Source organism: Callorhinus ursinus, unplaced genomic scaffold (assembly GCF_003265705.2).
Source record: "Callorhinus ursinus isolate GAN/ISIS: 27379988/994484 unplaced genomic scaffold, GSC_fseal_2.0 scaffold1, whole genome shotgun sequence".
In the NCBI taxonomy this organism is placed as follows: domain Eukaryota; kingdom Metazoa; phylum Chordata; class Mammalia; order Carnivora; family Otariidae; genus Callorhinus; species Callorhinus ursinus.
The window spans coordinates 77537488-77825845 of record NW_027397063.1 but is presented as its reverse complement, the minus strand read 5'-3'; the positions used below and the strand labels follow the sequence as shown (position 1 = coordinate 77825845).

The 288358-nt window shown below is 38.3% G+C and overlaps 5 protein-coding genes and 1 pseudogene across 12 annotated transcripts; 4 read left to right on the top strand and 2 right to left on the bottom strand.

Moving 5' to 3' along the window:
• Positions 1–63786: 63786 nt before the first annotated feature.
• On the top strand, positions 63787–64459 carry LOC112819745 (high mobility group protein B1 pseudogene; annotated as a pseudogene).
• Positions 64460–89944: 25485 nt separating this feature from the next.
• Positions 89945–141940, bottom strand: ZMAT3 (zinc finger matrin-type 3). 7 transcript variants are annotated; one of them, XM_073896905.1, is made up of 9 exons: positions 124648–124867; positions 124384–124473; positions 123110–123194; positions 122102–122212; positions 120627–120953; positions 103747–103866; positions 101262–101428; positions 101040–101140; positions 89945–97334 (listed from the first exon to the last, which is right to left on the bottom strand). In XM_073896905.1, exons 5-9 carry the CDS (start codon positions 120894–120896, stop codon positions 97123–97125), a joined length of 870 nt encoding a protein of 289 aa, XP_073753006.1. In that variant the 5' UTR covers positions 120897–120953; positions 122102–122212; positions 123110–123194; positions 124384–124473; positions 124648–124867; the 3' UTR covers positions 89945–97122. The 7 variants fall into 7 exon arrangements, with proteins under 7 accessions (XP_073753006.1, XP_025734300.1, XP_025734309.1 ...); XM_025878515.2 differs by lacking the exons at positions 122102–122212; positions 123110–123194; positions 124384–124473; positions 124648–124867 and adding exons at positions 125511–125582; positions 126660–126719; positions 141853–141940; XM_025878524.2 differs by lacking the exons at positions 122102–122212; positions 123110–123194; positions 124384–124473; positions 124648–124867 and adding exons at positions 126660–126719; positions 141853–141940.
• On the top strand, positions 106687–107122 carry LOC112829144 (guanine nucleotide-binding protein G(I)/G(S)/G(O) subunit gamma-5). The gene has a single exon (XM_025878561.2). It carries the CDS (start codon positions 106769–106771, stop codon positions 106973–106975), a length of 207 nt encoding a protein of 68 aa, XP_025734346.1. The 5' UTR covers positions 106687–106768; the 3' UTR covers positions 106976–107122.
• Positions 141941–143271: 1331 nt separating the features above from the next.
• Positions 143272–143966, top strand: LOC112829111 (SUMO-conjugating enzyme UBC9). The gene has a single exon (XM_025878504.2). The coding sequence runs from the start codon at positions 143356–143358 to the stop codon at positions 143830–143832; it is 477 nt and encodes a 158-aa protein (XP_025734289.1). The 5' UTR covers positions 143272–143355; the 3' UTR covers positions 143833–143966.
• Positions 143967–164087: 20121 nt separating this feature from the next.
• PIK3CA (phosphatidylinositol-4,5-bisphosphate 3-kinase catalytic subunit alpha) lies at positions 164088–242894 on the top strand. Of its 2 annotated transcripts, XM_025878467.2 has the most exons (22): positions 164088–164574; positions 174472–174663; positions 210306–210733; positions 211272–211481; positions 213017–213267; positions 213858–214103; positions 215029–215114; positions 221814–221919; positions 222428–222580; positions 222672–222806; positions 226418–226542; positions 227430–227511; positions 227824–227988; positions 228211–228314; positions 229716–229887; positions 232090–232196; positions 232715–232836; positions 233650–233728; positions 237505–237675; positions 238211–238328; positions 238437–238588; positions 239406–242894. In XM_025878467.2, the coding sequence occupies exons 3-22, from the start codon at positions 210382–210384 to the stop codon at positions 239674–239676; spliced, it is 3207 nt and encodes a 1068-aa protein (XP_025734252.1). In that variant the 5' UTR covers positions 164088–164574; positions 174472–174663; positions 210306–210381; the 3' UTR covers positions 239677–242894. The 2 variants fall into 2 exon arrangements, with proteins under 2 accessions (XP_025734252.1, XP_025734244.1); XM_025878459.2 differs by lacking the exon at positions 174472–174663 and having other exon boundaries at positions 164089–164574.
• A 5378-nt stretch (positions 242895–248272) lies between these two features.
• Positions 248273–266361, bottom strand: KCNMB3 (potassium calcium-activated channel subfamily M regulatory beta subunit 3). The gene is made up of 4 exons (XM_025878489.2): positions 266004–266361; positions 254390–254581; positions 250195–250393; positions 248273–249036 (listed from the first exon to the last, which is right to left on the bottom strand). Exons 1-4 carry the CDS (start codon positions 266108–266110, stop codon positions 248638–248640), a joined length of 897 nt encoding a protein of 298 aa, XP_025734274.2. The 5' UTR covers positions 266111–266361; the 3' UTR covers positions 248273–248637.
• Between the last annotated feature and the right edge of the window lie 21997 nt (positions 266362–288358).

Here is a 288358-nt window from a genome sequence, read left to right as displayed (position 1 = left end):
ATGCATTCCTAGAGATGTATCAACTACCAAAACTGAACCAGGAAGAAATAGAAAACCTGAACAGACCTATAACCACTAAGGAAATTGAAGCAGTCATCAAAAATCTCCCAGCAAACAAAAGCCCAGGGCCAGATGGCTTCCCAGGGGAATTCTACCAAACATTTAAAGAAGAATTAATACTTATTCCCCTGAAACTGTTCCAAAAAATAGAAATGGAAGGAAAACTTCCAAACTCGTTTTGTGAGGCCACCATTACCTTGATCCCAAAACCAGACAAAGACCCCATCAAAAAGGAGAATTACAGACCAATATCCTTGATGAACATGGATGCAAAAATTCTCACCAAAATACTAGCCAGTAGGATCCAACAGTACAGTAAAAGGATTATTCACCATGACCAAGTGGGATTTATCCCTGGGCTGCAAGGTTGGTGCAACATCCGCAAATCAATTAACGTGATACAATACATTAACAAAAGAGAGAACAAGAATCATATGATCCTCTCAAAAGATGCAGAAAAAGCATTTGACAAAGTACAGCATCCTTTCTTGATCAAAACTCTTCAGAGTATAGGGATAGAGGGTACATACCTCAATATCATAAAAGCCATCTATGAAAAACCTACAGCAAATATCATTCTCAATGGGAAAAAGCTGAGAGCCTTCCCCCTAAGGTCAGGAACGTGGCAGGGATGTCCACTATCACTACTGCTATTCAACATAGTATTAGAAGTCCTAGCCACAGCAATCAGACAACAAAAAGAAATCAAAGGCATCCAAATCGGCAAAGAGGAAGTCAAACTCTCACTCTTTGCAGATGATATGATACTCTTTGTGGAAAACCCAAAAGACTCCACCCCAAAACTGCTAGAACCCATACAGGAATTCAGTAAAGTGGCAGGATATAAAATCAATGCACAGAAATCAGTGGCATCCCTATACACCAACAACAAGACAGAAGAGAGAGAAATTAAGGAGTCAATCCTATTTACAATTGCACCCAAAACCATAAGATACCTAGGAATAAATCTAACCAAAGAGGCAAAGGATCTGTACTCAGAAAACTATAAAATACTCCTGAAAGAAATTGAGGAAGACACAAAGAAATGGACAAACGTTCCATGCTCATGGATTGGAAGAACAAACATTGTGAAGATGTCAATGCTAGAGCAATCTACACTTCCAATGCAATCCCCATCAAAATACCATCCACTTTTTTCAAAGAAATGGAACAAATAATCCTAAAATTTGTATGGAACCAGAAGAGACCCCCGAATAGCCACAGGAATGTTGAAAAAGAAAAGCAAAGCTGGCAGCATCACAATTCCGGACTTCCAGCTCTATTACAAAGCTGTCATCATCGAGACAGCATGGTACTGGCACAAAAACAGACACATAGGTCAATGGAATAGAATAGAGAGCCCAGAAATGGACCCTCAACTCTATGGTCAACTAATCTTTGACAAAGCAGGAAAGAATGTCCAATGGAAAAAAGACAGTCTCTTCAACAAATGGTGTTGGGAAAATTGGACAGCCACATGCAGAAGAATGAAACTGGACCATTTCCTTACACCACACACAAAAATAGACTCCAAATGGTTGAAAGACCTAAATGTGAGACAGGAGTCCATCAAAATCCTAGAGGAGAACACAGACAACAACCTCTTCGACCTCAGCCACAGCAACTTCTTCCTAGAAACATCGCCAAAGGCAAGGGAAGCAAGGGCAAAAATGAACTCTTGGGACTTCATAAAGATAAAAAGCTTTTGCAGAGCAAAAGAAACAGTCCACAAAACCAAAAGACAACCGACAGAATGGGAGAAAATATTTGCAAATGACATATCACATAAAGGGCTAGTATCCAAAATCTATAAAGAACTTATCAAACTCAACTCCCAAAGAACAAATAATCTAATCAAGAAATGGGCAGAAGACATGAACAGACATTTTTCCAAAGAAGACATCTAAATGGCCAACAGACACATGAAAAAGTGCTCAACATCACTCGGCATCAGGGAAATCCAAATCAAAACCTCAATGAGATACCACCTCACACCAATCAGAATGGCTAAAATTAACAAGTCAGGAAATGACAGATGTTGGCGGGGATGTGGAGAAAGGGGAACCCTCCTACACTGTTGATGGGAATGCAAGCTGGTGCAACCACTCTGGAAAACAGTATGGAGGTTCCTCAAAAAATTGAAAATAGAGCTACCATACGACCCAGCAATTGCACTCCTGGGTATTTACCCCAAAGATACAAATGTAGGGATCCGAAGGGGTACGTGCACCCCAATGTTTATAGCAGCAATGTCCACAATAGCCAAACTATGGAAAGAGCCAAGATGTCCATTGACATATGAATGGATAAAGAAGATGTGGCATATATACACAATGGAATATTATGCAGCCATCAAAAGGAATGAGATCTTGCCATTTGCAAAGACGTGGATAGAACTGGAGGGTGTTATGCTGAGTGAAATAAGTCAATCAGAGAAAGACATGTATCATATGACCTCACTGATATGAGGAATTCTTAATCTCAGGAAACAAACTGAGGGTTGCTGGAGTGGTGGAGGGCTGGGAGGGATGGGGTGGCTGGGTGATAGACCTTGGGGAGGGTATGTGCTATGGCGAGTGCTGTGAATTGTGCAAGACTGTTGAATCACAGATCTGTACCTCTGAAACAAATAATGCAATATATGTTAAGAAAAAAAGAAGAAGAAGATAGCAGGAGGGGAAGAATGAAGAGGGATAAATCGCAGAGGGAGACGAACCATGAGAGATGATGGACTCTGAAAAACAAACTGAGGGTTCTAGAGGGGAGGGGGGTGGGGGGATGGGTTAACCTGGTGATGGGTATTAAATAGGGCATGTTCTGCGTGGAGCAATGGGTGTTATGCACAAACAATGAATCATGGAACACTACATCAAAAACTAATGATGTAATGTAGGGTGATTAACATAACAATAAAAAAATTTTTTTAAAAAGAATGTCATTGGAACTTTGATAGGGATTGCATTGAGTCTATAGATCACTTTAGGTAGTATGGACATTTTGACAATAATAAGTCTTCCAGTCCCTAAATATAGGATGTCTTTCCATTTGTTTGTGCCTTCTTTAATTTCTTTAATCAGCGTTGTACAGTTTTCAGTATACACATCTATCATCCTAGTTTATTCCTAAATATTTTTAGGAATTTATTACTAAATTTTTTTTGGTATTATTATAAATGGGACTGTTTTCTAATTTCTTTTTCAGGTAGTTCATTGTTAATATACAGAAATGCAACTGATTTTCACATGTTGGTTTTGTATTCTGCAACTTTACTGAGTTTGTTTATTAATTTTAACAGTTTTTTGGTAGAATCTTTAGGGTTTTCTACATATAAGATCATGTTGTATCCAAACAGACAATTTTACTTCTTCCTTTCTGATTTGGGTAACTTTTTTTTTCTTGTCCAATTGTTCTGGCTAGGACTATGGACTATTGATATTAAGTTGAATAGAAATGATGAGAATGGGCAACTTTGCCTTTTTCCTAATCCTAGAAGAAAAACTTTCAGTTTTCACCATTGAGTATGATGTCAGCTCTAAGTTTTTCATACATGCCCTCATTTTGTTAAGGCACTTTCCTTCTATTTCTAGTTTATTTAAAGTTTATATCATGAAAAGTGTTGAATTTTGACAAATGCTTTTCCTGTACCTTTTGAGATGGCCATGTGATTTTTTTTCAAAAAAGATTTTATTTACTTATTTGAGAGAGAGAAACTGAGAGAGAGAGAGAGAGCACGAGCGGGGTGCGGGGTGGGGGGGAGAAGGAAGGGGAGGAGAAACAAACTGCACTGAGCAGGGAGTCCAATGCAGGCTGGATCCCAGGACCCTGGGATCTTGATCTGAGCCAAAGGCAGATGCTTAACCTACTGAGCCACCCAGGTGCCCCGAGATGGCCATGTGATTTTTATCCTTTATTCCATTAATGCCACATATCACATTGATTGATTTTCATAAGTTGAAACATACTTGGTCCCAGAGATAAAATCCCACTTGGTAATGGTGTATTATCTTTTTAATGTGCTACTGGATTAAATTTTCTAGCATTTTGTTGAGGATTTTGCATCTATATTCATCAAGAATATTGGCCTGTGTTATTTTGTGGTGTCCTTGTCTAGTTGGGTATCAGAAGTAATGCTAGCCTTATAAAATGAGTTTGGGAGTGTTCCCTCCTCTCAATTTTTTTGGAAAAGTTTCAGAAGGATTGTTGTTAATTCTTCCTTAAATCTTTGGAAGAAATCATCGGGCCTGGACTTTTCTATGTTGAGAGGTTTTTGATTACTGATTTAATCTCCATACTAGTTATAGGGCTGCTCAGACTTTCTATTTTTTCATGATTTAGTATTGGTAGTTGGTATATTTCTAGGAATTTATTCATTTCTCCTAGATTATCCATTTTGTTGGCATGTAATTGTTCATTTAGTCTCATGATTTCTGTGGCAAATTTCAAACATCTCTTCTTTCATCTTTTTTTAATTTTTTTATTTCGTGACAAAATTTGTAACATCTGTTCTTTCATTTCTGGTTTTATTTATTTGAGTCTTTTTTTCTTAGTCTAAGAGTTTGTCAATTTTGTGTCTTTTAAAAAAATCTTTTTAAAATACCAACCCTTAAGTTTCATTGAGTTTTCTTGATTATTTCTCCATTTTCTATTTATTTCTGCTCTAACCTTTGTTATTTCCTTCCTTGTACGAACTTTGGTCTTAGTTTATTCTTTTCTTTCTAGCTCTTTGAAGTGTAAAGTTAGGTTGTTTATCTCAGATCTTTCTCTCTTTTTTGTAGTTGTTTATTGCTATGAACTGTCCTCTTAGTACTGCTTCTTTTTTTTTTTTTAGTCCATAAATTTTGGTAGGTTGTGTTTTCATTTTCATTTGTCTCGAGGTATTTTCTAATTTCATTTTTTATTTCTTCTTTGATCCAATAGTTACTCAAGAGTGTGTTTTTAATTTCTACATATTTGTGAACTTTCCAGTTTTCCTTCTGCTATTGATTTCTAGTTCCATTATGGTCAGAAAAGATATTTGGTAAAGTTTCAGTTTTCTTAAACTTGTTAAGACCTCTTTTTTGGACTTCTGGGGAAGATGGCAGAGTAGTAGGAGGATCCTAAGCTCACCCCCTTTCATGGATACAACTAGATAACACCCACATCAGTGTAAATAACCTATAAAATGATCTAAAGACTGGCAGAACAGACTCCACTGCTAAATGTAGAGAAGAAGCCACATCAAAGAGGGTAGGAAGGGCAGAGATGCATTCAAAGCTAACCAGACTTCTGAGACTGTCCATAGGAAAGAGGGATACTGTGGATGTGGAGAGAGGAAAGAAATAGACACTCACACCAGGTACCCTGGGCACAGGGGAACCCACACAGTGAGGACAAATCCCTATAGCATTTGGCTTTGTAAATCAGAAAGGCCTAATTTTGCAAGGTCTTACAATCCATGGAGCTTAACACCTGGAACTTTAAAAATCAGCAGGCTTGGCTCAGAGTCAGGAGGACAATAGGAAACTGAGTCCTCACCCTTAGAGACAGCACAACAAACAGCCCCACTGAGATATAGCATAGAAACAGCACTTTGAAAAATGCCTGGGGTACAGGGAAGATTTATTTACTAATCTCAGAGCAAGTGCTAGAGGGGAAGGGATCACTGGGAGACTTCTCCAAGAACAAAAGAACTGGCAGGCACTGTTTCCTTCCCTGATCCCCCAGCCTGGATATATAGTCACCTATGGGAACCAGTACAGTACCAAAACTCTCCCTCTAGTTTGATAACAGCACACCCTGCCCCTGTACATTTCTGCAGATCTGTTCCCTCCAAACTGGCCAGCCTCAGCAGGAGTTTTGGGTAGCTGCAAGTCCCCTCCCACAGCATACTGGCATGGACCTTGCTGGCACTGGGCACCCCACACCCACATTCTGTGGACCTGCCCCTCCAATACACCCTTGGCCAGAGGCCATCCGAAGTGGTGCCACAATTTGGGAAATGTGCAAACAGCACCCCTGGAAAGCAACTCATGCCACAGGGATATAGAAAGATAATGACACACACCAGTCTAACTACAGCCTGAGCAATGGGTTGGGGACAAATATCTAGTCTGACTGCAGGCCCTGACCACCAATGAAAGCTTCTCAGGGGAAAACACTGGGAAAGCACCCTACAGTTCAGTGCTACTGCATCTCTGGCAAATGCCATCTCTAACTCAACTCAAGCCCAAGGCAGCCCCAGGCAGCCCCAGACTAGCCCACTAACAACACAAGAACCAAGCCCTGCCCACAACAGGCAAAGAGAGCCATTGTAGACAACTGGACTAACAAGGCAAACATACCTCAGCTATAATAGTAGGGTGCATACAACAAACACAGGAGACACCCCTGAAGCACCAGGTTATGGTGAGCAGGGGACATTGCACTGCAGGGCACTACAGGACCTCTTCTTCATAACACCACTACTTTCAAGAGCAATAAGACATAGCTAACTTTCCAAACACACAGAAACAGACACAGAGAGGTAGACAAAATGAGGAAATAGAGAAATATGTCCCAAATGAAAGAACAGGACTAATCACAACAAGAGAGATAAATGAAATGGAGATAAGCAATATGCCTGATAGAGAATTTAAAGTAACAGTCATAAAGATACTCCCTGGACTTGAGAAAAGAGTGGAAGACCTCAATGAGGCCCTTAACAAAAAGATAGAAAACAAAAAAAGAACCCATAGTTATTTTCTGAACCAAGAGTTCAATAACTAAAATTAAAAATGTACTAGCTGGAATAAATAGTAGACTATAGGAAACAGAAGAATGGGTCAGTGACCTGGAGAGTAGAGTAATGGAAAGCAACCAAGCTGAACATGAGAAAGAAACAAACATTTAAAACTGAAAATAGAATTAGGGAAATCAGCGTTATCAGCAAGTATAACAACATTTGCATTATAAGGATCCTAGAAGTAGAAGAGAAAAAAGGGGACAGTAAATTTTATTTGAAAAAATAATACCTAAAACCTTTCCAAATCTGGGGAAGAAATCAGAAATGCAAGTGGAAGTGAAAAGGTTTAAGTATTGCTACCTTGTAGCAATCAGACAAAATAGACTTAAAAAAAAAAAAAAGACTATAAGAGACAAAGAAAGACACTATATAATCATAAAGAGAGCAGCCCAACAAGAAAACATAACAATTGTAAATATTTATATACCCAAAATGGGAGCACCCAAATTCATAAAGCAGCTAATAAAAACATAAAGAAAGTAATCGGTAGTAATACAATAATTATAGGGGACTTTAATACCCCACTTACATTAATGGATAGATCATTTAAGCAGAAAATCAACAAGGAAACAGTGACTTTGAATGCCACATTGGACCAGATGGATCTAACAGATATATTCAGAACATTCCATCCTAAAATAACAGAATATACATTCTTTTCAAGTGCACATGGAACATTCTCCAAAATAGATAACATGTCAGGCCACAAAACAAGACTCAACACATTCAAAAAGACTTAAGTCATACCATGCATCTCTTCTGACCACAATGCTATGAAACTAGAAGTCAACCACAAGAAAAATCTGGAAAGAACACAAATAGATGGAGGTTAAATCACATGCTACTAAACAAGGAATGGGTCAACCAAGAAACCAAAGAGGAAATAAAAAAATACATGAAGACAAATGAAAATGAGCACTACGGTCCAAAATCTTTGGGATGCAGCAAAAGCTGTCGTAACAGGGAAGTTTAGAGCAATAGAGGCCTACTTCAAAAGGCAAGAAAAATATCAAATAAACAACCTAATCTTACACCTACAGGAGCTAGTAAAAGAAGGACAAACAAAACCCAAAACCAGCAAAAGGAAGGAAATGATAAAGATGAAAGCAGAAATAAATGAAATACAAACTTAAAAAACCAGTAGAACAAATCAATGAAACCAGGAGCTGGTTCTTTGAAAAGATCAACAGAATTAATAAACCTCAGACAGATTCATCAAGAAAAAGAGATTGAGTCCTCTCAGAGGGGACTAGCAATCAAACAAGAAAAAAATAATAAAAGGCATCCAAATTGGTAAGGAAGAAGTAAAACTTCCACTATTTGTAGATGACATGATACTATATACTGAAAACCCAAAGACTTCACCAAAAAAACTATTAGAACTGATAAATGAATTCAGTAAGGTCACAGGTTACAAAATCAATATAGAGAAATCTATATTGCATGTCTATACACTAATCATGAAGTAGCAAAAAGAGAAATTAAGAAAGCAATCCCATTTACAATTGTACCAAAAATAATAAAATACCTAGGAATAAACTTAACCAAGGAGGTGAAAGACCTGTACTCTGAACACCATAAAACAATGATGAAAGAATGAAGATCCAGTAATTCTGTTGGGTATTTACCCAAGGAATATGAAACACTAATTGAAAGGGATATACGCACCCTATGTTTATTGCAGCATTATCTACAATAGCCAAATTATGGAAGCAGCCCCAAGTGTTCATCAATAGATGAATGGATAATGAAGAAGTGGTATATATGTACAATGGAATATTACTCAGCCATCAAAAAGAATGAACTCTTGCCATCTGTAACAACATGGATGGATCTAGAGAGTATAATGCTAAATAAATAAGTCAATCAGAGAAAGACATATACCAAATAATTTCACTCATATGTGGAACTTAAGGAACAAAACAAAGAAAGAAAGATAAAAGAGACAATCCAAAAAACAGATTCTTAACTATAGAGAACAAAGTGATGGTTACCAGAGGAGAGGCAGGTCGGGGGATGGATGAAATAGTTAAAAGGAATTAAGAGTGTACTTATCATGATGAGCACTGAGTAGTGTATAGAATTGCTGAATCATTATATTGTATACCTGAACCTAATGTAACATTGTATATTAACTATACTTGAACTTAAAAAATTTTTAAAGACTTTTTTTTTACCTAGCATGTGATCTATCCTAGAGAAAGATTCATGTTCATTTAAACAGAATGTATATTATGATGCTGTTGGTTGAAATGTTCTGTATATGTCTGTTAGGGCTATTTAGTCTACAGTGTTGTTAAAGTCCTCTGTTTCATTATTGATCTTCTGTCGGGATGCTTTATCCTTTATTGAAAGTGAGGTACTGAATTCTACTATTTTTGTATTGTTATTTCTCCCTTTGTCTCTGTCAATATTTACTTTATATATTTAGGTGTTCTGATATTGTGTGCATATATATTTATAATTATTATATCTTCCTGGTAGACTGACTCTTTCATCATTATATTGTCTCTGGTGACAAAAATGGACAATTATTTATTTAAACTTCTTCAGGAAAGAATACACCACAAGCCCCTCAAGGAGCTCACTCCATCTTTCATCACACTGACAGGCAATTCCTTCACTTTGTTTAACTCACATGTCTCTTCTTTTAATTTAAGCCCTTCTCCCTGCTTCTGTCTTCTGGTGACATGAAATTCAACTAACCAGCATCTTCATAAATACCCCTATTGAAGCCAGGGACCAAATCACCTCCTTGGACCCACTTGATACACCTCTCAAAAATAAAGCTTCAAGGTCAAATAAAAGGGGAACAATGAAAGGAGTTCTTCATTAACAATATGTAGAGATTAAATCTATTTAACATTTACAATGCACCCACTATACACGAGCAGGTCACTATGCTCCTAATTTTAGAGTTCCAAGCCAGAGTTTATGAACTATGTTCGTGAATAAACTATGTAAGGTACACAGCAAAAATAGGCACTAAATGGCATCTACTGATTATTATTAACATCATAATATTACTTTTATTAATTCTCATTCCCAAGAATATCATCCTGAAGACCTGGCTCTGTACAAACTAAAATTTCATTAAATATTTGAAGATAAAGTTTTGGGAAAGGAGAGAAATGAGGGAGAAGGGAACAAGGTTTTTTCTTGTCTTAGATGTACGCTTCCCAGGAAGGAAGTACTACCAAACACCACTCTGAGACATCAATCTTTAAAAGAAAGGGAATATGACCATCCAATCCAGAGTCCCTACACTACATCCAAAAATATAAGTCTCACTGAAGGAGAAGTCAAACTTTAAGATGGTTGTACTCAGGGAAAATCATTTAAATAGAGTATCAGAAATCTAGTTTATGTAATTTAAAGGATAATTTGTCTCACTTTTTTAGGGAAAGGGAAAATTAAGTATGAAAAAGGAAAATGGTTTTCCACACAAATTAGCCCCTCTCCTGATAGCGTTTGAGTGTATTCTTAGCTAAGTTTATTCAGTTTGTATTGGTAGGTATAGTTCCACAGATTCAAAAAGAACTATTCACTTCCGCTGAATTGTTTTAAACTTGCTGGGCTTTTCCCATTCATAAATGCTAGATTTATGTAAAATGGATCTCACGGAGAGCTTTCTCTTCTGCTAATTTGTTAACATATGGTCTGAGAGTTGGACAGTTCGTGCTTAGGAATTCAAATATATGTTAAGCATAAGAAAAACAGAATGGCTGTGATCTTGATGCAGAACATGTTGCCATCTATTGTTTGTCAGAGTAAAAGGGATGCAAATTTCAGAATCTAAATGAATAAGATGAATTTGTATCTGGGTGGCATTTGTCTCATAAACATTCCAGTAGAAATAGGGAAATGGGACAACCCATCAAGGTTAATTTTTAAAAAAAGAAAAAAGTAAAAAAATAACAATTTTCATTTTTAATAAATGACTTACAACCACAGGAGATTCTAGATGGGTTCACCTAAATGGGAGATTTAAGGATAGAGATATTGAAGGCATTTGACCATAACAGCAATCGTAAGATCAAGTATCCCAAACTTTAGGTAATGGGCCATCTGGAATTCATTAAATAGGTGGAAATGGCTTTTTAATGTGTGCTGAAAACCAGAGAAACTGAATTCTCCTTTACACTTTATAACAAATCCTCCAAAATGCTTCCAGAGGACCCCTAACAGATCTGGAAATTATTTCGAGAATGTAAGCTCCATGAAGAAAGAGATTTATATACCTTTTTCATCCACTGTATCCCTAGTGCCTAGGACTATGCCTGGAACAGAGGAGTACTTAGTAAATACTGTTTAAGTGATTCCATAGATTTAATATTACATAGAAGTAGTAAAACTAGAGACTCCTTGTGCCCATCAGTAAAAAGGAAGGAATGAACTAAGGGAGAAAGAGATGCAAGAAAGGAAAGGGGGGGAAGGAAGGAAAGAAAGAAGAGCGGTGGAAGGAAAGTTCATTTCTCTTAGCAAATAAAAGAAATAACAAGTTAAATGCTGTGAAGTCCATAAAAATACTGTCATATTACCCTGTCAACTCAGTCAACTGTTCAGGAACTAATTCTACCCCAGACATCATGGTTACTCACAGGGTCAGAAAGCTCAGATCTAAAATGTCTTGAATTAAGGAGTAAGTCGCTACACAGAAAAAACAAGTAAGACAGTGGCATATAAATCTCTTTCAATAGCAACATTCTCACATACGTTTTTCAAACTTATAATACATGGGAAAACACAGTTGAAGTAATTTATTTGGTAGAACCAATTACATTTAGTTCAGTTTGGGAGAAAGTTGGAGATGGGTTTTGTGTCATTAAATGAAGAACTTCTGTTTTCAGCACCATTTGTCTTACATCTATAACTCCTAAGAGCCACAGTCTTTTTGTCAGTGACGACCTTCAACAACAGGTAACCCTCTTAAAAAACAAATTTTGTTCTTATACAAAAGGAATATTCTCCTCAAAAGTAAAGCATTCCTTTAAGTGCTAAAATCCTGAATCAGCTTCTTCATGCTGGAATTGGAAGTCCGCATTCCAACTATTTTCCTTCTGGAGTTGCTTTCTATTAATTGAGAATTATAAAAATCCATTAAAAGCATAATTTAAAAAATAAACTTGTCTCTCCAGTACCAAGGTCTTCACTAAACACTCTAACACTGGTAGTCAATCATCACCTTCTCCAATTATCCCATGTCCCTAGCATGTAGTCAGTCTGCGGACATTGAGGTTACTGGGCCAACCCAGTATGGATTTCTCCCAGAGGCAGAGGTGCATAGCTAATCCCAGTGAACGCCATCTGCTGGTGGGTCAAATCCACTGCTTGTTCTCTCGAGAAATAATGTACTGCCACACTGAACCTTTTCCCTGAACTTCCAGAAGTCACTTTTAAAAAAATGTGAGGCTTCTGTCCATGATGAAGAGCCTTAGAATACTGTAAGAGAAATTAGATTTAAAAAAAAAAAACCCATACCACCTGCAGAAAAAGAAATCTAGGAGGCCAAACAATGCTTCACCTTTTGTGCCTCTTCCCAGGCTCAAATGAATCATTAGGCAAAATACAGGGCTGGTCCTGGGAATATTTGTCAGGAGCTCTGTGAAAGAACTCTACCTCTCTTCCAATGTACCACCACACCCCAAAAAACCTTCTTCTTGCCAATAATCAAAAAATTTTGAGAGACAAGAAGTATGAAAGAAAGCTAACATTCAGTATGTATATACTGTGGTAGGTATTATACACCCTCCTATGTCAATTCTTACAACCATATGAAGTAGACATATTGTCCTCAATGTACAACACAGGAAACAGAAACTCCAAAGGAACAGAATACTTTCCCAGGCTCACATAACCGGTAGGGAGAGAATCAAATTTCTTAATCCCAGATTTACTATTTCATCCTACATTGTAGGACAAGGTAATATGATAAATCCATGCTAAGGAAGAAATGACTAATAATACTATATATCATTTTTCCCTAAGATTGGGTCTTAATAGAAAAAAAAGAGGAAATAATACTTGGTGACTATAAAGTATAGACTGTAGCTTAGTCTCAGAATATAAAAGAAACTTGGAGGACCTATAACAGCCTTCACTTGCATCCCATGTTTGCCCTGAACAAGTCTATAGTTTTGGATATAAATATAAATAGAATTGTGTTTAAAGAGTTTATTCTGTTACCAAGTAGCACTAGGGTGTAAAGATCAACTGTGAGTCATACCCAAGGACCATAGTAAAACGGGTAAATTCTGGGGTCAAGGTTTTATTTGCTTCAGGAAAACCAAAAACTATTACTTCAGTACACCTGGGATTGCCCTCAGGCTAAATAAAAGGGTCAAGGTAGAGGCAGAAGAAGCGAACGCAGACCAAGCTGGCCTTTTGGGGTCTCACAGAGCTGTCCAATAGACCTTTCAGCAATAATGGAAATGGACTATATCTGTGCTGTTCAATACAGTAGCCACTAGCCACATGCGGCTACAGAGCACTTGAAATGTAATTAGTACAACTGAGGAACTGAATTTTTAACTTTATTTAATTTTAAATTATTTAAATTTATGTAACGTTATATATCTAGTGGCTACCATATTAAGCAGATTAGCTCTTATGACTACATGGCCCCTCACCTTCTCATGGCATCCATTCTGATGTGTTGACCCAGATGGGTGGCCTGCATTGGACCAGGCTTGGCAAGTGTCATTGAAGAGGAGAGAGGTGGAAATGAGGCGGGGGGGGGGGGGACAGAAAATATCAGTAACATTTCTACTTCATTTCCTTTTCTGAGCCCCTAAATTGTCAATTCAGATTGCTATTTGTTGAGCATGGTTTTAATCAGTCCTCTAGATCAAGCCCAGCAGTGACAAAGGTATGCTCGAGCCAAGCAGGCACTAGCCAGACAAGAAGCATGGAAAGGACCCATATGTGTACAGTCAAGAAGTGAGAGCAAGCGAGGCCTAGAGGCCTTTAGTATGACTGGAGCCTAGGTGCTGTCATGGGCTGGATTGTGTCCTGCCCAAAATTCATAAGCTGAGGTTCTAACCCCCAGTACCTCAGAATGTGACTGTATTTAGGGATAAGGCCTTTAAAGAGATAGTTAAGTCAAAATGAGGTCATTAAGTTGGGCCTTCATCCAACACAACTTTCCTCATAAGAAGAGGAAATTTGGATACACAGTGGGAAGACCACGTGAAGACACGGCCATCTACAAGCCAAAGAGAGGCCTCGGAAGGAACCAACCTTGCCGTTACCTCATTCTTAAACTCTGGCCTCCGGAATCGTAAGAAAATAAATTTCTTTCTTCAAGCCACTCAGCCTGTGGTACTCTGTTACAGCAACCCTAGCAAACTAACACAGGTATCCACACAAGAAGTGAGCCTAGAGAATCAGGCTAGAACCAGTTCGTGAAGGATCTTGATGTCATGCTTAAGAATTGACAATTTATCCTGAAACCACTGAAGGGTTTTAAGCAGGCAAGTGGCATGATCGGTTTGCATTTTTAAAGTTTATTATGTGTGTTGGGTTTAAGCCTGCCTTAACCCTTGTTACTTGCTTATATTTGGCTTGCTCATCACCAGCCTTGGTTCTGATTTTACTTTAAATATTCCATGATGGCAAGTGCAGCTGTGATAAAACACACAGTTATTCTTTAACTCTCTGATATTTCTCATAAGTCAGTAGACAACCCTGTCTTAACATGTTTTAAAAGCTTATACTTGCTGCACCTGGGTCAGACATGATTATTTCACATTCACTGAATAAAATTCCCTAAGTGCCTAAGTGATTCTAAGGTAGAAGAAGTTCAGCAAAAGGGGAGGTGCATTAACTCTTTCAGGTCATCAGGCTACCATTTAATCCATTATTGCAAAATGCACTTTCGAATAAATAACAGGTTGTAAGAGACATTGAGACAATTAGCTTCCTTAAGCTGACTAAAATAAAAGCATGACAGGCAGCTCTGAGCCATATGCAGAATGACTATGATGTAAGGAGGCTTTAAAATAAAAATAGACCAGAAAATTTACATGCAAATGAGTGCTGTCATCTTAGGAGTCAATTTGCTTATTCTAAAAATCCTTCTAGTTACTTAGAATATTTTAGAAACACTCCTTCTGGACATGTCTTCAGAGCTGGATGAGAAGATTCCAGTCTTCAGGCCTCAGAAGGGATCAGGTCTATAGTCAATATAAGGGAGAATTTGCTCCATCTGGGGAGCAGAGGGCTCACTGCTGGGATCCCAGGAAGCGGAGCCTCCCTGAGCTATAACAGCCATGGTTTTGAGAGGATGAAGACCTCTCCTTAAGTGCACTCCTTATCATCCACACCTGGAGACTGGGCAGAGATCTCTTGAAGAAGAAAGAACCCCAGTAATTTATTTGGCATCTTCCGTGACGAGTTGCTTTCCTAATCCTCACAATAGCCATGTCTTAGGGAAGGCCAGTGCTGAGGAAGAGATAGGAGGATATGGGGAGGTTTCCTGAGCAACAGAATTACGGATAAACACCATGGCACATCTATGCCTGATGAGAGAGCAAGTGCTACTCCTTTTGAATCCCTTACTGCCAGCCAAGAACAGAACCCACTGTTCCCAACTCGTGCTTCTCCAGTTCCTTGACTTTCCTCCAGTTTCTTCCAAATGTGATTGTCCTCCTTTCTTGCATACTTAAACCCTGCTTCTTCTCTCGGGTCAGTTCAAATGCTACTTCTTTTATCAAGTCTTCTTTAAACCCCCCAGCAAGAAATAATCCAGCCTTTCTCTAAATTCCCCTATCCTCTCTTTGGCCCTTATAATATGGTCATTTATGGTCTTCTCCTAAAGAATGAGCTTCCTAAAGTCAGGGTCTGTGCACTGCTAATTTGGTATCTCCTAATTACTAAAGCAATGCTTGGAACAGAGTATAAAACCAATCAACTGAAGCAATCAAGAGAGAATTCACAGTAGTGTCAGTGTCTTAGTTTGGGCTGCCGTAACAAATAGCATAGACTGTGCGGCTTAAACAATAGAAATTTATTTCTCACAACCCCAAAGGCTGGAAAATCTGAGATCAGCATGCCAGTATGGTCAGGTTTTGGTGAAATCTCTCTTCCTGGTGTGCAGACAGCCATCTTCTTGCTGAGTCCTCATGTGGCAGAAAAAGAGATCCCCTCTCTTGTCTCTTCTTGGAAGGACACTAATCCCATTTAGGAGGGCTCCACCCTCATGACCTAATTACTTGCCAAAAGCCCTATCTCCTAATACTATCACATTAAAAATTATGCTTTCATATACAAATTTGAGGGACACATACATTCAGTCAATGTAATTTTCTCCAATTATCCGTAAGAAGGGTATGAACAGACTATGGTAGCATAAGATCAAGACTAAGAAGTACAGAAGCAAAGGGAAAGATCAACAAAAAGGCCATGAACCAATGAGGAAAGAGCGTGACACAGATTCTGAATTAGAGAGGCAGCCATAGAAAAAGATATGCCCAAACCAGAACCAAGAGTAGAGTACAGAACATGGAAATAGAGGAAACTTTCATGACAAAGCAAATTTCTACTTCAGGCTCCAAGCTCTTTTGTCATCTGGAAGACATGAGAGGAATAGGTTGTGTGCCAAATATCATTTTCATATGATGACTATTTGGAATTTAGAATATATTTTCCCGTAGAAATAATGCTAGTGTGGAAATAAGTTACTCAGATAGCCTGCAATTCTATTTCATTCATAACATATCTGAAGGACAAACAAATAGAAAACTATTTCAACTACATTTGGGCACCATTTCAATAAATGCTTTGCAAAATAAGAGGCAGCTTCCAGTTTGAACCAACAAAGTCCACTATATCTCCCACAAATTACAAGTAAAAATTCTGGAAAGACTATACAAAGGAACTTCCTGAAGATTCTGGAAGGTTATTAATAGCATATGGAATGAGTAGGGAAATCAAAACTTGAGAAATTTTCAATATGATAGTGAGTTTCCTAGAGTTTCCTTTTCCCCTTCTCTATCTCCTTACCTAGATACTAAAGCAGCCTGAATCACAGACCTGCACAGTAAGTTTATACAGAAAAATCTCCAAGAAAATCTTTTCTTTCTTAGCTAGAGGACAGGGAATAAAGGTAGGAAACTATGTGACAGAGAGTAAAGGGAAAATCCCCAGTTTTTTTCTGTTTTTACTCTCTTGGCCCTTCCCTGAAGAAAACTCAGACACAGGCAGCATCCTGTAGCTGGAGCAGTATCCAGGCACCTAAAACTCTGAGAGAAAAATCTTCGCTTTGACTGGAGAAACTAGGAAATGGGGCTGATGTGCTCTGAACGGTTTAGGGCAAAGTCCCCATTATTTTTCTTTCTTTTTTCTCTTGCTATTTCACCTCTGAGGCTGACTTGATGAAGGGAAATGTGTGACAGTTCAGGGAAGATAAAACTCCAGCTTTGCAGCCAGGATCTAGGAAAGGGAGTCTCTTAGAACTGGAGACTGTGGGAGGTATCACAGAGAAGGAGCAGAAGAGAAGAGGACCCCCTAAATCTATACATAATGTCCTGGGCTCACGCATGAGCTGTGCATGTGTAAAACTGATCCAAAGCAGAATGGCAAAGGTTTTGAGAGTGCACACACAGAACAGACCACTGCTTAAGTCCCAGACTGGCCCCTGGATAGACGGATAGACCATAGGCAGAGCTCCCACAAGAAACTCAGGGCTCCTTTCTTCTCATCTGTTCCAGGGCTTGGATGGCAATGGGTCACTGGAAAGTCTTTGAAAACTAAATTGACATCAGATCCCCAGTCCACAGAGGGTAGATTGGGACTTGCAAACTAAATTGAACCAGGTTTACTACTGACTTTCTCCAGAGGATTTTAATAGGACTCAAAGACCTAGACTCTCAAAACATAATGTTCAAAATGTCCAGGACACAATACAACATTAATCAAAAGACCCAGTAAAATCTCAACAACTCTCAAGGCAAAGACAATCAATAGATGCCAATCCCACAATGACTAGATGTTAGATTATCAAAGACTTTAAAGCAGATATTGTAACTGTGCTCCCTTAAGGAAAGGCAAACTCTATGGAATGAATGGAAAGACAAATGTGCTTACCAAAGAAATAGAAACTTTAAAAAAAGAAATGGAAATTTTGAAACTAAAAATACATTAACTAAAATATTAATGAGATGGACTCAAGAGCAAAACAGAAATAACAGAGTAAAGAGTGAGGGAACTTAAACATAGATCAATAGAAATTACCCAATCTAAACAACAGAGATTAAGAAAAAGAGAAGTGGGGGGGGCGGTTAATGAACAGAGCTTCGGAATCTGTGAGATAGCCTCAAAATTCTAGCATTCAGGTCACTAGAGTTCCAAAAGGAGAAAAGAAGGAGATTGGTGCAGAAAAATATTTGAAGAAATAATGACTAAAATTTTCCCAAATTTGGTAGAGGATGTAAATGTATATATTCAAGAAGTTCAGACAATCCCAACGGCTTAAATTCAAAGAAGAACACTCCTAGATACATAATAAAATTGTTTTAAACTATTTTTTTGTTTTCAAGAAAAAAATTATGAAAAAGTAAAACAACACAGGAAATATAGGGGGGAAACAATTTAAATAACTAAGGATTTCGCATCAGAAATTATGGAGAACAACATACAATGGAATATTTTTAAAGTAAAAGAACTACCAACCAAGATTCCTATATAGAGGAAATATCCTTCACAAATAAAGAGGGGCAACAAGACATTCTCAGATGAAGGAAACTAAGAAAATTCATCAGCAACCAATCTGCTCTAAAAGAAACTTTCCCGGTGGCAAGGAGATTATAACAAAAAGAAACTTGGAATTTCAGGAATAAAGAAGAACTATAAGTGCTAAATATCTAGGTAAAAAAATATACTACACTTCTCTCTTTTTTAAGATTTTATTTATTCGAGAGAGAGAGAGAGTAGGGGGAGGAGCAGAGGGAGAGGACAAGCAGACTCCTTGCTGAGAACGCAGCCCGACACAGGGCTCGATCTCAGGACTCCAAGATCACCAGCAGAGCTGAAACCAAGAGTCAGACAGCCAATTGAGTGAGCCACCCAGGCACTCTACTTCTCTTCTTATGTTCTCTAAAATATCTATGACTGTTGAAAACAAAAATGGTAGCATTGCCTGATGTGGTTTAAAATTATGTAAATGTTATACGTACGTCATCTACCACATAAAAAAGAGACAACAGTATCTGTATAATTGTGAGGTTTCTATATTTCATTTCACATGGCAAAATATTAATTATAAGTAGACTGTGAAAAGTTAAGCCTGTTTATTGTAGTCTCTGGAGAAAGCACTAAAAAAAATAAAATAATCCAAAACAAGTCAGGAAAGGAAAAACAGAAAAATAAAAAATAGAAGGGACAGACAGTAAACAAATTAAAAATTGGTACACCTAAATCCAACCACATCAATATTGCACTGAAAGCAAGTGAGCAAATGGTTAAATATACTAATTAAAACACAGAGATGGTCAGAGTGGATAAAACATAAAATTGATGGGGTAAAAGTAAAATGATAGAAAAAGATCTACCACAGAAACACTATTCAAAAGAAAGCCAGAGAGACTATGTTAATGTCAGACAAAAAAGATTTTAGAGCACAGAAAGTTACCAGGATAAAAAAGAACATTATACAATGATAAAAGTCAATTCATACCAAGAAGACATAGCAATCCTAAATTTATATATACTTGAATATAGACCTTGAAGACAACCAAAACAGAAACTGACAGAACTGAAAGGAAAAAGAGAAAATCCACAATTACATTTGGAGCCTTCAACATTTCTCTCTCGACAGTCATTAGAGTAATAAAATAAAATAAATAATTCTTGATAATAAAATCAAAAAATATGAACGAATTAAACAACACCATCAAACAACCAGACCTGGTTGACATTTATCAAGCACTCCACCCAACAATAGCAAAATACATATTCTTTACAAATGTACACAGAACATTCACCAACACAGACCATGTTCTGCCTTGTCCCATGAACTTTAACAAATACTGAAGACATGATGCCAAGTGAAAAAAGTCAGACAGAGAAAGATCTCACTTATATGTGGGAACACATATAACAAAAAAACAAAACAAAACAAAAAACCCACCAAACTCATAAAAAAAAAAGAGATCAGATTTGTGGTTACCAAAGGCAGGGGGGGTGGCAGAATTGGGAGAGGGGAGATTGGAAGGTGATCAAAGGGGATAAACTTGCAGTTAGAAGATAAATAAGTTCTAGGAATGGAACGTACAGCATGACTGCAGGTAACATCACTGTATAATATACAGGAAAGCTGTTAAGAGAGTAGATCCTAAGAATTCTCATCAAAAGGAGAATTTTTTTCTCTTCTTTTTATTGTATCTATGTGAGATGATGGATGTTACTTTACTACATATGTAAATCAAACCATCATGCTGTAACCTTAAACATATACAGTGATGGATGTCAATTATTTCTCAATAAAACTGAAAAAAAATAAAAGAATTGAAGTCAGGGCGCCTGGGTGGCTCAGTCGTTAAGCGTCTGCCTTCGGCTCAGGTCATGATCCCGGGGTCCTGGGATCCAGCCCCGCATCGGGCTCCCTGCTCAGCATAAACCTCAGTGACATTAAAAAGATAGTAAGGGAATACTAAAAACAACTCCATAGCTATAAATTCAACCAACGTGAATAAAATAGAGCAATTCCTTGAAAGTCTAATGACCCAAAACCTATTCAAAAAGAAATAAATAACCTGAATATCCTTTTATCTATTAAAGAAATTGAATTTGTAATTAAAATCCTCCTGACAAAGGAAATGCCAGATCCAAATGCTTTCACTAGTGAATTCTACCAATTCGTTTTTGACAGTGATGCAGAAGAAAATTCAATGGGGAAAGAATAATCTTCACAACAAATGGTGCTGGGACAATTATACATATTCAAAAATAAAACGTTGACCTATATCTCACACCTTATGTAAAAATTAACTCAAAATACATCATAAATCTAAGTGCAAACATAAAACTATAAAGCTTTTGAAGAAAACATAGAAAAAAACTTCATGACCTTGGGTAATGTAAAGAGTTTTGGGATACAACACGAAAAGCATGAGCCATTAAAAAAAAATAAGGCTGATAAAATAGCCTCCATCAAAACTTAAAACCTTGGTTTGGTGGAAGACACTATTAAGAGAATAAAAATACGAGGTACACACTGGGAGAAAATATTTGCATACACATACCTAACAATAGACTTGTATTGGGAATATATAGAGAACATCTGAAACTCAGCAAGACAACAAAAAATAGGCAAAAGATTTGAATAGACATTTCACAAAAGAGGAACAAATGACAAAAAAGCAAATGAAAAGATGTTCAACACCATTAGACATTAGGGAAATGCAAAACCATAGTAAAAATAACTACATTTCTATGAGAATGATTTTTTTTTTTTTTTGAGCAACTGGAATTCTCATACATTGCTTCTGGGAATGTAAAATGGTACAGCCACTTCAGAAAACAATTTGGCAGTTTCTCATACAGTTAAACATACACTTACCATATGACTCTAAGTCAGAAATTACACTCCTGGTATTTACACAAGAGAAATGAAAAGTTATGAACATAACAACACATACAGAAAACAAAAAACCAATTTTGACACAAACGTTTAGAGCAGCATGTTTGTTATAGTCACCACAAGGTGGAAACTACCCAAATGTCTTTCAACAGATGAATGGATAAACAAACTATGGAACATCCATATGATGAAATGAAATAACTCAGCAATAAAAATGAATGATTTATACATAAGACAACATAGATGAATCTTAAATGCATTATCCCAAGTGAAAAAAGCTAAACTCAAAAGATTACATGCTGTGTGATTCCATTTATTTATTTGACAATCTGGGAAAATCAAGACTAAAGGGACAGAGAACAGATCAGGAGGCGATTTCGGTGGGGAGAAGTTTTAAAACAGCACAGCAGGAGGGGATTTGGCAGGACAAGGGAACTTTTCTGTATCCAGCTGGTGATCGTGGGTACATGATTTTTGCATTTGTCTAAATTTTTTAATCAAAAAATATATATGAGATAAAAATAAAGGGAAATAAACTTCAGCTGGAGCAGACCCTCTTCTTCTCTGTTCCTCACTTACTTCTGCATCAGCAATTCCCAGAAACAGAGCTGAGCCCCATTTTGGTGGGAGAGACAGAGCAGGGATGGACAGGGCTAGCCTTTCTGGACTCTACACCCCCGTATTTTTATAATAAAAGATCCTTCCAACACAGTTACTCTTTTTCATAGTAGTCTTTAAAACAGGGACCAGCTGGCAACTATCCCTAGAAGAGAAGGAAGAGAAACAGCAGACGTCGTTTACATGGGCAAACCCTTCCTAAATTAACTAATCTTTTTTTTTTTTATTGAAGTATAGTTGACACAATGTTACATTAGTTACAGGTATACAACAGTGATTGGACAGGTTTTTACCTTATGCTCTGCTCACCGCAAGTGTGGCTACCATCTGTCACCAAACAACATGATTACAACCCACTGACTATATCCCCTTCACGGTACCTTTTATCCCTGTGACTTGTTCATTTCATAACTAGAAGCCTGTACCTTCCACTCTCCTTCACCCATTTTGCCCGTCCTCCACCCACTCCCCTCTGGCAACCGTCAGTTTGTTCTCTGTATTTATGGGTCTATTTCTGCTTATTTGTTTGTCATCTGTTTTTTGTATCTCATATGTAAGTAAAATCATATGGTATTATGTCTTTCTCTGTCTGACTTATTTCACTTAACACAATACCCTCTAGGTCCATCTATGTTGTGGCAAATGACAAGATCTCATTCTTTTCATGGCTCAGTAATAGTTCAGTGTGTGTGTGTGTGTGTGTGTGTGTGTGTGTGTGTGTGTGTGTGTGGGTGTGTGTATTACCACATCTTCTTTATCCATTCATCTATTGATGGACACCTGGGTGACTTCCATATCTTGGCTATTGTACATAATGCTGCAATAAAACATAGGAGTGCATATATCTCTTTGAATTAGTGCTTTCATTTTCTTTGGGTGAATACCCAGTAGTGGAATTACAGGATCATATGGTATTTCTATTTTTACTAATTTGTCTACTTGTACAACAGTGTCCTCCTATATTTCTTTCACTGCACCTGGAAAAGCCTGACACCGTCTCAGTAAAAACTTAGTTTTGCTATTTAAAAATAAAAAATCTGTTGCTACTCAAACAACTTTACAAAAACAAAAGCTTCTCCTCTCATGTTGGTCCTAAGTTGAACAGAAACTCTTCTGTTTATTTTTTATCCTATCATATTTTATGTCTTTCTGCAAGTTGCCTAATTTTTTCTTTGAATGAGTAGGATAATTGTTTTTTAGCTTTAATTACTTGCATTTTGTGTTTAACAGTCATTTGTGTGTCTGCCTGTCTTATTATATATTTGACTACTTCAGTCTTACGTGTTTAGAACCATAATTTCCTATTATACAAAAAAAGAAACTGTTTCTGCTGTCTTTTCACAATCTTAAATAAGTTTTGGTGCAGTAAAATCAGATTTCCTTGGTTAAAATTTTTTGCTGTATTGTTATAGTGCTGCATTTGCTGGACACAATCTTCTTGAATGAATTAAAAACACTGCTACAATGGTTGTTTTAGCTAGCCTGAAAGCTCTAAAAACTGACATTCTTAATATCTCTGCAGCATGAAACTTCAATCTACAAATCAGACTGATCAATCAGAGGCCAGCCTGGGTCATATTATATTATCTTTGACTAAGATATTGCAAAAGCTGCCACATAGATATACTACGAAACAGACCTGAAAGAAATACAATAGAAGCTGTCTCACATGACTGAGTAAGCAGCAAAACCTAGAGGAAAAAATGAAATCTCTCTCTGAACTTCACACAGATATGAAAGAGAATGCTTCAAGCTTATAAGACACAAAGATAATTGGCTCAAAAATAAATTGTGCTTAAGAATGTAGAAAGCCATAACTAGCACTGAAAAACAATGGGGGAAACTGGAAAATATTTGGGGGAAGAAAACTATATAACTGAATTGCCTCGAGATCTTTCTTTATTAACACACTAAAGCTTAGGGCGCCTGGGTGGCTCAGATGGTTAAGCGTCTGCCTTTGGCTCAGGTCATGATCCCAGGGTCCTGGGATCGAGTCCCGCATCGGGCTCCCTGCTCCTTGGGAGCCTGCTTCTCCCTCTGCTTCTCTCTCTCTCTTTCTCTCTCTCTCTCTCTCTCTCCCCCCCCACCTCTGTCACTCATGAATAAATAAAATCTTTAAAAAAAAAACACACTAAAGCTTAGAGATGAACCAATTCTTTCCTTTGAATAAAAGCCATCGGTTGAAAGGCTATTCTTTTTTCTGAAGTTCTTGAGAAGGGACTGGCAGGTAGGTCAAGGCAAAGCATGTGCTAACTTGCTCTCCCCTCTTGCTGCCTCCTGTTTCCATTTTGAACATGTCTTTCTTGTGCCATCACCTCAACCTCAGGCTGTGTTCAGAAATCACTAATCCTGGCATTGCTTTTGTAACAGGTTCATCAATTTTCCCATTGATATCTATATAAAGCACTCTATCCAATTATCAAAAATAGCGAATATAACACAAGAGCTACCACTCATAAAGTGCTAGTCATTCCTTCACTTACTTAAGAATTAGGGTTTATGTTGCTTTTAGGTATGCAGCCTCTGCCAAAAGCTAGAGTTATGATGATGAGCAAGACTAGAGATGATTTCTATTCACAGGGACTATAAAGTCTGGTATGGAAAAGACACATTACATGGGGCACCTGGGTGGCTCAGTTGTTAAGCATCTGCCTTCAGCTCAGGTCATGGTCCCAGGGTCCTGGGATCGAGCCCCACATCGGGCTCCCTGCTTGGCCGGGAAGCCTGCTTCTTCCTCTCCCACTCCCCCTGCTTGTGTTCCCTCTCTAGCTGCGTCTCTTTCTGTCAAATAAATAAAATCTTTAAAAAAAAAGAGAGAGAGAGACATTACAAAATAATTGCACAAAGAATGATTGGTTGTGATATACACTCCGAAAGAGAAGTGCCAATTGCATGGAAAGCATTTATCAGAGGGACTCCTTTTTTTTTAAAAGATTTTATTTATTTATTCATGAGAGACAGAGAGAGAGAGAGAGAGAAGCAGAGGGAAGCAGGCTCCCCGCTGAGCAGGGAGCCCGATGCGGGACTCGATCCCAGGGGCCCTGGGATCGTGACCTGAGCCGAAGGCAGACGCTTAACCATCTGAGCCACCCAGGCACCCTCAGAGGGACTCCTTTGTCTGGGAGATCTGAGAATTCCCTAAAGAAGTAACATTCAACAAAGGTGATAACTATTCCAACTGAAGGTGACCTGAGGATGGAGACAGGTAGACAAAGCACTCGAGAGAGGAACAGGAGAGGAATAGAGGGGACTAAGTATCAAGAAGTTGCCCCATGTTATCCTACTGACTATGCAAAATGAGAATTTGACATGTAGTCAGAGGAAATAGGTTCTGACCTGCCTTTGCCCCTTAGTTACCATGTGACCGTGGGTAATTCACCGCATCTTTCGTATCCTTAGTATATTTACCCATAAAATAAGGATAATAACTGTCCTATAAATTCCACAATGTTGTAAATACCATCACTCAGCACAGCAACCAGCACCGAAAATACCTTCCACAATTTTGAAGGGTTTCGGTCATAATTTCTGCCAAGTTTTGTATGGGCATGAGGGCAAATGGCATAAAAACGCCAGGCATGTAGCTCCTGCTTTCTGCATCCCACTGGTTCCAGGCGTCCATATAGAGTATCCCTCCACTGGGAGCTTGCTCATCCCCAAACCTATCTCTCTGCTCTTCCTTCTTAGGAAGTGGCAAATAGTTTCAAGATGAAACAGGACCAAAGAAGTGTCATGAGGTAGAGATACTTAGAGAAAGGAGAGAGAGTAGACTTTCTTCCTAGAGAAATTCCGAGTGTAATTTTACACGGGCCTATGGCCAATAAGCCTAATGCATCTAATAAGCTACTCTGAATCTTGAATTTTAGAAGCTACCTGCAAAGAGAAGAGGCAGAGGCATATCCTATATAATTCATCATCTTTTCTAGGGTTAAGCTGATGGTGCAAATCAAGGGATGCCAGGTAGGTGCTAAACAGCAGATCAAGGAGAGTGATAAGCCTTATGAAATTTAACTGAGGCTTTGGTATGAAAAGATAAACTTGATGGATTGCTATCCCAGCATCCAAATGGTGATTGAAAAAAATCACAATAATAATGACAGGACTAAAGAGCACATTTACCTGCCCGTGGGCCAAGCTTCCAAAAGACCACAGAACCTAGCCAGCAACTAAGAGTAACCTCCATTACAATAATGAGGCAATGAAAAAGCTACTCGTTTGATAGCAGATGTATCCCCTTTACGTCACCTCAGTAACAGCGTTATTTTTTCTGCTTTGTGTAAAAGATCCAAAATTGCTTTCTTGAGTGACTGGCTCTTTCACAAGGATTCCAGAGAGATAAAGCCTTTCACCTCTAGCTGCCCAGCCTGAAGCAGTAGTGCCTGAAATGTACTACCAGTTAAGAGCCAAGCGTTGACCTATGTGAAATGAAAGGTTATGGAATATAATGCCTCACAGGCACGTTTCAACAGCTCAGGGTGACATTTGAGTCAATGATGCAAATGGAACAGCTGGAAAGGATGCAAAGGGTTAAATTGCTCTGGCTGGGTATTTATTTTTAAAATAAATACCAAAAGGAAATTTGGCAGGCCGTAATTACGAAGTAGATGAACAGAAAAAGATTATTTGATGCTTCAGAGATCACATGACTCACTGTCCGGGCACCAGCTGTGCCTACACTTTCTAAGATGTTTAATGCATGAGGCGTTCTATACACACCCAAGTGTAAGCGCTCTCTCTCTTTCTCTGCCCCCTCCACACACACTTGAACAACTGGTTACTGTTTTCCTCCTAGTGAGTCTGCACTCTTTTTCTTAAGATCCTCTATCACTCGTAACATTCTGACTCTTCTGAACTCTAAGGGTGACCTTTCAGCTATTATTAAGAAGAATGATTGAGGAATAAAAGAAAACTAAATGCCCATTGGATCCTTTCATCCTCCTCTTGAAAGGGGGTTCCTACATCCCCATTGTTCCTCTGCATCAAAGGACCCTGGTGCTTATCTCAATAGGTGGTGGTGCTAGAAAGACCAGGAGGAACGTTGGCCAATGGGAAAGCCTTGAGCCAGCACTGTATTCAGACTCACTCCTATTTCACTGAAACAGCTTTTTGAACTAAAACAATAACTTAGAGTGTCATTTAAAGGATCACATGCTGTTTTTTTTAATAGACCTCTAAAGGCTAAATAAAGCTTCAAAGAGGAATAATTTAGTTATTCTGACAATAGAAATATCTTCATCACGTACGCTGTGATTGTGTGATCCTTGCTAAACGAAGAGATATATCAGCTAGATGACAGACAGAGGAGAGATGATAGATGACAGAGAGAGAGAGAGAGAGAGAGAGAAGAATGGGGAGAAAGGGAGGGGGGGAAGAGGGGCAAGAAGGAGAGATACCTCCAAGAGTCCTGCTGGCGGATGGTTTTCCCTGTTTGACAAATGGAATTCATAAAACAGGTGGAAGCAATCCTGGTGACCTGGGTCAACTCCACCTACCAAAACCCAAGTGATAACTTTGAACATGACCTAAATAACTCCCCAGACTTATTTGGTGTCTAAGGCCCAAACGTTTCCACAAATCAATAATCACAGTACTAAGTGTACCTTATTACAACAGATAAGGCCAAAGTAAGGCATCTCTAGAAATCACGGGTCTGCTTCCCTACCCCTAACACAAAATCTACTCAGGAGGAAAACTTTCACATTACAGTGACCCTGGCAAAAATTAAATTCTGTCACACTCCACACCCAACAGCTGCAGGTCCCAGAACCATGGAATAAAAGACAAATGACTGGGCACACCTAAAAAACATTAAGCAAGGATTTCCCAAGGGGCAGAAGTCAACCTAATTCCCACTTAGACCCTATAAGGAAAGGCTCTAGTACACAGAATGCCCAGCTTTTCCTGAGAAAACAACCCACACCCAGAGTGACTCACAAAATAATGTTAAGGAAAAGAATAAACAAGGAGAGCACCTCTCTCTCTCTCTCTCTCTCTCTCTCTCACTCACATACACACACACCCGCACTCACACACACAGGGCACCAGAGTCTAGATGGTCCATATCCAGTACAGTTGGCACAAACCCTGAAAAAGACATGCTCTGAGCTGAAGTTTCCCCCCCAATCTTGGGACATGTGATGAGGTCCAGATCACTTATTTTGTCTTGTCAGCCTGTGCCTCTACCCACTAACCAATGAAAAAAGATCACCTGGAAATAAAAGCAATTGCCTAGCCTATGTCTAAGAAACCCTGTAAGCTTCACAACCTCCAGGAGAAAATGTCCCTTTGGATGACATCCTTGGGCCTAGTCATGTCACTGCTTTTATTGTAATTTGACATAGAGTCCCTGGTAGAGGCCAGTGAGTTTCTCTCCCAGCCTCTTCCCCACCCCTATATTCTAGGACCTCTGAAACCTCCACAATCCTCAGAGCTTGGCCAGCTCTAAGACCCTGGCCCTGGGTATCCAGCCCTACCAACTATAATTCAACCTTTCCACTTTCCATTTATTGCCCTACTTCTATACTCAAAAAAGTTCAAAGGTCATGGTTAATTTTTACTAAATCAAGCTTACTTTCCCTGATGTTCAGGTCTTTCATAAATGGCATCATCCCACCCAGGTTGGTTTATCACAATTTGGAAGGCTCTAGTCAGCTACCCTTATTCCTAAAGTTCTCCAAATGTGTTTCCCAGAGCAATGTTGAAAAACTTTCTCCTGGACTGGTATACCCCAGTTGGAAAACTTGTAGTGGTTTCTCAGTGATGAAAGTGATAATTATAAATAAATCACTTTAATTGTTTGAATTATGAATTGAGCAGAATAGTTTGACTATTTAAATGTAAATAGTTTAATTAGTTACGAGAGGATGTTTCTCTTTAGACAGTGTAATAACCACCAGATTGAATTTGCTATTTAAAATGTGTGCTGGTGGGAATTAATTTAAAACCCACAAGTAATCTTTCACACAGTGGCTGTCAAACTTTAGTCAACATCAGAATCTTTTGGAAGGTTAAAACAGAAATTGCTGCCCCACCCCCACCCCCACCCCGAGTTTTTGAATCAGTAAGTCTCAGTAAGTCTGTGGTGGGCACAGAGAATCTCCATTTCCAACAGGTGACCCTAATGCCTCTGGTCTAAGAATGACACTTGGACACCCACTGACCTAGTGTTAACTATATCCCAGGCCAACTTCTGCACTGTTTACCTACATTATATTATCTCATGCTTACAATAAAAACCTAAGAAGTTGGCATTATTAACATATGCATTCTACACATAAGGGCGTTAAGGAACTAGCCCAGAGTCCCAATGCTAGTAAGAGGTGGAGAAAGCATTCCCAACGAGCAGTCAACTTCAGGTCCTGCATACTTCACCACAAGCATTTCATACGCATTGATTATGAAGTGTCATTTGAAATAAGCAAACAGATGATTTCTTTCTGTAGACACAGCCTCTGTCCCTGAAGAATAAGGCAGAGGTTACATTAAAGCCAGCATTAAAGGGGCCACATTATTCAAACGAAAATAGAATAGTTCCCTACCACAGAACCATGAGGACTACTCACCAGTGTCTCTCTAAAGAAAAAAAATCCCAGCTTCCTTCCCATCCTAAGCCCTATGGAAGGCACCTCCACATCCTCCAAAGGCTAGTAATGGTATAGACGGTTATGCTGCAGGAAATAAAGCCCTTGACGTCCCCCCCAAAAAAATATCTGTACCACACTGACCTTGCCACTCTTCCAGGGTTCAGTAATTTCTAAAGCTTCCCAGATGATTCCAGTGTGTAGCCAACTTTGATAACCAGCCCTCCAAGCCCCTGCTAGATCTCCCCACCCTACTGATGACTTCTCTGGCAATAGAGCTTCTACCAGGTACATCCCATCAACTCTCTCTAGACCACTTCTGCTGCTGCACCCCCTGTACCAGCCCCACGTGGTCTCCATAGACATCAACCTTCCATGTGCCCCTCTCCAACAGCTCTAGCCCTGTCTGGGATGTAGTAGCTTTCTAAATTTGAAGATCTATATACAATTATATAATTATTTCTGCTTATCATGGGAGACGGGTAAATTGGCAAAGAGAATCAAAGTATTTTTTTTGGAAAAACTCTCCGAGTAGTGGAAAGTTCTACTTAATATGAAAACACTAAGCAGATGGCACCCATCCTTGTCTTAACTCATGTTTAATATTTTCATACAAGATGGTTCCTTATGATAGAGCCTGATTCTCTGGTGTGAAATGCAAAGCTTAAGACATCCAAAGCTACTAGTGCAATGCAAACAAATTTCATCTATTAATAGCACTTTTTCTGCTTGCATTTTTTTAATGTATGTATCATGTAGATTCTGCCCATTTCTAAAAATAATTTGAAGGAATATATAATATAAAGATATATATGAAACAAAATAGCTGAAATAGACCTACAATCATGATCATTAAAAAGATGAGAGAATAGTCAACTAGGAATTATGAATGAGTGACTTTCCATAACTGAATACTAAATTTAGTTCCGAGCTTGGTGGCAGACATGAAAACATTAAGAAAAATTGGATGACACCAATTTTATTATAGAGAGGAAGAGAAGGAGGAGGAGAGAGAAGAAGGAAAGAAAACATATTTGGAAAAACAATATTGTGCTGGAATTAAATTATGAATAAATAAATTAAATTAAATTATCATACTAATCCTACCCAGGAGACACTTGATCCTGTAACAGTCAACATGTTTTTCAACTTGAGCTCCAACCTCTTTGGAGTGTCATTCATGGCCTATGATGAATATGCAAACCATGCCTATCTAAAGCATAAAGAGAGAATGATTAATTAGCTTCCATGCTGCCAACATTAACAAATATTATAGCTTTCAACTGCAATATTTATCATATATGACTATAAATTCATGCAGCCAGTTCAATAAAAATTAGTCTCATCTCAATGTTCCCAACTAGGAACTAGATAGATGTTTTCCTGGCCTCATTCCTTCACAGATTGTTCACAAAAGAGACATTTCTGAAGTACATCAGGGCACTGTGAAATTCCTCAGCTCCAGGAACAAAACCCTTAGTTTTAGAATGATCAGTGAATAGAAATCTTTGGTATATGGAATTGAAAATTGGTTCCAATGAAATAACGATTAAAAATTGTTCTCTCTTATAACTGTGAAACATAGCCAACTTCAGTATAGTTCCTAGCTGGCGCAAAATAGATGCTTAAGATGTACTTGCTTTAAAAACAAAATGAAGGTCTCATTGAGTTATTCCAGGTTATGATATCTTGACAAAATATGCAGAACATACAAGAATGCCTAGACATATGGCTGGATGGCAGAGCAGGCCTGTAACCGCACTTCCAGACCCTGGCTTATATGCCTCCAAAGGTTTTTTTGTTTTGTTTTGTTTTGTTTTATTTTATTTTATTATGTTAGTCACCATACAATACATCATACTGCATGATTCCAACTATATGACATTCTGAAAAAAAGCAGAACTATGGGAAAAATAAAAAGATCAGGAACCAACAGGTCAGGGTGGGGGAGATGAACAGACAGAATACAGAGACTTTTTAGGACAGTGAAAATACTCTGCATGATATTATAATGGTGGATATATATTATTCATTCAAACTCATAGAATGTACAACACCAAGAGTAAACTATAATGTAAACTGTGGACTTTGGGTGATTATGATGTGTCAATATAGGTTCATCCTTGGCAAAAGATGTACCACTCTGGGACACCTGCGTGGTTCAGTCAGTTGAGCATCCAACTCTTGGTTTCAGCTCAGGTCATGATCTCACGGTCATGAGATCAAGCCCCCTGTCAGTCTCCATGCCCAGCTTAAGATTCTCTCACTCCTCCCTCTGCTCCTCCCCACCCTCTCTCAAAAAAAAAAAAAAAAAAACACCACTCTGGTAGGGGATATGGATAATGGGGAGTCTATGCATGTATGGGGGCAAGACATACAAGGGGTATAAATCCCCATACCTCCCTTTCAATTTTATCATAAACCTAAAATTATGCTTTAAAAAAAATAGTAATAGCCAAGAGAGGGTCCAAACTGCTCAGTGTCAGGTTGAACACAACTGTCATCTCTCTGTCTCACACATCAGACAATCTAAGAGCATATTCATTCCGCTTACAGACACAGGACATTTATGGTACTCATTGCTGATTAAAATGGTCTCCCCCAACAGTTATTGGGGCAGAGTTAAGAAGCACTTTATGTTAAATTTACCTACAGGAAGAGGGGTGCCTGGGTGGCTCAGTCGTTAAGCGTCTGCCTTCAACTCAGGTCATGATCCCAGGGTCCTGGGATCGAGCCCCGCATCGGGCTCCCTGCTCCGCGGGAAGCCTGCTTCTCCCTCTCCCACTCCCCCTGCTTGTGTTCCCTCTCTCACTGTGTCTCTCTGTCAAATAAATAAATAAAATCTTTAAAAAAAATTTACCTACAGGAAGAGATAAAATGTCTTTGTTGCAAAACATCAACTTTCCATGTTCTTTCCCCCATTCTAAATGTCCCTTATACATGGCTGGAAAGAACCTAGTTTTAAATAATACCATGATACTTACTTTCAACCCCTATGGATGTTAACAATACAAACTCTCTAGTCTTTTAAATTCCAAACTAAAATGAGTCACCATTTATAATATCATCATCATAATATCATTACCATATTCTAGCAAAATAATATATATCTTTGAACCAATCTTTAATCACTTATTAAATAAAGTGAACCCCAAGTATCTAACAGTGAAATAAACACTATCATTAACTTCATTTTGCAGTTAATTGTAGTAATATTGGCAATGCATTTATGCACAACTTCAGAAGAGACACAACTGAAAGATAACCTTCTGATAAGGCTCTGGAAGTGAGTGGTATGCTGGTAAATGTGTTTAACAACCAGCATGAACGCCCTGTGCAAATGTCCATCTGTGGGGTCCGATTCAGATGTGAACACCTCAAAAGATGGGAGGGTCTGTATGTCCCAATGCCATACATAGCAATTTGGAGCCAGTAGGGACCTCTGGGATATTCAGTTCTACTTCCTGTTTTACAAATAAACTGAATCCCTAGGTGTTTATATTTGTGTTCGGGGTCCCACAGCATTTGATTGCATCTATAACTCACATCTAAGGCTTCTAACTTATAATAGTAAAATTTATCCTCATGGTAGGCAGCAAATCAACTTTCTCAGTGCTTACCTCAGGAGTACTTATCCTTTAATCTGCTCCATGAAACATTCCATGGTCAAATAAGCATATATCATATGCTCCTTTTAGATACTTACAACATCCATTGGCTTTGATAAAGAAATCTGTTTAACCACTTTAATGCAGTATTTCCTAATCTATTTAACCCTGAAACCCTCCACACTCTAACCCTAGTACCCATTAACATTCTGCAGACCTGCAGATCATACACTGGGGAAAACGCTTGCCTCCTGACATTTTCACCTACATATCCTGGTACTATCACTCAGAGCTGTATATCAAAACCTTAAATCCTCCTCCATTTAATGGACTTTCATGTATCTGAAGACAGCTCTCATATTCCTCCAGAGGCTGGCTGCACAGAAACTGAGAGATGGTTTCTCAATGAAGATGGTAATGTAGGTGTGAAGAAAAGAAAAATTAAGGGGGACCTCTAGTGGCTTTGGAAGCACAGATGGTCTGTAATTTCTTGGATCTCTCCAGCACACCCAGACAGAGTCACAAAAGATGCTAATAACAAAGAAGAGTCTTCAGTGTCAGCTGGAGGTCTCCCCCAAAAAGCCCACTGAAAAACTCAAAATCCTCCAAGTGAAGGGGGGGCTGCTTCCTACAGCGATTTCACCACCTTAATTAATTACCTCTGGGGGAACCACTTTGGGAGGCAGCACCAGTTACCTTCTACTCTGAAGACCCGAGCAGAAAGAGAAAGGGAAGAGGAACCTGATTACTATTCAGGTTGGACCAAACATTTCTAAGCGTTGTTTAATGAAGAGGAATGTTTCAAAGAGTGGTGAATGGGCCGACTCTAAAAACCTTTCATTCAGTATTAATGAAAAGGAATGCTGCATTGCATGGCATGTGTATAGTCTTCCGGAGCTAAACGGAACCATGTTTGAAAAAAAGATCTCTGCCAGAGTTTTCTTCTATCTTTGTAGATTTTTGCTCTAGCTGCCCTGAGAAAAGGAATTTCTGAAACCATAGGTAGGTTTGCTACTTTTTCAGGAGGTGCCAAGCAAGGGTGGGGGGACATGAGTTTTATAAATGAAGGGAAGGTTTGGACAGGAAATATGGCTTAGAATTCCAGTTGGACACACTCTCCAAACCTGTGTAGGGCTTTTACAAAGCTCTCGATGGATTAGTTCTATAGGTAACATAATTCAAAACACTTGAAGTAATGCATATGCTAGTAAAATTCTTGAAATAACTTTGCGTCTGAAAGCAAGATCCTTTCATTTAAGAGTAACAAGAAGTGCAGGTAAACTGTAAAAATAAAAGACCATTTGGAGTTCTTCTAGACTTTACCCTGCAGCAACCAAATAAAATTAAATATTTAATGAAATCTCAGTCTAAGTCCAATCAATGCAAGCAGAAAAATGCCAAGGTGGTTTTTAAACTTAATCCTCAACAGGATTAAGTCTGTACCTCCTTCTCTCCTTTACCCATTTTGCCTATTTCCCCCATGTGGCAGCCATCAGTTTGTTCTTTGTATTTATGGATCTGTTTCTGCTTTTGTTCATTTGTTTTTTTAGACTCCACATAAGTGAAACCATATGGTATTTGTCTTTCTCTGACATTTCACTGAACATAATACCTTCTAGAGTTGTTAGAATTACCATATGAGCTTTATTCACCCTTCATCCCCATAATTAAGCTCAGTAAATTTCTTTTGTTTGAAAAGGTATTTTTTTTTTAAATCTAGCTATCAGTGTGCTTCAAATTTCTTGTGGGAGAACAAGGCTCCTCCTTATAGGGTTGTTTCACCCCCTAGCTTGGAATTTTGGAGATCAAATCCTGTGGTTGTACTAACTCAGAAGGACATGATTTCTACCCAGATTCATAGCAGACCCCAAAATAATGTAACCAGGATTGAAGTCTTTTGTTTATGAAGCACAGACTACTGACTCATAACTAATACCAGCTTACTTGTCATTTACTCTTAATTTGTTTTTCATTTCAGGTCAGAACACAATGAAATCTCCTCAGCACTAATTTAATTCCCCCTAATGCCTCAGTCCCTATAACACTGCTTTTTCCTCCAGGGATTTAAAGGAGGAGGCGCAAATTTTTCAGAACCCAACTCAAATGCTTTCTCCACTATGAGGTTTTCCTTTGTCAACCTTACTGGGAGTAAACTCTCGCCACTCTGATCTCCTAGTACACATTCTTTATAACAATTCAAGCCATGATCAGTTGGAATTATATTCATTTCCCAGGGTGGCTCCCACTAGTACTAGTGGGAGTATTATTTCTTTTCTTGAGAACTTACTGTGTGTCTTTATGCATATTATCTCATTCAACACCATGTGAAAGAGGTATTCTGCCCCTCCCCCCATTTTACAAGTGAGGAAACTGAGGCACAGAAATGATAACAAACTTGCCTAGGTTCTCAAATCAGCAAGAAGCAGAACTATGAATTTATACCAGGTCTGCCTGCAACTGACAGAGTGCTCACCAATGAGTCGGCATGCTATGCTGCATTTCCAGGCCTCCACGTGGTTCAGCCGCGGTCATGCGGCCAATGCAGAACAAATTATGTGCAAATGGCATTGATGTGTGTCCCTTCTGAACTGAGGCATGGAAGAGGGCAACCCCAGAAGCCCTGAGTTGAGATGAGATGGCAGAATCTGGAAAACAGAGAAAAAGCCTGGATCCAGGTGACACCACGTGGAGGAGAGTTGCTGTGGGAATTCTGCGATGTTCATCAGACTTTCTGTATTTGCAAAACAAACTTGTGATGTGCTAATCCCTTAAGACTTCAGATATTTTGTGGGTTTGTTGTTGTTACCATAGCCTTGACTAATACAGACTCCAGATCCTGTGGTCTCAACCCTAAAACTCCAACCTCTTCCAACTTGGCCTTTTCAGAGTACTTATCTAATGTGAGCAGTGGAAAGAGATGAGGAAATAAAGACAGCAGATTCCTCTTCTTCAGCAGAGGTGTGGGAATGAAGCAGCCAGATGGAAACCTCCAGGAGCTAATGGATGACTTTACCACACACCACACGTGAACTGTGAACTGTGTCACAGAGGATTCCACAGACGTCTGGGAGCAAGAGAAGAAGCCGGTGAACTGCGAATGATGTGTGGCATTACTCTACTCCAACAAAATCCCTCCCCTTCTTGCCACCCATATGAAATTCACATCTTGGCTTCAACTTTGATAAATTGCCTGATAACACCAAAGATTGTTGCATATTGAAATACAAACCCCCATAACAAAGAGTTTAAAGACCTACGGGATGGTATTTAGAAGCAGCCCAGGCTCTCATATATCTCAGGTGGTTTTGACTGGCTCCTGGTAGACTGGAAGAGGGAATCACCTACTCTCAAGCCTTGAAAATTTAGTCATCCTTCTCTCCACTATCTTGCCAATGCATTAGCCAAAATGACAAATATGCTCTCCTTCCAGAAATATTAAACTTGGGAATATCAAATCCTCCCAGCATTTTCACCCTCATAATTTATACTACTCACACAAATTCAAAGATATATACACAAAAGTTCATGGCACCATTCTTTATAATTTTTTTGTACCATATAATAGTGAAAAACTAAAAACAACCTGAATATCCATCAACAGAAGACTTGTTATATTATTATATTTTCCTACAAGGGAATTTATGGTTAAGATGATTTTGTACCTCTAGATTTATTGATAGGCAAACACATCCATGTCAGATTTGTGAGTAAAAATTTAAATTAAAAAAATATCTGTAGTGCAATTCTATTTATGTAAAACTGTCTGACTTTGAGTGTATGTGTGTTTTTGTTTGTGAATAAAGAAGGCTGAAGGGATATACTCCAAAATATTACTAGCAATTCTCTTCTTTCTAGGTTTTGGGGTATTCCTCTCTTTGTTCTCATGTTCTCTATACTGCTCCAATTTTTAAATGTTCACATAGGGTATTTATAATCATAAAGATAATACAACTGCTTTTTCTTTAAAGATTTATTTATTTATTTGAGAGAAAGAGAGAGCGTGCATGCACAAGTGGAGAGAGTAGCGGAGGGAGAGAGAGAATCCCAAGCAGACTCCCCAGTGAGCGCAGAGCCCCACAGGAGGGGCTCCATCCGAAGACCCATGAGATTGCAACCTGAGCCGAAATCACTAGTCAGACTCTCAACCAACTGAGTCACCCAGCCACCCCACTATAACTGCTTTTATTTAGGGAAAAATGTCAAAACTATGTATTAGCTGTCACATTCCAACCCACCTACAACTTCACTTCAGTAAAAGTATGAAGTGACACTATTTAAAAACAACAGTCTGTTTTCCAGAGATTAGGTCTACCTACAGTTTCCATACAAAGAATGGTATCTGGTTATTACTCAGGCACTGTTCAATGAAAATAATGATGAGGATTTAAAAATACATTGGAAGCTAATTTATTCTTAGATGGGTGTTCACATCAGACTCCCACATTCAAATGTGAAGTTGGATCTGACAGAGAGAAGACATATATATCCATTTCAATAAAAATTTAGGTTTTTTAACTTCTTGCAGCAGAACCGGAATTCCCAAGGTGATCATGGTTTTTAATCTCTGCTCAGATCTCCAGTTCATGTGGGCGGATGTTTTGGCATCATTAAGTCAATGAGTGTCAGATAAAGGATAAATAAAAGAAACTCTACACTGTGTCTGTCAACACCCCCAAAACTATCTTAGACAAGATACTGTAAGACAAGTTTTTCTTATTTTAAGCCTCTCTCATCTGTTTAGTGGAAATTTTGTCAAAAAGGAATTTAATAAAAAGCAGGGTTAAAATACACAGTCAACTCTCCTATTTAAAAAAACTGACACAAGTGTTAGAATTTAATAACTAAGATCAAAAAGAATGGAAGGATGAGAGCAAACAGGAGGTGCATAACTTCAAAATTTTAATGAATTTCTAGATTATAAAAACCTGTTGGAACAGTGCTGTCATGGAACTATTTCACCAGGCGATATTATGAATAAAGTTTGACTTTAGGCTAGCCTATTCTTTGAACATATTAGATGCTCAATAAAAGTTTGCTGAATGACTAAGTGTTAAGTGTAATTCAGAAAGAGAATAGCTATGCTGCTATAATTAATACACCCTAAAATCTCAGAAGTTAAAACAATACAGATTTCATTTCTCTTTCAAGTCATGGTCCAGTGTGGTTAGGTGTCAATTTTGGAAAGCCCTCATCCAAGTGATAACTCAGGGATCCAGGATTCTTCCAGATGGCAGCTCATTATTTGGAACAGGTAGCTTCCAAGACTGCCACAGAAGGAGAAGAGAGGCTGGGAAATCAAGCACAGTTTTATGGCTAGAGCTAGAAGTGGTATACACCATCTACATCCATATTCCTTTGGCTAGAACTCAGCCACATTCATCTTGCTGCAAGGAAGGCTGGGAAATGTAGTCTTTCTGTGTGCCCAGAAATATAAAATAGATTTGTGAGAATGCCATATGCTGACATTTTTGTATCTTAACTACTGTAACAGTAATCTTTCTAGAATATGTTATACACTATCTTGCTTTCCTAAGGACAGCAATAAACTTTACACTCTTACTTTATATCCCAAGTTCATACTTGGAAGCATTACTCACTCTTCTGAGCTAACATACAGAAGTGGAAGTCACATTCCTTCCTTCCTCTCTCAGTGCTCCCACAGTTAGTCAGGCACACTCATACTTAACATCACCTCACTCATTCAGCTCTCATCCCCTCCCCCACCAATCCAGGTGCTCACCCAGTCTCCTAGGCCTCTCTAGCTCCACTCTGACATCTCCAATAACCAATCCATTCCATATATAGCCACCAGATGAATTTTCCCAGAACATGCTTCAACCGGCATTGAATGAACAAACCTTTATTATCCTAAGGTATAATACTGTATTTCTTTACCTTTTCAATTGTCACCTCAGCAGTAAAATCAGGTCTAGACCCTTTAGTCTCTAGAAGCTGAGGTAGCTACCTGACTCTGTGACCTCCTTCTTTAGTATTCCATTTCAGCCAGTTGTGTTGAGTTCCCTTCCCCATGACACTGATCAGTCCACCCTTCCTGTCTGAGATACCCTCAGTATCTTCTGTCATCATCTATATCCTACATATCCTTTAACTTCTTCAACATTCTGTTCCAGTCTCACTTCCCATATTAGTTAGATAATGTCAGCTGCTATAATGGAAAAACACCAAAATATCAATGGTTTAGGAAGTTTATTTCTTGCTCTCATAAGGTCTAAAGTGGGTGTGACTGGTTGTCACTGGCTGTCCTCCAAGCAATGATTAGGAACCAAGGAACCCAGGTTCCTTCCATCTGATGGCTCTGCCATCTTTAACACTTGGCTTCCAGTGTTGTTGCTGCAGATAAAGTGTATGGAGGATCACGTGTAGGAGGACTTTATGAAGTAGGCCTAACAATGGCCCACATCTTGACTATTAATATTCCATCGGCTAGAACTCCTTTACTTGGTCACACCTAAAATTGTAAAGGAGGCTGTGGGCCCAGGAATAAAAGAAAATGGATTTGATAAATAGCTATGAGTATCTGTTGTACTTGCTTGTGACTCCTTTCCTGACAAATCCAACTCCATAATTCCTCCTTTCTCTGAACTCTTCTATTACTTTCTGCTATCATGTAGGCTATGGTGACTTGGATAGGGTGTTTTTATCTTGTAGTATATTTCTTTCACATCAACTAACCTTTAGGACAGAATCTGTGCTAAATATTTTTAGTATCCCCTGCTATTAGAGCGGTGCCCAGCACACTGTAAGAATTCAATAAATGTTGAAGGATAAGAATGGCAATAATGCCCTTATGAGCTGCTGAGGTTTGTAGAGTCTTTTCCCTGCACACTAAATGGCCCCAGACTGCTAAGAATGGAGAGATCTTGGTGTACACTCTGGGTGTTCTTTCTCTTGCCCTAGAGTCAGACTTTTAGCTACTGCTTTTCATTCCTCCAACATGTTTGCTTCTTCCAGTCAACACCCCCCACTCCCAATTTCCTATATTTAATCTGCTATACAGCGTTTTTAAAATCTTAGCCATGGGAACATTTCTACAAATAAAATCATCTATGGAGCTCCAATAAAGGGGAAAAATAGTAGCAGAACTGTTCATGTTGTAGCTGGTGGGGGCATTAGTACTTTTAGTGGCTGGTTGGCCCCAAGGAAACTCAGTAAATCTAGGTCCTCCTTCCTCTCCATCCCTGGCCTCAACATTACTATTTGCTCATTGGAAAGCACTTCAATAGGCATGTTCACCTAAGAGTTCTTTTTTTTTTGAGATTTATTTATTTATTTGAGAGAGAGAAAGCGCATGCACATGTGTGTGCATGAGTGGGGGGAGGGGCAGAGGGAGAGAATCTCAAGCAGACACCCCACTCAGCAGGGAGCCTGACTTAGGGCTCCATCTCATGACCCTGAGATCATGACCTGAGCTGAAACCAAGAGACAGGGGCTTAACCGACTGGTCCACCCAGGTTCCTTTCATTCACCTAAGATTTCTTATTGATGGCACAAAACCTATTAATTTTATCAGTAATTCACCCTTACCCTATCCCAACAAAGAAAGAAAGAAAGGGGGGAGGAAGAGGGAACAAGAGAGGAAAAGAATTTTGAAAGATCTGGTAAATAATTAAACTGATAGTTGTCAGAGAGAGTTACCAAACTTGTCAATAGCATCACTTGTTTTCCCCACAGATATTCTCTATCCCAAGTAGCTCACAAAGCCTCTTCTGCATGAAATGCCACATGAACACGAAGATACAACTGCTTCATAATGTCATCATAGAGAAATAATATGACTAGTCATAAATGTTCATTCAAACAGCCTTCAATAGAAGTGCAAACATTTCTTTCTAAAAGGAATTTAGAATGATTGTCATATATTTTTAAGCAAAAAGATAATATTTTACACTTTAAAAGGTATAGGAATTAGCTCAATTATTTACAAATACATTAAGATCTATCGGTTCAGTGAAAAGTTCCATGTGTCAAAATCAGTATTATACATACTAGTGCTCATAGGATTTGTTATTTTGAATTAATTTAAGTTTCTCTGGGCCACTATTTTATAGTCACCTTTGATTAAAGTGCCTTGAATTAAATGTTAACTCAATATAGTTTGAAACAAAGTTTCTTTAAGCCACACTGACCTCTAGAGACATAGAGGGATTACAAGGATGCTCAGTAAAACCAAAATCTGCCTTCACAAAATCAGTGTGAATATAATAAAGGGATTTATTTTTAGGTATAAGGATGAACTATCCTCTGAACTTCATGCTATACTCCATTGATTAGGCACACTGCATTGCATGTTATTAAATTTTCACTGCAAAGATAAAAAGAAGGAGGCAAAGAGAAAGACTACAGAGCTAAAAGGAACTTGAAAATAATTGGAATTGTTCAAATGCATATAATGGAAAAGGCATTGAACTACGCATTCTGAGATCTGGGTTCTGGTTCCGTTTTGTCTACATAATACCTGTGTGACCTTGGGCAAATCCCTTTTCTCCTGGAGGCTTCCTTTTCCCCATCAATTCAATGAGGGTTTGAGCCACTCTGTGCTAAGTGCAAACTAAGAAATGCTACAATTTCTTTTCTAATCTTGAAAACATCCGCCTTTTTAAAAAAACACCTTCTACTATTGACTCAATAATTCAATACTTAGACTGGTCAGGGCAGTACATTATTGCTAAAGGTGATTATATGAGTTTCCCAGGGCTGCTGTAGCAAAATACTACAAACTGGGTGGCTTAAAACAACAGAAAGGTATTCTCTCACAGTTCTAGAAGCTAGAAGTCCAAAACCAAGGTGTCAGCAGGGCTACGCTCCCTCTGAGGCTCTGGATTGATCTTCCTTTGCCTCTTCTTAGCTTCTGGAGGTAGCCATCAGCTGTCCGCATTCCCTGGCTTGCAGCCACATCACTCCAACCTTGTCCTTCGTCGTTGCATCCTGTTCTCCCTGTGTCTCTCTTCACATCATCTTCCCTCTTCTTACATGAACACCAGTCATATTTGATTACGGGCCCGCCTGACTCTGGTATGACCCCCACTTAACTAATCACATGCACAGTGATCCTATTTCCAAATAAGGTCACATTCTGAGGTATCAGGGTTAGTTAGTATTTCAATATATCTTTTGAGGGAACATAAGTCCTTACAGTGATGAGAGGAGAAATATATAAGTCAGAGAAACTTGACAGTTTCAAAAGAGAAGTGAGTCATTTGCAATTCAGGACAAGATATGTGTAATGAATCGCTTCCTCTTGAACGATGCCATCTTTGCTGGAGAATCTCCTGGCATGGCAGTATTTATTCTGTGAAGAAACAACATGACCTAAGGCTGGCAAAAGTGGCTCAGACAAGAACTTGGCACAGTGCCAGTGAGGGTAAGCATGGTCCAAAATAGCCATGCTTCTGTGTACCACAGACTCACATTCGAAACCGGTGCCTCGGAGGGTTTGTCCTGTGAAGATTAATACCATGAAGAACCACTGAAACTCGACCTTGCCATTCTGAATCAGGAAAATTTTTGAGAAATGTTTGTGTTTTCCTCTTAACTTTTGATAAATGGGAAGGAAATATAGAAGCTAATCTGGAAATCTTGTTATGCCAGATAGCAAGGCAGCTGTAACTATCATAGACGACTGAGGCCATGTCAGAAGGACTCAGCAGTCCACGTGAAGGGATTTGCACTCACCAAAGATGGGAAAATTTGTGCCTCAGTAGGAATAATAAGAGCAGTTGATTAAAACACATCAAATTTATTTAAATCCCATGAGTTCCCAATAATACCTAGAGGGGGGAAAAAAACCCTTATTTGTCCCCTTGGAGAATGATAGGAAACCAAGTCTTATACATAAAGGAAAAAAATCAAATACTGATTCAGCTTTTACTACTCAAACTGCACCACTGTTCTAACTAACAATGGACAAGGGAATGTTTCTCTTTAGAGAAGTATTCCAGCCAGTAAATGAAAAGAAATGATATAATATCATCATTATGCAAATCCTGAGGAACTAGAGGACACTGACAGACACACTAAGGACACTACTAATGTGATACTTCTAAATATCAATGTGACACATATTCAATGTGCCCGCCTACTAAAAGGTAAGAAAACACCAAGATACTAAGAATGCAAACCAAATGTAAACATTTCATAGGCCAAATGCAGCTAAATGTGCATTTGTTCTCTGCATATTCTATGAATGAGTAACCAAATGACAATCTGTGACCCATAACTACTAGTTACACAATTGTGAACATGTGTTCCTTATATCCAAATGAAAATAAAAATTCACCAGTGCTTCCAGTTTAGGAAGGGATTCTCATACTCTCATACACACACACACACACACACACACACACACACACAAACACTTCTTGTACTTTCTGAAATCTCACTGAAAAAAAGTACTGCAAAAGTAGCCTCAGGGGATGGGGAGCAATTAGATGACAGGGAATCGGGGCGCCTGGGTGGCTCAGATGGTTAAGCGTCTGCCTTCGGTTCAGGTCATGATCCCAGAGTCCTAGGATCGAGCCCCGCATCGGGCTCCCTGCTGGGTGGGGAGCCTGCTTCTCCCTCTGCCTCTGTCTCTCTCTCTGTCTCTCTCTCTCTCTCTGACTCTCATGAATAAATAAATAAAACATTAAAAAAATAAAACAAATGACAGGGAATCATACAGATTTCACAAATCTTTGAAAAACATTTAGCAGAGGAAAGGAAGTTAGGAGGATACAGGGTATACCAGAGCCTAGGGGGTGCAAAACCATCAAACACAGCAGGAAGTATTGATGAGAAGCCAGATAATCACTGCCCTCTCACTCCCCTGAAGTGGAGTCTATTAAAGTAAATATGCCACCGATTTATAGGGAGATGCCAGTCAGGATCCCTACTCCAGGGTGAGATCCTCATACCACAGCAGAGAAACCTACTCTAGCCACAGAGTCATCAATTACTGAGGGAACGAGAAATAGGGGTTTAAAGATATTATTTACAGGGACAAGAGTAGCTAGTAAAAGAACTAAATAATGTAACTGAGGGAAAAAAGAAAGGTGGTGACAAAGGGAAAAAGAGAACATGCTAGGTAGAGGGACAAATGAATGAGAGAGAAAATGATTCACGTTTGGGAATTGCAAGTATTTCAGCAAAGCCAGTCTTTGGAGTGTAAAGAAGGAGTTGATGAGAGATGATGAGTCTAGAGAAGAAACTAGGGGCCGGAGCATCACGTCATACTAAGGAGAGCTTGAGCTTTATTGTGAAAATCCCAAGAACTCCTAAACACACATAATGTGGTCAGATTTGCATTTCAGAAACATGACTCTGGCTTCTGTGTGGAGATTTCTGGTGAATAAGTCTGGAGACAAGGAAACCACCTATGTGGCTGCTAAAGTCATCCAGAAACAAAAGAGAACCAATTGCTTAACTAAGAAATTGGGCCTGGAGGAATGCTTTTCAAACTTCAGCACACATCCAAATCACATGGAGTACTTGTTAAACCACTGGGCCCTATGAGCCATAGAGTCTCTTATTCAGTATGTTTTTGGAGGGGATTCAAGAATTTGCATTTCTAGGAAGTTCCCAGGTGATGCTAATGCTGCTGGTCGAGGGACCACACTTTGAGAACCACAGGACTGTAGGAACATAAAAGATATGTGAAAGTATACAAGAAGAGAAATCAAAATACTTGATGACTGACTGCACGAAGATGTTGAGGAGAAGGGAGGCATTGAGGTTCTTTTCCAACTTTCTACCTTGAGCCACTGGGAGTTTGTGGTGTCAGTCATCAAGGTAGGGAATACTGAGGAAGAACATATTTGATGGGAGCAGGGACGTGGTGCATATCAAGAGAGCCAGTGAAGTACACATCACAAACTTGACATTCATGCCGAACATCCCAATGGAATTATACCACAGGCAATTCACATATAGTTCTGGACAGGAGAGGGCAAATTGGGGTTAGAAATACAGATGTAAGAATCATCAGCATATAGATGATAAATAAAGTCAAGAGAATGAAGATTTCCCAGGGTCAGTGAGTATACTGTGAGAAGTGAAGAGGGTAAATCTTGAGGAACATCAAATTGAAGAAGAAAAGGAACTGGTACCACTACAGTCAACTGAGATTGACAAAGAGGTAGAGGATATTCCATGGCTACATTGTTTGTCATAGCAAAAGATTTAAAATAATCAATGCCCGTCATTATGGGACTGGTTAAATAAATCATGACACTCTCTACAGTAGAATTCTTTGCAGCTGTTAAAAAAGAACATAATGAGTAAGTACTTTACTAATAGGAAAAATGTCCTCAATATATATTGTTAAGCGGAAAAAAACAAGTTGCATGATAGTGTGTTTAGCCATCATTTAAATGTATATATACATCATGTGTATATATATATATATATATATACACACATATATATTTGCTATAATATACACAGCGTGTCTCTCGGAAGATACACAAGAAATTTATACCCTCAGGGAGAACAGAGTGGGGAATATGGTAATTAGGAGACAGAAAATCCAAGACAGAATTTTTACCCAAAGGTCCAAATATCCTATCAACCACCAAGTATAGGCCTAACGTTAAGATGGCATCATCAGAGCCTCTAGCTATTAAATATTTAAATCACAAAACTAATTCTTCTTATTCTGATTTCATGATTACCCAATAATATTCTGAAACTTTCTCCAGACAGAGAATTCATTCTGCAGACTGTCCACCTGACAATGATATATTTTTATAGCATATTAATCATTGTCATTCCACTACAGCTTTAAATATCAATCTCTTGCAAGCTTTGCAAACTTGAGGCAATATCCCTGGGTTTCATCAGGTCTGGGAGATCACATAGAGATTCTGAGTCTACAGAGCTAAGGGCTAAATCTTGGATTTGAATAAATTAACCAAGGTAAATTCTACCCTGTTAGATTTCTTGACAGCCAATCAGCTGGTCTCTGCCAGCCACACTCCAATAGCACTGGGGTGTAAAATTCAAGTGTCTAGAAGGAAAAAAGTTTGTTGGGGTGCCTGAGTGGCTCAGATGGTTAAGCAGCTGCCTTTGGCTCAGGTCATGATCCCAGGGTCCTAGGATTGAGCCCCACATCGGGCTCCTTGCTCAGCGGGAAGCCTGCTTCTCCCTCTCCTTCTCCTGCTTCCCCTGCTTGCGATCTCTTGCTCTCTCTGTCAAATAAATAAATAAAATCTTAAAAAAAAAGAACCATTTGTTTATAATATTCCTTACCTTATCTTTATGACATAGATTTCATTGACTGATATCAAATTCACCAATTTACCCGTGAATTCCATAGAACTGTGACCTCCATCCTCTCTCAGCAGCATGGCCTCCCCAAAGTGCACCAGTATCATTCCACCAAAATGGTTGTTCTTGCCACGAACAATAATTATATCATATAAGTAAGTGTATACTTGCCAGGATCCACTACCAAACCATAAACTTTCTGAGGAAAAGAAATGCCTACTCACCTTTGTATTCCAGAAAGATAGTACAGTACCTCACACATCATAGACATTCAACACATTCCCCTCACATTGTATTGAATTCCCTGCTAATATATTACCTACCAGATAAGGTAGTTACTTAAGCCACTTAAATCAAGGGTCCTCACAGAATTCTCTTTCAGGTGTGGCTTCTAATGTTATAAAAGGGAGATATTTTTGTCCACAGGCTTTTTGACACCTTCAAATGTAATCATAAATGAAGCCACTTACTGAAACCACTTATACAATCTACTTAGATAATATACTGTTATCTGGCACGGTCTGAAAATAGGTTTTCTATTTTAGTTCATAGAGAATCTCAACATACATGAAGTATATAGATTGATATTTTCCAAATCAGAATTGGATTTTTTAAATATGCTACATTAAAATGATGCCGAATGAGGTGGATATTTTCACTGAAATTATAAAGGGGTGTTTGCAAACACTGTGCAGGGAATCCAGGCCTGGGGAGAGCACATACAGGGGGCCAAATAAGCCAGGCTCAGCCCCTCCACTCCTACAAACTCTAGAAGCAGCAAAGAGCTCTGCTTTTTCTGTTTAATGCATAGGTTTCATACAGGATTTCAATTCTGAAAGATTTCCACTAATTTTTTTTTAATTCTGAAAACCCAGTTTTTTAAAAAGGACTTAATCTCACAGTGCCTCTGGTTATTATTATTATTGTTGTTGTTGTTGTTGTTATTCACTGCACAGAAGAGCCCGGTAATGGAGAGATTGAATTACTAGCATGTTAGACAACAGAATGTTTGTTGAAAATACAATGTGATCTTTTGGCAGTTACACATTCCACTTCCCTTCAGCTTCTTTCATGGCGGTGACTATAGATCCAAGGTCATTTCTGCTCCTCTCCCATCTGCTAGCTAACATCAATGTATAAATAATGTTCACAGCACTCTGTAGAACACAGAACCCAGGAAAGGTCCCTGCTGCAGTCTAAACTCCATGAAGGGGGAAATCCCTCCATGAAAAATCTCAGAGCAGAGTTCTTTCCCTGGAGTATCCAACGCCACTTGTCTTTTACCAGAAAATATCCCTAATATGAAAACTCTGGGTCCATAAGTATTGAAGAATATACTTTTTTTTTCATTGTATCTTATTTAAATAGACCTCAAACTGCAGAGAACTAACTGCAAACCTTAAGATATAAAAGACTACTTTTTTATGTGTGAAAAGAGGTCCAATCCCTTCTTGCTGGAAAAGAAGAAAATGTCAGCACACTAAACCAGAAAATGAAAGAGGAGCCTTAAACTGGGAAGAGATGACAGTGAAGTATGGAAGCAGGCAGAGGAGATCTAAGAAATCAGATCAGCTGTGTCATAATTACCAAAATTCTAAAATTAACCTAGACATATACTTCTGAATTTATCCTCGGTGGGATTTGATCTCTGCTCCCCTTTAACTTGATTGGAGTATTATTGTCAGAACCTATCAATCTCATCTGATAAATTATATTTTAACAAGTCATCAGACACTGTTGGAGAAGATTTGCTATTCTGCTTTAGTCACATTCGAATAAGTGTCAGCGCTATTTAATACACCATAAGTATTTCAGATCAAAACCTAAGCAAATAATCCTTCCCCAGCCAGGATAAGAACACCATCACTGAGCCATGCTGTGCGTTTGTCAGATACCTTGATGGAGTAATAATGGCCTATTAATCAGAGCACCGCTTAAATGGCCCCAACACCTGCTCGACATCAACATTAATATTCTGATAAACTATTTAAAGAGACAAGCAATGTCACCACCATCCTACACCAACTCGAGCTTTCAGAATGAAAGACATCGGGTCAGTTAGCATCTATTTCCCAATAGAATTAACAGTCACAGACTTGAGCAACTTGAATCTAAACATCTAAACCTAAGTAGTAAAATAAATCACTGTCTCCCAGAATTAAAATATTCAGTCCTATTTTTAAAAACATAAATCTTTGAATATTTTTCAGATTCCTCAATACACATGTCATAGCAAAAATTATACTGTGCTGGAATTGATTGATAGTCAACATTTAGTGATTGAATGCCTGCTATGTATAAGTCTCTGGGTTCCAACAGCGTTCTGGAGAAACTTGGTCTCAGCCATCACACTCTTTAAGGTATAAGTTCTGGGTTCCAGTCTCCAATCTACCACTAAACTTGAATAACTATATGACCTGTATAACCTTAGATAAGTCACTTATTCTCCCAGCCTCTTTATTCTCATCTCTAAAATACAGAAGTTGAACAAGATCTTTTCTAGCATGAAAATACTATGAATATTCATGCTCCTGCCACCCTCAAGTTTTGCAACACAGGAAGCAGACGAATACTCATTCTCCAAACATCAACGGGACACTGTAAAGGTGACTGCCTGTGCCCGACTAGGAATACACAGGTCAACTATGGCCAGTTTTAATCTTCAGGGTTTCATCTGAGGTAAGATTTTGGGGGTCCTTGAGGTGCTCTTGGGAAGGACATACTATGTGTGTTAAGCATTTAAGAACTTCCTTTTTTTTTAAGATTTTATTTATTTATTTGAGAGAGAGAGAATGAGAGATAGAGAGCACGAGAGGGAAGAGGGTCAGAGGGAGAAGCAGACTCCCCGCTGAGCAGGGAGCCCGATGTGGGACTCGATCCCGGGACTCCAGGATCATGACCTGAGCCGAAGGCAGTCGCTTAACCAACTGAGCCACCCAGGCGCCCTAAGAACTTCCTTTTATAAGTTGAGAAGCTACAATACAGGAAACTAATAACTTACTATTGTGAAAGACTAATTTATGTCTTTAGCAATGAACAGGGCACACAGTGCTCCTTTGTCCATATAAATTATTCCATCTGGATATCTGTGCAGTTACTGAATCACCAAAAGATCAAATGAGCTCAAACTTTCAAAAGAAGGATGTAGATTTACTCCCTGTATGCCTCCTTGATGTTTTAATTATTATTTATACTTACTTGGCATTGTGCAATTACTGGGACTGAGAATTCAGAATTAGGAGCTATGGTCTGCAGTCTAACATTTTCGGATCTGCTTAAAAGTCATAGAATTCCAAATCTGAAGGAAATTCAAGTCTGACTCCGTCACTTTAGAGGTCATTTACATACACATACACACATACACATACATATTTACCCAGGGAACTCCCCGATTTTCCTAATATCCTGCAGCTAGCAGGTGACAGGCCTTCTAGCTCTCTTTGCTGCAGGCCAATAAATACCCTCAGTATATGCACATGACAAGACCATCTCCAAAGCTCTTCCTAGTCTACATTTCTAGCCTCCCTGAGGATGGTTAAAGTTCAGAAGGCTCACTGGCTTCCTAAACACAGGTAGGCCTTTCACTTTCTGGGTGGAACGGAGAGGGGCGCTCCATCAATCCGAGTTCTTCGTTCCAAGTAACGAAAGACTGGCTGATGTACAAAGGAAAAGGATTTTTTTAAAAAATTTCCGGGTAGTTTCCAGAATCACCAGAAACCATAGAGAAATGGGCTAGGAAAACAGGCAGGAACAAGGGAAGTGAGGTAGCAGGCGAGACCACAACGGAAATGAGGCGACAGGCTGGACTGACGGCGTCACCACCACAGCAGCCAGTGTGCTCTGGAGCCTGCACAGTTCCACCCACCGCCATCTCCCCAGACTGGATTCTCTACTAGCCCTGGTTATTGCTTCAGGGTTCAAAGAACGGTCCAAGGGAGGCCCTGCGCCCGAGCCCTAGCTGCAAGGCAGGTTGAGGAACATGCATCCGGGCTTTTCATCTTCTCCCATGGAAGGCAAGCTCTGCCACAGCACTGCCCCAAATGTCGGAAGGGGTCCGGATCCAGGAACGCTGCTAGCCAGCTATCCAGACAGGCAGATAAATAAACCCTCGTCAACAGCAAGTAAAGTATTTGAGCAACTTAAAGAAATACATGCATGTCTACCTAAATTAAACCCCTCTAACCAGGACTGAAAATGATCACTGTACAATATTCAAAGGAATCTCAAGCATTTAACAAGAGTGTGGAAGTCCATTTAGCGTGATACATATAATTATCTAGGAGGATCCACATGAAAACATTTATGCTGCTACCTTTGGGTGGCAGGAAATGAGTAATTTTGAAAAAAAAATGTATGCTAGCTAGAGCTTTAAATTTTTCTGCCACTTATATGCACTTATATGTATTACATGTGTAATAATTTTTTACCAAAATAACAATTAAGTAGCTTTCTAATTCTACTGATAATTTTTATGATTCCAGAAAGTTAAACAAGATATGATGCTTTCTTAAAGAAAAGCACATTAAGCTTGTTATGACATGTACACACACAAAAAAACCTTTTACATGCTAGCTTTATTTTCGTACTTGTTTTTTTTTTATGTTCGGTTAGCCAGCATATAGTACATCATAAGTTTTTGTTGTAGTGTTCTTGTTTTATAAATTTAACTCACATTTTTCCACAAATAATTTCCTTAAAAAGTGAAATTTTTAAATTATTATTTTTTTGAAGATTTATTTATTTATTTGAGAGAGAGAGCACAAGAGAGTGAGGGTGGTAGCGGGGGCAGGGGGTTGGGCAGAGGGAGAGAAAGAATCTTAAGCAGACTCCATGCTGGGCTGAGATCATGACCTGGCCAAAATCAAGAGCCAGATGCTTAACCAACTATGCCACCCAGGCACCCCCTTTTTAAATTATTTTTTAAAGGAAGGGGCACAGCTCTGATTCAGAGGGGTGTTCGCTTATCAAAACAGGCTTTTTCCTGTATTTTCCTCATTACCATTTCATACATTTCCTTTCAGACCAAATTTATTGCCATCAATTGCAGTTGCCTACAGCTTTCCACTGCTTTTGTTCCTGGAGGGTTAATTTGTAGCACTTGGGTTTCTTGGCACTCTTTCCTTCTTTTCCTCAAATACCCAAGCCCTCTACCCCTTAATTTTGCTAGTTAATTCTGTGCCCAGTCACTATCTATAACTGGACATAATCCCAGATTCAGACAGCTGGTCTCTTTCTGAGATCTGTGATCCCATTTGGTTTTACCACATACGACCCTAGACCACAAACACATGAAGGGCAGGTGTATGAACTAAGAAGTTTAATAAGCATAAAGCGTATGTGCAGAAATGTGGACTCTATTTTGTAAAGTTTGCACACCACGCTTTAAGAAAGAAGGGATTTACAGTACAGCTTGGCATTTTTTAGGCAAGGTTTCAGCTTCCCCTCAAGCAGGTAGGCTCCTAGCAACCTGTGAGCAGACCTTGATGGGTCCTATTATTTCTTTCACCTGGAGCAACCGCCCTGAAACTCTCCACCAGCCTAAGGCCTACACATTGCTCAAAGAACAGTTCAAATGCTGCCTTTTTCCTGAGGGATGTACACAGGTGTAGCTAAAAATAAAAAGGGGGAATACAAACCCTAAAGACAAACATAAATAATAATCATAGGTACCATTGCTACAAAGTACCAGACTTACTGCTCATATCAACCTTATAAGCATGGATTGATTACACCTAACTACTATGTTATAGATACTGTGACCACCAAGGTAAATATAGTCTCTGCCCTTAGAGAATTTTCAGTCTAATAGAATCAAATACAGATTTCCCCCGCTATCTGGAAAGCAAAGTATTCCTATAAAATCTTTCACTAAGCCAAAATGGTTGTAAAGCAAAGAAGCAATTACCATTAATTTATAAGGAAATTTTTTTAGTATTTCCAGACCCAAAAAAATAACTCTCTCAGGCTTTTCTGATACCTTCGAGCACATCTTGCTACCAGATGCACACAATACATCCAGATAAAACACAGGTCACAGGCACAGGTCAAAGCCATGGCAGCTTGAGGCCGAGACACAGAGTGCAGTTCCTGGGGCGGGAGAGGGGCAGGGCAACTCTCGCTGCTCGCGATGTGCTGCCTCTAGGACAGCTCGGCTCTGTTGCAAAGTAACGCTGAATAACGCATTCACCTTTTGTGGTAAAATCAAAAATTCTTTTGAGATTTCAGTTAGAAACAGGCACCAATGTAGGTCTTTCGTCAAAGTGAAACGGCATAATGGGAATTTTGAAACGCAGGAGGTAACTTATGTACAAAAATAGTTCGTGGCGCCTGGGTGGCTCAGTCGTTAAGCGTCTGCCTTCGGCTCAGGTCATGATCTCGGGGTCCTGGTATGGAGCCCTGCATCGGGCTCCCTGCTCCGCGGGGAGCCTGCTTCTCCCTCTCCCACTCCCCCTGCTTGTGTTCCTGCTCTCGCTATTTCTCTCTCTGTTGAAAAATAAATAAAATCTTTAAAAATAAATAAATAAACAAAAATAGTTCAACATAAGGATTTGAGTAGAGGGAGAAAGGGAAAGTTTGCCTGGAGAACCAGAGTTTATTACCGGATGGGCTTAGAGGAAGGCTTCTGTAAAGAGGCCCATTTTACAGATAAGGAAACTGAGGTTTACAGAGGTTCAATGTCAGGATCACAAACTAGTATTTGGTGGATCCAGAAACCAGACAAGAGAAACCAGACAAGACAGGTCTCTCTCAGCCTAACTTCCACCACCACCACCCCCCCGCCCCTTCCATCATGGGAAATGGACATTTTCATTTGTGCATTTCCAACACCAAGTGTATTCATTTCCTAGAGCTACTGTAACAAATTTCCACAAATTTGGTGGCCTATAACAATAGAAATGTATTCTCTCATAGTTCTGGAGACCAGATATCTGAAATTGAGTTGTCAGCAGGGCTGGGCCCTTCTGGAGACTGAGAGGAGGGTCTGTTCCATGTCTCTCTCCCGGCTTGTGGTAGGTGCTAACAATCCCTGTTCTCCTGTGTTTGTAGATCCAGCCTTCCATTCTCTGCTTCCACCTTCTCTTGGCCTTCTCCTCCGTGTTTCTCCTTTGTGTCTATGTGTCTTAAATTCCCCCTCTCCTTTCTCTTAAAAAGAAACAGTCATTCATATCAGATAAAGGGTTACTATCCAAAATCTATAAAGAATTTATCAAACTCAACACCCAAAGAACAAATGATCCAATCAAGAAATGGGCAGAAGATATGAACAGACATTTCTGCAAAGAAGACATCCAAATGGCCAACAGACACATGAAAAAGTGCTCAACATCACTTAGCATCAGGGAAATCCAAATCAAAAACCTCAATGAGACACCACCTCACGCCAGTCAGAATGGCTAAAATTAACAAGACAGGAAATGACAGATGTTGGTGGGGATGCGGAGAAAGGGGAACCCTCCTACACTGTTGGTGGGAATGCAAGCTGGTGCAGCCACTGTGGAAAATAGTATGGAGGTTCCCCAGAAAGTTGAAAATAGAGCCACTCTACGACCCAGCAATTGCACTACTGGGTATTTACCCCAAAGATACAAATGTAGGGATCTGAAGGGGTACGTGTACCCCAATGTTTATAACAGCAATGTCCACAATAGCCAAACTATGGAATGAGCCTAGATGTCCATCAATAGATTAATGGATAAAGAAGATGTGGTGTATGTATGTGTATATATATATATGAATATATATATATATATATATATATATATCTTCAATGGAATATTATGCAGCCATCAAAAAATGACATCTTGCCATTTGCAATGACATGGATGGAACTAGAGGGTATTATGCTAAGCGAAATAAGTCAATCAGAGAAAGACAAGTATCATATCATCTCACTGATATGTGGAATTTGAGAAACAAGGCAGAGGATCACAGGGCAAGGGAGGGAAAAATGAAACAAGATGAAACCAGGAGGGAGACAAACCATAAGAGACTCTTAATCTCAGGAAAGAAACTGAGAGTTCCTGGAGTGGAGGAGGGTGGAAGGGATGGGGTGGCTGAGCGATGGACACTGGGGAGGGTATGTGCTATGGTGAGCGCTGTGAATTGTGTAAGACTGATGAATCACAGACCTGTACCCCTGAAACAAATAATATATGTTAATAAAAAATTTTTTAAAAAAGAAACAGTCACTGATTTAGGGTCTACTCTAAATTCAGGAGTATCTCAAGAACCTTCACATAATTACATCTGCAAAGACTCTATTTCCAAATAAGGTCACATTCACAGGTGCCTGGGTTAGGATGTGGACTTAACCTTTGGGTGGACACTAGTCAACCCAGTACAAAAGGCAGATTGTTTTTCAAGCCTGTTCCAACTTTTACCTCTTAGCTAAAGGCCTCAGATTCACCCAGGGATTTGTGGAGAAGTCCTGAGCATGAGCACAGCTTTGGGCATGCAGGCCTTCTTCCAGAGCACCAGGGACAAGGGGGAGCTTACCAAGCTGTGCTATGGCTATCTCATTCCCTTCGTCTCCCTGTTACATTTCTTGCCAGTCTCTTGGTTCCTTGCTTATCCCACCTAGGAGCACCACTTAAGCTAGCTGCATCATGAGCCTTCCTTGTTTATTTGTTGACTATTTCTGACAATAATTGAGAGCATGGGGTTTTGCACTCCCATCTCCAAATCAAATCAGGCCCCTCCGGCAGCTAAGCTCCCCTTGTTCATGGCTCACCACCCTGGCCAAATTATCACATGATAGAACTACAGACGACAGAACAGGAGCAGCCCAGACTCCATCGCTTATACTGGAGGCTCAGCAGTTCTCATTAAATAAACACTTATCAATTTGTTGTATGCCATTAGTCAATTTCCGGGTTTCTAACAAGGTTGTTTTGGGTAGTATTATCCAGGTTTACTACTGTTATGGGGGAAGAGGACTTGCTATGCCTGTCGCTGTACCATTGCAAAAGCCTCACTCCCCAGTCTCTAATATTCACTTTAAAGGAGCCATTGCCACATTGCAACTGTACTCTCATTAGTGGAAGGAAAGAGAAGTCTCCAGAAATGCGCACTCTGCACAGTTAGGATGGGACTGGATGGAGCAGGAATTGACAACAATTTCATTTCTCTTTTCCTTCAAGCATGTTTATTGTCTACACATCTCAATATCTCAATAGTAAAAGAAAAGGGTAGAATCGCCTAAGCCTATATTTTACAGAATAAAAGGAAGAGTTCAAAATCTACATAGAATAATCCATCCATCAAGTTGCAAATTGCTACAGCAATTGCAGATCACTCTGTATGCACAGAGAAAAGTATTTGCCTGTTATTATTATCCATGGACCATATTGATTCACTTTAAATATTTATGAAGTTGTTTTTTTTTTTACTTTATAAATCTATAAACCTGTTATTATGAAGTTTCCGTAGCTTTTCTTTCTCTGACTAGGAAGCCAAGTCATTGAAAACCACTCCTATTTATAATACAGTCCAGCTCCAAGGTGATAAATGTAATCAGTTATTATTGACTTCAGGGCTATTAAGGTACAAAGGAAGTCCATTTTCTCATCTATTCTTTCACCTGCACATATCCATAAACACAACCACAAGATATTCCCTCTTCAGATGCTACAAGTTGGTAGCCTATGGATGAATAGGTTTTATTTAGCTCTTATTATAACTTTTTAAATATGGAGCTAATAATTAAAAATGTACATATTTCATATAAAAATATGAGTACCTGCCTTTCCTTTTTTTTTTTTGAGAAAAGATCTGGTGATATCAGACCTAAAATGTCCACCCTTTCTATTATTTTTTTAAAGATTTTATTTATTTATTTGCTAGAGAGAGAGAGCACACACATGCACAAGCAGGGGGAGTGGCAGGTAGAGGGAGAGGGAGAAGCAGACTCCCCACTGAGCAGGAAGCCCGATGTGGGGCTCGATCCCAGGACCCTGGGATCATGACCTGAGCCGAAGGCGGACGCTTAACCAACTGAGCCATCCAGGCATCCCTGTCTGCCCTTTTTAAACAAGGCAAGCAACCTTCCATATGGAATCCCCACCTGTCCCCGTAGTCTCCCTAACACTAAGAACCAACATCAGCTACCACTAATCATTTCACTTGCATTATTTTCCTTTCTATGGCAGAGAAATATTTCCTCTAAAAATGTCTATTTTAAATGGGAAGAAAAAATAGAAACTAAGAGGGGATGTTTGATCATCCTTTGCCCAATCCTACTCACTTAATAATGCTCCCTGTCTGGCCCTGTCTAGACATTTGAGTTTGTGATCACCACTTTTTATTACTAGATGAGAACCAAATAATCTCTTGAAATAAAAATAATTCAAGATTGTGGGGTTCTTGCTTGTCCGGATGGCCTATGCCAGAAGGGAATCAAGAAGCTGTCCAAAGGTAAATCGATTATATAGTCTAATAGTCACATGCCCAGATTCTAGAGCAAGATACTTAAGCTCAAATCCTGACTTTGCCATTATGTATTTTGTGGTCTTGGGCAAATTATTTAAGTCTCTGAGATTCAGCTGTCCTTTTGGTACAATGAAGATAATAATAGCATCTACCTTGTAGGGTCATTTGAGGGTAAAATTAAGTGCTAAGAATGGTGCCTGGTAAGTAGTAAACATTATATACATTATAGAACCAAACTAAAATGGAGTCCCTTATGTCAAGGACAGAACAAAGATGTTCAACGCAGGGGAATAAAAGAAACCTATTCCATTAGATACTTATAGCTCTTCTCAGAAATCATCAGAGGACACCAGCCAATCCTCAAACACCAAATCTGTTCATGCCACCTCTGAACTTCCTTACCCTCCTGACTCAGCTACCCCGATCCAAATAAGCAAGAAGACCACTAGGCAACCAGTTAGCTGACAAAGTCAAATAACTTCCATGTTTATCCTATGAAAATCCCATAGTCTGTGAGCAGCTCAGAACTCATTGCTCCCGTAGCCTTGAGTTTCCAAGCTTGAAGGTCAAAAGCTTTGCAATAAACTCATTGTTCTGCTTTGTTTTATTCAGTAAGCAGAGTTTGGTTTTTGACAATGTGTTCGCTATTATTATTATAAGAAAGGAACTGCCCCATAAACATTCCCACCTTGTCCAGTGTCAGTGTAATTGGCAATCATACTCTGTAAAATAATCAACCCCCAGAATACATATAAACTCTTTGATGAAATTATGTCTACACAATTAAAATTAAATAGCAAAGCAATTATTGAAGAAATTGAACTAATGTAGACAGTTAATTTGCCTTGATAATTCAGGTCCTAATTTTTTTTAACCTTATAAAGCAGGTAGTAGAGCTCAGGTCCCGAAATGTCTAAATATCTACATACATCAACTCTCCAAATTCCTCACTTTGCCTACACAGTCCTAATTTAAAAATAAACAAATAACTTGTTAAAAACAGTAACAATTACTTATTTTATTTATTTACTTGACAGAGAGAGAGAGAGCACAGGCAGGGGCAGTGGCAGGCAGAGGGAGAGGGAGAAGCGGGTTCTCTGCTGGGCAAGGAGCTTGATGCAGGGCTCAATCCCAGGACCCTGGGATCATGACCTGAGCTGAAAGCAGATGCTTAACCAACTGAGCCATCCAGGCACCCCTAAAAACAATAACAATTATGAAGTCCCCCTCATGGCTCTACAAATATTGATGTCCCATCTAACTAGAAGTCCTTTGAGCTCACGTTTCTACCTCTGACTTTTTCCCTTCCGAAAGGAAGTGCTTACAACAAACTTCCTTCTCATTGCCCCAAAACCTCTACTTGGATGGTCAGGGGCTTATGGATGGCGGGGTGGGGGTGTGATATGGGGCACGGAAAGGAAAGAAAATAAATCATGTACTTAATATAAAGGAATGCACAAAGCACCGATTGTAATTTTAAAAAGAAGAGAACCTAAGCAACTATTATATTGTCACATATGCATTCCATAAATGCCCTAAGGGGAAATACATGGACATGAATATCATTGAAAAAAGTATAATGAGTCTTAATGATCTCTCCTGGAAGCAACCTATATGCTGAAACATTGCCCAGCAGGACAGAGAGATCCTTGCACTTCAGCCCTAACCCACACATGAAGAACCCTTCCTAGGCCATTCTGGTTCCCAAAGGCTCTACTTTCAACTCCAGGGCAATTTATAAGATCTACAGGAGACTCCCAGAGCAAAGCAAGACACTATATTGACTGATTTGACCAATCAAGTCAAAATAGCCACATCAAAATGTAAAAGTATTTTTTTTAATTATCTACTAATGTAACCTACAAATATTCCTCATCTTTACTCCAGTCCTGGGGCTCAGGGATTAAGGGTAAGCTTCAGGAATGAGACATCTCCTATAACTTTTATGAATTTTTTTTCTCCTGAAAGTTTAATGGTTCTTAGAAAATTACCAACTTGGATGTTCTAGATGCTTCCATGGAAATAGAGAGGGTGCTACAACAGGCAGTTGTGAGTTTTAAATGTGGCCACTAAAGAAGACATTAATAAAACAATTAACATTAAGTTCCTGCCATATAACAAGTATTCTAAAAAGTCCAGGGGTCAAATCAGAACCAACTTTTGCTACCCTACTCTGTCCAACAAACCCTCCCTTCTTCCAAACTCACCTTGCCCACATTAAATTCACCTTTTCATAAAACTAAATTAAGCCCTGCTGGATTAAATAATTTAGGACAACTGGAAAAGAAACAAAATATATTTTTCTGCTTTTAAAGTATTCACTTAGAAAATAAAATATACCCACAAAACTACAAAACACACATATGCATGAGCAGTGCAAAAAAGGGTCCCATGTATATTTAGACCAATGCAAGCTTTGGACCAAGCAAGACCGAGGGAAATAAAGGGGAGAGCAAAAGGTCAAAGACTGGAATCTAATCCTGAACGCTGACACCCTGCCAGGGTAACCCTGCACAGAACACTGCTCCTCTCTTAGACCAGTAAGTGAAGTGACTAGATTAGATTTAAAAAATAGTTTGTTTTGGCTCTGACAAGAACTTAATACAAAGAATACCAAAGATTTTCAAAAGGCTTGTTGCTATATTCCACAATGGCTGTTTAAAATTATTAAGCAAATCCTGAGATTTTTCAGTTCAGTGGTGTTTATTATAACAGACTTTGTCCAGGGTATCCCAAACCGAACCTTTAAATATACACAGTATCTAGAGTAAAGAACCAACTAGTACAAGGTTGAATTAAACATGGAAACTTCTAGGGATTTAACCTGAGAAAGAGAGAAGATGGTATGTTTACAACTACAAACCTCCTCTAGAAAAATACACAAACACACATTTTGCATACAATTTTAGAAGATTCACAAACCCTTAGAAAGATTAAATTTTGAGAAAAACTAGAATTTGAAGACAGGAAGTAAGGGGGTGGGGGTTACCTAATGGAAGCTTCCTAGCCAGTGGGGGGAGAAGGGTATCCATGTGGTATTTTGCTTAAAATCTAAAGGCATCGTATTTGACAGCCACTTTATGATATAATAAACCTTAATACAGCTAGTCTCCAGCTGAAATTCAGATCTCTTGAAACTAGAAGACAAATCCAGTGTTTTAGTCATAATTAAGCTTTTGAAAACATTAACAGAATATTTTCATTCATTCTTTCTGAAAAGGAAACGCTGCTCGTTTTCATTCAAAGACCAGCTTCCTTTTCATTCTTAAAACACAGACACACACACACACACACACACACCCCTGAAATAAGGCATGATGAGATGCCCTCTTCTGTTTCTAAACAGTTAATGCAAGGGTTTTTTGAATCCCAGCAATTTGGAGGATTTCACATTAAACTGTGAACACGGTAGGATTTTAAAATCCTAAAGCACTTCTATTGACCTCCAGCGACCGGCATATTTCCTTATGCAGCAGAAGTTCCTCTTTGCCAATTAAAAAGTCCTCATTCCTCTCTGTGTGTAATAGCACACCCTGTTCCTGGCTGAAAAGAAAATAAAATTAACCTTAGGCGGGCGGCTGTGCGCCTGATTTCCCTGGGTGAGTGAATGAGCTCACCAAATGTATAAATAATGTGCCCAAGTCTCCTTGCTGCTCAGGCTTTTTTTTTTTTTTTTTTTTTTTAATTCATTGCCCAGGAGCCTGGAGCACAATTCCAAGCTGCTAATATGTTAATACTTTCACCAGGGCTTGATTCCAGTTGCTGAAAAACCAGTAAGATAACAGTCAACCCAGAAGGATGGCCCAAACTTCCTGTTCTTTGTTGGCAGGCTTTGGGTGTGCAGCTTGCAAAGTTTGACAAATTATGCAAAGAAACAAACGTAAAAGGACAGTTCCAAGATCTAAATTGAGGTGCTGGAGCTCAGTTGTTTTAGTGGAACTGCCGCTGGGCTGCAGCCAGTTACATCTGGGCAGGAAGGAAATGCAAATTAAAAGGAAAAATTAGGCCATTTTAGAGCAAAGCTATTTTTCAGCAAAATCTCAGTGCTGACACTAACGAATAAAGAAGGTATTATTTAGTGTTAAATTGGATTGATTGATTTTTTCCCCGGTCATTCTATACTGCTTCTTTGCCTCTTCCCTGGAGTCACTGAGGTGTTTTGATAAGGGCTCATTATTTCTGCAGACTACCAGTTCTCATCTTTGTTACTTCATACAACCTCTTTTTTTAAAGCTGTATTTATTTTAGAGATGGGCAGGGGAAAGGGAGAGGGAGAGAGAGAGAATCCCAAGCAGACTCTGCTGAGTGTGGAGCCCGATGCCGGGGCTCGATCTCACAACCCTGAGATCATGACCTGAGCCAAAAGCAAGAGTCAAAGCTTACCAGACTGAGCCACCCAGGCACCCCCATACAAACTCTTTTCATCTCACTTGACTACAGAAAGTGATTTTGTCCTCATGTAAGACCTGTACATTTGACTGAAGTCAAAGCTAATTGCTTTTTTTGTCTTTTCATCATCTTCAAAACTGAACAAACAACTCTGATCTAGAAGATTAAACTTTGGAATCGAAGCGGAATTTTAGACACCTCTCTAGTATTTACCATCCCCAAGAACTTGAGATCCCTCCACTGTAAGAGTCAGAAATACCTGTTTTGGTTAGATCATCAGGTGGCTGTTAGGATACAATGAGATACATATGGAAATGCACTTTGATACTATTCTTCACACTTATTATTTATTGACTCATTTAATCCTCACAACTTTATAAAGATAGTTTTATCCCTATTTTACAGATAAGAAAACTGAGGCAGAGAGATTCAAGTCACTTGCCAGGTCTCCCAGCTACTATGTGGAACCGCTGAGATTCAGACCCAGTTAGTGTGGGTACAAAGCTCACACCACCACCTTTACACACACTGCCTTCCAGTATGGATGGCAAGTACTGTTATGCATTCATCTATTCATCACCTCCGTATTGACCATCTACCATATGCCTCACATTCTCTGGTTACAATATTGCTTTTCATTTCACCCTCTTTATTCTTCACCCTCCAGGAAATAAAGAAAACAGGGCATAGGAAGAAGAAAGAAGACTCAAAACCCATCGTTGAGACCCTTTTGGAAAATAATCATACAGAATCTTAAGATGCTGTTGTTCAGTTGAGAAGACCTCTCTGTGGCATAGACTCACCTACCATTGATAGGAAGAGTTGGGGGTGAGCAAGGCAATGGTGCATAGCCCAGTGTCCCCTCCACAGGCAGATGTGGAGGGGGAAGACTGCAAAAGCACAAAGTAAGTCTGGACCAGGGTGTTCAGCTCACTGAACAGCAGAATCACATCATGGCAAACCTCAAAGCCCCAGCCACCCGAGCCTCAGCATCCTTCACTAGGTCACCACAGGGTCCAGGGGGACAACGTCCATGAACACGCTTGCTGGACTGTGAGGGGCTCTACAATGTTAGAGGTAAAGACCAGCTGACTAACAGCAAGTGACCCCCAGCTTCAACAAAGACTCCAGAATTGGCAGCTCTATACAGGAGACATAGATATGATATTTAATTTTTTAAATGGGGGGGTGGGGGGGTGAAAATCTCAGAATTTGTTTATAATTATTTAGAAAAAAGTAACCATTACAAAAAAGGTAATTAACACTTTTAACACTAATAAGGCTTTCTCTTCCAAAGCAGTCTTCTCCAAGAACTTCAAATAAGTTTAACCCTCATTAGTTAATCACCTCCTCCCATAGTAAGTGGTCATTGTGATTAGTTACCTACTTTTAAGAAAGGGAAAATTTAAACAAAACAAGAATAAATGGAACCGAAATATAATAACAAATTTATATTTTATTTTCATGCCCAGTTCCTCGCACAGAACTCCAAAAACCCTAGTAATTTCCTGAGTGATAGGGGTGAGAGAAGTGTCTTGTTATTCAAAATAAGCCCCTTCCAACCCTACCTGAGTTTGTGCTAAAGTGCTGGCTGCTGGATAGCTTTGGATGAGTTAGTTGCCAGAGGAGCCAATCATGTGATTAGAAGGTTGGAATTTTCAGTACCCCATTCCTGACCTTTAAGGAGGGGAGAAGGGCTAGAAATTCAGTAATCATCAATGGCCAATGATTTAATCATTTGTGCCTACATAATGGAAAACCTTCATAAAAAACCTAAGATAGTAGGATTCCAAGACCTTCCAGGTTGGTGAATGTATTCATGTGCCAGGAAAGTGGCACACCCCAAACTCCACTGGGACAGAAGCTCCTGCACTCAGGACTTGTCTGGATCTCACCTTATGTACCTCTTCATCAAGCTGTATATTTATATCTTTTATAATAAACTGGTCATGGTAAGTAAAGTGTTTTCCTGAGGACTGTGAGCCCTTACAACAAATTACTAAACCTGGGGAGGGGGTCATGGGAACCCCTGGTTTGTAGTCAAGTCAGATCAAAGTGTGGGTTACCTGGGGACCCACTACTTGTAATTGGCATGTTAAGTTGGGGGCAGGCTTATGGGACTATGAGTTCTCTTAACTCTGAGTAGTTAGTACCAGAGTTGAATTAAAGTATAGGACATCCAGTTGGTGTTGACAGAGAACTGGAGAATTGTTTGGTGTCGAAAACCCACACATGTGGTGTCAGAACTGTTGACAATAGAAGGGATATTTAGGCATTTCTACACAAAGCCAGGGAAAAGAGTCCTCTATCAGGAAGCATGCACGTTCTCTTTACTTGGAAGTACCAATTCCTTTTTGAAATGCTGTTTACATAGGGACTCGGCCTTCTCCTATAATTTGCCCTTGTGATAAATAGTAATAGTATTATTACAGCCATTGCAGTACATTGAGCTCCACAGAGACAGCACTGGGGCAAGTGAGAGCCAGACGGGCACTGGGCGACTCTGCCTCACTGAGGAAAATAATTAAACATGGGCAAAGGCGATCCTAAGAAGCCGAGAGGCAAAATGTTATCATATGCATTCTTTGTGCAAACTTGCCGAGAGGAGCACAAGAAGAAGCACCCACATGCTTCAGTCAACTTCTCAGAGTTTTCTGAGAAGTGCTCAGAAAGGTGAAAGACCATATCTGCTAAAGAGAAAGGAAAATTTGAAGACATGGCAAAGGCGGACAAGGCCCGTTATGAAAGAGAAATGAAAACTTATATCCCCCCTAAAGGGGAAACAAAAAAGAAGTTCAAGGATCCCAATGCACTCAAGAGGCCTCCTTCAGCCTTCTTCTTGTTTTGTTCTGAGTATCACCCAGAAATCAAAGGAGAACATCCCGGCCGATCCACTGGTGATGTTGCAAAGAAACTGGGAGAGATGTGGAATAACACTGCTGCAGATGACAAGCAGCCTTATGAAAAGAAGGCTGCTAAGCTGAAGGAAAAATATGAAAAGGATATTGCTGCATATCAAGCGAAAGGGAAGCCTGATGCGGCAAAAAAGGGAGTTGTCAAGGCTGAAAAGCATAAGAAAAAGAAGGAAGAGGAGGAAGATGAAGAGGAGGAGGAGGAGGATGAAGAAGATGATGATGATAGTAAGAGAAATACTGAACATCTGAGTCCTGGATGATAGTAATAAACTAACAATTGCCGAGGTTTTATAAATAAATAAATAAAAATAATAATAGTGTTAACATGGGAAGTGTAACATCCCTCTCTCCTCATACCCTTCTCCCCATCTTCTAGGACACCTAGCAAGATGAGGATCATGGAGCCTATTGCTGTCAATCAGTTCTCAGCACGCACCACATCACGCGCACACACACAAGGTGTATGAGAGCATATACACAGTTCTGACCCTGAACTTGCTGATAGTAAGCTTCATGGACGTAGATGGAATGGATAAGAGATTCCCTAAATTCACAGTAGCCACTCAAGGTCCAAGAGTAATCCCAGGCCCCTGAGTTCAGACATTTACTCAAAGCAACAAATCCAAAATCATCTCAGAAAAGTGAAAGAGTGGACAGAAATAACTCCAGATATTTTTTCAAAAGTAAAGTTGAGGGGTAAAAGGGGTTGTAATTACAAAATGGATAAGAAACAGGAGGCTTCATTGTCAGTGACATTTTCTTACCAAGCAGGGCTGCCATTTAAGAAGCAGAAAGATAATGGAAGGCATCAATAACACAGTGGTGCCTAAAAACTTTTCTTTAGATAGACCTATGGGGTCTAGAAAGAGGCACAACATATCAAGAGGGATAAGTCTCCTCTAAAAAAGTACCTCAAAACAGAAAGTAGTTAACACACAGCTTTTCCAAGGCTTAACAAGAGAAGATGTAAATGCTGTAGATTTGGGGGACATATATCCTGAGGGCAGAAGAACCAACTAAGTGACATGGAATCATAGATTCTTGGAAAATGTTTCAAAGATGTAGACACTGATTCTACTCAACATGGCTCCATACCCTTTGACTGAAAATTTCCAGTGTCCAGAAGGTTACTAGCAAGGCAGTCTTACATTTTTAAATGCTAATTTAAAATATTTCTTTTCTTTTTACATTGGCTTGAAATCTGCCACCATATAACTCACATCTACGGAAGTTAGGACTTCTGCAATAATGAGAATAAGTGTCCGTGACAGGACATGACAAAAATAAAAATAGTTATCAGTCCCTCTACAAGCCTGCTTTTCTCCAAACCAGTTACAGTTCTCTTTGAAACTCAGATGGTATGGTTTCTAGATCTCTCAAAAACCCTAGAGGCTATGTTTTGACATCAGATTTCAGTGTGCTTAAGAATACCTGAAATGCTTGTTAGAGATGAAGACTGCCAGCCTCCCAATCCCCCACCATGTTCTGATGCAGTTGGGATATCTGGGACGGACCCTCAACCAGAATATGTAGGTCTCCCTTCCTGATGCAGGTAGCGTAAGGCCATACTTGAGAAAGTGCGCTAGTATATCCTTGCCGCATCAAAGAAAGATACCACAAACTGGACATGGTACTCCAAACTCGCTCCTACTAATTCAGGGTCCAACGAGACCTCTACCTTCTCTGATCTCAACACACATGTCTATTTCCAAAGCCTCACCTCTTTTGTATAAAATATTTTGTCAGTTCTGTCCTTAGGGAATATAACTGCAAGGCACATTAATTTTGATATCTGAGTATGCTTTATGTATGACCCAAATCAGAATGATGAAAGTTGTATTCAGATGTATATTATGATAGACGCAGACATAATTCAAAAGCAAACTTTCCAAGTCCTGACTCTGGTCCTGCCTGACAGGGAAAAATTCTGACAGCCTAGGAATATTTTTATACGCTGATCTATTTCTAGTAGAAATTTTTCTTTGCTATTATTTTAGTTTCAGAAAACTATTTACTATTTTAAAAGTTAACCATTTTATATGCCTGTTCTTACTTTTGATCAGAGACCACCCTGTCAAAATTCTTCATAACCCCCCAATGTTACAAGTTTTGTTGAAAATTACAAGATCCTCTTCTGGGAAAAACAAAGGACAGAACAGACTATTGTGGGTTGGGGTCAAATGGCAAGACATACAGTGTCCTACCCAGCAGAATAGTGAAATGGAAAGTAGAAACTCCAGGTTCAAGTATGAGTCAGGAACAAGGTATGAAGCACTGTCCGGGCCAGATATCTGATATGCCCAACAGGAGTGAGGCCTCCCCACGAGCAAGGACAAGTGTCCATATCAGATTCAGGTGTGTTGACTAGAATAGAGACTTTTCTTGTCTCTGATCTAAGCAGAGGAACTTTGGAAGAAACTTGTTCAAGAGCAAGGCTGGTTCAGACACTCCAAAAGAATAATGTTTATGGAAATAAGACAGAAGATACCGATTATCAACATTCATAAAATAGTTCAGAGAGGTCCCATGTACGCATCAAGCAGTTTCCTCCAAAGGTTACAATTTATACAACTATAGTATAATATCAAAATTAGGAAATTAACATTGGTACAAGCCACAGATCTTACACAGATTTCACCTGGGTTTTTTTTTTTCCTTTTAAAAATACCTGAATTTTTAGGGGTTGCCTGGGTGGCTCATTCGGTTAAGCATCTATCTTCAGCTCAGGTCATGATCCTTAGGTCATGGGATGGTGCCCCAGGTTGGGCTCCCTGCTCGATGGGGAGCCTGCTTCTCCCTCTCCCTCTGCCCTGCCCCCACCCCCTCCCCCGTATGTTCTCTCTCTCTCTCAAAAAATTAAATATAATCTTTAAATAAATAAATAAATAAACCTGGTTTTTTTTAAGTTTTTATTCAAATTCCAATTAGTTAACATACAGTGTACTATGAGTTTCAGGTACAATATAGTGATTCAACACTTCCATACATTACCCAGTACTCATAACAAGTGTATGATTTCATTTGTATTATATGCACTCATTTGTATGTGTTTCTATGTGTGTGTAGTTTTATGTAATTTTATCATATATATAGATTCATGTAATACTATATCATGATACATTATCATGATACATTATGATACCATAAGATCATATCATGATAATATTATCAAGCTTTAAATTTCCTAAATATGGTGATTTATTCTTTATACTTCCATGTTTTTGGTAAAGTTATTGAATTAGCATTGTAGTGATGTTCAACCTCACTATTAATCAAAGAAATCCTATTTAAAATCCTCTTTTTTCCCTTTAAATCAGCAAAGTTTTTAACTGATAGTATTTAACTTCAGAGTATAGTAAGTCAGGCATTCTCTCTTAGGAGAATGCTGCTCTTAGAAGTCAAATCAGTACAAGTGTTCTGGAAACAAATGTGTATCAAGGACCTTTTAATGTTTCATACCCTCTCTTCTAGCAACTCCCCTTCCAGAAATATATACTAAGAAAATAATTAGAAAATCAGGCACTTATTATGAAAAAAGCATGTTTACTTAGTGTTATCTAAATGAGTTAAAAATTGAAAATAGCCTAAATATTTTTAAAAATAAGAGATTAGTTTAATAAATTGAGATCCATCAAAGCAATGTTATATTATACAACAATTAAAAGTGACATTTTTCAGGCATTATAGCCTAAAGAGGATCCTTATAATAAAATGTTAAGTATAAATAGAAACTATAGTTCATAGCTCACCTTTTTTTTTTGTGGAGATATATTTACAAAGCTCTGAACTTCTGCTCCTGGGATGATGGAGTAGGTGTATTTTTCCCTATTCTTCCTGCTCAGTACAACAAAAAGCTCTGAACATTTTATGAAAAACAAACATAAAAATAATCAGAAAGGTGGAGAAAAGAAAGCGGAATGGCAAGGGATCCCAAGACCCAAGGAATAATATGGTTATGAGTTCTCTGGATTTTCTGTTTACCTCATATATCTCAGACTTGCAGCTAAGGAAGCCAGGTGCCAAGTAAACACCAACAAATGCAGATTTTTTAAAAGCCTGATGTCTTGCCAAAAGACTAGGAAAGGGGGAGCCAAGCAAGATAGAAAACTTTTAGACAATAACTGCTCTACTCCATCCTACACCAAAGAAAAACACTGTGGTCCCCTCCCTACCTATACCAACAAAGGCTGAGTAGAAAGCCCAGACTTCTAGCCTCACTAGGGTGCAATATCCCTGCCAGAATTCTGTCCAAAAAGGTCAAATAAGAGCCTTGAATTTCATCCCCTCAGCCAGTAATGAGGCTCCCCTCCAACAGTGTCAGGAGAAATCCCATGGGAGCCTGGACTTTCCCCACCCTCCCCACTGGTGTGGTGTCAGAGGTGGCCTACAGATGAGGTAGGATCTTCACCACTGCCCTGGAGAATGAAAATGACAAAGGAAAGAATGAGTGAAATAGAAAATATAGCAGTAGAAATTATCAAATCTGAACAACCAAAAATAAACAGATTTTTTTAGAAATGAACATAGCCTCAGGGATATGTGGGACTATAAAAAGAACTCAAACATTTGTATCATCAGAATTGTAAAAAGAGGAGAAAGAAGATGGGGCTGAAAAAGGCCTAAAGGTGGCAATGGCTGAAAACTTCCCAAATTTGGCAAAAGACAAACCTACTGATTCAAGAAGCATTAAAATCCTAAGGAGGAAAATCCAAAGAAATCCACACCAAGACACATCATGTCAAATTTCTGAAGAAAAAAAAAAAACTTTTGAAAGTAGTAAGAGAAAAAAATGCATGTTATCTATTGCAGTGGACAATTTGGATGATAGTGTATTTTTCGTCAGAAACCTTAGAGACCAGAGGAAATGACATAACATTTTGCAAATGCTGAAAGAACTCTCAACCCAAAATCCTATACCCAGCAAAAATAACCTATAGGAAGGAAAAGATAATCAGGTCATTCCCAGGTGGAAGAAAACTAAGAGAATGTGTCACCAGCAAACCTACCTTAAATAAACAGCTAAAGGAAGTTCTTGAAACAAAAAGGAAATGATAAAAATCAGAATGTTGGAACATCAGGAGAAAAGAAAAAACATAACCAAAAATATGGGTGGGGCACCTGGGTGGCTCAGTCGTTGAGTGTCTGCCTTTGGCTCAGGTCCTGATCCTGGGATGGAGCCCTGCATCAGGCTGCCTGCTCCACGGGAAGCCTGCTTCTCCCTCTCCCTCTGCCCCTGCTTGTGTTCCCTCTCTGGCTCTGTCTCTCTCTGTCAAATAAATAAATAAAATCTTTTAAAAAAATGGGTAAATATGATAGACTCCTTCTGCTCTTCCATTTTCTAAATTATGTTTGAGGGTTGAAGCAAAAATTATAACACTATTTGTTGTGGTTCTAAACCATCAAGACAGTTATAAATGGTGGAGGGTAAAAGAACATAACACTGGGTAAGGTTTCTATACTTCACTTGAACGAGTAAAAAGACAACACCAGTAAACTGTGGTAACTAAGGTGTATATAATGTAATACCTAAAGCAAGCACCAAAATGTTATATAAAGGAGATAATACCAAAACACTAGAGATAAATCAAATTTAAATCTAAACAACGTTCAAGCAACACACAGGAAGGTAGGAAAAGGAAAACAGAGAAACAAAAAGCAGAGAAAATAACAGAAAACAAAATAAAATGGAAGATTTAAGCCCTACCATACCAATAATTACATTTAATGGAGCTGGTCTAAATACAACAATTAAAAGACAAAGATTGACAGAGTGGATTAAAAATCATGACTTAACTATATGTTGTCAACAAGAAACTCACTTTAAATATAGCAATATAAGCATGTTGAAAGTAAAAGGATGGAAAAATTTTTACCATGAAAATGCTCATCAAAAAAAAAGCAGTAGTAGCTATATGAATATCAGATAAAGAAGACTTTGGAACAAGGAAACATACTAGAGACAAAGAGAGGCATTACATAATGATAAAGGGATCAATCCACCAAGAAGAGATATAGCTATCCTAAATATAGATACACCAAACAATAAAGCTGCAAAAACTGATCCAAGTAAAAAGAGAAATAGACAAATCCACAATCACAGATGGAGATCTCAACATTCCTCTTTCCACAATTACCAGAACAACGAGAGAGAAAATCAGCAAGGATTTGGAACTCAAAAACACATCGATCAACATGATCTAAATCAACATTTATAAAATATTCCACTCAATAACATAATACACATTCTTTTCATGTTACCACAGAACATATACCAAGATAGACCATATTCCAGGCCATAAAACAAAAACTCAGCAAATTTTTATTTTTTTTATGTTATGTTAATCACCATACATTACATCATTAGTTTTTGATGGAGTGTTCCATGATTCACTGTTTTCATATAACACACAGTGCTCCATGCATACGTGCCCTCCTTAATACCCATCACCAGGCTAACCCATCCCCCCAGTCCCCTCCCTTCCAGAACCTTCAGTTTGTTTCTCAGAGTCCATAGTCTCTCATGGTTCGTCTCCCCCTCCGATTCCCCCCCTTCATTTTTCCCTTCCTGCTATCTTTTTTTTTTATCATATAATGTACTATTTGTTTCAGAGGTACAGGTCTGTGATTCAACAGTCTTACACAATTCACAGCGCTCACCATAGCACATACCCTCCCCAATGTCTATCACCCAGCCACCCCATCCCTCCCACCCCCACCACTCCAGCAACCCTCAGTTTGTTTCCTGAGATTAAGAATTCCTCATATCAGTGAGATTATATGATACATGTCTTTCTCTGATTGACTTATTTCGCTCAGCATAATACCCTCCAGTTCCATCCACGTCATTGCAAATGGCAAGATTTCATTCCTTTTGATGGCTGCATAATATTCCACTGTAGAGATATACCACATCTTCTTTAGCCATTCATATGTCGATGGACATCTTGGCTATTTCCATAGTTTCGCTATTGTAGACATTGCTGCTATAAACCTAAGGGTGCACATACCCCTCCGGATCCCTACGTTTGTATCTCTGGGGCAAATACCCAGTAGTGCAATTGCTGGGTCATAGAGTAGCTCTATTTTCAACTTTTTGAGGAACCTCCATACTGTTTTCCAGAGTGGCTGCACAAGCTTGCATTCCCACCAACAGTGTAGGAGGGTTCCCCTTTCTCCGCATTCCCACCAACATCTGTCGTTTCCTGACTTGTTAATATTAGCTATTCTGACTGGTGTGAGGTGGTATCTCATTGAGGTTTTGATTTGAATTTCCATGATGTCAAGTGATGTTGAGCAATTTTTCATGTGTCTGTTGGCCATTTGGATTTCTTCTTTGGAAAAATGTCTCTTCATGTCTTCTGCCCATTTCTTGATTGGATCATTTGTTCTTTGGGTGTTGAGTTTAAGAAGTTCTTTATAGATTTTGGATACTAGCTCTTTATCCGATATGTCACTTGCAAATATCTTCTTCTCTTCTGTCAGTGGTCTTTTGGTTTTGTTGATTGTTTCCTTTGCTGTGCAAAAGCTTTTTATCTTGATGAAGTCCCAATAGTTCATTTTTGCCCTTGCTTCCCTTGCCTTTGGTGACGTTTCTAGGAAGAAGTTGCTGTGGCTAAGGTCGAAGAGGTTGCTGCCTGTGTTCTCCTCTAGGATTTTGATGGACTCCTGTCTCACACTGAGGTCTTTCATCCATTTTAAGGCTATTTTTGTGTGTGGTGTAAGGAAATGGTCCAGTTTCATTCTTCTGCATGTGGCTGTCCAATTTTCCCAACACCATTTGTTGAAGAGACTGTCTTTTTTCCATTGGACATTCTTTACGGCTTTGTCGAAGATGAGCTGACCATAGAGTTGAGGGTCCATTTCTGGGCTCTCTATTCTGTTTCATTGATCTATGTGTCTGTTTTTGTGCCAGGACCATACTGTCTTGAAGATGACACCTTTGAAATAGAGCTTGAAGTCCGGAATTGTAATGCCGCCAGCTTTGCTTTTCTTTTTCAACATTCCTCTGGCTATTTGGGGTCCTTTCTGGTTCCATACAAATTTTAGGATTATTTGTTCCATTTCTTTGAAAAAAGTGGATGGTACTTTGGTAGGGATTGCTTTGAATGTGTAGATTGCTCTAGGTAGCATTAACATCTTCATGATATTTGTTCTTCCAATCCATGAGCATGGAACGTTTTTTCATTTCTTTGTGTCTTCCTCAATTTCTTTCATGAGTATTTTATAGTTTTCTGAGTACAGATTCTTTGCCTCTTTGGTTAAATTTATTCCTAGGTATCTTATGGTTTGGGGTGCAATTGTAAATGGGATCGACTCCTTAATTTCTCTTTCTTCTGTCTTGTTGGTGGTGTATAGGAATGCCACTGATTTCTGTGCACTGATTTTATATGCTGCCACTTTACTGAATTCCTGTATGAGTTCTAGCAGTTTTGGGGTGGAGTCTTTTGGGTTTTCCACATAAAATATCATATCATCTGCAAAGAGTGAGAGTTTGACTTCTTTGCCAATTTGGATGCCTTTTATTTTTTGTTGTTGTTGTCTGATTGCTGAAGCTAGGACTTCTAATACTATGTTGAATAGCAGTGGTGATAGTGGACATCCCTGCCATATTCCTGACTTTAGGGGGAAAGCTCTGTTTTTCTCCATTGAGAATGATATTTGCTGTGGGTTTTTCATAGATGGCTTTTATAATATTGAGGTATGTACCCTCTATCCCTACACTGTGAAGAGTTTTAATCAAGAGAAGATGCTGTACTTTGTCAAATGCTTTTTCTGCATCTATTGAGTGGATCATATGGTTCTTGTTCTTTCTTTTATTAATGTATTGTATCACATTGATTGATTTGCGGATGTTGAACCAACCTTGCAGCCCAGGGATAAATCCCACTTGGTCGTGGTGAATAATCCTTTTACTGTACTGTTGGATCCTATTGGCTAGTATTGTGGTGAGAATTTTTGCATTCATGTTCATCAAGGATATTGGTCTGTAATTCTTTTTTGATGGGGTCTTTGTCTGGTTTTGGGATCAAGGTAATGGTGGCCTCATAAAACGAGTTTGGAAGTTTTCCTTCCATTTCTATTTTTTGAAACAGTTTCAGAAGAATAGGTATTAATTCTTCTTTAAATGTTTGGTAGAATTCCCCTGGGAAGCCATCTGGCCCTGGGCTTTTGTTTGTTAGGGGATTTTTGATAACTGCTTCAATTTCCTTAGTGGTTATGGGTCTGTTCAGGTTTTCTATGTCTTCCTGGTTCAGTTTTGGTAGTGGATACATCTCTAGGAATGCATCCATTCTTTCAGATTATCTAATTTGCTGGCATATAGTTGCTCATAACATGTTCTTATAATTGTTTGTATTTCTTTGGTGTGGGTTGTGATCTCTCCTCTTTCATTCATGATTTTGTCAATTTGGGTCCTTTCTCTTTTCTTTTTGATAAGTCTGGCCAGGGGTTTATCAATCTTGTTAATTCTTTCAAAGAACCAGCTCCTAGTTTCGTTGATCTGTTCTACTGTTCTTTTGGTTTCTAGTTCATTGATTTCTGCTCTGATCTTTATGATTTCTCTTCTCCTGCTGGGTTTAGGCTTTATTTGCTGTTCTTTCTCCAGCTCCTTTAGGTGTAGGGTTAGGTTGTGTATTTGAGACCTTTCTTGTTTCTTGAGAAAGGCTTGTATTGCTATATACTTTCCTCTTAAGACTGCCTTTGCTGCATCCCAAAGATTTTGAACAGTTGTGTTTTCATTTTCATTTGTTTCCATGAATTTTTTTAATTCATCTTTAATTTCCTTGTTGACCCATTCATTCTTTAGTAGGATGCTCTTTAGCCTCCATGTATTTGAGTTCTTTCCGACTTTCCTCTTGTGATTGAGTTCTAGTTTCAAAACATTGTCGTCCAAAAATATGCAGGGAATGATCCCAATCTTTTGGTACCAGTTGAGACCGGATTTGTGACCTAGGATGTGATCTATTCTGGAGAATGTTCCATGGGCACTAGAGAAGAATGTGTATTCTGTTGCTTTGGGATGGAATATTCTGAATATATCTGTGAAGTCCATTTGGTCCAGTGTGTCCCTTAAAGTCTTTATTTCCTTGTTGATTTTTTGCTTAGATGATCTGTCCATTTCAGTGAGGGGGGTGTTATAGTCCCCCACTATTATTGTATTGTTGTCAATATGTTTCTTTGCTTTTGTTATTAATTGGCCTATATAACTGGCTGCTCCCATGTTAGGGGCATAGATATTTACAGTTGTTAGATCTTCTTGTTAGATAGACCCTTTAAGTAAGATATAGTGTCCTTCCTCATCTCTTATTATAGTCTTTGGCTTAAAATCTAATTTGTCTGATATAAGGATTGCCACCCCAGCTTTCTTTTGGTGTCCATTAGCATGGTAAATAGTTTTCGACCCCCTCACTTTCAATCTGGGGGTGTCTTTGGGTCTAAAATGAGTCTCTTGTAGACAGCATATTGATGGGTTTTGGTTTTTTATCCAATCTGATACCCTGTGTCTTTTGATTGGGGCATTTAGCCCATTTACATTCAGGGTAACTATTGAAAGATATGAATTTAGTGCCATTGTATTGCCTGTAAGGTGACTGTTACTGTATATTGTCTATATTCCTTTCTGGTCTATGTTACTTTTAGGCTCTCTCTTTGCTTAGAGGACCCCTTTCAATATTTCTTGGAGAGCTGGTTTCGTGTTTGCCAATTCCTTTAGTTTTTGTTTGTCCTGGAAGCTTTTTATCTCTCCTTCTATTTTCAATGACAGCCTAGCTGGATATAGTATTCTTGGCTGCGTGTTTTTCTCATTTAGTGCTCTGACTATATCATGCCAGTCCTTTCTGCCTGCCAGGTCTCTGTGGATAGGTCTGTTGCCAATCTAATGTTCCTACCATTGTAGGTTACAGATCTCTTCTCCTGAGCTGCTTTCAGGATTTTCTCTTTGTCTCTGAGACTCATAAGTTTTACAATTAGATGTTGGGGTGTTGACCTACTTTTATTGATTTTGAGGGGGGTCTCTGTGCCTCCTGGATTTCGATGCCTGTTTCCTTCCCCAAATTAGGGACGTTCTCTGCTATAATTTGCTCCGATATACCTTCTGCCCCTCTCTCTCTTTCTTCTTCTTCTGGGATCCCAATTATTCTAATATTGTTTCATCTTATGGTATCACTTATCTCCCGAATTCTGCCCTCATGATCCAGTAGTTTTTTATCTCTCTTTTTCTCAGCTTCTTTATTTTCCATCATTTAATCTTCTATATCACTAATTCTCTCTTCTGCCTCATTTATCCTAGCAGTTAGAGCCTCCATTTTTGATTGCACCTCATTAATAGCCTTTTTTGATTTCGACTTGGTTAGATTTTAGTTCTTTTATTTCTCCAGAAAGGGTTTCTCTAATATCTTCCATGCTTTTTTCAAACCCAGCTAGTATCTTTAAAATCATCATTCTGAACTCTAGTTCCGACATCTTACTAATGTCTGTATTGATTAGGTCCCTGGCAGTCGGTACTGCCTCTTGTTCTTTTTTTGGAGGTGATTTTTTCCATCTTGTCATTTTGTCCAGAGGAGAATAGATGAATGAGAGAACAAAATGCTAACTGGGTAACAACGTCCCCAGAAAAATATACACTAAACAAATCAGAAGAGACCTGAAATCTGGGGAAAAGAAAGGGAAAGAAAGAAAAAAAAAAGATAAAAACAAACAAACAAAAAACAGAATAGGATCAAATCTGATCAAGCTGGTGCATAGATCAGTGCCACACACTAGATTTTGGGTGTATTTTGGTCTGTTAGAAGAAAGTGCCTCCCAAAATTTTAAAGAAAGAAAAACTTATATAGGTACAAAAGTAAGGGTAAATACAATGAAGGGATGGAATATGACTGTAAAGATGAAAATTATAAAAGATTTTATAAAAGGAATTGACAAGAAGTTGGTTGAAAAAAGAAAGAAGAGGGGCACCTAGGTGGCTCAGTCATTAAGCGTCTGCCTTCGGCTCAGGTCATGATCCCAGGGTCCTGGGATTGAGCCCCACATCGGGCTCCCTGCTCTGCGGGAAGCCTGCTTCTCCCTCTCCCACTCCCCCTGCTTGTGTTCCTGCTCTTGCTGTGTCTCTCTCTGTCAAATAAATAAATAAAATCTTAAAAAAAGAAAGAAAGAAAGAAGAGGATTTAAAAAAAGGGGAAGAAAATGTGGTCAGGCGGGAGACTAAAACAAAGCCATACACTAGAGATTTAGGGTATATTTTGGTCTGTTAGAAGAAACTGTATCCCAAAATTTTAAAGAGAGAGAGAACAACATATATATATATATATATATATATATATATATGCCAAAAATAAGGTTAACTACTATGAAGGGATAGAATATGACTCTAAAAATGAAAAATAAAAAAGATTTTTTTAAAAAGGGATTGATAAGATGTTGGTTGAAAAAGGGAAAAATTCAAAAAAAAGAAAAAGAAAGTTAAAAAAAATTAACTTTGAAAGACTAAAGAATCATGGGGAAAAAGCCATGAATTCTATGTGCAGTATTCCCCTAGCACTGGAGTTCTGTCATTCTCATTGATCAGTAAACTTGGTCTTGGCTGGCTGTTTTTGCCGATCTTCTGGGGGAGGGGCCTGTTGCCATGGTTCCCAAATGTCTTTACGGGAGGCAGAATTGCCCCGCCCTTGCCAGTCCGGGCTGAGTAACCTGCTCCGGTTTGCTCTCGGGAACTTTTGTTCCCTGCAAGCTTTCTGCACAGCTTTGGAGGACAAGAGTGAAAATGGCGGCCTCCCAATCTCCGCCCCAGAGGAGCCAAGAACTCAGGGCCCCACTCCTTGGTGCTCCCCCAGAGAAAAGCAGTCAGTCACTCCCATCTCCCTGGTCTCCGGCCGGACTCCATGCTCACCTGGCCTGTGACCGAGCATTTCTATCTCTGGCACACGACCCCATGTGGAGTCTCCAAACCAAGCAGATCCCTGCAGTGCACTCCCGCGCCACTCCTCCCAGGGGAGGAAGGGGAGTCTCCCCGGATCTGCCGCTTGTTGGGTCCCTGCTGGAGGAACCGTGGCCCGACTGCGCCACGGATCACAGTTTATGGCAACCCCGAGCTGAGAGCCCACTCCTCAGCTCCATCTCTGCAGCTGGCTTCCCCACTCCGATACCTGGGAGCTCTGCCACACTCAGGCACCCCCGGTCTTTCTGTGACCCCAAGGGTCCTGAGACCACACTGTCCCGCGAGGGTTCCACCCCCTGCTTAGCCACTGGAGTGACGTCCCTCAGCGGAGCAGACCTCTAAATGTTCCGATTTTGTGCTCTGCTGCTCTATCACTTACCAGTAACCGGCTGACAGGGCCCCCCTCCCCCCGCCTTCTATCTTCCCGAATATCGCCTCGGATTCACTTCTCCAAACGTCCTACCTTCCAGAAAGTGGTTGCTTTTCATTCAGAGAGTTGCTGCTATTCTTTTCTTCGATCTCCTGTTGAGTTTGTCGGTGTGAATTCCTGGGACCAGATGAAATTTAGGTCTCCTACTTCTCTACCATCTTGCTCCTCCCCGCCAAATTCAGCAAATTTTTAAAAAGTGAAATCAGGGGCACCTGGGTGGCACAGTCGGTTAAGTGCCGACTCTTGGTTTCGATTCAGGTCGTGATCTCTAGGTTGTGAGATTGAGCCCCATGTCAAACTCTGTGCTGGGCCTGCTTCAGATTCTCCCCCTGCCCCTCCTGCTTATGTGTGCTCTTGCTCTCTATCAAAATAAATAAATCTATCAAAAAAAAAGTGAAATCAGACAGAGTTATTCTTTGACCAAAGTGTTACCAAACTAGAAATCAACAATAAAAAATAAGAAAATCTCCAAACCCTTGGAACTTAACACATTCTTCACTCTTAAATAATCCATGAGTCAAAGAGGAAGTCTCGAGTGAAATATATATATATTAAATATATATATATTAAACTGACCAAAGAATACAAAAACACTAATTCAAAGGAATATTTATTGTAGCATTATTTACAATAGCCAAATTATGGAAGCAGCCCAAGTGTCCATCAATAGATGAATGGATAAAGATGTGGTATATGTATATATACACAATGAATATTATTCATCCATAAAAAGGAATGAAATCTTGCCATTTTCGATGACATAGATGGAGCTAGAGAGTATAATGCTAAGCGAAAAGAGTTAGAGAAAGACAAATACCATATGATTTCACTCATATGCTCATATGGGGAATTTAAGAAATGAAACAAATGAGCAAAGGGAAAGAAAGAGAGAGTGAAACCAAGAAACAAACTCTTAACTATAGAGAACAAACTGGTGGTTACCAGAGGGGAGGTGGGTGGTGGATGGGTGAAATAGATGATGGGGATTAAGGAGTGCACTTGCTGTGATGAGCGCCGGGTGATGTATGGAAGTGCTGAATCACTATATTGTACACCCGAAACTAATATTACACTGTATATTAACTAACTGGAATTAAAATAAAAACTTTAAAAAATTGACAAACCTCTAACAAGATTGACAAAAATAAAAAAAGAGAAGACACAAGTTACCAATATCAAGAATAAAAATGGGGATATCACTACAGACTCTGCAGTCAGCAAAAGGATAATAAGGGAATACTATGAATGACTCAACACACATAACAAACACTGACAACTGAGACGAAGAAAATCATATCTTCAAAAACACAAACCTTTACAACTCACCCAAAGTATCAATATAGTGCCAGTCTACTCATTTTAATAATCCCAGCAATGGGTTAATTGAAGCATTAAAGCAATGCATCTTTTTATTTATTTTCTTATCTTTTTTTTAAAGATTTTATTTATTTATTTGACACAGAGATAGCAAGAGAGAGAGCACAAGCAGGGGAAGCAGCAGAGGGAGAGGGAGAAGCAGACTCCCGATGAGCAAGGAGTCCAATGCGGGGCTCAATTCCAGGACCCTGGGATCATGACCTGAGCTGAAAGCAGACGCTTAACTGACTGAGCCACCCAGATGCCCCTATTTTCTTCTCCTTTAAAACAAAACATAAATATTCCCTCTAAACCAGTGTGGGCCTCCCTCCTTCAGGTTCACCTTAACTACGTGCTCAAAATGCAGAATCCTGGACTCAAGCCCTGGTCTACTTAATCCATATCATGGAGGGTGGGGCTAAAGAACAAGCACTCGGGGTTCTACTGCGCCCTGAAGCTTGAGAACTCCAGTCTCCATCCCAAGAAGCCTCCAAGGGCAAAGAGCCCTCTGGTTGTTTTCAGAATGTTGCCTTTTTTTAATTACCTTTTTCACTTTCATTCCAGTATAGTTAACAGTGTTATATTAGTTTCAGGTGCATGATATAGGGATTGAATGCATCACCTGGTGCTCATCACGACAAGTGCACTCCTTAGTCCCCTTCACATATTTCACCCAATTCCTCACCCCCCTTCCCCTTGGTAACAATCAATTTGTTCTCTAGAACTAAGAGTCTGTTTCTTGGTTTCTCGCTCTTCCCCCTCCGCCTCTCCCCTTCTCGCCCTCTCTCCCTCTTCCACTCTCCCCGGCCCCTCTTTCTCTTTCCCTTTGCCCATTTGTTTTGTTTCTTAAATTCCACATACGAGTGAAATCATATGGTATTTGTCTTTCTCTGACTCTTTTCAATTAGCATTATGACTCTCTAGTTCTATCCATGTTGTTACAAATGGTGAGATTTCATGGCTGAATTATATTCCATTGTAATTACATGCCACATCTTCTTTATCCATTTATCTATTAATGGACACTTGGGCTGCTTCCATAATTTGGCTATTGTAAATAATGCTGCAACAAACATAGGGGATAAACATAGGAGTTCATGTATCCCTTTGAATTAGTGTTTTTGTATTCTTTGGGTAAATACCCAGCAGTGTGATTGCTGGATCATAAGGTAATTCTGTTTTTAACTTTTTGAGGAACCTCCATACTGTTTCCCACAGTGGTTTCCCCAGTTTGCATTCCCATCAACAGTGCATAAGGGCTCCTTTTCTCCACATCCTCACCAACACTTGTTTCTTATGTTTTTGATTTTAGCCATTCTGACAGATGTGAGGTGATATCTCATTGTAGTTTTGATTTGCATTTCCCTGATGATGAGTGATGTTGAGCAACTTTTCACGTGTCTGTTGATGAACATAGATGTGAAAAATCCTCAACAAAATACTAGCAAACCGAATCCGACAATACATTAAAAAAAATCATTCCCATGATCAAGTGGGATTTATTCCTTGGATGCAAGGATGGTTCAGTATTCTCAAATCAGTCAATGTGATACCTCACATCAATAAGAGAAAGGATAAAAACCATATGATCATTTCAATAGATGCAGAAAAATCATTTGACAAAGTACAACATCCATTCGTGATAAAAACTCTCAACAAAGTAGATTTAGAGAGAACATACCTCAACATGATAAAGGCCTTATATGAAAAATCCACAGCTAACATCATCCTCAGTGGGGAAAAGCCCCTAAGATCAGAAACAGGACAAGGCTGTCCACTCTCACCACTTTTATTCAACATAGTACTGCCAGTCCTAGCCACGGCAGTCAGGCAACATAAATAAAAGGCATCCAAATTGGTAAGGAAGAAGTAAAATTTCTATTTGCAAATGACATGATACTCTATATAGAAAACCCTAAAGACTCCATCAAAAAAAATCTGCTAGAACTGATAAATGAATTCAGTAAGGTCACAGGATACAAAATCAACCTACAGATATCAGTTGCATTTCTACACACTACTAATGAAGCAGCAGAAAGAGAAATTAAGAAAACAATCCTATTTACAATTGCACCAAAAAAGTACCTAGGAATACATCTAACAAAAGACGTGAAAGACCTGTACTCTGAAAACCATAAAACATTGATGAAAGAAGTTGACAATGACACAGAATGTTGCCTTTTATTCCTCATTCTTATTCTCCCTTTTGTTACCATCACATGAGTGAAAGGTAAGTGCCTTTCACTGAAGGGCTTTTAGGCTTCTCAATAAGGCAAGGATGATACAACACCATGACAGACAAGTGTTTCACAAAAATGTGGGAAAAAAATAGCCATAATGGGGAAATGGGAAAATGTCATTTCCCTTTCCCACATTTTCTTTTCCATTACTTTACCCACATATGCATCCACACATTGGTTTGCTTACTTCGGCTTAAGCTCCAGGTTAAATTGGTAAAATGTCGTAAGTTTGAGTATTACATCCCCAAATCAGGCACACTATCCTACCATGGCTCCACACAACTATATTCCTGCCTGTGTTGTGGTAAATCAGTTGTGTGTCCCCACAGGATGGTGATCTGATGGTGGAAAGATTCCCACAGACACCAAGGATATTAAGTTTCCTTAATGGCAGACGATATGAAAACCTCAAAGGGGGTTGTTTAAAGCCGGTAATAGAACAAATAGAAGTAAAACTTCCCAGGTTTCCACCACATTCCACAGGGAGATGTACTGCTGTGGTTAAACCACCCTCCCAGGGTTGAGAATTTGCTAGGTATGGGACGTCTTTTCCATTCTCATGGAGATCTGATGCCTATCTGTTCTGGAAACCACCCAGCCTATGCCTGACTACAAAATACCACCAAATCCTTCCTAGGTGTTCACAGCAATGCTGGGAAAAGCAAAGGTCCTTTCTCCAGAAGCATGCTCCTCCTGGACTGAGGCTTCTGAACAGTGTGAGGTGCATTCCTGTAACTATCATCTCCAAAACATACCAGAGCCTCAAGTACTGTGCTTTCTGGAAGTGCCACAGGGAACACTAACAAAAGAGGAATGATGCCATTTGGTAAAAGTAGTTTAGTTGCCAAATACTTGGCAATGCGCTAAGAGGCAGGCAAAGTATTACTGGTGGTTCAGGAACTTTTGCAAAATATGACAAAGGCCAATTTACTCTTCCTGCTTTTTTTTTTTTTTTCTGCCTAGTCAAATTCAAACAAGGTCACTGCCTCCTACCGTCACATGAGCTGGCCTTGTCTCCTGTTTCACTGAGAAAATGTAGGCCAACAGACATAAACCACCTCGGCTTTCTTTTCCCCATGTATTTATTTTCTACGTTAGCTTCCCTTAAGAAGTGATAAGACATAGTGGTCAAGAGCATGAACTCTGAAACCAAACTACCTGGCATCCTGACTACCCACCAGCTGTGTGATCTTGGGCAGTTATTCAACCTCTCTGTGCCTCTATTTCCTAACCTGAAAAATGGGGACCATAATTATACATAGACATAGCTCAGAAAGTCCTTGGAAGAGAGGCTAACGTTTACTAAATATTTTGAAAACACTTGAAACAGAGGTTGGCACAGAGTAGGTATATGTCAGTGTTTGCCATCGCTATTCCAGTCTCAGAGAATGAAGGATCCTTCTTTGGAGGTAGGCTGCGCCCCTGATGCCATTCTCTTCTCCAACAAGAGCTGCCCCATGAGTGTCTTCTTCCCGTTTGCAGATCTCTCCCTCTCCTTTAGCTCCCTTTCCTTAGCCTTTAAACATGCTTGTAGTGGATGAGTTAGAGAAGGGTCCACAGAGGAAGTTAAACCGAAGCTGGCCTTGAAGACCAAGTAGGAATCTGCTTCATGAAAATGAGGGTAGCAGGAAATTGGTGGCGGGGGGCAGCAAGAGTGGGCCTCCCACAGAGGAAACCACGCCAGCCACAAGCCTTGCTACTGCATGCAGTGCTTGAGGAGTTATTTGCTCAGGATGGTCATGGTGTTGAACACAGGGGATGAGTTCCTCGAGGTGTCGCTAAGGCAGGGTCGCAACCGCAAGCGCCTCCAGAGCCAGGAAGGTGAACTGAATGAGTCAAGTAAGCTGGGTTAGGAAATTTGGGAATGGAGGAGGTCTTAGCCTCAGTTCCCACCTAAAAGCAGAGCCTGCAATGGGGGCCCAAGTGTGGAGCGTTTATTTTAGGAGGTGTTCCCAAGGAATGAGAGTGAGGAATCAGGAAGAGTGAAACAAGGAGAAGAAGCCAATGTTGTTTTGGAAAACAGGCTCTTGTCCACTGGGGACTCTTGAAGAGCTATGTAGAATTACTAATATAGAACACACCTCGGCATTCCCCACCTGAGACATAAAAGTGGGGCACACTGATCAACTAGCTCTTGATCCTTTTCACTCAAAATTTGCCCATAGGGCATTAAAACTTTCACACTTACAGGCACCTGTACCACAAAGATTAGTGACCTCCTTCCTGCCTCCCAGCTTGAAGCAGAAGGGAAGCTATAAAGCAGCCTCTTATTTAACCATGTGCTATTCTAGCTGTGAATTCATTCACCCAGGATACAGCTTAAAAACCTACTCTAGACAGGGGCACCTGGGTGGCTCAGTTGGTTAAGCATCTGCCTTCGGCTCAGGTCATGATCCCAGGGTTCTGCGTTGGGCTCCCTGCTCACTGGGCAGTCTGCTTCTCGCTCTGCCTCTGCACCTGCTCATTCTCTCTCTCTCTCTGTCTCAAATAAATAAAATCCTTTAAAAAATTTAAAAACATTTAAAAAAAATTTTTTTAAACATACTCCAGAGAATTAAGACAACCAATGTTGAAGAGTTCATTGTTGTGGCAGAATTATATTTTAAAACACATGTCTTGGTTTAGGTGGACAAAACTGTAGGGCCACAGCCTTTCCTGGGGATGAGAGATGTGCCTCTATTTTTGCTTCCAAACTCCCTTATTCTCTAGTGCCAGAGGCTCACTTCACCAGCAGCCTGGGGGATTTTCATTTGCTGAGCGTGAGACTGTTCTTCCTCTGCTCCCTTCTTCCACCTCTGCAGGAGTGATCAATTTAGTTCTGTAGGAATTCTCTTCGATTGCTGACAGGATAGTACCCAGCCAATGGGTTAGTGTTTCCAGCAGGGGCTATAGGAAATAGTCATTGTGTTCTGCAGATGAGCATTCCACCAACATACCCTCCTGCCAAGTCCCTCTTAGTGGACCAAAGAACGGGAATGAGTGGCTTCATATTTCTTTGCATGTGATCACCATTTTATTACTTGGTAGCTGGCAAGCAAAACAGGATTTGGTCTCTGGGCTCAAGGACTTTGCAAATTCACTATCAGGAAAACTGGGGCCTGTGCCGGATTTCAGGACAGATCTGTACGCTCCCTCTTAACTGCCCTATTGCAGGTGGTCACCACTTGGGAATTTATGGGCTGATGGGCCAAAGAACAATAGCCAAGCATGTGAAGAAGGGGCACATTTCCAAATAAAATCTCATCATAACATCATTTGGCTTTAAAACTTTCACAGGTTAGCCAGCACCAAAAATTTTACTTCTATTACAGAATTAAATCAAAGCCTTCTTAAAGCAGAGGCCATAAAGCAGCACGGAGTTTGTCTTGCAGATATGTTTTGTTTGGCCCCAACGTGTTTTAGAGGAAAGAGAATTACCAAGAGACCAAGGTCAAGAGACTTAACATAAAAATTTGGATTTCTGCCCATCTTGGCCAGCATTATTGTATAAGGTTAAATAAGATGCACTATAATAAATTACAAGTAGAGGGCATAGAAATTCTCCATAAAGCATAAAACAACAACAAACAAAAAGGCTTGGAAGGATAAGCATTATGCTAATAATACCAGTTACCTCTAGGAAGGGAAAAGTGGGATTGGGAAAATGGGGAGTTTAAGGAGTATTTCCCCTTTACAAAAGTGTTGAATATTAGACAGTGAGAATGTATGTATGTCTCCTTATGTGCTTGAACATGAATCTGAGTAATGGAAAAAAAGAATTTCCTGTCTCTGAGAAAGTTCCTTCAGGTCACATAAATATACTCTGAAATCCAGTTGGGACTCAAGAACTCTGTTGTACAACTATTCACAAAAATGCAGAGCAATGGGATAGATGAATAATTAGCCCCAAGCCTCCCCAGGAGTTTTCCCAGTTTTGACTACAATGATACACTGTTGGAGAGAAAAGCTCACGCCACTAAACGACAAAGTGCTGAGTTATCTTCCTTGTGGAAGCAGGAGCTCTGTGTGCTCCCTGACCATGCCCTGTGGCATGAGTGGAGGGCAGCTTCGCTCTGCAGGTGTCCCAGGCTGGAGGTTGAGTCACGGGTGCCTCTCTGGGCACAGAGCAGAGGGGTTCACCATCCTGGAGTGCATTCTTCCTCCTTCTTAACAGGTTCTTCTGACTTTCTGATAAACTGCACTATCCCACGCAAAATTTCAAGGTTTTCTAAAGTGGAAAAGAAATTTTCCAACAAATATTAAGAGAAATAATATTAAGAAAGTGCTTTCTAGGAGATTATCTGATACATAGTTAGTGCCTTCCAAGTGTTTAAGTAGACTCTGTTGACTAAAAACGAATTGTACTTAAAATAGGATGAAGCATTTGCTTGAATGTTTTGATAATTTCCTGGATTAGAAGTTCCATTATAGTCTCTACCTGCCTGACATAGCCCATTATGGGTAAAACTCTCCTTTCTGGAGTGGCATCCCAGCAAAAGCCAAGCGACACATACAATGCAGTCACAGTTCTACTGCAATGTCCAAGCAGTCATTCTAAATCTTGGCTACATATTAGTATCATCTAAGGAGCTTTTAAAAATCCCTGGAGGGCGCCTGGGTGGCTCAGTTGGTTAAGCGACTGCCTTCGGCTCAGGTCATGATCCTGGAGTCCCGGGGGGATCGAGTCCAGCATCGGGCTCCCCGCTCGGCAGGGAGTCTGCTTCTCCCTCTGACCCTCCCCCCTCTCATGCTCTCTCTCATTCTCTCTCTCAAATAAATAAATAAAAATCTTTAAAAAAAAAAAAATCCCTGGAGACCTGGGCACACCCTAGAGCAATTAAGTCCGAACCTCTGGGGTATGACCCAGGCATAAGGCTGTTTTTGCTTTTTTTTTTTTTAACTTCCCAGATGATTCCAATGTGCCACTAAGTTTGAGACCAACTGCTCAAACTTCAATATGCCTATGAGCACCTTACATAAAGGAAGATCTTACTAAAGATAAGGTCTAATTCAGTAGGTGTGGAGCGGGGCCTGGGATGGTGTATCTCTAATGAGCTCCAAGGTGATGTAGCAAGGATCTGGTTTCTAGAGCCTTTCACACAGATGCCTATGGAGATATGTAAAAATCTTGCATTCACTGCAGTATTGCTTGTAATAAGGAAATATTTAAAGCCACCTAAATGTCCATCAACAGGAGGATGAATTAATTGTGGTATGTGCACACAATGGAACACTTTTAAATACAGCATTTAAAATGGATAAATTATGGCTACATGTACCATCATAGATAAATCTCAGAATGTTGAGGAAAAAAACACAAAGGCATTTGCACATTGTGATGCCATTTACATTAGTTTTGAAAGCATAAACAACACTATGGATTGTTTATGGGTACATATGGTATTAATATAATAATATACACGAAAATAATAAATACCAGATTCAAGACTGTGGTTTATCTGGGGAGGGAGAAAGATTAGAACTGGAGAGAGGTACACAGTGGGCTTCAGCTGAAACCACGTTTTATTTCCCCTAAAAATAACACATACAGCAAAATGCTAGGATTTGATGGTGCTGGAGAGTTTGGTGATGAGCACCTGTGTGTCTATTTCATTATCTTCTATATTTTGCATCTTTGAAATAATTGCTAAATTTTTAAAAGTTTTTAATTTATGTATACCTGTGTTCAGAGCAACATTATCCACAATAATCAAAAGGTGAAGCGGCCCAAATGTCCATGAACAGATGAATGAATAAACAAAATGTGGTATGTACATACACTTGAATATTACTCAGCCTTAAAAGGAAGAAATTTTTGACATATGCTACCATATGAACCTTGGAGATATTATGCTAAATAAAATAAACCAGTCACAAGACAACAAATACTATACGATCCCACTTGTATGAGGTACCTAGAGTAGTTAAACTCATAGAAAGAGTAGAATGATGGTTGCCATGGGGCTGGAGAGAGGCAGAAATGGGTGCTATTGCTTAATGGGTTATGGGGTTTCAGTATGAGAAGTTGAGAAAAGTTCTGGAAATGGTTGGTGGTGACAATGCCCAATAGTATGAATGTACTTAATGCCACTGAACTGCAGACTTGAAAATGGTTAAAATGATAAAGTTTATATTATGTTCATTTCACCACAATTTTTTAAAGCTTTCAGTTTTAAAAAAAATCAAAGAGGACCAATCAAAGAAGAACCAGTAAAAGATATTTTGGGAATCATATGAGGGAATACCATACAGTCAAAAAGAATAAGGTGCACATGTGCTGGTATGGAATGATTGCCCAGGCACACTGGTCACCAGAAATTAAAGTGTGTATGTAATGCCACCTTCCATATTGCATAGAATATCTCTTGAAAATACCTAAGAAACTGGTAACTGCCATCATTTCTGGGGAGGAAGACATGGGAGCATGAGTTCAGAGGTGAGCTCTGGATCTAACTATTCAAAAAAATGCAACCAATTTTTAAAGATCAATTCTCTAAGTCATCATTCTCTGAGAGGGATGAAAAGAAATAACTGGAATTCACACTTAATACCCCAATTCAGAATAACTGAAGAGTTAAGTGGCATGTCCAGGAGCACGCGGGTGACAGAATAGGCCCAAAGTTATCCTAGTGCACACTTTTTCTAAATGTTCAAAATATTTAACGAAAGACTTAAAAATATGTCGACTTCTATATTGCCAACTTATTGAAGCAGAAAACATTGTTTTCCCCAAAATGAATTATGTTTGGGAAAACTTTTTGTATTTTTCATTTTGTAGTTTAGTTTTTATATTGTCAGCATCATTTCCACACATATGGTAACATTTGCCCCTATACATAATTTTTTAATTTTTAACCATCTCCTTTGATAAGAGATTTTACTAGTCCTTTGCTTCCAATTTGAGGCTTTCGTTGACAATTATTCCTACTTAGTTTCCATGTTTGCTGTTCACATACCCAAAAGTGCATGGATAATGGATTCTTTTAAAGCAAAATAGACATTTTTAAAAATCACAAAAAATGATACACACACACACACACACACACGTATGTATGTATGTATTCTGATTCCCAGTTCGCTGCTTTTCCCATTCTGCATACTTTAGTAGCCAATGGTGTAAAAGAATACACTCCTTGTTATCCTAAAAACATGATGTCTGCCCTTGCTTTATGGATTAAAAACTCCTCTCCTACACTAGGTGGTTTTTAGCCAAAGAGCCTGCTGCCGAGGTGGTATACCAACCACATTTGAACTGCTAACTGTAAGATTTAAAGAGTCCACATGGTGGCACTAGATACCTTTGGTCAAAGTCTATAAGCCAATAAGCTATTTCTAAAAAACAGGGAGAGAGAAGAGCCTCTGGCATTAGCAAAGACTAAAAATTAAAGCTAGTATGAAAGACATCTTGTTTCTGTCTGGAAGGATGGCTGCCAGCCAAAGCATATTTGAAGCTCTAATTACATACTTAAAGACATCCAAAGTGCCAAGCGGATATTACAGACTCCTATGATGAAGCCTATTTCTTCCAGTGGCAAACATACCTCTATTCCTTCGGACATACTTCATTACAACATACATACAACATGCTTCCACACACTTCCTCCTAATACACATTTCTCTCTCTGTCCTTCTCTCTCCATCTCTCTTTCTCTGACACATATGTACACATAATACACCATGGAGTGTATTTTTAGGTGATGGGGGGGGCAAGATTCATAATCACATCCCTATTAGATAATTTTTAAAGTACACAACTGTTGCCTGTCTTCATCTTTTTCTAAGTTCCCAAATTTCAACAGTTCATGAATATCCCACAAGAAGGTATAAAACTTGATGGGTTAAGTCTCAACTTAGATGATAAGTATCTTAAAACTCATCACAAAAAGATCTATTTCTGATCTCTTTACATTCTTATATTAATTTATAACAGACTGGGAAATTTCATTGCTAGTCTTTTACATACAATTTTAAAGGGTAACACCCAGCGATTGATCTTGAATAGATTTTCAGCAAATAATCCTCAGAAATGCCTGAAGAAAAGCTGAAAAGCTAGTGGTTTAAGGCTCTATTTTTTGATGCCCATTATCATAGCTTTCTTTTAAGCTAAAAATCTCTTAGAGATGATTTAATAAAATGTGCTGCCTTGAGTATTTTTACAACACACAGACAGATTCAATGTGATCTATTCACTTCATTCAGAAACATTTTTTTGTGCAGACACAAGAATTTTTCCCACGACAGTAAGTGTATGTGTCTTGCATCCTGATTAAACAAACCATAACAGCACCTTCCCAGGCCTATAATCTACTTTTTAAAATGAGCATTTAAATTCAAAAGCACATTGCAGAGTAAACCAGAGTTCTTAAATGACCATAGCCAATAATATATTGTATATATAAGCTAATTATAAGATTATTTTTATATGTGAAACACCCAAAAGATTAATGGGTAGATGCCTTTTCATAGGTGTTTATTTTCAGAAGCAGTGATTATGGTCCTGCTAAGCCCAAAATTTCTCAGAATTTGAAGGGAAGATAAATTTTAAAACATATCAATAAAATTGAGAACTTCCTTCAGTCTCAGGCTAACTCCAGTGATGTAGGGAAGAAAAAGTGGGACCAGTTAGGTCAAGTCTACTGTAAGCCCAAGAGCTGACAATACTCTGCACAAGTTCAAGAAGTCCATGGCAGATCCTGTGCAGACTGATGAACGGTGAACCTACAGCCACTGACCATGGGCACTGAAAATAACCCATCAGTGCAGACAGTGTATCTTTTTCCCGTGATCTCCAACTCAGAACAAAACAATGTGCAGACAAGACTCAGAAACTGTTTTATTAAATTGAACACAAAATACCTGTTATAATAATGTCAAGCTTTTATCAGAAATCAGTACATAAGTGAGGATACACAGCCAAAATGAGCCATCAACATAAGCAGTGTAAATTTTAAATAACTTTTGGATTTCTATATTCAATATGCGGAAGAAAATAAAACCAAAAAAGCACTTTCAATTTCACAATTCACAGTTGATTGGTTTTAATCCCATGACACTTTTGCCATTTTATAGCCCCAGAATGCAAACAGATTTCCAAATTGGTGACTGGCACTTAGCCCCAACAACATACACAGATGTTAAACCCCTGTATGACATTTAGAAAAAATTTTAGGAAACAACCCCAATTTCACACAGTTCTGGCTGGCGGTTTTTAGCCATATCCTTTACTAGATATTTTTCTAGTGAAATAGCAAAAGCAGTTTTAAAAGTTTGCCATGCCATTAAATGAAGGGTTCTAAAGTCTCCCTTGTTTTTTTTTTTATGATTTTATTCTCTAATTTAAAACAATAACTACACTAAAATGCAACCTTAACAGTGAAAGCAAAATCAGTTTTGCTTCTGGATCTACAGCATACATCCAAGAGAGGCAACTTATTGCCCTAGCAGATACATGGAATGCTTTAGAGCAGAATCTGACATGCTCTAGTAAGGCATTTCAAAGCAGACACACCGTACCCAAACTAAATTATTACGGTCAGCTGAGGATACCACAAGGTGAACACCAATTAACACAGAATCAACATGAAATTCTTACAAAATGACACACGGATTTACAAAACCACAGAAAGGTGCTCAAGTACCAAAAGAAGGCAAAACAATGACCAGCCACTCTAAAAGAGTTTTGTTCCCGTAAATGCCAGATTTGCAGAGTAGAAATAAACTTTATATGTGCTTTGCCCTAGGATATCACTCATCCTGACACATGGGGTTACTTTTCCTTAAAAAAATATATCATGTAGAGAATATACATTGAATCAGTGATATAGAACATTTATTTTCACTAGTGACGGGGTCACTTAAGCACTTACATAGAAAGTTATGAGTAATCATGAAGGTTATTAAATGCAAAAAGAAACCTGATAAAACCTGCATTATTAGTTGGTATTCAACAGTGAAGTGAGGTTTTTAGCAATTACATTGGCTTAATGAGGACATGACCATGAAAAAAAAATCTTTAAGTTCAAAGAATCATGAAATGCCTAAAAACTAAATAATCAGTAAAAAATACATACTTTCATTTTAAGGTCCCCAAAGGAATGCTCAGTTATCTTGGAAGCCATGATGCTTATCACACAAGCGCAAGAATACGAATCAGGAACAGTGAAGTTCCTATTCTGACTTATCCATTGAATCTTCATGACCTGGAGCAACTCACTTAAATTCTTCAGATTTTGTCCAAAAAAAAAATTGGCATAAAAATAAAGGCATGTGTCAAAAAAAATTTTTTTTTCTAAACAGTCCTAGAGTAAAGCTAAAGATGGTTACTAAGGCTCACAATTTCAACAACTCATTGTACAGTACAATCATTTTTGATCCTGCTAATTATGGCTAGAGGCAGCATGAGCAATGACAATTCTCAGGGAATTCAAAGGCTTTAGAGAAGTTAATGGTTTCAACTTTCGAAACTACGAAATCTTCTTGAGTTGTTTAAAACAGCTAATCATCTATGGGTTTGACTCTCTCCGCCTCTCTACGTGCTGGTAGAGCAAGTGAAAGTAATGACAGAGACATGGTTTCATGGAGAAAAGCATCCATAGAATGAAATGAGGTATAAGCTGATTTAATAAACCCCAATCCATAACTTACAGTTATTTTAAAGAAGCTGCATAGTTCAGCAAAAATATATCATAGAAGAGGGATAAAGAAAAAATTCTTAATGGAACTTTAAAAGGTGTGACAACTAAGCATTTAAAATGACCAACACCAGAAAACTTGAGGTTGGAAAGGAGTGGTCTTCCTTTACGCTAAGCACACATAAAAACAGAAACCAGAAGGCTAAAGTCCACAAGAGAAAATAATGTGTATTATTTGGTTCCAGTTATCAACTTCATACACTGCTTTTTAAAAGATAGTCATATTTAAACAGATAATAAACCCTAGTTAATGACACCTATGCTGAAGTATTTAAGGGAAATGTATTGTCTGAAATTCACACCAAAATATATATTTTTAAAAACGTCCATCCACGGACGGATGGATAGAGGGATGGACAGATATGTGGTAATACAAGCCTAGTAAAGTGTTGATGTTAGAATTTACTGGTGGATATTTGTAAAAAAAAATTTGACTCCAATGTATGTTTAAAATTTTTCATAATAAAATATTGAGGGAAATGTTACTATTTCTACAATAAAATTAATTTAGCAGTGTGTTTTAAAGACTCAGGCAATTTAGAATTGTAAATTAACTGAAGTGGGAATTTTTGCTTAAGGCCTCAAACCCAATTTCTGAAGATCCTTTCTTTAACATAGAGATGAACTAACACAATTAGTAAGTATTGTGGAAAAGACAGTCTCTCTTTCACACACCTCATTTGCAAGTAAATAATTCTCTCCTCCCTACAGAATAGACAAGTTTTGAAAAGACCACTGGAATAAAGTTTTTCCAAATATCAGTGTCAAGCCCTTCCCAATCCACCATACTACTATTCACTAAATATAAATGCAACACAGATCAAGGTGAAAAATAATCTATGACTATTGTCAGCCTGGGACAACTGGATTTATTTTCAGGGTGTATGGTTCCTGATCAATAATGTTAACAGTTTTACTCAGTTTCAAATTGAAATCGCATTAGGCAAAAAAAAAAAAAAAATGCAGAATTTACACAGACCTTTGCTATTCCAAGCTTCTGTTTTATGAATTCTGATTAATGGCAATAATTCTATCATCTCTTCTCTCTGTGAAATGCTAAAACTTGCTAAAGGCACTCATATTCTGGGCTTAATGGGGACAGGGTCACATGGGACCATAAGCCAGTATTTTTTTTTTTTTTGGTAGCTACCCAGAAAGGGAATTTACAAATGATCCTCCCATTCATAATGGGAAGAAAAAGTCAAACAGCTATCAGCAGAAACGTCGTATGAGAAGCTATTTACACAGCTATTTGTCCATTCAGCTAGACTGCTAGTAACAGCTTCTGATGAGAGAGGTCTACAGCCAAGAAAAACCCCCAAAAAGCAAAAGCAACAACAAAACACTATTATGTATGAAACTCCTGAACAATAATTCGGCTGGTTAAAAAAAAAAAAAAAATAGTTGGTAAGGTGGAATATTTTTAAGCATTTGTTCAAAAGCCTGCACTAAACTTTTGCCTATATTGACAAAATATTTCTATTTCTAAAGTTCTATTGTCTTATATATGCCTCACCAAGTTCTTTAGAGAGCACTTTCAGCCTACATTCCCATAGCAGGGAAACAAAACAGGTTTCACACCATCCCTAGGCCTCTCTGTAGAGGATACCATGCCCACAGTTATGTCTCCCCTGACACAAGCAAGACTCATTTTACACAGGTCACTGGACAGTCCTCAAACTGTCAGTGCTCACAGTCCCAGCCAACTCAGGAGTGAAGGAATCATAAATCCCACTGCTAATCCTTAGAATCTATCTACAGAGTAAGATTTAAGCAAATATAGGTTTGCTCAAACACATTTCTCCCATTCCCCTCATTGAAGGTGCAGACAGTAACTATAAGCAAGATATCAGTTCTGTAAGATACGGTGGAAGAAAGATCTCATGCTTCCCTTCAGCTGTGTAAGTCAGAGGAACATAAGAATGGTCTCAGACAGCCATGGTTCTTCATTCAACCTTAGAGTTTCAAAAAATCCTAAATGGTTTTCTAAGACTCATTAGGAGGGGAAATAATGAGGAAAAGTTGGAGAAGGAACTTTTTCTAAATGAATGGTATAAAATATTATGCATCTTGCAGAATTCAGTGCAATAAGAGACAAGCAGACAAATGTAATAAAAACATGCACATATTTACAAGTTGTAGTACATGAGATACAAAGACAAGACCAACAAAGTATTTTCTGTTCAGTGTGGAGCCAAAAGGATTTACATGGCACCTTCCATTTTGTAGCTTAACTTGTTGAAAAAAACACTTCAAAGCCATAGGCAGTCCAATCTTTTAATCGGAACATGGAATTTTTCCTTTACATCTTCTTGCCCTCAATATCTTAAGAAGAGTTTCTAATTGTTATCTTCTAACATGGACTTCAAATGACAACTTACACAGAGATATTCACAGAGAAAAGAGACTTGGATGCTATGAGTGCTTCTTGCGGATGATTACTAAAATCTATTGACTTGACTAAAGGTCTTCCATTGTTTAGGCCTCTGTCCGTCCTTGTATACAGCATATAAAAAGATACTAACATGACTCCTGGGCAGCACAGGGTGCGGATTCTAGAGCACATTACAAAGCAGGACTGGACTTCACAAAAGGAAACCAATGGAGATCACGTATCACTGACTGTGGTAGTAACAACAGCCTTCCTCAACAGGGAAAAAACACTGTCTAATAGGAATGCATGAAGATGAGAAACTGTACCATGCAGACATGTATTTATTTAGGTATTTCCTTTCTGACAACCTTTGTCACCTTTGTATCACCTATGGAGCATAGGAGAATATTGCAAGGTAACAAGCTCAAAATAACCCACTGTCATAGAGATTTGCGATTTTTTTTTTTTTTTGGATGTGTATGTAACCTCTGTAAATGATCATGGAAGTTATCAACTTCCTACAGTTCGGAAATTAAGGAGCAAACCGAGTTATTGTAGGCAATGTGGTATCTAAAGTGTCATATAAAACAAACACATAGCTCTTCTTTAGTGCAAAGAAATAGAGCAAGTAAGAAATAACACTATAAATCTAACTTTTTTCTTTAAAGAAAATGCATTTATGCATTCATAACATCCATTAAGGGCACTGGGAGACTGGAAACCTGAATATGCAAGGCCAGGAAAAACATCAAGGCCTTTAAGTCCACTGCTTTTTGTATATACGTAACAAAATTGTTAAGTAGGGAGAGTGAGGGAAATCCTTCAAATTTGTTTGCAAAGGAAAAACTGAAAGTGGAAAAATGCCACTTTTACAAACTGTAAATTCTTATCCACGATCTTTTACTATTACCTGAAATAAGGATCCAATGAAATCTTCTCTATGGTATCACATAAATATATATGTATGTGTGTATGTATATATGTATATAAGTACATATAGATACATACATATATGTGTGTGTGTGTACACACGCACACACACAGACTACAGAGAAAGGGGGAAAATAAGATTTTTAAATAATTATAGAACCAAGTGGCCAGCACTGTAATATTAAATTCTACCCACAAATTATACTTAGCAGCAAAATGAGTAACCTATTGACCAATAAAGTAAGTTCTAAATTGCCCTAATCAATTGTATAAAAGGATTATTATACTCAGAGTCACAGTTCTAGATAGACTCTCAATAATGTTATTTCATTCTACTGTTTCTGGGAGGGAAAAAAAAAATGTAGGTTCTATTTTTCAAAAAACCACCACTTCAACAGAAGAGCAACTTGATATTGTACCAGTGGTTATCCCAAAACTGAATTTTAAATATGGATCTAGATTGCTCAAAAAGTTTTCATAAAGATCAAAGGAAAGGAATGATGATTATAATTTCCTTCTCCCCATCTCTTTGCCTATAGAATTCTCAAAGAAAAAATAGGAGTTTCATTTTTAATTAGTAATAAAAGCAATCAAATGTGAATTGACCATAGTGCAAAGATACTGCTCATTATAAAGTTCCTGGTGAATGTGGCCTTTCAAAAAAAAGTATGGATGAGCACCAGTCTTATCCATGTAAATATAGTAAGTAGATAAAATACAACTAATGAAAGTTCATAGGGTACTCCATTCGTTTATCTAGCCATACACTAGAGCTTATTTTAAAAACAACAACAACAAAAATACTGTTATAATTATCAGATACCAAAGTAATCCATAATGTATTTCTATGACATTTAAGGAAGCTGAATTATAAAGAAGGAAATCAAAATTCATGTATTTTACTGCTGGAAATGATGATACTAAAATCTGGTTAACTTTTTTTTTTTTTAACTCCTCTCTATCTATGAAACAGTAAGGGGTTAGTATTTTTCAGGGCAACCAACCAACTGGCAAGACAGGAAAGAATGTAAATAAACCCCAAGGATCAGTTCATCGAAAAAGTCTGCCAAAACAAGTATCAAGAGATCTGAACTTACAATCGAGACCATCATATAAGTATGTTATTATCAATGAATAACTCTAAAATGAAAAATCAAACACATCTTTACATTTCCCAAAACCACCTGAAAAATATTTTTTAAAAAAATAGCATATCTATCTTAAACGCATTGGACATTGGAACAGGGGGCTTGGAAAGCTCACAACATAGCTGGGGCATGAAAATGAGCCTATTAAACAAGCTAATTCAACTGGGGCAGGGTGGGAGAAGGGGGGAGGAAGGAAGAAGCCCACATTTAAATGTGTGAAATCCACAAGTGAAAATGAAATTTCACCATTTGGAAGTCTACAAGCACACTGGAAGTGTATGAATCCAAGAAAATCTGCATTTCAATCAATAATGGGAAGGCAAGTGGAAAACACGTACTGGGAAAGACCCTAATGCTGCTTATAATCATATATCCTACTGGCAAGGCATTGCGTTGAGGTGGTTCCAAAGAAAACTTAGGAAACCAAAATCTCTGCTTACCTGTTTTTACCGTTATCTGAAGTAAGAAGTCAATAAAATTCTTTACTTAACAGTACATAAAACTAAAACTGCAAAAAAAGGTGAAGTTTTTAAATAGTTAAAGCTCTAAGTGATCAGGCTACTAGTTGACCAGAACTTGGTCAAGATAAAAAGTTATTTCTCGTGGGGTAGGTAGGTCACATGCTCTAAGTAACTCAACACAACTGACCTGAAAACGCATCATGACCTAAGAAGCACATTCTTTTCCTTCCCCAGTCTTGACATCTCATGGTACCACTGCAGGTTACACGTATTAACATTAAGCAGAGGAATGGACTCAGATCAAAAGGACCACAAAAGCAGGGCATATTGACAGAAGGCAAACAATAGGCAGGAAAAGCTGCTCTATCTGAATACAACGACCACTATACATATCCTAGATTCTCCATCTCGTTTCTGTACCGCTGTTCAGACACCTTGCTTTTATGTTGCTTGCTCTCTAAATGCTGCCGGAACTCCATCTCTTCACCAGCCCCAACATTACACATGGAGCAGTAAAACTGGCCGCTGGGGGTAACACACATGGCCAGATCACGCGGGATTCTCTGCCGAGAGCGGGGATTGAAGTAAGGACCTGCTAAAGCAAGAGATAAAAATGATGTATCCACTTCAAAACATTCACTAAACAAATGACAACAGTCTGATTATCACTGTAATTTGCCATGCTGAGCTCAGATTATAAAATTCACGGACTCTCAGCTTTAAATGAATGCAAAATTAGGGCGCCTGGTTGGCTCAGTTGGTTAAGTGACTGCCTTCAGCTCAGGTCATGATCCAGGAGTCCCGGGATCGAGTCCCACATCGGGCTCCCTGCTCAGCAGGGAGTCTGCTTCTCCCTCTGACCCTCTTCCCTCTCGTGCTCTCTATCTCTCATTCTCTCTCTCTCAAATAAATAAATAAAATCTTTAAAAAAAATCCTATAAATGAATGCAAAATTAATAGATTTTTTTTAAATTACAATTTTATACAGGTTCCAGCTAAGAAGTGAAAATGATTCCTCCAACTACTGTCAGAAAGGTTACTGTAGAGCCAAACCCCAGCTCCAAATGACAATGTCTCTAAAAAGTAAATAAAATTTTAAAAATTGTTTAACTTCCAAACATTATATGAAAAGTTTTATAATTATGCTAACTCTTTAATCAAAAAATTCTACTTCTAAGAATTATCCTAAGAAAACACCAAGAATTTTTGCACGGAGATTTATCAACAAGGACATTATTTCATCAGTGTGCATACAAGTTTTTATGGGAGGATGTGGGAAAGGGAGAGATCAAATACATGATTTGAAAAATTATGGTAATGAATGCAACGGAAAACCATGCAGTCAATGTAAGTAATGAAAACTCTTTGATTTTCTTTGATTACATGAAAATGTGATTATGCTATTAAGTGAAACAAGAATATCACAAAATATAATCACATTTCTACTTCAAAGAAGTAATATACAGGGCGCCTGGGTGGCTCAGTTGGTTAAGCGACTGCCTTCAGCTCAGGTCATGATCCTGGAGTCCCGGGATCAAGTCCCATATCGGGCTCCCTGCTCAGCAGGGAGTCTGCTTCTCCCTCTGACCCTCCCCCGTCTCATGCTCTCTCTCTCTCATTCTCTCTCTCAAATAAATAAATAAAATCTTTAAAAAAAAAAAACAAAGAAGTAATACACAGAGAGATGGGAATGACATATACAAAAATGGTGGAATTATCGGTAATTTTTTTTCTTTTTACATAACTGACTTCTTTTTAACTATGTTAAACTGAATTTACTGGCCTGTTGCATTAAAAAAAAAAGCTAATCTATAATTAACTGAATAAATTCTCCTTCAGCATTGAAAATACTCAATGTGACATATCTGTAGGTAAACCAAATTATAACTAATGTATTTTAGGTTTGGGGGGTTTTGTTTTTATTGAAATTTTTTTTGTTTTTTGGGGAGTTTTGTTTGTTTTTATAGCTGACACACACTGTTACATTAGTTTCAGGTGAACAACACAGTGATTCGTGACAACTCTATACATTATGCTATGTTCACACAGTGTAGCCCATCTGTCACCATACAACACTATCACAGTACCACTGACTATATTCCCTATGCTGTATCTTTATCCCCTGACTTATTCACTCAATAACTGGAAGCCTGTATCTCCCACTCCCCTTCACTGTTTTGCCAAAGCTACCCTCCCCTCCCCTGGCAACCATTTGTTCTCTGTATTTACTTAGCATAATACCCTCTAGGTCCATCCACGTTGTTGCAAATAGCAAGATCTCATCCATTATTATGACTGTGTGTGTGTGTGTGTGTGTGTGTGTGTGTGTGTGTGTGTGTACACACCACATCTTTATCCATTCATCTATCAAGGGATACTTGGGTTGCTTCCATATCTTGGCTAATGTAAATAACACTGCAATGAACACAGGAGTGCATATATCTTTTCAAAACAGTGTTTTTGTTTTCTTTGGGTAAATACCCAGTTATATAACTGAATTCTTAAGTTGGACCATTGCTTATTAATTCTCTTTCTTTTCTACTATAATAAATATTTAAGACTTTTCTCAAAATATTTTCATTGTATCCTACAAAGCTTAATATATTTTTATTACTGTTTGACTTTAAGAATTTTTAAATTTCCGGGTGCCTGGGTGGCTCAGTCGGTTAACCATCTGCCTTCAGCTCAGGTCATGATCCTAGGATCATGTCCTAGGTCCTAGGATCAAGTCCTTCATAGCCTCAGGCTCCCTGCTTAGCTAGGAATCTGCTTCTCCCTCTTCCTCTGACCCTTCCCCGTGCTCATGCACAAGTGCTCTCTCTCTAATAAATAAAATCTTTTTAAAAAAGAATTTTTAATTTCCAGTATGATTTCTTCTCTGATCCAGGAGTTATTTAGAAGTGTTGTAAAATTTCCAAACAAATGGAAATTTTGTAGGGTTTTTTTTTTAAATATATTTTTTGTTATTGACCTCTCATTTAATTGTACTCCAGCCAGAAAATGCAGTCTAAACTGCCCTCTGTCCTAAAGTTTATTTTATCTAATATTAACACAGCTATCTCAGCTTCCTTCATTTTAGCTGATTTTTTTATTTTTTTGTTTTGTTTTTTAAATTTTTTTAATTTAAATTCAGTTAATTAACATATAGAGTATTATTAGTTTTAGAGGTAGAGTTCAGTGATTCATCAGTCTTATGTAACAACCAGTGTTCATTACCTCTCAGTGGAACCTTTTTTTTAAAGATTTTATTTATTAATTTGTCAGAGAGAGAGCACAAGCAGGGGGAGCAGCAGAGGGAGAAGGAGAAGCAGGCTCCCCGCTGAGCAAGGAGCCTGATGTGGGACTCAATCCCAGAACCCTGGATCATGACCTGAGCCAAAGGTAGATGCTTAACCAACTGAGCCACCCAGGCATCCCTCAGCTGAATTTTTAATCCAATCTTATAATCTTTGTCTTTTAACTGGGACCTCAATAAATTTATACTCACTATAATCACTGATATATGTTTCAACTTTTATCAATCATATTACATTATGCTTTCTATAAGTCCCTTTTTCCATGTTTCTCTTGCCTTTCCAATTAACTTTTTTGTTTTTCATTTGACTTACTGTTCACATGAGTTACCCCTGCTGGTATATGTGTGCATTGGAGGCTGTGGCAGGGGGAGGATGAAGGGCTATTCGGTTCAACTCTCCCTACTGGAGATAATCAGAAAATGCAGAAAACATTCCTATACCACAGCAGTTCTGAACTGAAGGTGTATGTCAGAATCACTGAGCAAGCATTTTCAAAACACACATATGCCTGGGTCCCACTCCGAATTTACTGACTGAAAATCTCTAAGTCATGGTTCAAGCATGTGTATTTTGTAAAAACTCCCCCAGTAATTCTGATTCACTACCCCAGTTTAAAGCCACTGCTCAGTCTTTTTTTTTTATCTTCCCCAACAAATGGAGATTTAACATGGTGCAACTTTAAACCAAATAGCCCATCTTTATAATGAATTTTACATTTCTCGGCTGGCAAACATCAGAAGCAGTATAAAGGGACTATGATCAAAGACCTTAAAACATAAACTATTATTTAAAATCAAAACAAATAATATACTAAACCAAAAATAAATAAATAAATAATAAATAAGACCTGAAATAAACACCGGCTTAAAAAGCCACTAGACAAATGGAACAAAACAACTAGCTAACCCTAAATTCTCAGGGCTATCTATTACCGTTAAAGGAAATAAAAATAAAGAAGACCACTTGCAGAATGTAGCCAAGGTACATGGAAATCCACAGGATACCTGAATTATTCTGTACTGTATACATATTCCTCCTATTAGGCATCATCTTATACTCATTCCCTTCTTTCCGGGTCCGCCGCTGACCGGCCTCTGAGGATTCCCTGGAGAAAAGAGATTTTAAAAGTGTGAGACTTCTAAACAAGGATCCCTTTCGACTCTTTTTCTCTAAAGACAGTCAGTCTTACACAGCACTTTGGCCTGAGAGAAAATGGCAATACCTACGAGAATGAGTTACTCTGAGCTTCCGCCAGCCGCAGCCTCTTGGCGTGATTCTTCCCTTGATAGTGAGCCTGAGCCACAGCCGGAGAACTAAAGGAGGCATCACAGAGCTTACAGTAATCGTTCTCTGTGGCCAGGATCACTCTGCCTCCCGGCTTAAAGGAGCCCATCTGACATCAAAGACACAAGAGACAAAGTTAAAAAAATGTGGAGTTTATGCCCTCCTTCCCCTCAAAATTCCTTGTAAGAGTTGAAAGATAACCAAAGGTGACAGTATGACCACAAGCACTCAGCTTTATAAGGAGAGGATGTAATGCATTCCGGAAAGACAACAACAACAAAGAGAAAAAGAAAAAAGGGCTGGGAGACAATCATCGTTTGGTATTACAATCACCTTTGTACCAAACCGGTTACCGGCTTGTTGCTATCTCCATGGAGAAATATTTTAAAAAGAAGCATAGAAGATTCAGGGCAGTATAGGGAAAGCCTAAAATCACATTACCAGAAAGGCAAAGTCCTTCTAAAATCCATCAACGAGAATTTAATGAACGCCTGCTGTTTATAGGGCTTCCTACCTAATGCAGAAGGGATATGTAGACATATATTTACAAATGAGCCTCTGTCCCCCAAAAAGTCTACAAAACAGTTATGGATATAATATAACTGGGGAAAAATAACCAGCAGATTCAGGCAACTGTATTCAGGCTGAGAAACAAGTTCAGAGAAACCTAACACAGTGCCTGGAAGATAGTATATACTCAATAAATACTGATGGGCTAACAAAAAAAGACAAACTAGACTTTGGCTAGAGGAGAATAAAATACATAATAAAGAGTCTGAAAGCATATCCTAGCAGGACCAGCTGAAGGAAACAGCATTGTTTCACCAGGATGGGAAGACTTCCTGGGGGACAGAAAAGCAGTCTCCAAAAACCACAAAGGGCTATGCTAGGAAAGGCTATTTGCTCAGGGAGGGGTTGGGGAAAACAGTCCCAAGCTGGAAGCGGCTGTCCTGTCCAGAGCAGGAATCAGGGCCCTGAAAACGACTCAGCCTGAAGATCTGTCTGGGTATTTTCCTGTTCTCTGATTCTGTTTTTATCCTCTCTCATTTACCCCACAAATTCGTGAGGATGGAGGAACCGCTGGTATTGCCATCCACATTTTAAAGACTGGAAAACTGATGTTTGGAAAAGTAAACTTACACCCTGGTGGTTAGGAGGAGAGGTTCAAGGTCAAAGAAATTCTTCTTCCACTATTTCACAAAATGCATAACACCATGGACAAGTTTCTTAGCTTCTCTGAGCTTCTAATAAACTTCCCAGTGAGACAAATGCTGCTGGCCCATGAATTACATTCCAAGTAATAAGGCCAATACCTCTAAGCTCTTGGAAGCATGAAATGAAGTTTAGGGCCCAGGACTAGAAGGAAGCAAGGCAAGCATTTACCATGGGCATGAAATTTAAGAGTGCATCAAAAATCTCAGCAATCAAGATAAATAATATGTTAATGGACCGTTTATACAAATCAAACCTAATACAAGAAGTCATTGTAAACAAAATATCAAGATTTTAAATAAAGACAGGATCAGTCACAGTGCCATCCCAAGCCATACTGCAGTCTGAGGCAAAAGGAAAATCAGTAATACCCCAGCTCTAAGTTTTTGACATTTTGTTTACCACTGATTTTTTCATATTAATTTGATTTTTAAAATATTACATTAAAATATTTATCTTCACTACTGAGTGTTTTGGCTCCCTCTTAAATTTTGTGCCTCAGTCAAGTGCATCCTTCACCTCACCTTAGTCCCAGCCCTGAATGAAGCCATGTATGAAAAGTGCTTAGCAGAGTGCTCAGCAGGGTAAGTACTCAATTAGAGTTATTATTATTTATGACCACATATTGTTCTGTGGACAAAGACAGATTAAGGAATACAATTCATATTTCAGAGGCTATTAAAGTACAGCATTATCTTGCCTAAAAACGTACTTTATCTACCAGTGAACGGAACTTGGATCTCAAGTGTGTGTCATTATACTAAAGTCCAGAAAAAGTTTATACAGTCTCTCTCCATAGAGGTAAGAAAGGGGCAATCTCAAAAAACTGACCTTGCTGGAAGGCAAATATAAAGTAAACGGGATTAACTACAACAAAGAAATAAATGTTGAAAAACCACTCTTTTCATTCAGGGCATAGCCTAGACATTCAGGGTCTTTTAACCCAGAATTCTGAGACATGCCAAGAAAAAAGGCACACGTAACAGTATTTCTTCCTTCTTTTCATGCATCACAACCAAAGCCGATGAGAAATCTCAAGGTCACGGATGTTGGCATGCTTTAAACCTGGCACTACGGGTTGAGGAGTTAAAAGTGCCAAGTAGAACCCTGCAGGAGTATCTGCCCAACTGTACCTTGCTGGGCCCGTTGGATGACAAACTTCATCCATGAGCATGTGTGCAGAGGACCACTCCCACCCTGATACATGGGTCTCACCTGCGGGGGGACGGGAACAGCTGGAGTAGGCGCAGGTTCTACCACACTGCTCATTCTGGCAGGAGGAGGACAGCTGTTAGCTGCATAGTAATTTCGGAGTTTCTTACCATGATTTTTACCCTAGAAGTAAAATGAAATGAGTAATCAACATGAAAAAAATGTGCTGCGCCCCTGGGTGGCTCAGTCTTTAAGCGTCTGCCTTCGGCTCAGGTCATGATCCCAGGGTCCTGGGACCCAGCCCCGCCTTGGGCTCTCTGCTCAGCAGGGAGCCTGCTTCTCCCTCTCCCGCTGACTGCCCTTCCCCCATGCTTGTATCTCTCTCTCTCTCTCTCTGACAAATAAATAAAATCTTTTTTAAAAAAGTGTCAATTCAAGTCCATGTATTCATTAAAAAAAGAAATAGAAAAAATGGGAAAAAAGCCCAAGCAATATTAACTACATTTTGTTCTTGCAGATATACGCAACACTGGGGCAAAGAGCCCACTAGATCTTAAAGTAAAAGAGTCTACGCTTTGGTTCTAACAGAATGATTTATCTGGGAAAGATAAGAGAACAAAGCCAAAAGAAGTTAATTTCCTATATATTTCTGGAAAAGTATCACACTTTCCAGTGATCTAGTTCCTCCCCCAACTTGTTGCCATTCATATGCCACTGCCTAAATACGAATTTTATTACACTGTGATCTAATCTATTTTATATGTCAGTAATGAAATGGAAAATCCAATTATTTTTACAAAAATAGCACTTACAGAGTATCTTTTTACTTGCAACGGGCTCGTGTGCATTAGCTCATTTGCTGCTCACAAAAAAATTCCTGTAAGAGGAAGTTGTTAATATCCACATATGACAGCTGAGGAGCTGCAATCCACAGAGTGTGGAGGACTTGCCCTAGCACCTTCCTTCAGCTGGGCTAGGTAATGGAGCCAGAGACTCAGGCAGGCCCTCTGAATCCAAAGCAAGACCCTTTGGTGCTACTTCAGGATGGCTTCAGGAGGCACTGTGAACCTCTATTAAAATGCACTTGCCTCTCTCAGCACGTTTTGTTTAAGTAGTTATTCACATTATTATATTCCTTAAACGAACAGAAACTTGCAGGAAGGGGCAGTGGTCTAAAAGCATTCTAAATGAGGGTGAAACGATATGTTACTCTTCTGACTGTACTGTAAACTTCAAACCTGTATGCAAACTTTCTTCCACCATCTAGTATATGCTAAGCCCTAGAAATAAAAAGGACTAGCACATGCTCAAGAGGAGAAGACAGATATGTAAGCAGTTAATTAAAGTAAGGAGATGACTTCTACCTTCTGATCACTGGAATGCCCTACAGGTGCTCTTGCCATGGTCGCGGTGACCTCCAGGGAGTCAGATCCAGGGGTCACATCTGTGGCTTCACTGTGTTCTAACTCTAAGCAGCACAACACCACGGATACTCCCTTCTATTTTCTCCTAGGATGCTCTCTTACCCCACCACTTCTCATTCTCTCACACTGCAACATCCAAAGCTCCACCCTTCACTCTCTTCTCCATCTACATTATTTTCCCCTGTCTCATAGCATTAAAATATAATTGACAAATTAGTAGCTCCCAAATTATCTACCCCCACCTCTGTTATGGACTGAATGACTGTGTCCCACCAAAATTCATATGTGGACATCTAATCCCAATGTGATGGTATCTGGACATGGGGCCTTTGGGAGGGGATTGGGCCATGAGGGTAATCAGTGCCCTTCTAAAAAGAAGCCCAAGAGCTCCCTCTCCCTCATTCTGCCATGTGAGGATCCAAGGAGAAGCTGGCTGTCTACAGTTTGGAAGAAGACCTTACTGGAACCCAACCATGCTATTACTCTGATCTCAGACTTTAGAGATCAGAATATACACCGTGAAACATAAAACTCATTCTAGCTCCAGGTCCTTTGTACTTGCTGTTCCTTTTGCCTAGAAGCTTCTTCTCTCGGATCTCTGCCTGGCTGGCTCCTTCTTACCTTTCAGATCTTAACTCAAATGGCATCTCTCTGAATCTGAAATATCCTGCCATTCTCCCCTACTCTGCATAACACGCTCTCTATTACACAGTCTGGTTTATCCTACTGCAACTTAGAACAATCTAAAATGATACTGTTTCTTTACTCGTTTGTTTCTCTTTTGTACTCTCTGGAATGTAGACTCCTTGAAAATAAGGACCTGTCTTGTTTACTCTTCTATCCCCGATATCTAGAACAGTTTCTAGCATACAGTAGGCCATCAGTAAGATTTGTTGAGTAAATGAACCAAGTATTATAATGGAGATAATGAATAAACCGCCAGGAAAACAGAGAGAAGGAATTTCTTACTTCTGCCTAAATGTGTCAGAGAAGCCTTCCCTGAAAAGGAGAAAATCAAGTCATCTTTTAAAATGAGCAAAAGTTTACCAGGCAGGTAAGGAGTAAGGGGAAAGAAAATTGTGAACAAAGAAAATACTATGATCAAAAGCCCAGCCTGCTATGTTGAGAAGCCACAAGGAGAGATGATCTTCTGGATCCTTTGGAGAAAAGCAGGAGTTGAGATACTTAGGGAGCTTAATGGTGAAACAGAAGGGAGCCTCTGAAGGACTTTAAGCAAAGTAGTTATATGATTGGATTGCATTTGATAAAAATCAACCTGGCATTAGCATAGGGGATAAATGAGGGTAGATCAAGCCAGAGCTGGGCAGAGAGAAGACAGCTAAGGACAAAGCCCCAGGACAATATAATACAGAGAATGAGGATCCAGAAAATGAGATTGAGAACATCTGGCCTACCAAATAAATGAAAACCAGACAAGTGGGGGGTATGATGGAAGCCTAGAATAAGGTGTTTCAAAAGAAGAATCTAGTTAGATACATTTTGACCCAGGAACTATACTTCTAGCTATCACCAAACAGAAACTCACATACAAGAAGGTATCTATAAGAATGCTCCGGCCGCGCTGCCCCACCATCTGGCCCAGCGGACCCACGAACCGACCGATCCACGCACGGACGAATCTGCCCGCTCTTGAGAGCGCCATGTCTGGTTCCTCCAGCGTCGCCGCTATGAAGAAAGTGGTTCAACAGCTCCGGCTGGAAGCCGGGCTCAACCGCGTGAAGGTTTCCCAGGCAGCTGCAGATTTGAAACAATTCTGTCTGCAGAATGCCCAACACGACCCCCTGCTAACTGGTGTATCTTCAAGTACGAATCCCTTCAGACCCCAAAAAGTCTGTTCCTTTTTGTAGTAAAATGAATCTTTGGATGGTTTTCTAAACCACTTTTCATGAACCAGTGAATATCAAAGGAGAATTAAATTTGAAGCCTGTACAAAAGCTTATTATCCCTGTAACACATGCCATACTATATAAACTTCTACTTTTGTCAGTCCTTAACATCTACCTCTCTGAATTTTCATAAATTTCTATTTCACAAGGGTAATTATTTTATATATACACTGGCAGCAGCATACAATAAAATACTTAGTGTAAAAAAAAAAAAAAAAAAAAGAATGCTCCTAGGAGGACTAGTAGTTACACTGAAAAGTAAAAATAAGCGAAGTGTCAGGGCACCTGGGCAGCTCAGTCTGTCAAGAGTCCAACTCTTGATTTCCGCTCAGGTCATGATCTCAGGGTCATGGGATCAGGCTCCATGCTCAGTAGGGAGTCTACTCTCTCTCTCTTTCTCCCTCTCCCTCTGCCCCTCCCCCTCAAACTCTGTCTCTAAAATAAATAAATCTTTAGAAAAATAAAAAATAACTGAAGTGTCCATCTATAGGATAACTCATAAATTATAGTCTATTCATACAATGGAACACTATACAGTAGTGAAAATAAACATTCCAGGGCCATGCATGGCAACATTAATGATTCTCCTAACAAAATGCTGAATGAAAAGAACAAATTGCAAAAGAAGATATGTGAAAATAATTTCTTTAATATGGGACTTAAAAACATGAAAACCACCACATATTACATAAGAAAACACATATGTAGCAAAAGTGCAAAAGAAGTAGCGCAACAGTAAATATCAATTCAGTATAGTAGCTACATCTAGGAGTACAGGAAAGGATACAATTGGGAAGGGATGCTTGGGGGCTTCAGTTGAAAGAACAGTTTTCACTCTTTCAGCTAGATGGCAATATATATGTTCATTATATTATTTTTGTACTTTTTTATGTCTGAAGTATTTCATAATAATTTAAAACAACACTAACCAAAAAAAAAAAAAAAGAGTTGCTCACCAGGTCGAATGCTACTGAGGGGTTAGTAACATCGGGACAGAGAAGTAATGCTTAGATTTAAAATGAGAGGTCAAGAATAACTTAGAACCATTTCAGTAGAGTATTAGGGATTAAAAAGTCACACGGAGTGGCTTGGGGAGACAATGGGACATGTGAAAGTAGAAAGAACCAGTATAGGCAACTATCTATCTATCTATCTTTTATTTATTTATTTATTTATTTATTTATTTATTTATTTATTTGAAGAGTTCTGTGACAGGGAGCAGAGAGATAGGGTTGAGAGTTAGAAGGGGGAAATGGGTAAATGCAAGATTGGTCTTAAGGATGGGTTTTACTTAGGCTCGTTTGCATGACAACAGAAGGAAGTCAGTAAGAACCAAAGAACAGGTGGTGCAGGCACTAAAGCATGTCCCTGAAAAGGCAGAAGATCAGGTACACAGTACTGGAGGAAGGGTCAGCTTTAGATAGTATCAAGTATTTTATTTCCAAAGCAGTACTCACAGTTTTCAAGCCGATATTACATCTATAACATAATGATAATAATGGCAACTAACAATTTTTGAGCATTTATATGACATGCAGTGTTATAAATACTTTGTAAATACTATCTCATGCAATCTTCACGAAGTCTCTCTATCGTGTAGGTATAATTATTATCCCCACTTTACATATGAGTAAACTAAACTCGAAAGTTAAAAACTTGCCCAAGAGTTTCCAGCGAGCTCGGCAGCAGGTGCCTGGGTTTGTGTGTCCCCATCTGCCCTCTACAAACAATGCAGGATAGTAAGAAAAACAAATAAAATACAGAGAAGCCATGCCTTCCACAGAACCAGAAGCCACAGAATGCCCAGACTTCAAGATAATTGTAAGTAAAAAAGGGAAAAACATCAAATCCCAGTGAGCAATCGCTTATGCTCCTGCTACAAGCATTCACAGTATGCGAGAGCAGTCTGACCAAAACTGCAGGAAAGAGAGAAGGAAGCAAGCAGCAGGCCTAGAATTGCTTTCAAGCCACCACCAGGAAAAATAAACCCACCCGATCTGTAAACACTAAACCATAATCTGGTGGAGCAGAGCACTGACTGCTGGACAGGGGCTTAAATGTACATACGACCTAAAGTGGCCAAGTGGCTTCTGGAGGAGAAAGAGACAAAAAAGAAGGAAGAGGCCCCTTTTGGCAACTGGGAGGTGAAGGGGGGTAAAAAGCAAAACAGGAAAAGCTAGCATCCTACAAAACAGAAAAGAGCAAAAAAACAAAAACAAAACCTGGAGGACATACAAACCCTCCCCTGGCCACCACAAAACCAAAAAACAAAACAAAAAATTACTGAACAAGTGAACTTTACTACAGTTATAAAAGAGATTGCCATTGAATTAAAATTCTCATAAACCACCCAAAATCCACATAATGAACAGATGAAAACTAATCAATGCTATACAAAATTATTACCAAAAAAATTAACATATCTCAGCAAGTGAAACCTACCCCCAAAAAACACATGAAACAGAAGAAAACCATTAAGATAACATTCCATATTGAATTAAATATATTCAAACAAGAATTTGGGAATATGAAAAATCACCTTCAATCAGGAATCCAAAATGTACAAAGAAAAATGGCCAAAGTTGTAAGAAACTTTTTTTAAAAAAAAAGGGTAATTAAACTCAGGAAAGAAAAAAGAGAATTATACCAAAAATGAAAGTAAATACATGCCAAAGGAGAATAGATGCAAATGAAAATGTAGTAAGAAGTACTGAAGAAAGACAGAAAAGCAATCACGAAAATAAAACATTTTAAAGGGTCATAGAGGAAGCAATGAAAATGGGAAACAGGTAAAGAAGAAATACTTTATGTCAAACCAGAGTCCCTGAAGACAAAAAAAAAACAAGCAAACAGAACTAATACTTGAAACTATAACCCAAGAAAATTGTCCAAAAGTAAGTGAAGACCTGAATCTACATATTGAAAAAGCATACCAGGTATCTGGGAAAATTAATATAGAACAACCGGATCTGAAGTATATCTTTTAAAAGGTATGACACTTCAAGCTCTCCAGGCAAAAAGATCAAATAACTTACAAATGTATAAGAATTAGAATGGCATCCATAATATGTAAAACAAGGCAGTAGTTGAGAAGTATTTTTTTTAAACTTCAACAAAAGTGTGAACTAAGGATTTTATGTACTGCCAACTATCCCTGTATCAAGGGTCAAGACTATAGAAAAGCATTTTAAAAATAAACAACCCTAGGAATTCAGTACTCAGAAGTCCTGCTTGAGGAATCTTTTGGAGCTTCATCCAACCAAAAAATGACTGGGAAAACTTCAGCAAAAAGGCTGATGGTGAGTATTTTTGTAGATATAATTGTAGATCAAAGACGAAAATAAAGGTGGAGATGAGGGTGAAACATTAATGTTCAAATATTACATGTTATGTCACATTGGAAATAATGCAACAAAAAAAGAGACAGAAAAAGGAAGAAGAAGGTAGAATAAGTTCATTGAATCTGCAATAGGCAATTTAGCTGGGATACCATTAAAAACTGACAAACCCAGATAGTAACACATTAAATAACTCAACAGGTTAGTAAAATCATTTAAAAATGTATAAAAGGATGCCTGGGTGGCTCAGTTGGTTAAGTGTCTGACACTTGATTTCAGCTCAGGTCATGATCTTGGGGTCATGAGATCAAACCCCTCGTCAGGCTCTGCACTGAGTATGGAGCCTGCTTAAGAGTCTCTCTCCTTCTCCCTCTGCTCCCCTCCACTCTCACACACTCACTCTCTCTCTCAAAAAAAATAAAAATAAAAAATAAAAATGGATGAATAATAGGGGAATGAGAATGGACTATAAGCAATGGTAGGGTGTGACACTTTCCTACACATACATTTTTGTATAGTTCTAACTTTTATAACTATTTTAACATTTCGCAAACTTAGAAAAAGAATCAAAGTCAACAAGGATTGGGAAGGACCCAAAATGAAATACAAATAGAAACAAACAAACTTAACTGTATAGAAAAATGAATACTATAACCATACTGAATGGGGAGGAGAGGAAAAAAACTATTGGTCTTGAAGTATCTCCCCCATGATACTTACTAAACACAAAAAGAAAAATAGTAACTTGACAAAACAAGAACCTTAGCAGGCAGCAACTCTGTAAACTAAGTAACTTTGTAAAACAGTATTTTGACTATATATCATGCTAAAGACAAGAACAATACACAAATGCTATCCCCTGGTTAGTAGGTTTGCTTTTCATGGGGATATAACTTATCAAACTCCAAACTATATATACTGAGAGAGAAAGAGAAAGTGTGTATGTGTATATGTGTGTGTGTGTGTGTGTGTGTGTGTGTGTGTGTGTGTGTTGCAGTTAATGAAAGCCTAGGTTTTTCCCTGTCAAAGAAAGAAAAGATGGAAGGTTAGGATGAACACTGTCATGTTGAATTAAAATTGGAAGTACCAGTCTGAACTCAGTTTTCAACATACATGCATGTAGATAAATATAAATGTGTGTATACACAGATAAATATTACTAGTTCTATCACTGAGAAGATCTAGAAACAATAACATCCCAGTAGCAAAAAGCACACCCTGTACTCAGATTTTGGTTTCTAAATACCATTCTCCAATAAAAGAAACCTGGGTCCTTGAAGAAATGGCTGGCCTGAGGAAAATACAAGAAAATCCTGGAATCTTTTGTATTCAGGAATTAAGGAAGTATGACAAAAATTACAGGGACAGGTCAAAAGGACACAAGCACCAACCTGAAGGGGCTCACACTGGTCAAATCCGGAAAAAAATAAACATCAGGATAAATAATGATAGTAATAGATTATATCCCAGAATAAAACAAGAATCCATAATCCATGGTGATTGAATGAATGATGAATGAATGAAAGCAGAAAGTTCTTCCTTAAAATTCCAACCAATAAATGTAGAAAGAATAATTAAAACAGAAAAATCACCATTTGGCAGATACCATAGTAATAATCACTGTAGGGAAGAATGATCAATGAATGCTAAAATTACTGAATGAAACACCATAAGATATAAAATATTTACATAGTCTCAAAGTATCTCCCCACATGACACTTACTAAACACAAGAAGAAAAACAGTAACTTTACAAAGAAGAATCCTGGCAGACACCATCTTAACCAGTGACCAAAGTAATAGTACCAGTGATGCAAAATATTCACATTCTTCCTAATATGATGCACTGGGAAAGACACAACATCACTTCTGTGGTATTCTTGCCAAAAAAAAAAAAAAAAAAAAAAACACACACATAACCAAAAATAAAACAAGGGAAAAAAAAAAAAAAACCCTAATGTGGTATTCTTGAAAAAAAAAAAAAAAAAAAAAAACACACACACATAACCTGAATTCAATCATGAGAAAATATCAATCAAACCCAAATTGGGATATTCTACAAAACAACTCTTCAAAAATTGCAAGACTGTAAAAAAAACAAACTGAGGGTTCTAGAGGGGAGGGGGGTGGGAGGATGGGTTAGCCTGGTGATGGGTATTAAAGAGGGCATGTATTGAATGGAGCACTGGGTATTATACGCAAACAATGAATCATGGAACACTACATCAAAAACTAATGATGTAACGTATGGTGATTAACAATAAAAAATTAAATTAAAAAAAGAAAAGTAAGAGGGAAAAACTAAACCTGTCCAAATTAAAGGAGGCAAAACAACCACATGCAAAATTTCATCATGGATCAGACCCTGGAACCAGAAAAAAGGACACCATTAGATAATTGATGAAATGTAGTCTGTAGATTAGATAATATTATTGTTATCAGGCTTAATTTCCTGATTTTGATAACCCTAGGGCAGTTACATAAATACTAACATTTCAGGAATCTGGATGAGGTACATGCAGGAATTTTTTGTACTGCTTTTGGAACTGGTTTGTAAGTTAAATGTTATTCAAACTGAAAAGTTAATGAAATAAAATAAAACTTGCCCAAAGCCACAAGTAAATGGCAGAGCTGGGGACAATCTCATTCCAGAGCCCATGCCACCATGTTCCACTGCACCCTAGGAAAACCCAACAGTATTAGAGACCATCTCAGATACCAGGAACTGTTCTAAATGTCTTATACATACTAGTGAGTAGGTATCATTAGTATCATCATCAAGTTCCTCTTCATGAGACACAAAGAAGTTAGGAAATATTTCTTCCAATGACCCACATCTAGTAAGCAGTAAGACTACAATCTGAAGACCAGTCTGACCCCAAAGTCCATGATTTCACAGCCTGTGAAACAGATGCTAGCAAAGGGAATAAAAAGAAACCAAAAAACCCTTAAAAATTAAGGACGTAAATGTCAAAATTTAAAAAATCAGTATAGGGTTAGAATTCAAGAATACCTCTCAGGAACAAATAATACATTATATGTTAAAAAAAAAAAAAGAAGAAGAAGAAGAAGAAGATAGGGGGCGCCTGGGTGGCTCAGATGGTTGGGCGTCTGCCTTCGGCTCAGGTCATGATCCCGGGGTCCTGGGATGGAGTCCCGCATCGGGCTCCCTGCTAGGTGGGGAGCCTGCTTCTCCCTCTTCCTCTGCCTCTGCCTCTCTCTCGACTCTCATGAATTTAAAAAAAAAAAAAAAGATAGTAGGAAGGGAAAAATGAAGGGGGGGAAATCGGAGGGGGAGATGAACCATGAGAGACTATGGACTCTGAGAAACAAACTGAGGGTTCTCGAGGGGAGGGGGTGGGGGATGGGTTAGCCTGGTGATGGGTATTAAAGAGGGCACGTTCTGCATGGAGCACTGGATGTTACACGCAAACAATGAATCATGGAACACTACATCAAAAACTAATGATGCAATGTATGGTGATTAATATAACATAACAAAATTAAAAAAAAAAAAAGAATACCTCTCAGGAATAAGGGAACGATAAAAGAGAGAAGAGCTAAGCAATATAAAGAATCAAGCCAGCTAGTCCAGGCTAGCGCTAACAGAATTACCAGGAAAAAAGAGAAAATACAAAGAATATTATCAAGGAAACAGTATCAAAGAAAACTCCCCAAAGCTCAAGAGAAACAGGAATATTCAAACTGAAAGGAATTACCAGTGTTGACCAAGACAAATGAAAAAAAGATGCACAACTAAACACAGCTATCATTGTAAAATTTCAGATACCAAGGATCAAAGGGAGAGCCTAAGAGCTTCCAGGAGGAAAAAAGCCCAAAATTAAAGTAGGTCACCCACAAAAGAATAAGAATCAGAGTAAGATTTCTCTTCAGCAATACTAGATTAAAAAAAAAAAGCAAACACACACATGCACACACAATTAAGTACAGCCTTTAATATTCTTAGGAAAAGTAATTTTCAAGCAGAAATTGAATGGTCACATATGAAGACATAATACACATATTTTTAGACATACGAGGGCTCAGAAAAATTTATTTATTACTCTCGCTTAAAGACAGAGATGTGTTGTAACATACATTCATATTTAAAATTCTTCTTCCTTTGGGGCGCCTGGGTGGCTCGTCAAGCGTCTGCCTTCGGCTCAGGTCATGATCCCAGGGTCCTGGGATGGAGCCCCACATCGGGCTCCCTGCTCAGCGGGAAGCCTGCTTCTCCCTCTCCCACTCCTCTGGCTTGTGTTCCCTCTCTTGCTATATCTCTCCCGGTCAAATAAATAAATAAAATCGTTTAAAAAATAAAATAAAATAAAATAAAATTTTCTTCCTTCAAGTAATGTGAAGATGTATTCCAACAAAACAAGATTGAAAAATAAAAAGCATGCATATTTAGAAAACTGTAGCCCAAGCCAGAGGGCAATGAAGAGAAATCCAAATTTGACAGCTGTGTAGCAAACCCAGGTGGCAATCAGTTGCAAATGGAACAGGAAGTTGGGGGGGATCTAGGATAAAGCAGGGATTCCACACAATGGAAAGTGTGAGAGTTTGGAGGGGGGAATGGGGTTATGATAAAGATACATTATGAGAGAAAAGGAAGGAAAAAGAAAAGCAATTAAAAACTCTAGGATATACAATAAGCTACACAATGAAGTCATGATCCAGTTACAGAACAACTAGCCCAAATTAGAACAGGAAATCAGTGGGTTTAATGAAGATAAATGAAATGGATTTTAAGCAATAAAAAGAAAGATTAAGAAACTAGTAGTTGTTTTTTATAAAAGCATAAGATTCTTCCCTGTTTTTTAAAGTGTCAGAAACTCAAGGAAAAACAAAAGGTTATTTCTAAGTTACAATCCACATATGAAACAAACTAAAAAGGGCATGATTTGAGCAACTGGTGGCATTCAAGAAAGGGTCATCCTGGGGCACTGGGTGGCTCAGATAGTTAAGCATCTGCCTTCAGCTCAGGTCATGATCCCAGGGTCCTGGGATCGAGTCCCGCATCGGGCTCCCTGCTCCTTGGGAGCCTGCTTCTCCCTCTCCTTCTACTGCTCCCCCTGCTTGTGCTCTCTCACTCTCTCTGTCAAATAAATAAATAAAATATTTTCTGCGCCTGGGTGGCTCAGTCGTTAAGCGTCTGCCTTCGGCTCAGGTCATGATTCCAGGATCCTGGGATCGAGCCCCGCATCGGACTCCTTGCTCGGCGGGAAGCCTGCTTCTCCCTCTCCCACTCCCCCTGCTTGTGTTCCCTCTCTCGCTGTGTCTCTCTCTGTCAAATAAATAAAATCTTTAAAAAAGAAAAAAAAAAAGGTCATCCATTTGAACATCCCTCTTGAGTAGCATGGGATCATGACATTGGAAACACAGAAGAAAACAACTCTTCAGTGAACAGTATTTCCCCACCTATACCAATGCAAATGCTGAATATCAATTTCCAACCATTAGAATCAACCTACAAATAGAGCATGGAAAACTTAATTTGACTATTGAGTAAACAAAAATGTGATCAACCTTAACCTTAACCTTAACAGTGCGAAGGCAAGACGAGAGGTGGAAGGGGGAGAATGGAGAAGAAAAGGTGGGGATGGAAGAGGAAGGGAGCACAGGTGATTACTGCTTTTCATTATACGCCCTTTGTTCCATAGGCATTGTTTTTTTGTTGGTTTTTTTTTTTATATTTTATTTATTTATTTATTTGAGAGAGAGGGAGAGAGGGAACACAAGCAGGGGGAGTGGGAGAGGGAGAAGCAGGCTTCCCGCGGAGCAGGGAGCCCGATGCAGGGCTCGATCCCAGGACCCTGGGACCATGACCTGAGCCACCCAGGCGCCCCCATAGGCATTGTTTTGAGTTAAAATTTCTTTAAATGTTTTGAGGAAGCTGCTACCAGTGGCAGATGCTACAAAAGGTCGAGTGAGAAAGAACTAGATTTGGCCTGTAAGGTCATAGGAGACCATGGAGAGGACCCTCTCCGTAGAATACTGGAATGAAACCAGAATGCAGTGGTGGGCTGGGGAATGGATGGGAAAGGAAGACCAGGAGAGGACAATTATACCCGTCAGAACTCTAAGGAGAGGAGAAAAGTTGCCAACGAGAGGGATTAAAAGCAAAGGGAAGGCGGCTGTTGCTATTTTTATTTACACAGAAAAACTTGAGCAGGTTTTTAATTTGATCGAGGTAAAGAAGTGATGACAGGGACAGGTGATGAAATCCAGACTTAGGGTGAGGAATCAACCTGTCAGAAGAAGAGATACGTATTCTTTGGAACTAAGAAGAAACGAGGTAGGGGCACTGGGATGGGGAGGCAGAGAGCTGCCGAGATGCAGCTACCAGCAGCGTTATGGAGAACCTCTGCTCCCTAATGAAGTGCATTTGACTATTCTCAGTCCATTGCAAGTTCATCTGGAAAACAACCAGGCAGGAGAATTTTGAAAACATAAAATTAGCTGAGATTAGAGTTGCTGACCATGCCATCCAAACCTGAGTGACCAATGTTAAAATATAAGTGCTAAAATCAGTATTCTAAATTTTGGGATAACATCAATTGCATTCTCTGCATGATGAATTAAGATCACTACAATCAGCATCATAACTCTAGAACTACTTTTTTTTTTTAACCTGCATTCTGTCTCCCTTTCAAATTAATCTAATTAATATGGTACATTGCTATTTGGCTGCTAAATATTACAAACAGAAATCTATGTTTATGACACACTTTAGAAATATACTTTGAATAACTGAGCAGTTATTTTTCAAAAGGACACACAAATTAGCAGATACATGGGTTGACGTTATTTTACACTGTGGATGCCCTAGCAAAATTTATCCATTTTTGTTTTTTGCTTGTTTTATTTCTGTTAATGACCTTCCATCCAAAGTAGTTCTTCCTCTGGGCGTGTATGCTGCTAAAACAGTGTTGTGTTACTCCATGCCAGGCTTGCCCTAAGTAACCTGAAGCCTGTGGACAGATTTTAATAAAATGAAGACATGATTTTTTTCTTCCAAAGGTTTTATTTTAAGATATAACTAAAGCCATAATTTTGAGACTGTAAAAATAAGTAGTCTCATTAAAAACAAAACAACAATTCAGGGTTACAAGTCCTGGGAATAAAACTAAATCTGTGGTGACCAAATGGGTCATTGCTAAGGCAGCCCCAACTTAGGAATGGCAGGACGTCAGAGAAAGAAGGTAGTAAGTTTAAAGGGAAGCATTTATCGAGCAGCTTCCAATGTGTGTCCTGGATTTCTGGAATATGATAGTTACACTCTAGTATAACACTGCTCACACCAGAATGAAGGTTGTTTACAATACCGTGGGCAATTTGAAACTTTGCGATTTCAACAATGGCACCAACTCACTCAACCATTTGCAGAAATGTAATCAACAGTGATATATCACTTCACACAAATGTGTTTCTAGCTTATAAACAGGCTACCACTGACCCCCTTTATCCCACACATAACTGAAATAGTGAATTTGTGGTCTTGGTATCACTCTGTATTAAAAACTATAAAGCAGGTTTTCAGAAATAAAACTTTCCATCATCTCATCTACCACTTTGCTATATTAGTCCACTTACAATCATTGCCAATCTACCTATTCCTGGCTCTTGGTAAGCCTTACTCGCTGGTCCTACCCTTGTCTTCAGTAGCCTTTTTTAATCACTGCCTATTTATGTACTGTGAATGGCGCCTTTGCCACATCTTTCAGGCTGACATTTCCGTTTCCCTTCTATGGTGGTTTCACCCACCTCTAAGTTATGTTCATGCTCTGATTGTTTATTATTCTGATCTGCTCTTTGATCCACACTCTCTCATCTTGACCATATCTTTCTTGAAATCCAGATTTTACCTCTAAAGTTAACTTTTCTATACTATCCTAATGAAATTGTTCCATACTTTTTTTTTTAAGATTTTATTTATTTATTTGACAGAGAGAGACACAGCGAGAGAGGGAACACAAGCAGGGGGAGTGGCAGAGGGAGAAGCAGGCTTCCCACTGAGCAAGGAGCCCAATGTGGGATCATGACCTGAGCCGAAGGCAGACGCTTAATGACTGAGCCACCCAGGCGTCCCTCCATACTTTCATATACTAACTACTTTGGCTTGTTTCTCTGTAAAAAAACAAAAAAACAAAAAAAAAACCTCCCTCTTCAAGAATAACATTGATTTCATTCAAATCTTTGCTTCTAAGCTCTTAGAAAGAAATCAGCTCTCAGAAAAAAACCCAAACTTTTAATTTTCCATTAGGTTCTACTTTCTTAATACCCACTAGCTTCTTCTTTACTCCATCTTTACCCTAGTTTTTGCCTGCTTAAATTATCCACCATGACAAGCTGTCCTTCTCCAACTTTTCCACTTAAAAATTCTGATTATTGAGACATTTACCTAAATTTCCCTTCCCTATTCTCATATTTTCTAATTCCTATATTTACCATATCATGGACAGAGCTGAAATTAAGTATAATTACTAATCTTCTCAACTAAAAAGTTCACAAAGCACGTGTGCGCACGAAAACGTAGAATCAAAGAAAAAAACCCAAATAAATGCAGATTGTTTCTTATCTAGTTTAAGCCTTATAATCCAATGACCCTGCTCAAACTGAATCCTCTCTATGCATAACCAGAAGCATCCATCACTGTCTATAGAGACACAAAGTGATATTAGGAGGGAAAAAAGGCAGGAGATACAGGTAACACACATATTAAAATTACACATTGCCCAAGAATTCTATCTCATAAAAGTAAACAACTCTTCTTTAAAGGGCAAAAAGGTGGGTTTCCTCTCAAGTTAATGTCTTACGAGGGGCTTTATACAGCTAAAAATCAAAACTTTAGAACTCAAGCTTGATTTTTCAAAGTGAGTCTTAGGCTATAACACTGAATATTTCATAGGAATAACTGAAGAGGAAAGGTAGCACTGTGTCTTGGGTTTGAGAAGCATCATCCTAACCAACTCCCCTCAAACAGCAAAATAGTCAAAGGAAGACCCTGTACCAAACCACTGTGATTTGGAGACTGATACACAGAGGGAATGAGAGTTAGGCTGAAGGAGGGAGTAAAATGTAAAAATAAAACTGGAAGACACCTTTATGCACCACTGAGGACATGTGCCAGTATCTGAGTTATAATTAACTCAATGCTCTGCACCTGAGGGCAACAAACCCAAATAAAGGGAACTCCAGGGAAGCAACACATTATATCTTCCCCTCAATCCCAGGGAAAACAATATACCCTCAAAATATTTCTGAGGTACAATCACAAAGTGACACAATCATCAGTCTTTAGGATCCAAACAAAACAGAAACAGAATTCCACCTAGAGTAAATAACAACTTTACGTTAGAGACAGAGCGTCACAATAGAAGAAATACCTGTATAAGTCATCTTTCTACAATGTCTTATGATTGCAGCTATTCATGCAGAGAATAAAGAGTCAAATCAATGCTGACCCAGAAGACATCCTTTCCTTCAGTGGCATTTGGCCTCAACTGCTTCTCAGGTCCCCTTTCTCCAAAAAAAGGAAACTATATAATTGTGTAGGATAGCAATCTAGAATAAAAAGAAATACGGTACTCTCTCTTTCTAGCCAGAGGTTAGCTTTCTATTTGTTCTTAGGTAATAACACCCTTTAAAATTGTCCTTCCCACTAGATATCCTACATGGAGGTGAAAGCTTTAAATCTTAGAAACGATTATCAGTTCAGAGTATGCTTCCTATGAAGGGTAAGGTTCAATATTTCAATGTCATTTTATTCCAACTACAGAAAAATACCTGTGTTTTTCTTAGCAGCAATAGGTTATATAAGAAGGGTCAGAGGTCCAAGAGAAAAAGCGTTAACATTCATAGACAGATTACCTTGAACTGATGCAAACTGTATTAGCTGGAAGAGAATATTCATAAGGCTAATTCGCCTAAACAATTTGACACTGAATTGAGTTTGGTACGTCATGTTTCAAAAACTATTCACCTTAGGATCACAGGTTTGTACACAAGCATAGATGATGTACATTAGCCTAAAACGACTAGTAAGCTATCAAAACCCACACAGTTAGGTTGAGACCTCATTCTGTGAAAAGTGATGCATTCTTTTAATGTAGGAACATTATGCTTTTAATCAAACAAACTAATGTCTCAGTTGTTCACTAAGCCATCTTGATTATTCCAGGCACAACTGGTCATATCTGGAGAGAAGACTGAAATGGGCAAAGCCCTAAAAGTTTCTCTCACTAAATGCCTGGCCTTCTTTTTTCCCCTTACCTGATAATGAGCCTGGGCCTGCTGTGCGGAGTTCAAGGTGACATTGCAGAGTTTACAGTACAGGGGCTTACATAGCTCCTCCAGGGCAGAGTCTTGCTCCCCTCCCTTCGGTAACTCTTCTTCCCCGGCCAGAGGCAAGGAAGCCTCCTGCCCGAAAGGCTTTTGTGGCGGAAGCTGCAAGGTTCCTGTAGACCGGGCGGCCACTGACATAGGAGGAGAGGATGAGGGCCGCTTAGGCAGAGGAAGCCCGGCGTGTTGCAAGAGGATCATTGGGTAGGAAAGTCTTGGGCATAATCCAATGGGTGAGGAGAACTCAGGTCTTCAAATCTGAATCAACAGCAAAAAAAAAAAAAAAAAAAAATGCTCCCTTAAAAATGAGACCTCATGTAAATGACCACACACCACCTGACCCCTTCCTCTACTTCTCCAAACCACCTTTGGATTTCTCTTTGCCTCATCTAGCAGACTTCCCCTATCTGTTGATCCACGCTGACACTATGCTCTTCCACGGAGAACAGCTTTATAGATTTTGCTTTATTTTGCCTGGCACGGTTCCAACTGTGGCCCCTCTGACCTATGAACATTAATAGCATTGCATCCATGGCTGATTAAATCTACAAGTCACACGGCTGAAATGGACATCAAAGGTCACCTCGTCCAGACCTCTTCCCTCAGGCACACTTACACTTAACTACAATTGATGATAATTATGCATAGACAAAAACACCACTGGTACGAACCTCAGCAAATGTCTCCTTTCCATCCAAACTCATCTTTCCCTCCAGGTGAATCAAAAAGAGTGAAATAAAGACTTCCATGCCTCAGAACCCTTAAAACACTTCTAGAGCTAGCTAACATAGCAAGGAAACCTAGGAATAACTCAGTTACCATGTAACAAAAGTAAATAAAAGAGTTCCTTCCCATCAACCAGTAATATTTATTTTTTGTTAAGATTTTATTTACTTATTTGAAAGAGAGAGACACAGCGAGAGAGGGAACGCAAGTAGGGGGAATGGGAGAGAGAGAAGCAGGCTTCCGACTGAGCAGGGAGCCCAATGCGGGACTCGATCCCAGGACTCTGGGATCATGATCTGAGCCGAAGGCAGATGCTTAACGACTGAGCCACTCAGGTGCCCCATCAACCAGTAATATTTAAATAGGTAAGCCAGTGACTCCTCACAGCAGACACCACAGGCAATGTGTAGGCCACATGCAGCCTCAGATGTGCTCTGTTTCGAACATAAGAGTGTTGTGTTTTGCTTTCACTTTTTAAATTGAATTAGTCATCAACATTTTAAAATCAAGAGATTCATGGCTCCTCCTGATAAAAGGATGATCTGGCAACATTTGACACATGGTCCTACATGGACAATTACCTAGATAGGGCGGAGAGGCACTGTCCCCAGTAGCCAGGTCTGTCTTCTCCAGGCCACCTGCTTCCCACTTAGCCTGCTGTCTGTATTTGTGTTACTTACCTGCTTCCTGTAGGCCTTTGAGTTCAGGACCCCACCTCATATGGCCTTAAACTATATTCATGAGTCTGCTATAAAATCAGAATATCTTCTCTCCATCTAGCCATAAATTACCTGCATAAAACAATGTATCAAGTAAATGTCCTCTGAGGTAATGGATCACACTGTCAGAAGCCCCCATTTAATTCTAGTTCCTCAGTCTTTCAGCAATTTCCTTTTCCCTTTTTATTAAGTAACTATTATTCCATTTCACTCAGAAAAGATCCAATATGTTCCAATACCTCTTTGATTTTATACATCATTTCTTCTGCCTCCCACCCAGATGGTGCTTTCTAGCCCTGAGTATCTCAAAATGAACCACAGTACACATTCTGAGTTCCCATGATTCTAATTAACCCAAATTAAAATCCCTATTCCAAAATACACAATTCCTTCCACTCTCTCAATACTATTAAAACCTGTTTCCTTGGTCAATAAAATATGGCTATCTTAAACAGCTGAAATTTTCCATCTGCAAGAGAAATGTATATATTTTCTGACGGTAATACATTTACTAAAATTAACCAAAATTTTAAAAAGTTAAAAACTCTCTTTTACCACATTTAATAAGTATACACATGGAAACTGCAATCAGGTAACAACTTTTATACTAAATTCAGGGTCTGGGGGCAGCAGAGGATATCAGTGTGATGGGAAAATAAAGTAGTTAAAGGCAAAGTACAAAAATTAGTCATAATATTCAACGATACTTCTCATTCATCATAAGAACAGGATTTTTTATTCTTAAGCAGAAGTATGCTGTCCATATCTCTAGTAACATAAAGAAAAGCAATACAGACTGAGGACCTTTAAAAAGTCAGATTCTCTGTAATCATATTATTCCTCTCAATTAAATCAAGCAAAGACAGGCATGGACGTTTTAAAAAGGAAAACTAAGGAGACAAAAACCACTTATTCAAAAAGTTAACTACCTAATTATAATAATTCATTATATTAAAAGACTACACATACCACCTGTACAGAGACATACTGATACCAAACTGCCAGAAACAAGCTTCCAGTTCAGAAGACAAAATGGAGGAGGGTGTTGAAACATCTGTATAAAGGAAATCAACAATATAAACAAAATCAAATACTACCGATTGCCTAGACATGTCTGGACTTGTTTTATGAAAGCTCACTCCCACTTGAGGAAATTCCAGCACGCATCTCCCCCAGTGTGGCCTACAGGTTTCCATCAAAATAAAGGCCAGTCTCAAAGCCCAGAGGTATGAGAGGCCCCCTTCCAGAAGTGATAAAATCCCCTGCATTACAGAAAAAATTCTTGCCCAGTACAGACGTACCCATTTTCACATTCTATCTTTATAATTTTTAAAGAATAGCTAGATATTCCAAAATTATTTCTTGTAATATTCAACAATCAAAATGATAATATAACTCCCAAAAGGCTCTGTGCATGACAACTACATCAGGTCTTACTATGCTAGCAAACAAAAACTGGCTAAATCTAAAAGAAATAAAACCAAGCCTTTAGTGAAAGCCTGAATGGTGGAATAGAGACCCAAAGCATAGGCGACTACAAGGATCTGTTCAACTACTGCATTAGATTAAAAGAAACTAACTCGATGGCTGATGTAAATAAAATATTCCTCAGATCTTAAAAACCATTCAGTTTGATGCTTGAAGTGACATAAATGAAGGATTTATGGTGGTGAATGTCCTGGTTTGGAAGGGGTTTTTGAGGAGACAATAAAGAAAGTCAAAGCTTCATGGTGTACCCTGTTAAAGAAAACGGATGATCATAGCATAGTTTTCATGATTGGACTGGGGCCTACTCTTCACATACTGTATTAAAGACAATCACTTTCTCATTTGGAGAAATCTACAGAGGAAAGAGAACAGTGTAAAGGAACAGGTTATTGGCACCTCAGCAAACTAGGGAAGTCTGTACAGTAACTGGGAATTCTGGAAACGAGGGGAAAACAGTGAGCATTATTCAGAGGTCATCAAAACGCATCGGGAAGGAATCAGACAGAGAAATATGAAAAATAATCAGCTGAGGCAAGGTATATCATGTAAGGAAGACCCAAAAGAACGCAGGGAGGTGGGGGAGAAGAGGCCTCGGTGAATTGGCGAATGTTTTCCAGTCTCAGCTATGACTGTTCCTAATCCAAGGGAATCGTATACACATTTGAATCTAAGCTACAGACACTTCAGCATCGCCCACATATACCTTACATTCCTAATATGTGCCTGCATACACACGAGCGCGCACACACACGCACCTCAATCCCGTAAGGATGCCATCACGAAAGATGGAATCCCCCGTCTCCCACCGGGCGGGGGGGAGCGCGAGGGCCAAGGCAGCAGCACGCCTAGATGATCCAAATGGTACACGTGAAAAGCTCAAAAACAAACAGATAGATAAAAGCAGCGCAAGCCTGTCACGTGGAGGGCAGGTGGAAAGCCCGCACCCGAAAGGAACCGCTAGTCGCCTTCGCTCCCGGGCTCGTCCTAAATGCCCCAGGCTCGCGATCTCCCGCACTTACCGGAACCCTCCGGACGCGCCGGGAGTCCAGGCGCCGCGTCCACCTGGGGAGCCCGCCGCCGTCTGCCCCGCGCGCCCGGCTCGGCCCGGCTCAACTCCGCCTCCCTCGGCGCAACTTTCCCGTCTGGCCCCCGCCAAGCCCCCGCCGCAGCTGAAGGCTGACTGTCAAAAGTCAGCCCAGCCGGACCCACAGGGAAACAGCTGCAGGAAGTGACTGCGGAACCGGGAGGCGGCGGAGGAGGAGACTGAAGGCGCCGGCCCGGCGTCGCCACTGCGCATGTGCCAGGCAGGGCAGGCCGGGCGGTGGCGACGGCGGCGGCGGCGGCAGCAACAGTGGCGGCGGCGGCCGCGCCGGTGCCTCCAGCATCCCTGACAGGCCAAGGGCGCGCGGGACAGGTGCGGGCACCGCGAGCGCAGGGGCGCTGGGGCAGGATGGAAAACAAGCACAAGGCAGAAGGAGGGTGCACCATCCAGTGGACAGGTCCTAAGAGCTAGCTGTTCATCCCGTACACCCTGGAAAGTTGATCCAGAACAGACGCTTGGGTAGAGCTTCTGCAACTTTCATCTCCTGTCATTGAGATCCAAACCTTTTTCACTCCAGCCGCGCCCTCAATCCGCTGGTTGCCGCGTAAGGTCCTGCCAAATTGTCCAGGATCCTTTAAAGTGCTACGACAGAACCTTTAAACGGCACCTCTCCCCAGGATGGAGAAAGAGGAGCGTGACTGCGGTTAAGTGGTCTCCAATCACCCAAGAGCGCGTGTATGCGCGCGCGTGTACACACACACACACACACACACACAGAGACTCCTATACTACAGTGGGCAAGAGATAGAGAAGACTTTCTCCTGACCCCTGGACCCTTACCTGCAGGACAGAAAAGACCAGGAAGAGATGGGCTGATGCTAGAATGTCACATCTCCTAGTCAACGTCGACACCTGTAGGGTTGGCATTGAAAGATGAACTGAGGAATTTCCAGCTCTAAACTTCTATTAGTTTGTAAACTATTCCATAGGAAGATTTGCTGGGGGGGGGGGGCAAAATATACATAAATTTACTGTTTTCACCATTTTAAGTGTACAGTTCAGTGCCATTAAGTATATTCACATGGCCATGTGCTTATTTTTTAACCATTAATTAAAATGTCAGGGAGATCTAAGTATAGCAAGATGTGCCCTAGTAGTAGGCAACTACTGCAGGAAATTAAGGCTGTTTCTTTGATGGAAACACACCATCCAGTACCACCACCAACAAACCAGATTGGACTGTTTTCCAGAAATGACTTCATAAACACAATGACTGTTTAGGAATCATGCACACACAGCTAGTGTACACGAGCCATTTGGGGAGAGTAATCTATCATGTGTAGGTAGAAAACAGAATTTTTCTGAATTGATTCTCTGTTTATGTATACATACTTTATGTGTCAAAACCTTAAAAGGACACATTGTTTTTGTAATAATAAATGCTGCTGAAATCCACTTTCCAGCCCTTTTTCTGCATGGTCTTTAGCCATGTCACAGTCTATTCTCTTTAGCTAGGACTGCAACTGGACCTCTACTAGCCTTTCTGAACTGCCCCTCCCACTGGTATCCTAATAATGAACAAAACAGAGTTACTCATATTTACTCATTTACTCATGGATAGGCCCCATCCATGGCACTCACTTTCCTGCCTCTGTAACTTAGCTCTATCTGCATCTTGAATGCAAAGTGCTTTTTGTCCCCATCCCTGTATTTCTAAATCCTACCTATCCTCCAAGGCCTCTTCTTCAATGAGCTCCATAGCACTTCTCTGCACACCTTGATGATACACTTAATATTTATTGCTCTGTATTATAGTTACTTAAAGAAATCACTAATCTGCCCTACAAATTCCTTAAGCACAGAAAGGATACATATCTTGGAAGTTTTCAAATTGTGTATTTCATTCTTTCATTCTGTGCTATATTTCAGAATAAAAATCTGAAATATTAACTGAGGTACCTCACCATCCAGCTCTGTACATACACATACATTTCCATGTCCTCTTGTCTCTGGTGTTATACTCTTCCCAGACAGCTAGGGCATTTCCTCCTGCCTCAGGGAGAAAGAAGAAGGTAAGTCTCAGATGTTTGTTTAATAGATATTTGAAGCTCATGGTGTGACAATAGTCTTGTAAGTCAAAGGTTTGGATTTGGAATAGCTCTTTAGGAGCTGAAAGAAAGAAAGAAATTAGACCACAATGTATAAGTCGGCTTTGTTGTAAAAGCAAACAACTCCCAAATCCCAATGGATAATTGCCACAAACGTTTATTTCTTGCTTATATTAGTAACGTGCTGTAGATCAGCTCCACAGGTCTTCTTGTTCCAGGCCCCATGCTGAAGAAACAGCCCCTGTATGGGACTTGGCAATTCTCATGATATATGGGAAGAACCAGAGAGCTGGCAGAAACACATGAGACCTCTTACAGCTGCTTCTTCAGTGTGTCATGACATGTCCACTTAAATCCTATTGGCCAAAACCTTTCATATAGTCAAACCCCAAGTCAGTGGAGAAGTCTACAGCTTCCATAGGCAAATCACATGTCAATGGACATGGATTATAATCTTACAGAGCAGTGGTGGGTGGTGGTTAATTATAAACAATAATGCAATCTGCCTCAAACTCAGGGAAGCATTTTTTTTCATCCTAGAGCTTTTGGTGTATATCTTAAAGAAGGGATTTATACCTCCCCCTCATAGTCAAGATTAGCTTGAAAGAAACTATGGAGTTAGAAAAAACAGAACCCCCAGATACCTTTCTAAGATCTGAAGACAGAGGAGATGTGAGTTCTATTGCTAGGGTAGAGATCAGAAAAACAACCAAGGTCCTGGGGCTTCTCTTTAATAAGCCAACAGAGAGCAAGCAGCATTAGCATGAAGTATTTGAGTATGAAGAGCCAGAGGAATGCCCCAACACCTGTTCTTTGGTATCTATAGCATTAAAGACCATTCAAAAGGGCTGAGAGAGGACTATAAAGGGTGGAATGGCTTAGAGGTCAAAACAAAGAAGGACAGAGCTAAGTGCATAAAGCAATGGAAAAGTAGACATCAGTTTCTGAGGTAAAGCCAAGGGCATTTGCATCTGTGAACCAGGTATCTCCCCTTGCCACCTGCCTCCACACCCCATCCCAAAGAATTTAGTGGCTACCCTGAGAAGAACAAGGGGGAGTCAGATCATTATAAAGAGATTACATTTTAACCAGAAATGATTTGGGGACAGGAGAGATTTGTGGGTAACAGAAGTACATGTGGAATTGGCCAAGTTAAGTATTCTGGCTTTAGGAAGAATTAGATCTTGACACTGAGACTAATTTCAATTATTTTTTTTAAATATTTTGCACTCTTGAGTTTTATGACCTGACTTAACATAACTAGTATATTTTGTATCACCATGCTTGATTAGATAAATGGATGAATGAATAAATGAATGAATGAGATATTTCTGATTCCTCCCCTTTATAATAAGGATTATAGTGCCTCACAATTATACTTCATAGGAATGTTGTCTTCTTGGTGAAACTATCGTGTGGGAAACTCTCTGAACTTATCAGAAGGAAACTCCCATATTGAAATAAGGATAGATATTTTTCATTATGTTAGATCCCTTACTGAGAAAATCTACATTTTGCATGAGTTTATTTACCAAGGAGTTGGTTCCAACATACTTTTGGTGTCATGGCTTGAGCCTATGGGGAATCTAAACCAGGAGGCTTCATGCTATTCCCAAAATCAGAAAAAAAGGGAAATACTCATTCCTCTCCATGGACTGATGCAATTTGTCAGGTCAGATCCCCTTTGGAATGTAAATTTCCTTCATTCTTTGAGACTACGTCCTTTACTCTCATGCCCAGGCTGTGACACATTATATCTTCCAGATCTCCTTTGTTCTTTAAATCATAGGGAAAACCTTTAAAATTATTTGTCTCTCACACTAACCCCTGCTTTTCAACACAATCCTTCCTTTCTAATCAAAGCAGCACAACAAAAATCAAACAAAATAATCTCTCAGGCATTTTAATAGCATTTTAACATTTTTTACTTAAAAATAAAGTGTGAAGAAATAGTGGGAAAATGGTGATAGCCCTGACATGAGTTTTTAACCTCCCTAAATTCCCCTGATTAAAAAACTAGACAAAGTAGCAAACCCAAAACTCTGTAGACAACGACTACCATAAAGTATCCCCACAACCCCAAATACAGGTGATGATACGGCAAACCACCAAGAGCTACAGAACTGTGTGGTTTCAGCAAGAGAAAGCAGAGAGAAACAGCAGGGACATCGGACAGACTGAGAAACTAGCTGACTGGGACTCACTGGAAAGCTCAGTGGGCCGAGCTGAGGACAGCAGCTGAAACTGAAAGGAGCTCCGCCCAGTCCAGGAGCAGATGCATGCAATGGGTACATTTTGAGTTCTGAAGGGAATGGAGCACTTTGAGGCCCATTAACTCTCAGAGTTAACTAACCCTAACTCCATTCCCCAGCTGAGGAGAAAGTGCTGGGAATAGAATGCAAATAGTGCAGATTAGAGAAATAGGAAAGAGATGATCCAGAATTGAAGAGAGGAAGGAGCCAGGAGATCTCAGAAAGTAAGCCAGGAGCCTGGTGAACATAACATGAGGAAAAGAGAAGAATGAGCTCTAAAGCCTGAAGTTAAAAACGTATCTTAAGGGCGCCTGGGTGGTTCAGATGGTTGAGCGTCTCCCTTCGGCTCAGGTCATGATCCCAGGGTCCATGGGATCGAGTCCCGCATGGGGCTCCCTGCTCCTTGGGAGACTGCTTCTCCCTCTGCCTCTCTCTCTCTCTCTCTCTGTCTCTCATGAATAAATAAATAAGAAATCTTGAAAAAAAATAAAAATTAAAAAAAATGTATCTTAAACCACCTATCCTTCAGCTCCTGATCAAACCTGTAGATTCAATGCCAAACTAGCAAGGCATAACAGAGGGCAGAGAAACATGTTAAATTGCATTATGGTGATGCACTCAACAAAATCCAGACATAGGACAAATAACCTGATTTCTTTAAGATTAAATTACACAGCAAAATGGGGGCAGGGAAAGAAGGGGGATGGAATATTTTTTAAAGTCTTTAACCTGCAGATTAACATTTCCCTCCAGGAGGAAGAAATCTCTATAAAGCTAGGAGCACCAAGGGCAAGACTAATATTCAGCTCAAGCAGTCAGGAAGAGAGAAAGCAAATTCTTCTTCCTCCATCTTTTTGTTATAGTCAGTCCTCAATAGATTGGATAATGCCCACCCACATTTCAGGGATTGGGAGGAATTCACTTTGCTCAGTCTACTGACTCGAATGCTAATCTCTTACAGAAACACCCTTGAGACACCCTCAAATAATGTTTTAAACAGATATGTAGACATCTCGTGATCCAGCCAAACTGACACATAAAATTAAAAATCACACCATGTGATATAATGAATGCTGTTTTAAGCTGCTAAAATTGGTTGATTTGTTAAGCAAAGATAACCAATATAAGCCTGTCCCCTTTTAAAAATTTTGTAAACTATATATAGTTTATATATATATAAATATATATCTCACTACTCTTTTTTGGTGTTGTTTTCTTGCTTATTATTCTTTACTGTTTATACTTCCTGATTAATGTTAGAATCACATTGTCAAATTCCCCAAAAAAACAAACCCCATTGGGCTTTTAATCTAAACTGCATCAACCAATTAATTAATTAATTAATTATTAATTTGGTTAGAAGTTAAAATTTTACAGCATTATCTTCCTAGCCATTCTACCATGATTCAAGATTTGTATGTCCTTCACTAAGATCTTGTGATATTTTTTATCAGTAGGTACATTATTTTATGTATTATTACAATTACTGAAATAAGTGAAATACGCATTTTGTTTTACTGAATGAAATCTATTTTCTTTTAGTAATTATTGCTGACATATAGAAAAATTACCAAAGCCTTGTATTATACTCGAGCATTTAAGTAACTTTATTATCTGCTTGTGCTATCACTAGAGTTGTACATTCTGCCCTGTGGGCAGATTTATCAATATACAAGAGAGAGGGGCGCCTGGGTGGCTCAGTCGTTAAGTGTCTGCCTTCCGCTCTGGTCATGATCTCAGGGTCCTGGGATGGAGCCCGGCATCGGGCTCCCTGCTCTGCGGGAAGCCTTTTTTTCCCTCTGCGCTCCCCCTGCTTGTGTTCTCTCTCTCTCTCTGTCTCCCTCTGTCAAATAAATAAATAAAATCTTTAAAATATATATATATATATATATATATACACAAGAGAGAAAATGAATACTTTAAATATCATGGCAATCATATTTCTTTTCTGTATCCTGTGAGTTTTAAGATTATCCAATTTAGGCCTTAAAATCTACAAGCAGCAGAAATAATTGGCTACTTTCCTAAAAACTCCATATTTTTGCCCTCACCTAATATCCTTCTCCTTTCACAATCTATATAACTTACTCTGTCAACTCTAAAAAATACTAGAGTTAACTTTTCCTTTAAAAAATGCCTTCTTGGGGCGCCTGGGCGGCTCAGATTATGATCCTGGAGTTCCGGGATCGAGTCCCACATCAGGCTCCCTGCTCAGCAGGGAGTCTGCTTCTCCCTCTGACCCTCCCCTCTCTCATGCTCTCTCTCTCTATCTCATTCTCTCTCTCAAATAGATAAATAAAATCTTTAATAAATAAATAAATAAATAAAAATGCCTTTCTTATTCTGCCCAGTTAGTTTCCATCTGTTTCTTGTCACTGACATCACTAATGTGATCTCAATTTTGCACACCCATTATGAAAAAGCCAAACCATACTTTTTCCTGACCCTTCACCCTTGCAATCACTATTCTGTTTGGGAGAAATCATTGTGCATCCACATATTCTTATCTGTACCATTTTGTGTATGTGCTTATCAGTGATATCTAATAATGACAAGAATGGTACATTTATTTAACGTTGAAAAGGAAGGACACTAATGGGAAATAAGAGCCTACTATGTCAACCCCTGTATGGATGGCTGTATGATCCTTACAACAACTCCAATGAGGTAGGTGTTCATTTATCCATTTTATTGATGAGGGAAATGATTCTGAAACCCTGGATTCTAGTTCAAGATTGTTCAATTTAGATCTCTTGGACCCCAAAGTCTTGATTTCCACTCAATCAGAGCTTCTCAAACTCTAAATATGCACACAAGTCACCTGAGATCTTGTTAAAATGCAGATAACGTTTCTGTAGGTCTGAGATAAGGACTGAGATTCTACATTTCCAACAAGCTCCCAGGTGATGTCAACACTGGTAGTCTCTATACCACCCTTTGAGTAGCAAAACAGATTGCATGGAATTTAAGACAATCTGACTCATTGGAAGGAGCATAGGCTTTGGAATTTGATCATCTGAACTCAAATTCTAGTGCAGTTACTTAACAGCCTTCTAACCTAGCATAGATTCTTTCTGAACCTCAGTTCCTTAGTTTGAAGTATGGAGAAAATAAGACCAACTTCACAGGATTGTTAGAATAAAAAGATAATGTATGTCCAGTATGTGACACATAACAGAGGCCTCTCCTTGATTTGCCTCTTCTTGAGAACTTAGAATATTGCTATAAAATTTGTAGCCGTTCAGTAGGTGTACTTCTTGGTGTCAATGACAGAAACAAGTAAAACTGATTTAGGCAGAAGGAATGGAAGGATTTTGGGGATTTCCTAGTAGCCCAACTATGAGAAAGGCAGCTGGGCTCCTGGAACCAAGAACTCAGTTGCTGCTGGGAATCTCTCTCTAGGATCCGGTTCTCTCCTAGGGCAAATGGGATTCACACTGTTTCACTGCAGTCTTGTGTCCCACAGGTAGGAGACTTGGATGCCAATAGTTCCCAAACATTATAGCTTTAAGATTTCCACCATCAGAGAAGGCTGAATCTAGGCTCTATCTTTCGGGTCCAAATTTCAAAACCCTTGAAACAGAATTTCCTTGGATCAGAGTGGGTCAGATGTTCACCCTTGAATCCAACATCACTGGTCAGAAAGGCAGTGGCTTAGAGAAGAAGGTATTGCTAGTGAAGTACCAGCTACTTCACTGAGTCAATTGGTGATGACTACAGTGAAAGACATTAGTACCAAAGGAAAGAACTGGAAGAAACCTAGGTACTTGTCCCAGTTGTGACACTAGTTTTCTAAGTGACTGTGGGTAAATCACTTAATAGCGGGTGCCTGGGTGGCTCAGTTGGTTAAGCGACTGCCTTCGGCTCAGGTCATGATCCTGGAGTCCCAGGATCGAGTCCCGCATCGGGCTCCCTGCTCAGCGGGGAGTCTGCTTCTCCCTCTGACCCTCTTCCCTCTCGTGCTCTCTCTCATTCTCTCTCTCTCAAATAAATAAATAAAATCTTTAAAAAAAAAAAAAAATCACTTAATAGCTTAGAGCATCGTCTTCCTTATTTGCATAATAAGTGCTTTGGATTAGAGATCTGAGCTCACATCCAAATATAAGATTTTATGAATCTATACATATATGTGATAAAAATGTAGAATTCCTTCCAATTTAACTGTTAGCTTTTTGGGGAAAAAAATCTCTCAAATGGCACCATCTTCCATTAGTATTTTCCAAGTGATTAAAGAATGGCAGGCACACCTGCTGAGGTCCCAATGATCCATTCCAGGGCTAGCGTTCTTTAACATCGGTCAGTGTGGCTCACAAGCCGCTTTTGAAAGGAGAGTGCACTCAAAGTTGACAACTATTTGTGGTTTGTCACCACCTGTCCCTGGCCTATACTGTCAAATTAGTTTTTATTTTTGAGCAGGACAACCCCACCCTCCCTTTGCTTTACAAGCAGGGGCCTGGAAACAATCACCACAAGTAAGAAAAACATATCCATGGTTGAAGTTTCAGCTGGAAAGGTATGAATAGAAAAGACCCTGCCAACTAGCTTCCAAGAAGTTTGCTATTACTTTAAAGGATTCTGTCACCTCATTCATGTATTCATTTAACAAACATCAATCAAAGTCCGCTTTGTTTCAGACACTGTTCTCGGTGCTGGGGATACAGCAGAGAAGAAGGCAAACAAGATCCCGGAGTTCTTGGTACTTACATGCTAATTAAGAAGATAAATAATAAATGCAAAATAAAGACATGGATAAAATAATATCAAAAGGCTATGGTGCTATGAAGAAAATGTGTCTTTTTAAAAAAAAGTGACTAGATGGGTGCCTGGGTGGCTCAGTCGGTTAAGCGATTGCCTTCGGCTCAGGTCATGATCCTGGAGTCCTGGGATCGAGTCCCGCATCGAGTCCCGCGTCGGGCTCCCTGCTCGGCGGGGAGTCTGCTTCTCCCTCTGACCCTCTTCCGTCTCGTGCTCTCTATCTCTCATTCTCTCCTTCTCAAATAAATAAATAAAATCTTTTAAAAAAAAAGTGACTAGAGAATGCATAACAGAGGAAACCTGAGAGAAGGGTCAGTAAGGAAGATATTTCTAAGAAGGTAATAGTTGAACAGAAGCCTGAATAAGCAGAAGAGTTCTGTCACTTGAAGATTTAAAAGAAAAACATTACAGTCAGAAGGCAAGAAGCCTGAGGCAGGAATTAAGATGATGTGGTGGAGAAAGAGAAAAAAGTTCAATACGAATTAAAAGGGGAGTGATAGAAGATGATGTTGGAAAAAGAGACAAGGCCAAATCATGGAAGCCACAGAAAGAATTTGAGTTTTATGCTAAGTGCAATGAGAAGGTTGAATTCTTTTGAACAGAGAATAACACCATCTGATTCTTACTTTTATGATCACTTTATTAACTGTGTGAAAAATGGCCTGGGGGTGCCTGGCTGGCTCATTTGGTAGAGCATGTGACTCTTGATCTTCATGTGCTGAGTTCAAGCCCCACATCGAGTGTTGAGTGTAGAGATCACTTAAAAAATTAAAAAAAAAAAAATGGCCTGCCACATTAGATTGATTCCAAAAATATATCAGCTTAACATTAGAAAACCAATTATGTAATTAAGCATGTTAGCAAACTAAAAGAGGAAATCCGTGATAATTTCAATAGATGCCGGAAAAGCTTTTGATTAAAAATGCAAGATCTGTTTATGATTTTAAAAATTAGCACTCTCAGTTTCCAGTCTGGCATGTAAGAAGCTGGGAAGTCACCACTTCACCCTAACAACAAGTAAAAAACTGAATAAACTGAAAAATCAACAACTATCCCCAGAGTTGAAGATAAATGGGGTCAAGGGTAAATCACTGTCCCTAAAATTAGAGAGACCAACAAGAGAATACAAAGAATCACAACTTAGTGGAGCAAAAACCCATAATCAAAAACCTCCTTGGATGCTAGTGGCTGGAGTAGGCAAAGCTGAACTATAATTGACAAATTACCGGAAGTTCACTATAGACCATTCTGAGAGTTAAAAACTCGAGGAGGACCCAGTTAAGGAGGGAGGGGGAGGGGCACACTTTTGTAAGTTTTAGCTCCTGGAGTTCTACCAGGTTCTCAAAGTGAGAAAAATCCTCTTGCTCTTCCAGCAGCAGGGAGGTAAAAGGAACTGTTTTTGAAATATGCAAGAGCAGTCTGTCCTTAATAAGATCAACCCTCAGGAGATACTATTTAACCAGAGACTAACCTGCCAGGGTCTTAACAAAGCCTAACTGGCCTGGGAGAAGAGAAGAACCCAACTCCAGTCCACTCTAGCCAAGCTGTCCCACCTAAGGGGTGCAAGGAAGTGGGGGTGACTAAGAAGCATGTGTGAAGTTCACAGTCCAGAGGCACAGGCTCACTAAAAGCCTAAGACAGACTCAGAAGACTATAGAACACTTCCCCCGCCCCCTCACCTACCACCATATCATTAAAGCCTATTTACAGCAGTTCATTCTGCCCAGGATATCATGTCCAGATATCAAGACAAAAAAATTACAAGGCATACTAAAAGGCAAAAATAATAATAATAATAATAATAATAATTTGGAGAGAAAGAACAAGCATCAGAACCAGAGTCAGATATGGCAGGATGTTGGAATTATCAGACTGGGAATTTAAAACAACTATGATTAATATTCTAAGGGCTCTAATGGATCAAAACCACCGTAACAGAAATGAAAAATGCCTTTATGTGTTTATTAGGAAACTGGACATGCCAAAGAAAAGAATGTCTGAGCTTGAGCATATCTCAACTGAAACCTCTAAAACTGAAAAGCAAAGAGAAAAAAGACTGTGGGGGAAAAAAACAAACAGAACAGAATATCCAAGGGCTGTGGAACAACTACAAAAGATGTAGCATTCTCATAAAACAGTGCAGATCTAATAAGTCTTATCATCCAACCCAAGGAGAAACTTGAAGGCAGAGATTGCCCAACAGAAGTAGGCCGGGAAAAAATCCGACCGGTATCCCCACACACCTAGTCATAGGCTAAAGAGTGTGCCTATGTCTCAAATGCTGCAGTAGATTCCACAGTTGCTACAGTGGAGGGTGCCAACCAACTGCACACCTCACAGTTGAATGGCAAGTTCTTTCCTAAAGGAAGATCTGAGTAGCCCAACTTCAAGTCTGCCATAGTCCCTCCCTTGCACCCAGTAGATCCACTATTTCACACTCATTTAGGAAGCAGCTTCTCCTCTCTTGCTAATGGAGGAAATTAGTAGAAGGATGTTAGTAGAACAAACTACAGCCCCATTCTTATCGGTAATCTCCAGACAGCAACTGATCTTCATCCTCTAACCTCCTCCATTCTCCCTCACCCTCCCCTGTCAGCCCTGCAGGTCTTGATGGCTTACCCTTAGGTGTGAACTACACCTTCATTCCTGAGGGGTCTGAGCCCTGGGTAACCATTCACTTTTCAGGCTATGGTTGCTGTACTTCTCCAGTCAGAGCTCCACTTATCAGCTTGAGTTCCACATTGTTCTTCCCATATTGTTTCCCATGATATAACAGTATCCTACTGATCAGAGATAATTACCCCTGTCAAAATGGTGACTGCTCTTCTCATCTGCAGATTCCTAGGTAAACAATATCTAAAGTGCCTAGGCAATAGCCATATCTTGTAGTTCAATGAGATTATAGCTGTGTCCCCTGGATAGTACATCCCTTTTAGGGACCAGGACCTCTATCTCACAGTTGCAGGAGGATTTCAGGGATAGGAAGCAGTATTTCCTCCAATGGATCATTATGAATAATGATAAGTGAGGCTTAGTCCTATCTCAATCCCTTGGATCCTGAGTGCATGTGTACTTCCTATGGGGAACGCAGTGCCCTATGGAGGTCTCTAAATCATATGCATCAAGCAAGATGATGTTTCAGTCTCACAAAATATTACATCTGTCCCTAGGGATATCATGCTCTATTAACCATCTCCTCAATTCTCTGTAGCTCAAGCCTGCTACTATGAATTGAATGTTTGTGTCCACCCAAAAGCTGTGTGTTGAAAGCCTTAAAACCCAATGTGATGGTATTTGGTAGAGTTTTTGAGAGGTAATTAGGTTTAGATGAAGTCATGAGAGAAAGCCCCCATGATGAGATTGGTGTTCCTGCAAGAAGAGGAGACCAGAGTGTCCTCCCTCTACCACGTGAGGATACAGCAAGAAAAAGGCTGTCTGCAAACCAAAAAGAGGGCCTTCACCAGAAACCACGACCCATACTGACACCCTGATTGCTGACTTCTAGCCTCCAGAAGTGAGAAATAAATTTCTGTTGTCTTAAGCCAGTCAGTGTATGGTATTTGTTTTAGTAACCCAAACTGAGCAAGACAGCTGCCACTCCAGCCTCTCTGGACGTTACAATAGTTGGAACTCCTTGGCTTCTGGCACCTAAGCTTTACCCCGTGGGCTCTATAGCTTTGAGGCCCCATTGTCCCCATTTCTACCATGAGCCAAGCTAAGCAATAGTCTCTCCTACCATTGATCATGGACTGCAAAGGAGAACCACCACTGACCTAGTTAGTGATGCCCCTCTCACTTGTGCATTCATGATGGCCTTGGTAAATAGTGTGTCCTCTGGGTCTTGGACCTTAATTCCCTGGTGGGTTTTCTGGCAGCATATAATGTGAACATTTTGGCATGCCCTGTCTCTAAGCCTTTTAATCCCTTCCTCCACCGTTAGCCACGGTAATTCAGGCATTTCAGTATCATTCAGCATGGGCCCTTGTCTTCTTCAAGTTTCTTACAGTCCCCCTAGCAATGACTTTACATCATGCTCTGGGGTCCTTGTCATGATGTTAAATCTCATATCCTAAGACAGTGGTCCCAGGTCAATAACCTCTTCCGCATCCAGTCTTAAATTTTAGCCATTTAAGAACTTTCCCTGGGTCCTGCCAGTACCTGCCGGCCAATTCTTGCAGCTCCTTTGTGGTATGATCTTCCTTCCCCTTTTTGGTCAAGTCTAGTATGTCCCTGGACTGGCTATACTGTGATTTAGTCTTCGTTATTGGCCTGAAAGCCAGGAGAGTGAGCAAGGGCAGAGCTTGAGGGAGCCTCTGCTGCCCCTCGCAGGGGAGGGGCCATGAGAATAGGAGATGGGAGTGCTAGTTTTTAATAGTGAGGGCAACCTGTGCTGGCTCTGAGAGTTCAGAGGAATCTGGGGATTCAAAATCTTTGGGGTTATCCACACAAATGTTCCCATCCCATGTGTCAGGGACCCACGCTTCCCAACCACAGCCCCAACTGTAGCATAGGAGTCCTGCCTTAGCTGAGTACTCAATTGTGTTTGTAGCTTGGTGATCAAAATGTTAAATCCCCAGTATGGTTTTCAGCAATCTCTGCTCTCTCAGTTCAGGGAATAAAGGCCTTTAGGAGTTACCAAAGAGGCCCTATGACGGTCACACCTAGTTTTCAATTGTTTGTTAAATGCCCTCAGCATTCCATTATCCCTCTGTTGTCAGGGCAGCAATGCAACTTAGTAACAGCCAACGGGTTTCAGTAGGCCTGTCTACCCACCACCAGGCACTTTTCAAAAGCCTGAATTACTGCACCATTGAAGGTGCTCACCTCCAAAAGAACATTTTCCCAAATCACCACGGGTGGAAGTTGTAGCAATTTGGCTGCCATTTTGTATATAAACTCTCTTTGCCTCATATACCACCTAGAATGGGGTTGTCATTGCCCCCCAATTGGTGCCTTACTGCATCGCTTCAGGTCTTGAGTAGGCAGGCACTAAGATAATATTAGGAGGGCAAGAGACTTATTGGAGGTTGATGTCTGAAATTTAAAGGGAATGAAGCAGGACTGGACAGGGAAGTCTTCAAGAAACAATGCAGATCTGAAAGTCTTAATCAGTGCAATGGGCAGGATTAAAACCGCTATTAGAACTCTTGCATCCTATTTTATAATACGTCTGTTTGAATATGGAAACAATGTTTTAAATTAGTTACTGCCAGGGGGGAAAATGAGTAACAGCATGTCCTATGGTAAGTGGACAAAATGTTATAGCAGTGAATGCATCGATTTTATAAAATTGGATTGAAACAAGCTCCTACCAAATATGTTTTCAATTTCTTGTCAATTTCTCTTCTCTCTTGAGGTAACAATATTTTGGAGACCCTAGAATCTCATAAATCTGTGGACAGAGCCTGATAAAATATTTATTCGTATGTTTGTTTTTACTACATCACAAGGTATGAAGGGAAATCATCAAGAGGAGACACTCAGAACGCAGCTACCAAGATAATAGGTTGCAAGCAGAAATCCAGGCTAATGTCAAGCATCCTATGAAAACATGTTCCTAGTGACATAAGAAAGACATTCCAGAGTCAGTACCTTTTACAATTTGGGGATTAATTGTCAAAAGATATTTTCAATGAAGAAAGTGAGCTTTTACCATTAAATCTATAATTTTTATCACGTGTAAATTTAAGTCTCAAATGGTTCATGATCCTCAAGATCAACTTTCTTCACATACCCTCAAAAATCATTTTTCATTGAAGCGATGCTATTGTTTTTGATAAAAATGTTCACAGCCTGTCATTTCTGCCATCCTGTTAAACATGCTAAGTAGAGAAGCAAATTTTTTCAGATGAAATGTTCTCAGTAAATAATGCAGGATTAGTTAATAAATTCAGGAAATAAGCACTCCTACAGCTTTATGTGTGATACCCATTTATTCATTTTTTTCAGTTGCCCCTCTATTCTTTTAAAATTTACATATCTTGTTGAAAATATTTGTTTGCCCTTGGCAAATAAAGATGATTTCACAAATATTCGCATGGCAAACAATAGTAAAGAAAAACCAATGAAAAGTAGATCAATAACTTGTCTTCACCATAATAGTGTTATGTTTGTTGGACTACATGTTTTAAGCATATCAAAGTCTGTCTTTTGATGGTATAGTTCAAAAAATTCCGTTGTTTCAGCTTGGATACCAATTTTTGAAGCAAAACATTTTGACCAAATCTTCACCAAATTTTCTCCTATTCGGCAGCGTCATTGCCAACAAGAATTCTAAAACTGATTTTATATTTTGTTTTCGTTTTAACTTTTGTAGTGATTTTTTTCTTCAGAATTCATGCAGTTTGTTTTTAAAAGCCACTGAAAGTTGGGTGGCTTTATGTACTCAAAAAAAAAAAAATTTATCCCTGTAAGTCATACTAAGGTTCAAGCTATTTTGTATCTCCAGATGCATCCATGACAGAGACATATACTGCTCACCAAATATGCATGTTCTCATCCACATTTCCTGATACATTTGCAGGTAGGTAAGCCTGTGTGACTAGTTTTGGGCTGGGATCAAGTGAGAAATAGCCACTGTTAAGTCTGTTAAGTCCATAAGATTTTGAGGTTAATTTGCTACCCCATATAACCTAGCTTTTGAGTATATTCTACATTTTTTATTAACTGCTGCTTCTTACTGCAGCTGACTCACTACTATGATTGGAGTAATGCTAACTCTTTTTTTTTTTTTCTGCCAATGAGGGAGTCTTTAAGGAAAATGCCACTTGCTCACAAGCTTTGATCATTTCCATTACTTTCTTTAAAATGAGTATAAACAGTTTACATATCTATAGGTTTTAAGCTTCATCAAGATTTTCATTTGCCACCACCAATAGTTTCAATTGAAAATTGAATTGAAATTGAATACAGTTTTAAATATTACCTTTTTAAGAAGACAAAGAGAGGCATTACAGTCATTTTAAAGCAGAATGTCAGGTATATTTGTATTACAAAGTAAGTCACTCCCATGGGAAGTAACATTAAGTGAAGTTTTATATTTGTAAACAAAGACTTGATTATGGGAAATTGTGTAAGGAAGTTGAGCTGATTTGTGAGAAAATTATTTTCTATGATTAAAATCATAAATAAATAAGTACACAAATACACGTAGGGGTTTAAAAAGAGGCCACCTTGTTCTTCAAAATACTTAATGTGTGGGGGCCCCTGGATATCTCAGTCTATTATCGTCCAACTCTTGATTTTGGCTCACGCCATGGTCTCAGGGTGGTGAGATGGATTGGGCTCCATGCTTAACACGGAGTATACTTGTCCCTCTCCCTCTGCTCCTCCCCCCCACTCTTGTACTATTTCTCTCTCAAATAAATAAATAAAATCTTAAAAAAAAAAACAAACCCTTAATGTGTGAACCTTCACAGGCTGAGAAATCACATGGTCCAGTTCTAAGCACTACTTCGGAGGAAGAGCCAGAGGGTGGATAACAGGGAGGAGGTGGGCTCACAGTCATAATGCGCTCAACTGGGAGGAGGGAAGGAACAAATAAACCAGATTTCTTCAATGACACAAAAGTCTAAATTTCCCAGGAATTACTGGTATGTAAAAATAGTAAAACACACAAAAATTGAATGCATGTAAAAAAAATTGATAAAACACACACACGTAAAAACATAAAACAAGATAAACTGCTGATCTTTCTTGTAGATTTATGTGACAAAATGTTTTAATAAAAAATATTCACAATTTTTCTCTGTAATATTTATCTAAGTTTAATACTTCAGGAAGACGGGACATGTTAATTCTTTGGTTTCAAGTATCCCCAACACACTGATATATATGATTTTCAGGATAAAATTACCCCAATTTAAGAAGCATTCACTCCAGTTTACCTAAAGATTATCCTTGTATTATGTGTTTGAAAACTTTGAGTCTTCATTGATTGTATAGATTTCTCATATCAATGCTTTCACTTAGTGATACTTTGTTTACACTAAGGGCTGTCTTAGTTCAGGCTGCTATAACAGAATACCATAGATTGGGTAACTTAAACAATAGAAATTTATTTCTTACAGTTCTAGAGGCTGAGGAATCCAAGATCCAGATTCCAGCAGACTCAGTTTGTGGGGAGAGCCCCTTTCCCAGTTGGCAGAGAGCCATCTTCTTGCTGCGCCCTCACTTGGCTGATAGAGAGTGCTCTCTGGTCTCTTCTCATGAGGGTACAATTCCCATTATGAGGAACCCATTCCCTATGATCTCCTCTAAACCTAGTTACCTCCTCAAAGCCCCACCTCCTAGTATCATCACATTGGGGGTTAGAATTTTAACATGAATTTTGGGAGGACACAATCTTTCAGTTCCCCTAAAAAACATTCATATGCAACTCATAGTAGAGCTCTTTTAGATTGTTGAGACCATCTTTTATAATTTCACATAACGTCCCTTTATGTAGTTCCATGAAATAAATTTCTTTTATATCTCAGGGGACAACTTTTTCCCACAAAACTGCTTTGTTTCTTAAATTAATAACACTGAATCCTTTAATGTGATAACTGTGGAGCCATCCACCAAGATAAACCCAATGATCCCCATCTCCTGATACATTCTCATGTAATTGCATCCCACAATGTAATAGAGTTGGTCTATGTCACCAAACAGAATATCATAGAAGTAATAGTATGTCATTTCCAATATTAAATCATTAAAAGCAATATGTCTCCTGACTTCTTTCTTGAATCACTCACTGGAAAATCCAGTTCCATGTTGTAAAGGCACCTAGGCAACCCTGTGGAGAGAGATGTGGTGAGGAATTAATGCCTTCTGCTAGCAGCCATTGAGCAACTAAGGCCATCAATCTCTGCCAACAGCCATGTGATGAGCTATCTTGGAAGTAGATCCTGCAGCCCCAGTCAAGCCTTCAAACAATTGCAACCCCATCTCTCATCTTAATGTCAGCCTCATGAAAAACCTGAGCCAGAACCCTCCATCTATACCACTCCTGGATTTCAGAGGTAACAAAAAAATTTTTTTAAGCAGATAAATTTTGAGGTAATCTGTTATACAATAATAGTTTATCAATCTGTTTCTCTTTTTCTTTTGTCTGTTAGGAATCCTAAATTCAAATATGAGGCTCACCTCTGAAATTTCTATAGGACTCTCAACATATATGTTTGTGTTTTGATATTATTTCCTTATTTTCATTTTTCACTTATTTCAATTTCCTCTTCTATTTATTTAATTGTATTACAATATATGATATAAGCCACTTCAAATAGTATTTTAGGAATTAAGCAAAGTATTATTTATGACGAAATGAAGAACTATAACCAGGAGAAGTTAACAGAACAAGGCAAAATAAATAAATAAATAAACATTGCCACTAGACCCAAGCTTGAAGCTTTTTTCAACATGGAAGCAACAAAGTTATTATCTGAGTCTTTCTTAAAGGATTTGAATATAAGTTCTAGGAAAAAATAAAAATATCACAGGGAAGTCCCGAGACAAAGGGAGCGCCGCCGCCGCCGCCGCCTCGTCCGCCTCGCTCGCCGGGCCGCGGCCGCCCGAGGGACTTTGAACATGTCGGGGATTGCCCTCAGCAGACTCGCCCAGGAGAGGAAAGCCTGGAGAAAGGACCACCCGTTTGGCTTTGTGGCTGTCCCGACAAAGAATCCTGACGGCACGATGAACCTCATGAACTGGGAGTGTGCCATTCCAGGGAAGAAAGGGACTCCCTGGGAAGGAGGCTTGTTTAAGCTACGGATGCTTTTCAAAGATGATTATCCATCCTCACCCCCAAAATGTAAATTTGAGCCACCACTGTTTCACCCGAACGTGTACCCTTCGGGAACAGTGTGCCTGTCTATCCTTGAGGAGGACAAGGACTGGAGGCCAGCCATCACGATTAAGCAGATCTTGTTAGGAATACAGGAACTTCTAAATGAACCAAATATCCAGGACCCAGCTCAAGCAGAGGCCTACACGATTTACTGCCAAAACAGAGTGGAGTACGAGAAGAGGGTTCGAGCACAAGCCAAGAAGTTCGCACCTTCATAAGCGGTGACCGCGTGGCAGCGTAAGAAGGAAGGGATTGGTTTGGCAAGAACTTGTTTACAACATTTTTGCAAATCTAACGTTGCTCTGTACTATTACTAGTCACCTGGGAGGGTGGGCGGGCGCCATTTTCCATTTCCGCCACTGGCACGCAGTCCGCGACTCGCTGAGCTGCCCGGTTTTTCATACAGGGTCTCTTCCTTCAGTCTTTTGTATTTTTGATTGTTATGTAAAACTTGCTTTTATTTTAATATTGATGTCAGTATTTCAACTGCTGTAAAATTATAAACTTTTATACTTCGATGAGCCCCGAGGAGCTAGTTTCCTTTGCTCGCGGATGCAGGCATGCTTCCCACCGTGTAGCGCTACACGTAGCCTCCCGCCGGCCCCCCTCCCGCCTCGCTCCCCGCAGAACCCGGGTTGTGTTGCTTATGAGCCTCAGATCCAAAGGCAGCCGGCGTCTCGTTTCCGCATCACTTCCTTTGTGTTTATATGGCGTTTTGTCTGTGTTGCTGTTTAGAGTAAATAAACTGTTTATATAAAAAAAAAATATTCACAAATTATAAGTTATTTGAAACAAAGATTATATTTTTATCCTCTGCATAATGATTCCAAATAACCAGTCTATAAGAGATATTTTCACCAGTCCACTAGAAAACAAGAAAAATGAGGGCAATACAGTCAGTTTCCATTAAATTAAATTGATTCAATTTAAATTTGTTTATGTTGATAAGCAGACATTTTCCAAAGAAGACATCCAGATGGCCAACAGATACATGAAAACACGCTCAACATCACTCATCATCAGGGAAATACAACTCAAAACTACAGTGCGATATCACCTACACCTGTCAGAAAGGCAAAAATTAACAACACAGGAAACAACAGGTATTGGAGAGGATGCAGAGAAAGGGGAACCCTCTTACAGTGTTGGTGGGAATGCAGACTGGGGCAGCCACTCTGGAAAATAGTATGGAGTTTCCTCAAAAAGTTAAAAATAGAACTACCCTACAATCCAGCAATTGCACTACTAGGTATTTACCCAAAGGATACAAAAATACTGACTCGAAGGGGCACATGCACCCCAATGTTTATAACAGCATTATCAACAATAGCTAAAGTATGGAAAAAGCCCAAATGTCCATTGACTCAGATGAATGGATAAAGAAGAGGTGGTGTTTATATATATATATATTCCATTATATATATATTCCATTATATATACATATATAATGGAATATTATTTGGCCATAAAAAGAATGAAATCTTGCCATTTACAGTGATGTGGATTGAGCTAGAGAGTATTATGCTAAGCAAAATAAGTCAGCCAGAGAAAGACAAATACTATATTATTTCACTCATACGTGGAATATAAGAAACAAAACAGATGAACATGGGGAAAAAGAGAGAGCAAACCAGAAAACAGACTCTTACCTATAGACAATAAACTGATGGTTACTGGAGGTTAAGTGAGTAGGGGAATGGGTTAAATGGGTGATGGGGATTAAGGAGGGCACTCATGATGATCACTGGGTATTGTATGTAAGTGATAAATCACTAAGTTCTACACCTGAAATTAATATTACACTGTTGGTTAACTAGGTGGAATTTAAATAAAAACTTGACAAAAATAAACTTGTTTATGTTGAGATTATGTTCTTTTTTTTAAGATTTTATTTATTTATTTTAGAGAGAGAGACAGAGATAGTGACGGAGATATCAAAAGAGAGCATGAACAGGGAGAAGAGGGAGAAGCAGGCTCCCCGCTGAGCAGGGAGCCCGATGTGGGACTCAATCCCAGGACCCTGGGATCATGACCTGAGTGGAAGGCAGAAGCTTAACCCAACTGAGCCACCTTGGTGCCCCAAGATTATGTTCTTTCTAATCTTGATGCATCTTCTTTTAAAATATGATGATAGTGTATTGCGGTATGGGTTTTTTTTTAATATTCTTAATCATACCATTTTCTCATTTCTCCTAGCATTTATGTGATTTTGTTGGGTTTTGTCTTATTAAATATTCCCACTGTGTGAAACTGCTCTGCAGGAACCTGGGTTCCTAGAGAAGTATTGAGGGATGGTGAGGGAGTTGGAAAAGCAGTGCACAAATCTCAAGCCAGGGGAAGGAATGTCTGAGGGGGAAGAACATGCATACTTTCAATACAACCTTTGTTTTCATAACACTAACTACAGAAGCAAAATCTTAACCAACTTGCAACTCAGGGCTTCCCCTCCCCAACCTGGTTGAGTTTCATTGTTTCAAAGCAGTAGACAGGTTCCTAGCTTTGGACCTTAGAAACAATACAAGACATTATCCAATCCTTCTGCTCACTTAACATGATCTACAGTCTGAAGAGTATCTCCAGGTAACATATACACTATGTTTCAAATGTGTAGAACTGGAAGGCATAATTAATCAAATCCCATTAAAGTGGTCTAAATTCATGGCAGGTTTTTATATATTGTGTCATCTTCTAATTACTAGATACAAAAATATCATTACTATGAGAGGAACATCTCATAATTGTTTTAGAGGCTTTTTAAAATATTTTATTTATTTATTTGAGAGAGAGAGAGCACAGAGGGAGGGGGAGAAGCAGACTCCCCACTGAGGAGAAAGCTCGACTCAGGGCTCTGTCCCAGGACCCTGGGATCATGACCTGAGCCGAAGGCAGCCGCTTAACCAACTGAGCCACCCAGGCGCCCCTGTTTTAATATTTTTTAAAAGGGGCCCTTGAAATAATGGGGAACGACTTGTGCTAAATAAATGTTTTTGGATAGATTATAGAAGCCAGAAAGAAGAAAATAGAAAAGAAAGAGTGAAGGGCTTGAATCTTCTTCTCCATAATATGAGCTCCTAGGAAAGGTTCTTAATGTTGATAGACTCTCAGTCTGATACGTAATTCTTTATTTTCTTTATAAGGTCAAGTGGTTCCATGCTGCTATCTCCAAATGAAGTAAAATTGCCTCACTTTTAAAGTTGAAATTCTTTCTGTTCTCAGATAATCTGAAGAATGTGTTCATTAAGTCTAATACCCTATTTATGAGCCGATAATAAGACCAATTTTCATAAACCACTCCAGAAAATCAGTAATTACTTCATAAAAAAGAGCTCCAGTTTCCACGAGTAATGCAAGTAGATGGTTACAGCCTGCAACTTATCAGTGAGGAGCCAGGATATTCTATCTCCTGTGGAGTTTTGAATGTTTCAGCATGCCTCCAGGACTGTCCTGTGCCTTCCATTCCATTTTATCTCACTTGAGCGTTAGGCTCTCTGTGATAAACTGCGTAGTATGAACTCACATCTTTCCCAACACTGCATATTGTATCCTTCTACTAACAGAAATGCATGTTCAGACTTCATCCAACCAGGCTTTTAAATCCTGAGAGGATGTCTAAAACTCTTCTGCTACCTTTTAGCAGATGGACCTAAGAGAGGAATGGCAACCAGTTAACATTCCTTATTTCTCCAGCCGCTCTTCCACTGCTGATCCCTCCCTCTTCAGGAATTGTTTTCTAATCAAGGTTTGTATTCCTTTCAAATCTGGAAAATAAATAAAGCTTAGTAAATGGTAAGAAAAATCACTGTATCTTGAAGATGGAAAGGACCAAAAAAAAAAAAAGTCTAAACTAATTACTTGAATGTCTAAAAGAGGAAAGTGGGGCCCAGAGTAGCCTATGTGTCTTAACTAATGTCTTACCACCACTCACTACAGGATCCAGGATTAGAATTCCAGGTCTCCAGGCATCAATTTAAGAGTGTCTCTTGTGCAGGAATCCATGAGGTTAATGGTAGAACTGAAGAGAGAATTGGGAAAAAGAAGGATGATGAAATATTCAAATAAAGCCATTCTAATTTGGTACCTCTAAGAGGAAACTCTGAGGGGCCCTAAGTCTGGAAGGGCAGGAAGTCCTCCTTCCTGAGTCTCTTCCATCAGAGCAAGTGATGGCTTCAAAACAACTTAATTTTACACTTGTCTTGAAAGTCTAATAATGATGTCATGGCAGACCTATCCAGCCAACATTTCCTTCAGGGCCACAAGTTTTCTAAAAGTGAGATAAAAACCAAAACAGTATTTTCCTTTGCACAGAATGCAAAAGGAAAGGAGAGGGGATGGAAGGAGAAATAGAAAATGACAGTGTGATAGATATATAACAATTAAAGCCAGGGAATAAATTAAATGGTCTTTTCTGACCTTAATTTACTTAGGATTTGCAATTATAAAAAAAATACATGACTACCTAATTTTTAAACAGTAAAAATGATCAGGGCACCTGGGTGACTCAGTCGGTTCAGCCTCCAACTCTCGGTTTCGGCTCATGTCCTGATTTCAGGGTCGTGAGATTGAGCCCTGCCTCAGGCTCTCCATTGAGCGTGGAGCCTGCTTGGGATTCTCTCTCCTTTTCCCTCTGCCCCTCCCTGCTCATGCTCTCTCTCTCTCTCTAAAAACAAACAAACAAATAAAAACATTAAAAATTATCATCAGGAAAACATTAACAAACTTTGAACGGACAGAGTACAGGAACCCAGGAGACAGCAACACAGGACAGAAGGTTACTCCAAATTGCATCAAATTCCATTATATTACTTTAGAGTATTCTTAATTTTTTAAATTATATTAGTTTTTCTGTAGCTACCATCCCTTGAATTTTATATCAAATTCTTTCACTGACAGCTTTTTTTTTTTAAAGATTTTATTTATTTATTTGACAGAGAGAGACACAGCGAGAGCAGGAACACAAGCAGGGGGAGTGGGAGAGGGAGAAGCAGATCTCCTGCTGAGCAGGGAGCCTAATGTGGGACTCGATCCCAGGACCCTAGGATCATGACCTGAGCCGAAGGCAGAGGCTTAACGACTGAGCCACCCAGGCGCCCTTTCACTGACAGCTTTAATACAAAGCCTCTAATCTGAAAACTCATCATTTCACACTATTAAAAAACACCATCATTTATGACAATTTCCTACTTTTTTAAAAATTTTAATTAGGGCTTAAATTTTAAAATGAATTATGAAGGGCAGTACTTCTCAAAAACCAACAGAGAATCATGTTGATTAAAAACAACATTACAAACAAGATATACAAAAGGCCAACAAGTACATGAAAAGATGTTCAACATCACCAGTCATTAGAGAAATGCAAATTAAAACCACAATGAGATATCACCTCACACCTGTTAGAATGATCATCATCAAAAAGACAAGAAAGTGTTGGCGTGGATATGGAGAAAAGGGAACCCTTGTGCACTCTTTGTGGAATTGTAAATTGGTGCAGCCACAATGGAAAACAGTATAGAGGATACTCAAAAAATTAAAAATAGAACTACCATATAAGCCAGCAGTTCCACTTCTGAGAATATACCCAAAGGAAACAGAAACACTAAAAAAGATATCTGCACCCCCATGTTCATAGCAATATTATTTATAATAACCAAGACATGGAAATAACCTAAAGTATCCATTGATGGATTAATGAAGAAATTGTACACACACACACACACACACACACACACACACACACACAGTGAAATACTATTCAGCCATAAAAAATAAGGAGGAAATCCTACTATTGGGGACAACATGGGTAGAACTTGAAGGCATCATTTTAAGTGAAATAAATCAGAGAAAGACAAATACTGTATAATCTCACTTATGTGTGGAACCTAAAAAAAAAAAAAAGGAAAAAATTCATAGGAAAAAATCAGACTTGTAGTTCCCAGAGGCAGAGTGGGGGAGGGGAATAAAGGAAGGTGGTCAAAAGGTACAAACTTGTGGTTATATGATAAATAAGTACCAGGGATATAATGTACAATATGATGACTATACCGAACACTGATGTATGATACATAGAAAAGTTGTTAAAGGAGCAACTCCTATGAGTTCTCACCAAAAGAAGAACATTTTTTCCCTTTTTTCTTTTCTTTTTATTGCATCTATATGGGAAGATGGATGTTAGCTGAACCAATGGTAATCATTTCACGATATATGTAAATCAAACCATCTTGCTATATGCCTTAAACTTATACAATGATGTATGTCAATTATTTTTCAATAAAACTGGAAAAAATGACAACATCAATTTTATTACACTAGGTGGCAGCAAGTAATTAGAAGGACCAAATAAAAGAAAACATTTGAGTATCACATAAATATTGAAGCATGGGAGTGAATAAAGAAATAATGATAATATTTGAGAAAGAAAAATAAAACTTCTACTTGACTCCTGAACATTCTTTAAGATTTACCATTTATTTATTCCTTCACTCAACAAACACTAACAAATACTTTGACTATTACAAAGGGCAATGGAAGTACTTCATGCTGATTTTATAATCCTCAAACAGCATATAAGGACTTAACTTGTTGCTCTTTACAAGCAAGAACAATGTTTTGGTCTTTGAATACTCCCTGTTTACTATATAACTGATATATAGTAGGTCCTCAGATTTCACATTCAGTTACTTGCTAGATTCCAATCACAACACGAGAGTTCATACCTCTGTAGTTTGCATATGATGTTCTATATCTGGAATTACGTTCAATGCCCCACATACACACTCCACTATCACCCGTTTTGAGTGCTTTCTCTTGGCAAGGTTTCAATGACCATCAGAAGCAAAGCAGAGCTCCCTCTTCTATGTTGTCACAGAATTCTGAGAATGCCTGTAATCATGGAGAGTTCTGTTATATTTGACTGTCTCCTCCATTAGACTATGAGCAGTGTTTTTATATAGCTGCTATCCAGCACAGTCTCTTTCACAGAGTAGGCCTTCTGTAAAATTTTGTTAAGAGATTTGGGTGTGTTACAGGAAATCAAGCTTCTATGTTAGAGGTATGATTATAACTTACAAATGTAGGTACCAATATTTTATAATGTGATGTGGTAACATACGGATAAGACTTGTGAAAGTGGCCAAAAAGCTAGAAGTGCCTGCAAGACAGATTCAAGGTTCATAAGAATACATTGTTTTATAATATTAATACCAAAGAGAAATATGAGGTCTAGGAGGAAAAGCAGAAACAGAGAAGAAGAATGAGAATAGGAGGAAAGAAAGAAGAGAGTAAGGGGAAGCAAAAGGAGACGAGGGAAACAGACAGGGGCAGAACACTGTGCCAGACACTATCCTAAGGATCTTACTTGATTAAATCTTTATAACACCCCTAAGGTAGATACTATTAATATTCCCATTTTACAAAATTTGGGAAACTTACTCAAACTCATAGACAGTGATGGGGTCTCTAGTGATTCCAGTGAACTTTAGCTTTGTCTGGAAACCACTGTCATACTAATTCAACACTTAATCTATTATACAAATAACATGTAGGTTTTCTTAACAGAGCCATATAACTCCTTGGTTTTTCAATCATACAGCTTTAGGAACAGGGGAATTCAAGTAAAATAGTGTAAAATCACCATTAAGTACTTCTAACTTACACTATAATAAAACTCTTTGCCAAAGATGGTGTGGATTATGGAATTTGAATGCAGTGATAGGTGATGAAATTATGAGCAAAACAAACAGACAAAAAAGCTTCTAGAATATATTCATAGATCTCTTTCTATTATAGGATATTCAATCTTTTCCTCCAACTTTACTTTTCTTGGTTCCTGTAGAAGACATTTGCCATTTGTTTGCCTCCTCTCCACCAATCCCCCCCGCCGCCACCTACTTCACTCCCAGAATCTGTATCCCCTTCCATTTCTTTGGCTTTTTGTCAACTATCCTGAATTTAAAAAAAAAATTAAAACTCAAAGGAATTAGAGACATTGCAATTTTCCATACACCAGTAAGGAAGCAGCAGAAAGAGAAATCAAGGAATCGATCCCATTTACAGTTGCACCAAAAAACATAAGATACCTAGGAATAAACCTAACCAAATAGGTAAAAGATCTGTACTCTGAAAACTATAAAACACTGATGAAGGAAATTGAAGATGACACAAAGAAATGGAAAAACATTCATGCTGATGGATTGTAAGAACAAATATTGTTAAAATGTCTATACTACCTAAAGCAATCTACACATTTAATGCAATCCCTATCAAAGTACCACCAGCATTTTTCACAGAGCTAGAATAAACAATCCTAAAATTTGTATGGAACCACAAAAGACCCTGAATAGCCAAAGCAATCTTGAAAAAGAAAAACAAGGCTGGAGGCATCACAATTCCGGACTTAGGGCTATATTACAGAACTGCAGTGATCAAGGTAGTATGGTCCTGGCACAAAAACAGACACATAGATCAATGGAACAGAATAGAAAACCCAAAAATGGCCCTTCGAGTATATGGTCAACTAATCTTCGACAAAGCAGGAAAGAATATCCAATGGGAAAAAGACAGTCTCTTCAACAAATGGTGTTGGGAAAACTGGACAGCAACATGCAGAAGAATGAAACTGAACCACTTTCTTACACCATACACAAAAATAAATTCAAAATGGATTAAGGACCTAAATGTGAGACAGAAAACCATTAAAATCCTAGAGAAGAACACAGGCAAGTAACCTCTTTGACACCAGCTGGAGCAACTTCTTACTAGATATGTTTCCTGAGGCAAGGAAAACAAAAGCAAAGATTGGGACTTCATCCAGATAAAAAGCTTCTGCACAGCAAAGGAAACAATCAACAGAACTAAAAAGCAATCTACAGAATGGGAGAGGACGTATGCAAATGATATATTTGCAAATGACATATCTAATAAAGGGTTAGTAACCAAAATCCATAAAGAACTTATCAAACTCAGCACCCAAACAAATAATCCAGTTAAAAAATGGCAGAAGACACGAATAGACATTTCTCCAAAGAAGATATCCAGATGGCCAACAGATACACGAAAAGATGCTCAACATCACTCATCTCAGGGAAATACAAATCAATCAAAACTACAATGAGATATCACCTCACACTTGTTAGAATGGCTAAAATGAACACAGGAGGGGCACTAGGGTAGCTCAGTCAGTGGAGCCTCAGACTCTTTTTTTTTATTTATTTATTTATTTATTTATTTATTTAACAGAGATAGACGCAACGAGAGAGGAAACACAAGCAGGGGGAGTGGGAGAGGGAGAAGCAGGCTCTCCGCGGAGCAGGGAGCCCGATGCGGGGCTCGATGCGGGGCTCGATCCCAGGACTCCAGGATCATGACCTGAGCCGAAGGCAGACGCCCAGCGACTGAGCCACCCAGGCGCCCCGAGCCTCAGACTCTTGATTTCAGTTCAGGTCACAATCTCGAGGTCCTGGGATGGAGCCCTGCCTCAGGGTCCATGCTCAGTGTGGAATCTGCTTGAGATTCTCTTTCCCTCTGCCCCTCCCCCTGCGCTTTTAAAAATAAATAAATAAAATTAACAACACAGGAAACAACAGGTATTGGTGAGGATGCAGAGAAAGGGGAATCCTCTTACACTGTTGGTGGGAATGCAAACTGGTGCAGCCACTCTGGAAAACAGTATGGAGTTTCCTCAAAAAGTTAAAAATAGTATTACCCTACAACCCAGCAATTGCACTACTAGGTAGTTACCCAAAGGATACAAAAATACTAATTTGAACAGATACATGCACGTCAGTGTTTATAGCAGCTTTATCAACAATAGCCAAATTATGGAAAGAGTCCAAATGTCCATCAACCAATGAATGGATAAAGAAGAGGTGGGGTGTGTGTGTGTGTGTGTGCGTGTGTGTGTACGTGTGTGTATATGCACAATGGAATAGTACTCAGCCTTAAAAAAGAATGAAATGTTGCCATTTGCAACAACATGGATGGAGTTAGAGAATATTATGCTAAGTGAAATAAGTCTGTCAGAGAAAGCCAAATACCATAGATTTCACTCACATGTGGAATTTAAGAAACAAAACAAATGAGCAAAGAGAAAAAGAGGAGAAAGAGAGAGAGAAACCAAGAAACAGGCTCTTTTTTTTAATTTTTTTTTTAAAGATTTTATTTATTTATTCATGAGAGACAGACAGAGAGAGAGAGAGAGAGAGAGAGAGAGAGAAGCAGGCTCCCCACTGAGCAGGGAGCCCGATGCGGGACTTGATCCCAGGACTCTGGGATCATGACCTGAGCCGAAGGCAGACGCTTAACCATCTGAGCCACCCAGGCGCCCCGAAACAGGCTCTTAATTATAGAGAACAAATTAATGGTTACCAGAGGGGAGATGGGTAGGGGGATGGGCTAAATGGGTGATGGATATTAAGGAGTGCACTTGCCATGATGAGCACTGTATGTAAGTGTTGAATCAGTAAATTCTATACCTGAAACTAATATGACACTGTATGTTTACTAACTGGAATTTAAACAAAAACTTGGAGGAAAAAAGAGACAATGGAGTAAGGAAAAGAAATTTAAAATAAACAAATAAAAATTATTAATGTGCTGCAAAATTATAGAAGATAAGCATTTATGAAACAAAAATAGGATGCTATAAAAAGGAAGCCTGAGAAGCAAGATATGTTACTTATCTATTGCTGCATGACAAATTACTCCAAAACTTAGCAACTTGCAACAAACATTTACTATCTCACAGTTTCTGTGGATCAAAAATCTGGAAGCAATTTAGCGGATGGTTCTGGCTCAGGGTCCCTCGTGAGACTGCAGTCAAGCTGTCAACTGGGACTGCAACTCTCTGAGACCTTGACAGGGGCTAGAGGATCCTCTTTAAGATGGCTCACTACATGGCTGTTGGCAGAAGACCTCAGTTCCTCACTACATGAAACTTTCCACAACACCATGTGTGTTCTTACAACATAGCAACTGGATTCCCCCAGAGTAAGTAACCCAGAGAAAGAACAATAAGAAAGCCATAGTGTCCTTATGACCTGGTATCCAAAAGTCATACACTATCACTTGTACTTTTTTTCTACTCACTAGAAGCAGGTCACTAAGTCCACCCCATACTCACAGGTGGCTCTATTTTCTGAGGGGAGTATCAAAGAATTTGTGGACATACTTTAAATCACCACACAAGAAGAAGAATAGCTCCAGGAAATTAAATATGACCAAAGTATGACCATCAAAATAAAAATTCAATAGAAGCATTAAAAGGTAAAGTTGAGAAAAGTTGACAAAAATCAGAGATGGCTACCATATGAAAAATGGGATGAAAAATAGAGCTTTAATCCAGAAGCTCAAATTCCCAACTAGTTGGAATTTCAGAGAAAACAGAGAAAACAAAGGAAAAACAAAGAGAAAACAAAGAAAACAAAAGGGGGAAAATAATTAAAGACAAAATTTTCCCAGACTCAAAAGATACAAATCTCCAACTTTATAAAAGGGCTTCCTTACTGCCTAGTACAAAGTATAAAAAATGACCCAAACGAAAACATGGTAACACTAGAAATAAAGAAGACATACTGAAAGCTTCTAGAGTCGAATTTTTTTTTTTTTAATTACAAGTTTCCAAGCACCACCCATCTGGTATTCAAATTCAATATGTTTGCAATGGGGACTAAAAATGTTTATATCTATTAAGTTCCCCAGGCATTTTTAAAGATTAGCCAAGCTTAGAATCATTGGTTTAAAGAGTTTTGAGGAGAATGAGATAAACATCTTCATTTAAGTATTTAAGTATCTCCTTTCTCTAAAATTGTTGGACATATTTTTCTAATATTCTGCTATAAATTAATCCACTTTTTAAAAAATGTATGGCAGAATTTTCCTCATTTTATAGAGTCATGGTGGAGGGAGGAGAAAAGAATTTTTAAAGCACGTCTTAAACTAAATTTTAGTTCCATGTAACATTCTTCTGAGATTTATACCCAAGGATTGGTAACCTGTTCTCTAACAGCACTAAAGGAAGAATAAAAGGAAATGACTTAAACTACAGCAAAATAGTCCTAGGGTAAGGAAGTTTCCTGACATTGAGGTTTGTTAAACACTAACATAGGATCTAGGGATGTTATAAAATTTTCACCTTGGAGAGTTTTTAGAAAACATATCCCATCTGTCTGTGTTTAGAGAATAAGCCTGAAGGAAAAATGGTTAGGAGACTGAATACATTCATTTATACAATAAGTTCTTATTAAGGTACTGCTAAGTGCCCAGCACTGTACTAGGTGTTGAGTATTTCAAGACAGCATTTTTCAAACTTATTTGATTACAGAATATTTCTCAAATGAAGGTATGTGAATATATCTCCATCAAGAGGAACTTCCAATGTATGATGCTTACTTTCATAAAAAGGAAATAGAAAAAAAGTTTCACAGAATAATTGCTCCAAGAAAACAAAGAAATAATATTTATTAACAAAATTTATCAAGCTTAGTAAAATAGCTTTCATCTCAAATTTTTATAATAAAACATGATACAGGGCGCCTGGGTGGCTCAGATGGTTAAGCGTCTGCCTTCGGCTCAGGTCATGATCCCAGGGTCCTGGGATCGAGTCCCGCATCGGGCTCCTTGCTCAGCAGGGAGTCTGCTTCTCCCTCTCCCTCTGCCTCTCCCGCTTGTTCTCTCTCTGTCTCTCCTGCAAATGAATAAATAAAAATCTTTAAAAAAAAAAAACATGATACACATTTATAAATTAGGTTTATACACATTTAAATAAAACAATCAACTATATTTTTTAGAACTTGCAGTAGTTTATTAAGGTGATCAGATAAAAAATAAATATACAAATCTTTTCTATAATCAGTTTAAAAAATGTAATGGGGAGGTTTGAGTAAGATTCTATCCCCTAGAGGAAAAAAAAAGATGCAATATCTATCAAGGTTACAGGACATATACAAGCTCTATATGAAGAAGCTGGTGGTAATTTACTGAACTAAATAAAAAAATGTTTAAATAAATAAATAATTCCAGAACAAAAGACTTAGTATTATAAAGATATCAGTTCCTCTCAAATTAACCTATAGATTTAATGCAATTCTTTTTTTTTTAAGATTTTATTTATTTATTTGAGAGAGAGAGAATGGAAGAGAGAGAGCATGAGAGGGGGGAGAGTCAGAGGGTAAAGCAGACTCCCTGCTGAGCAGGGAGCCCGATGCGGGACTCGATCCCGGGACTCGATCCCGGGACTCGAGGATCATGACCTGAACCGAAGGCAGTTGCTTAACCAACTGAGCCACCCAGGCGCCCCAATGCAATTCTAAATAAATTCCTACATCTGTAGATGGGTAGGTCAGTTAGAATAACATAGAAAACTGATTATAAATTCCTATCAAGAAGAATAATACATTGAAATAGAAGCAGATGGCACATTGACTATAGAAGTTTAATTCCTCTCCCTCCAAATTCCCACCTAAAAATGACGTTAGGGGCGCCTTGGTGGCTCAGTCGTTGGGCGTCTGCCTTCGGCTCAGGTCATGATCCCAGAGGCCTGGGATGGAGCCCCGCATTGGGCTCCCTGCTCGGCGGGAAGCCTGTTTCTCCCTCTCACACTCCCCCTGCTTGTGTCCCCTCTCTCGCTGTCTCTCTCTGTCAAATAAATAAATAAAATCTTTTAAAAATAAATAAATAAATAAATAAATAAATAAAAATGATGTTAAATCTGGGCACCTGGGTGATTCAGGCAGTTTAGCATCTGTCTTTGGCTCAGGTCATGATCCTGGGGTCCTGACACGGGGCCAGCCGCTGCCATAGTGTCTGGCTCCCTGATCAGCGAGGAGCCTGCCTCTCCCTCTGCCCCTCCTTCTGCTCGCTCGCACTCTCTCTCTCAAATAAATAAAATCTTTTTTTAAAAAGTTTAAAAAAATTAAAATGACATTAAATGGATTCTTGAAAAATATAAATAAACTCCTCTCTTGAAAGATTTGCCTAAATAGGTAGACTCAACCAGGATAATCTCTTTGATTAACTCAAAGTCAACTGATTAGCAACTTATTCATGGAATAATATCCCATTATATGTACTAGTATCACCCACACTCAATTGAAGGGTATTATGCAAGTCATGTACAACAAGGAGAAGAAATCTTTTTTTTTTTTTTTAAAGATTTTATTATTTATTTGACAGAGAGAGACACAGTGAGAAAGGGAACACAAGCAGGGGGAGTGGGAGAGGGAGAAGCAGGCTTCCTGTGGAGCAGGGAGCCCAATGTGGGGTTCAATCCCACATGACCCAAGCCAAAGGCAGGAGCTTAATGACTGGGCCACCCAGGTGCCCCAAGGAGAAGAAATCTTGAGGGCCATCTTAGAATTCTGCCTATCACATCCAACCAAACCTTCATTTCAAGTTTGAGGCAATCTGTTTCTCAACTCTGGTATCACATTAGAATCTCCTCAAAAACTATTAGATCCTAATATAAGACTCCTCATTTAGTTGGTCAGAGGCAGAGCCTGAGAAGGTTTTTTTTTGTTTGTTTTTGTTTTTAAGGCTCTCCCTTGTAATTCCAACATTCACCAGTGTTGAAAACCACTGGAATAGAATAAAAACCTTTTCAGATATCCAAAATCTCAAAGAATTTACTTCCAATTCACCCTTTCTCAAGAAGCTACTAGAGGAGTACTCCTCTGAAATGAGGAAGTAGTGAGAAAGAGGAAAACACAGGACTCAGGAAATAAAGACAGTAAAATAAGAAATAGCAAAGGGCAGTCCCAGATGACAGATAGCAGGAACTTAGAAAGTAACCAGTCCAGACTGGAGCAGGAGGACGAAGGGCTCCAGGAAGAGGTCTCGGACCAAGTGGAATTGATGTATTATCTGATATATCTGAGCAATGAGGAAGAGAACTAGTATTAGGCATATGACATAATTGTTGTGTAAGTGGGGGAAAAAAACGTAACAATAGCTATATAGAAAAGTTATACATATGATAAGTGATGCAATTATGTCCTTCAAGAAAATTAAAGGCATATCAAGACAGAAAAACATGTACTACTTAGCTATGAAGTTAACAATATTAATATAGTCATAGTGTAAATACTAATTTTTAACTGAAAATTATAATTATACTGAGAGTATAGGATAAGGGAAGAATATATTTGTGTCTACTCAAAGGAGCTAAAACAAGAAATTGCAAAATAGTTCCTAATATGAATTTCTGGAATAACTGAAAAGTTTAATGGATTTGTCTTCAAAAATAAAATAGAAGGTGTGGGGAACTACTGTTTTTTTATATAATCTTTTTTGTATTATATTCTTTTCAACTATATGCATGTGTTACTGCGTTAAAAGTTTTTTTAAGGGCGCCTGGGTGGTTCAGTTGGTTAAGCGACTGCCTTTGGCTCAGGTCATGATCCTGGAGTCCCGGGATCGAGTCCCGCATCGGGCTCCCTGCTGCTGAGCAGGGAGTCTGCTTCTCCCTCTGACCCTCCCCCGTCTCATGCGCACTCTCTCTCTCTCTCTCATTCTCGCTCTCTCAAATAAATAAATAAATAAATAATCTTTCTAAAAAAAGTTTTTTTAAAAAAGAACAGAAGGAAACTCAACAGCAATAATGTTAAAGGAAAACAAATTGGTGATGGGATGTCAGTTTTTACTCGATAATTAGCAAAAGTTTAAAACTCTAACATTATCAATAGTTAGGAAAGATAAGGGGAAATTCACAACTGATAGAATAGTAAATTTGTGTAGTGATTATGGAAAGCAATTTAGCAATCTAGTAAAATTGAAAATGTGCACACACTACCACCTAGAAATTTACATTCATACATGAGACATAGAAGGATAGCTAACATAGCATTGCTTGTAATATGGAAATTTTTAAATAAATGGAAATTGAAAATAACTTAATTGTCTATTGATTGGCATATCACTAAAATTCATTTGTTCATTCAACAGATATTTATAGAATGGCTGCTATGCATCAAGCACTGTTCTGAAAACTGGAAATAGCAGTTAATAATACAGACAAAAATCCTTGCCTTTATGCAGCTTACATGCTCATAGGAGACATGATAAATTAAGAAGTAAATAATATTTTAGATGGTAATATGAGTGATAGAGAAAAACAAGGCTGGGAAGGGATAACAGGAGCCCTGAGAAAGAGTGTGTGTATAATGTTTAAAAGGATGGACAGGGAAATCCATACTGACATTTGGAATAAAGACTTGAAAAAAATAAGTGAGCAAGCCAAGAGACTATAGGAGCTGGGGGTGAGGAGATAAGTGTACCAGGCCTTTAAAATAGGTAAACTAGATCAATATATATGTCAAAAAGATAATGTTGAGGGGTGCCTGGGTGGCTCAGTCGTTAAGCATCTGCCTTCAGCTCAGGTCATGATCCCGGGGTCCTGGGATCGAGCCCTGCATCAGGCTCCCTGCTTGGGGGGAAGCCTGCTCTCCCTCTCCCACTCCCCCTGCTTGTGTTCCCTCTCTTGCTGTGTCTCTCTCTGTCAAATAAATAAATAAAATCTTCAAAAAAAAAAGATAATGTTGAGTAAAAAAGGCTGTAAAAGTACCACATGATAATACTATTTCTTGTTCCTAGATATAGGTAGGTAAAAGTATGAAAAATACAGGTAAAACTAAGAAGGAAAAATACAAAATTAAAAATAGTGTTTGGTTCTAACACTATTTTTTAACTGAAAATTATAATTATACTGAGAAATTGGAATGGAACTGTTAACCCAGAATTCTATAACCAGCTAACATACCCTTTAGAAACAAAAACAAAATAATAATATCCTCAAAGGAAGGGAAGCTAAGAGAATTTGTCACCGGTAGACCTACTGTAAGGGAAATGCTAAAGGAAGTTCTTCAGGCTAAAGGGAAATGATACCAGAAGGAAACATGGAATTTTAGGAATGAAAGAAAAGAAATAGAAATGGGTGAGTAAATATAAAAGATTGTTTTTCTGCTTAAATTCTCTAAAATATGTATAACTGTTGAAAGCAAATATTATAAAATTATCTGAAGGGGTTTCCATATGTATAAATATAATACATATACCAACAATGACATAAAAGTCAACAAGTCAGGGGAGAGGACCTATATGGCTGCAAAGTATCTTTCTACAATTTACTTAAAGTGATGTAATACTAACACTCAGTAGACTGGGAAAGTTTATGTACATATATTATAAGCCATAGAGCAAATAAAAAAGAGAGAATGATGTCCAAAAAGACAACATATAAATTAAAATGTAAAATTAAAAATATTCAAATAATTCAGAAGAATGCAGCAAAGTAGAAACAGAAAAAACATAAGGAACAAACAGAAAACAAATAATAAAATGGTAGGCCAAAATCCAATCATATCAACAATTATATTAAATGTAAATTGTCTAACCATAGCAATTGTAAAAAGATATTTTCAGGTTGGAATAAATTAAAAAAAAGCCCCAACTATGTGTTGTCTACAAGTTACCCATTTTAAATATAACAACATAGATGCATAAAAAGAGAGACCAACATATATCATGGGAACACTAATCAAAAGAAAGCTGGAGTGACTATATTAGTATCAGACAAAATAGATTTCAGAACAAGGCTATTATGAGCAACAAAGAGATATAGTACATAATGTTAAAAAGAGTCAATTCCTCAAAAACACGTAATTCTAAATGTGTGTGCACCTAACAGCAGAGCTTCAAAATATACAATATATAGCAAAAATACATAGAAGTGAAAGGAGAAATAGACAAATCCACAATTATGGCTGGAGACATAATGCTCCTCTCCCAGAAATTGATAGAACTGATAGAGAAAACCAGTAAGCATATAGAAGACCTAACAGCATTATAAACCAACCGGATATAATTGACATTTATAGAACATTCCACCCAACAATGCACATAAAATGATCTTTTATAAGTGCAAATGGCACATTCAGTAAGATATTTTGGGGCAAAACAAACAACAAATTGAAAATAACTTAAATTTTATGTTTTCTGGCCATAACTGAATCAAAAAGTGCTATACAGTAGCTCATTTTGTAATCCCTTGGTGTGTTTTCACTGTTGAACTTGGCAATTTTATACATCCAGAGTACATTGCTACACAACCAAAGTGATTCTTGTTTTCAAGTGACTTCAAAGCTCAGCAATGACTTAAGCGCTGTTAGAGAATGTTTTGGTGCACTTCTGAGTATCAGTTATCTTTATTTTCAATGGAAATAAATCCAAAAGGCAAGTAGCTGTTATATTTTCAATATGTTAGAATAAAATAATTGTTTCATCTTGGACATTTCACCTTCTAACTTTGAAAAACTTAGAATGCAATTCTTAAATTCTGAAGTATTCCATTTTTCGTTTGAGAGTCTGAGAATTGCTATTTCAACTTTTCCTTTAAAACATTCTTCCTACAGGGGCGCCTGGGTGGCTCAGTGTTAAGCGTCCGCCTTGGGCTCAGGTCATGGTCCCAGGGTCCTGGGATGGAGCCCGCATTGGGCTCCCTGCTCAGCGGGAAGCCTAAAGCAGGCTTCCACTCCCCCTGCTTGTGTTACCTCTCTCGCTGTTTCTGTCAAATCAATCAATCAATCAATCTTTAAAAAAAGAATTCTTCCTATAGCTACAGGACACATGAGCAATGAGCTTTGTCATATAGATGTCTAACATACTGTATACCTGAATAATAGTGCAAACACCTTTGAAAGCAAGATAAAATACATGATAGATCAATGGTCACCCAATAAACCAAATGCATCAACTGAGAATTGGGCAATAAATGCTATTACTGCAAAGTGAATAATCATGCATTCAAGTACCAGGTATGGCATTTTCTGCTATGACACGATTTCTTAAGTGCCTATCATCACATACAAAAATTATACAATGTAATTAGCATTTTCTTGTTTAAAAATAAATTTTAGAGGGGGGCGCCTGAGTGGCTCAGTCGTTAAGCGTCTGCCTTTGGCTCAGGTCATGATCCCAGGGTCCTGGGGTCCAGCCCCACATCGGGCTCCCTGCTCCGCGGGAAGCCTGCTGCTCCCTCTCCCACTCCCCCTGCTTGTGTTCCCTCTCTCGCTGTGTCTCTCTCTGTTAAATAAATAGATAAAATCTTTAAAAAAAATTTTTTTAGAAGGAAAAATATACCTAGCGGACTTCCTATTAATATCTCACAAAACTCTGTGCCTGGAATGGAAACATAGTTGTCGAAATGCTGCCTTAAGGTTTACTTTGACTCCAGATTCAGTGTTATTTGCTCCCTCTCCCCCCCCCCCCCCCCCGCCCTTAAATTCCCTGCTCTGGAGTAAGTAACATCGTGTCCTGAAACTGCCGGAAAAACAAAAAAACAAAAACAAAAAAACAAAAAAAACCCTGTTCAAGGAAAATATTTAGAAACATAGACCCCTGGAATGTGAGATGAAAACCAGAGCTTAAGAAAAGAAAGAAAGAAAACAAGAAATAGTCAAATGAAACTATGACAACATAAAGGAATGAATCTCAATTACGATTGCGTACGGGCGTGTGGTGTTCGAGCAAAAATTGCTTATTGGTCAGGTTTTTGCTCTTGGATGACAAATGAGACTGTAACCTCTCTAGGGTGGATCACTTCCAAGTCCTCTACCTAAAAATTCAAGAACGGATGTTTGAGGACTTGTATTGCAGACTTCCAACCACGCTTCTGTGTCTTTTCAATACAATGAAAAACCACCAGGGGGAGAAATACGCAAAACACTGGACCCTTACTAGCCGCCGATCTCAAAAGGCAACAGATCCCATTACTCTCAAAGAAAAGGGTGGGGGGAGTGGGCTTCTGTGGCACGCAGCACCAAAACTTGAATCTAATCTATAGCTAAGATGGCTTTTCTGAAGTCTCCGTGCACTTCGGGCACTACGCGAAAAAAGCTCTTCTTCTCAAATCAGAATTGAATCCTACAAGCTGATTCAAATCTGAATAAAAAAGCATTGCAAAACCTCTCCCCGGAGTGAGTCAAAGGATTGCAGAGGGCAATGGCAGTGTATTCCTCTTCCGATTTGGGCTGTAACTTAACTTTACATCGGCAGAAGGACGCGCAGCAACGATTCCTAAAATGCCTTCTTTCTAGTATCCATAACCACTTTGAGTTAGCCACTGACAGCGGCGGTGAAACACTGGGGCCCCTTCTCTCGACCCCAAACAAGAGGAAATCTTATTTCCTCTACGGGAGTAAAAGTGAAGGAACTCACGATCCCAATACTCCTATATCTCTACCCTAGCCTGCCTAGTTCCCGTGGAAACAGATACACAACACATATGCAGTCCTAGTATGACACAACAGTCTCACTGCTGAAAAAAACCGGGCATAAACACAAGCTCTCCAGAAATGCAAGCCTCCACCACCCGAACTTCGGGCGGAAAAGCAAGGCGCAGGCGCACTGGCACACTGTTACCCGATTTGCCCACTTCCCCCTCCCGGTCTCAGCAATTTCACTTCCCCTCCTTTGCACATCTGCTTCCGGGGTATTGTAGGCTCAGCCCCTCCTCAGCTCTAACCCTCCTCTGCCCGAGGAGGGGGGGGGGAGTCGAGGGGGTGGGGAAGAGTTCGTTGTTTGTTTACACGATGTGAGCGGAAAAAGAGACCAATAAAGTTTATTCTGGAAACAAAAGGAAAAAAAACAGGGTGACAGAGAAAGGAGACGGGGGCGGGGGCGTGTGGCGGGGGCTAGAGAGGAGAGGGAGCTAGAAGGAGAAAGCGGCAGTTCCGGTGCCGCCGCTGCGGCCGCTGAGGTCTTGGGCTGCTGCTGCCGCGGCCGCTGGGGCTGGGGCCGTCGGCGAGGCAGGGCTCGGGCCCGGCCGGGCAGCTCCGGAGCGGCGGGGGAGAGGGGCCGGGAGGCGGGGGCCGTGCCGCCCGCTCTCCTCTCCCTCGGCGCCGCCGCCGCCGCCGCCGCCGCCCGCGGGGCTGGGACCCGATGCGGTTAGAGCCGCGGAGCCTGGAGGAGCCCCGAGCGTGAGTAGAGCGCGGACCGGCCGGGAGCGGGCGCGGCCGGGATGGGAACGGGTGGGTGTGGGGGCCTCTCCGGCGCGCCCGTGGTATTGGGCGGGGGCTACCCACGGGTCGTCTCTCAGCGTCGGCCCGTGGCGGAGTTCGCCTGTGATCGCCGCTCCCTCTTCCCCGCCTGCCGCTGGCCTCACCCAGATGCAGAAGCGAGGGCTCGCCGCTTAACTCTCCTTTCCCCCTGGCTGCCGCCTCGCTCCAGGTTTCCTTCCTCTCTCATTTTTTGGGATGGGGCGGCTGGAATCTGAGGAAGTGCACCCAGGGCCGCCGCCCCGGTCGCGCGGTAGCTCGGTCCCCCTCACCCTTGCACGCCCACCGGGCCCGCGGGTGGCGGGGCTGCCGCGAACACCGCGGCGTGAGGGACCCTGGCGGAGCCGCGAGCTGTTCCGTAGGGGCTGTCATGCCCCAGGACTCCGGCCCCGCCAGCCCGGCGACCCTGCGTTTGCCTCACGCTGAGTTTAAATCGCCCGGCTGGGGCAGGGAAGGAAAACCGCTCTCCCCACCCCGCAGTTCCCCTCCCACCCTTCCTCTCGAGGTTGTTTTTTTCCTTTTAACCGAGACAATCAAACGTATTGGATCTTCATTCATAGGCCTGAGACAGTGTCTCGTGATTTGTGTCTTTACTAAGTCTATTATGTGATGCCCGTTTCATAGCTCCTAAGTGGTTCAGAAAGGTAGGGTACGCCCAGGATTGGACTATGTAAACACCAGACGTTCAGCCTGTGTTTTGACCGCGGCTTGAGGGGTTTATTTTAGGATGCTAAAGGAATAGTGGTGATGGTGGCTAGTTCCCAGACTTAGGAATTGAAAGCCATTTTCTTAGATGTCAGTAACTAGGGAACTGTTTACATAGCTATACGAAGGATAAGGGAGCGCAACAAGGGGGGCTTTGAGGAAAACAGCCCGCATATTCGTTAATGGTAAGAGTTGTGATTTCGTTTTAGAAAAGCTTCCTCATTCCAGAGCCTTTGTGCACATTCGGTACATGGGTTTTCGAGATGATGTTTTGAATCTAGTTTGTGAGGCCTGGGAGAACCCCTCGAAAACTTGGGTAGATAAACTCCTGGTAACTCAAGTCGGATGATTTCAGTGGCCACATTTGAACCACTGCAGGCAGTATTGGTCGCATGCTTTCCTCCTTAGGTAATAGATTCTCGGGGATATTTGTTTACAAATTTGCTTTTATGCTGGATTGTGTGATGATGTTGAGAAAAGACCTGAAAAATACTTAAGATACTATGTTGCTAATTTAATTTAGATAAATCAGAATACTTTATGTCTTTATTAAGAGGCCCTTGAAGCAACTGCAGTGTAAGAATTTGTTAGTATGTCTGTGTATTCGAGTTTTAAGATTTTTTAACTGAAGTGTTGAATTCTGGTTGACAGCATAGATCTCTAGCTAAACATCACATGTTATGGAAAATTTCAATTATCAGATTAACTGTTCTGCAGTGTCATCAACCAAAATTATCTGAAGAGGACCCAGTAGAGAGAGAGAGAGAGAGTGTGTGTGTGTGTGTGTGTTGGTGCTTGTGTTGTTTTTTAAGTTTTCTTGTCTCATGTTTTGGGGTAAAATCAAAATGTCATCCATAACTTTTTTCAAAAGTTTCTTGTGCATTTTTTATCTTTATAAAATTTCTTCACAAAATAGGTGACTGAAAGAAATGATAGCACATCATAATAGTAATAGCTCCGTGGAGGAAATAGCAAGAAAGTAAATGAATATTAACTTAATATCCAATTGACTGCGAGTATAAAGTTTGAAAGGCATTTCTGTTAGTTTTATTTGAAGAATTAAAAATGAGCCACATGTAAATGCAGAACAGTGTTTTTATATAAAGCTTTAAAATTTTAAATAAATTGGATATAGCATGAAAGAGATGTCACTCGATACAATACTGCACTTGAACTGAAAGATTACTGCATGAATGTGTATATTCTCATGGGGCTGGATATATGTAAAAGGGAGACTAAAAGAACAGTGACTTTGCCTGGCTCTGTGTATGGAACAGTCCTTCTGGAGGCAGAGCTTCCTTCCTGTCAGGATAAGATCCTCTCCATCCCAAATAAGTAGTCCCTTAAAAACAAAACAAAACACCTAAGTTTGTAAGTAAAATACTTGTTAAGAAGATAGGTCATAATAACATTTTTCCTAAAACAGTTTGTGTGTAACTTTCCTGATTAGAGCCCTTTACTGAACAGTTTTAACATTTGTTGTTACCATTAAAGGGCATTTGCTCTGTTGATCTGTTTATTTGAAAAGGGCTAACTTAATCCCAGTTGATCTCTTTAGTAAGTAGAGTAGCATTAAAAGGATCAGTTCTCTATTTTATTATTTTAATATCTTGAATTCCAAAATAGGTGTGATTCTTTAAGTGAAATGTGTTCCTTATGCATCATAAAAGATCTCATCTTTGGTAAAAATATTTATGATCTTTAAAACTGCAATTTTAGCAGCATAAATCATGGAATATTGTGGTTCATATTTTATTAGCAGTTATCAAGCTGTTTTCTTAAGTGTTGTCTTGAGTTACAGCAATCCTGTAGGCAGGCAGTATTACTATCTCTGAGAAATGACATGTTAATCTAAGGTCACAGGTGTCAGGTGACAGACTCATTGACAAAACCAGTGTTTTCTGACTCATTTTACTGTATCAAGCTACCTCTACCCTGCTTCATCCTAAGGCCCAGAGAAGTTAATTACTTAAGATCACCTTTTTCTTTATTTCCAGTAATAAGTATATATTTTAAATTCCCTATATAGCTTAAACAGTAGTTTTCAATCCTGGCTACACATTAGAATCATCTAGTTAGCTTTTTTAAAGCACCAGTACCAGGGTCTCCTTCCCAGAGATTCTGATGTAATTGGTCTGAGATAGGACCCAGACATCTGTGATTTGTTTGTTTGTTTTAAAGTTCCCCAAGTGATAGTAATAGATAAGATTTTAAAGCTCTTTCTTTCAAGGACCTGTATGATTTGGTCCTTGCTTGTCTCTCTAGGTTCATTTCTCCTCCCACAGCTTCCTTGGCCTTTCCCTGATGTCTTGTGCAAATACTCTTCCTGAAATATTTGCTCACTCCATACCTCTTCCTTAACTAGCTGACTCCTACTCGTCTTTCATACCGCCTCCTTCAAAAAGTCTAGTCTGGGTTAGGTATCCCTGCTTCCTGTTCCCATAGCATCTTGTATTCCCACTGTCATAGCATTGACTCACTGCATTATAATTGCCTATTTATTTGTTTGTATCCTCCACCAGGATAAACATTCCATGAGAAGGATAGGGAATCCTTCTATTTTATATACAGTTGTATTCTTATTGCCAAGCACAGTAGCCAGTACATAATAGGCACTTATTAACTGAATAAATAAGTATATTGGCAACAGATTTCTTTACAACATGTAATAATTTACAAATACCAATTAAGTTTTTATTCCTGCCAAATACATTTAATATCTTTGGTCACTAAAAATGTATATCTCTGAACTTGACATGCATATAATTTCATTTGGAGAGTCAAGACATTATAAATTATGTATAAATTATACCAAGCATGACTCAACCCCAAACACACACAGAAGCAAAAATAAGGATCATTATTATGCACAGAACTGCACTGAAAATCAGGAGACTTGAATTCAAATCCCAGTTTCACCAGAAGCATTAGGTCCTTAGGCAAATCTCAATCTTTTTGGGCCTCTGTTTCCTCTTCTGTAACAGAAAGATTGTACCAGGTGCTCTACATGCTCCTCAGTGGTCTAGCCTTAAAATCTTATGAGTACTGGGGTCCCTGGGTGGCTCAGTCGTTAAGCATCTGCGTTCGGCTCAGGTCATGATCCCAGGGTCCTGGGATCGAGCCCTGCATCAGGTTCCCTGCTCAGCGGGAAGCCTGCTTCTCCCTCTCCCACTCCCCCTGCTTGTGTTCCCTCTCTCGCTATGTCTCTCTCTATAAAATAAATAAATAAAATCTTTTAAAAAAATAAATCTTATGAGTACTAAAAATACTGGCTTTGGAATCTGAAGCTCCTTGGTTCAGTACCTGGCTCTTACAGTTACTGGCAGGATTACTTTGGACAGATTTCCTAATCTGTGTAATGGGAGTTATTACTATTCAGTAGACTTGTTATTGTTGAATTAAATGAAATATAGATCCAAGAGAGTTTTTGTCCTGTATCACTTAATAAATGTTCATTTCCTTTCCCCTTAGGAGGTGTTAGATCTCATGAGTGGACTTATCTGAGATAACAGAAGGACATAGTTAATGTAATCCTCTTTGCCACTTTGCTAACTGCTAGCATCACAGGTGTGACTAGGGACCAAAACCACACTGGCTTTTAATTTCATGTTTTTAGAACCCCATTGCACTGTCAAACACCCAGGTGTTAGCCTACTTGGGAAGTAATTGTGCCTAGAAGTTTCAACTATGACAGGATATCAAGTGCCAAGCTATGAATACACCTGTAATAAATAACATGAAGGAGGAGAGAGTCTGGAAACCTTATACCATCTCCAAAGATAAGTGAAATCAGACTTGACCATTCCAAAAGAAGGAGACAAATTAAAACTAAGGGTGATTTATAAAAGAAGACCCAGAAATTTTGGTGAACTCTTGTTCACCAAAGCTTAAAATTCAGGGATCATTATTTAGTAATTTCTAGGAGCTATAGAAAATATACCTCTGGTCAGGACCAAATCCATAAGATAAAATTGCTCCTGATGTCAGATTAGCAATTTCAGATATCAACAGACTGAAATTATTGATATTTCTCTCTATTTGGGAGCCATGTTTTTAAATATGTAGTTATCTTAGCTTTTATTTAGTAATAGAGAGTAACCTTACATGCAGTGTAATAATACCTCTTTGCTGAAATTTCTTTCTTTTTTTTTTAAGATTTTATTTATTTATTTGAGAATGAGAGAGGGAACACAAGCAGGGAGACTGGGAGAAGGAAAGCAGGCTTCCCGCTGAGCAGGGAGCCTGATGCGGGGCTTGATCCCAGGACCCTGGGATCATGACCTGAGCCAAAGGCAGACACTTAACGACCGAGCCACCCAGGCGCCCCTCTTTGCTGAAGTTTCTTGATACCAATTTTATTTTTATATAAATCAAATTGGTGTGCCTGAGTTTTCCCTTAAGTTTATGTTTAAAGTGAATTTTAAGGCACCTGGGTAGCTCAGTCAGTTAAGCGTCTGCCTTCGGCTTAGGTCATGATCCCAGGATCCTGGGATTGAGTCCCACATGGGGTTCCCTGCTCAACGGGGAGTCTGCTTCTCTCTCTCCCTTTGCCCCTCCCCCTTGCTCATGCTCTCTCTCTCTCAAAGAAATAAATAAAATCTTTAAAAAAATTTTTAAAATAAAGTGAATTTTATTACCAACTATATTGGGGAAAAATACTATGATAAAAATTAAAAATTGGAGAGGAGAAACTAAAATGTTAGGGCATAAAAAAGAAATACTAATACTTAATACTTCACAGAGTGAAGTCTGAGGATTCAACTCGAAGGCTTGAGATTTCCATCACTGGAAAAGGTTATTAAACCGTAGATATATCAATAATGTTTTATAGCTCTATCTTATTCACATTTAATACTTTACTCTGTGAACTGATTGATCCTTGTTAAGGAATTTTTAGGTGCTCTTTCTCCCTCTCCCCAAATGCATAGTTTGGGGAGTTTAAAGTTAAAATGTGCCAATAAAGAATTTGTAAGTTTATAATAAATATGGTAGCTTAGAGCTTTTTCAAGTTTAATATTTCTTAAGGTGAAGCTATTTTTAGTGTAAATATAGACCTCTGATATAGAGGACTAAGGGACTAAATTCTAGTCCCAAACTGCTACTTTGTGTATGGGGAAGAAGAGGCAGATACATCAAATTTTTGCCTCTTTTCTCTTCATTGATAGGATAGGAATTGTATTATGTTGCTTGCTAAGTAACTTATATAATTAGATAATTTAAGTGATCCCAAATTACATAAAATTAATAAGGAAGAATGTATTCATACTAATAATTATTCTAAGTTTATATCTACTACAAGAATAACATATTTCATATTTAGCCCAACAATTACTCATTTCTTCTATATTATTTTAGTAGCTACCTTGATAATTTCACAAAATTGTCATTTATTAGAAATTTTTAGTAACTTTTACCATATACTCGCAATTGTTACGAAGGAGTCTTTGTATCAAAGCCAGCATTACCATTTGAAATAAAGGTGGGATTAAAAAAAATAGTGAGAATTCTTACAGATCCTACCTATCTGGTACAGTTCAGATTTTACTTTATTTTATTTATTTATTTGACAGAGAAAGAGACAGTGAGAAGAGGGAACACAAGCAGGGGGAGTGGAAGAAGGAGAAGCAGGCTTCCCGCCGAGCAGGGAGCTCAGTGCGGGGCTCGATCCCAGGACCCTGGGATCGTGGCCTGAGCCGAAGGCAGACGCTTAACAACTGAGCCACCCAGGCGCCCCCAGATTTTAAATATTTGTGTAGTGGAAGTCAAAAAAGTCAGTGTTGTGATTTGAAAAAAAGCTGCAACAGAATAGAATCATATACTCTGATCATAATTTCTCTTGCCAAACTCAGTACTAACTCAGGAGTTAGTAAGACTCAATGGAGAGATGCATCTTACAAAGTTCTATAGAAATTTAAAACAATATTATAAAGATGATTTTAAGCATAAATTTTTTAACAGGAAGAAACCATGTTCATTCTTGTTATCTTCAGTACCTAGCATAGTACCTAAAAGTAAGTGGCCAATATGCGGCACAATTGAGAATCAAAATAATTTTCTTATCTTTTATCAGTGTGTAGCTATATACTTTAAACTATCTGAAAAGTAGGTAAATTGCTCTGGGCCAGTTTTAGTTGATCATTTATTGAGTACAGACCTGAAGTATATCAGAAACACTTTTCTGTAAGTTGTTAACTTGTTAACTAGTTGCATATTTCTATTGCTATTTGGAGATATTTTTAACAAAGATTGATAGGTTAAGGAGAGGCTGTGTGCTATGGTGAAAAGAACTTTGGATTAGGAATCTAAAATCTGAATTCCACATTAAACTATTGTTTGGTTTTAGATCCTGACCTTTTTGCACTTGTTCCTTTTACCTACACAATTTCTAATGTTCTTTACAATTCCAAAATTCTGCGAGATTCCTAGTATTTTAAAGTCTGTTTTGGGGGGGGCGCCTGGGTGGCTCAGTTGGTTAAGCATCTGCCTTAGGCTCAGTCATGATTCCCAGGGTCCTGCTCAGCGGGGAGCCTGCTTCTCTCTCTCTCTCTCCCTCTGCCTCTCCCCCAGCTTGTGCACTCACTCTCTCTCAAATAAATAAAAAATAAAATCTTTAAAAAAATAAAGTCTATTTTTTATTTCAGAGAAAAGTAAGTAAGCCATTCCCTAAAAAGTGAAGACAGTCTGTATCAGTTTGTTGTATTTTCAGAAACTAAAATCTTTTTGTCTGCCTGTTTATAAATTTGCACATATTTGAAGTCCCTTGTGTGAAATTCTGTGGCATAGACAAGCTGCCATCAGAAAAGAATGGACTGAAAAGATTTTTTTTTTCTTTCTGAAACCATCAGTGACTTAGGAGAATCAAACTTACTGCAGGCGTGGCCATTTTGGTTACTGGCACTGAGAACAGTTGAATGACTGACAAGCATTGAGAGTAGGTCATCCACTTGCACACCAGTTGCCAGGGTTATGAAGGCCAGCAAACCTGTCACAGCACCCTTAATAGCCACTGGTCACCATCCTTACTTGTTAAAGACTTCTAGGAAAGTATGTTCCACAATTTCCTTTGGTGACCCATCCCACTAGATGGTTTTCAGAAAATGTGTTTTTAATCTTAGGAATAAAATTCCAGAGGCACAATAAGCCTCTTTTTTTTTTTTTAATCTACCCTTTTTGTGCAGACAAATATAAGGAAAGATGACAAAAATCATTGTTCTTGATTGGGAAGCATTAGTATTTATGCTACTGATTTGTTTCTGTAAATATTCAAATTACTCGCCTATAGGGTTTGAATATTTTTTAACTGGCAAACTATTCAAGTTATGAGATATTAGTGTTTTGTTTTTTTTTTTAATATTTTTTATTTGTTAGAGCACGAGTGGGGCAGAGGAGAGGGAAAAGCAGACTCTCCGCTGGGCAGGGAGCCTGATGCGGGCTCGATCCCAGGACCCCGAGATCATGACCTGAGCCGAAGTTAGACGCTTAACTGACTGAGCCACCCAGGCGCCCCTATTTAGAGTTATTTTGAGTATGTATTCATTTTTCAACAAAGCTAAGCGCATTTCTGTGGTTTATTTTTCTTTAGAGATCGTACTTTTCCAAGTACTTTTTTGATGGACTTATTGCAGGTCTAGACCTGAAAGTACTATTGCATTTTGAAACAGTTAACTGCCTCTAGCTTAAAAGTGAGTGAAGAGTGTGTGTGTGTGTGTGTGTGTGTGTGTGTGTGTGTTTTCTTTAGGAGGTTAGCTTCTTGGCAGGTGCAAAAATAAAAATCTTGGAGTTTTTTGCTATGTGAGCTACTATTCTGTGAATATAGATTTGTAGAGCACATCATCAATATAAAGCATCATTAATGGGAAAAATTGTGGGGGAAAAGATTGAAATTAGGACTACTAAAGGCCAATCTGAAATCAAACCATATATGACAGAACTGTGTTTCATACTGTCATTTTTTTACTTATCATAAATATTAATAGTAATAACATCATTTTAAAGTTATTTTCCATATGAACATTTTCTTAAAATCTAATGGCTATTATCTGCATTTGAGACTCCAATAGGCAGCATCTTAATATATTTATGAAAGAGATATTTGTATTTTTTCTCTAACTGTATAACAGTTGTAAAAGTTGAACATGACTTTCCCAAAGCAGCTTCTATACTTGATAATTATAATGGTAGTAACACTCAAAGTAGTTTGGAATATTAGTAATACAGTAACACTATAAAATTAGCGTGGAGACTGGTTGTTTGTTTTCTCTTCACTAAAAATGACCAAATTTCAAATTTCTTAGTGATATTATGGGACTCCAGATTTCTTCAAAATCACTTTGAATAATTTTGACTAATTCTTTGCAATAAAAGGCAGCATTTTTTACAGCCATGTTATGTTCACAGGCACTATTAATGTGTAGCTAAATGTATCTACTAATGTACAACGACTGAAGCACAGCAAACATATGCTGTGGTCTTTTTTGTTGAGTATAAAAATCAGGTATATAAATTAGTACATTTCTCTTGCAAATAATCTTTTCCCAACCAAAATGAGGGTAAGTAATTTGACAATAGGACAGAGTATTTGAAGTTAGGACAGTCTTAGAATATCCACAAAAGATGGTCAGTGTACTTACACTTCTTTAATTTTCATTTCTTTCTCCAAGATATATGTCATAATGGTTAAGAACATGGGTTATGGAGCCAGACTATTGAGATTAGTAGTTTTGTAGCTTAGGGCAAGTTATTTAACCTGTCTGGGTTAAATATTCTCTGGGTTAATACACATTTCCTTGTTTGTAAAAGAGGGATGGTAACAGTACCTACATCATAACATTGTAACGAGGATTAAGTGACTTAATAGTTAAAGCATTTAGAACAGTGCCTAGCATGTAGTAAGCACTCAATAATATTTATAGGCTCCTTGAGAGCACAAACTATGTCATATTCATCAATTTATTTGGGGGCTTTAACATTATGTAGTGAATTGAATTTTGTCCATTCAGAGGATTTACTAATGGATCTAGTCTCTGGAGAGTGAACAATAAGGTTGCCTTCTAACAAGCTTCTTGATTACTGCTTGCTTTTTGTTCTGTTACAACTCTTAAAATTTCATTCTAGCTCTAGGAACCTGAATTCTGTTTCATACCTACTCCTAAGAGAAGTCAGCATATGGAGATTTAGCTTGAGAGGAATGAGGTTTTGATGGACGGAAGATACCAAGTAAATGGATGTACATTTTTCACATCTAGTCTGATCTTCTTATGGATTATTTTTCCCTGTGAATTCCTGGAATCTCAAAATCCCCAGCAGGTATCTTAATAGCACTCTGCCATTGAAGCGGTACTTGTTTCAAGCTACTAGGCATTTCTTTTCTCTGTCCTCCATGTACTAAAGACCATAGTTGTGTCATATTGTCACATATTCCCTGCATTATATGGCTTTTATAGAAGTCTCGTCATGTTTTAAAGCTGCTTATATCTCTCCCATTACACTTGTTATGTGTATCAAAATCATACACAAAAAGAGTAAATACTGTGTTTAATATACTCTTTTGTATATGATTTTGATACCCAGTTTACACTCATTGGAAATTGTGTAAAACTAGAAGTTATTTATGTGAAAATAAGGAAAGCAACCATGTGTTTTGATTTTTCCATGAGTTCAGTCTCTAATTCTTTGCCTTTAATTACTAAGTTACCTATATAGCATCATTGATACAAGTTTTTGCAGCATTATCTTGTGGTACCTTATATAAGTGAGACAGACTGGTAGTTCATATTTAAATTTTTGGTAAATATATGTGTTTGTTTTCTCACCTTCTACTTTTTAGCAATTTAGACTTCTCTTGATGGTCCCACACCGTAACTTATTCTTCTCAAGCTGATGACCCCATCACCTGTCTCTCTCATACCAGATTGATAGTAACAATAAAATCCATGTGCTTTTTAAAACTATATATATATATCATTATTATTATTAATTTATATGGAGATTGGTTTAGAAAGGATCTATAATTTTGGCACAGTTATTCAAAATTTTCATTTTTACTTTTTAAAGAATCATTAAGCATACTTCTATGTATGCTTTTTTTATACTTGTAAAACTCTATAGAATTTAATCTCTTTTAAGGAATGGTATGCTTAATGAAAAAAACAAAAACTGAATAAAACATGGCAGTGGACTGCTCTAGTACTGACCAAGAGTTTATTGCCGTACTATGTGGTTATGATTAACCTAGGCACTGAGGTTAAGATTTAACTACTTATTTTAAAATGGCATCATGGAGAGTCATAGCTGACTACCTGTGTGAGAAAATTTCCTTGATTTTCTAAATGTATACTTTGAGTTACCTCAAACCCAAACTATAGTATCATGAATCTGGGAAAGAGGAATATTATGGACTTAGTATATGTTATCTCCCTTAGTCCTCACAATAACACTTCCGTACACATGTAGTCTCTCCACTACACACAGTAGGAAACTAAAGTTCCACATCTAATCAGTACAGTGGAGTCTCATCACACTTAATTTATGTGAATTCAACTATATACACTCAGCCAAAAGTAAAATCATGACAAAAGTAATCATTTAAATATTGCAGTCACATCCCGCTACTGAGCTTTTGTTTCAAAATAGTATGAGATTAAAGATGTGAATCTCTTGTCACCTCACCTGATCTCAGTGTGTAGGTATGAACATCTCACAGTGTTGAGTGTGATTCTGTTAGTCATACGTAATGTTCGTACAACATGGCTTCTAATGCCAAACCTGTAGTGCTTAACCAAAGAAACAGCAATCTATTCCAGTGCTGGAAGAGAAACTGCTATTTTAGACTTGCCGAGCAATTGTGTTGATTTCCAAGATGACCTGCAGATATGGCCACAGCAAACCACCACCTATACGTGTACATCCTCTCTGGTACATACATGCACATGCATAAACCCACACCCTTTTAAATACATACATTTTATATATTGCACATATAATTTTGTTATGTGTTCTAGATTGCTGTAAATAGATTTTATCTTTATGCAAAATGTTTCTGTACAAGGTGGTATACAAAAAATGTGTCCATTGTAATTTATGGGTGATTTAAGAGATTTTTTAAGGAAAATTTTTACTCTCTACATCCAGACTGTATTTTTTGCCACTGAAAACCCAGAGTCTAGCACACTGCTAAGCACAAAGTTTATTGCATCACTGGGAAAAAAATCTTTAATACTTAGCTACTTATTTTTTAAATATAAATATACATGCAGTGATCATATTTTCTCAGCTCAAATTTTGAAGCTTTTGAAAAATCTGCTTCATACCCCAGATGAATTAGTCTTAAGTCATTTCAGAACAGTATGGAAATAGAATATTAGAAATTACAGCTATCTCACAACATCTGGTCCTGATGTGACCACTGGACTTAGCGTTACTTATGTTTCTTTCCTTTCTCCCATCTCTTCTTTTATATGTATATGGATGGATTTGCTAAAGGAAACTCTAGCCGTACTCTGCAGAACTATTTTATGAAAACTCTTGAGTGGGTTTCTGCTAACTCTTGAACCTAGAGAAATGGAAAAACTAAAAGATAGGACATATAAATAAGGGGACAGATCTACATGTTACTCTAACCTCCTTATGTAATACTCATTCCCTTTGTACAAACACCCACTTTTTGAATGTCCTCTCTGATCTGTGCAGGAAGGTAGAACTTCCCCTAGAGCCTTGAAAAGAGAAAAGTGTACTCTGCGCTGCCATCTGCCAATCTTTCTAGCTGGCCAGAAGATAAGACTACTGGGCCAGGAAGACATGATCTCTCTCACACTGGGGGAGAAGAAAGGGTTGGCGCAGTGAAATGGGACATTTGCTTATAATTCTAGATCAGAACCAGAATATCTAACTTGCCTGCCAACCACGTGACTCTGAACAAGCCACTTAGGTTTTATGAGCCTGGAGAGTTATCACTAGATGGGTAGTTACTAAAAGAGATATTTCTAGGATGCTGTGTCCCAGAAATGAGCTTGCGCAAACTTTAAGAATGTAGAACTCAAATAAGCAGCTATGAATAAGATAGAAATAAAAATAATTCAACAGTACATTAAGTCTTCTTTATGATTATCAAGTATCTAAGAATGCAAAGATGGCTAAATATGAAATTTTATAATGCATAGGTCAATGAATCTGATAAGGAAAATAAACATACCAGCAAACATGGAAAAGAAATTAATTTCCTTTTGTCTCTTTAAAAGCCAGGAATGAAGAGAAATTTCCCTAACAAAACATATCAAACTAAAAGCTAAAATAATAATTGATGGTGAAACACTACAGAAGCAATGACTATTAAAAACTCAGAAACCCATTATCACTACATTATTAACATTCTTCAGGAAGTTCTGACCAATATAGTAAGACATGAATTGAACAAAGAGGAGTAAATACTGAAAAATTGCACAATCCCATTTTTGATGTGGTATGATTACATTCCAGGAAAACCCAAGAGTCAGCTGAGAAGTTATTAGAACTAATAATATAGAGTAATTAGATTTAAGGCAAATACTTTAAATTCAGTAGTTCACCTTTATAATAGCAGTAGTCATTCAGAAAGTATGGTAGAGGGACGCTTGGGTGGCTCAGAGTCCTGGGGTCGAGTCCCACATCGGGCTCCTTGCTCTGCAGGGAGCCTGGTTCTCCCTCTGCCTGCTGCTCCCCCTGCTTGTGCTCGCTCTCTCTCTCTCTGACAAATAAATAAATAAAATCTTTAAAAAAAGAAGAAAAGAAACTGAAAACTACTGGGATACAGGTGGGGGCAGGGCGCGGTGCAGGGAGAAGAATATCGTGTGCCTGAATGGGAAGTCCTAACTATTACAAATACCCATTTTTCTCAAGTTAACTTACAGCTTTAGCAGAATTCTGATTTTTTAAAAATGTGTTTGAGAAATTAATAAGATGATTCTTTCTTAGTTTTGTCCAAGAGACTAAAGAGGAAAAAATGAGATAAGTGAAAAACCAAGAACAGTGACAGAGAGCTAACCACTATAGCCCTAAGAGATATCAGAACATACTATAAAACTATAATAAACAAAAGAGTTGGATACTGACATAGCATTGATAGTAAAGTTGGTAAAAGGGAATTGAGATCTCAAAAATAGATATGCTAAATATAATAAAGGAATCCTCAGAAATTAGTAGAAAAAGGAAGACATTCAGTGTATGTTTTTGAGAGTGTTAATTAGTGTTCAAAATAAATTTGAATCTTTATGTCATCTTATATACCAAAATAAATTCCAGGTAAATTGAGGAGTTAAATAGAGTAAATATTCTTATGCTAGTCTCATAAGATATTTATGTGGATGGGGGAATACCTTCCATAGTTTAAAGAACTGCTTGCCACATGAAGGACTCATGAAGGAAAGTTGATTACATTTGACTCAGAACATTGACATTTATTATGTCCTTTTCTCCCACCCCTCTTCCCCCAGTACTAATGAACAAACTGAAGATGTGCAGAGCAGGATTAGAAATTTGTGAATATGTAGCAGACAGGTTTATCTCTAGTTTATTTGGATCAAACCATTTTATTGGGGGGCTTCAGGGAATGAAAGGTTGAAGGGCTGGGAGACCAGTGAGATCCCACGTGCTCGGCCAGGCTGAGATCTCCCCAGCTTCACAGTTGCAGAAAGCAAAATGTTTATCTTTAAATTTTAAAGTCTTTCTACAAATGCTTTCAAAAGCACCAAGTCATTGTACATGAACGAGCAAAGAACTTGAGAAAACAGGTTCATTTACTAAAGTGAAAATAAAAGCAAATGGGAAAATGTTTCTCCCTGACAGATAATCAAAGCAGGGAAACTTTAAGAAGCAGTGATATATTTTTACTTTTTGAGTTGGCAAGAAATTTTTTCTATTGTTTTGTTGCTGATGAAGGTACCATGAAATGTGCTTGTTCATATATTTCTATTGGCAGTCTAAACTGATTGAACCCTTTTGGAAAGCAAGTCAGGAATTTTTGTGCCTTTAAAATTAAATACCTTGTGATCCCATAATTTCATTTGCAGCATTATATATAACAATGAAAATTTTAAAACAGCTTAAGTATTCTATAAGTAAACTGCTGTATCTCCCATAGAAATAGGTGGTTTAGAACAGTGTTGTTAATGAAGAATTTACAATAGTTTGAGGAAATGTTTTTGAAGTGAAAGCAAGATAAAAATCATTATATTATAGGGGCGCCTGGGTGGCTCAGTCGTTAAGCGTCTGCCTTCTGCTGAGGTCATGATCCCAGGGTCTTGGGATAGAGCCCCACATCAAGCTCCCTGCTCTGTGGAAAGCCTGCTTCTCCCTCTCCCACTCCCCCTGCTTGTGTTCCCTCTCTCGCTGTGTCTCTCTCTGTCAAATAAATAAATAAAATCTTAAAAAAAAATCATTATACTATATGAGCACAACTATATAAACCAAAGAAACAAACTAAAATATTCATAGAAAAAAAGCTGTAAGAGAGAACATCAAAAAAGGGTAGTAATGGTTGTCTCAGATGCCTTTTTCACTGTTTTGTTTTCTTTGTTCATCCATACACTGTTGCATTTTAAGTAGGCGCAGAGCACAGTCCTGGATCTTAATAGACACTTCAGTCAGTATTTAAGTGAATGAATTTCTATAATAAGCATGAGTTACTTTTACATTAAAAGAAATATGAAAACAATCCACATCTAAGTTAAGAAAAGGAGAAGTGTGGGAAGTGCTCTAGAAAGGAACCTGATTAATAATATCTTACACTTAGATTTCCAGTTTTCAGTTTTATTTCATATGATCCTTTTAATAATATCATTACTTGCTAAGTTAGAAATTTCTGTTAACCTTTATTCTATCCTGCCTGAACTACCAAATCTGACTAATCACCAAATCTTGGGTGTTTCTTTATTGGAGAAATGTCTTTTGATTTCATTTTCACCTCTTCTCATAGTCACTGCCTTATTTTAGTTTTTTCGTGTTTCACTGAAGTACCCTGACTAGTCTCTCCACTTTACTTTGCACACTGCTGCCAGAATTATCAGACATGTAAATAACTAGCAGAATTTCATGAATGTGCTATAATAAATAGATTCTGAGGAAGAGAACAGGGGAGAGATTGACACTGCTTCCACACTTGCCAAAATATCACTCATCCTAAAATACAAAATTGATCTGCTTAAAGCTTGGTAATTCCTTGTGGCCTACATTGCTGCTTCTCAAGCTTTGGGTGTTTAAGAATCATCAGGGGGATTTGTTACGATGTAAATTAGACTCTAAAAAATCTGATTCAGTGCATTTTTGGGCCTGGGGACATGCATTTTAACAAGGCTTCCTACTCTTGGTCCTTTACATGTGATCCCAGGACAGAATTTTGAGGAACAATGATCTTGGAATAAAGTGCAATCTCATTAATTTACTATCATTATCACAATTTGGCACCAATCTACTTTCCTGTATGGAGTTTCTGTACGTTTCCCTCACTGTACACGTTGCAATCTAGCCATTATGAACTGCCTCAAACTCACCTCGGCCTTTCTGAACTTCTGTGCTTACCACGCTTGTGCTCAGAGCCCCTGTCGCGGTGGCTGCTCCTACCCAATAACTTCGTTACCTGGCCCACTGTCTTGAGCTTCTGTGTAATCTGTGTTAAGTATTCCTGGACTCACTCTCCTAAACCAGAATCAGTCTCTCCCTCCTCTGTTTTCTGTAGCCTCTCTTTCTTACACCACATACACACTGTACTAAGTTTTCCTTGCTTATTTGCACATCTGTCTTCCTTCATAGATTATAAGCCTTTGAAGTCAGGGATGTCATTTTATTTATCTTGTACCTCTAGCATAAGCCTGGTGCATAATAACTGCTTAATAAATGTGTCATATAATTAACAATCCAATGAAGAAGACAGGGAAGGAGTGATTAGTCCCATTTTTCAGTGAGGAAAATGAGGTCTTAAAAAGTTAAGTGTTTGCTTACTGTTACCCAGCTTGTAAGTATATATAGATTTGAGATTCACACACTCAAGATACCTGGCTTCTTTTCTGTTTTGGTCCTTACAGTTAAGGTAGACTGTCACAGCAAAATGAGACACAAACACACCCCCTTTTTAGCTCCCTCCACTCATTTATCAGTTGATCATGTTTGGGGCAGAAGGTGTTTTAATAAACTTTCTCATCATATTCATTCTTTATAAAATAAAACCTATTCCTCCAGAGCAAGAACTGATTACTAGGTATTAAACTGTTTGTCTTTCAGTTTCATATCCAACCTCCTGTGCTCTACTTTGTGATGCTTACTTGTATCCCTTGCAGAAACCATATTATAGTACCTAATGGGGTTTCCACAAATGCTGGTTTAATTAAATTCAGCTGACATTTATGCAGGTAACATTTTATTCTGCAACAATTAAGACAAAAAGCTCTATATGTCTTACATATTCAAGTAGGTTTCCACCATATTTTTTAAAGCTCCATTTTCATAGTTTAAATGTGTTTAGCCTTACCATAGACTTCAGTCTTAAGGTGTTGATGGAAATCAACCACCAGCTGCAAAGTTCAGATCCAGTATGCCATAGAATACATGTAGCTATGGCTTGAACCAAATGTTAGCAATGAAATATTTAGTAGCAACTGTTCTTTTAAAAGAAACATTTTAGATAATTAGAGTCATCTTGTAATATCCTTTTTTTTTTTAAGATTCTATTTATTTATCTGACTGAGACACAGCGAGAGAGGGAACATGAGCAGGGGGAGTGGGAGAGGGAGAAGCAGGCCTCTCGCAGAGTGGGGAGCCCAATGTGGGGCTCGATCCCTGGACCCTGGGATCATGACCTGAGCCGAAGGCAGACGCCCAACGACTGAGCCACCCAGGAGCCCCTAGAGTCATCTGGTAATATCCTTATACCCAGCTGTCAGCTTTTTACTTTTTCTGCCAATATTTCTGGAACTGAAATCAAGAAAATGGAAATTAGGGTACCATACTTTGAAATACATTAAACACTTGAAAAACTGTTATATCTTATAAAGATTTCCAAATAGAGTTCCTCAGTGTCTCAAAGATATTTATAAAAAACAAATACCTATAATAACCCCAATATTAAGCTGAAATATATGCATTGGTAAATAATAGGAGCATTTGAGAATTGAAAAATTCCCTCTATGAATAGCCACTGGACTTGAAGATTATTAAAGTAAATTTGAGCATTTTAATTTCACTTTGAAATTTTGTTTTTTCTTAATTTTGTTACCATGTTTAATCAGCATCTCACTATCCTTCCATTCTCCCTTTAGCTTTTGTCATCTTTCTACTTTGAACATACTCAATTCCCCATTTTCTGTCACATCAACTTTCAGTAATAGTCCTGATTCCACACAATGTTAGACAATGATATTACTCCACATTTTTCCTTTCAAGTCTTCTACCCTTTCACCACATACTATATAATTTTTACATTGTCAAGTAATGGTAACATTTACATTCTGTATTATAACCATACTTTAACCCACTTATGTTTTGACTATAGGTAGATTTTAATAGTTGAAACATACTATTTACATGAATGTGATTATGTAAAAATGTTTTATTCCACAACTAAGTAGAACACTAGGATTAGATTTCTTTCTCTGTGTTCATCATGAACCATACAAAGAATATTTTTAGCATTTCAGTCACATGGTTCCTCTTTTCATACGCTCTACAAATTGCTCAAAATTGTGCTGTTTTGTTTCACATTTTGAGCACAATTTTATTGTATATTTGGGGGGCTTTTCCCTAAAGTTTCCAGTTGCCTTTTTTTCTATTGTGAAAATAATCATATACATTCTTCATGTATGTGTCTTTAATACTAGGTAACCTCTCAATTCCTTTATCTGCTGCTTAGAGCCAGTTGTATTCTTTGTCTTGAATATTTTTTACTTGGGCCATATAGATTTCATCTGCTAGCTTGGGTTTATTACTTCTTACAATTGATAAAACTTTACTCTAGAATTGCTTTTTCTTATTATTTATATTGTTTGGTCACTGGGTCAGTTCCACCATTTCTGTATAGGATATTTTCCTCTTTCTTGACCTCCATCTTTGGTTGGCTAGAGTAATATATCAGGTGCCTCAGAATCAGTTCATGGAAGTAAAACCCATGGAAATACCTTTATTTTTTCTTTACACATGATACTTGCTGAGTATAGAAATCCTGGTCAAATTATTTTCCAACAGACTTTAATTACTGCAGAGTTTTTCACTACTGATTATTTTTTAGTTTAATTCCAGTGTAGTTAACATACAGTGTTACATTAGTTTGAGGTGTACAGTATTCACTACTGTTATTACTGATGAGAATAGTGTTGCCAGTCAGGTAATTGTTCCTTCACATAGTACTTATTTTCCCCTGTGAATGCTTTTAGGCTTTTATCTTTATCTTTTTTGTCTAGTATGGAGGGTTTTGTTTTTGTTTTTTGTTTTTTTTACATTAATCCACTCAGTTGTCTCTTTTAATCTAAACACGAAAGTCTCTCCAGCTCAGATGCTTTTTATTTCTTTAATTTTCTTTCTCCATTTTTCTCTTATTTCTTCTGGAATAATAAATGTTTGGTTGTTGGACCTCTGATTCATCTTATATATCTGTTTAATTTTCAATATATTTCTTTTCACTCTGTGTTTTAGCAGTTTTTTTTAATTTAAAATCCAGTAGGTGAAATATATCACTTAATTTACCTTTTATTATGAATAAAGATGTGTAATTATCATATGTTTTTTGGTCACTTACATTTCTTTTTCTATGAACTTTGAGTTCATATCCTTTTGTCCATTTTTTATTGGGTTGTTCCTATTTATACTGCAGGGATTTTTCCCATTGTCAGTTATATGAGTAGCAAATAATTTTTACTAGCTTATCTTTTGTCTTTGCCTATGTTAGTTTTCCCCTACATGAAGTAATTTTTGTTTCTTGTGTAGTTGGATTTATTCATCTTTTTATGGCATCTTAATTTCACTTAGGAAAGACTTCCTCACATATATGAAGAAAGATCATCTCATGTTTTCTTATAGTACTTTTATGTTTTATCCTTACATTGTGATTATTATTCTGAGTAGAATTTCTTTCAATGTAAGGTGTAAATAGGGAACGCACTCTTTTCTTTAAGTGTCCAGCCAGTTTTTCCAAATGGTCTTTTCCCTATTGATTTGAAATGACACCCTTATATAATACATTCTGTTTCTATTTTTAAATTTTCTGTTCTATTGATGTGACCTGTTATGAGCTATATCTTACTATTGTAATTATTGTGCTTTTATAATATATTTTAATATCTGGTAGGACTAGACCCTTTTCTCTCCTTTCTTTTTCCCCCTCCCCTAATTTCTCCTGGATTTTGTGCTGTTATTTCTATTTTTATTTTTGAACATTAGAGTCAGCATGATAAATTCTGCACACACAAATCATACTAGTATTAATTGGTATCATGTTAAATGCATAGATTATTTAAAGGAGAATGGACATCTTTATGAACTTAAGTCTTCCTATCCAAGAATATATGTTTTTTCATTCCTTCAAGTTGTTTATGTTATGCAGGAACATTTTAAAGTTTCTTTATCTTAAAGCAGTAAAAATTAAACTTTCCCCCCCCTCCAAGTAGCTAGTCATTTCTGTCAAGATCATCTGTTAAATAATACATCCTATTACTTAGAGATTCTGGTTTTTTTCCCAGACAAAATTGCAGCAACTACTTGGGTTCATTTCTGTACTCAGCTCTGTTCCCTGGATCTGCATCAGCCAATACTATATATACTGTTTTTTTAACTGAATCTTTAATGTCTGTTAAGGCTAGTGTCCCCCTCATTATTCTTCTTTTAAACATTCAGTATATTAAAAGCTATTATAAAACTTCTTACACTATATTAAAGGCTCTGTCTCACACACACACAAAGAAAACCACAGACCTGCCTCACTTCAGGGATTATTTATCTTAAATAAAGCATTAACTAATAGATTCATTAGTTTGTGAAAACATACACATGCACACTCCACAATCAAATGGCATTTATGCTAGAAATACGGTGGATCATTTTAACTTTAGGATATCAGTAACACACATATGCACATACATTGTCTCCCACAAAAACACACAACCTTAGTAAAATATGAATAGTAAGCTATTCCTTGACATATTAAATAATATGTATCCCAAACCAGAAACTTCAGTCAGGCTTAATAATCAAAGGTTCACACTCCATTCATGTTATGAATAACAAGGAACAATCAATAACTTTTCTCATTTGTGTTGGTGTACAATACTAATGGAGTTAAACAAGGGAAAGAAAATGAGTATAATAAAGGAGGAGACAAATTATTATTTGCAAATTTTGGTTTCGAATTTGTATATCCATTTCTATCTCCTAACTTCCCAATCATATCCTACCCTCCAAAGTAGAGCCAGTGTTAAGAGCATGTGACTAATTCTAGGGGGGAAAATAGAACAGGATAAAGGAAGGTATATTTACATATATTTTTAATCCATATTTTATTAGTATAGAGTTATAATCAACATTTTCTTTTTAAAAATATATTCTGAGTCTACCATTATATTCCCTTTTAAAATTTGTGTTTAATTTTCATCATTAAAATAATTGGATCTTCCAGTAATGACAGCATGATGAGGTTGGGTGATTCTCCTCCATAGAAAACAGATATAAAAATGTTAGAGTGAGTATAATAATATCAGTGAAGATATATTGTAAAACAAAGAGTGATACTAGATATACGGAAGGACATTTCATAATTATAAATTATGAATTTATACATACATATGTATGTATACATATGTATACATGATTTTCAGAAAATACAGGAGTAAAAAATGTCACAACTCATTTTATCAGGCCAGTATTACCCAGATACCACAGCTAAATAAAGACATTGCGAGGGGAAAAAAAAAAAAAACCAGCATACAATATTCCTCGTGAACATAGACACAAAAATCATTAACAGAATATTAGGATATTAAATCTAGTAATGTATAAAAAGGATAATACACCATAGTTATATGGGATTTATCCTAGCAATGCAAGGTTGGTTTAACTTCCAAAAATCAATTCAATGTAATATACCATGCTACTAAGATAAAGTTGAAAAACCGTATGACCATCTCAGTAGATGCAGAAAAGTATTTGACAACATTCAATACAAACTCAAAAACCCTCAGCAAAGTAGGAATTAAAGGCAACTTCCTTAACCTAATAAAGGATGCTTAAGAAAAAACAGTATACTGGGGCGCCTGGGTGCCTTAGTTGGTTAAGCGTCTGACTCTTGATTTCAGGTCAGGTCGTGATCTTGGGGTTGTGATATCAAGCCCCGAGTGGGGCTCTGTGCCCAGTAGGCAGCCTGCTTGAGATTCTCTCTTTCCCTCTCTCCTTCTGCCCCTCCCCGGCGTGTGTGCACACTCGCTTGCTCTCCCTCTAAAATCTTTTTTTTTTTTTAAAGATTTTATTTATTTATTTGAGAGAGGGAATGAGATAGAGAGAGCATGAGAGGGGGAGGGTCAGAGGGAGAAGCAGGCTCCCTGCCGAGCAGGGAGCCCGACGCGGGACTCGATCCTGGCTCTCCAGGATCATGACCTGAGCCGAAGGCAGTCACCCAACCAACTGAGCCACCCAGGCGCCCTCCCTCTAAAATCTTTAAAAAAAAAAAAAAAAAAAAGATTCTCTCTCTCCCTCTCCCCTCCCACCCTCCCCACGTTAGCTCACGCTCTCTCTCAAAAAAAGGAAAGGAAAATACTTCATGGAATGATTTTATGCATTTCCATTTAAGATCAAGACCAAGGTAAGGATGTTTACTCTCACCACCTTTATTCACCATTACACTGGAGGTCCTAGCTAATGCATTAAGACGAGAAAAAGAAATGAAAAGACTTACAGAATAGAAAGGATGAAGTAAAACTGTTATTGTCAGGTGACATGTATATAGAAAGTTGTAAGGAATTTGCAAGAAAAATAAAAACTAATAGAACTAATGTGAATTTAGCAAGGCTGTAGAATACAAGATAATAAGAACTAATTGTATTTCTATATACTAGAGATGAACTATCCAAAAATGAAATTAAAAAGTAAAAACAAAACCACAGGGCGCCTGGGTGGCTCAGTTGGTTAAGCGACTGCCTTTGGCTCAGGTCATGATCCTGGAGTCCCTGGATCGAGTCCCGCATCAGGCTCCCTGCTCAGCAGGGAGTCTGCTTCTCCCTCTGACCCTCCCCCCATCTCATGTGCTTTCTCTCTCATTCTCTCTGTCTCTCAAATAAATAAATAAAATCTTTTAAAAAAAGAAAACCACAGTAGCATTATATAATTACCTTGAAATGAATTCAACAGAAGATATGCAAAACCTGTACACTGAAAACTGCAAAGTATTGCTGACAGAAATTAAGACCTAGATTAATTGAGAGATATACCATGTTTTTGAATTGGAAGACTAAATGTTTTTAGGATGGCAATTCTCAAAAACTTTGATCTATAGAGTCAATACAATCCCAATCAAAATCTTGCTAGTCTTTTTCATAGAAATTGACAATATGATTCTAAAATTTATATGGAAATGCAAAGGCATAAAGTAGCAGAAAAAAATTTTAAGCACAAAATCTGAGGACTTAAAGTACCTGATGTTTAGACTTGCTGTGAAGCCACAGTAGTCAAAATGGTTCAGTATTAGCCTAAGGATAGACATATAGATGAATGGAAGAAATTTGGAGTCTAGAAATAGAGCCATACTTAATAGGATAATTGATTTTTTACAAAGATGCTAATGTAATTCAAGGGGGAAAGAATCTTTTCAAAAAAAGGTTCTAGAATGACTAGATGTCCATTTGGAGGAATTTAAAAAAAGATCCTTAACAAGGTCTTCACACCAAACCCCAAAATTGATTCAAAATGGATCCAGACCTAAACATAAATGCTAAAAATGAAAACATCATGCTAAGTGAAAGAAACTAGACACAAAAGAATACATACTGAATGATTTCAGTTATATGAAATTCCAGAATTAGAAAAATATACAGTGACAAAAACCAGATTAGTAGTTACCTAGGACCTGGGGTAAGAAAGGGGATTGAGGATTGACTACAAAGGGAGAAAATTTTGGGGATAGATAATAGACTGTTTTTAACTTGATTATGGTGTGATTTTTCACAACTGTTACACACTTACCAAGACACACTGAACAGAATTTTAAATTACCTCAAATAAACTGAAATAAAAATATAATCATGTGATTTTAAATTACTACTGAAAGATTAATGTAAAAGTTTACTACTACTCCTTCCTCCCATTGTCTCCCCTGAACTTGTCTTGCCTTATGTAATTCTTCAGGAAAACCACTTTCAACTATTTCAGCTCATATTTTCTAGCTTATAATAATAGGGTATGGCACTATCTCTTGGTCCACCAATAATTGACATTCATTTCTTCTTGTAACATGATTTTAACTCTTTTTATGCCTTATTTTGCCTTATCTCACATCCTAATTAGTTATTACTGGTTAAGTACATACTAGTGTTTTCATTATTACGACCATATAAATATTATTCAGTAATGAAGCAAATAGTGCATATGGTTATAGCTTTTCTGGTTTTTATTTTTATTAATTACCTCATTTAAAAAATTTTTGCTTACTTACCATTGTTATCTGAGTTTCTTCCCACACACTTCAATCCATCTTTGTCATACCTTTCACCTGTGAGATAATTAGTTTGGTTATTTTCCTAAGATATCCTTCCTAGAGTCTTCGGTTTTTCTGATTTAATCTTCACTGCTCCCTAGGTCTCTTTCACAGCTGTTATCATAAGACTTCTCTTTGCTCTCATCCTGGAAATTCCCTACACCTGCTTCCTGTGTTGGAGCCTTGATTTCCTGTGCCCCATACCTTCATGGTTTATTCCCTCATTTACAGGAGCATATCCTCTAATGGCTTCCTGAAAAGGGATAACTGAGAGGTAAATTTTTTGAGATTTTACATGCCTGAATATGTCATTTTCTACTCCTACCATTATGTGATATTTTAGGTGAGTGTAGAATTCTAGATTGAAAATCATTTTTAGGGCGCCTGGGTGGCTCAGTTGGTTAAGCGACTGCCTTCGGCTCAGGTCATGATCCTGGAGTGCCGGGATCGAGTCCCGCATCGGGCTCCCTGCTCAGCAGGGAGTCTGCTTCTCCCTCTGACCCTCCCCTCTCTCATGCTCTCTCTCTCTCATTCTCTCTCTCAAATAAATAAATAAAATCTTTAAAAAAAAAAAAAAAGAAAATCATTTTTACTCAGAATTTTTGCAGTGTTGCTCTACTGCCTTCTAGCTTCCAGTTGTGCTGTTTAGTAGTCCAGTGCCATTCTGGCTCCTGATCTTTTAGTTATTTTTCTCTTTGGAAGTATTTATTATCTTCTCTTTGTGCCTAGTGTTCTGAAGTTTTAAGGTATTGTATTTTTCATTTATTGTGCTGTGCGCTAAGTAGGTCCTTGCTTTCTGCAGACTTAACATCCTTCAGTTCTTGGAAATTTTCTTGCCTTACTTTTTGATATTTTCTCACCTCTGTTTTCATTGTTCTTTCTGGAATTCCTACAAATCAGGTATTAAACTTCCTGGATTTCTTTTTCTGTATTTTTACCTTGCCCTCCTTTTACTCATCTTTTTCTTTTTATTCTGCCTTCTGGAAAATTGCCTTGACTATAACTTCAAACTTTTATTGAACTTTTTTTCAGCTTTTATTGTCTAATTGTTCTATTCTTACTGGTTCTTCATCTGGTTAGTGATATACAATATTTTCTCTTAGACTATTTTAGTTTCCTTGATATTTTTTTCTGTTTCATCATTCTGTTTCTTAGCACTCCCATGATGTTTTAGTCTCTGTCCTTAATATTGGAGACTTTCCTGAAATGCATAAAAGTCCTTGATGACATGTCATTTATATTTAATCATCATTAAAAGCTGTTGGAAAGTGGAGTTTGAGGGCAGAACTCTTGTCTGTTGGTGGACTGTGCTGTAGGAAATCCCTAAATGTCATGATCTTTCTCTAGGTTAATCAGTTTTGGATCCTTTTCTGGGGAAAATTTACCATCTCCTATGTAGACCTGCTTGTGTTCTAGAGCTATACTGAAGAAAGGGGCTTTGAGTGTCATTAGACTTCATGTAATCTTCTGGTTTTAGTCACAGCTTTACCCTTATCTACTTCTGTGTCTATTTAAACCCAAAGTCAGTTGGGTTTAGTTTTTCCAGAAACTGCACCTTCTGATTTCTGAAGGATTGGGAAGTCATTGACTGTACTAGGTGGAGTTAGAGACCTGGAATGCTAATAGTTCCAGGTATCTCCTAGCCCCAAACCTTTCTGAGGTTCTGTGACAATTGGCTTCCTTTTTATCTTTAGGCACTTAATTTAATATTCTTCATCTCATTTATCATCCTTTTTTTTTTTTTACCCTTTCTATATATTATGGTTTAGGGTGACAATTTTCTAGCTTCATCAAAGAAGGTGTTTTTCTTACTCTCCTTATTTAGGAGTGATTTGGGGCACAAAGGTCTTTACACTGATATTTTGAAATCAAAAGTCTGTTCCCTCCCTTTTTATAAACACCCTGCTCTGTTGCTCTTCCTTGACTCCTTACTGTATTTTGGTGATCATTTCATATCAGTACATACAGTTATATCTTACATCTTAATAGCTGCATAATATTTCATAAAATGCACTACTATAATTTACATAACCATTCCCCTATTGATAGGTTATTTCCAGCTTTTGCTTTCATGAACATTGCCTCATTAAATATTCTTTAACCTACTTTTTGGTGAATTTTTTACAAACATATCCATATAACAAATTCCTAGTGGTGGGATTGCCTAGTCTAAGAATATGTACATTTTAAATTTTGAATCATTTTGTCAAAATTGTCTTCTAGAAAGTTTACATTTCCACCAACTTTCTAAGAGTACTATCTTTGTAGTAATGGGTTTCATCAAATTCAAATGTTTTTCTTTTTTTTTTTAAGATTTTATTGATTTATTTGCCAAAGAGAGAGGGGTGAGAGAGAGAGAGAATACAAGCAGGGGGAGCAGCAGGCAGAGGGAGAAGGAGGTCCCCTGCTGAGCAAAGAGCCCAATGCGGGACTCGATTCCTGGACCCTGGAATCATGACCTGAGCTGAAGGCAGATGCTTAACGCTTAATAAGCTTAATGTTTTTCAATCTGATAAGTAAAAAATGGAAATATATCATTGTTTTATTTGTATTTTTAAATTATTTTCTCGAGCTTATCCCATTTAAATTTCCTTTTCTGCCAACTGTATTTGTACTGTTTTCTTATTCATATTTTTTCTAATTGACTTGTCTGAGCTATTTGTAAATTACCCCAAAAAATTAGCCTTTTGTCCTATGTATTACAAATATATCACCAGTTTGCCAGTGGTCTTTCCATTTGGTTTGTGGTACTTTTGCCAAACCAGATTTTTTACTTTTACTTAGTCATATTTATCCACCTCTTCCTGTATGTCTTCTTGGTATTATAATGTTAATATATAAAACAGTTTTCCTTTATATGAACAATAACCAATTATATAATGGAAGAGAAGAACTCATTTATAAAATTAACAAAAAGATCACTTATCTAAGAAATAAACTTAGTAAGCCGTAGCAGAATTTACATGAAGAAATCTTTTAAGACTTTTAAGAAGGCAAAGATTTCTTGGACAAGACATAGGAAGTGCTGATTATAAAAGAAAATGAGGTAAATAAGACTTTATCAAAATTAAAAATTTGTGCTCATCAAAAGACAACATTAAAATGAATAGATATGCCACAGAATGGGAAAAAATATTCTCAGTTCTTATAAGTGACAAAAGAAGTTATATCCAGAATATATAAAGAACCTCTGAAGTCAATGTTTAAAAAAAATCAACTACCTAATATAAAAATGTGTAAAGACACAAACAGACATTTCACAGAAGATAAACAAATGGCCTATAAGCACATGAAAAAATTTCAACATCATTAGTCATCAGTAACTGCAAATTAAAACCATAATGTTTTTATATACCACTACATACCCACTAGAATAGCTAAAGTAGAAAAACTGATAGCACTAACTAGTTATGAGGATAGAGAGCAACTGGAATTCTCATTTATTGCTGGCGGGAATGCAAAATGGTCAGTCACTTTGGAGAACTGGTAAGCAGTTTCTTACAAAGTTAAACATAACATTTACCTTATGTATTTGGGAGGTCACCAAGACCACCCCCAGGTTCAGTGGTTTACTAAGAGGACACATAGGACTCTGTGTAATCGTGCTTATGACCATGGTTTATTACAGCAAAAGGATACAAACCACAGTCAACAAAAGGAAAAGGTGTATGGGGAGAAATTCAGGGAAGATTAGGTGCAGGGTTCCAAGGGTCCTCTTGCAGTGGAGTCACAAGATACATTTAATTTCCCCAGCAAGAAGTTGAGACAACATGTATGAAACATAGACAACCAGGGAAGCTTGTTAGATTCAGTACACAAATACTTCGAGGCTGATCCCTCTGCCCAGTACATACCCAAATTCCAGAAGGCAAGCAGCTATTTAACATAAAACATATTGTTTTCATAAACAATTCAGGCACAGTGAGTGAGCCACTTTTATCACGTAAGGGGTGGAAAGTCTTTCAAAATCCATGATCCAAGTTCCCAGACACCAACCAGGGGCCAACCTTGCAAGCAGGCCTTCTTAAGGATAAGTAGTCAGTCTGCATACCATATAACCCAGAATTTTACTCCTAAGTATTTACCAAAAGAGAGAAAAGTATATGTCCACTAAAACAAAAACAAACTAATATAAGAATGTTCATGGCCAAAGCCAAAACAGCCCATATATTCAACAACTGGAGAATGGATAAACAAGTTGAAATATATTTTGGACTGCTACTTGGCAACTTAAAAGAATTGATTACTGATCCATTAACAACGTGGATAAATCTTAGATACAATATGTTAAACAAGAAGCCAAACACAAAAGAGTATACACTGTGATTCAATATATATGAAGTTAAGAACCTGTAAAAGTAACCTATGATTACAGAAATCAAAATGCAGTAATCTAGGGACAGAGAGAGAAATGAATTGGAAAAGAGCATGAGGTAATGTTCCAGGTTAATAGTATGTCCTATATCTGGTTTTGTATGGTGGTTCCATGGATACAAAAAGTGCTTGTACGGTCACTGTATGTTAATTATAGTACAATTAAAAGGTAACTACTAAGGAACATTGAAAAACAGATTTAGATAAGTGTAAGTACATCCTTGGATAGGAAAGAGAGCTTGTAAAAATGTCAGTTCTCCCTAAATTAGTACAAATCATAGTTTCTCAATCAAAATACAAACAAGCTTGCTTTGATCTTTGTTTTTGAATTTCACAAAATGATTCTAAAGTTAATCTGGAATTATAAACCAAGTTTAGTGAGACTGTGAAGGGACAAGAAGGGAAAGCATTGGGCTGAATTTAAAGGAAAGGTATGATTGAAATGGCAATGAATGGGAACAGACATAGAAGAAAGATCATGGACCCTTCTTACAAAGGCAAAGAAAACTGTAAAGGAAAAAGATTGATCTAGAAAGATTAGAGCTTGGAGTGTGGGGAAAAAGCATAAGGGCAGATGGTTGATGAGGCTTTGAGTTTGAAGTATATTTTAGATAACAGAAATTCACCATATTATTTTAATTGAGTAGTGATGTGATTAGATATATGTTTTAGGTAGCCAGTTTTAGTGAAACTGGATAGCGAATTGGGGGAGGGGATTGAATACTGTGTTTTCAGGCTTTTTGCCTTAGCTCTTACTGCACAGTTAACCTGCTCCTCTTTTTGTACCTATCAGAAGTCCTACCAGTCATTAAGCTTCTTTCCCTTAAACAAGCACATACATACACTTTCTCCTATAATTACTATATTCTGCCTTGTAGATTGTAAGGTAATAAAGATTTTCATCTTCACTTACATACACATGTGAATGGTTTTTTCCCCTCTTCACTTTGTCAGTGTCTTGTAGATAGCAGTGTTTATAAATGCTTGTTGAATTAAAGACCTATCATTGTTCCATATGAGAACGCTTTAGAGTTTAGTAGTGATAGAGAAGATGCTCCCCCCAAAAGTGATGAGTTTGTGGGTGGTTTAATGCAGGAAGTGATATCACGCAAAAGGAGTTGAGATCTCCAAAGTGTCCAACCTTAGAGATTGAGAGAGTGGTGATATCATGAATAAACAAAGTAAGAGGTACCAACAAAAGAAACAATTGAAGGCGGCCAGAAAAATATCCTAGAAAGATTATTTTGACTTGTTTTTGGGAAAATTTGGGGAAAAACTTTAAATCATTTAAAACATCAATAGTTCCTTATCTTTTTTAAAAGACTTTATTTATTTGAGAGAGAGAGAGAGCACAAGCAGGGGGAGTGGCAGACAGAGGGAGAAGCAGACTCCCCACTGAGCAGGGAGCCCAACATGGGCTCAATCCCAGGACCACAGGACCATGACCTCAGCCAAAGGCAGATGCGTAATCAACTGAGCTACCCAGGCACCCCAGTAGTTCCTTATCTTTGTAACTTTTACCTTTTAATTATGAAGATATTGTAAGGTGAGATATAAAATATGAACCTGAGAACTTTCTAACATTTAACATTATGGAAATAAATACCCACTTTTAGAATGTTCTCTACATATTTTACAGTGACTTAGTAAAAGACTACCCAAATAGTGAGGGAGAGGGGTGTGTGTGTGTCTCTCTGTCTCTATTTTGTCCTGGGAAGATGACATTCTGACAGGACAAAACAAAAGAGCAGTACTGAAAATAGTTAGACTAAAGGTTGTTTTTCTGTCACCACACACCAGATATGTAGAGTAGTAAAAGCAGACAGATGGACAGTTCTGCTAGTTTTGGAGTGTTAAAATAGAGAAAAGAAACATTCTGTTCCATTTATTCAGAAAAGGAATTTCTAGGCTAAATTACTGGTTTCAGTAATAAGTTTCATATTCTGACCAAAGAAACATTATTTTTTTCCCTGGGGATAATGACTCATGCTCTTCTCAGAATTTTGCTTTTGTGTAAACTAAAGTGCAGTCATAAATACAGCACTGTTATTTGGATCTTAGTGCTAATGATACCATTGTGAGTAGACTAGTGATGGGTAAGAACACTAGTATTGTAAAGCCAATTGGAACAAAGGAACCAAGCACAGGTTTTAATTAGCTGATTCCTAGAGATGTGAAAATAGATTTTTTAAACTAATAAGCTAATTATTTTGGTTTTGTTAATTATGCTATAAATATAGAACCATACTTTTATCTTTGAAAAGAACTTTATCATTTTGAGGTCTTTGTGACAAAAGGTGAATTTCTGACTTGCAGTATTGACAGTGGGAATACTTTAAAGAATTTTTTCTGTGCCTTTTTTTCTTACTCCCCACCAAATTGGTATGAGACTATCAGATTGTGATTCCTTAGACCATTAGGCAACTATCAAGTAATAGAAATTATTAGTATTGACTAGATGAAGCTAAAAGTTTATAGTCTAGGGGCGGCTGGGTGGCTCATTCGGTTAAGCGTCTGCCTTTGGCTCAGGTCATGATCCCAAGGTCCTGGGATGGAGTCCCGCATTGGGCTCCCTGCTCCCAGGGAGTCTGCTTCTCTCTCTGCCCCCCACCCCCGCTCATGCTCGCTCACTCTCTCTTAAATAAATAAATCTTTTTAAAATAAATAGGTAAATAAAAGTTTATGGTCTAGTTTTAGTTTAACCTTAACCTTGCCATTTAAGAAATAGAGCTTTGAATGTGCTCTTTATGTACTATAATAGATGCTTTCCACATTTTCACATCAGCATTCTACATCATGTATCCATCCTTGTCATAACCATTTTTGAGCACAGACTCAAAAGTCTCCATTATTGTCCTCCACGAGATCTCTCTCCAACTCCAGAACATTCTCTTCTCTCTTCACTTTAATCTTTACATTCATTCCCTTTCTTGATTTATTACTCCCAGTGAAGGTTTAGAACTTTAGCTCCTTTAAGTTCTCTGTTTCAAACTTTATTACATCTTACTCTGTGCCTTTATTTTAATTTCAGCAAGATTACATAATAAACTGTAATGTATGAAGTAATTGTTGGGCTAATAGTTTAATGACTTAGGTTAAATAACTGGTTTATAAGTTTTTGTCAGGTGATATATTTTCTAAGGAAGCACTTTAACTTACTGAATTATTATAAGGTAATTTATTGTTTAATAATATGCCTTTAGTGGTCAACAGATGACATATTGAACATCAGTGAATAAAATAGAAATATTCTACTTACTGATAACTTATGTTGCTATTTTTACACAGTTACGCCCATTTCAATTTGTCATTCTCATTGCTATCATTTTAAGGTATATAACTATGGCTTTCCAGATATGTGGTATATTACACCACATGAAGTATAAGTGAACAAGTAAATGTTTAAAGAGGCAAAGTGAAGACCATCTACTACTATTTCTCATCATTAAGTGGATTCTGAAGTACCATTGCCCATATTGTATTGGCTTAAAAAAATTGATTATTTTTATTTTTTTAAGGATTTTATTTATTTTTAGAGAGCGAGACAGCGAGAAAGGGAACACAAACAGGGGGAGTGGGAGAGGAAGAAGCAGGCTTCCTGCTGAGCAGGGAGCCAGACATGGGGCTCGATCCCAGGACCCCGGGATCATGACCTGAGCTGAAGGCAGCCACTTAACGACTGAGCCACCCAGGCCCCCCCCAAAAATTGATTTTTAAAATATTTGTGTTTACGTGCCTTCACACTGCTGTTGCTATCACTCATAGAACTCTCCTGTTCACATCTTAGCTAGGTGATGCTTGTGCTGAAATTGAGCTCCTCTCTCTCTGATTGCACTTCTGGGAGATCTATGTCCTTGGCTTGCCAAACAGCTGTTCAGCATTACTTCAAATTTTGCTTTAGTGAAATAGCCCCTTTATCAGAGATCAAATATTGAAGGATGATAAATCACTATTAAAATTGGTCAATAATTACTTGCAGTGGAGTTTTTTCACCATTACTATTAAATACTAAACTAGTCTGTTATTGTCAGAAAATGGAACAGATGGCAGATTTTGAGTTTAGAATGTTGAGTTGGTCAAAAATGAAAATAATACTCCAAAGCAGAGACTTTCTATGAAATATGTCTGGATTCAATTAGGTGAATATATTGTGTCTGCTAGTACCTCCAGTCAAAGGTAGCTGTCTTTATTGGACTGGACTAGACGGAACATTTACTATTTTATCATTTTGGGATTCTTTTCTCTTTGTGGACACAAACTACCTGTTCTGTACAAGGAAGAGAGAACAACTGGATCTACTGAGAAATCTGTAGCTAACTCAAGTTTCACTTTATAATGGCAGTAGAAGGTTGGTATACAAGACTCATTTTTTCATCATTGTCAAGGAAGACCATAAGGTTAATCAGTAGTGGAGTGCAAACAAGTTTTAAAGCATCTAGACACTAGAGAGCTACCACCAGAAGAAATAGTACTTGACTAGAAGCCCCGGTAGAAATTAAACTATGTCTTCATTCCATGATATAAGGAAATAAGGTAGCTGTTCATTCTTGATGAATAGAGAAAACAAAAGGGAATAGTGTGAAGCAAGTGTTTTCCAGAAGTTCATCCACCCTAACCCACAGTGGCAGGAAGACTTGGAAGAAGATTGTTGATGTATTCAAAGACATGGAAAGGCTTACAAAGGCATTTACACTATACAAGAAAAAACATAAAGAAAAAAGAAAAAGTCATTTAATAAACTTAAGGGAAGTAAATTCTTATTCCTGGTGGCTTATGGAAACATCTTGCCTTCAGTTTGTTACAGGTCTTTAGGAAAAGAATAGTCAAGTGAGCTGGAAGACACATTGCTACGGTTACCTTTTTCTAGATGTTCTTATTTAAGATGCTTAATCTAGATATTCTTAAGCTTCCCAATGAATTTATCTAGCTAGGACCTGGATGATGTACTCTTTTTGTCTCTTCTTTCTCTTCATTAGCAGCCAGGAAATAACAATTTTACAAATCAACCAAGTGCAGGATGGTGTTAGCTTCTTTAGGGCAAGAAAGAATGAAGTTTTTTTTGGTGAAGCCCCCAGGCTTTTGAAAGAAAAACAGGGAGAGTTAGTTTTCATATTGATTTTAAGCTGAAAAGTAGATCCCTTTTATACTTTTTTTCTTAACCCATAAATCAAGAAAGAAACAATGTGTGGCTGGCACCATCTGTGCAATACCAAATAATAAATTGCTTTTGTTCCTGAAGTATATGGTACATGAGTCTCATTTGTAAAGGGAAATTACAAAGGACTCTGAGCCCCATATTTTAGTTATCATCAGTTATAAGTTTGGTTATAAACTTACTTGTAAAAGGTTAAGCTTTCAGGTTCTCTTCTCTTTATGTTCCCTGGGAACTAAGATGTTTGTTTAGCAGAAAATAGTAACATTTCAAGAACCCCTCCATATTTTGCATTTCCTTCCTTTCTTGCTGGGCTGGTCTCTTCAATGATCTCATATTGGTTAAATTTTCATGGAGACAACCAGATACATAATTGGGGTTCTATTTTCCCTGTCTTGTTGAAGTATACTTTTGGCCCTTCAAGATGCAGATACAGCTGTAAAATTTAAATACTTTAGGGTTACTTCTCTCTTTATATAAAAGAGACTAGTTTGTAATGATTTATAAAGAAAGTTTTTTTTCTCTCATTAAAAAGTTACTCTCCACATTATACCAAATTTCCTTTAAGTATTGCTTCAGTGAACCAGATAGTATATTACTTAATTTAGGACATGAGCTGTGTTGTTGGTTTTTAGCCCCCCCCAAAAATCATTCCTGCTTATTTTCAATCAAACCAAATATGATTAAAAGGCATTTATTTAATATGAAGAGAAAATCAGTGGTATGGTCTATGTAATACCCTTTCACTTCTCTCTTTTCCTAACTGGTCGTCATTTTTTTCAGTCCAAGAACCAAAAATATTTGTTACTATGACTTGGCATTTTTATCTCTAACATTCATTGCATTTTCCCTCTTTTCCTTTAAATAAGAAAATCAATATAATCTCACGTATACATGTAAAGAAGTAGATTTTGCCAATTACGTATAGCATAATTCTAAAATAAGAATTTTTGTATATATTTCTTCTATTTTCTTATGTCTCTTGTTGATTTGTATTTGTTTTTATGTTTTATCATTATTGAAATATATCAAATGTCCATTTTTTAATGCTTATGCTCTACTGAGAGTGTGTAAACGGATTTAAACAGAGACAGACCTCGGGGTGCCTGGATGGCTCAGTTAGTTAAGCGTCTGACTTTGGCTCAGGTCATGATCTCAGGGTCCTGGGATCAAGCCCAGTAGGGCTCCACGCTCAGCCAGGAGTCTGCTTTCCCTCTCCCTCTACCCCTTCCCCTGCTCATGTGCTCGCTCGCTCTCTCAAATAAATGAATAAAATCTTTAAAAAAAAAAAAGCCAAACAGATAAAGGTTTCATCCTTTAGGAGTTTTGCAGTTCAATAATACAGAAACAAATATAAAGATGAGGACAGAGACATTTGTACAGATTTTAAAGATGTAAGTAAAATATTCTGCATCAAAATATTTTTTAATGATTTTAATCCTGAAACGCTAAAGTTCTGGCTCCTTTCTGGACCCATGGATTTAGATAGCATGGATCCAATAGATAAGAGAGGGAACCTTTATTGAATTTCCATGCTCTAGGCACTATATGCTAGGATTTTACATGTATTGTTTCACTTAACTCTTTTCAATCATTATGAGGTAATAACTATTTTTATTCACTTTGTGGAAATAAGGAAACTCTTGGAGAAGTCTAAAGAATTGCAGAGTTCCCGGGGCACCTGAGTGGCTCAGTCGTTAAGCGTCTGCCTTCGGCTCAGGTCATGATCCCAGGGTCCTGGAATCAAGCCCCACATCGGGCTCCCTGCTCCGCGGGAAACCTTCTTCTCCCTCTCCCACTCCCCCTGCTTGTGTTCCCTCTCTCGCTGTGTCTCTCTCTCTGTCAAATAAATAAATAAAGTCTTAAAAAAAATTTTTTTTTCAGAGTTCTCTTGGGGCACCTGCATGGGGCAGTCAGGCTATTCAGCTCTGGTTGCGGTCTCAGCGTTGTGAGATCCAGCCCCATGTTGGGCTCCACACTCAGGGCGGAGTTGCTTAGGACTCTTTCTCACTATTCTTATGTCCCTTTCGCCCCTCACCCTGCTCTCTCTCAGATAAATAAATAAAATCTTAAAAAAAAAAAAAAGAATTGCAGAGTTCTGCATAGCGTCGGTAGAGCTGAAGATGATGGAGGAGTGATCTGAACAAAAGCAAAAACACTGGTTAAACCATTTCTGCTCTACCCCTAGAACTAGACTGGGTTCATATATGTTGTTTTCTTTGCTACTAAAGACTAAATAATACCATAGTTGAAAAAAATGTAGAGGTTTCCAAAATGTTTTCAGCTCCATTGATTATTTGTTCCAGGTATTAAGATGTTAAAGCTCAAGTCACTGGTTAGATTTTCCTTATGGAATCATTAGCTTTGTCCTTTTCTTTGGGCAGAAAGAGGCACCCTTAATTCTCTCCACCTGTCTTATCAATACATGCCATCAGTCACAAGGTGGGCTGGTTAATAAGGGGGAATCAAAGAATTAGAGCAAAAGCATTCTACTACTAGAAAAATAAGGCAAAATATTAATGTATTTTTCATTTGAAGTACTAGTCATTCTTTCAGTTTTATATTTTGAAATCATAACTTACCAAATACTGCCATCTGGATCTAAAAAATAAATGGGGTTTCTAGAATTGCCTAATTTACTATTGACTTTTGACTGCCTGCTGCTTGTTTTATGTGAAACTATGATAATCCTGCCTTGACTCCCTCACAAAGAGAAAAGAAATATTTTCTGGAAAACTCTATGTCACTGTGGAGTCATTTTTCTTATTAAATTGTTTGATATTATGAAATATCTTTTGTTGTATTTTCTATGTGCTTAACTATGTTTGCTTTTCCTCATAATCCTGTCTATATTTCTATCACCTCTATTAATATTTAGTCTCTTTTTGAGCTTAAATTTTAAGAAATTTTATCACACACTAAAATTTGAATTTTTGAAGTTCAAATTGGGGAAATTAGTGACTACATATTTTGAGATTTGGTAAGGTTTCTTTATATCTATATAAAACATAGAATTTAAATTCATTATTTAATAATTAAGATCAGGTATTTATTAATCTATACTTCATTAGTGACTCTTATGCTTATTTATCCGATTCAATTCTGCTAGTCACACTGGATTCTTTTTTTTTTTAATTTTATTTATTTGACATAGAGAGAGACAGAGAGAGAGAGAGGGAACACAAGCAGGGGGAGTGGGAGAGGGAGAAGCAGGCTTCCTGCTGAGCAGGGAGCCCGATGCGGGGCTCGATCCCAGGATCCTGGGATCATGACCGGAGCTGAAGGCAGATGGTTAACCGTCTGACCGTCTGAGCCGCCCAGGCGCCCCCACACTGGATTCTTTTAACCCACCTTAATAAAGTCCTTGTTCAGGAATTTATTGATAATCAGAAGTCCACAGGAGCACCTGGGTGGCTTAGTCAGTTAAGCGTCTGCCTTCGACTCAGGTCGTGATCTCAAGGTCCTGGGATCGAGCCCTGCATTGCGCTCCCCTGCTCAGCCACGAGTCTGCTTCTCCCTCTCCCCCTGCCCCCCCCACTCATGCGCGCTCCCTCTATAAATAAATAAATAAATAAATAAATAAATAAAATCTTTTAAAAAAAGTCTACATTGGCATAGACATTACTGACTTAGACCTTAATTGTTTGTCATTTTTTTTAAAATCCAGTAGCAAAGACCCTTCCTAAGCCCATCTATGATCTTCATATTTGGGAACCCTTGTTTTAAATAAACCATTAAATCTCTGAAATGTATTTTTAAATCTCTGAAGTGTATTTCACAGCACTGTGAATTTAATAGTGAAAATGAATTATATCCCCTTCTAAAGGAATTTGAATTTTCTACATACCGGTCATGAGAACTTGATTTTCCACACTGAAGTTGTTAAGGTCTCTCTCTGAATAACTAAGAGAATGAGTTAAATGTGTTTTCTCATGGTCAGCTTGTAAAGGTCAGTGAAGGACAGCGTTTTGAAAGAAGTGGATAAAATGCATCCTTCCAGCACTAGTGTATATTACAGCTGTCCCTTTGGACTCACTCCAACAACAGCTCAGTGACTCTTGGAGGAAGAGAATTTTAGAGGCCCTAACTGGGGCTCATGAAAAATTGTACCGAAAAACACTTACTTCCCATGCATTTCCACTGCAGTGAAATTTGTTTAAAATTACGCTTCTTATCCTTCAAACCCAGTTAGTCTCTCAGTGCTTTTGATTTCCTGTTATAAGCTGTCTTCGTCTATCTCTTTTCTTCTATTACTATTGCTACTTCTCTTTGTTTCAGGCCCTGGGACTTTCCCTGGGATAACTTTAACAGTTTAGATTTCCTACTTATGCTGTAGGACTGTAGTGACCCCAAAAAGATCCTATCCTGAAAAAGTTCATAGTCTAGTAGGAAGTCAAATATGGAAATAGATAATTCTAACAAGAATGTATTAAGGTACAATCAAAGACATGTAAGAGGCAACATTAAGAAAAGGAGTAATTAACTGGAAATATTTAAAATAAGTTTTAAAGAGAGTAATCAGATCATAGAATTATTAATCTAGATTTTAATCATGTTATTTCTTTAGGAAGTATAGAGGCAAATTTTTTATTTTGTTCTAAATCAGACTAAAGTAAGGATTCATTTGGTAATTTAAAAAAACAGGAAAGTATATTTTCTAGTTAATGAGCAAATAAAAAGGTGCAACTGATTAGCAACAAAACTACATGTTAATGTTTTCCCATTGACCTCTCTGAGAATGAGGGTGGAGAATACCTTGTCAACATATATCTAAATATACTCCTTTAGTAATGTGTCCATTAAATCAAATAACGTTGGTTGAATGTATCAGTTAAATAAGAAGTATTTTTAAAACTTTTGTTCAGGGCGCCTGGGTGGCTCAGTTGGTTAAGCGACTGCCTTCGGCTCAGGTCATGATCCTGGAGTCCCGGGATCGAGTCCCGCATCGGGCTCCCTGCTCAGCAGGGAGTCTGCTTCTCCCTCTGACCCTCCCCCCTCTCATGTGCTCTCTCTCTCTCTCTCTCTCTCATTTTCGCTCTCTCAAATAAATAAATAAAATCTTTAAAAAAAATAAAATAAAACTTTTGTTCATTCAGTAAATACTTATGAAGCTTCTATATTTGTGGAACACAGGTATCTAGAAAACACAAGCTGCTTATTTTAACAGATTAAGGCTGTCTTGAGGTGAGTAAGCTGCCAATGGAGTCAGTATAGATACCCCCCTAAATTTCCAAGTGTACACTTCAAAATAGCTTTCTTATTTTAATGGCTTTCTGATGCAGATGTAATACTGATTACTTTAAAAACAAATAACTTTTAAATATAATATACTTTTGAAATTGAAACCTGAATTAAAATATCTAAAGTATACATTATATTTTAAAGTAATTGAGTTAGAAAAGGTTTCTGCAGTCTTAGAATGTATTTATAGAGACTCAATTTATAGAGACTCATAATTCATAGGTACATACTAGATTTTGGTTGCTGCATTTTGAGATGAATATTAATTAGCAGAAGAACACTTTAAGTGATGGCAAAGATGACGGTAAACTATCTCTTGAATTATGGTTAAAGGAATTGGGGGATAAAAAGACCCAGAGAAAATTCTAATAGCTGACAAGCATGTGAAGAGATAGAAAAGGCAGAAATGATGGAATGAAGAAGTTTAGAAATAATGTTTTGGGATAACTTTAGAAGTGCTCCACAAAAACTTCTATATCAGATAGTGATCTCCCAATGCTGAAAATACTCTGTATAGTGACTTCTGAGATACTTTCCTATTTTAGGATTTTAACTTCACTGGCTTAAAATTAATGCTTCCTCTCCACCTCAGCCCCGAAGGACTTCGAGTGAAAGTGTAGGATTGTGGTCCAAAAGGCAGGGTTAGGGATGATTTATTAAGTGATGTCCATTTAGAAAATTCTCCAGTTGAGGGCACCTGGGTGGCTTAGTTGTTAAGCATCCGACTCTTGATATCAGCTCAGGTCATGATCTCAGGGTCCTGAGATTGAGCCCCACATTGGGCTCTGTGCTCAGCAGGGAATCTGCTTGAGACTCTCCGTCTTGCTCTGTCTCTCCCCTCATGCACATGTTCTTCCTCTCTCAAATAAATAAATAAATCTTAAAAAAAAGAAAGAAAATTCTCAGGTTGATTTATTGGGTAATTCTGATACCTTATCAGAGGCCAGCAAACTTTTTCTGTAAAGGACCAGATATTAAATGTTTTAAGCCGCACGTCTCTATGGCATCTGCTCAACTCTGTTGTTGTAGTGGGAAAGCATTGTTGACAACATACAAACACAATTTATTGGTGGGATTCCCATTTAAATTTATTTAACAAAAGCGGGTGGTGAGCTGGATTTGGCATGTGGGCAAGGAAAGGCTTTGAATTTAGAAGTTAAAAAACATTGTCAAAATGTCATTGTCTTCTTGGGCTGAAAGAGTGCACATTAGATGTTCAAATTAAATTGTCCAATGAATTAAGAAACCCTCGACTTACAAAAGTCAAGTGACAATGGCGAGTCTGAGACTGTTTTCTACTGTTCATTTCTGCTGCTTATTTTGTGCTTAAAGTTGTCTTTACTCCAGCTGAGCAATACCATTGCCCTCACTTGCACTGCTAATGCAGACCCAGCCCTAACCAAGAAATGAATGGGGGTTCAGGCCTTCTAAGCACTAAAGACTTTCAGTGCCTTCTGCCAAAACACAGTTTTTAACAGTAATGTTAACACCAGAACAAGGAAGTAAACAAAATCTCTGACCAGCAAGGTATCTGTTACATATATTGTGCTCCTAAGTTCATACAGTCACCATTTGGTCTGTTGGTCTCTAGTCTACAGATTATTATAAAATGGTAGTCAGTGTTGATGCTTATAGAAATGAGTAACTGAAGAAGAGGAGGCTACTATCACAGCCGGGGGGCTACAGCTGAAAAGTGACCATTGACTACTGGAAAACAAGGAGATGGGGGCCATTTTAAAAAGCATCATCTCCAACCTGGGGTCACTGGGGATAGGGCCAAAAATACACTCAGACTCTTCAATAATACTGAAGTGCTTTGCTGTATTGTGTTTCAGAATAGCACAGTAATTGGTTTTATAATGAGGACTGTAATTCGTCAAGAAAAGGGGAAATTGTGAGTTATATATACTCTTTTAAGAAACCAGGAACACCCCAATTGAAAAGCTTATCATTAGATATATAAAAAGTTAGGGTAAGTAAAACTGATTTATTTCCTAAGAGTCCTGAATAATTGTGATTTTTCAGTATATGAATATTTAGTCCTGGCATTCTGAACTCAAAAGGCCAACAGTGTCAAGGCCAGGGTCCCATGCAGAGCCCCTTGTCCCAGAAAATGGGGCACAGCCAGAAAGGGAGCTGCCCCTCACGGGTCACTGAGTACACATTCATGGGGAACCTAGTGCTAACCAATTGGCAGACCCTGCTTCTGGGTCTGGGTTTCCCACATAGCAGGGGAATATAGCTCCCTGCAGTCTATGGAAAGTCAGCTCTCAACACTAGGGTTTGTAAAAAGAAAAGAAAAAAAACAATAGAGTAGTTCCTTACTCTTAAAGTATTTTATTTTTAGTAAATACATGTTTGTGACTTCAAACTGCCAAATTGCAGAGATTCTTAATTTAAATATTAACTTTATGGTGATTTATCCCCCTCTATTGCTTTTCAAATAAGTTCCTTTGTAAATAGGTTATGCACTTCTATTTGGGTAATTCCACCTTCTTTGTCAGCATTTAATTTCTTCTATAGTGTAAAGGCCCTTTTATTTAAAATGTTACATGTATATATGCTGATTTCTTAACTTTAGGGATTTTTCCCCCCAAATTAGAGGAATTGAGAAGATACCATTTTTACACCTTGGTTTAATGCTTATTTGATTATATCCTGTATTTGAAGAGAAATATTTTTTTAATCTGAAATTTAAAATCATGAAAAAAATGTCGTCATTCTTTTGCTCAAAATACTTTTTTTTAAGATTTTATTTATTTATTTGACAGAGAGAGACAGAGAGAGAGAGGGAACACAAGCAGAGGGAGTGGAAGAGGGAGAAGCAGGTTTCTTGCTGAGCAGGGAGCCCGATGCGGGGCTCCATCCCAGGACCCTGGGACCATGACCTGAGCTGAAGGCAGACGCTTAATGACTGAGCCACCCAGGCGCCCCTTGCTCAAAATACTTTAGAAGACTTCCTTTACTTACAGCATATTACATAAAATTCAAACTCCTTAACAAGGAGTCTGCCCACCTTTCTGGCCCCTGCCTACTTCTCCCCTCTCCCTCCTTGCCACACACCCTACCTATTCCCATGCACTTCAGACTCAAGTAATAAAAAACAACTTGTATTGCTGGTAACAGGCTGCGTTCTCTCATGGTCTGTGACTTTGCACACATACTCTTGTGGCAATCTAAAACGCTTTCCTCATCTAGCTCCCCGTGTCCAAGCTACCTCTTACCTTCCCTGCAAGATCCCTACTAATCTATAATCTACTTAAATTTTACTTCTCTGATGCCTTCGCTAACCTCCTCAAGCAGTTGGAGATTTCCTGTGACTATACTAAAGTTCATATTCTGTCCTACAATTTTCCATTGTCAAAGTTGTTCTTGGCTTTTATGCCCCAATGAACTGTGAGTCCCTCAACAACCGAAGAGAAAGCATTTTATTTACCTTAGTTTTCATAGCATATTTAGCTCAGAGCCCAGCACAAGTAGATATTTCTTCAAAAAAAAGGTGGAGGGGGTTAGCAAGGGATTCCTTACTTAAGCTGTAGTTAGCTGTACCATTTAAATAGGAATATTAGGAGTCCAGGGAACTAGAGGCAGCTGTGAGCCTTGCATTACCAGTGCTACCTTCAAAGTTCAGCTTTTAAAACTAGCACTCCTTTATAAGGCTCCTTATTTACTTGTCTCCCTCTGTAAAAGAACTCAAACCTCTTTTTCCCATCCCTATCTGGTGCCAGCCCTGGATAATTCATAATAGCTTGAAAAGGTAGTGTGGGTGTACTTTACAGGTTTATATTAATAAACTGAATATTTAACATTTACTGAATGCTTACTGTATGCCAGTCTCTTTGCTTACATGTTTTTCATATATTACCTCATCTAATACAACAATCTGATGAATTTTCTGCCATTATCCCAACTTAACAAAATGGGATGGGGAGAATGAAGTTCAGTGAGATGAATTAAACTGCTCAAGGCAGCTATTTACTAAGGTAGTGAGAATTTGAATCCAGTGTGACTTTAGAGCCCATTTTCTTATTCACCACCTGGCCATAACTGAAGCCCAAAGAGCAGCATGGTTACTGTGTGCACTTTGAAATCATCTAGACCTGGATTCAAAATCCGTTATCTAACATTTACTGGTGGCAAATAACTTCACTTTTCTGACCTTCAGTTTCCTCATATGTAAAATGGTAAATCCTATCCTGAAAGGGTTATTGCCACCTAAGTGCATGATATATACTGACTAGTAATGTTAGCTCCATTCCCCTCTTCTACACTTCTGTTCATGTGAGCTCTGAGGTAATGGTTTGTACAGAGTAAGGCCTGACATAAGACAAATAAGAAAGTTAGCATCCTCTCTCTTCTATTTAGTACTACCACAGTGTCAACTAGTGCCTGCCTTCCAGAATCTCCCAAGTGTTTTATGGCTATGATCACATTTATTCTCTTAATGAGAACGTGTGTCTTGAGTATTTAATAATTGTTAACTGACCATAAATATACTATAATAGGATAAAGATTAGAACCAGTGATCTCTCCACTATACTAGACTTCTCTTTTGCTAATTCTTAGGGGACATATGAGACTCTGAGATGTTATTTATTATATAGTTGCCCCTATGACTCCGTAACATGGACCTGTTAGCGCCATTCAACAAAGAAAACTATAAACACAGCTGCTGTTTTGGTGTGGCTTGTGGTTTGGTTTTGTTTTTATTTGAACTTTTTTATGCAGTCAGATCATCATTTAAAAGTAGTCATTTGGCATTTCCCTTGCATTCTTCAAATTTTTTGTATGTTTTAAAAAGCTTAGCTTAAGTCACTTCTATAATTATGCACAAAGATTGATCCATCTGGTCTTTTTACTAACCAATGAATTTTCATTTAGAAGTGTAGGAAATAGAATAATTATATTTTAAATCCTATAACTTCAGTGGTCTCTTATAAATTTGAAGGAAGATTTTCAACTATTAAAAATCGTTTTACATTCTCTATTGTCTTCCAACTGACTTCTATATTTCTAGAGATGGGGGAGGGCTTGAAATTTTTGCTATTTCTATTTCTCACCTCCTTCATGTATTAGAACTCTGAAGCATACTATAAGTACTTGTTTGCAACTAAAATAGCAAAAATGTCTGCTCAAAGTAGACCCTATTGCCCTGTCTAGCTCACACTGGCTCTAAAGTGAAAGATGGATTGTAGGGGGCAAACCTAGATCCAGGGAGGCCATTTAGGCTTTAGCAGTGGTCCAGACAAGAAATAGTAGTGGCCTGACCCAAGGTACTAAGAGTAGTAGTGGAGTATACAGATTCGGGAGATAGAATTAACAAAGTTTGTTGATGGATTAGATGTTGATGGGTATGACATACAGGAGTCAGAGAAGATAGGTTTCTGGATGTAATTACCTGTGAATTTAATTATCCTATACCCAACAAACCCATAATCTTCACACTCTTGACTTTGCTTTGTAAGTGCAAGGGCCATGCCTGTCTTCATTATCATATTCCCAGGACCTAACATGGTCCTGTGAAAAAGCCCCAGTACATTTTTTTTTTTTAGCTCCAGTACATTTTTAGTGAATAAACAAAGTGTCATTTATGACTGTTGTCCGCAGTGCCTGATAGAATAATCAAATATAATAAGTTATCTGGGCCCTTTTGATTCATTTCTCTAGCTTGACTTTCATTTCTTTTTTATAATGTCTCTCACCTTACCTTTTTTTATGCCTTTACAGTGTAACTTGCTGAATAAAAGAAAATATAAATAGCAAAAAATAAACCTGTGCCTTTGTGGGTTTTGCAGTATCTTCTAAAGAATCCTGGAGATTTTTGACATCTTTAAAAATGAGGGCTTCAAATCATAATAATACTTTGTATTTTAAAAAATATTGAAAGTACTTAACACTGTTGGAATATTTTACTAACAGAGAATCAGTGGGTCTCATTTGTGTGTTGATCATTTCAATCAGAATTATTAGGGTTGGGTTATTTGATAAAGTAGATGGATCATTCAAATTCATCATCATATCTCAAGGATGTATTGATGACACTTTATATTATAGTGAATATATATGTAAATTCTACTTTAGAAGCAGAATGGTCTAAGATGTCATGTAGACAATAATCAATACAAAGAAGGAAATCACAAAGATGAATTTAAGAAAAAGACCAAGCCATGTAATTTCTCATTACATGGGTAGTGGTAGGGAGTGAAAAGGAAGATTTGACTTCTCTCACCTTTACTCACCTTTAAAATGAGAGCAATGGACCCATGATCTAAAAGATCCTTTCCAGTCCAAGTGTTTTTTTCTAATTCCTGCTTTGGAATCAATTCTTTCAGCCTAATTTGGAGTGAGTCTCCATCAAAATATTTAAGATAAATTATTAATACCCTAATCAATTCAAACTACAGAAAATGAGTTTTTACATTTAGTAATGCCATAAATATATTCTTCTGTAGTTTTTCTTTTAACATATTTTTTTCCCCTTTGGTTTAGATTTCTGCTTTGGGACAGCCACACATCTAATTCCTTAAAATAGTTTTATATGTAAAACTTGTAAAGGATCAGAACAATGCCTCCAAGACCATCATCAGGTGAACTGTGGGGCATCCACTTGATGCCCCCAAGAATCCTAGTTGAATGTTTACTACCAAATGGAATGATAGTGACGCTAGAATGCCTCCGTGAGGCTACATTAATAACTATAAAGCATGAATTATTTAAAGAAGCAAGAAAGTACCCTCTCCATCAACTTCTTCAAGATGAATCTTCTTACATTTTCGTAAGTGTTACCCAAGAAGCAGAAAGGGAAGAATTTTTTGATGAAACAAGACGGCTTTGTGACCTTCGGCTTTTTCAACCCTTTTTAAAAGTAATTGAGCCAGTAGGCAACCGAGAAGAAAAGATCCTCAATCGAGAAATTGGTATGACTCAGTTTTTGACTAAATGGCATTGTCATTCTAAAAGCAAATAACTACGAAACTTCACTATTTTCTCATTACTAAAATATTTCTGTCTGAATCAGTTAACTACCTTTGTAACGTTAAATAAATAGATTTTGAAATAAAAACCATTACAAATTGAAAGTATTTTTTGACTACCTGGCTAAGGAACTGTTTTTAACACCTTGGTAGTATCCTATAAATTTTTCTTTAAGAAATATCATTTGTAGGGTTGACTTAGATTTGTTATATCCCAGTTTTGTTTTGTTACTCTTTTAAAAAAAAATTACATGGATGTTTGCTGACTTTCCTCCAAGTTGCTGAATATATTATATATTATATGTTAAAAATATTTGAGTCTTTGTCAACTCTTACTTTATGTATTCATCAAAATTTCTTTAAACACAGAGAGACTTCTTTATTGTGAACTTCCAAATGTGTCAGGTTCCCCATTTGTAAGAGACATGTTCATACTCTATGTTTAATAGAATGTTATATTCTTTATATATATTTTTTTAAGGTTTTGCTATTGGCATGCCAGTGTGTGAATTTGATATGGTTAAAGATCCGGAAGTACAGGACTTCCGACGAAATATTCTGAATGTTTGTAAAGAAGCTGTGGATCTTCGGGATCTTAACTCACCTCATAGTAGAGCAATGTATGTCTATCCTCCAAATGTAGAATCTTCACCAGAACTGCCAAAGCACATATATAATAAATTAGATAAAGGTAAGAAAATTGTCAATCTATCATAATTGGTTACTGTAGTAAAAATTTCTATCTCTTTTTATCCCAGCTACATGATAAGCTTCTGGAAGACAGGGACTGCTTATACTGACAAGATATAGCTGAGTGCCAAATATATATGTGTGTAATAAATATTTATTGATTGAATGAATTTTGCACATACAGTGCTGATCCCAGTGAATTGTGTATCTTAAAACCAGAGAACTTTGAGTTTGAACTTCATTATTATACAGTTATAGCTGATTATCTTTTTACAAATAAAAAGAGTATAAATAGAAATACTTTATGAAATTTTGGGAAAACTTTGAACATTTTTGTTATATATATACGAAGAAAAATTAATAATAAATGGAATAATTAAATCTTATCATGAGCGATAATATATAGAATGACTTTTGACACTTACTGTATCAATTTCTAGAATTAAGTGAACATGGAGGGGTGCCTGGGTGGCTCAGTCATTAAGCGTCTGCCTTTGGCTTAGGTCATGATCCCAGGGTCCTGGGATCGAACCCCACATCGGGCTCCGTGCTCCATGGGAAGCATGCTTCTCCCTCTCCCACTCCCCCTGCTTGTGTTCCCTCTCTCACTGTGTCTCTCTCTGTCAAATAAATAAAATCTTTAAAAAAAAAAAAGTGAACATGGAAATTTATACACTCTGTTGTTTAGAAAATGAAAATATCATTGTATCAGATGAATATCTATTTTTCAACATAACAAAGTGAAGGTTTCAATTTGAAGTTTTAGAGTAAGTTAGCTTTCACATACTCTTAAATACAAAATTCTGTTGGTAGAATAAGTTAAGACATCTTATTACTATTTCACTCATATTATTCAAACTAGTTTAAGGCAGTATAACATAAAATCTTCATTTGAAATTCTTTTCTACTGTAGCATACCTTTTAAAATGAAAGTCTCTTTTCATTTTCGGCCAACATTCTTTATGAAAATTTTCCTACAGAAAAGTTGAAAGAATTGTACTGTGAACACTTGGACCACTCTACCATAGTTTTAATCTTTCCATTTTCATCATCTTCACCCCTCCTCCCACCTTAATTGATCTTAAAAGGAAAACATTTAAAAATTCATATTCTTTCCCTTCTTCCACCATCTTTTCTCTCCTGATTCAGCATTTTCATTAAGTCTCCGTGATTCTTTCCCATAGTTACCAAAAACTCTTCTACTTTGATAGCATCATGAGTCACTCTTCACAGGAGTTGTTCTCATGAAGTATGTGATGCAGTTTAGAATGGAAATTAACTTGGCCTCAGGTATTGTGACTCTCGTTACAGTTTTGCATGCTTGCCATAAAACACGAGATTTGGGCATGGCCTGGCAGCCCTATCATATTTGAAGATTTGTGGTTTCTACCTGATATTTACCTGTATTTAATTAGTTTGATTATAAGTCATTTCTGATTATGGCTAGAATAATGGTAGTACATACTTTTTGAAATTTGTCTCTTGAAAAATGAAATATATATGGTGATTGCATCTAATAATGTTTTCCTATTATAGGGCAAATAATAGTGGTGATTTGGGTAATAGTTTCTCCAAATAATGACAAGCAGAAGTATACTCTGAAAATCAACCATGACTGTGTGCCAGAACAAGTAATTGCTGAAGCAATCAGGAAAAAAACTAGAAGCATGTTGCTATCATCTGAACAACTAAAACTCTGTGTTTTAGAATATCAGGGCAAGTATATTTTAAAAGTGTGTGGATGTGATGAATACTTCCTTGAAAAATATCCTCTAAGTCAGTATAAGGTGAGTAACAAGCTTCAAAAATATTGATAGGAAATGTAAAAGTTGGGGACAAGTATCTGTATTTTTAGCACATACTTATATTTTAGTGAATAGCTTCATAAGTTAATTTTTAATACTCTATTTGGGGCACCTGGGTGGTTAAGCATCTGCCTTCGGCTCAGGTCATCATCTCAGGGTCCTGGGATCAAGCCCTGCATAGGGCTCCTTGCTCAGTGGGCAGCCTGCTTCTCCCTCTCCTTCTGCTTGTGCTCTCTCTCTCTCCCGCTCTCTCTCAAATAAGTAAATTTTTTAAAGTTTAAAAAAATATATACTATATTTGCGAGATTCATGATGAATTGAATTTGAGAGAACAGATGCTTTTTTTCCTTTAGGTTTTATATATTTAATATTTGGAGCCTGACTGTAGATATATGGATAAGCTGATTAACATTGTTCAGATATAAACAGTGTTTTCATAATGAGTATCCTCTGGTCATTGTTTTTAATTCCTTTGTTACTTTTTTTTTTTTTTTTGCTTACATGTTTGTTGCTTTTAAAATGAAACACCTTATAAGAAATGGCTTTTTCCCTCCCCTCTTAATCTTTTACAGTACATAAGAAGCTGTATAATGCTTGGGAGGATGCCCAATTTGATGCTGATGGCTAAAGAAAGCCTTTACTCCCAACTGCCAATGGACTGTTTCACAATGCCTTCATATTCCAGACGCATCTCCACAGCTACACCATATATGAATGGAGAAACATCTACAAAATCCCTTTGGGTTATAAATAGTGCACTCAGAATAAAAATCCTTTGTGCGACCTATGTGAATGTAAATATTCGAGACATTGACAAGGTAAAGTCAAGTGTTGATGCTTATTTATATAAATTATTTTACATTAACTTTTTTATTGAACTGGTATAATAATCTGTTGACCTGCACTGTTTTCAGATAGCTAGAAAACCACTCCTCTCCCTCAGATGTTGCACAGCTTACAGTCCTTTGTCTGTAATGCTGATATCCATAATTCTAATATTCTCATAATTCTAATTTCCGTATATCTAAGTTCTTAAAACCATGAGTTTTACAGAATTCATGTGGCAGCCAAACCTCACCTAACCTGAAGCAGGAATTTTTATAGTCTCTGTATATCCCATTTAGTGTAAATATGCATGTGTTTTGTTCAGAAATGTTAATGTCTTTATGGGGTGCTGTTCCAGCTGCTAAGAATATGAAGTAATATTTAGTATATGTACCAATTTATCTTTCTAAAATATGAAAAACTCTGAATTACATACCTGGCCTAAAGGAATTGTGAATCTATATTGATTTTTTTATAGTGTGATGTCCCCCTAAAGGCAGCAACACATTTTGTTTGGTGAGGAATCTGCATCAGAGGGCACCTGGGTGGCTCAGTTGGTTAAGCGACTGCCTTTGGCTCAGGTCATGATCCTGGAGTCCTGGGATCAAGTCCCACATCGGGCTCCCTGCTCAGCAGGGAGTCTGCTTCTCCCTCTGACCCTCTTCCCTCTTGTGCTCTCTCTCATCCTCTCTCTCTCAAATAAATAAATAAAATCTTTAAAAAAAAAAAAGAATCTGCATCAGTATTAACTTATTATATATGTGAAGAACAGAAAAGCTACATCTGAACGGAAACTTCTGATGGATTCTGTCATTCATATCAGTTACATTATTTTAATATTGTTTAGTATTGGTTCTGTAGTGTGTGTGTGTATTTGTTATGTATTTATATACACAAACTTTTTTTTTCTTTTTTAAGATCTATGTTCGAACAGGTATCTACCATGGAGGAGAACCCTTATGCGATAATGTGAACACTCAAAGAGTACCTTGTTCCAATCCCAGGTAAGGAAGTGTATGGATTTATATTTCCAAAAGCCATGTTAGTATTTAGTAATGTAATCAATAAAAGTATTAAATTTTTTTTGCATTGTCAGTTTTATACAAGTAATTTAAATTACCATTTCCATATAGACCATAAGGACTTTCAGTCAAATGAGTATCTATCACAAGATCATTTTGTTAATTCCTTGTAAAATTTTATCTGAAGGGTTTTTCTGATTCCCTCTTTCCATTATATCAAGTAGAAAACAGAATATAGTTGCATTTTGTGCTGATGATTCCCCACATTAGATCCATTAACATAGTATTTTATTCTTATCTCCATTTACATTTACATTAAGAAATGAGAGTTGGCAAACAACTTCAGAGCCAGACTATGAGGCACTCCCATCACTCACAAGAGTAGATCTTTATGACATTCAAATAAAGAGTCTTTGGGAACAAATCAGTTTCTGAGAGGGAGTTTGGGGGAACATTTTAAATGATTACTGGCTAGAAATACAATGAAGAAGTAAAAGGTAATATAATCCAACAGTTTGCCATCCTGCTATTTCTTTGGCTCTTTATAGAATCATTTGGGAATATAGAATCATTTGGGAATTAAGAGTCTACCCTGAACATAATAGAAATATTTTAAGAGCACTCGAATTGTTACTAAAAATTAAAGATGGATTTTGTAGACTAGCAATAGAGACAACTAGTAAAACGTCCAGAGGTAAATTTTATAATGAATTTAGACTGAGTTCTGGGAAAGTCAAGAAAAAGTCCTGGTCTTGTAATTAAGTTGCTAGATATGGCCACCATTCTAGAGCCTAGGTGAAGTTCAAAGAGGTGATAGCCTTCTCTACCAGGAGTAAAATAATAAATAGTAAAATAGTTCCTTACCCTATCTGAACTATTGTCAATCAGAAAGTACATTATTTAAATTAGAAGTTACACTGTGAAACAACTACAGGATCTTTTTAAATTTTTGTTGTAATAGGAAAAGTTTATTTCCCACCCATACTGCATGTCTCTCACAGATTGGGTGGGGTGCTTGTGTAAGAAACAGAAAAACAATATTTGAGGAATACTGGACAAAAATTTGCCAAATTTGTTGAAAACTGTAAACATTTTAAGGAGTTCAACAAGCCCCAACCAAAGACCCCAAAATAATATTGGGTAGATATATTTTTTCAAGTTGTTTCAAGTACCAAAAAAGTAGACTAGTTTTATAAAAGCAAAATGTAAATTTGTTTAATAATATAAGATTAAAAGCTCAAAATTTTAGTAAATTAGCTATTTAGAGAAGACTTAAATTTGATTATCTTTTCTTCAAGAATTCTCTAGTTTAGAACGACAGGCCAGTATCTCTGATGAACATGACAATCCTCAACAAAATATTAGCAAACCAAATCCAACAATACATTAAAAAAATCATTCACCACAATCAAGTGGGATTTATTCCTGGGATGCAAGGGTGGCAGTAATTGCAAATCAGTCAACATGATATCCTACATCAATAAGGGAAAGAATAAAACCATATGATCATTTCAGTAGGTGCAGAAAAATCATTTGACAAAGTACAACATCCATTCATGATAAAAACTCTCAACATAATAAAGGCCATCTATGAAAAACCCACAGCTAACATCATATTCAGTGGTGAAAAATTGGGTCTTTCCCCTTAAGATCAGGAACAGGACAAGGACGTCCACTCTCACCACTTTTATTCAACATAGTACTGGAAGTCCTAGCCACAGCAATCAGACATGAAAAAGGAATAAAAGGCATCCAAATTGGTAAGGAAGAAGTAAAACTTCCACTATTGGCAAATGACATGATATTCTATTAGAAAATCCTAAAGACTCTCTGAAACAAATAATACATTATATGTTAAAAAAAAAGAAGAAGATAGTAGGAAGGGAAAAATGAAGGGGGGGAATTGGAGGGGGAGACGAACCATGAGAGACTATGGACTCTGAGAAACAAACTGAGGGTTCTAGAGGGGAGAGGGGTGAGGGGGTGGGTTAGCCTGGTGATGGGTATTAAAGAGGGCATGTATTGAATGGAGCCCTGAGTGTTATACGCAAACAATGAATCATGGAACACTATATCAAAAACTAATGATGTAATGTATGGTGATTAACATAACATAATGAAATAAAATAAAAAAAAAATCCTAAAGACTCAATGTTGAAAAAGAAAAACAAAACTGAAGGCATCACAATTCCAGACCTCAAGCTGTAACATCAAGACAGTATGGTGGGCGCCTGGGTGGCTCAGTTGGTTAAGCGACTGCCTTCGGCTCAGGTCATGATCCTGGAGTCCTGGGATCAAGTCCCGCATCGGGCTCCCTGCTCGGCGGGGAGTCTGCTTCTCCCTCTCACCCTCCCCCTGCCTCTCATGTGCTTTCTCTCTCTCTCAAATAAATAAATAAAATCTTTAAAAAAAAAAAAAAAAAGACAGTATGGTACTGGCACAAAAACAGACACATAGATCAATGGAACAGAATAGAGAACCTAGAAATGGACCCTCAACTCTATGGTCATCTAATCTTCAACAAAACAAGAAAGAATAGACAGTCTCTTCAATAAACAGTGTTGGGAAAATTGGACAGCCACATGCAGAAGAATGAAACTGGACCACTTTTTTTACACCATACACAAAAATAAACTCAAAATGGATGAAGGACCTAAATGTGAGACAGGAATCCAACAAAATCCTAGAAGAGAACACAGGCAGCAACTTCTTGCTAGACATGTTTTCAAAGGCAAGGGAAACAGAAACAAAAATGAACTATTGGGACTACATCAAAATAAAAAACTTCTGTACGGAAAAGGAAACAGCAAAACTAAAAGACAGCCTACTGAATAACAACATACCCAATAAAGGGTTAGTATCCAAAATAGATGAAGAACTTAAAAAACTCTACACCCAAAAACCAAATAAACCAATTAAAACATGGGCAGAAGACATGAACAGACATACCCAAAGAAGTCAGACATCCAGATGGCCAATAGACACATGAAAAGATGCTCAACATCACTCATCATCAGGGAAATGCAAATCAAAACTACAAGGATACTACCTCACACCTGTCAGAGTGACTAAAATCAAAAACACAAGAAACAACAGTGTTGGTGAGTTTGTGGAGAAAAAGGAACCCTCATGCACTGTTGCTAGTAATGTGAACTGGTGCAGTCACTATGGAAAACAGTAAGGAGGTTCCTCAAAAAAAATTTAAAAAGGACTACCCTATGATCCAGTAATCCTGCTACTGGGTATTTACCCAAAGAATACAGAACACTAATTTGAAAAGCTACATGCACTTCTATAGTTTATAGCAGCATTATTTACAAAGCCAAATTATGGAAGCAACCCAAGTGTCCATTGATAGATGGATGGCTAAAGAGCTATGTACACACACACACACATGCACACAATAGAATATTATTCAGCCATAGAAAAATCTTGCCATTTGCAGCAACATGGATGAAGCTAGAGAGTTATAATGCTAAGCAAAATGAGTCAGAGAAAGACAAATACCATACCATATGATTTCAGTCATGTGGAATTTAAGAAATAAAACAAATGAACAAAGGGGAAAAAAGTAAACAAACCAAGAAACTCTTAACTATAGAGAACAAACAGAGGGTCATCAGAGGGGAGGTTATGGGGGTGATGGGAAAAATAGGTGATGGGGATTACAAGTACACTTATGATGAGTAAGTACTGTATAGAATTGTTGAATCACTATATTGTACACCTGAACCTAATATAACTATGTTTAACTATATTGGAATTAAAATTAAAATACTTAATAAAAAAGAATTCTCTAGGTAAAGGGTAGAATCCCTGTGGTAATAGTATGAGGATTTAAGTAGATTTTTTAACTCTTCTGTATGCACAAAATTAAAATCAAGGATAAAAGAATATGAAGTTATTAGAAAGGTAGAAAAGTTGATTTAAAAAAAATTCTTACTGAGATTAAGTGATTATTCCAAATCCGTACTTCCCATATACTAGGTAAAGTAGCCACTTAATGATTTCTTCATAGATGTTACCAGTCCTCTCCAAAATCAGAATAAATTTGGAATATATATATCAAACCGTTGCCTAAAAATAAAGAATTTAATTGATGTGTGCACGCATGTGTCTGTATGGACTTTAGAGGAAGAGAGAAACGTTTTGGTCAATTAGCATAGTATTGAACAGCTACATTTATAGGACATAGCTCTCTTAGAAAGTGTGTAGAATATTTCTCATTAATTATAAGCAATTCTAAAGTTTTAGAAGTAATAAAAACTCTTGGGTACATGTGAGTACGTGTATCTTTAGTTTTTCTTAAATTATTGTAGCCTTATCAGATCCCACAGTATTTCTTCTACTTGCATTTATTGTTTCTTTCCCCTTTAGAATTTCTTATTACTAAGTTCTCCCACTTAAATGTAAGCATTCTCTGCATCAAAGGACCATATTTTTTTTTATCTCTGTCCATAAGTAGAACTTATTTTACTGATAAAGTTCATACCTTAGTTTGGCTAATTAAAAATAGAATTTTATGCCATTTTATTGTTAGGTCTTATTTATAATAAAAAATAGAATTATGAAAAAGCCTTTTGAAGAGATTTTCTAGATTAACATCTTAGCACTTGAACTTTTGCTGTGGACCAGTTACTGTTCTAATCACTTTACTTATGTTATCTGACCAAGCCAGCCAGGCACCCCTTTACTTGTGTTATCTCATTTAATCTTCACAACAACCTTAGGGAGTAAGTGCTATTATTAGTCTTATTTCACAGATGAGAAAACAGACAAAAGCAAGGGTCACACATTTTTTTTTATTTAAATTCAACATATAGTACATCATTAGTTTTTTTTTTGATGTAATATTCAGTGATTCATTAGTTGCAGATAACACCCAGTGCTCATCACATCACAAAGGGTCACACATTTAATAAAATAGTAGGAACAGGAATCTACTCTAGGTAGTCTGACTTCTGACTTTATACTGGTAACTGTTGCTATGCTGTTTCAAAACAAGACAAAACAATGTGTTGTGGGGCACCTGGATGGCTCAGTCAGTTAAGCAACTGCCTTCAGCTCAGGTCATGATCTCAGGTCCTGGGATCGAGCCCAGCCCCACCTTGGGCTCCCTGCTCAGCGGGGAGCCTGCTTCTCCCTCTCACTCTGCCCCTTCTCCTGCTTGTACTTTCTCTCAAATGAATAAATAAAACCTTTAAAAAAAAAAAGCAACAATGTATTGTTAATTGGCTCTTTACAAATATGTCCACCAAATATAGACATAATTTCACATATAATATCCAGTAAATTGAAAGGAATTTACCATAAATATTTGTCATCACTTTCTAAAGCAACTTTTTATTCTTTCCTTATTATGAATGTTAACTGTTACCTCTTGTGAAGTAGTTATTCTCAGCTTCAAATACTTTACGCTTACATATCCTTCATTTTACTTACATACTTAACGGGTTCTTCTGAATAAAACTACACCATACGTAAAAGTGAATATAATTGTAATAATAATAGGAAATCTCACTCTTCTTGTTTAGTTTCCCTCTTTCCTGTGCCTTTTCTGTAAGCTAGTTTGTTTTTAATTATTTTTTTTTACTGAAGTATGGCACAAATGCATTAAAAGTATATAAATCGTAAGACTGTTGAATCACAGACCTGTACCTCTGAAACAAATAATACGTTATATGTTAAGAAAAAAAAAAAGAAGAAGAAGATAGCAGGAAGGGAAGAATGAAGGGGGAGAAATCGGAGGGGGAGATGAACCATGAGAGACTATGGACTCTGAGAAACAAACTGAGGGTTCTAGAGGGGAGGGGGTGAGGGGATGGGTTAGCCTGGTGATGGGCATTAAAGAGGGCACGTACTGAATGGAGCACTGGGTGTTATACGCAAACAATGATCATGGAACACTACATCAAAAACTAATGATGTATGGTGAATAAAATAATAATGAAAGTATATAAGTTGTATTCATAAAGTTCAGTGAATTATCACAAAGTTAATACCTATATAACCACTCTGCTGGTTAAGAAATAGAACATTTACCAGAAATATGACATTGCCACTTCCCATTAACCTTCTCACCTCCCCAAAGGCAACAACTTGCTGACATCTAACATTATTTTTCAGTTTGAACTGTTCTTGAATTTTACATAAATGTACTCAAGGAATAGATACTCTTTTATGTCTAGTTTCTTTCACTCATGTTTGTAAGATTTCATCCATATTGTAAGTAATATATTTATTTCCATTATTGTATAGTATTCCATTATACAAATATACTGCAATATATTCAACTTTTGGACATTTGGTTTGTTAACATTTGGGGGATATTTACAAATACTCATCACTAGCAATGTGTGAGATTTCCTGTTACTACAACTCCTTACCCTCCCTTGGTATCATCATTGGTATCATCAGCCTCTATAGTTTTAGCCAATCTCTTGTATAGTAATATTTCCATGAGATTTTATTTTGCATTTTTTGGATGACAAATAATAATGACTACATTTTTATGTTTATTGGCCATTTGGATATGATCTTGTGAAGTATGTCTATTTCAGTTGATCTCTGGCCTGTTTTTATTTGATTTTTCGTTTTCTTGTTGATTTGTAGGAGTTGTTTATATACTCTGGATAAAGCCTTTTTTTGGTAAATTCTTTTTTTCTTTAAAATTTTACATAGGTGGAATGAATGGCTAAATTATGATATATACATTCCTGATCTTCCTCGTGCTGCTCGACTTTGCCTTTCCATTTGTTCTGTTAAAGGCCGAAAGGGTGCTAAAGAGGTAAAGTATTTCAGAAGGAATAATTATATTTACCTGTAAAAAACTCCTAATTATACTGCTGATTGGAATTTTTATCAAGAAATGGATTTTTTTCTTTATCTAAAAAAATTAGTCAAATATTTTTAAATTTTTAATAAATGTCTCATAGAAGAATACCTCAGGAGAGCTTCCTGAGTTTATTTACGATGAGTATCTCCTGAGTTTGCATTGACACAATTTTTTAAACATGCAGAGTGACTACCCACAGATATCTGTTAGGTGACTACATGCCGATATCTGCCTGACTTGCTTTGGTTCATATTTCCTATTTATAATTAAAGACAAATTCATGTAATTTCAAATAGGAAAACAGAAAGTGCTTGTATTTTCAAAAAAAAATGATGTGGCTTATTATAGATACCGTTGTAGCGATAGTTATTGAATTCTTTCTGGGGAAGAAAAGTGTTTTGAAATGCATTTTGTAATTTAATCCACAGAGTAGTGAATATTTTTCTGTTCGTTTTTGAAGGAACACTGTCCATTGGCCTGGGGAAATATAAACTTGTTTGATTACACAGATACTCTAGTATCTGGAAAAATGGCTCTGAATCTTTGGCCAGTACCTCATGGATTAGAAGATTTGCTGAACCCTATTGGTGTTACTGGGTCAAATCCAAATAAAGTAAGCTTTTTATTATCATAAATTAGAATTTTTTCCTTTTTTTATGACAGTTAAGCACAATATATATGATAACTTTTATTCCATCTCTTAGGAAACCCCATGCTTAGAGCTGGAGTTTGACTGGTTCAGCAGTGTGGTAAAGTTCCCAGATATGTCAGTGATTGAAGAGCATGCCAACTGGTCGGTGTCTCGGGAAGCAGGATTTAGCTATTCCCATGCAGGACTGGTAAGGCCGATCACTGAGTTTTCTTAAGTATCAGTCATAATCGGTGGATTTGGGTTTATCCTCTTTGTTTGAAGAAGGGTTCATGTGTTTTAGTTACTATGGGCTCTGGACAGAGTTGCGATATAATCACATTCTCCATATGCTAATATTGTTACTGCAGTTCTGCCTCTTAGTTTATTCAGAACCTTAGCCTGTCTTCATTTAACAAATATTTATTGAATGCCAACTATGTTTGTATTTATTGTATGAGAGGTACTAGGTAATAAAGTTGTGACCTAAAGAGACCTCCATTGTGTATGCAGTCTAATGTGAAAATAGACATTAAAGTGGTAAAAGAAATATAAGTTCTAAATCATGGTAGGTGCTAGGATGGAAAAACCAGTAGTGTGCCAAGAATGATTACAGAGGGTTGGGGTGAAAAGCTGATATATATTGGGTTCAAGAAAGAACTTTTTAATTCTCTGAGATAGTAACCTTAAAGTTGAAACGAAAGTATGAGTATGTTGTTAGTTGAGCTTGGAAGTAGAGGAGAGCTTTGTTACCACCATACTCCAAATCCCCTGGAAAAGATTACATATAAAATGGGAGTTTAAATATGGATCAAGTTGTCTGATCTTGGCCATTACTTTGGAACCACAGTATAACTGGGTTCAAGGACCATTAACTCTCTTATTTCTCAAGGGCAATGGCGTCAGTGCTAAGAGAAGAAGGTATTTTTGTTCTTTGTTGTCTCTTTCCCTAGTTTCCAATTTATCGCTTTTTCTTTGGCCTCGTGATACATTATACTTAGACCAACCAATGAGTATGGGGCCAGGAGGTCTGAAATATGCCTCCCTGGGGCAGCTGGAATCCTGCACTGAGGAACTTTATTAGTTTATAGCTGTGTTCTCAGTAAGGAGTTTACAAATCCCTTTTGTAAACTGATTAGTAATAATCATAACCTTCCTGCCAGTATACTTTCAGAGATATGTAGCAGGTGTTTGGATAAGTATGAACTAATTTAAAATCATTAAGACTCATTTATCTCCTGTTTTTATTCATACATTCACTTTACCATCAGAGTCTGTCTCAGTTAGCTTTGAGTTTCTTTTTTGAGCAGTTCTAACTCTTTGTAAGGATTGATATTTTATGACTATTTTTTCTTAGAATTTTTTCTTTAAAGAAAAAAAATATTTATTTTTATAAACTTTTATAAATCTAAGATACAATATAAAAGGTCCTGGGAAGTGAGGACAAAATTACGCCACTTGAGAATCATTACTCCAGACTCTAATGATGGTAGTAAAATTGATCGTATGGGGAAAACATCAAATAATATCTTAGATGAATTTTCTCGAACTCAAGATATGATGAGTGAACAATGTATTTCCAAGGACAAAAAGGAATATGGTATTCACATGCAGTTAGTCATTCAGCAGGAATAACTTCATCACACATTTTTTGATGAGAACTTGGACCACACCTCATCTTTCTTTCCAGTTTTAATGCTGCTGTACACCAAAATTTACTTGATATACTTTTTAAGTGGATAAATATCACAGGCAGGTGTGTATGAAAAGATGAGTAGAAGGAAAACGGTGATGTAGAAATATAAAATTGCTTGGATTACTATAAAAGTTCTCAAAAGTATTACATTTTGACAGTTCAAGTATAAGAAGAAAAACCAGGAGTAATGATAAGCTAGAACTTACTAGATATGCATTTGAAGTCAGGAATCAGTATCTATAAGATGTGTATGTTCCAGGCTCATGCATGACAGTTGATGAGCAAGCAATTAATGGCATTGAAAGGATGTTGCCCATTTTGGATTATGAATTTGGTTCTGCTGCGTTTAAATTCTTAATAAGATATCTAATAAAGTTGTTTTTCACAATGTTTTTCACATTTATTTTGTGTTAAAAATGAAAACAACTAAAAATAAGCCAATAATATTAAGAGTCACTTGGACCAAGATGATAAATGATAATGACTACTTTTCCTGGTGAATCAAGGGTTAAGTATTTGTTATCTCTCACCTGGAGTATTACAATAGCCTCCTAAATGGTCTTCCTCAGTCTGCAAAGCAGCTAGAATAATCTTTGTAAAACATAAATCAAATCATCCCTTAAATAGCTTTTGCTAAAAATAAAATCCAAACCTTTTACCCTGATTTGCAAATTTTACGTGCTCTGACCTCTCATCACCGCTCCCCTCATCCACTGGGCTTCAGGCTCACAGGTCTTCTTCCTGTTCCTCCCTCACTCCAAACTCATTCTCTCCTTGGGTCACTTTCACTGTTTCCTCCATCTGCAGTGGTCTTTTCCCCGTTGTTAGTGTGGGTGGTTCTGTCTTGTCATTTGGATCACTAATAAAATATTCCCTTCTCGGGGCACCTGGGTGGCTCAGATGGTTAAGCATCTGCCTTCGGCTCAGGTCATGATCCCAGGGTCCTGGGATCGAGTCCTGCATCGGGCTCCCTGCTCCTTGGGAGCCTGCTTCTCCCTCTGCTTCTCTCTCTCTCTCTTTCTCTCCCTCTGTCTCTCATGAATAAATAAATAAAATCTTTTTTAAAAATAAATAAATAAATATTCCCTTCTCAGAGGCCATTTCCAAACACCCAGTGTAAAGTATAGCCACTCAGTCATTCTCCATTACATCACCCAAAGTATTTGTATCAACTTGCCAATTTTTTTTATTTGTTCGTTTAATTTTTCACTATAATGGGGACCCTGTTAGTGCAGGTTCTTCTGTTCCCAGCAGTAGGAACAAAACAAGGCACACGCTACATGTTTTAATAAATATTTGTTGATGGACATGTGCCAATATTTCTTTATATTATTGGATAAATTAATATTTAAATGTTAATAAAATGTTTAAAAATGTTAATAAAAACCAAGTGGCATGGATGCCTGCTTTCATTTTTAGCCATCGGGAATATGTGTAACCTTCCAAGGGATGTATACTTGTTTTCATGATATATTAATATACATTGATAATTACTCATTATGCAGTTAATATATCTGTATTTAAAGGGAATAAATATGTTACTTGGAATCTTGGAATTATACCAAAGGATATGGTATTTTCATTTTAGTTTCCAAACATTTAATGTCCAGTGTTTTAATGGGGGTATTTCTTTTCCTTTTTTCTCTTACTTACTTTTACTTTTTAAATTTGAAAGCCTTGCAGTGATTATAAGGATGTATTTGAGCAAAGATTATGAAAGAATTTACATTTTTATTTTATTATTTTACTATTTCATATTATTCCAGAAACATGAGCAGATTAGTTAATAGAATACTAAGAAGGGGCCTCATCAGGAAGAGAAATCAGTTACTCACTTCTACCCCTGAGTATCCCAGTCTGGTCTTATGCCTGACTCACTTTGGTAGTTACTGTTCTATGGCTGTTGTTAATGTTAACTAAGATACTGGATTTGTTCTGCAAATACTGCCTTAAGTTGATTCTCCCCTATCCCTGAAAATAAAGGCTTATGATGAGAATAAACTGTTTCACAACAGTTAATAAGCAATATAGAGTTGTTGGCCATTGTCTTTTTTTGTAGATCACTCATGAATCCAGGAAAAAATATGGCAGAGGAAATCATTATAAGATATTACTTTATTTTGCAGAGTAACAGACTAGCTAGAGACAACGAATTAAGAGAAAATGATAAAGAACAGCTCCGAGCAATTTGTACCCGAGATCCTCTATCTGAAATCACTGAGCAAGAGAAAGATTTTCTGTGGAGCCACAGGTAAATATTAAGATGGAGATTCCCTGTTTCTTCTTTTACAGAAGGAACAACAGATTTTGGCTTATCTTGTAGGTTCTACCATACTTGTTAAAGTACATAAAGCATAATTTACGTGACTTTTTATTATAAACATTACTCTTTTTTAAACTGTGGATAAAGATCAATATTTCTAGAAAATCATGCTGCATTGGTGCTAACCTTCCACCTTCAAGGCTTGAAGGCTTTTTTAAAATTCTAAATCCCTGATATGACTTTTTTTAAGATTTGATTTTGGGGGCTTTTTTTAATGAAATTCAAGATCTGAAGAAAAAAAAATGCCCTACAGCTTTAGATCAATTTAGTTGTGAGGTAGTTGGTCTAGATATTTCAATTTTTAGGCGTTCCTTCCATTTTTTTCTTACACTTCCTCAAAGTGATAGTGCAATGCTTTATTTTCACTTATGAAGAATTACCCCACTACTTGGGGTAGTAAATACTGATTTATTTAAATAAAGCAGTTGCAGCACATTTCTACAGAAAGTCCATTGAAACATAAATTTTGTCCAGTGACTACAGTAGAAGTGGCGACTCTTCTCATGGTTCCTATGGGGTAAGTAGGTACATAAAAGGAGCTCTATAGTGTTATAAGTTCATAATTTGTTCAAAGTATCTGTCTTCCATTTGGATTTTTCTTTTGTCTTTCTTGACATTATAACTAAGTGTATATGTGCATAAATATGCAGCTATAGTGTTAAATGCTGATTTCTTTTGATTTTAAAGAATGGTTTGCTAATAATGGTAAGTTTTGAAAGTGTTTGGAAAGATTACATAGTTGAAAATTTAGATATCTAGGCCTTTTGAATAACATGCAAGAATGTTTTTTGTTTTGTTTTGTCTTTTCCACACAGACACTATTGTGTAACTATCCCTGAAATTCTACCCAAACTGCTTCTGTCCGTTAAATGGAATTCTAGAGATGAAGTAGCGCAGGTAAATGCATGTTTGAGATTACAGAATAACTGTTGTATACAATTGGTGTGTCACTCAAACTGTTTTCTCTCAGAAAGTCTGCATAAGAGGTGAAAGAGACTATGTTTTTATATTAGTAATGATAATATAGTGGAGAAAAATACCATTCACAACACTCCACTGATAAAATTAATTAGAATTGAACATTTTAAACACCAAATTCATAAGGAGAGCTCTTAACTAATTTTAAAATAATAAATTAAGACAATGTCTTAGAGAGTTCACTCACAATTGCCTTTCCTTTTTAAATATGATTTGTCTTTCCCATAACAGATGTACTGCTTAGTAAAAGACTGGCCTCCAATCAAACCTGAACAGGCTATGGAGCTTCTGGACTGTAATTACCCAGATCCTATGGTTCGAGGTTTTGCTGTTCGGTGCTTGGAAAAATACTTAACAGATGACAAGCTTTCTCAGTACCTAATTCAGCTAGTACAGGTAAAATAATGTAAAATAGAAAAATAATGTTCTATTCTAAATCCATGCAACTTTATCCAAACTGTGGATCTTTATCTACACTGGTTTTATGCCTTTTTTAAAATCAGTTTTATTACCAGTAGTACCTACTTACTTTCTAAAAAATTTTCTTTAAATCCAGCCATGCAAAAATTGACCCTGATTGATGCAATGTTGTTTTTATCTTCGTGTTTAATCACATAGGTCCTAAAATATGAACAGTATTTGGATAACCTGCTTGTGAGATTTTTACTCAAGAAAGCATTGACTAATCAAAGGATTGGGCACTTTTTCTTTTGGCATTTAAAGTAAGTCACATTATTTTCCCAGTAAATTCTTTTGATATATATTACTTTCTTTCTTAACAGATCTATAAATATTATATACTGTTGTTTTTGTCTGAAAGAGTTTGCCATAATGAAAGTATATTGTACCAGTGGTAAGCTTCCCTTCAACTTTTTCTCTTTAATATTAATAAGCAGTAAAATTCAAAGCTGAATTTTATACAGAAATGAGAGCTGAAATATTTCTAAAGACTTTGATTTTACTTTAAGCAAAGCAAAATATGCTAGATTAATACTGGTTAATATTGCAGTTGGTTTTCACTTATATGTGGATTAAAATACCCAAAATAAAGGGGAAGAAAAAAATCCTGCCTTGGAATTCAGAACAATAATGACAAAAATCCCAAGTTTCAGAAAACAAGCTAATTAAGAATTAAAAGTATTTGGGCACCTGGGTGGCTCAGTTGGTTAAGCAACTGCCTTCAGCTCAGGTCATGATCCCTGAGTCCCGCACTGGGCTCCCTGCTCAGTGGGGAGTCTGCTTCTCCCTCACTCTCTCCCCTTTCCCCTCTTATGCTCTCTCTTACTCTCTCTCTCTCAAATAAATAAATACAAAAATTAAAAGTATTTTGTAGAATATGATCTATCTAATACTCAAAGTGAGATCATAAACCATACACTTTTCTAAATTTAGAAAGATTTATAATTGACTTTTTTAATAATTAACTTCATTTTTTAAATGTTAAAATGAATCAAAATGGAATCTCGAAGCTAAGTTTAAAATAACTTAAATTCAAAGACAGTATAGAAAAGGAACATGTATGCCACAAGAGTCAAATAGTACTCACTCGCTCTTCACTCCCTCCCTATTCATTTTATTACTTTTGTCCTGAATTTACTTGTTTCATGTTTATATATCTTTCCTTTTAAGTTCTTATTTAAATTCCAGTTAGTTAACATGCAGTATAATATTAGTATTACATATTAGTAATACAATATGTACGATATAATGATTAAACACTTCCATACAACACCCAGTGCTCATCATTAAAGCAAGTGCACGCCTTAATCCCCATCACCTATTTCACCCAGCCCCCAACCACCTCCCCTCCAGTAACCATCAGTTTGTTCTCTATAGTTAATATATCTTGTGCTAAGATTAGTAAATGAAAAGTAGTTGAAATAGGCCTATAGGCTAGTTTATTAAATTTACATTTCCAGGAACTGTCTTAAATTCTTGATTATTTTGCTTTCAAATGATAGATTTTAAATCATTTTATTGTTAGTATGATTATAACATTAGAAAAAAAGACTACATATATTTATTTAAGACCATATATGTAATGCAGTGTGTGCGTGCGTGTGTGTATGTGGGTCTTTTTTTTTTTTTTTTTTTTTTTTTTTAATCTTACGCTGCTCTTTTAGATCTGAGATGCACAATAAAACTGTTAGTCAGAGGTTTGGCCTTCTTTTGGAGTCCTATTGTCGTGCATGCGGGATGTATTTGAAGCACCTAAATAGGCAAGTTGAGGCTATGGAAAAGCTCATTAACTTAACTGACATTCTCAAACAAGAGAAGAAGGATGAAACACAAAAGGTATGTGAATCTTTAGTTTGTTTTTGAAACTCTTCAACTGTGTAATGTTAGACACATTATTTAGTCTTTGAAATCCATTTTCCTCCTTTATAAATGGCAGTGATACTTTCTACATAGTGTAGTTGTGAGAATTAAATTACATGAGATGCACTGAAGTACATATCACAGTCCCCAGAGCGCAGGCGGTGCCCAGTAAATGTTAGTCCTTTCTTCTTTCCCTTCCTTCTCTTTTACACAGCCCTGACTTTTAAAATTATTTTTCCTTATTTTGTGTCGTTTATTATCTTTCAGTAATGACCCTGAAAATAAGTGTAAAGAAATTAATTTGTACATTTCTAAGTTTAAAATGGACTCTTAGTCATGCAGTGAACATCATCACACACTGGTGATCGGGAGTCTAACCTGGTGTACCTGAGGAATGTGTTTTCCTGACCTCTTCCGCCTCTCTGTCCTTTTTTCAATCTGCCACATCCTGTAGTAAAAAGTGAGATCATTCCTCACCTCTAATGAAATGGGGAAAAAAAATCCCAGCATATCAGTCCCCAAGCACAAAGAATGTAAATTAGCAGTACTGAATGAATTTTTCCAACATCTTCATTGATACTGCATGAAAAAAATTTTAAAGGAAGTTACTGTATTAATCTAAATGTCATAGAGTGAGTAACTGAGTTGATTTTATTGAACTTATGGAATGTAAGTTCAAATAATGATATTAGAAAATAATTGTGGGGGCACCTGGGTGGCTCAGTTGGTTAAGCATCTAACTCTTGATTTTGGCTCAGGTCATGATCTCAGGGTCATGAGATCAAGCCTGGCCCTGGGCTCCGTGCTGGGCGTAGAGCCTGCTTAAGATTCTCTCTCCGTCTGCCCCCGCCCCTGCTCACACGTGCTCTCTTTAAAAAAATTTAAAAATAATAATTATTATTATTATACTGCTTCTGATGCTGGAATCATGAGCTAGAGGGGACTAGACTGCTTTGAAAGAATAAAACTTACTATATTTATGTTGTAACAGATAAGAAAAAAGAAACTAGATGTTAGTTAAATTTGCAAGTATAGGCATTTCTTTTAACTGGAATTTTCATATCACAGCTTGGCTCTGATACAGTGGATTAATTGGGAATGTGAAAGTCATTATTCACATTACTATTGGTTTAAATGGGATTGTGATAGGGAACTGAAAATGCCATAGGAACAAGAACAGTTTCTTTGGGTGATTTCATGCTTTATCATAACAATGATAAAGCATTGGAAGCAGTGTGCTAACATTAGGGTTGATAGTGATAGAAAAAGAAATGCCTTTCACATGAGCAAGAGCTGCTCTAGTCAGTGATAACTAGATTTTCCAGCTACTCACTTAGCCACAGTGAAAAAGGAAAAAAAAATTTCATTACTAAATTTACAGCATAAAAATTAATTTATTATGAATTCCTAGCTTCTAACCTCTTTTGTCCCCCACTTACCTTTTATATCTTAGATAGATGAAGATTTCCTAAAATAAAATGGCAGTTATTGCCTGATATAGCTCAGCAGTCTGGGCTCTGGTTTCAGTTGATTAAAGAGATGTTTCTGCATACATACCAGAACCTGAGTATAGTGTGCGACTCGGTGTAACAAATGTTTTTATAAGTCCTTTTGCAAACAATTGCCTTTAGCCTCACTAGACTTTTTTTAACCCAACAGAGAGAAAATGAATATGGTGTTTTCTAAAGCAAAGCTTAAAAGTAAAGTTACTAAGCTAACCTCGTATCTCCATAGTTTTTCTTCTATAACAAAGGTCAGCAAACTTTTTCTTGAAAAACCAGATAGTAAATATTTTAGACTTCACAGGCCATGCAGCCTCTGTTGTAACTACTCAACTCTGCTATTCTAGTGTGAAAGCAGCCAGTATCTAAATGAATGGGCATGGCTATATCCAGTGCAGTTTGATTTACAAAAACTGCCGTCGTTGACCAAGCCCGGCTCTAGAGCCAAAACATTGCCTGTGTCAGCGTGCAGAGTTCTTACAGGACAGGACACAGCTGCCCCTCCTGCCACTGCCTGTGGTGTGTTGCTCTGTGTCTGAGAAACCTTTCTAATCAGGATACAGGATACGGTTTCATACACTATACAATACTGAGGTTCCAACATATAACAGAGATTAGCAGCTAGTTTCACCTTTCACGAAATCAGTTTTTAAACATGATTATGCTCATTTATCAGGTACAGATGAAGTTTTTAGTTGAGCAGATGCGGCGACCAGATTTCATGGATGCTCTACAAGGTTTCCTATCTCCTCTAAATCCTGCTCATCAACTAGGAAATCTCAGGTAATGAACCTTATTGGGAGTTTTATTGATATATTTAAACAAGCACCCTTCCTGGAGAAAATCTTAAGAAAAGTTAAAATGTCCATTATAATTAGAATGTTCAATTATATATGCTTCCCTCTGCCATTGTCCTACCTTGCAAAATAAGTTGTTCAGATTTCTTAAGTTCAGAACTGCATTTAGTCAGAATGAGTTTTTACTACTTTAATAATAGAGTTTAAAACTTTTCTCTGGCCAGAATTTTTGGTTTCATTTCAAAAATGAAATGTAATGTCTGTAAAACGAATGGCATATCCCTACATTTGTTGAAAATTCATATGCTACATTATATAAGAAAGTTTTAAGCTTAATATTTATTTTTTATACTCCCTTAGAAATGAATTCATAAATGAAATTGAGAAAGTTTTAACTTTTTATAACACCAAAAAACTATATTGTCTGTGTATTTTAAAATAAATTTGAGGGTAAAAAGAATTTAAAAAGTAAGGTGCCTAGTAAAGTGTTTAACTATTTTAAAGGCTTGAAGAGTGTCGAATTATGTCCTCTGCAAAAAGGCCACTGTGGTTGAATTGGGAGAACCCAGACATCATGTCAGAGTTACTCTTTCAGAACAATGAGATCATCTTTAAAAATGGGGATGGTAAGGAAAAGTATTAGTGAACTTATGATGCATGAATTTAGCTGTCTTTTTATACACAGGATATTTATGAATCACGAAGACTGTTGAAAGCTATTTAAGGAATATGCATGTGGTAAAATATATAATATTAAATGGATGTCTTAACCTCTAGAAAATGTATATGTAATTATTAAAAAGAAAAGAAGTACTAAATTGAGAATCAAAAGGCCTGAAATAAGTTTCTAACTATTATTTACTTAGCTGTGTGAATATCCATTCATTCCATAAATACTTGATGGGCTAGGCCATCAAATTGTAAGAATAAAACAGAGTCCCTGTTTACAGTCTAGCAGGGAGAAGAGAGATATTAAACAAATAATTACAAAAATAAAATTACAATACGATACAAAAGAAAGGTGTAGTCTCCTAAGAAATCATATAAAAGAAGGTCCTAATGTACTGGGAAAACAAGCTGTGGCAGGAAGCAATGGGAGGATCATGGATGGGTTTCCATTGGGAAATGACATTTCAGCACTGAATTCTGTTAACCCCAATATCAGGTTCAAATTTAAGGATTCAAAAAAATAAGTACTTTAAATGTTTAAATATAAAATTTTTATGAAATACATGCTAGCTTATCCTACATTGTTATATAGATGGGTTTATGCAGATACCTTAGAAATGGGCTAGAGAATCAAAATACTGCTTCTTTACAGATTAATTTGAAAAGTAAATTTAGCTGTATTTATTTTCTGTTTGAAAGCAACGTGATGACCTAACACCCAGGTTTGCATTTATGGCATTAAGTGGTGATACATATTATTTGAATTGCAGATTTACGGCAAGATATGCTAACACTTCAAATAATTCGCATTATGGAAAATATCTGGCAAAATCAAGGTCTTGACCTTCGGTAGGTAACCAGTAAGGCAATATATATGTTGAAAGTTATCCTGAGGGCGCCTGGGTGGCTCAGACGGTTGAGCGTCTGCCTTCGGCTCAGGTCATGATCTCAGAGTCCTGGGATCGAGCCCCACATCGGGCTCCCTGCTCAGCAGGGAGCCTGCTTCTCCCTCTGCCTCTGCCTGCTGCTTCCTCTGCTTGTGCTCTCTCTCTCTGTCAAAAATAAATTAAAAAAAAAAAAAAGTTATCCTGAAAAAGTAAACTATTAGTAAACATCAGTTATAAAGCATAAAGGGGCATGTATCTATGAAGAAATGTAGGGAGTAGTAATTAATACTAGTTGATTACACTACTTTCATTTGTCTTCCTCTTCCTTGGCGTAGAATAGCTACGAGATGCCGCTAGTCAAGAAGAGCTGTTTCTCGTAAGTTGGCAAAGACTGCAGCTGTGTCTGGAGTGTCAGTTTTTAGGACAGGACATAGGAGACACAAAAGCCCCCTATTTTCATTCAGAAGTTAAGAGATTAAAAGAAAGGTTCTTTCATAATATAAATTTTCTAATTTTAAAACTTTATATAGCCTCTTAATCTTGAATCAGTTTGACAGCAAAATTTATGAAAAGAACTCATCTTAAAGCTTTTGCCATTCTGTTGGTTTCTGCCCAACCTTCTGCAATTATGTCTAAGTTTACGGTCATGCTTCATCTTGTCCTTGTCATTTCTGCTTCTCACAGTGTACCCCTCTTTCTCGTGTCTTTGCAAGTCTAGAGTCATTCCAGCAAAGCCACTCTCTCCAAAAGAATTTTTGTCCATAAGTGGGCATAGGAGTCAACTCTGGCTGCACCAGCAGAGCAGATTAGGGCTTATTTGTATGCCTATTAAAGATTGAGGGTAACTAGTATGTAAAAATATATCAGTGACACATAGTAGAATCATCTTGTTGCAAAGAAAAAAAAATGGACATGTCAAGTAATTTGCGAAAGCACAAAATTAGGTCATCGACTTCAAATTTTTAACTCCTGATTCTTTGCTTAGTCCCTTCTGCTTTCCTGTTTAAAAACAGTGTTACACGCATCAAGTTTCCTCTTTTGGTATAACTATCTGTGTCTGAGAGATATACATCCCATTACTACCACTGCCTCCAGGGAAGTATAAAACAAAAGAGAATGCAGAACTAGACATAGTAAAGGATTTAACTATATAACTCTGGTAATTACAGTATTTAATTTTAAATTAATGACTGTTAAAAAGCACTTAAAGTTAAGCTAGATCATTGGAAAGTAAGTTGGATCTTCAAGAAGTTTTTAAGTCTTAGAATATTTTCTAAATTTTTTTAACTTAAGGAATTTAAGCAAAAATTTTTTATTTAAAGTTTGATTTTAAATAAAAAATTTATTGTAAGAAAGTCACGGCATTTTTATTTATTCTTGCCAAAACTTGGATTCTCTGCTTGTTTTTTTTGTTTTGTTTTGTTTTGTTTATATCACAAGCCTTATAGGACTGTGTGACTCTTTAAACTATGAGCATGTTCAACATTATTAAAATGTGAGAGAGAATGAGCAGGAGTACAACCTTAAGAAATTCCTACATTTACCAGGGCAGGTAGAAGGAAAGATTCTGTAAAAGAAATGGTCAAAGGGATAGGTAGACCAGAATAAGTAATTCACAGAACCCAAAAAAGGGAAGAGATTCACAGTTTATAGTATCAGGTGCTTCAGGGGATGTAAGAGCATAAGGACTATGAAAAAACCTTTAGATTTGATGATTCATGGTTAACTGTAAGAGGAGTTGAGTCAGTAGAGTGGTAGGCAATAGAAGTTACGCTACATGGAATTGAGAAAATGAAAATAAGTGAAGACTGTTACTCTTTTAGGGACTTAAGAAGTAAAAGAGGGTGGCTCAGTCAGTTACGTGGCTGGCTTCAGCTCAGATCCCAGGGTCCTGGGATCGAGCCCCACATCAGGCTCCCTGCTCAGTGGGAGCCTGCTTCTCCCTCTCCTCCCGGCTTGTGCTCTATCTTGCTGTCTCTGTCACTATCTCTCTCTCAAATAAATAAATAAAATCTTTTTTAAAAAGAAGTAAAAGAAAGATGGAAAGCATAGACAGTAGCTTAGGAGAGCATCAGAGCAAGAAATACCATACTTTAGTACTTCTGTGCCAGTTGGGATGTTTTTCTCATTGTGTGTTTAACTGCTTACACCTCCCTTGACTACATGTCCTTTTTACTACCCGGTGATGAATAGGAGGTACCCATATAGCACTTCTGCTGCATACCCAAGTATGGTTTTATCAAGAAAAGGCATTTGTGGGTTATTAAAGAATTGCAAGCCATACTAGCTGCTTTTTTCATGGAACCATTTTTACTTAAAGAATAACTAATAGATAAGCTTTCGTTATGAGACATGGCTATTTGGCAGACATTTTCTGGAAAATGAATGATATGAGCCTATCTCTTCAAGGTGAACAACTGACAGTATTTGTTGTCAAAGATCAAATTTGAGCTTTCAAGCAAAAATTAGAATTTGGAAAAAATTGTATGTACCACCATAAGCATAAGAGCTCCCCCAAAGTAAAGACTTTTCTGATGAGATCAGTGGTAATATTAACAATTATGATTTTTTTTTAGTTGGTACAATGAAAAGTATCACCATCTGAAAGATCTTTGTAACTCAGTGAACTAATATCTTCCAAATGACCAGTGCAGGATATGATCAAGTCACATATGGGTAAAAGTTCCATTCAGAGGCAAGATATACTATGTTACATTAAAATCTGTCTGATGAGTGTATTGATATGGTTTCACATTCCGTATTGCAACTTGAGAAACTACATTTTGTCAAGTTTTGGAATAGTATCAAAGAAAAATACCTACAATTATCTGAAAAGTGTATTACAGTACTCCTCCTTTTTCTACCTACATAATGGTACGAGGCCAGATTTTCTTCATATGCTTCAATTAAAACATTGCATTAAATTGAATACAGAAGTATATATGAGAATCCAGTTCAGTACTATGAAGCCAGACATTAAAGAAATTTGAAAATTTGGGAAAGTGTCACTCTTCTTACTAAGAATTTCTTTTTTAAAGATTTTATTTATTTGAGAGAGAGTGCAGGGCAGAGGAAGAGGGAGAGAGAATCTGAAGCAGACTCAGTGCTGAGCACGGAGCCCCACAACCGCAAGATCATGACCTGACCTGAAACCAGGAGTCAAATGCTTAACCGACTGAGCCACCCAGGGACCCCAAGAATTTTTTTTAATATAAGGTTCTTTGTTTCATAAAAGATGTTATTTCTGTTACCACATAATAGTTTATTTTCAAATGAATACTTTAATTTTTTCTCTATTTTGATTGCTAATATCAGTAGATATAACCCACATAAATAAAAGCTCTTTGGGATCTCAGTAATTTTTAAGAGTATAGAGGAGTCCTGAGACCAAAAATTTGAGAACTGCTGCCCTGAAGTATTATTTAGATGTCAGCTAAACAAGCTGAAATTCACCCATATTTTTTAAGTCATAAATGTTTATAAAATTTTAATTGCCACAATAATCTTAGTGCTTTTCTTTCATACAATTAGGTGCTTTCTCAGCTGAAGGTTATAACAAATGATGGCAGATAATTTTGAGGATTTTTCTAGTATTTTTCTAATTTTAAAAGAGAAAGTTAAAGGAATAAAGGTCATGCATGACAAATTTGCATTAAGAATATTCCTGTATTAGCCTGTTAAAACATTTGTTGTTTTAAAATTCCATCACTTAGTTGCAAATGTCTTGATCCTTTTCAGAATGTTACCTTATGGTTGTCTGTCAATTGGTGACTGTGTGGGACTTATTGAGGTGGTGCGAAATTCTCACACGATTATGCAGATTCAGTGCAAAGGTGGCCTGAAAGGTGCTTTGCAGTTCAACAGCCACACACTGCATCAGTGGCTCAAAGACAAGAACAAAGGAGAAATGTGAGTCTGTTACTCTTTTTTTCCTATGTCAATCTAAGGTTTTGTTAGACGAGTCTTTTAATAGTTGCGTACATTTCTCTGAGACCAGAGAAAACATTTGTACTTACTTTGGAAAAAAAATATGCTCACCTTTTGAAATATTTGAGATTTTGTGTTTGATCAGAATTACTTATAATTTTGGTGAATCCCTAATCTACCCAACTTTATACATCTAATTTTAGGTATCGAAAATGTGTTTTTCTCCTTATTTTTTTTCAAGGTCAACATTGAACATTTCAAAATTTACTTCTGGTGAAGAAAATTTTTTTCATGACACCTTCAGTATTTTTTCACCATAATAAGACTTACGCCTTTAGTCAGAGGATATCCAGAAATGTCCTTTCTACCTCAAATCTTTGGATAGAATTACTTCCTCATCTTAATGTCAGTGATTGTTGCCACTCTTCAGTACAGACTTTGACCATCTTTTCCCCATTTGGACTGGATTACTCTATATTACCACACTACTCACCAGGTGTTTATTTCTTCTTTGTAGATATGATGCAGCCATTGACCTGTTCACACGTTCATGTGCTGGTTATTGTGTCGCTACTTTCATTCTGGGCATTGGAGATCGTCACAATAGTAACATCATGGTTAAAGATGATGGACAAGTAATAGCTTTCTCTTTTTAAAATGTTTTCACATTCTTAAATTTATTAATTCAGGATATTGTATTTCTGCATTTGTCAAGCTATAATATAATTCTTTATTTTTGAAAGCTGTTTCATATAGATTTTGGACACTTTTTGGATCACAAGAAGAAAAAATTTGGTTATAAACGGGAACGTGTGCCATTTGTTTTGACACAAGATTTCTTAATAGTGATTAGTAAAGGAGCCCAAGAATGCACAAAGACAAGAGAATTTGAGAGGTAAGTTCAAGAAATCAAAAATACAAAGTACAGAATTCTTGCTGCTTTATCAAAAATAATTGATATTTTTGAAGCAATTTAAAATATGTTTTATTAACATTCTGGCCTGAGCATTTTAATGTATTTATTTATTCTTGTTTTATTGTATTTATTTATAATGCTGTGAAGAAAAATGGAAAGAAAAACCAATTTATTAATGAAGGCCTGAAATGGTTTAAGGTCTAAGAAAGTGATTCTTAGACTTCTTAATATATTAAAGGTTTTTATTTGCTGCTATTTAAATAATTGGACTGCACCTTCTCTATACTGATAAATAATGTATAGTGCTTAAGACAATATTTTTTAGTCCTGCAATTTGAGGAAATCAGTCAGCTGTAATTACCACATTTATTTATAATTTTTCTGACTGCTTTCTGGTATATAATCAGTCTATCTTAAACCTAAAGTACTTTCAGAAACCTTGTATAAAATTCCATTTTATCTGCAACTCTGTCCTGGCCCTAGCCTAAATCGTAAAGGCTTTAGTATGGACCAGTTCTTACATTTAATAAATCCTTAGTAAACTGCTGATGTACCAGGCATTATCCTAAGGTGCTGGTGATAAAGAAGTAAACAGAATCCTTATGGACTAACGGAGTTTACATTCTAGCATGGGGTAAAGAGAACAGAAAGTGTTGGTAAGGGAAGTGGGAGAGGAAGGCTGTTTTTTATAGGTTTGCCCAAGAAGGCCTCTCTAATGATGTGACATTTGAGCAGAGACCTGAAGGTACTAACCCCATTTGCTCCATACTGATCAAACTATTCTTATTACTTATAGGTTTCAGGAGATGTGTTACAAGGCTTATCTAGCTATTCGGCAGCATGCCAATCTCTTCATAAATCTTTTCTCAATGATGCTTGGCTCTGGAATGCCAGAACTACAATCTTTTGATGATATCGCATACATTCGAAAGACCCTAGCTTTAGATAAAACTGAACAAGAGGCTTTGGAATATTTCATGAAACAAATGAATGATGCACATCATGGTGGCTGGACAACAAAAATGGATTGGATCTTCCACACAATTAAGCAGCATGCTTTGAACTGAAATGATAACTGAGAAACCGAAAGCTCATTATCTGGATTCTGTACTGCACTGTTAATAACTGTCAACAGGCAAAGACTGATTGCATAGGAATTGCACAATCCATGAACAGCATTAGAATTTACACAAGAACAGAAATAAAATACTATATAATTTAAATAATGTAAACGCAAACAGGGTTTGAGAGCACTAAACTAGTTCATTTCAAAATTAAGCTTTAGAATAATGCGCAATTTCATGTTATGCCTTAAGTCCAAAAAGGTAAACTTTGAAGATTGTTTGTATCTTTTTTTAAAAAAGAAAACAAAACAAAAAAACCCCAAAATATATAGAAATGATGGAGAAGGAAAAAGAATGATGTTCTTTTTTTGTCTTGCAAATGTTCTATGTTTTGAAATTGTGGACACAACAAAGTCTATTATTGCATTAGGTCCAAGGAAACTGAAGTTTGGTGTTAAATTACATTGAGATTAGAAAATAATGAAGATTTCTTATTTTTTCATTGCTGTTCAATTTATAGTTTGAAGTGGGTTTTTTGACTCCTTGTTTAATGAAGAAAAAATGCTTGGGGTGGAAGGGACTCTTGAGATTTCACCAGAGACTTTTCCTTTTTAATAAATCAAACCTTTTGATGCTTTGGGGTCTTATCTGCAAAGTTTTGGAAGCAGTCACAAATGAGACCTGTTATAAGGTGGTGTTTTTGGGCAGTATTTACAAGAATCTGATTCTTCTTTCCCAGAGAAATTCTGGGCTCCCACAAAGTACAATAATCATCAGAGAGAAAGAATGAGCAGGACTAGTTCTTGCTCCAGAATTGTACAGTATTCACCGTAGGTTGATTTTTTTTTCTCCTTTTGCAATTGAATTGAATACATTTTTCATGCATGTTTCCAGAAAATAGAAGTGAGTATTAATGTTATTAAAAAGATTATTTTTTTTATTAAAGGCTATTTATATTATAGAAACTATCATTAATATATATTCTTTATTTACATGATCTGTCCCATAGTCATGCATTGTTTTGCACCCCAAATTTTTTATTGTTCGTAGCAGCATGGTCAGCTTTCCTCTTGGTCTGTGGGTGAGGCTCAGGCACTATCCCATTTATACCAGTGACTAGTGTATAACTGCATAAGGAAAACAGATTAAAGTTCATCCTCTTTCGTTTTATTTCTTTCTGTTTTCATATGACTCCCCCATTTTCCATCTTCTTTTATAGTCGATAATGCCTCAGTCAGGAAACTAGTTACCAAAATTAACACAATATAGAGTATCTTCCTGATTGCTTCAACCCTTCTACCAAGGTATGCTCATGAATAATACTTTATAGTATGGGGGAATAGAAACCATGAACTTTTTACCTTTTTAGGCTATTTATGCAATATCTGGATAATAAAAGTAGGACCTTAAACCATTTTAAGATCATGTCCCATTTCCAAGCTATTAGGGCTCACTGTCCAACTTTATTAAATTGCATTTGAGTGCAGGATACATTCTTAAACACTTTGGAAAACATTAACCCAAGGTGTAGGGACTAATGCTAGTCATCACTCTAGAATCTGATATTTTACTCAGTATTTGAAATGAATGATTAATGCCCTAGGAAATAGCTTTAGCAAATGTCCAGGTGCCACACCAGAAAAAGTGCAATAATTTACTGACAGTTTTCTAGATTAGGCATACTATTGGACTACAAAACTCTATAAAAAGTGCACATTATATACTCTAGACAGCATCACTTAAACGATATTCATTTATGAAATCAGTTACCTATAATAGAAGTCTTGAATAGTAAACAAGGGACTCTAATACAAATACTCTTAATATTTGGCTATTTTAGAGCCCTTAAAGGGCCTAATTATTGGAGACTTAGGTACTTCACTAAAGCATGTATATAATATTGCCAACGAGAAAAATAAATTTGAAGATTTAGGGAACTTATTTCTGTAAACTGTCTTGGAATAGTTAAGAAGAATTTAAACTCCCATTTTAAGCAGGAAGCCAAATAGATTCTTTTGCAGATGTAGATTTCATAACTTATTAAAACTTCTTTAACATTTTGTGCCTTTTAGATATATTCAGTTAATACATACTAACATCCCAGTCTTTTCTATATCAGGGATTAATTACAGGAAAACTTAATGAAATGGTACAAATCTGAAACTCTGATGGTGGAAACTGAAGATTTAAGAGAGAACAGCATTTACCCGAGTGCCAAAAAAGCTTTGAGCTTCCTTGCACAAAATTTACATGATTTTTGCATGTCTCACATCAGTCCAGCTAGTCCTCTTCCCCTGAGACCTCTCCATGATTAAAACACAGCCACATAGCTTATTTATCCTTTACATTTATTTTCAACAGTTATTACAACCAAGTTAATTCTATTTGAAGAGGTGTAGACAAATTTTACAAAGAATGTAGATTAAGCGATCTAGCTAAAAGCAAAGCAAATTTTAAAAGAATCCAGGCAGAGTTTAAGCAAACAACATTAGAAATAAGAAAAAGGGGTCAGGTAGTGCTCAGAAGGCAAAGAATAAAAAATTGAATGCTACATGGGGTGACTAGGCTGTCAAGTCAGTGGTAAGCCGTTTCCAGGTACTTCAGAGTCCTATCACTTCCCATGGATTGGTCAGTTCCTGTGGCCAACCATCCTTGTCATTGAATGTGGTGTAACTATTGACTTTATGGTTTCATTTGGTCACCTGAAAAATAGTTCCTTCAGTGACTATTTTGGAGGAAAAAAAGAAAAACCAAGCAGGTTTAAAGAAAATAAAACCTAATTTTAAACACATTCTACTAAGATATAATCTGAAAATCATGTTTTAACTTTTTATCATATTCTCAGTATACAAAAATCATTTATTTTGAAGATTTTTAGACTGCTGTTAATTTGAAATCTGTTAATCATTGTAGAATTTGGTTTTTAAAAAAGATGTTTCTAATTGGATTTTTTAAAGAAGAATGGAATTTGGTCACTATTTTATGATAGAACCTAAGCTTTCTGTGGTTCTTAGTGTCTTCTGTAAAACTCAGTGTCAAAGGAATCAACTTTGAGGTTTTCCCTTCTAATCTGCTTTATATTACAAGCCCTTTAGGAAATGGGAACCTGGTGAATATACAATGAATTGTAAAATATTTTAATGTGTAATTTTTTCAACTGTGAAACTATGAATATTGGTTTTTTTGATGAAAACAGCTGCTGATAAAGTATTTTGTGTAAAGTGTAGTTCTTATTAATCAGGAAAATAATCAATGACTTGATTAGAATGTATATACCCTCTTGGATTTTATTTTCAATGGATTGGTGATTTTCACATAGGTAAAACACAGTCCATCTGTATTCTTTTTCCATCAAAAATTGAGAGATTTAGCATTATAAAAAAATTATGAGCAGCCTATCTCACAGCACATAAACTTGGATTTGTTTCTTAATGATTTTGTAAATCCATATAACTCATATTCTGACCAATAGCCCATGCTTGCCAACTCTTTGAAAAAATTGGATTTCCAGCATTATTTTTAAGCCAGCAGGTTACCTTTTTCTGAATGTTTTAACTTTCTTTTGTTTGTGTCTGCACAAACTGCAGACCTGGGCTGGACCCACACACTCAGAATCCACCTTGAAATCAATTTTGATGTCCAAGACATCCCTAAAATATTTCAGTTTAAAGACCATATGTGGTGTTAATGGATTGTGGTGCTTCTACTATTTAAAAACAACTTCATACTTCAGATGTTTTTGAGAAGAGGGGAATGTTGAAGGAGGGAGCAGAACAGGGAGGAGTTGTTTGAATGAATCACATTCTTCATATCCATCCTGCTCAAAAGGGGCACTTCTAAGGGAAGCCTTAGATGGAGCCTTCTAAGAGAAGGCCGAAAGTTGTGAGTATATTGTGCATACCATGAGGGAACTAACTGTTCATCAGGGATGGGATTGTGAAGGCTGAACTATAAAACTCAGCACTGACGGGATCCTCAGATAGCAATTCTTGGTGACAGAGTAATACAGCTGGGCTGTTTTTTTAAAATATAAACACAAACCATTTTTATTTTTTAATTATTACATTAAAATTATAAGTGTACTTTATGTGCCATGGCCTGGGAAGCCTTCTTTTCTTTCAAAAGTTACTTTCACTTTCTGAAAAGATTATGGGGTTTAGCTCAAGATAACTACGGTCCTGATAAAATTGGATTGGTAACTCTACCTCAGAAGGTTAATAAGAAAAAAAAAATGAGTCACAATTCAGTGCTTCAGGCTCTTATGTTACAGAAATTTCCAGAGCACTGTAGTTTAGACTTATAAAAAGTCAAGAGTTGGCATGCCTTATTTTTAATGGCACTGGAGACTTGAGAAAAATTTTCAGTTAAAATTTAATCATTGCTCCAGCCATGGAAAAGGCTATAGCGCCAGGAGGCTTATGGTACTAGGTTCTTGAATTCGGCATTCGAAATTAGTTGTGTTCTCTTTTCTTTATTATTAGTGAAATTAGTGTGTGTATATTTGCACACATTTCTATTTGTGTACACACTGCTTGCTAGCCCTAGTCAAGAGGCATCTTTTATAAAAGGTGTAAACATCAGGTTCTAAAGTTCAAAAGTGTTTAGAACTCATTAGGAGTTTCCCAAGTTGGGATGTTAGTTTTTAAATAAGCTTATTTCATCCGAGTATTCCACTTGATTAAGGTTTCACACTTCCTTTTTATTCATGAAGCGCCATTCCTTTTCCTTAGTTTTAGACATGTTAATACTACAGCCATGCTAGTTAGCATAAAGTGACAGTTACGAGCCATAAGGAAATTTTCTGACTTAATTTTTACACAACTACATACGAGTTTTAGTAGGGGGTGGGGGGGTTGGGGGGGAATCAGTCCATTGTACGTTTAGTGTAGTTTAGGTAACTGATTTTCACTACCAGCAGTAGACTCCATTCTTCATGTTGGTAAGTATGGAAAGGTTTTTTTAATGCATTTTGTAAGCCAGTTAAGTCTATAAATCTATCTGAAACCTTATTTAATCTGTCACTACAATAATTTTGTGGTTATGCTAAGAGCCATGTATATTTTTAGGTGATTCTTATTTTTGTTCCTCCTTCTGAGTAAGCAAGGAGGCAGAAAACTTTCATTGTTTTATATTTTCTCAAAATATCTTTAATAAGACTAAACTTAATTCTAGTATGAATTTCCAAATGTAGTCATGATCTATCAGTTTCATAAGAAAAGGCCCCTTATCAGTTTTAATTTTTGTTCCAAAGAGTGGTTGGAGAGCTTGGACTTCATGTGGTTTCTAGAAATGTTTTTGGCTATGGAACCTGTTTCAAATACAATTAATAGCTTCAATGTGACTTAGTCCTCGGGCTTAATTGGGTTGAATAAAATCTAAAAGAATATATCCTTTTGGAACCTAACACTTTAATATCTTGGGGAATGTGGCACTACCAAAAGAAGACTAGTAACACGTAAAATGTTGACTTTGGAAGCTTCCAGAAGAAGCCCCCACCACCCTTTTTTGGCCCCTTATATTGTAGCAAATCTATTTCTCTATTTTGTCATTCTATGAATTGAAGTCCTATGGTATAATGCATTCGTTAGGAGAAAAATGTTTTTAAATGTTCTTTTAATGATGCCCCCAAAAGTATTTGACACAGCAAGATGCATGTGTTATTGTACTGAGAATATAGAATAATACAGTGTCACTAAATTTAAGACCGCTTCCCAGTCTTGCTGTTCCTAGCAAGAAGTTTGGCCTGTGACTGCACTTACTGTTTGTGCTCATCAGAAACTGTCAATGTCTGCTTTTCTTTTAACTTTGCAGTCTGTAACCTCACGCTGTTTATTAAAAAAAGAAAAAGAAAAAAATGACTTGTGTCCAAACAATCCTTAGTGTACTATGTATTTTAAACCAAAAAAAATGTGATAATTATATTTTGCCTTTTTTTGAATACTTAAAAGCAAATCAGTGTTGCTAATAATCAGAATTTAGCTGAACTTGAGTTCTTACCAATAATGACTAAGAATAGTTGATTGAAAACCTGAAACTATTATGCCTTAAAAGCCAATTTTTCTACCCCAGTAAAGTGATGAATATTGAGAGAAATATCTGTTGGAATTTTAACTTCCTTTAAGCATAAGGAATTATGTGTTTGTATTTCAAGCAAATATATATGTATACACATAAACGTATGAATGTGTAGGTCTATATGCAGACAGAAGTCAGTTCAAGACCAGAACCTGTAAGTGAGATTAGGCTAGAAGCAAACTGGTTTTGCTTTCAGTTATCATAAACCTTGCAAAAGGGGAGTCTGGGCTTTTCTTGGACCAGTAATACATGTGGGCATTGATACTTTGTACTTCTAAGCAATTAACAGCAAGTAATAGCTTAAATTTTGTTTCTTTGCCAAATGGTTTGCGTTGACTTTAAGTTAACATTGTTCTAAATTGACTTTGTTCTCCAAGCGTAATCTCTCTCTTTCCTGAGATGAGATTAGGGGATGAACCAAGTAGCCGCACTCTGTGAGTGGAAAACTGTAGTAATTGAAACACTTTTAAGTTTCACACTTTCACTTTTTAGGTTTTAAATCAGTGGTTTTGAATTTGTTAGAAAAATCCCAAGAATTGCATGTTGTTAGATGCGTATCAAACTAAGAAATGGACTAAGACGTGCCCTTAAGTAACCTATAGACTCTCAATTTGCAAAATGATTTAAAATATGTATGCATACATCTATTTTATTTCAGGAAAGTCTTTGGTATACAAAATAATTTACTGCAACCTCTTAAACGGCATGTTCTGGACCTTAAATGTATATTATATTTAGCCAAGAGAAGGTGGGAAGGAATCCTCTTCTCCAGCTCCCTACACTACCCCCTATAACCAGCTGTCCAATGAAAGGTACCAAGGCTGACTGAATTTTATTTTTTAATAAGAATTGTATATATTTAAGATGTATGGTATGATTTGATATTCATGTGAATAATTATAGTCAAGCTAATCAATGTATCATCTCCTCACCTAGTTACCTTTTGTATGTGTATATCTGTGTGATGAGACCACCTGAAATCTACTTTCGTAGCAAATTTCCAGTACTCAAGATAGTAGTATTGCCATCGTCTTCATGCTGCACTTGAGATCTCTAGACTTACTCATCTTATAACAAAGTCTGTACACTTTAATTATCTCCCCATTTCCCCAAGACCAATAATCACCATCCTACTCCGCTTCTATGTCTTTGACATTTTTGGATTCCACATATAAGTGAAATGCAGGTTTTTTTCTGTGTCTGACTTACTTAGCATAATGCCCTCTGGGTTTGTCCACGTCGTTGGAAATGGCAGGATCTCCTTTTTTAAGTCTGAATCATATTCCATTGTATGTAGATACATACCTGTGTGTGTGTGTGTGTGTGTGTGTGTGTGTGTGTGTGTAAGATCACAGTTTATTCATCTGTTGATGGACACATATCTCGGCTATTGTCAATGATGCTCCACTGAACTGGGGAGTGCAGATTATCTCTTGGAGGTACTGATTTCATTTCCTTTGGGTATATACCCAAAAGAGGGATAAGGCTGGCTGAATATTGAAACTTAGCAAACAATTTTTTATCTACTAACATTTTTGAGCACTTTTACTAGACGCCAGAAATTGAGCGAGGTGTTTTACGTACTCTACCTTGTTTATTCCTTAACCCCATGAAGGAAGAGATTATCCTCATTTTCTAAATGAGAAGAGAAAGGCTTGAACCTTCATTTCAGTTCAGCTGAATTGCCCAAGGATACATATCTGAAAAGTTGTAATTATGGCCTACGAATTCACATAAAATCCTTTGAGACACATGTTTTTTTCTACCATTCCACACTCAAAAGAGGAGAAAGCACCAAAATTGTTCATTACTTGTCAAGTTAATATCGCTCTAATTATCCAGTCTATTTAGTCATTTTTGACTTGAAATTCACTGCGAAAAGGCATAATTGACTTAGAAGCAAAATTTCTGTTTTGATTACATCTGCATATAAAAGTTGCTTCAAAAGTCTCATTCTTTCTAGTCCGTGATGTATGACTTTGTAGTGAAATTTAAAGATACTTTAAGGCACATAGGTTTTCAGAACAAACTCTGTTTTCAGCTCCTATTCAGCTTACTCTGGAAAGCACTTGTTGGGAGAGCCTTGTGACATTCATTAGTTAATAACCACGTTGAGTCATTAATTAAAGTACGGACACTTGCTGACTATCCACGTGGGACTTGTCTACAGTGTGGATCATCTGACATGAATGTTAAATTCCATCCAGTACAGCCTCTCCCTGCTTCACATTTCTGGCTGTCTCTCCCACTCCCACCAGAATGTGCACAAAGAATAAAATGAGCTTATGGAAAGCATAATTAACTAGAAAAATGTGGCTGAAAGCAAAATTACATGGTACATGGCAAGGTTAAGTATGAATAGCTCTAAACTTAGTGAATTTGCTAGGCAGCGGCTTTCTGCCTTTATCATGAATGGGGAGGTAGAATGGTAGGCCGACATTTTTTTGAAATTACCAGATTATTCTCTTCCCAACAGTGAATGACTTGCTCTTCACTAAGATTGTTTTGAGAAATATTTTGATGTGAACTCTGTTCCCGACAGCGAGGCTGGTTGTTCAGTGGTCAGTAGGTAGATGCCCTCATCATGTACTCCACACCTAGGGGTTCCATGAGAGCCGAAATTAGATCAAGCACAGCTACCTGGAGCCCATGCTGCCATGAGGGAACAAAAGTGCTGCCTTGGCTCTCATGGAAAGAAATGTGGGGTAGAGGAAAATTTGTGTGTATTTATAGAATAGATGGAATACGTAATGAGGTTTTTAAAAAATGTTTCCCATGTGAAATATCATACTTAATTTGAATTGCCTCTACATGGTTAGTCTGTAAGCAGGCATCATTAGGTCCTAAGGTGCAAAAATTGCCAAGCATCCAAAGGCCAAAAATGCTCGATTAATCTGGCCACCATCGTAAGATTTCTCTGCCCCTTTCCTGGCTCCTCCCCACACTCCACAATTTGAATCGATCCTGTTCCATATAAGGTACTTTGCCACCTACCTCATCTCTGTGTGTAGTGCTATATTTCTCACACAGTAGAGACAGGTACTGTGTTAATTTCACCATGCCAACAATCAGGGCACCACCTACCAGAGTCAGAGTTGGCCAGAATAGACAGTGGAAGATAACCATTTGGTCGTACTTTTTTATGAGAATGACATCTTCAGACTGGCTCTCTGGACTGTAGAAACATGAAAAGGGGGTCCCATTTTTGTGATCGAAGAATTCCTTTATGTCCAGAGCACTGTTGAGCAAATCATTCCTGTCTCGGTGGCACTTGGGTATGTAAAAGCACTAGGAATATAGAGGAGGAAGAAAGATGAGGACACTGTCCCCAAAACCAAGCATTTAAACAACAGTTTTAATTCTGAAAGAGCTTCAAACTGAAGCTATTTGTGGAGAGTTTCAATCTCAGAAGGTGATGAAACCTGTTGCAGAGCTCATGGGGAAGGGTGGGCAGGAGGGCACCAAGTGAAATGGCCATTTCCAGGCACTAAGCAGAAATGTGGGAAGGAATTCTTTAAAATACAGACATTGCAGAAGAGGCAGTGACCAGCTTCATAAGGACCATGCTCCCTCCACATACAGGCACTCGGTCTTTGTCCATTCAACAAATATCTATTGAACTCACCACATGCTTTCAACACCTATGAATGCCTCTAGCCCAGTTGTCTTGATTTCCCATAGTAAAATCTTTCCATAAAGGGTAGCATGTTGTGGCTTCTGCCCTAGGCCCACAGAGAGGGGTCCTACATAGGTTTTGTTTCCTGGAAGGCAGAACCAGTGAAGGGATCTGTCAGCTGGTGATTTTTTTTTTTTTTCAAAAAAACTTGAGGTTTTTCAGCATATCCACTAGGCACTCATGGCACTGGGCTTAGGGCCTACAGAAATGTTTGAGACCTTAAAAATTATTGCATCCAAAACAGAAAACAGAAATCATCAGATGGATTAGTGCCTAAGTAAAGACAACAAAGTATAGCATGTCAACTAATCTAATACAACCTAACTTTCATAGTTAGGTATAAATACACACTAAAAACATATGAACCAATTTAGTAACCTATTAAAATTATAATCCTTTAAATTGCTTTGATAAGAAAAATTGTTTACTTGATTTAAGGTGGGTTGTGAGTACATTTTAACATTTTTGATATGATGGAGAGTGGGACCTCCAAAAGTAAGACTGCCCACAAATGACTCTGTTCACTGGCTTAGCCTGTAAATTCTAGACACCAGTTTGTGAAATTGGAATAATTCCTTTCCATTCTATATACCCCATTTTTTCCTCAAGAATGCTTTTAGCTTCCTTTATCCTGATTAGACCACCGTAGAGGCATTCACTGGAAGGTTTATCCCCAGAGATGGTCCCGGGGACTGCACTCCGCTGGGGACAGTCTGGCAAGGAAGGAGGGCTATAATTAGAACTTATTAATTACATGAACTTTACATTACCTTGGAGTTTATCTGGACAGCTTCTTCATTATAATGTAGGAGAGCTTTCTGACTTGAATGCGTGAGGTTCACAAACACCTGAAGACATGGGTACTTGCCCTGGCCTCGGTAGTCCACACCACAGGTGCAAGCACAGTCCATCCAGTCATCCATGATATCAGTGTGGATGATAGTGCAGTTTGATTCTTCTCTCTGAGTGCTTCAGTTGGAAAAAAAAAATATCTTCACCCTCTATAAATTTAGTTTTATATTTCTCTCTTTTTTTAAGAGAGAGCAAGCAGAGAGAGGGGCAAAGGGAGAGGGGGAGAGAGAATCTCAAGCCGACTCCACGCCCAGTGCAGAACCTAATACAGGGCTCCATCTCAAGACCCCAAGATCATGATCTGAGCCGAAATCCAGAGTCAAATGCTCAACCAACTGAGCCACCCAGGGGCCCCTAGTTTTATATTTCTAATGTGATAACCCAAGGCATTTGTCTATTTCAAGGTAATGTAGAACCATTACAGAAGGTACATAAGGGTTAGGGAACATGGAGAACATTGAGAAAGGGGATAAACAGCAAATTGCTAAGTTTCATCTCAATTATGACCCTCTTGGCATATTTCTCACCGCACCAGCCCTTGGATCAATGGTTTTCAAACTTCAGAATCACCTGAGCAAGTTTGTTAAGAGTGAAGAATTTGTGGATTCTATGGCTTCACTCCTAGAGATTTGGGTTCAGTTGATCTGAGTTGAAGCCCAAGAATCTATATTTAGCCGTATTTAAGATGCAGGTATTTGGCAAACCATGCTTTGACAGATATTACTATAACCACGTACTCAGAAATCTCATCCTCTTTCATGCCTCATCATCTCAAGATGTACCCATTTGCCTGTCCTGATGGAAATGTGCCTTTGGAAGGGGTCCAACCACAATCAATGTGGCCCTTGGTCAATATAGCCTAGTAACAATGTACAATTCCATGTACTCTCTCTACTTTCAAAGAGCAAATAGAAATCATAGAAGGAATGTCTCATTCAAAAGTTTACTATGTTTTGGGGCACCTGGGTGGCTCAGTTGTTAAGCGTCGGCCTTCGGCTCAGGTCATCGAGCCCCACATCAGGCTCCCTGCTCAGTGGGAAGCCTGCTTCTCCCTCTCCCACTCGCCCTGCTTGTGTTCCCTCTCTTGCTGTGTCTCTCTCTGTCAAATAAATAAAATCTTTTAAAAAAAACAGTTTACTATGTTTTTGCTATCAGTAAGTTCCTTGAGGTTAGGGGGTACATCCTATTCATCTTTATGTTGCTCAAAGCATGAAGCACCATGCCTCCCACATAGTAGAGGCTCAATAAGTTACATTGAATTAAGTTTTACTTGGAAAACGTTCCTTTGAGAATTTGCACATGTACTACACACACGGAATGTTCTAGGTGCTATGAGAAATGGTAGACAAAATTCCTGCCCATGAAGATTTTGTGGTGGTGTTGAAAAGACAGATATGTATGAAATGATTAGAGGACAAATCTAAGGGTAAATGAATGTGAGAGGAAATGCTTGACTGAATGTACAGGACCAGCTCCTCATGCACCCTCACACATGTAGGTGGGTCCCTGTGTTTATTTCCTGGCGACTTAAACACAAGAAGTGAGATTAGCAAATTCTAAAGTCAGTGTTTGAAAACCCTCATTGGAACTAGGTTCACACTGCACTCCCATTGAGATCTTTGGTCATGAGTAAGCATTTTCTTTAATAAACTTGGGAGACAGTGCCATTTAAAATAATCTCAAGGCCAGGGCATAAAAAAACCATTGGATGGAGCCTAAGAAGAACAAAATTTTGGGCAAGTGAAAATACAAATATGGAAAATAAGGTTCTTTTCACAGGTTTAACACTAGCTTGCTTTTTCACAAAATTAAATTCTGTACTTATTTAGACAAAGTATCTTAAAATCATTCTTCAGAGTTGCCTGTTTATCTGTGTTAGAACTTAAGCTCTCTGAATTCCCTGCACAAGAACCAGGCCAGGCCTCTCAAGTAGAACCAGGGATGTATTTACAGCTGAAAACATGAGCGTGTTATTTCAATAACACTGTGTGTCTGCATCTACAAGCAGGCAAAGTCCATAATTGGATTGAGAGATGAGAATCTAAGGGAGTGGGGACAGGTACGAGCTACCCAGGTCATCTTCTGTGGAGCAAAACCAGTCTGTGAGGTGCCACAAGATCACAAAGCAGGGGGCGCCTGGGTGGCTCAGTCGGTTAAGCGGCTGCCTTCGGCTCAGGTCATGATCCCAGGGTCCTGGGATCGAGCCCTGCATCGGGCTCCCTGCTCTGCGGAGAGCCTGCTTCTCCCTCTCCCTCTGCTGCTCTGCCTACTTGTGCTCTGTCTCTCTCTCTCTCTCTCTCTCTGTTAAATAAATAAAAATCTTTAAAAAAAAAAAAAAAAGATCACAAAGCAGGAGACAGTGGAGAACGCATCACTCTTAAGCATCCACTTAATTACTGTAAGCAAACAATTACCAGAAATGCTTAGAAAAGTAAAATTTAAATATAAGCCACAGTTTGGCATCAGGTTGTGGAAGGTATCCTTGAACCATCTCCCAAATTTTCACATTTTAAAAATAATCTGACCTGGACCAGCACACACACACTTTATTCAGTTTACATAGGTATGTGTAATGTAGCTAGATAGATAGGTAGATATAGATACAGATCTCCCTATATATATATATATATATATATATATATATAAAAAATGGAGTAATAGGAAAGGGAAGTAGAAAGCTAGAAATCAAGAGTGAGGTACAATCATGTATCCTGCAGACCATAAGTTATGAGAACTGGGGCACAAATTTGGCTCTGAGCTTCCTAGCAGCCAAAGCAATGAAGGAAATACAACTACATAGAAGATTCCTGGTGTCCACTGAATAAAAGCTGGTTGATCAGAAGAAGAACATATTCTCCCAGTGTTAATAGCAGAGGGAAAAATCTCCTGGGCACGTCTAATAGTGGTACTATGTGCTCTAGCAATGGAGCTCCACATTATTGCCCTAATAATGTAACTTAGGAATGGCAAGAGATGAATCCAATAAATAACAAAAGCAGGCCACCTATTTCCTATCCTATGACCCTTTTTCTTCACTGAACTCCTAGGCCTCCCTCTCCCCATTCTCCCAACTTTCTATCATTCTTTGGCTAACCAAAGGGAAAGCGTCCCTTGCTTTTCCCCTACCCAGACTGCCCTCCCTGAAAGTACCCCATGTTGTGTAAGCCATCCTCCAAAATTAAAGAGCTCCTCCCCTGCCCTAATGAAATCTCCCATCTTCCCTATTGCTGCAAACTTCATATAAGTATTAGGAGGTGAGGAGTGTTATATCAAAATGACAGGCAAGTTCTTTACTGGATAGGTGAACTTGGGCAAGTTACTTGGCCTTTCTGAGTCTCAGCTTTCTTATTTATAAAAGGAAAATTAAAATGATAATGCTACCATCATAGGTTTGCTATAGACTTAAATAGGATAAAATATAGTATATTTTGGCATATAGTATGTTTGATAAATGATAATTGTTATTAGATGTATTTAATAAGGAAACCAATTAAAACAAAAGGAAGGAAACTAATATTTATTGAGCAACTACTATGTGCTAGATGTTGTCAAACTCAAAAAACTCAAATAACTTTTATTGTGCTCATGTAAAAGACTTAAATTAACTATTCCCTGTGACATCTGCTTGTTCGGGTTTTTTAAAGATTTTATTTATTTATTTGATGGAGAGAGAAAGCGTGAGCACAAGCAGGGGAGTGGCAGGCAGAGGGAGAGGGAGAAGCAGACTCCCCACTGAGCAGGGAGCCCAATGTGGGGCTTGATCCCAGGACTCTGGGATCATGATCTGAGCCGAAGGTAGACGTTCAACTGACTGAGCCATCCAGGTGCCCCTGATATCTGCTTGTTAAAGGAAGAATTTATTACCTACACACATATCTAATGTATGGATTAGTTGTTGAAAGTATTTTTCAGATTGAAGAGGGGGAGTGGCCAAGGAATATCTTCTGCTTTCTTACCCCGCTTCCTGCCAGCACTGAGAGACAAACAGGTGATTCTATTTTCCCTTAGACAATGATCAGGAGGGCTGAAGAAGCCAAAGCTAGCCTCTTCTCTACCGTTGTGCTTGGTCTGATCCAAACTGAAAATTCTGGGTCTCCTTTCTCTGCTTCTTACCTGAGCAAGAAAGGCTTTAGGATGGTGATCCCAAGCAAGAAGAACATGAGGACGGAGAAGCCCATCATCACAAACCCTAGCAGCATAGCTCGGTCCTCTCCAGCACTGGAGGGCAGCTTCTTGTGCACATCTGGGAGGTCTCCATCATTGTGGTCTATATTTCTATTCCTCCCCGAGGCAGAAAAGGCTGTCCTTTGGAGAAAGTAGGAAGAAGAGATTTCAATAAGCTCATAGAGAAATGGGAACATTTACCAACTCATGGTGGGTGGAGGGATGATCCCATTTGCCGTCCACCTGAGGGTTGTGATCAGGTTCAGAACAACACAATGAAATCCCATGTTCAGAGCTTGATTAAAAGCCCACCTAAATGAGCTAAAATTATGTGTTATAAAATATAATTAACATAATATTTTTACATATAATGCAACAGTAAGGAAGTCTTTATTTTTTTTAAAGATTTTATGTATTTATTTGACAGAGAGAGAGCACAAGCAGGGGGAGCAGCAGGGCAGAGGAAGAGGGAGAAGCAGGCTCCCCACTGAGCAGGGAGCCCGAGGAAGTCTTTTTTTTTTTTTTTAAAGATTTTATTTATTTATTTGAGAGAGAGAGAATGAGAGATAGAGAGCATGAGAGGGAAGAGGGTCAGATGGAGAAGCAGACTCCCTGCCGAGCAGGGAGCCCGATGTGGGACTCGATCCCGGGACTCCAGGATCATGACCTGAGCCGAAGGCAGTCGCTTAACCAACTGAGCCACTCAGGCGCCCCCGAGGAAGTCTTTAGAGATCTGTTTAATCAAGGACTAGAAAAGAATTACCTGTAAGTAGTTTTCATTTGTGTTATGTAAATAAGTGCTATGAACTTGCTTATCTGTCAGGGATACTGCACATTCCCCCTGAAAATAATTTTTACAATCTTTTATGAGTTCCATATGTAAAGAATGACTCAAAAAGTTCAGATTCAGAATTAACATCCGGAAATAGTAGGATTTGACTTGTTCTTTTATATTATTCTTTTTTATGGAAAGGCAGCTTATCTACCATGGGGCTTGGTGGCCCATGCCAGTCCATTCAGAATAATGAAGGTTTCACTTCTGTCTTCTCTCCCCTCGCCCCTCTTCTCCTCCTCTCTGTTCCCTCACAGCTCTGTGTGAGTGGCCCTACATGTCTCCTCTCCCTCTTTCTACTCTGTACCAGCAAAGGATGTGATAAGTTATTTCACAGTGGGGGTCCACTGAACAGTCAAGTCCAAAACAAAGGTTGCTAACTGCTGACCCATGGACAGCATCCAGCCCACAGATGTGTTTTGTTGGCCTTCTCTGCGTGTTTTTTTAATGTGGGATTAGTTGCTAACACTTTAAAAATTGTGAAATTTCTCATAAAAATGCTGATTACTAACTTTTGGGAAAAGAAATCATAAGGTCCACACTCCTGCCTAGGAATAGCTGGCCAAGCTAAGCAGAGGCTATCCCTATGGACTGGCATGTCTTCTCCAATTTGCCATAGTCCCACCACTTCCTGTGGTCAATGTCATTGATTTGCAGTTCCTTGCTCAGTAGGCATATGAGTCCCAGAGGTATTTCCACTTTAAGAGTCTTAACAAAATCTTAAGCCAAACAAATGCAGTTATAATGGTAGAAACTCAGACACCATCAAACTGCATAAAAAGCTTACTAAAATTTAAAGCCGAGCAAAAACCTTGTAAAGGAAATTGCTAGTTGTTTTCTTCCAAAAGTATATTTTATACTTTACCTCACATCCTTCCCCTTCCTTTCCCTAGCTCCTTTTCTCCCAGACAACATCTTCAGAATTCAAAGACAGTGAGGGGAATGTCAAGAAATCCTCGATGTTCAAGGAGCCTGCAGTGGGAAGCACCAGCCTCAGAGGGTGGCAGCACTCCCGGGTTAATATTACTTTGCGAATCAAGGATGTGGTTTGAGGATTTTTAATCTCCTTTGATATTTTATTCACCCTCTGTCTTTCCACCCTCAGAGAATGGGCAGGGAAAACAACTTTTTAAATGAAATTTGAGGCAGTACATTTTATAATTCATAAACAAATATGATAAAGAGTTTTACCCATAAAATAAGATTTGGATATTTTGTAGGTTTCCAGTACCAAATACCCTGTCTTTTCCTTCATGTTCTGAAACTGGACTTTAGTTGCTTTATATTGTAAGTCATCCTGGAGGTTGGTTGTAAGATACTCATGCAATCCATGCATGATGAAACTTATTATGGGGTCTCTCTGGCACTTGCAATATATTGATTTAATAAACCCAAGTATAATTGTTGATATGCAAAACTGGCATAATTTCAGTGTGCATGGACAGCATCCACACAGGGGACAATCTTTGATCACCTGACCCTGGTGGCCAAGACACTGGTGTTCCTGAGTTCCACAAGAATGTAACAATTAGAAAGAGCTCTTGGCAGGCCACCCTCCACCCCCACCCCAGGACAATGCACAGATAGCAGACTAAAACACACAATCGTCCTGTAAAAAAAGGCCTATTTACTTAGCCTGGAGCTTCAGGCTGAAGTACAGGCTTCAGGTTTCCCATACATCTAGAGGCTAAAAGGCACTCCCAGGGAACATCAGCAGGGAGACACAGTCCTTACACACCCTCTTGGTCTTGGTATAGCTCAATAAGACCTCCCAGAAAGGAGCTTATACACTTGTTTGGAGCCCTAATTTTTGCAACTCTCATCTAGGAGACACCTCTAAATCACCCAGTCTAAAGGTCAGCTAGTTTTCCAATTGCCCCCAAGGGACTGTATATATTTGCATACTTTTACAGCTGCTGCCTGAGGGTCTGAGGGTCTTCCAATCAGCCTTAAGCTAAGTGCTAAATGAAATTCCTCCCCTTGGAACACTAACAGGTCTTGACATACCCTCAACAGCGGGACACATAAAGAATAAATCGGGCAGTTTAGACAACCACAAAGAGACAACCAAGAGCTAGCAAAAGAGTGAATCATCATCTACCCAAGGCCATTCCTTCAAGACTGAGAGAAGGAGCTATTTTGCCCAAAATATAGAATCCAACACAGAGTCAAGCAAAATGAGGAAACAAAGAAACACCTTCCAAATGAAAAACAAAACAAAACAAACAAACAAAAAAAAAATAAGATGAAACCTCAGAAAAAGAGATGAGTAATCTACCTGATAAAGAATTCAAAGTAATGGTGATAAAGATGCTCACCAAATTCAGGAGAAGAATGAGTGAACACAGTGAGAACTTCAACAGAGAGAAATTATAAGAAAGTACCAAACAGAAGTCACAGAACTGAATAACATAATAATGGAACTGAAGAATATACTTAAGGGGCTCAACAGCAAACTGGATGAAACAGAACACATCAGCAAGCTGGAAGACAAAGCAATAAAACTCACCCTGACAGAGCAGCAAAAAGAAGAAAAGAATTTTAAAAAATGAAGACAACTTAAGAGACCAACATCAAGTAGAGTAACATTCACATTATAGGGGGGTCCCAAAAGGAGAAAAAAGAGAAAATGGGGCAGAAAAGTTATTTGAAGAAATAACAGCTAAAAACCTCCCTAGGGAAGAAAACAGACATCCAGCTCTAGGAAGTCCAGAGAGTTCCAAATAAGATGAACCCAAAGAGATCCACACCAAGACACATTATAATTAAAATGTCCAAAGTTCACAGTAAAGAGAAAATCTTAAAGCAGCAAGAGAAAAGCAAATTGTTATGTACATGGGGAAACCCCATAAGGCTATCAGTAGATTTCTCAGCAGAAACTGCAAGCCTGGAGGGAGTCAAAATGTTGAAAGAAAAAAAAATTCCAACCATGAATATATTGCCCAGCAAGGTTATCATTCAGAATTGAAGGAGAAATAAAAACTTTGCCACATAAGCAAAAGCTAAAGAAGTACATCACTCCTAAACTGGTCTTACAAGAAATGTTACAGGGATTTCTTTAAGCTGAAAAGAAATGGCACAAATTAATAACAAGAAAACATACAAAATAAAAAAAATCTCACTGGAACAGGTAAATATATAGTAAAGTTAGTGAATTAACCACTTACAAAGTAGTAAAATTAACTAACACTATAATAATTAGTTAAGAGATACATAAAATAAAAACATGTAAAATGTGACATCAAAACATAAAATAGTTCTGGAGAGGGGAGTAAAAAAGTAGTTCTGGAATGTGTTCAAATTTAATTAAAGTTGCTATCAGCTTAAAATCAACTGTTATGGGAGTGCCCAGGTGGCTCAATCAGTTAAGCCGCTACCTTTGGTCACAGTCATGATCCCAGTGTCCTGGGATGGAGCCCCACATCAGGCTCTAGAGAGCCTGCTTCTCCCTTGCCCCCTGCCTGCCACTCCCCTTGTTTGTGCTCTCTCTATCTCTCTATCTCTCTCAGTCTGTCAAATGAATAAATAAAATCTTTTTAAAAATTGACTTATAAATTTAAGATGTTATATGTGACCCTCATAGTAACCACAAAGCAAAAACTGATAGTAAATACACACACAAAAAAAAAGAGAGAGAGAGAAAGGAATCTAAACACAACACTAAAGGAAATCATCAAAATACAAAGGAAGAGAAAAAGAGAAGAAAGGAACAGAGAAGAACTACAAAAACAGCCAGAAAACAATTACCAGCATTGCAGTAAGTACACACTTATCAATAATTAATTTAAGTGTAAACATACTAAATTCTCCAATCAATACAGAGTGTCTGTATGGGTTAAAAAAAAAAAAAAGCAAGACACACCTATATACTGCCTACAAGAGACTCACTTCAAAAGTAAGGACACACACAGACTGAAAGTGGGGGGCAGAAAAAGATATTCCATGCAAATGGAAATAAAAAGAAAGCTGTTGTAGCTACACTCATATCAGACAAAATAAACTTTAAAACAAAGACTGAAATGAAAGACAGAAAGGAGCACTACATAATGATAAAGGGGTCAATCCAGTAAGAAGATACAACATTTATAAATGCATATGCATCTAACGTAGGAGCACTAAAACAAGGCAAATATTAATAGACCTAAAAAGGGGAAATTGGCAGCAATGATATAATAGTAGAAGACTTTAACTTTAACCTAACTTAAAGAAGAATTTAATACCCCACTTATATCGATGGCTAGATCATCCAGACAGAAGATCAGTAGGAAAACACTGGCCTTACACCACACATTAGACCACATGGACTTAATAGATACATATATAGAACATTCCATCCAAAAGCAGTAGAATATACGTTCTTCTCAAGTGCACATGGAACATTCTCTAGGACAGATCACATGTTAAGCCACAAAACAAGTCTCAATAAATTCAAGAAGATTGAAATCATATCAAGCATCTTCTCTGACCACAATGGTATGAAATTAGAATTTAATAAAAGAAGAAAACAAATAACTACAAATACTTGGAGATAAAACAACATGTTATTGAATAACTACTAGATCATAGAATAAATGAAAGGAAAAATAAAAAAATACCTAGAGACAAATGAAAACAGAAATAAGACATACCAAAATCAACAGGATGCAGCCAAAGCAGTTCTAAGATGGAAGTTCATGGCAAATACAGCCTACCTCAAGAAACAAGAAACAAACGATTTAATTTTATACCTAAAGGAAATAGAAAAAGAAGGACAAAGCCCAGAGTTATAAAAGGAGGGAAATAATAAAGATCAGAGTGTAAAAAAATAAACTTGAGACAAAAAAGACAATAAAGAAGGGGCACCTGGGTGGCTCAGTCAGTTGAGCGGCAGATTCTTGGTTTTGGCTTGGGTCATGATCTCAGGGTCCTGGGATCCAGCCCCACATTGGGCTCTGTGCTCAGCAGGGAGTCTACTTGTAGATTATTTCTTTCCCTCTGCCTCTGACCCTCCCCTACTACGTGCGCTCTCTCTTTCTAAAATAAATTAAATAGGGGCACTTGGGTGGCTCAGTCGTTAAACGTCTGCCTTCAGCTCAGGTCATGATTTTGCGGTCCTGGGATCGAGCCCCACATCGGGCTCCCTGCTCAGTGCGAAGCCTGCTTCTCCCTCTCCCACTCCCTCTGCTTGTGTCCCCTCTCTCACTCTGTCTCTCTCTGTCAAATAAGTAAATAAAATCTTTAAAAATAAATAAATAAAATACATAAATAAATAAATAAATCTTTTTTTAAAAGATAATAAAAAAAATAAGTGAAAATAAGAGCTGGTTCTTTGAAAATATAAACAAAATTGACAAACTTTCAGCTACAAAAAAAAAAAAAAAAAGACAGAAGGCTCCAATACATGAAATCAGAAATGGAAGAAAAGTTACAACTGTTTCTACAGAAATACAAAGGATCATAAGAGACTACTGTGAGCAGTTAGAGGCCATCAAATTGGACAACCTATAAGAAAGGGATTAATTTTTAAACACTGACAATCTTCCAAGACTGAATCATAAAGAAATAAAATATCTGAATAGACCAATTACTAATAAAGAGATTGAAACAGCAATCAAAACCCTCCCAGCAAACAAAAGTCTGGGGCCAGAGGGCTTCACTGGTGAATTCTACGACACATTCAAAGATCTAATACCTATCCTTCTCAAATTCTTCCAAAACATTGAAGAGAAGGGAATATTTCCAAACTCATTTTAGGAGGCCAGCATTACCCTGATACCAAAACCAGACAAGGACGGCACAAAAAAAGAAAATTATAGGCCAATATTCCTGATGAACATAGAAGCAAAAATTCTCAGCAAAACATTAGCAAACTGAATTCAACAAAACACTAAAAGGATGATGCACCATGATTGAGTGGGATTTATTCCACGGATTCAAGGATGGTTTTACATCTGCAAATCAATCAATATGATACAGCACGTTAAATAACGAAGGGTAAAAACCATATGATCATCTCAATAGATGCAGAAAAAGCATTCAGCAAAATTTAAAATCCATTTATGATAAAAACTCTCAACAAAGTAGATATGGAGGGAAAGTACCTCAACATAATTAAGGCTATATACAATAAGCCCACAGCCAACATCACACTCAATGGTGAAAAGCTGAAAGCTTTTTCTCTAAGATCAGGAACAAAACAAGGATGTTCACTTCTTCTCAACATAATATCAGAAGTCCTAGCTACAGCAACTAGGCAAGAAAGAGAAATAAGAAACATACAAATTAGAGAGGAAGAAGTAAATCTGTCACTATTTGCAGATGACATGACAGTATATATAGAAAACCCTAAAGACCATCAAAAAAACTCTTAGATCTATTAAATGTATTCAATAAAGTTGCAGGATACAAAATTAATATACAAAAATTTGTTGTGTTTATATACACTAGTAACAAACTATCAGAGAGAGAAATCAAGAAAACAATCCCATTTACAATCACAACAAAAAGAATAATATACCTAGGAATAAATTTAACCAAGGAGATGAAAGACCTGTACTCTGAAAACTATAAGACATTGACTAAAGAACTTGAAGAAAAAACAAATGGAAAGATATTTTGTGCTCATGGATTAGAAGAATTAGTATTGTTAAAATGTCCACAAAAACCCAAAGCAATGAGATTCAGGACAACCCCTATCAAAATTCCAATGACATATTTCACAGAAATAGGACAAATAGTTCTAAAATTTGTGTGGAACCACAAATGATCCAGAATAACTAAAACAATCTTGAGAAAGAAGAACAAAACTAGAGTTATCACACTGCTTGCTTTCAAACTATACTGCAAACCTAAAGTTATTAGCATAAAAACAGACACATAAATAAATGGAACAAAATAGAGGGCCCAAAAATAAACCCATGCTTATATGGTCAATTAATTTATTACAAAGGAGACAAGAATCTACAGTGGGGAAAGGACAGTCTCCCCAGTAAACGGTGTTGGGAAACAGGACAGCTACATGCATAAGAATGAAACTGGACCATTTACACCATATACAAAAAAATTAACTCAAAATGGATTAAAAACTTCAATGTAAGACCTGAAACCATAAGACTCCTAAAAGAAACCAAAGGTGGAAAGCTCTTTAGTATCGGTCTTAATGATATTTTTCTGGATCTAACTCCAAAAGCAAGGAAAACAAAAGCAAAAATAAACAAACATGACTACATCAAACTAAAAGCTTTCTGCACAGAAAAGGAAACCTTCAACAAAATGAGAAGGCAATCTACTGAATCTAGGCCCCAAAGGAATCCTATGAAGTTTCAAGGAGTATGTGTTCTCATTCAAAAGTCATAAAACACAGTAAGGGCCTTTGAGTGAGAAAAAACAGATTCAGATCCACAAAAAACTTCAGGTATTTGGACAGTATATAAAAGTGTATCTGTGATATGTTTAAAGAAATAAAGAAAGTATTAGAAATATCAAAAAGAGCAAGACTGCAATATGACCAGGCCAATATTTAAAAGAATCAATGATAATTTCTAGAAATGAAAAATAAAATAATTTAAATAAAAACTCCATGGACAGATTTAACAGTAGATTAGAAACATCCAAAAAGATAATTAGTAAACAGAGAGATGGACCTGCAATATAGCCAGAGTATAAGACACAGGATTTCTGTAATGGAAAATACCAAAGGGAAGTGAAGAAACATGGAAAATAAATAGGAAAGATCTAACGTAAGGTCTATTCAGAATTCCAGAAATAAGAGAAATAAGTCAGAGGCAATATTTTAAAAAGATAATAAAATCTCAGAATTGATGAAAACCCAGTCCTCAGATTCCAGAAGCCCAGTGGGATAAAATAAAAAGAAACCCACACCTAGACCCATCACAGAGATATTGCACAGACCCCACAACAGAAAATCTTGAAAGCAACCACCGAAAAAGATAGATCAACCTCAAAGGAATGACCGGCTGAGATCTCACTTCTCCATAACAGGAATGGAAACCAGAAGACAGGAATATTGTCAATATGCTGAGAGAAATCACGTGAGACACGCAGATGTAGAAAGGTTGAAGTTTTCAGGCAAAGTCTAATGAAAAGCAAGCTGACGTGAAACTTCAAGTTAAAAAGCCTCTTAGAAGTAAAGAAAGTAATGCTATTGATTAAAGAGTCACCTGGAAGAGCTAACAATACTAATTTATACGTAACTAATAGCATTGCTTCACTGAAGAACTATAGGAAGAAATAAACAAAATCCACTGACAAATGAGAAATTTTTGCATACTCCCTCAGGAATTGATAGCTCAACCTGATAAATCAGTGAGGAAAAGATTTGAGCAAAATAAGTAATGGGCTTTATCTAAATGATAATATAGAATACTGTCCCCTACAGAATATATATTCTTCTCAAACATATAAGGAACAGTTATGAGACCTAACCACAAACCGAGCTATAAGGAAAGCCTCAAGAAATGTCAAAGGATTCGTGAGAGTAATGTACTTTTTATATGCTCATGTTATGAAACTTGAAAGATGTGGAAAAGTCGAAAGAAGAGAACAAAAATCACCCACAATTCTACCACTTAGAGATAATTTCTATTCACTTACTGAGTTATTCCCCTCTTCTATATTGTTTTAAATAGAATGAGATCTTTCTGGATATAGTGGGTTTTTTTAATCTTCTCTTTTCACTTAACATAATAAGCCCTTTCTTATATCATGAGCAATTCTTTGTGACCCTTCTGCATAATATTCCATCAATTGGATATGCCATAAATTCCTTACCTATTTCCTTATTGTTGAATATTGGGGTTTTTCCAGTTTTCTGAGACCATAAACATCCCTGTAATTAACTCTGTGGTATTTACAAGCACCTTTCATCCAAGGACCTCAAAGCGTTTCAGAATGATCTAATTTTGTTCTCTAACCAGTGAAATGAGTGAATAGCATTTTTATTTCTTATTGCCAGAAATGTATTTCCACTTCCAACCAATGTGTTACCTGGAGATGTTTTATTCACAGTCTAGGCAGTACCCACCCCCTTCGGCGGCTTCCCCACAGACAGAACTGACTTTCCCACCAGCCCTTTTGCACACATTGCTCCAGGCACCTTCTGGCTTAGCCTCAGGCAAACTCGATTTCAAAAGCTTGAACATGCTCCTCTGGCTGTGATCCCTGCCAAAACCAGCAGCCTTTCCCTCCAACACTCTAACTTGTCAAGGAATGTTCCTTAGAAAGACACTGCTGTTCATCAAAGCTTGGTAATTCGTCTGGCACTCCTTTCACACGTGCACGTAACTTCTAAGCACTGGGATGTTAAATTCGTATTTCCCTGTAATTTGTTTGTGTTACAGAGGAGAGGTGGGTAATTATTTTTATCCTCCTATTTTTTAATTACAAAATTGTTTAACAACTTCTTTTGAAACAGCAAACGAGGTTGAGTAAAGTCAGCATGGTTCATCGAGTTCAGCAAGAGGCAAGGGCAATAATCCAATTGTGCATCTCACCAGTGAAAATGGGAGACTGTATTGCTTTGGGGAGAACACAACTGCTCTTATATCTAGTTAATTGTGTTATGAACAGGGCATTAAAACTTGTTCCCTTGCCTGTTCGTCATTTGATCTTCTGCCATATAGTAATTCGCTTTAATTGTCTTTTCATAAAAGCATTTAGTGCCTTTCAAGGAGAGAAGTGTTTTTGCGTCTCTCTCCCCCTTGATCTGTCTGTGTTTTCATCCTCTGACCCTCACCTCTGCCCAAACCCCTCTGTCTCACTTTCCTTCGTTTCTCAACTACCCATGCGTGTCGTCACAAGATGATGGAAGTGGGTACTGTGATGACCACTGTGGTCTTTACTCTTGCCACAACTCAGCTCCCAACTCCACTTGAGCCACTAACAAACCATCCACATTTCCAAACAGAGTGTGTGAACTTGGCTGAGGAATGTGCCCCCCTGGCAAGCTTTTAATATTCTATTCCTCAAACACCCTCAGGCATGGCTCCTCTCTCAGTTTCAGCGTCCAGTTCTGACAACTACACCAGCCCAAACCCAGAAGCAGACAGAAGGACCGTAGCTTTGTTTAAGGCTCACAGCCCTCTTGTTTTGCATTCCTCTGGGGAGGTCCTTAAGGTCCTTAAGATAGCCTATCTCACTTCCTTAAGGAGTAGACGTGGATGGTTAATAACAATGGTTAAAGTAGAGAGGGTAATGGAATAGTGTAGACAGTAGTACATAGAAGGAATGCTAAGGCATGGAGAGACTATTACTACCCCCACTTTATGGACAAGGGGTTGAGGCAAACAGAGATTATATGACTTTCCCACAGTCATATAGCTAGTTAAGGGGTGGAACTGAGATTTGAATCCAGGCCTGTGATTCCAGGGCCCAAGCATGCTTCACCAGGGAAACCAAATGCTGGTGGTAATGTCCTCGACCCTTCATTCAACCAAGAGATATTTACTGAGCACCAAACATGTTCTGGGCCATGTTCTAGTGCCAGGGAACCACGGGTGAGTTAAAAAAAAGGTCCCTGGCCTTCAGGAATTTGCAAGCCAAATGGAGGAGGAAACCAACAAGAAAGGTTGCAGCCCCCAGATGTCAGGACTTCTGGGGAAGATGCCCCCAGGGTCCCCTGGGAGGCATGGCAAGTGGGCACCCTCAGAGGATGAAGACCAAACCTAACCGCCAACTCGTCATGGCCGCCCTTCAGCCACTTGCTCAGCAAGAGAGATTCTAGTGGTGACTTACCTCCCCTGACGCTGCCGGCCACCCTGGAGTGTAATTTGAACGGGGATGCTGAACTGCTGCATGAGACCAGGGGGCTGGGCAAAATGGACTCCTTTCACCCGAGTCATCGCCTCTGAGGGAGCAGGAAGGGTGAAGCTGATGCATCAACGGAAGTGGGGTCCCACCGGGAGCCACCAGTCCCAGTGTAGGCAGGCATCAGAAGCACCCTAGCCTCCAGGGCGGCCACGGGGTGGTGTGCAGACCCCGCTTACCAGGAGAGGTGGGAAGTCGAGGCAGGCGGGCCCGGGATTTCTGCAGATTCTTGGCAAGGCAGAGCAGTCGAGCCTAGACCTCAAGAAGACCCTGCACAGCCTTGCGCAGCCAGACTTCCCCATGGTCGCCCAGCGCCTGCCTGCGCCTTGTCACCTGTGTTCTGCTTCGGCAGCCCGGTGCATTGCCATAGAGACCCAACTGCTTGCGGAAAGTTGAGGCCCAAGGGACCCTATGTAATTGGTGAGGGACATACCCAGTTCAAGGTATATAAAAAGAGGAAATGTTTTACCCTGACCACGTTTCCTTTTTCACAAATTGTCTCTTAGAGTGCAAGCTTAGGGAAAGTTAATTGCATGTTCCGATTAAAAGAATTTGTTTTTATGCCATATGTGATTTCCCAAATTTTCAAGGGCCATAACATAATTCACCATTAAAACTATATCAAAGTTTTAAAGAACTGTATGAAATAACATTTTATCTTTCTTTGATAACCCAGAAGACATTTGGAGATCTTTCAATACCCTCAAATCATGAACATCAATTACCATTATAATGTAGCTTACTAAAACTGGATAATAGATTGTCAGATAGACCTTTTTTGCCGTATGGTTTTAATAAAGATAATATCATCTCACCATTTTCCAAAACATCAGTGTGAGCAAGAATGCAAGCATAACCTTGTCTGTAAATATCCATGTTTATATAGCCAGATTAACTACTACTTACAGCTATTTTAATATTATTTAGTGAAATATATAGAGAGATAGATATACTTCTGATTTGTATTATTTTTCTATTAGAGTTATGGACTAAGCCCTTTATAAACTATTTGTTTCTGAGGAACTGATGCAATTTGGAATAAAAACTAATAGCAACTAAAATTTTTTCCCTTCTGCTCCCTACTTGCAACTTAACCTTGTAAATCTATAACCTTTCTTTTTCAGATTTAGATGTGCTAATAAATTCCCCTGCAATTTGGTATGTAACTCTCTTTGAAGAGGTAAATAATTTGCTACTATTTTTGCAGATTTGATTCAGTCTCAGAAATACAATACTCTTTGAGCCTGTGAGATGCCTACTTGGCCCCCAGCACTTGCATCTGCCTTTCCTGGGGCTTTCTGGTCATCCCCCTTTTCTGATTCTTATTCCATTTATGTGAAAATACTCCTGCATGGGCGCCTGGGTGGCTCAGTTGGTTAAGCGACTGCCTTCGGCTCAGGTCATGATCCTGGAGTCCCGGGATCGAGTCCCACATCGGGCTCCCTGCTCAGCGGGGAGTCTGCTTCTCCCTCTGACTCTCCCCCTCTCATGCTCTCTATCACTATCTCTCTCAATAAATAAATAAAAATCTTTAAAAAAAAATACTCCTGCATGATCTTTAAACATTCATCTCGAGAGGGTAGAGAGAGAGAAAGTGAGTTATTTCAAATTATTTTTAGTCTCCATTCAAGAGTTCTGATAGACCCAGACATTTATTTTGGGTCCTGGACAAGTCAGGGCCTGAATATGTCTGAGGTGTGGCTGTCATAACTGGCCATCTGAGATTGATCTCAGACCTAGCCTGTGCTTTGTTTCCTCTTCCTTTTTAAAGAGGGCCATGATGACAAGTGAGAGGGAGTAACATAACCTGTTGCCCTTTGATTTCCCTCCTACCGCGGCTTCACTTGGTAAGTGACTCACCTCTGCCCACCAATACCAGGTCACTCCCCCTGTCACACGCATACTTCCCTCAAGGCTCACAGTCTCAAAACTCTAGAGTAGTCAGTATGAACTGCAATCCCAATGTGTCTATTCAGGAGCATGGCAAGTAAGGCAGGAGTGCGGTGGTAAGAGACATCAGTGCATGTGCCTTGCTGTACATCAGGATCTCTGGTCCCTACTCTTGGTCCCCTAGACCGTCCCTGAGCTCCAAGCTTATTCCTTCCTCTCAAAATTGCCAGAGATCACTTCCTGCTCCACAAAACATCAGCTATGAGTCAACTATCAAACCCACCATGTGGGTCCCCTTCCTCTCTGGGCCAGAAGCTTTGGGTATTGGGTTCAAATCCCAGCTTTGTAACTTCAAATAACCCTTTAAACATTCACTGCCCTGGTTTTCCTCAGTAAAAAGGAAGTAAAGAAAACTCGGTGTGAAGTGGATGAGTACGGTGAGACTTAATTAGTGTCCATAAACTGTTGTGAGATCTATAGATGAAAGAGGATGTCATTGCAAAATGCTGGCATCGTGGATTCCTGATTCTAGAGTCCATAGTAATTTTCTTTTGCATTTAACAAATGCTTTGCTCAATTAAGAAAGAACCACCTGCCTCTTTCATCATGCTGGAGAAACTACTTCCTCATTCTTTTCACATTCTCTCTATTACATACTACCTATGACAGCTAAGAATTCTTTTGTGGCTGAAATTCTCCATGTTCATGAACACTGTATCTCTCTTTTCAAACTGAGACACGCACAAATAATTTACAGCAACCTAAAAAGTATACAGCAGCCTATGTACTTGTGTGTTCTCTGTGCATTTGTGGGTAGGAGGATAAATAAATCCCTAACTGAACCATCATTCCAATATGATTAGTTTCTGCTGATGCAAACAACAATTTAAACTGTCAAAAGTAAAGTCATATCTGATCTTACATTCTCTTCACAGGTAAAAACAACAAGGTAGTATGATCTGTACCATGCACTTAGGGAGTCTTGATGGGATCTTCCATTTCCTTTATCTTAATGACTGTCTCCAACCATCTTTGCTAGTCAAATGGACACTGATCCTATGATCTAAGTTCATGTCCGAGAAACCAGCATCACCTCTCTGCAGATGCTCCTCCTGCTCTAATGAGAAATAACACTAATGGCTAACATTTATTGAGCACTTAGTGTGAGTCCCTCACAGTTCTAAGGCTTTACGTGTATTGAGTCATTTCTTGGGCTTTTGCAAGAGCAGAGAGCCACACTGAGTTATGCGATTTCAAGGAGCCTCAGAACTGAGCATATCCTGGCATAGAGACAACTCACTGGATAATTGAAGCAGAAACTAATAGAAATAATAGCTGAAATTGTTAGATAATTCAACAGCCCGAGGTTTATGTTCCTATTTCGAATCCACTGTGACCAAGTCTTCAGGTGGCACTGGGTATGGGCATATCTTATATCATAAATGATCAATATTGATCATTACATGAATGGTACTTGACTTCAAGTGTGGCCTGCTATGAAATGCAGGTTCCCAGGCCCCATCTCTAGAGATTCTGATAAAATAGTTTGGGTGTAGGACCCAGGAACTGCATATTAAAAAGCTCCTCATATGATTCTTTTTTTTTAAGATTTTTAAAAATTTATTTATTTGAGAGAGAGAGAGAGAGAGAGAGAGAGAGAGAGAGAGAGCACAAGCAGGGGGAGGGGCAGAGGGAGAAGCAGTCTCTCTGCTGAGCAGGGAGCCCAACATGAGGCTGGATCCCAGGACCCGGGGATCATGACCCAAGCCAAAGGCAGACGCCCAACCAACTGAGCCACCCAGGTGCCCCGCCTCATATGATTCTAATACAGGTGGTCCTACATTCATACTTTGGAAAACCCCACATCACATTATGAGTTAATTAGGTCTTCGAGGCCTGACCTTAGAAAACTAAACACTATGTCTAGTCCCAGATCACACAACCTCCCTGGATCTCAGCTTATTCCTCAGTACAGTGTGGGGGTTGGAGCAGATGATTTAATGTACTTTCTACTTTTAAGATTCAATGAAATCTATGAAACCATAAGTTTGTTTGCAAGAAAATGTGATCTCCTCTCCTGGAGTTACGAGAATGTAAGAAGTCCCCACATGAGCTGATGAGCAGCCCCACTCACCTAGAAAGAAGAGAACCACCCACCCACCCTCACCCTGCATCTGCCAGGAGTAATGATCACCCTGCACTAGACATCATGCTCAGGGCTTTGGGAACATTATTTGCTCAGTCACATGACCTGAAGAGGTAGTACTTCACATATCCCTGTAGGTGAGACCACAGAGCTTAGAGAGGACAAGTAACCCCCAAATCACAAAACCACAGCACAATGGGGTGGGTCCTCATCCAGTGGCTGGGGATATGTGTCTTGTTCTTAAGGTTTGCCCAAGAATGTTGGTGGCCAGGTCTTCACACAGAGAGGACATTCACAAATTTTGCTAGGTATTGGGGTGTCCTAGTTACTTTCAAATCAATTCTTGTTCCCAACTTGACCAAATCTCCATTTCTTGGCAAGTGATATCTCTTCGTTAATTCTAATGCAACCTTACAAATTATAGAATAACTGTGTTCACGAGAACTCAATCAGAATTATCAATTAACTAGAAGTTGTTTGGGTTGTTTTGTTTTGTTGCTATTTCTCTTTCTGAGAAGAAAAAGACAAATGACAGGAAAATGAACCAGTATTAGAAACTGAATTTTTTAAAAATAAAATTCGAGGAGAGTTCCCGGGTTAGTAGTGATTCCGGTAACTCTTCTGTTTCAAGTAAGACACACTTGTGGCTAGTGGGTTCCTGATCTCATGGCAGACACCTTTAATGTCAGCTCTTCCTGAGCTCGAAATGTTAGCCCCATGAGGGCCCAAATCTTTGTCTGTTTTATTCATTACTGTATCTCTATCTCCTAGAACAGTGCCTAGCATAGATGCCCAGTAAATAGTGCTGAAACGACTGAATAAGCTGGACACTACCCCCAAAATTATTCTATATATGATATTAAGGGCAACTACTTCCAACCAATTGGAGTAGGCTTGAAAGACGAGAACATTTGGCTCTCCTTGTCTAGATCTTCCATGTATAGCTACAGCCTCTCCACAGTGCAAATTAAAGTTCAAAATGATGGTTGTTGGGGCGCCTGGGTGGCTCGGTCATTGAGCGTCTGCCTTCGGCTCAGGTCATGATCCCAGGGTCCTGGGATCGAGCCCCACATCGGGCTCCCTGCTAGGTGGGGAGCCTGCTTCTCCCTCTCCCACTCCCCCTGCTTGTGTTCCCTCTCTCGCTGTGTCTCTCTCTCTGAGAAACAAATAAAATCTTAAAAAAAAAAAAAAAACCAAAATGATGGTTGTGAGGATCTACAAGGTTCGTCATCATTCTATTCAACAAGCTCTTAGTGAGCCTCTCCTAAGTGCAGAGTTCAACTCCATTCACGTATTCCACCACAGTGGTTCGGTGCCACCCCCTGGTGGGCATTTTGGAAATCTGTGGTGTGTTTCTTGGTTGTCCCCATGATTGGAGTGAACAGCCAGATGTGGCTGATGTCCTGTAGTCTGCAGGAAAGTCCCACACAACAAAGAATTGCCCTGAGTGCCATGGAACTTTCCATGTCCCACTAGACATTCATGTAAATGAAAAGCCTGTTTATAATGATCTGAGCTAAAACCTAACTTCATTTTACATATAAACGCACAGTATCTGTGTTTGAGTGTATTTGCATTTTTTCAATATCCACTGAATTTTCCAAAAATGCATCTATTCTATAAATTAAGAGAAATATGTACTTGCTTTGTTCAGAACTTCATCAAAAGTTCTTTGCATCTTAGGGGCGCCTGGGTGGCTCAGTCGATTGGGCTTCTGACTCTTGATTTCAGCTCAGGTCATGATCTCAAGGCCTTGATCTCAGGGTCCTGATACTGAGCCCCGCATCAGGCTCTGCGCTCAGTGGGGAGTCTGCTCAAGATTCTCTCTCTCCCTCTCCCTCCGCCCCTCCCCTGGCTCTCTCTATCTATCTCAAATAAATAAATCTTTTTTTAAAAAAAATAGTTCTTCACATTCTATAAAATCACACCACCATCAGCAAAGCTGTTTGAGTTGGTATTTGAGTTACCAATGCAATAAAATCCCCAAATTGGCCTATGTTTTCAGCTGCCACATCCACAGTGATCGTCCGTATAGATGTCACTCTCTGTGGCCTTCATTGGACTAGTGTTGTAGCCATGCTCAAGTATTTACATGGAGAATCACATATTTAATGGTAACTTACTTAACTTTAATTTTCCTATATAATAAAGTTCGGGTATTATGTTATTTTTTAAATGTATTGGTAGGTTATGTCCTCTATGAATCTCATTTCAGAATAGTAAAGTTATCTGCTATGAAGGAGGCATTGGGACTGAAGGGACTGAACATTACGGTTGTCCTTGTTAAGAAAGTGGACAATTAGGTTGCAGAAATTATTTTTTAAGCTTGATTCAGCATACTCTTTTCCACAGCTTTTGGTACAGTGTTCCAGCATCTTTCTTGGGCCATATGGGACATGTCTATTCAAGTGGATTCATACCCTATGTCAATTGGTTCATTTGGGGAAAGAAGTCAGTTTCAATGTGCTATACGAAGAGAAACCCACCTAATTCCTGCACTGCAAACACGCGGGTTTCTCTGAGTTTCTAAGGTCACACACCAGACATAAGAAGAGCTAAGCTGTGCTTTTCTTCCCCACCCTCATCCCTACCACCCTGCGTGGACCTCCCTGGTCTTCCAGGTCCTGCCACACAGTAGGCTCAAAATAAAAGGTTTGAATGAATGAATGGCCTCTTGAAGGTATTTGTGCTGGAGGTAACACACTGAAAAAGAAGAAGCAGAGAGATGACGTAGTAGGGAGGCTGCCTATATTTTCATCAGATACACAGACTGGTGCCAATTTATTTTAACCAAAAAAACATGGCTTTTGTGCGTCAAATATTGTGAGTATTTGAAACATTTTATGAAATTTCCACCACGCCTCTTTCTTTGCAGAGGTGAGGAGTGAGATTTTTTTGCCTCATCTCCTTCAGCTTCCCTCCTCCCTCCTGAAAATTCTGTTGCCACCTCTTTACCTGCCCACCTCTCCTTCCTTTCCCTCCCAGAGGAAAAGGAAAATTTCTGCAACCTTCTCCGCCTTTCCAAGAAACCCTCTCAGCCTGCACTTTCGCTCCCCTCCCTCTCTATCCCCTGCAGGATCTTGATCTGTCTCCAATTTTATAACTTCCATCTTCCATTCTCCCTACAAAAATGTCCAGGTCTACCCTCTCTTCTCACTTTGCACCAGGCACTATGCTAAATGCTGTGTGTGTGTGTGTGTGTGTGTGTGTAAAACCTTCATTCATTGTTTCCTTTGATTTTCCAAGCACCCTCTAAGGCTGCTAATATTATTCCTATGTTACAGTGAGGAATGGGGGGCGGGGACTGAGAAACACCCCCAAGTCCCACAGCTCATCAGTTAGTGAGTAGAGGGGTCAGGGTTCCGACAGCCCACCTGTTTCTGCCCACCAGAGAATTTTAGTCTTTGGCCTCTACTCCCCCTTTTTCTGTCTCTTTAACCCCTCATGGTCTGACTTCCCTTCCCCATTCATAGAAAGTTGCTTTCTTTAGTCATTTAAGGTTAATGAGCAAACCTATCTAGCACATCTTACTTGTAATGGGAAATTTTAATCACTTGTTTCACATCATTTTGTTTTGAATTCACTAATTAATTCCACCAGTGGTTCTCCATCCTGTCTACATCCAGATCATCCATAAAGATTTTTTTAATTCACACATTTATTCTGTAACAGGTAGTATGTAACCGTGGCTCACCACTTTACAATAAGGAGTCTTCCTCCGGTCCCTGTCATGCAGCCGCCCAGGACCTCTCCCCAGAGGCAACAAATGTTACCAGTTTCCTGTGTACCCAGGAGACTTTACAAAATACAGACTGCTTTAGGAAACTCAGACTTAATAGGTCAGTATTTGAAAAGTGAAGGTAATTCTGTTTACTGGCAAGTTTGACAATTCCTAAACTTTTTTCTAAAATTTCTGGCCCCTTCCAAGTCACCAAGATCACAAAGTAAATGTTTTCTACCATTTGGAAAATGAAACCTGACCATATCTCTCCCTGGTTGAGAACACCTCAATGGCTCCCCATGCCAAATCTGCCATAGAATTGAAAGGCTGTTCTATGAAAAAACCATCCCGTGGTCAAATCTGCTTGGGAAATGCCCTATTACTAGTCCAGCATTAGGAAATGCAAAGCACACATTAGCGTATTGTCCCAGTTAGCTTCGTTTAAATGTAATAATGCTTGTGAAGCCTTTAGCCCAATGTCTGGTTCATGGCATGGGCTAAAAGAGTGTTAATTCTTGTTCTTATTAACCATTCTATCTGTATCCTATAACACATTCTTCTTTCCGGGGCTTCTCTCACTTGTAAATACTTAACATATCATTTGTAGCTATTTGTTGAATTCCTACTTTCCTCGTTGGCTGCAAGCCCCATGAGCATGGGACAGTATGTCCTGTTCTCCCCGTGTCCCCCACTGCCTATCACAGGATGATGCACAGAGCTCAGGAAAAATGGGTACCAACTGGACAGTATTAATACTGCCTTTTAAGTCAGTGTTCCCCCAAATTAGCTAATCATAAAACCCTTTTACTATGCAAAAGTCATTATCATCACACAAAACAAGTATCCTTTAAAATATATTTTGGAGGGGTGTCTGGGTGGCTCAGTCAGTTGAGCATCTGACCCTTGATTTCAGCTCGGGTCATGATCTCAGGGTCATGAGATCAAGCCCCGTGTCAGGCTCCATGGCTGAGCGTGGAACCTGCTTGGGATTCTCTCTCTCTCTCTCTGTTTCTCCCCCTCTGCCCCTCCCCCCCAGCTCATGCATGCTCTCTCTCTCTCTCTAAAATTTAATAAATAAATTTTTTAAAATAAATAAATAAAATATATTTTGGAAAACACGCAGTCTGTAGGTAAAAATTCAAGAGCCTTACATGGCCCAGGCGCTCCGTGTCCATGCCTTCCTGTTTTTTGTTCTTGCCGTTCCCTCCCTGCCCCTCTCCTTCGTCTGACCAGCTTGTGTTCATCCCCCAAGACTTTACCCTACTATGGCCCTCACAAATCAGATTGAAATCATCTGCCCTCTTATCTTGAATTGCCCTTTAGACTGTCAGCTCCTCAAAGACAAGGACTTGATCTTACCCTTATCCTCCCTCAGCCCCTAGCACAAGGCCTGGTATGTAATCCACAATTTATAAATGGTTAGTGAATAAACGACTAATTTTCTTTCACAATTAAAATTTCACCCCAGGGATGGTATTACATAAAATTACCAACTGAATTATGGCTGTGGATCTCAAATCTGTGATAACGCAGCAGACCAAAGGATGCAATGAATCAAAAGTGAATGGAATGAGCCTGAGCTAACCCTCATGTTGTAAGTCATTGAGTCTCCCTGTGGGGGGGATGAGGTAGGCATCCTCCGCAGCACAGATACTGTTATGATTAATGAGGCTGGTCTCACAAGAGCTAGTGACTGTAACTCAGGTTAGGTGAAAATAGAGTCATTCAAGAGCTAAGAACATCAGAAGCATGACTCTGGAGTTATCCCAAGAGAGCCTCTTCTATCCCAGGCTTGTGAATAGGAGCGTGTGAACAGGATGTGAATGGAAGGATGGCTCAGATAAACTTAATTTGACACAATAAGGATGATCTGAGCTCTTTTGCAACTGACTGGCTCAAGGGTCAAAGACTTTTTTCTTTAGTGCCATGGTTTTTGGGTAAATGGCTGTTAAATCAGATAATTTAATGATTGCGTCACTAACCCTGCCTTCACTCCTGCATATCAGATTCACACATCCAGTTTCCCAATGCACCCACCAACTTGTCTATTCCACACAAATAATTGTGGGATTGAATTCTAAGTCTTTGTCAGACACCAGGATCCAAAGACAAACCCTGCAGAATTCCTGCTGGCAAAACACTCAGGGCCTAACTGGGGAGAAAGACAGGTACGCAAACAAGGACACAATGCTGTGTGAAGGTGTGTAATTAAAGATTGGAACGAGGTACTAAGAGAGCAAGGAAGAGGAATGACTAGTGCTTGGAGGTCAGGGCAAGGGAGGGTTTTCGAGAGGACAATTCTGAACTGAATCTAGGAGTCTGCTTGGCAGACCAGGTGGGCAGTTTGGGCCGAGGGAGTTGGACAGCTCCAAGGCGTCAGTTCTCCAATTCAGCCAGCACAAAATCCATCAAGTCTTCTGCCCCAGCATAGACCAGACAAGATGTGGTCTCAACAATCAAGAATCGATAACACTCCATGAATCGTTTATGGAGCACCTACTGTGGAGCAGGCGCTGTTCCAGGCCTTCCAATACAACAGTGAGTGTAGGAGGGGAGGCCCCTGCCTTCCAGGAGCTTTCATTCTAGTGAGGAAACAGATAGGAAACAAGGACCCAAATGAAAGAATTTCAAATATGTTGATGTGATGAGGAAAGAGAAAAGGGGATGATGATGTAGAAAGAGATGGGTAGAAGGGCAGGCCACATTGAATGGGAACATGGCAGTTCAGCTGCGACCTGAGGCAAAGAGAAGCCAAGCAGGCCGGGGAGCAGAGCATGGCAGGCAGAGGCACAGCCAGCGCAAAGGCTCGGGGTGGGAGGAAGTTTGGTCAGCGAAAGGAACAAGAATAAACCTGGTGACTATGGCCAGGACACCCAAGTGGGGGAAGCAGGATCTCAGAGTCTTCGAAGAGGCAAGCCTACTGGCCCCTAGCCATGCAAATAGTCAAGCAAAGCAACACTCTGGGGCATCCCCTCTGTGGCCGATATCCAGGAGTCAAGCTCATCATGGAGGGATTTTGTCCATGTGAGGTGCGGCCCTAATCAACATGCCAGAAAGGCAGACAGAAGGGGCTTGCAAAAGTTGAGCAGGGCACCAGGTCCCAGGCATTAGACCAGTTCTCAGGGCAGCACTAGAGTACGAGGACTAGGGAGGAGAAGGTGAGGCAGCTTACTGTGTTCTGAAACTCCGGCCACCCAAGGCCCAGGACCCACTCCCAGGGTCATCGAGCCCTAGGTCCGAACCTGAGTCCCAGAGGCACTCTGAGAGAAGACATAAAGGCTCGACCACCCGACCCTCATAAAAGCCAGATCCAGCCAGACCCCTGGATCCTGGGGCTAGCGGAAGGAGCCCTACCAGATAGGGGCAGGCATTGGAGAAAGGGGGATGGTTACTCCCGGGTCTCATCAGTGGAGGCTCAAGAACTGACACGAGAAGAGAGATGTACTTGAGAGGCTGGGGACCATCTCCGCCCGTGAGCTCAATCTGAATTAATGGCAGCAGCATCCGCCCCATCGGTCACCCAAGCTGGAAGGCTGAGTCATCTCCTTTCCCTCAACCCCCACCCATGAGTCACTACAGCCTGCTGCTAACTCACGTCTCTGAACCATCTCTTGAATCTGTGCCCTGCTCCCATTCACACCCGACCTGCTGTCGTTGAGTCTTCTTTCTCTCTCACAGGGCAGAGTGGAAAAGGCAGAGGTAGAGTCAGACGGCCTGAGTCTGAGCGCTGGCCCCTCCGGTTACTGGGGCGTAGTGTGCGGTTAGCTGTTTAACCTCTCCGTACCTTCCTATCCTCACCTGTGGAATGAGACCAGTTACAAGCTTCATGGGGTTATTATAAGAATTAGTGGAAGAACTGTGTAAAAAAAAAAAAGAAAAACTCTATTAATATAGGTATTTGTAATCAGGGCAAACTTACGTTTCCTTAGGTCTCAAGATAGTGTTGCAAAGAAAAGAAAACAAATCCAATCTCAAAAGTTTTAAACGATAAGTGCAAGCTTCTGGGGCACCTGGCTGGCATGTGACTCCTGATCTCAGGGCCGTGAGTTCAAGCCCCACATTGGGTGTAGAGCTTCCTTTTAAAAAATGAAAGCTTTGGGGCGCCTGGGTGGCTCAGTCGTTAAGCGTCTGCCTTCGGCTCAGGTCATGATCCCGGGGTCCTGGGATCAAGCCCTGCATCGGGCTCCCTGCTCAGCAGGGAGTCTGCTTCTCCTTCTCCACTCCCCCTGCTTGTGTTCCCTCTCTCGCTGTGTCTCTCTCTGTCAAATAAATAAATAAAATCTTTAAAAATAAATAAATAAAAGATGCAAACTTTTATTGAAGTGTCTTAATATTTGTTGTTTCAGCTAGCTTCTATTCTCCCTTCTGCCGGTGCCCCAGTTTTCTTATGGCACCACCCCTCCTTCACTCTCAGTTCTTGTCCTATGTCTCTGTCTCCCCTGACACAGGTGACTCGGGCTTGGCCAATCAGAACATCACACTCTTGGGGCGCCTGGGTGGCTCAGTCGGTTGTCTGCCTTCGGCTCAGGTCATGATCCCAGGGTCCTGGGATCGAGTCCCGTGTCATCGGGCTCCCTGCTCAGTGGGAAGCCTGCTTCTCCCTCTGCCCCTCTCCCCCTTGTGCATGCTTTCTCTCGCGCGTGCGTGCTCTCTCTCTCTCTTTCTCTCTCTCTCTCTCTCTCTCTCATAAGTAAATAAATAAAAAATCTAAAAAAAAAATTAGTTAAAAGACTGTGGTCAGTTGCGTGACTAGGGGTGGGCTTGTGACTAAGTTAGAGCCAATCAGACAGAAGGAACGTTTTCTGGGGTTAGTGCCTTTCCACCACAGCGATGAGTACTTGGTCCAGACTGTCCAGCTCACATGTACCATCCCTCTGGTCACAGGGATGAATTCAAAGATGAATGCAAAGCCTAACCTGAGCAAATGAGTGTTTTCTCTGAGAATAACGTCAAGACAATGGAAGAGAAACGTTTTATACTCACTCAGGGTTGCTAAACTGGAGAATATGGGCCCCGGGCTATTGTCACCCACCTTACCTGCCTGTAAAACAGACAAAGCGAAGCGATAGAGGAACGTTGCCTGGATGATAGGGTTTGAACCCCCAGATCCAGCTGTGCCTGAGCGTCCACTCCTGGCTACGCTCCCCTGGATATGAGTAAATAGATTCACTTTTTGCTGATGCTAGAGAGTTAAGTTTCTGTCAACTTCTAAGCCACTTAGAAAGCCATTTAAAGTAAGCATTCCTATTTTCTGCTTTCCTTTACGGAAGACCTGACCCATTCACAAACTGGTAAAGATGATGAAGAGAGCATGTCAGCTTACCCACTTTAAATGCCTAATGATCTACAAAGGAGCAAATAAGCTAGAAAAACAAATTTGCTCTTTGTGCCAATTATTAATCATAAACTGAAGCCCATAACTACCTACCAAATTTGGCAAAGTTAAATTATTAGACATCCGTGACTTTGGCAATAAGGAAGCAGGCCTCTCTGTAAGGACCTATTACACCATGATTATTTCCAGAGCACACAATTAGGTGCCCAGCTTTGCAGCCACAGGGGCAAAGACAATCAGCAACTTCACGGATCACCCTATCTCATTCACCCAAGCTGAGAAATCTAGGCCCTATTTCTCCACCAAGTTAAAAACAAAGTGGGGGCGGCTGCAAAGGAAACCCCACAAGTCATAATCCTGGACTGGATGGCAAGCACCAAATGCAAAGGTCTTTTTACCCTTTTCCAAACTGTGTTTTGTAGCGGGGCCTGTCAGTCTTACTAACTCTTTATTAATAAACTAAATGAATTTCCATCTCTCTTCCTCAGGAAAAGAACTACAGAAGCTGGACTTCACAAACCTGGTATGCGCCCGGCTATGCTTCCATTTCAGTGAGGTTAACTGAGATGCTTCGGGTAAGGGGTCAGGGGTAGGACAACAGCACAAATTGCCTGAGAAATTTGAAGGAAAACCATATTCTCGCGTCCTGACACTCGGTACTGGGTCTCTTTCCTTTTCCTTCATGAAATGTTTTCTGTCCTCTAAGAAGCTGAGGGTTTGTTGAGCCCCTTTGCCTTGACATGGATTCTGTTATTACAAGAAACGTTTTGAAAACCCAGTAATGGAAGTTCCTCTTTTGCCTCTTGGCCTGCGTGATCTCTCTCCAGGCATCCCGGGGCGCCTCGGCAGAGAGCAGGAGCGATAGGGTTTTGACAACCGGAATGGCAAGAGGAAAGAGTGTTCAGTCTCTGACATCCAATTATGTGATTTGGGATGGACCGCAGCACAGTAGATTTGGAAAGCCAGGCTTTGTGAGGACAAAAGGATTTGCTAAATGGCTTTATGTTCCTTTTCAACAAAAATGAAGCAGGTCAGGTGCACTCAGAAGCTTAATTTCTTCAAAACCATAGGAGGATGTGGCTGATTTTCCCCTACAACACAAGACTGGCATGTGAGGTGAGAGGAGCAGAGGAAGTGAAAATCCCGCAGGCCACCCGAAGCCTGGGCCCCGGGGGAGGGCTCCGTAACTTCTTACCCACCTAAGCGGGAGCGCTCAGGGGTGAGGGCACAATCCGAGGGCTTTCCGGTCCTGGTGCCATTAGCATTCTGGGCTGAATTTCACCTCACTGAAGTATGAATCCAGGAAGTCAGAAGAATCCAAAACAGATCATCCACCCACAATCTCATTCCTCAGCTCCAAACTCCAAATTTGGAAAACGGACGGAATTCGTTCCCACTTTGTTTACATCCTGTGTGTCTGTTCCGGGCTGATTTTGCTGCAGCTGTGACCCAACTCGGTGCTATTATATTCTGAAGATATAAACTTGGTCCTTCTCCAGGGCCACATCTGTGACATTGAAAATGAGGCCAGAAGGTCACTGAGTTGTTTCTCAGCATCAAAAGTGTGTCAAGCATGGACCAAACTAGCCCTGAGGTCTACCCACCCCGCCCCTCCAGCAGGAGAGACCCCAAGGGCATCAAGCAGCCTGAATACCCCTGGCTCCCTCCAGGCATGAGCTCACCTCTCTATGCACAAAAGAAACACCAATAACATCAATCCTTTAGGATGGGGAGAAGTGGGGGCTCATAATACTAGGATCATAGGATCAGGAAAATGGGTCACATCAACTTAAAATAAATGGTGGGGCCAGTGTCATTCCTTCAAAAAATGTTTGGTGAGCAAATATTTGTCGTGTACCAGATGCCAGGATAAAAGATGTACAAGGCCAGGCTACTAACTAAGCGCTCCAACTCATCCCCAGGCAGAGCCGCCGAAGGCCTGCCCAGGCTGTGCACTGCACACCTCCAGGAGGCGCCATTCACACCAGCTACCATGTGAATGGTGCCCCTGGGAGTTTACAACACTACCAGAGGCATTCATCTTCCTGCTGAAGACAAAGCTATAAAAAAAAAAAAAATCACGTATGACAAGCGTAGAAATAAAGGTATGTGCAAGGGCTCGTGGGAACCTGCTCAAGTAATGAAATGGCTCTATCCATCCTGCTCAACATCCACCACGTGCCCCAAGTTAAGGAGCAGCAGGCCCGGGGTTGGGATGGCCAAAGGCCTCCCTGCTTGGTACATTCCTGTGCATCTAGGAAGAGCTTTTAGAAAGCAATTCAGACCAGAGGACAGGAAGATTTCGTAGCTTCCAGATCCACTCCCAAAGCACAGATCCTGGGCAGTAGTGATGTGTGGGGCTGACTTTAGATGCTCCATAGCCCACAGGTGACTCAAGAATCCGAAACACTGACTACTCCTTTTGCCTTTTCTTCCCAGGATTCTGCCACTGATTGGCTGGTGTTAAAAGTAAAACCAACAGGTGGTTAAATGTTTTTTAAATTTAATCCCTTTGGTGATTTCTCCCCATTTTCTAGAAGGGAAACCTGAGTGCCAAGTTCATCAGAGCCTTTTGAGCCTCTCTACTGCTGGGGGCCGTGGGGAGCAGGCTGAGGACATCAGATAATGTCAGATGCCTTAGTTGACTCGGGACACACAGAAGAATCCCACTTCAACCACCCACGGGGGCAATGTACCTAAAACAAGCACCCTCTGAGACAAGGTAATATTTAGAGTTACAAGTCACAAGTGAGAATATTTTCTGTCCTGATTTATATTATAATTCTTTGCTTTACACATCAAAGTAAATAGATTACACAGAAAACAAAGAAGCAAAGTAACCCTAACGGAAATCAGGCAAGAGATGAAAACCTGCTCCAAAAAAGACGAGTTTTATGTGTTTGTTAAATAATAATTAAATCATAATCTTAAGTAAATATTACAAGATCAAAATAATAATAACTACCATTTCTCGAGCCCTCATCATCACATAAGGAAATTGAGACTCAGAGAAGGGAGGTCATTTTCCAAGAACATAAAGTAGTAAGTATTGTGGCTAACATCCAAATCCAGGTTTTTCTGACCCCAGAGCTTGTTTTCCTCTTCACTATGAATAATCAACACTGACAAAATAAAATTAAAACTTGTGATGAATAAATATTGATGAAATAAAACTAGAGTGCACCATAAATCTATTATCCTTAACATTTCAGATTGCCCCATTTCCTAAAGAAAGTGTGTAGATTCTTTGCCTTTTTTTCTTTTTCATCATTCTGCTTGGGGAATGCTGTTGGTGATTAGGGTTATGGGGAGACACGAGAGGCCCATGCGAAGATGCCCCTGGCACCTGCTACAGTGTTTTCTCTCACCTGCTTCCTAGGGAACCTTCATGGTCTACAGCGATACCCAGGAAAGGAGGGGACATATCTTCTTTCCTGAACAGTCTTATTATGTCTTTCAACATTCCTACATCCTGAGGGAAGGAAGCTTCAAAAGCCTGGACTACAACTAACTAGAAAGACCATCAGGGCAAGAGTAAAGGGGGAGAGACATGAGTATGCACGGCTCTAGAAAGTGAGCACCTGGATCACGTGAAGGATCAAACCTGAGGATAGCAGACTTCCATTTCCAAAGCCACCCACTTCCTGTGACCACCTAAACTTCTTTGCACCTTGGTTCTTTTTAAGAGCTGGAGCTTGTGCTAAAACCCTCATGTCCTGGTTTCCTCTTTGGGTCCGCATGGGTATTAAAAATCACAGTCAAAGAGATGAGAAGATTGGGGAAAATTTATTTCAACAGGGTCACAGGCGCTTGGTTTGGCACCTTACATATACTATTTCATTTAACCCTTACAACCCTATAGGAGATAGATGTGTTTATTCCTCACATGAGGACACTGAGGCCCAGTGAGGTTTCATATCTGCCCAAAATCACACCGCTAGCAAGTGGGGTTTATAACCCACACTCTCCCACTAAAGTCTTTGAAATTCATGCTTGAAGCCACTTAGAGCTGAACCTTTACAATAGCAACCTAGAACAATAGGCTATATTTTTGAAATCATCTAACCCATCACTATCCAATTGAATACAATATGAGCCATATACACAGTTCAGATTTTTCTAGTAGCCACATTTTAAAAAAGTAAAAAAGAGGTGAAAATCATTTTAATAATACATTTTATTTAACCCAATATAGCCACAATATTATCATTTCAACATGTAACCAATACAAAAAAAAAAAGACTATTAATGAGATATTTTACAGTCTTCTGCATACTTTGAAATAGTATATATCTTACACTTGTGATGCATCTCAATAAGGACACTAAATTTTCAACAGCTAACTTGAAATGTCCCACCAATGCTATAAAGTTATATTTAAGAGAAAAATTGTTACACTGCTTTAGTTTTTTTTTTTTGAATTTTATTTTATTATGTTATGTTAGTCACCATACATTACATCATTAGTTTTTGATGTAGTGTTCCATGATTCATTGTTTGCCTATAACACCCAGTGCTCCATGCAGAACGTGCCCTCCTTAATACCCATCACCGGGCTAACCCATCCCCCCACCCCCTTCCTCTCTAGAACCCTCCGTTTGTTTCTCGGAGTCCATAGTCTCTCATGGTTGGTCTCCCCCTCTGATTTGCCCCCCGCTCATTTTTCCCTTCCTTCTCATAATGTCCTCCATGCTATTCCTTATGCTTTAGTTTTTTAAATTTAAATTCAAATTCATTAAAATTAAACTTAAAATTCAGTTGTTTTCAATTCCATCAACCACATTTCAAGTGTTCAATAACCACACGTGACTGGTGGCTACTCTATTGGACAGTGTAGATCTAGCCCAAACCCTCTAGACTTACAAAGAGACTGAAGCCCAAAGAGGTTAAGTGGCTTGCTCAGGGTTGTTGCCAGTTAGTAGCTGAGCCAGAACTAACCCACGAGCTTCCTAAGACTGATCCTTCTACCACACCATGGGTAGTGAGGCACTACTGAACGGATGGTCTGCTGTGGTTGGTCTGTAGGCATTTTTTGTGTCATCCCTCAAATGAACCACATTCCCACCCCATCCCTCCTCCTCCCTGGTAAGTTCACCAAGGTGATTCCTGCTTCCTCACCATGATTCACTCTGTAAACGCCAGCCACTGAGTGACCCCAAGCCAGGTCCATGTAGCCCTGTTGGTAAAGAAAGTCAGAAGTACGAATACAGTTTTTTTTTTTAATTATATGACTTAATGACTTCAAAGTTAGTCATTGTAGCACTATTTTCAGGGGCAATTTAATATTACATGTCAAGAATTTTTTAAGCATACTTCTGTCTTTCAACAGGAAGAATATAGTAAATGTCTCCTATTAACATTACTATATGAATAGAAGAATGTGATGCTAAGAAGTTGGGCAATTTACGTAAGATTATATAAGGATTCAGAGCAGACTTCAGGTTGGCAAACTCTCTATTTCTTCTCTTCGTCTATCTCTCTAAGTCATAGCATTTCTTTTATACTACTTGTATTTTTCAAACAAGGAATGAGGTCTGAATCTAAGGCAGAAGAGATTGATGTTTAATAGCCCAGTAATTGAGACTCTTATCAGCCCGACAAAAATCCAGGTAAAACCAGTATATTTAATTCAAGATGCCATGCATATTAATAACAAGGTAATGCACAAATAATACCAAGAACAACAGACAGCGCTGTCTACAGAGACTAATTTTTCACGTTGATTTAAGAGGAGTCCTTAGCAAGTATGATACTCATCAGGAGCAATCTGGAGGTCTGGTCAGTCCTGAAATTGATTTATACCTTACCACATGTCTTAGATCTCTATTTTTCTAGACAAAGGTAGAACTGCATTGTTCTTAGCTTATTTAGCCATGGAATCCTAAGCCTTGAAATCTGTATGTAATGACCCTGAGAGAATCATCTTTCTCCAGGAAGCAGATATGCTGGGTGAGAGCTGGAATTGTCCTGCAGAATCAAGGAACTCATACAGTGAACCTCAGAGAAAATAAGGGAATGAGTAATAGGGGGAAATGAGGTGCCTCATAAAAATGCCTTGGAAATTCCTCCAGGAAAAACAAATGCAATTGTTTTCTCTTTCACATTTGGTTTGAAGATCAAGCTGTTCCTCTCCAGATATGCTACAAACAAAAATCTGCCTATGCGAAGCTTCCACATAGTGTCCTCATTTGCTCTCCTTCTGCCACAGGTTGGGCTTTCAGATATCCAAAGATAGCGATCTTGTCTCCTGCCCAAGACCTCTCCTTCTCCAAGTTAATCACCCTCTGTTCCTCAACTCCTCTCTATAGGATTGGTGCATGCATTCATCCAACGTGATTGAATCCTATTATATACCTGGCCATATACACTAAGAACACAGAGATGAAGATGCTGCTGCCCCACCCATTCACTTCCTGCCTCAGGGCTTACTTCCAACAGGCAAAAAAATGCTGCAAAAAGTGTGCTGATTGGCAGTAAATTAAATTACAATTCCATGTAAGTTGTGTTGAAACAATGTTTACCCTTTGCACACTTTTCTGAGAACCTCCTATGCACACAGCCTATGGTAGGCATTCCTAAGTCAGAGGATCCTTAGAAATAGAAGAGAGGAAAGTAGTTTTTGCCCTCAAGAACTAAAACTTTATCTTTAAGTCTATTGCTTGTGTTTTATGACAATAAAACTATTTTCATGGACATTAGTTATTTATATACACTATCCTCAAAGGAGCAGCAATTGTGCTCTTTCCCTGGAAAGTCATGAACCTGGTCAAATCAAAGCAGTGAGTGTGTGTGCCTGCATATGTTCACATAATGACAAGCATCATCTTTGTTTCCTTCTGTTATGGGGCGATCAGCTTTCAATACATCTCTAGTGCCAGAAAATCATTCGTTCATTCACTCATTCAATGAATACTTGAGTGCCTGTCCACAGCAGGCTCTAGGTCTGGAAAAACCATGGTAAATTACAAGAGAGCCAAATCCCTGCCCTTGTGGAGCTTATCAAAATCTATAATTCCATTTTTTTCAGAGAAATAAGGATTTGCAAGACTCCAACCAGCTCAAGCATTATTTAAAAACAAATAACTCTTCATAAGATTAATCCCTGGAAAGACAAAAATATTCACGTGTAGAAACTACCAGTCATTATATTGCAGAATCAGCCCATCGAAGCTGTTAAAACAACTTGGAAAGACATGCAGAAATGTTCCAGCAGCTTCTCGGTTAGAAACTGCAGTTAACTCTCTCCTGCTTTCTTCTCTATCCTTCACTTTACCTTTATGTAAGGAGAGGGAAGACACATTCCTCCAGGAAATCATTTCAGAGAATCCCCTTCATTTGGCTCATTTCCAAGTAAACATTAGTTTCCAGATGAACTAATTAGTCTGATGGGAATTTAAATGTTTTCAAAACACTGATTAAAGGGGACTCGCCAGTTTAGGGGATTGAGCAGACCATGCTCTGCTCTCAGCTTCTAGGTAATAATTAACTGGAGGCCTTCCCCAAGCAATGGACATCCTCTGATGTCCTCCATTAAGTGATCTCCTGACAGCAGTGAGTAGGAAAGTTTTCTTCCTGAGTCCTCCCTTGATGGCACTTACTCAAATCTTACCGAGAGTCACTTGCCCAGGCTCAAGGGCAGAAAAGCTCATGTACCACCTGGAGGTAACATCTAAAAAGGAGAACTGACTGATTACAACCTTTTCCCCAATAACTTAAACTGCTTTTGGCAGTTTTCGAAAAGGTTGTCTATGACCACAAAACTCCACTCTGTCAACACCCACCTACATTACTCATGAAAGGAAGGGCAGGCCACATCTACTGAGAAAAAGGTATGTAATTCGATAAAGAAAATGAGTAAGACTTAAACAGAAGCTTCACAAAACAGGAAATCCAAATTGCCAATGAAAAGGTACTAAATTTCATTAGTCATCATGGAAATGCAAATTCCAATCACAATGATATATACTATACTGATACTGGAATTGCTACAAAAAGAAGGAAAGGAAAAGAAAGGGAAAAGGGAAAAGAAATACCAAATGTTGATAAAGATGCAGAACCCACGGAACTCTATTCATACGTTGCCAGTGAGATTGTAAATTGGTACAATCACTGTGGAAAACAACTCGGTAGTATCTAGTAAAGCTGAAGATCTACCTACCCAGGGATGTAGTAATTATGTTCCTGGGTATATATCCTAGAAAAAGTATGTACATATAAACCAGAATACATATGAAATGTACATATACATGAAAATGTACATAGGAAGCAATCTATTTTCAGTAGAATGCATTATATATATAGAATATTCATGCAGGAATATCACTGAGCAACAAAATTAATGAATTTCAACTACATTCAATAATATGGGTGACTTACAACAAAATGTTGAGCAAAAAGCAAGACACAAAAGAATATCTACAGTATGATTTATACACAGTTTTAAAACAGGCAAAAACTGCACAATATTGTTTAAGGGTATTGCCCAGATATGCAGTGTAAGTATAAAGAAAAGCAAGAAATGACTGACATTAAGGAAGGTAACAGTTACCTCTGGGAGAGAATAGGGTTTCAGATCAGGGATGGCTCAGTCAGTTGGGCATCTGCCTTCAGCTTGGATCATGATCTCTGGGTCCTGGGATAGAGCCCTGCATTGGGCTCCCTGCTCAGCAGGAAGTCTGCTTCTCCCTCTCCCTCTACCCCTCCCCCTGCTTATGCTTTCTTGCTCTTTCTGTCAAATAAATAAAATCTTTTTAAAGCTCACAATGTTCAGTTTCTTAACCGGAGTACCAGTTACATGGGGGGTTGCTTTATAAATACTTGTAAGCTATGCAAATAAATTGCTGCATGTTTCTGAACAAATGTGCAATATTTTACCATAAAAGTGTTTTAAAAGGAGAGAGAGGGTGCCAAGCTTAATAGCACCATCAATCATCTCCCTCACCTTTCACCTGGATGATCTATTTATTTTGCTGTTTCTAATTTGGGATACCATTTCTCACCTGGGAAGTGCTTTCTTTGAGAATAAGAACTTTAGAGATGATTTTTATCTAATAGATTATCTATACATAATAGAAAAGCAGAAGAAAAGAGAGTTTAGCGGAATAAAAAAAAATTAATTCCATGTCTTTGAAGCCTAAATATTCTAGTGTTAATTTCACTGTGAAGTCTGTGATATAAATCCCTGCGTTCTC

Bases quoted from the DNA above. Each gene is read 5' to 3' on its own strand.
- KCNMB3 (XM_025878489.2), bottom strand. From the start codon at position 266,110: ATGACTCGGGTGAAAGGAGTCCATTTTGCCCAGCCCCCTGGTCTCATG. The intron at 254,582-266,003 runs GTAAGTCACCAC...CTTTCTCCAAAG, and splicing joins GGCCGGCAGCGTCAGGGGAG to GACAGCCTTTTCTGCCTCGG. The intron at 249,037-250,194 runs GTAATGTAAAGT...CTATATTCCTAG, and splicing joins CTGTCCAGATAAACTCCAAG to TGCTTTTACATACCCAAGTG.
- LOC112829111 (XM_025878504.2), top strand. From the start codon at position 143,356: ATGTCGGGGATTGCCCTCAGCAGACTCGCCCAGGAGAGGAAAGCCTGG.
- PIK3CA (XM_025878467.2), top strand. From the start codon at position 210,382: ATGCCTCCAAGACCATCATCAGGTGAACTGTGGGGCATCCACTTGATG. The intron at 215,115-221,813 runs GTAAGGAAGTGT...AATTTTACATAG, and splicing joins GTACCTTGTTCCAATCCCAG to GTGGAATGAATGGCTAAATT. The intron at 222,807-226,417 runs GTAAGGCCGATC...TTTATTTTGCAG, and splicing joins GCTATTCCCATGCAGGACTG to AGTAACAGACTAGCTAGAGA.
- LOC112829144 (XM_025878561.2), top strand. From the start codon at position 106,769: ATGTCTGGTTCCTCCAGCGTCGCCGCTATGAAGAAAGTGGTTCAACAG.
- ZMAT3 (XM_025878515.2), bottom strand. From the start codon at position 120,896: ATGATCCTCTTGCAACACGCCGGGCTTCCTCTGCCTAAGCGGCCCTCA. The intron at 103,867-120,626 runs GTAAGGGGAAAA...TTTTACTTCTAG, and splicing joins AGGCCCAGGCTCATTATCAG to GGTAAAAATCATGGTAAGAA. The intron at 101,141-101,261 runs GTAGGTATTGCC...TCTTTTCTCCAG, and splicing joins GCTCAGAGTAACTCATTCTC to GGAATCCTCAGAGGCCGGTC.